The sequence below is a fragment of the Saccoglossus kowalevskii genome, chromosome 13, assembly GCF_978046115.1.
Source record: "Saccoglossus kowalevskii chromosome 13, keSacKowa6.1, whole genome shotgun sequence".
Taxonomy (NCBI): domain Eukaryota; kingdom Metazoa; phylum Hemichordata; class Enteropneusta; family Harrimaniidae; genus Saccoglossus; species Saccoglossus kowalevskii.
Window position 1 is genome coordinate 17566123 of NC_140653.1, and position 245421 is coordinate 17811543.

Sequence of the window (245421 nt, forward strand, 5' to 3'; positions counted from 1 at the left end):
ACTCGAACGGGAAATCGGTATTTTATCGTATTTACTGATTATTTCACGGATGGGCTGAGGCTTTTGCGACGGAAAATATGAATGCTCGAACAACAGCTATAATTCTATTTGATGAAATTATATGCAGGTACGCAGCACCAAGATGTCTCTTATCAGACAGGGGTCAAAATTTCTTGTCGGAAGTAATCAGAGCGACCTGCCAAATGTTTGGAATCAGAAAAGCGAACACGACGCCATATAACCCACAATGTAACGCGAATACGGAACGTTTTAATCAGACATTTATTCAAATATTAAGTATGTTTTGCGACTCTAGACAGGACGACTGGGATGTATTTATACCGGCCACGTTATTTGCGTATAGAGTAACTAAACAGGAAACGATTCAAGAAACACCGTTTTACTTAACATATGGGAGACGGGCGACGTTGCCAATAGATACAGTATTGTTAGAACCAGAACAAGAGAATAAAATACCCCGAGATTATGCGGAATCACTGAAAGAAAAATTAAAAGTTGCCCATGAGACTGCTTTAAAATGCATTGAAGCTAATCAAGGAAGAATGAAATATTATTTTGACTGGCGAGCGAAGGAGAGTACTTTCCAAGTAGGGGATATTGTTTATTTATACACACCTAAAGCAACATCAGGGTTGAGTAAAAAATTAGAACATCGGTGGCACGGCCCATATCGCACGTTTGAAAATGTATCTCCCGTGAACTTCCGATTGCAACGCGTGTGTGATGGAAGAATATTTAAAAATATAGTGCATGTGAATAGATTAAAACACGGAGCCTTACGCGAAGAACAAAATGACGAAAATATAGTTAGGGAAACCCCTGAATTTGAAGTCGTGAATACTGATGGGGAGGATACGGAAATACAAAATGAACCCCCACCCACTCAAACGGGAATTCCTGAAGAAAATATTCCTAATTTAGATGATATACCTGAAGGGGAAAATGATTCTGAAGGGCCCAGGGACACAGAGATGAACAGTAAAAATAGCGGATATTTTGGTATCGAAAAAATTACTAAGGGAAGGCTGAAGAATGGTAGAAAGGAATATCTTATTAAATAGGTGGGTTACCCAAAAGATCAAAATTCTTGGGAATGTTATGAAAATTTAAACGAACAGGTGAGATTATTTTTAGAAAACCATTTGATACCCCTTATGGGGTCGACAAAGGCGAATAAGAGAAGGCGGAAGAAGTTAATTTATAGTTTAGAAGTATATTAAAAAGAGATTAGTGTGTGACAAGACAAATGTTATTTAGACCCTGGGACGCACATCATTCATTACTAACAATAATACTTAACGAATTCATTCATACGAGATCATTTCTCAAGAAGCATGGAGGGAATCCATGATAAAACCCATGATTATGTTACAAGGAGAGTGGGCGGCGCTAAGTAGTGGTGTCATGAATTTGTTTTTGCGTATCTGTTGACCGACTTAATTAGCTGATTATTAGCGAATTGCTGTGTTATGTCTGTCATCGTTTAGGCCTATTGAAGTTTTGGACGGAACTTGGCTCAGTGATTTGGAACTAATTACCAGATAACCGTCGCTATTTTGACAGTTTATATTCATAGTTATTAATGTAGTGAACGATTAATCAAAAGATATGACGTATTTAGTACTTAGTGTGATTGGCTTTATGATTAAAGGTTACGCCTTAGAGTCTTTTTACTGCTTTGTAATTGGTTAGAGTTTTGAAAATGAATAAAGAGAGTTTGAGTTGATCTTGGGGAGCACAGCACGATAGACGCAGTAGAGAGAGGGCAGTCCTGGGCAGTCGAGTGCAGTCCTGGAGAGCCTTGGGGCGAGTGTTGACGCAGTCTAAAAGAGTCTTGGGTCAGCCTTGTGATAGTCTTGGGGACTTTTCCCCAGGGCGCTGTGTCTTATAGAGTGCTCGATTGACCGACTAAGACGAGAGCTGAAACGTATTTCGTTGTGTGTGCCTTATTTGACTGTAAAGTATAAGTGACTTTCCCGATCCTGTACCTCAAGGGGACGCGATAGAGAGACGAGACGAGTTTCCCCCCTGACAAGTGTGGAGAACCCAAGAGTAGAAGAATTTTCCCCCTGATAGTGGTGTGATACCCGCACTTTAACTACATACGGGTTTGGTGTTGGGGGTCACACCTTCATGAAGACGCCGGGCGGTGACGCCGTGGACATTTTGATGAGAACATAGGAAACGTTTTAGGTGGGTACTTAATTCTACCATTCGAACACGCAAATTGAGAAATGACCGCGGATTTTTCATTTATCATGTGTCATACCCCTTTCTTTTCATTTCATTACTAATTTTATAGTGCGTCTCCCGAGAAATTGATGTCAAGATGAGAATAGCATTGATATTTATTAGTGTATTACTGGTCGTACGATGGAAACCGTCTGTGCAAACGAGAGATTATGTTCTGCGCCCCAATTATGGAGTATTGTTTGAACGAGTAGCAAACATCGATAACAGCTTAACTTACTGGTATCATACGTTCGCAATACCTAATTTAGATATTCCTACGATGAGTGTGAATGGGTCATTATGTTCAAACGTAACAGTTCACCTCACAAGTTTTATGTATCATATTTCGAGAGATGAGCGAGCGATTCGTGTGTTATTTCCAAAGATAGAGAGAAAAGATTTGGGCGATGAACGACAGAAGAGGGGATTATTAGACTTTGTAGGGAAAGTATCGAAATCTTTATTCGGAATGGCCACGTCGAACGACGTAAATATTTTGAGACGACATGTAGCGGCATTGGAAAGTGTTGCATACGAAAATGATTTAAATTCATATGTTTTTACGACAAATAAGAGAATAGGAAATGCTCTGAATGGGATTAAGGAAAATCATGAGGCCATTTAATCGATCGTATCTGATTTATCGCAATGGAGAGAACGCTTAAACAACATGGAACTCAATCAAGAGGCGTTAGAAAAGGAATTAAATTATGAACGACGATCCACACATTTAATGTTTCATATGCTATTCAACGGCTGCAAGCGTTGCAATTACTTGAAAGGGAGACACAACATAGGGTGGGTTCAATTGACGTGTTATTACAAGAAAGGTTACCTTTGCAGTTGGTTGGATCGCGGGTGTTAGGGGATGCTTTAAGGGCAGTGCGGAAGAAAGTACGAAAGAAATATCCTAATTTTGATATAGCATATACAAATTTGAATTATTATTACCATAATGCGAGAGTGACATTTCGGCGTACAGACAATAATGTGTACTTTATGGTTAGAGTCCCGATTACAATAAAAAACGACATATTCAAGGTGTATATGGTGATAGTCATGCCTATGCCCCTCCCTTATGATTTAGGTGATAAACCTCAGCATTTCGACAATAATACAGCAAAGAACTGGCACACGAAGGTAACGTCAGTTGCAGAGTATTTTGGGGTTAATGAAGATGAAACTTCCTACATTGAAATGAGTGCCGACCAAATTTCGTTTTGTACTGGTCTGACAGTAAAAGATTGTCCCTCTGTAATTACCATGATAAATATGCGTAAGTCGTCGTGTACGAAGGCCTTGTTCTATGATAATAAAGAGGAAATTCATAATACATGTAAAATAGATTTAATAATTAATCCTGTATACGACCCAAAGATTCTCGAAATCGGACAGGGGAATATTTTAGTGAATAGCAATGATACAAAATGGTTGATAGCATGCGGGGATAAAAGCCCAGAGCCTATCGAAGGTTGTACAATGTGTATAATTAAATTGCCATGTGGATGCGCTATACACTCAGACAATTTCTATATATTGCCATTTCTAACTAGTTGCACAGAAGATGAGGCCCCCACGTTTCTGCATTCGGTAAATTTGCCATTCTTAATACCCTTTTATGACCCAGATGACTTGATAGAAATTACAGGAGAATCAATGTATGAAAATCCATGGCGAGTGCAACCCCCTAACATCACCATTAGTAGAGGAAATTTCGATGAAATTGTACGTTCTGACGCCCGTTTGGTAGTGGATTTAAACAGGACGGTAGATTTGTTAAAGAAAAACAAACCCATCTATTATTCTATGGCGGACAAATTATTTAGCGACATAATTGATGAAACTCCTGCCTTACCGTTTTTGGAGGTCAAAACTATTACTATAATGGAAACCATTCTGGCTATTATATGTACAGGGTCACTGATTTTGTCAGTATATACAATTTGTAAGGTGAGAACTTTGAGTATATTGATTGCAACCCTTCCCAGGGCCCGGGCTAAAACGTTATATTTGCCAGTAGACGAGTTAATTACGGACCATCCCTTGCGAGACTTGAAGAGTTCCATGATCCAACTTAGAAACGAAACCTTAATTTTGATTTTAATGTGTATAGGATTCTTATTGATATTGGCGGTTATTCGGTTGTGCAAGTGTTATCGTAATCGCTCTATAATGTATCGAGCACCTAAATTGCCCCGTACTAAGTTAATTTTAGAGATATCCAATGACAAGCTGTATGTCTTGGTAAATGTCATGACCCTGTACGTGTCTCCGAGTCATTTGGTCTTTGCAAAGCGACCCGTGATCGAGAATTTAACAATTGAACGTGGTATAATTTCGTCTGTGTCAAATATTGAATGGGGTGATTTAAAATACAAACTTCATGGCGAAGAACGTATAATTCCTTTGCCCAAGGCCGTTAAGGTACCAAAGTGGAAAGATAGCGTGTGCACAAATGTAGAGGGCATAGGGAATCATTATAGATTGCTAGTGGGCCTATCTGAAGTATATACCAAGATTCCCAGAGATATTACTGGTGAGCATTAGATAGGGAACCAAATGCTGAATATTTGGGTAGCAAGTGAAGTGCTGGCACCTCTCCTTGATAGAGTAGGATATTCGAAAGTATAATCAATGTATTTAGAATTATAATCTTTTTGTTTAAATATATATATAACCATTGTATTCTAGAATCATAACAGTTGTGTTTAAATTTATAACTTTTATTTGAAATTATAGTCATCATATGTAATCATTGTATTTACTCATTTGAAACTATATATTGGCGATCCGCTCCGCTAGGATTGCCCTTATAATCACTTTTGTTGGCGATCCGCTCCGCTAGGATTGCCCTTATAATCACTTTTGTCGTTTTGTGTGTGTGTCTGTGTGTGTACATTTCCAGTGTTTTCACGTATGATTTCTTCTGTGATTTTTTTGGCTTGGCCGATTTCGTTCAAACTTGGCAGGTAGGTCACACCTTCACCCTAGTTATTAGGAAAAATCTGGAAAAAATTTTTGGTCCACCGTTGCCATAGCAACAGCCAAAAAACTTATTTTTGGATAGCTTCGCGCCAAATGTATCTCCTCCTACAAATTTGGGATAAAACACTTCAAACATAGCTCATTCTACTCAGCTTGAGTGTGGGCACAAAGTTACTATTTGAATTTTTGATATCTGTTTTCATTACCGAGAAATTTGACCCCAAAGTTGGGGTAACTTTTCATCAGCAACCGCTCGGCTGGTTTTGTTCATACTTCACAGGTAGGTCGTGCCGTCACTAATTGGAAAACAATCCTGGCCCACCACTGCCATTGCAACATCCAAAAACTGATTTTTGAATACTTTCGCCCCAAATGTATTACCTCCTACCAGTTTTGTACACAGTCAGCTGGCATCGGTGTCGCTGGGTGTATATGATAAAGGGAAGTTGTGCAACCAATAAAAAAATAACTAAGGCAACAACTCACGGTTTTTCAGCATTTTTGTAATAAAGACATTATTCTCCATCAATAATCCGCCCAAAACAGGAACATTTCTACTAATTCTTGTGTTTTTTCGACGTTTTTCGAAAAACCTGCGATTAGGCTGCGAAACTAGAACATTCCGGAGGGGGCGAAACGGAAGAGCCAAATTTAACGTGTAAAAATAGAACGCGTGTTGCCAAAGAGCCCTGCGTCTATCGCCTGGCGATGCTCTTCCGTTTCACCAGTTGCGTTTTTTTGACTAAAATTTGGGCAGTACTGTCAGTTACGAAAATTGACGAATAAATTAATACACATAAAATATGAATCACGGGCTAATTCAATGGTCACCGAACACTCCACTACTAAACAATCTGTGGAAAGCTGGTAGCGTACTGTATATTTGACCCAGATTTGACAAGCGTGGTACAGTTTTTTGCGCGTGTTCGTAATAACGCGCAAAAAGGATTGTGGGACAGAGTCCTTTATTTGCTGGCATTCTTTTGACTGCAGTTCTTTTTTATATTTTAGAGTAAATGCTTCTGATATGCTCTTGGGTTGCTTAATATCCGTCTGAAATTCTGGACTGTGGTCATATTTTTCGATTAGGAGTCGTATATTTAAATTACTCACTGTGATTAGTGTTTTGCATTATGAAGTATATTCTTATGAAGGTCAACCCACTGCAATTTAGATAAATATTTACCATTTCGTTATTTCATTATTTCGCTTTCCAGCATTTACAGGAAACGCTTCATTCTAGAAAATTCTATCGCAAAACGATTGGAAATAATAAATGTAACAGCAGAATACGTCCTAGCACAGTCACTCTACTAGGAGAGTAACTGTGGTCCTAGTACTAAACTAAGTGACTTCTAAAGACTGAATGGTGTTTGCGAACTTCGTATTAGTTATAAACCGACGTTAGCTTCACGTTTATGTCACCATGGAAACAGCCAAAAACATGTTGCTTGTTTTTGAGTGGAGCGGATCGCCAACCAGCCTACCGGCTTGTTTTGTTATAGTAGTGTGTATTTTACTTGCATAACGATTGTTGATGTATTTGACGAGTGAAATATAAATGTGACGACATCTTTGATATGGGAACGTCATGCTCGGGGAGCATAGCGAAATTTGAAAAGGGGGTTGTGTCATGATTTATATTTCAGCTTAATGGTGGTTGCCATGGCATCTACTGATAGAGGTTAAATGACAAGGCCAGTCAGCTTAATAGTGGTTGCCATGGCATCTACTGATAGGGGTTAAATGACGAGGCCAGTCAGCTTAATAGTGGTTGCCATAACATCTACTGATAAAGGTTAAATTACTGATAAAGGTTAATGATGAGGCCAGATGTCGAACTAGTTGAAATCAGCCGAGATATCTCATGAGTTTGCAACTTTTTAAGATTACAGAGTACGGTGGTCGTAATCCTAAACTAATGTTGTTTGCGATTCTAAACTCATGCGGTATAAAATAATTTATTGATTTGTCATGAAATGAAAAATGTTTTTGAACATAAAACATGCATGTGTAACTGAAAAAGGTAATATTACGAGAAGTATTTATCAAATCATGTCTGTCCTTTCCATAAACATGCAGACATTTGCATAAATAAAATCTTATATAACACCTATTTTGTGATTAAGTTCTTCACAATAATCAAGTAGAAAATGAATTTAATTTCTAGTATATTTTGTCAGGCATGCGAAAACAAACCAGCTATAATAATACTTGGAAGCTTCTAGATCTCAATAACCGCACACATGCTGTTCAGTATATACGTAAATACAATTTTATTTATTTATTTATTTATTTATTTATTTATTTATTTATTTATTTATTTATTTATTTATTTATTTATTTATTTATTTATTTATTTATTTATTTATTTATTTATTTATTTATTTATTTATTTATTTATTTATTTATTTATTTATTTATTTATTTATTTAGGCAAATATGGACAAGAACTCAGGAACGCACTTTAGGGTGTCCCCAAATGAATGAATGGATTGCTCCAAATATTGAGAGGGTGATATTTTTCACTGATACATATCACAGAACTGGGTATATATTCTATTGAACAATGGTGCAAGGAATCTATTAAGCACATATTAAATAGCAGGTATTGTTGGTAATCCACAACCCCGAGGGGAAAATAGACGTATAATAGTGCCCGAATTAGGCCATGCAATATGTGTTTTATAACACATTACACGTTCATACTAGGAACGTGCATAGATCGACTGCCGTCTTCTACTCGATGTCTGCTAGCGGTGTCCCGATTGTTCACAAAACGATGTAAAGACGCTTCTAGAAAACTTGATTGCGTCCTTCGTCTTCGGTGCATCCTTATTTTCAATTGTGTCAAGCTTCTTCTGAACTGAAGCTAAATCGTTCAGTCTTTCGAGGCGGACCATCGATGTCAGCGACCGAACTAGCAGACGACATATTGGAAATCACACGATCAGGTGACGAGTGACGTCATTCCCGGGCACTAGTTGATGTACTAGTCTCCCTAGGGAATTAGTAATTTCCCTGGCGCTACTATGGTATTTTAGCCGATAACACGTGATTCTGTCTTGACCAATTACAGTACAGTATTAACGAGTGATGTGTTATAAAATATATTAGTATGTCTCAATTAAACATCAGCACTACATCCTGATCCTGACTTGCAGCACACACGACTTGCGACTTGACATGATTGATAACATCATGTACAAGGGGTTAATTTTTATATCATTTTTTGCTAGGTTGGGGAAAGGGTCATTTTAAAATACATTCAGGTACATGGTCTGATAGTAACCGTGCTGTCGTACATGTTGATAGTGTTTATTTTGAGAAGTATTTTAACAGCTTTTCTATTTTATTTATTCAATTCCATATTGTCCAATATGAAAAATGTGTTGAATGCGTGTTATTGTTTGCCATATTTTATATCATGAACATAAATTTCAGATATTCGATTGGATTTGAAACCAGCTTTGCAATAAAAGTATTGGTGCACTTCTATACATACTTTCTGTGTGTGAATGTTTTTATTTGAGATTTTAAACTCGAATTTTAGCGCTGAAAATGTATATCCCTATGGAAGTAGTATCAGCCATTCTAATCTCGATTGTAGCGTCAATGTTGATTTAAGATATGCAAATGAGGCTATGTTTGAATAACTGTAAACAACACATGATTTTAATGATAGAGGCACCCGGCCTTATTGCGTTTACAAGCCCTTTTCATCTTTGAACTGGTTACCACAAAACTCAATTCTACATACTGTTGCTACTGGAAGAAAATACAGTCATACCAACCGAGGTCGTGACTGTACTAATATACATGGTATTATACTAATCAAGCAAAACAAGGTAGGCAAGTGGTCCATAAAATCATCATTCAAGTTCTCCTGATCATGGCGGCGGAGTAGTTTATACCAAACCTACCCTTTCATTAGTAAATGAATGACTGCTTACATGGGCTAGTACATCAGATATCTGTATTGTATATCTGTGTTACAGTAACATATTTAGTAACTTTTAGAGAATATCTGAATCGCCCATCAATTTTAAACAGGTTCTCCCTCTTGCTATCCTAGGATAACAAAACATTTCATGAAATATATAATAATTACAAGTACGAACTGACCAATCGAAAACATTCCCGAAAGCCCTAACCCTAACCCTGATTATCTCAGTATCAAATGCACCTGTCGCAAATAGTTGACAATTTGACAAGAGACATTTTTATGCAGTGATATATTTTTATCGCGGATTTTTATTTTTATGGACGTCCGGAAATTATGTGAAAATGATTGCTCGCCCATTCACCTAAATTATATTCGCGAGAAAAGGTATATTTGACACCAATCGAGAATTGTTAAATCATAGTTAAACATCAACTGAATTTATTGATCGAAGATCCGACGTTTTCAAATTTCTTATTACGCGACAGTCTACAAGGCTTATTCAACCATCGTTTTATGGGATACCATGAACTTACGTGGCCGCCTCGAGAAAATAGAGCAACACAAATCCATTGTAAGGTGCGACAAATGCAAACAAACTTTGCAATTAGATAATAATTTACGCCCGAGGACAGTAAATGATACATAATATTGTAACAGTTTTATGACTTTCGGTACAAAGTACGGTACCTGTGTGCTACGACTTATGTACACATTTTACCGCTGTGACATATGCTGTGACAAAAGTAGATTTGCAGTCAGTATATCGCCTTGCTTTGGTTAGCTATTTTGGATTCAGTAATACGTATGCTTCCAAAAAAGTTAATTTGTCAAATATCTTGCCAATATTAATTATCAAAACCCCTTTCATCTTCATTTTAATATATGTTTTATTCGACACACACATGCAACAGTTGTTGTCACATATATTTTAAATCTATACATTTTGACAATGTTTTGAAATTATTTGTTCAAAATTCAAATGAAAATAATATTAACAATACTATTGAAGAACTATACTGACTAATTCCCTCAACTTTGAAAGGATTTAAACCATGATCATCAAAATAATCTCTCACATGAGCAACATACGCAACTGCTATACAAGAAAGTGCAAAAATTATTATCACGATATCACTCGTACGATCACCATATAATGTGAAGATTTGTATTTGCTGTATGAACTGAGTTGACGAAATCACGTCTAACTTGAGCACGAAAAGCACAAAACTGTTCGCGCACTTCAATATGGGCGCATGAATGTTGAGTTCAGAAAACAAATACAGAAACGGGTATTTAATAATAAGGGGAATTGTGGGGTGATTAAAATCAAAACTGAAAATGAATAACTCTGAGCTATATGAAAAATAATTATTTGTTCTTACATGAAAAATGTCATTCCTATCAGGGGTAAATTCTTCTCCACGGGGTTCTCCACACTTGCCAGGGGGGAATCTCGTCTCGTCTCTATATCGCGTCCCCTTGAGGTACGGGATCAGGAAAGTCACTTAAGCTTTACAGTCAAATAAGACACACACAACGAAATACGTTTCAGCTCTCGTCTTAGTCGGTCAATCGAGCACCCTATAAGACACAGCGCCCTGGGGGAAAAGTCCCCAAGACTATCGCAAGGCTGACTCAACAGGTCCGTAGCCAGTACTTTTGAATAGGGGGTTCGAAAACAACAATTATATATATGATGTGAAATGTGGGAATTTTATAATATTCAAAAAGTGTTTTTGAGCTCTGTTACAGACATTTTTATATCGGTTTTAAATTATATTTTATTGGTAAGATATTTCACATAACATCTTTGAACTATTTTACCATTTTAGAGAAGGGGTTTTGAGCCATTTCTCACCTACAGACAAACACATCCACACCATTGATCCACTACGGCAAAATGTTGTACACAAAAAAGACAAGACTGTACGTATCTTAGCATTATTGTTTAAGTATTTTAAGGTAGAAGGCTACTTACGAGTTTTTTCGCTCTTCGCAGATGTTAGCGCACATAAAAGTGACACGATTTCATGTCATAATCTGTCTACAATTATTCATTTTAATATTAGTCAATTTTGTATTATGTAATTTTATTTCTGTACAGGGCCTCAGCCTATCGTACAAAATGTAATGGGTAGAAAAGTGCATAGCACGTTTTAAACACAATACAACATCCATGTAAACATTGGTACTAAGTTAAGCTGAATTCATATTCATCTCGTCGCTTGAAAACTTTTAAAAGATATAGAGCTATTTGTTATATGGTGTGACAGTTTGTGTAGCGACGAAGTAAGCCCAGACTGTCAGTATTTGCATAATTGCATAGGGTTATTGACAAAAGATCAGCCCTTAGATCATTATAAAATGAACATATAAAAACAAAGTGAATTTCATTTTCATGCTAAATTCGAACGTTTCACTGCAAACACTAAACAAATTATTGATCTAACTGTATTTTGTGTGTCTACCTAATTCAACATTTTGTTTATGGCCAAAACAGCGAAAACTCGTCAGTATATATTGTAGTCTATAATTGCTTGCCAATGAATCTCCCAGGAGTACACAGCCTGGATGATTGTGGAATTGAGGCATGCCACTATTTCTTTATTCTTTGAGTAAATATCTCTAAGAAATTTGCAGTATCTCCAACTTGTTTTTCAAACCAGACAATGCCGAAACCATATTTGAACAGGAGATTTTTATGTGGGTTTCCCAAGCAAGTCTGCCGGTCTTGTCTAATCGTTTAAGCATGATATAACATGTTTTGGGGTTTCAGTAATTTTAACCAATATGAGACACAACGCTTGAAATAACCACAGCACAATGCAGCCTTCCACAATCGTCTAACATCGCTACATTGTTTGTACAACTATTAATACTAAGTACCGGGTAGATATCTGCAAAATGTTATCTGTACCCTCTCGATTTCCGAATTTACGTACCCCCATATCGCTACCATAAGAAATAATTGGCACAATGATTGCATTAAACAAATTAAATGCACTAACCAATGGAATACTACCAAGTTTCTTACAGTATGTAAATATATTTGGTTCACTGTAAATCTGTTTTTAGAGGGCGGTAAAAAAATATGCATATAGTGGCAGTTTAGCAGCGGTCTCAATAGACTTCAATGACTACAACTCCTTTTATGAACCCACTAAATATATAGTAAATTTTCTGAGACATCAAAAAAAAAATGCGTAAAAAATATGTTTGCAATTTATGATTCATCGCATAGTTTCAGTGCTGAAGCAACACTGTGGGGGTGAGTTGTTGGCTGCAAGAAGCTTTTCAACCTATACAACTCTTCGGCATTTTTTTAATGATATGTTCAACCCGTAGCTGTACAATATTGTTCAATAAGATAGGCTACACGTACTAATACAATAAGTTAACTACATTTGGCTGATACACTTGGAACAAAACAGTATATATGCCATCATTAACTTGAAGAATACAAAACTAATGAACCGAACTAGGAAAGTACAGTGTGGTGTTGTCGTGTCAATCCCGTTCGATCCTCACACTTTACTAACTGAGCGAACATTAGCACAAGACAAAGTGTCCTATTCAGGACCACCACATCGTTCAGAGAGTGACTACCATTACATTATTGTTTCAATGTTGTTTTAATATTTAACATCAGGTGCTTGAACGCGATCTTCATTACACCATCGCGGAAAAACCGAATAAAAGCTTGCCTATTTATAATAACCTATTTGGATTGGCTGCTGTTGAGCTGAGACGGCATAACTTCACGATTGACATTTAAAGCTTGATGCCACCTAAATGCTCATTACTATGCATTACTCATTACATTACTCTGATAGTTACCTCACGGAGTCAAGTGATTTAAACAATGATAATTATTTTAATTAATACTGTTTGTTTTATTATGTTATAATCTACGATCATAAATCTATTCACTTCCAAAATTTACCCCCCGAACCCCCCCCCCCCCAAACTACGGGCCTGCCCAAGACTGATGACGACTGCCTCTTATTGACTGACCTACTTTTACTGAGTGACACACTGTTACAAACGTTTGATTAGTACGGAATGTTTTGGGAAACACTTAATCTGATTAAAATCCGATATATAGGTATAGGCTTTTAAATTTCATTTACTGTCAATTATTTATATTTGAATATATTTTGGGGTTTCAAGTGTTTTATATATCATATCTCGGTCGTCTTAAATACATCTGACTCAATGAAATCTCGTGCAAATCTCGCGTAAGAGTCAAGCAATCAGAGCTCGAGTTACAGACCGCTCAAAATGTAAAGAAAAGAGAAACAATTAAAAAGCTAAGGCACACACCAAACATAGCTAGCGGCAATGAACGTTTACTGACTGAAAACAAGTACCTCGATTCGTTGTCTAAATTAATATGCAAGTGTTTTTCGTTGACTATTTTCCACCTCAAATGAAGCTGGTTTATATTTGATAACATGCGTTGTCTGTTTGCTTTTATCGGGTTTCTAAGTCCTAAAACATATCACAGAAACATCTATAATTAATTAATGTCAGTAAACTAAAGGATATCTAGGCTTTAATGAGTAAAGAAAGAAAAAAGACGTATTGAGCTATTTACAAGACTTATTAAACAAATGTATGAACGCCAAGAACATAATTCTATCAGCATGTTTGTTTTGTTTTTGTGTAGTGAATTCCTGCACTAAATTCTTCTTAAATTATAGTGGATATCTGAAAAACAAAGTTGTTCATTGTATCAGAAACCATAAATTCAATGACAAGTGAAACAACTAACCTCGTATTTTAAACTGAAGTCAGAGGTACTTACCAAATCCAGTTGCCAAGAAAGAAAAAAACTTTCAAAATCTGTTACACACCTAAACAAATACATACGAATACAATACACACACAGGCTGTACACGCAAATGCGCTGATCTTTGAGTTATTTCATTATAATTACACAGCAATAATTTCGAAATCAGTATATTTATTAACATTTTCAGAATTCGAAGATTAATTACAGAATAGACAAAACATTGCTATTAATTTACAATCACGTCATTGAGATGGAATGCATAACCTCCACACTTATGATATAGAGACTGGGCCCGGCCACTCTGGGTATGACGACCTGTTAACACGGAGTACCCGATGACACCAATAACGAGAGAACACGTTCTGCCATGGAAAGCCAAAGCTATTTTAAATTTTAAAATATTATGTTATGTAGTGCATTTATGATATTATGCGGTGCATTTACCTTGTTACGTAGTGCATTTTATGTATTATGTTTTGCATTTATCATAATATGTGGTGCATTTATCGTTGTTTGTTAAGTAGTGGGTTTATAATATTGCGTGGTGCATTTATCTTATTATGTAGTGCATTTACATGATTGAGTAGTGCACCACCACGACTCAACAAGTGGGACTCTAGCCGCGAGCGTACGTCTCGAAAGAGGCCGTCTTTTCAGTTCAGGTAGAGTCAACAGAGTGGTGATCGTCGACTCATGAGAATAGCTACTCGAACGTGGACAATGAATCCTATATTTTTTGTACGACTGTCATACGCACAGTCTATCACCTCTTGGTTATTATTGTCGTCCAAGAATTTACGTCCCAAATTTTGGTTCCCGGGCGCCTCTAATAAATAGGCTATATTACCGCTGGGCTGATCATTATTACTACCTTGTACTAAAATAAATAATAATAATAATAATAATGTATTTTATTGCATCTTTAGAAATATAACATTTCTATTAGTGACTATTAATACAATGTATACTTTAAAATCTAGACCGAGTATATCTACCTGTTTCAATACAAAGGTCATGATTACTCGTCCTGAATTTTGTTGAATTTATACTATGTGAAATATTTGTTAGTGCCAAATATGCCTCATAACTGTACTCCATTTTAAATTTAGCAAAAGTTCCTAGTTTGTTATCATCTGTTGTAATCTGTGTTCTTCAAAGACTGATGTATTTTTGTTGAATACTTGAATGTAGCTTTGACAAATTATTTTCAGAAAGTGAATTTAGATTATTATTTTTAAGGATATTTTTAATGGAAGATATCCAATTATAGTCATAAGACGAATTATTTTGCTCATTGTAAGCCATTTGTGTGATATTATCTTCTGGAAGTTCCTTGAGTCTTAACCAATATTTGAGCATCTATCAATAGGGAATTTGTATATTTGTTGAGGGGTCATTTTTCTATGGGACCTTTATCCCAAATGGTAAAATCAGTAATTTCTGATCCCCAAATTTCAGAACCATATAACATATAGGCCTTTTATTCGAATAAAACAACTTAAAAAGATGAATATCTATGTTATGTAAAACTGTGTTGTTTAGTACAAATAAGGTCTTTGTTGTTTTTTCTGCCAAAGTTTGTCTTGTTCCTGTGATATTCCCAGATGATTTCATCAAAATCTCTAGATATATGTAGCTAGATACAGTTAATGGTTTTTTTGTCATAATACCATTTTTCAGATGCCTTTAGTGAACGGTTACTAAAAATCATGACTTTAGTTTCGGATTAATTTATTTCCAGGTTTCATTTTTTACAAAATGTTTGGAATATGCTAACTTCATTTTGTAAGCCCGTGGGGGTTTGTGACATTAATACAAGAATATCTCCATAAAATAGCTGGATTTAATGGTCTGCAGTCTCAAGAAATATTCAAATCATTAATAAAAAGATTAAATAATATTGGGCTAATCACACACCCTTTGTTTAACGCCCTTCTTAATATTAAATATGTCTGTTCTTTTATTTCTGATTTAATGGCTGCCTTGGTATTACTACAGATATTCTTAATTCATTTGTGAAGCATACCATTTATTCCTGCCTTTAAAATTTTATAAAAAAGTTTTTAAAAAAAATTGTTTTTAAAACAAAAATCTTATCTGTTGTGCGGTCCATAATTTAGAAATTGAGAAAGGACGATACAAACAAATTCCTTACAGTGGAAGAAAGTGCACTGCTGCCGACCAAAATGAGATTTAAGACGAAATGCATTTCTTACTTGAGTGCAAGCTGTATGAAAATGAGAGAACTGAAATGTTGAAGGCAATAAATTTAATAAATTGCAATAACACAAATACCAATAAATTTATTACAATGCTAACAAGCAATAACAGCCAAAAATAACAAAACTAGCAAGCTACATCTATATTATTAGGTTTTCAAGACACATGTCTTGGAAACCTATTGTAATCGTTATGTTTTTTATTATTATTATTCCGCCAGATTTTTCGCTAAGCGCCATTCGAACACCGTTGCACATATCTGGAAAATTTTTTCATATGTTTGTAAAGTTTGATGAGATCTAGTGCATATCCTAAAATGACGCATATTGGTCACGTGGTACGGCGGCCATTTTGAATTTTAGGCGAAAAATGGCATGCTCATTTAAACACCTTTCTGAGGGTCTAGGAGTTTCAAACTTTCGCTTAAAAGAAGCATTGACCCTAGAGCTACGTATTTCATGAAAAAAAAGTTGAACGGTCATGTGACTTTTTTTTCTAGAATTTTCTGAAATATTGTTTTGCATCTCATTTGCATAATTTTGATCGTATCAAATTTCTACGCCATAATTTTGAAGAACATCATACATACTACAGATTAATCAAAGAATCATGCAAGTGCGACCAGTAGTTTTGGAGCAGTTGATTTATGAATATTTTTCACATTTTATATAAAATAGCCAGCAATGTTGCATTATGGGAAAGGGGGGAGGGCCCATTTACGATATACATTGAATTGACATATATAGAGAACTATTGCACATACAAACATGGAACTAACGCTATATTGAAGACATTGGACAAAAGGATTGACCAACATATTCGATGACCATATATGGTCATAGAACTCATTAAATATGCAAGTCTCTAATATCTTCGCCACTGTTGCAAGTAGGAACATTGAACCAATGCTATATTGAAGACATTGGACAAGAGAATTTGTTAAGTTTGATGAGATCTAGTGCATATTCTAAGATGACGCATATTGGTCACGTGGTACGGCGGCCATTTTGAATTTTAGGCAAAAAATGGCATGCTCATTTAAACACCTTTCTGAGGGTCTAGGAGTCTCAAACTTTCGCTTAAAAGAAGCATTGGCCCTAGAGCTACGTATTTCATGAAAAAAAAGTTGAACGGTCATGTGACTTTTTTTTTTAGAATTTTCTGAAATATTGTTTTGCATCTCATTTGCATAATTTTGATCGTATCAAAATTCCACGCCATAATTTTGAAGAACATCATACATACTACAGATTAATCAAAGAATCATGAAAGTGCGACCAGTAGTTTTGGAGCAGTTGATTTATGAATATTTTTCACATTTTATATAAAATAGTCAGCAATGTTGCATTATGGGAAAGGGGGGAGGGCCCATATACAATACACATTGAATTGACATATATTGAGAACTACTGTATATACAAACATGGAACTAACGCTATATTGAAGACATTGGACAAGATAATTGACCAACACAGTCAATGACCATATATGGTCATACAACTCATTAAATATGCATGTCTCTAATATCTCGAGTACTATTGTAAGCACAAACATGGCACCAATACTATATTGAAGACATTGGACAAAAGGATTGACTAACATATTCGATTACCATATATGGTCATAGAACTCATTAAGTATGCATATCCATAATATCTCGAGCACTTTTAAAGATAGCGACATGTACCCAAACCTATACTGAAGACATTGGACAAGAGAATTGTCCAACATATGAGATGACCATATATGGTCATAGAACTCATTAAATATACATGCCTCTAATATCTTAGGCACTGTTGCAGGTAGGAACATGGAACCAATGCTATATTGAAGTCATTGGACAAGAGAATTGACAAACATACCTGATGACTATATATGGTCATATAACTCATTACATATGCATGGCAATAATATCTTGGACACTATCACATATACAAACATGGGACCAACGTTAATTTTGGGGGCTATTGCAAACAGTCATACCTGGCCATGCATTGCATGTGACTTGGCCATGTGCCATGGTCTTGAAAACCGGTCATTGCTGCTATGCAGCTATATTTATTATTATTATTATTACAAAAACCTGCCTGGTTATTGCCAATAATGTTTTGCCTATACTACTTGCTACTGAGATTCCTCTATAATTATTTGAATCATTTATAGCACTTTTTCTATATAGCTGAGTGATCATACTTTCAATATCTGGAAAGAACTTGTGTTTAAAATTAAATTATATAGTTTAGTTAATGGTTTAGTGAGATGATTTTAACTGAATTCAATTAACTCTGGACATATACCATATAATCTTGCTGAGTTATTTGATTTAAGTTGTTTAATTGCCTAATTAACTTCTTTTCTGTTATATTTCCATTATTATGATATTTCTTATGACTATTTCTTCTAGTTTTTTTTTCATTTCGTCTTTTTCCTGTGTTACATTCTCCTCATTAAGCATTTCATAATATTTTAACCAACTTTCAGGAAGAATATAATTATCATTATTCTTATTACAATCTCTCATTTGATTCGGAGTATCCCAGACTTCCTTGGGATTGTTATTTTTCAGGGTAGTTAACTTATTCAACATTTGTGTTTGAAGTTCTTTCTTTTTCTTCTTAATTATAATTTTTTTATTTTTTATTCTTATTATAATATGTTACTCCAGGATTGGTATCATAAGAGAGTTTATTTAACAACTGAGCTGTTTCTATTAGATCTGATTTAACTAATCTACAGTCCCTGTCAAACCATACTTTCTTTTTATTATGTGATTTACTCTAATTTTTTTTCTATTTAATGTTCGCCCGCTCCAGTAATGCTTTGGAAGCTAATCTATCCTGATAGTTAAATACTGTTAACTTATCACATTTCCAGCTATTTGGAAGATCGTGTAATGCTATTGAGTTTGTGATTTTGACTTGTACATGTATCATTTGGCACTGATCTGAATTGCAAGTAAATGTGTGTATTTTGAAATATTCAAAATTTGTAAGTAAATTTGATGATGCAATGGTATAGTTACCGGTTGAGTCTCCAGGCAACCTAATATTAGGAATTTTAATATCAATTTGTTTGCACATCTCTAATAATGTCTTTCCATATGTATTGATAATAAAGTGGACATGGATTAATAACATCCACTATATAAGTGTCTGGGACTGTAATAAAGTTGTATACGTCGCTATGTGTCCCATATTGAACAGGACGCGGCACGACGACTGCCGCCCTTTAAAGTCTCCCTCAAGAATAACGTTTCTATATTTAGAATATTTTGTAATATTATTTTCCAGTCTATCAAAGAAGTGATCATTATTGTGCATTCAGTGGATAGGTAGGTTGTAAATGAAACAAATCTAAATGTCATTAGATGTTTTAAAGAATTAATTCTCAAGTTTGCACCACAATATGTCCTCCTCCTCTTTTGTGTTTTTTTCTCACAACTGAATGGGCATAGTATCCTTCAATATGTAAACTATTTTGTGTGGTAATGTTTCCCCAATGTGGTTGTAATGTTTCCAACAAAGTCAGTGTCATCAAGTTTACTCCCTAATCCTTGAATATTCCAGTATGAAATTGATAGTGATTTCTTTTGTGCGAATGATCTTACAAAGTTGCATCTATGATGTTAAAGCACATTATCCTAATTGGTGGGTAGCCTATGGCTGGCTATGTGGCATACATCTTGGAACCCATTTTTCCTGATGCAAGTATGCGGCTGATCTATCATATGCTGCCGATATTGCATTGGTTGGTAGTCATAGTGTTGGGGTCTGTAAGATCTGTTTATTCCCAATAATGGACCAGTGACATTCTTTATGTTTTTCACTAATTTTCCTGTACCGCAGTTGTTCAAATGAATTGTATCTATCGGGTGTTTGTCAGGGATGATATTATTGATATAGAAAAGGCTTGCTTTTATGTAGCACAATGTTTTCAGTTCTCTATTTAGGTTATTGATTTGTTGATTTAAATGTACATTCTGTCTTGCGTTAAGAATGGATGATATGCAAATCTTGGCATTTGGGTATTTCTTTTCAGCCTGGATCACTAATTATAAGTAATCATCCATGCATAACTCAACTGAGGTGCCATCACTGATTCCAACGTGAACTACAATTATCTGCATGTTGTTTGCTTCTGTTTGTTGGATATATGTATCAAGGTCTTTAATCTTCTTTCCTCTACATGTTCCGATATGTGTATTTCTGTACAGACGATTCTTTTCAATGTTTTTCAGTATGGAATCACCAACAATCATGGTCTGTATGATGGGCATAGATATATTTCTTCTTTTTACCACGAATCTTTCTTTACCTTGTGATGGTTTGGTTGTGTTGTCATAAATGGGAGTTTTATTCTTATTACTTTTTGTAATAAAGTAGCACACTGATTGGATGTCTGTAGCTGGTAAACATGTGTAGCTGGCATAATTCCTGTTAGTTATGTTTGTAAAGCATTGTTCCATCCTTTCAGATCTTCAATCTCTTCATTTGTCATCCTTATTTCATTGTGAATATACTCTCTTTATTAAGTTATTGATTCATTTGTTCCTTGTGTTTGCCAGGTTCATTGCCACAAAAACTTCTTTCAGTGATTTTTTATTCTGCTCTACTGTATCACATATTTTTGTTATTGTTTTCTAAAGTTTATTGACTTTACCTTCAATTTCTGATATATCTGTCTTATTTACTTCTACCATATCATTGTTTGTTGACTGCTTACCATCAGTGATTTTGGATATCTACTTTTAAATTATCTGTTTTGATTGTTGGCATAAAGTGGTAATCTTCAACTGATCATTTATTTCTTCTTATTTTTATTTCTTGACAATTTCAAAGTATATAACGAATATATTTAAACATTTCCCCTAAAGTTGCAGCTAGGTCTGTATTGTCAATAGTTGTTTTATTCTTATTTTGGTTTTTGGAATTTGGTGTTCGTTGTGGTATTTTTTATGGTGTGTAGATATTTTTTAAGGTTGACTTATTTTCTCTTTCTGGTGTTGTGTATTTCACAGCTGACTTTGTCTTTTCTTGTTGTATTGGGTGAACTGACATATTTTGTTGTTATCTAACTCTGGTTGATCTATTGCCATTATTGGATTAATATTCCCATCATATGAGATATCTGCATTACCAGTGGGCTCTTCCTCATCATCATCATCAGAGTGACGGTACTGTAAGTACTAGTAAACAGTCCCGGACATACTAGTAGTCAATATGGGAGTATGAATCAGTTAGGGCCTGAAGATAGCGTCATCACACAGTATTCTATGATTAATGAACAAAATTCACATAACAATCTTATACTTACAAATAATCCGATAATTAAGTTGACAATCCCTAATATTGCTAAATCGCCAGTTGTGAACTTTATCAGGATTCCCACATGAAGTTACACAGATAGAGAAAATGCATCATTCTAAAAAGGAAAAATATAGGTTATTGTCCAGGTTATATATATTTTTATTTCATTGTTGAAACTGAGTTATACATTTGTTTCGTACTATAATTGATCTATATTGGGAAATTGTTATGCGGATTATTAATTTCAATAAACAATATTCAAATATCCTTTACAACACCAATAAGATCATTAATTACAGTATGTCAATATGCAGTATAAAAAAATACATGACGCAACGCCCATTATAAGTGGTCAAATGTTTGAAACTGGGGCATTATCAGAGCATGTGTCTTGTCTTGGAACTCTTGACAAAGCAACTGCACAAATCAAATAGCAAATTAATAGCTTCTATTGATGGTATTCCCAGAATAGCACCAGTTGTTAACAAAAAAAAATCTTTATTATGTGTGGTAAAGTTCTCGCCGGCATTATCACCCGCCCCTACAATGGTTCAGCGCTAAACGCAACCCTAACTACGCATAACGCTACCTGAAGTTCGCATCAACAAAAAAACTTCCCATTTGGACTTCAGACTGATGTTAGACGCCAGGTTCGACATTAGTAGTACGTGGATCTGCTCGCCAGATTTCAGAGTAGTGCAAATCGTAAACCTCCTTTTGTTGAATGAGCTCTCGAGCAGCAACAAAGCTAGACTGACAAAGTCTAGACTTCTTTTTTGTTTTACAGAAAATATATATAATTGATTGTCAATTTAGCCTTTTTAACGTGATCGCAAAAACTAGCGTGACTGCGAAAGAAATCCCAACAGGACGCATCTGCAGACGACCCCCTGAGTTGGAGTGAAAACCGGAGCGGAATCACTCCGGTGATTATGCTAATTAAAAGATGTTGACTAGCATTGACAACGAATCAAAGTGCAGCTGTATATGTCATATGTTAATGCACGTGACCTTTCACTTCTGAGGTCCCGGCGATTTTGAGAATGTTGACATTTAAATCGACTTGTTTTCAGTAAACATGGATGAAAGTATTGCCGTTGCACTTAAAAAAAGTTAAAGTATCCATCTCTGCGATCGAATCGAATCAACCTTTAAAAAGTCATGTTTACTTTCACACAGCCACACATGAATAATCAATGATATCATGAATAATTAATATCAATCAAATGCCCGCTGATGCGCCCAGTCGGGATTTCTTTAGCGGTAAGGTTAGTTTTCGCGATCATTATTAAAATGACAGTCTACAACAAAGCCAGAACCATGCTGTCTCAATTTTTAAATACCATGACGTCACACAGCTAATTGTGACAATCGTTAATTGGCCCGCGACACCTGACATTCTTCACACAGATACTCGTCCAGTTGTCCAAGGGTGACATCGAGGTAAATTAACAGGACGTAGTTTCTCTTTGTATAGTGTCAAATACGTCTACCTACTGGGCTACAAAACCAACCTCTGTTATTATACTATGACAATAAATTAATAGATACATAATTACATCTCACGTGTATAATTCATAATTAGTTTCTTAAAATATGATCCAAATGTCCCATGACATCTATTTTTCTAATGAATAATACCAATATCAAAATGTTAGTAAAATATTGAACAGCTATTGAATCACACAACCAAACAGAGTTATATTATTAATCACATTGCACATTAATTGGATATCACACCAGCAAACTTGTACACTTTTTATTTTGACTAGTAAGTCATGTGATTTCCGTATGTCGGTTCCCTGCAGTGATCAGGTTATCACGTGATCTAACTCATTGTGATTTATGATGTGATCAGGCTATTATCACGTGGCTATGTGACCAATAGTGGATATTCCGCCAACTGCGGGATCTCGCGAGAGTGAGATTACGCCATAGCTACGGTTGCTGGCAGGTCAAGCTTTAGAAAATGGGATCGTGCATGTAAACCACACACGCGACTCGGCAACATTTAGAACTGATTTTCGCAATTAATTGATCATGGGTGCTTTTAAAAAGCTCACAGTCCCGCAGCTAAAAGACTCTCTTCGCAAATTATATAAAGAATATTCTAGTTTCGCTGGCAAAATCAGATGACCAATTATGTTTAGGCCATCACATGTGTTGTTGCGCAACACAATAAATTCAACCTTGAAAGAATATTATCTTGGAACTATAAATGTACAGGAATTCGTCCTTAAATATATTCAGGTTATTGAGCCAACAATATTACAATGTAACTATTTACTATCTACAATCTACTTACTCAGAAACATATTTGAAATGAGTTGTATATATAATATGCATTCTACAGAATATTATATTTAGACAGGATTTACTCGTCTATGTGGTACATCACACAGGATTCGTTTCTTAAAAAAAACACAACATTTGACGTTTTAATGTACACTGACCATAATTCAATGATTGTGAACTAGGTAATTTCTCTGATTCACATTATCTATATTGCTTTGTACTAGCATTTCCCAGGCTACACATTTGTGCTAATCTCTGAACTGTATATCATCACAGCATGTATAGAAATAAATAAATTAATATTAAATAATTAAAATTATGTTATTAATGGTGTCTTATTAACAAACTATGCACTGTCCAAAAAAAACTTGTTCTAGAATTTTGAGTAGATTATTTAACACCCTGCCTAGTATTCGCATTTCACGACGCTGGGTGTATTGCACTGGCATACTTGTGCATTAATGTTGTTTTGATAAAATCATATACAAAACACAAGATACACGAATGGCATTACTGTCAAATATTAGTGAATGACTAATCACACATTTAACCTAATTATTACAGATATTTACGCGTTCATTACATGAATACGTCATCTCATTAATTTCATGTTTTATATTTTCAGGTTACCACAATCCCTAAATTTAATAATGTTGCAAAGGTTTAAGTGGCTGTTCGGTTCATTAGTAGTTGTGTCAGTATTGTTAATATATTGGCGGGAAACAAATGGATCGAAAGAAAAAAGTAATTCAGTTTCTGGGAACCACGGAGGCACTGGTGTGCATGTGCAGTATGTTTCGAAGGTGAACATTGAACCAGTGAAAATAATTCGGTATACTAGTCCTTTTCCGAAGTTGACAAATGGAGTCCAGTGCGCTGATATCATGCAAGATACTAATCATTCTATGCAGATAAATACGAAGACAAAAAAGGCTGTAAAAGTAATCCTCCCTGATAAAATATTTCTAAATTTAACAACAGACTGCCATTGGTTTGCACACAGTCGTGGATACCTGAGTAAACCAGTCTTGCAGGAGGAGTTGGAATTCCCGTTAGCATTTGGTATACTCGTATATAAAACTGTTCACCAAGTTGAGCAGCTGTTGAGAACAATTTACAGACCACATAATATATATTGTATTCATGTAGATAAAAAGGCTGCTACCATTGTACATGATGGTTTGCAAGCCATAGCAAACTGTTTTGACAATGTTTTCATTGCCAAACGTTTAATGAATGTGGTTTGGGGAACAATCACAGTCGTCGAAGCAGAACTAAGCTGTCAGTCAGATACACTGGAAAGGAATAAAAAGTGGAAGTACTATATTAATCTGACTGGACAGGAGTTTCCGTTGAAAACTAATCTCGAAATTGTAAGAATATTACGCGAATTCCACGGTCAGAACGATATCATGACATCAAGAAGTCTATTTGTTGATCGTCTTTTCTATATTCATGAAATAGCTAACAACACTTTAATAAACACTAAACAGTTAAGAAAGGAAGGTTTGCCAGATGATATTACTGTGAAAAAAGGTGAACTTCATTGCGCTCTCAGTCGTCCGTTTGTTGAATACATACATCACAATAAGCTTTCTCATCAGTGGTTTAAATGGCTTAATAACACCAGTTGCCCAGATGAAAGTTACTATCACAGTTTGTCATTCTCACCAGAAGCTCCAGGGGGTCCTGGTACCCGCGACGTGGAATTTATCATTTCTCGAACAAAGAGCTGGAAACACTTCAATCAGCCTTGCAAAGGGAAATATGTGCGTGATGTTTGTATATTTTCGTATCAGGATCTTCCACGGCTTTTCAAAGAACCACATCTCTTTGCTAATAAATTCCACGCTGACTATGACGGACTCGTCTTGAAGTGTTTAGAAGAAGCTATTGACAACAGAACATACAACCCGATCAAATTAAACATTGGTATGTACAGAAAATTTGTGAAATTTCGATTGTTGAATGAAACCAATCTTGAAACGTGGATGTTGAATTGAATTAAAGTGACCGCGTTCCATATGAAATATTGGGGGGGGGGGGTCATAACATTAAGATAATACATTTTGGGGTATTTAGGTTATGTTAGCCCATAAATTGAAATTGTTGAAAAGTAGACACCAGAAAACATGAGAACTACGGAATGGAATCCAACAAAAAATTATATTATATTATATTTTAGCATTTTGATTGCAGGATTCAAGTTGGTAAGATTATGAAACACATATTTACTGACTGGAATAATTAGCTCACATGATTATATATGATCAAATAATAGGGTACTAGTAGTTATGTGTTTGCATATTATTCTCTGTAACAGAGTATTAGTTATGCATAATAATTAAATCACATGATTATATATGATCAAATGATAGGGTACTAGTAGTTATGTGTTTGCATATCATTCTCTGTAACAGAGTATTAGTTATGCATAATAATTAGATCACATGATTATATATGGTAAAATGATAGGGTACTAGTAGTTATGTGTTTGCATATCATTCTCTGTAACAGAGTATTAGTTATGCATAATAATTAGCTCACATGACTACATATCGTAAGATGTCAGAGAACTAATTATCATAAGGTCGATAAGAAATAGAACTGCAATCAAATGTCATGACACATTCTTCTGTACAACATTGAGATGATGTTCATTATAGATCATTAGCTAAAAATTCCATGACCATTCAGTGACAACCGAGTAGCAACTGCTCGTGAGGGGACTTGTTGACAACACATTGTTGTCATAGCGACATCATGTACGCACATTTAATTCACATGAGATTGCAGTATTATTTAGAATCAACAACATGCATATTTAGGGTAGACATAATCAGGAATTGTATAAATAGATTGTGTACTAATTGTGTGCAGCGAGGCGTTACCTCAGTTTACCTTTTGGATGAATAAAGCTGGACTATCTGTAATGAACTAATGTGAATTCCTTTGGGTCGAATCTGATATCTCTTGGTGTAAGTGTTATCAGCTAAGTGAGTCAAGTTCCCCGAACACACCGCTATACTGATTGATTCCACTGCAATCATTATGGTTTCCAAACATTATAATATGTTTCTGGAATTTGTCTTTCTATGATAGGAAGACCAGTTGTCACTTTTAAACTGCAGCCCCGTTTTTTTGTTTCAAAATGACCTACACAAAATTAGTCGGTCGCGAGCCGACGGACCAGCATTAATTGACGACACTGGTATTGGTACAGGATTCGCGCTTTAAAGAATTAGATGAAGTAATCTACACCGGTTTGAAACCGACTGTTTTTTGAATAGTTGTAGTGAAATTCAGATCATTGAACTAAAACAGACATAAACTCTCGTGTGTTTATTAGTTGGTAAATATGCAAATTAACTGAGCAGATTCATTCAAAACCAATATAAGGCATTCTATCGTGTATTCATCAGTTGCCTTCTTGTTACATTGTAGTTTCTTTGTTGTAACATCGCCATAATAAACAGTGTATTGTTTAAATGTACATTACGCTTCCTTTATTATACTCTACGATCCAATGCATGCAGTTTGAATCTGATCGAATGTGAGCGAATATCACCCACATTAATGAAGTAAATCCAGCAATTAATTTTATTGGTCAAAACACAAACCTAACATATGCAATCAATTGTATAGTGGCTGGTAATACACAGTCGACCGTCTAGCATTAATTGCAAATGATAATAATTCCCGCAGTTAACTGAATCGGCTAAATATCATTTTTGCACTACGGACGTAGAGCAAAATGCTGGAAATGGTTGCCGTCTGTGGCGTTTGCTCGAGCGATTCGCTCAAGATTCAGTAGGGTGTTCAGTACTAATGGACGTTTCTATTTGTTTTCGAAAATATGTTGACTGAGACGACTTCACAAAGTTATGGCTAAGAACAAGCTTTATAAAGTGAAAAACGGGCACGCAATAACGCGTTCGCGTGAAATGTTTTTGGCACTGATCTCACCCCATAGGGATCTCCATATTATGCATTATATTTAAAGCGAACCTAAATGCGGCCTTAATTTATAGTTGTGTATATTCTAAACTGTATTCGAAATAATATTGCAGTGGTTTAATTTTGTTTTAATTATAACTGTAGCTTGGATAGGCATTTGAAGTGCTTGCCATGGAGGCCATTCATGGAGGGGAATAATTAACGAACGAACATATTTAACATCCGGGTACTTTTCAAAGCTATGACGTTTTAGTATCTGATCGCATTCGTATACGCCATTGTACATAGCCGTTCATGCTGCCAAGCATTGTGTTCTATTAGTATAAACTCAACTTTTATATGCACAATGTGCTTTTTAAAACTTGGGTTAGAGCCTTATGCGTTTGAAACACAGTATTCTGAGAGTGAAAGCCCAATTGCGTTAAAGTACCGTACTTCCCCGATCGTAAGCCCCTCCCGAGTATGAAGCCCATCTCTATGTTTTTACTTGGTATTTATTTATTGGTTTTTACTGGGCGTCGACGATATTCTTTAAAATATGCGTGTAAAAGGTGTGTTTCATTTCATAATAATCGTGATTGGCATGTTAGTTTGGTTCATGCTTTTAGTTTTATGAGAAAACTCGCATTAATTTCAAGTTCAGAGTACATGGCGAACGTACACAACGTGATTCGCATCGTTTCTATTCTGTCATTTACTCAGGATAAACATCGATGTTGCAATTCTGGAGTAATCCATATTTCTTTGAGTAGTAGCCTTCGAAAAGCCAAAAATGTGATCGTCAAGGCGTGTACCTGGTTATTGGGCATGGTTTACTTTGAGACTATCATGAAAGGCCTAGGGTGAACGATGAGATATGTTGGCGACCGAGAAAGGTGTTTAAATTCTTCCTCCACACTCAGTTTACCCACAGTTACTATTAACCGTCGTTTATATCTCGGAAATTGCGAATCGCCAGTTTTTAGGGGAAGAAATCATCTTTTTTTCGTTGCAATCAGTGCTACAGATCGCGTTTTAAAATTGCGGTAATTCACTTCCGCATTGCGCTAAAAAATCATCGTCAATAATCGGAAAATTTCATCATTACGACACATCTATTTGATTGGTTAATGAAAGACATGACCTGTTATGTCAAAGGAAGTTGTTCCAGGTCAAATCGTGCTGAAAAACCTCATGGTGGAAAATTGCTTTGCGTCGAGAGTTTGCGTACGATCGAAAACATACCAAAACGAAGATAATGATAAATGCCTTCGTCCAGTGTTTCCTCACAGACCCTACCCATTATTTCACCGTAAATTCAGACGGTATGTAAATCGTATTGTAATAAAATGTGTGTGTTTTTTATGAACATATTTGTTTCTTCATTGTAAGTATCGTTCAAATCAATGACGCATTTTTTTTTCAAAAATAAGTATTACTTTCCCGAGCCCGGCGTGGTGAACGAATATTTTTTTTTGGATAATTTGTCGTTGTTTGCAAGATGGTTACAGTGTTTAACCCCAAAACAAAATCATTTTTTCTGAGTTGGTCCTCGAGTACAAGCTCATCCCTTATTTTTGCTTTACGTGTTCATGCCCCCGGGCTTATCATCAGGGAAGTACGGTATACTGTGAAGATTCAGATCAGTCCAGTGTGAGTGATGAGAGTATATCGTCGACGATGCCCCTTGTTCGGATGAAAGTTTTTTTTCAAATTACACGGAAGTCTGTGAACAATCTGCTTGGTGTTCCTGTGACACTTGTCCCATGATTTGCCAGTGCAGCCCCGTGAATACATGGACGAAAATGTTTCCACCACCACCCTACGAACTCAAGATTGCATACTCCAGCATCCATACTTTGAATAATTTGCACGCTGCACAGTGCAGTACTGGAAACAGCATTTATTAGACAGTTAGACAAAAAACAAAACAAAATGCCTGTCTCGATCAATCGCACATCCATAATGTTTGTATGTTGATATGCTTGTAAATAACATTAACGTAAAAGTCGAAACAACCTAGACTAGAAGTCAATTCACCAGTCCAGCCAGCTATGGCTCCCTAAGTTGCTTATATTTAATCAGATACTATTTCGTCATCATGCTTTGTTACCTTACCTGTTTATACCACATGAGGGCGTTTTTTTATGGCAAGATGGCGCAAACGGAAGTCCTTCGCAGGTTTATGGTTTCTCATATTTAAATCATCATAACTCTGAAGATAATCATTTTTTAATTTTTTTTTTTCAAATTTATAATCAATATACATAACTTGATAAATACAAACACCAAAATAGGCTCTATTTAGTTCCCCTTTAACTTTTAACAAAACGATAATACATTTAAATTTGGAACTGTTACAGCCGTTTTAATTATGAGCATTGGCAAACTTCTTACTGAGTGAATTGTTATGCAAATTAGCAATTATGTCAGCTTCTTTTAGTGTACATCCCAGAACTTTAAAAAATAGCTCCTAGACGCTTTCACCTTTTGTTTTAAAATTTTCACAAATGATTGACAATGTGTTTATCTTCAAAACGCCGTCGGGCATTGTTTTTGGTAAAATAGTGTTACAGCAATCGTACAGACAACTAGCCTTGGTGTTAATTTGTGCATAAACTTGAAGTAGTGAAATTTGAGCTGCTGCCCTGCAAAATTGACAACTGGTAGACAGTTTTCAAGACGGCAATTTCTTCATAGTAAACAGATGTACCCATAAATCAATTTTGACAGGAAACAGAAGCATGGTTTAGAAGCTAGTGTTTTTTTAAATCACTTTTGACCAAAATGCACATTTTTGTGCATATTTCAAACTACAGTGTCCATAAAAAACATACTAACAAAATTTTAAAAAATCATACAATAAGCTTTCTGAAAATATATAGTTTTGTGGACATGGGAGGTCATCTTGGTTTCCTAATTAACTAATTAAAATACCTGTCATGTAAACTGCATCTCTACCTTAATTAACCATGAGTGTATGCAGGACGTTCTAGTTGCTGTTTTTGTTTTCAAAGGCAACAGTTATAAAAAAACGAGGTTGGTACTATATAATAGCAATAAAAAATCCACTGGCATGGTACACTACATCGAGTTTTGCACAGAAGCTCTCGATATACGAGCTCGTGCAATTACGTGCTAAGTGAGTTTAAAATAATTCAGTTGGAGAGTTTTCGAGTTAATTCCACGAACGGGAGGACTGACTTACGGGGAGGACGTATACCCCCCCCCCCCCACCTCTTCACAATATCCTCAGGAGAGAGACATATCCGTATCTGTAGCGTAATTGTCAATGATTGATATAAACACAATAATAATGTAAATAATTTGGGAACTGGTCTTAAACTGACACAAGCACTGGAGATATGATGGTACTGCTTTTTCAAACTTGTTTCATAAGGTAATAAATGCAGTTTTAAAAAAACCCGACTTGCCGTTTTTCAATTATATAATTACTTATTTCAGGTAACATCTTTCTAAAATCATACATATAGCAAAAAGTACTGATGATATCATAAGGTAATCTTACATGAATATTATTACAAAACGCTGCTACCCCCTATTACAAAACTATTATGTGCGTTGTGTCACAATTACCAAGAATTGCGAACATTGTTACGAGGTAAAGAATCGTACTGTAAATAAATAAATAAATAAATAATTGACTGCAAGAATTGTAGATGAACGTTAAATATTAGTGAAAATACGGCCAATTTGGTTGACGCGATTCGAAATACATCACTGGATATTTGTCTCAGTTATCTTTAACGAAGCGAAATCATAAATATGTTTCCGTGGAATCCTGTATAAATTGAAGCAAACATTATTTGGATTGTCAGTGAGCACTATACACGTCATAGAAGGATTCAAATAAAATAATTGACACCAATAAGCGAATTATCAATGTTCCATTAAAAATTAAGACTGAATCATTCTGTGATTACCATTTTGTACATTTGAGTGAGCTATATAAATAGACCAAACTGCAATCACTATTTATAGAGCCTAAATTAGCTCTAAACACATCACATCAGAATTCTCTTGTGCCTTCAAATAGCAATACGTCTCGGGGGTCATAAATGTATGAGTTGTTAATCGACGAACAGTACGTTATCAAGTGGACAACATCAGCTGATGTCACAGACAACTTGACAACTTGAACAGCGCCATCTACGTGTGAACATTGCATATCGTTGTTTTATAGCATCCTCTTGTGTTTATAACAGGTGTCTTGTACTATTTTCCAAAGATAACAGCCCCCTCTACGTCGATTGTTTCAACTTGAATTACAGGTATTAGCGTCAATGTGTCGATATTGTGAACACAGTGGAGCTCGGTAATAATGTTTAATGCGTGAAAAGTATTAGTAAACTAATATACTACTGCTGTGTTATATCGGCAACACTAACATATTATAAAGAATATACATATCATAGTATATATTTATTATATACTGTATACATAAGCAATACAGTATTTACAAATACCCCGCCAATGGGCGGTGTTTTGGTCCACACATTGCCTGCCTGGCTGGCTGAACCAACAAACATTTTAACAGACCCCAATTTTGCCGTCCGACATCTTGCATCTAGCGCGCTATTTCAAATATGACACTAAAAATAAAACATTACACAAAACGATTTTCTCTTGGTATACTCTTTCGATATATATTTATTTGTGAAAAAATGAGACATACTTATTATATATAAATTGATAACGACAGTTTTAATATACCTAGACATTGTAACCTCAATATAATGAACACCTTTATATTGAATTTCCTGATATAATGAACACATAGCATGTCTCCCTCTCACAACAAACCCAATGTATTATGTGCTTCATTATAGGGACCATTTCACTATAACAAAGTAATTGTATGTCCCCCAAAGAGCTCGTTATAACGAGACTACAGTGTACTTGTGTTTGGTTCTTTACGTGATTATAAATAGCCCACGTTTCTACATATACAAAAAGATAAATGATTTTTCATTATATGTAGATAGGTTTAGTATGAGGGTTATTATATGTAAATTAACACAAAATTAATGTAGCAATAGTAAAATTAAACAATTCACTCTTCAAGATTTATTTTACCGTGGCATCTTTACAAGTATATAGGAAAACCCAACCAAATATGCATACATACATATTTTTGTAATTATTTGTTATTATTAATTTATATTAATATTAAATATGTGTTTTTTGGAAATAGTGTCATGAGGAAAATAGCGTTTCAGCTTCATCACTTTACCCGCCATGCTGACGCGCCAGTTGAGTCGGAAGCATTTCTACAACACACGATGTGATTTGTGAAGCTCTCAACAAACAAGCTGCTTTGATATTGATTTTGAGGTATTGGAATCGTGTAGCTAGTCAGAAACAATCTTGTAATATCTTTCGACTTGACCCAAAGTCGGTAGAGACGATGGTGACCCGGGTGAAAACCAAATGATGTGATGTAACGACTATAACCTTGTAATCGGCCAATAATTATAGAACAAACAAACGAGAATCTAGTTACACCTGACATTTAGTATCAGCTATGCCAGCTTACTTTATTTGTTATTTTTTCTATGGACATAGCAGTTCATAAACCGGAACCATCGTTAAGCAGCTTGTTCGAAATTCGTGTTTACAAACAATGGAATTTACACACGATATTTTAGAACTAAAAATACAAGCATGACCGTAAAATTGGTCTTGTTCGTGCTGTATGTAAGAACGCTTGTCTTCCGTGCAACAAGAGTGTCGTAATGTTAACTGTGTCTAACGCTTTGCCACAGTATCTCATATAAAGTACGTGTAATTAGAAAGCGCTCCTACGAAATATACATATATATATCTAATGCGTTGACAGAAACCTGGTATACATGCAATTGACACGTTATTCTGTCTTCGGTTGTAACTTGTTGTAACTATGATTACTGTCTAGTAGAAACATTATCTAAGAACATTGTAAGTAAAAACATTCCGAATCCAACTAGAAACATTATTACAATTATCACGATTAATACCGCTTGTTCAGTCCTGGGATTCAAAACATTGTCTTCGTTATCAGATGATGCTTGATTTTCCACATTTTCGATTTCTCTGTCGATGTTGGTGCTCCCATCATACGTCGCTGTGTCGTCTTTGACGGTGCATTCTGCGCCAACCGATGTAATCACATGTGTAGACACTGTTAGATGATCCATCCTACAAATAAACATTACCAATATTACATATTAAAATTGGGTCGAAGTGTTGGGTGAATTTTGTAAAATATTGGTTAGTAATAAGTATTAATATTTAACTGTGTACAGTTAATCAGTCATTTGTGAAGGCCGTTATAGTTGATAATACCAACTATTCACAGCTGGGATCAGTGCATTTTGATTACTGTAAAATTCTTTATTTTCGCATTTTTTATTTCGCTGAAAGGACATTGAAAATAAAATCCAGCAAATATACATTCAACTCATCAACAATGAGTGAAAATACTTCCTACAAATCAGTCAGTTCAGCGAAAATGTATTCCAGCTAAAATAAAGTTTCATCACAGTCCAACGGTCGCCGTTGTTTTGAAAGACTTTAGAGTAAAATAGAAATACGAGTACCCACTAACGTGGCTATGTCTGTACAGAACTTTCCTACTACCGCCATTGTAATATCATAAAACAAACTGCTAAAACTGCGCTTTCTTTACAAATAGATTAATATCCCTCCTTTTTTTTCTTTTTTTTTTAATATGGTTTCAGACACGTCGTTCTATTATCTCGAGTTAAACAATTACAATTACTTTTCGTCCAATAGAATATTATTAACTCCGAAATCTATATCAAGAAATATCATGTTTATTTCGAAAATAATGGTCCGTGTCCCCAATTTTTTTCACATATGATCTTATATAGCAATAAGCATTCTAATCGCAAAATATAAAAACAAATGTAAATACTTTCTTGAAACTATAATGTAGAACCCATATTTTTTATATTATTTAAAAAACTTGAAGTGGCTTTATTCACTAACCGTCATATTGCCTTACACATACACGAACAGTGAGCGTGTTATATGTATATGGAGATGTGAAGATATAGTAATTACATACACTCGTGACTCAGTACGTGACCCTTCGTCCTCTGATAACCACAATATTTAGAACTTCTTAGAACATTAAAGAAAAAGGCGAATGCAGAAATTTTCAATATTAATCGATGTTATTGTGGTAACCTACCTTGGTACGAGGTAAGGCGTGCGTTCTTTAGCGACGTTTGTCCAATACAATCAATGCCCAATTAAGCTGAAAGAACAAAAATCCATGTTAAACTGTTTTGTGTAATTTTTGAGGAAAATGTATTACTGCAAAACAAAGTATTTACTAGCCCAACAAGTATTTTCATAATTGGCCAAGTTGGTGAAAGACTAACGGTGTTAACCGTACTTTTCCAATAACGCATAGTTCGCTTAGGTGTGCCATGGAAGGTACAATTTTACTCAATAAACTGTAAGTTTTTCAACGTACAAAAGACGAATGTGCAAAATCTTTAATTTAAAGTGCATAATAGTTTGTATTGATAAATTAATTCATCTAATTTGTACATCCACTCTGAACAAGACATTTAACAAAACAAGTCAATAACTAATTAATCGACAAAATATGACGACATCAATTCAGCAAAAACTTAATACTCACCTTGTTTGTGTTAATACAGATATAACACATCGACGACACGGGTTGTGTTTTCCTCGACCACGTCTTGCTCACAATGTCGTATTTGATGTTATATTCGTTGTTTTTTACTGTATCACAAAATGAATTTATTTTAAGCTTGTTACATAATATATCTCAGTATAATACCAAGTTATATGTCCTTTAGTTCTAATTAGAGTCGAATCTTTAGTAATAGTGTTATTGATAAAAATTACGCATGACCAACGGTAATTAGGCGGCGTGTCGTTTGCTTTCGAGGCATCGTTCGAAATATTAGCCCCTGGCTAAGTGAGTGAAAAGGAAACGGCAGTTTAATAAGAAGAAAATGATTAGTTAAAGATAATGACGATCGACATGTATTTGCAGAATGGCATATTTTTTATTTAGTTTTACTGTCGTGTCGTTTTTTTACTTCAACAATATAAGAAAATATACTACCACTTGCTTCATCGCGTGATGCTAAGAGCTCCGACTGGTTAGGATCACGGCCCCTCTACAACCAAACCGGTGATAGATGGACTGGTATGCCCAAACACGCAAAATAATGACATGTTCATTCTATGTTTGCCAAATATTTTTTTCCTGCTATTGCTTGACTGTCAGATAACTGACTGTCTCATTCTGGGCTTTCGTCGCAGCTATCATCTACTGTAAATTCAAGTTCAATCATATAAATTTGTGTTTTGTACATGTTTTTCCCGCTGACCGCCCCCTCCAAATTCATGCTAATAATGGATAGTTAATGAATAGTGTCATGATAATGGCATCCTTGAGTATGACGTAACACTATTATAATATACGGTAATTATCTCTGGGAAATAACAGCCAACTGGGACTATAACACCCGCGGGAGCTCTAGAAACCACGGAGGAAACGCGTCCAGCAGCGTGGTGTGTGCATCGTTCCTTTGCATATTTTCTCCTCGACATCCATAACACATCACCACCAAGTGATGATTAGTTTCACAACATGAAATGTAAAGTTTTGAACTAGTAATTATGAAAGTTGATACTATTCTACTTTCTTGAAGAAATACAATTTTGGTTTTATTTGGTTTCGATATCCGGGACTGTTATGCTCGCTTGTAACAAGAGTGTAACTGGGATATATGTTAATTTGGGTAGCAACCACCAGCGTCCAGAATTGAATAGACGGGCGGAGGGATACAAAGAGGGTTCTGACCACCATCCGGTTTGCTGTGTTGGGTTACACGTCCCCAGTCTGGGGATGCCCGGTGACCGAGTGCAAGCCACGCTGGTTATGCAGCTAGGCGTTTTGGCCCCGTGGTCGCCATTTCGAATAACATATATTGTATTTTCTCATATATATCATTACGTTTCCCCGAGTTATTTTCCCAGCGTGCATAATTTTAAAAGTAAACTCTGCAAGCCCTGAGACTCGAGCCCAGATTTTTTGTAGTCGCTCAGCTAAATAATGGTGTGATCGCTCAACTGACTCAGCTTATATTAAAGTAGGCGAGAGAATGCAACAAATTACCCGCGATTATCTATTTGATATTATATGAATAATTCGTGGATCATTTAGCTGTTTCTCACACATTGACGTCATCAGTGTATCTCCTTGAACGTTTCAAGCAGACCGGATACAAACAAACACAATGCCCAGACTTGAAATCACGATTAAGTAACTTCCCATTGATGTATATTTCTAATTATACTGATCAACCTGTCTTAAATCCACAAGGACGAGGAGATCTTCACCTGCGGCTAGAATTGAGTGCGCTTTAATGTATGCTGGGCATAATTATCTTCGTGATATCATTGTATGTAAATCGAACAAGTAATTAGGAAAAAAATCATCGTTGAAACATACTAGTACCTGAGCGAACAATAATACTTTTCTACAAGGCGCATTCAATGAGGCAACGTCGTCATGCCGCGACGTCGTGTTCCACGGTGGGTCTCATGTGACATATACAACACGTGTAAAATACTGTAGAATACTTTATTTTCACTTGTAATTAATTTTCGCTGACGGAATGATTCAGTGAAAATAAAATCCAGTGAATATACCTTTTTCCTATATTTTACATTAAACTCGTCTAAAATGATTGAAATTAAATTCCATACAAAACACCCAAAACGTCTCAAAGTTAACTAGTACATCTCTATTAAATTTGGTAAAATTTGCATCAATTTTAACAAAAAATCACAATCAATTGAATATAGAAATTAAATTGAGTCAATATTAAATAGCAAATGCATGAACTATTAGTTCACAAGATATTAACAAAAATTCAAAATTAATTAAATATTCAAACTAGCTCATTAATTAAGTTGAAAGTCAATAGTGCATAGAACACATCTTATATTGACAGATCAAGTAAATATATACCAAGTTTGGTCTCGGTTGGACAATTAGTTCACAAGATATTAGATCACAAGATACTAGTACTGTATTAAGAAAAATTCAAAATTAATTAAATATGCAAATGAGCTTATTAATTAAGTTAAAACTCAATATTGCATAGCACATATCGTATATTGACTGATCAAGTAAGTCTATACCAACTTTTATCTCATTTGGTCTATTAGTTTACAAGATATCAAAAAAATTCGAAATTCATTAAATATGCAAATAAGCTCGTTAATTAAATTGAAACTCAATATTGCGTAGCATATATCTTATATTGACAAATCAAGTCTCTACCTAGTTTGCTCTGATTTGGACTATTAGTTCACAAAATATTAACAAGAATTCAAATTAATAATTAAATATGCAAATGAGCTCATTAATTGATTCCTTGAAAAATAAATCAATTTGCATCTGTACCAGTGGTCACTCTGTGTTTGCACCAAGTCTCAGCAAAATCGGTCCAGGCATCTCCGAGAAATGATGATGGACACACCCAAAAAACTGGATTTTACAGTATTTTGACATTAATAATGGTCGCCAGGCAGCCATATTTGATCAAATCAGGAAATAAATCCATGTGAATATGTATACTTCCTCACTGTGTACCTAGTATCATTGAAATCAGTCAGGGCATCTCTGAGAAATATCAATGGACAGACAAAAGCCATGATTAACAATCAAAATGGCTGCCAGTCGGCCATATTTCATCATTTCAAAAAAGTAAAACAACGTGCATCTGTATGGATGGTCCCTTTGTTTTTGTAACAAGTCCCAACAAAATCGGTCAAGTCATCTCCGAGAAATGACGATGGACACACAAGGACCGAATTTGACCGAATTTTGGTATTAAAATGACCGCCAGTCGGCCATATTTGATTGAATCAGAAAATTTACATGCACATGTATGATTGACCACTATGTCTTTGTACCAAGTTTCAAAAAAATCGGTCCAGCCATCTCCGAGAAATCACTCCGGACTGACAGACTGACGAAGGCGAAACTACAAGGCTAATAATGGGGGCAAATAAAGTATTTGACAGTACATTGACTTTTACTCGAAATTTGAACGCGCTGCATAACGTCGGTAAGGTGATGCTTTGCGCTAGACTCGTACCTTGCATCGTGGGCGTTTGTGTACACGCCGTCCAAGGATGCAACTGCTCATGAGGCAAGGTACGAGTCTAGAAATGCGACAAAAACACTTTCGAACCCAACTGTGATAATGAATATAACTTTATTGACCACGATCTGTCATTTCTAGAGGTATGGGTAAAACATATAGAAAATTACACAGCAACAAAGTATTCTCTAAGATTGTAGATTTGATAAAGGTATGACCAAACCCTATTAGCAATATCAGATAGAGGATCCATGATAAAGTAGAATTTATGGGTGCTGTCCAACATACTAGATTACAATTTTGGTTTTAGATATATTTATTTCCAAATTATTTCTAAAAGCGATTTCTGCCAGTACATTAAGTTGCTGCTGTGGAGATTTTTCATTCAATGCTAGAACGACAAGATCATCCGCATACATTAATGAGCTAACACGTCTTTTTTCTACCTCAGGTACTGACAAAGATTAAACATTATTTTCAATGGTTCCAAGTATATAATTAACATATAATTAAACAAAATTGGGCTCATATGACATCCTTGGCGTACCTCTTTCTTGCATTCGAAATATTTTGTAATACCAGAAGAAAATTTAACAGATGCAGTACACTTATTATAAAGACTAGTAATGAGGTGTAGAATGTTACCAGTGATTCCATATTTATGCAATTTTTCAAATAAAAGATGAAAAGAAACAGAATCAAAAGCTTTTTTTGAAATCAATTAAACAAGTAAATATGCACTTTGACTTACCACCTTTACTCTTAGTGTATTTGTAAATGAGGGAAGTCAAAGTAAAGATGTGATCTTCTGTCCGAGATCCAGGTTTAAATCCAATTTGATTTTCAAAAATAATATCATAACCATAGCTGTAGTTAGATATTCTGTCTGCAATAATTTGACAGAAAGGTTTGCCAAGACAACTCCCCACAGACATACCGCGATAATTTGATGGGTTATTAGGATCATCAGATTTATATATAGGAGTAATAGTACTAGAGGTCCAAACGGAGGGAAAAGTTTCAAACTTAAAGACCAGATTAAAAAGTTTTTGTAAGGAGGGAATAATGGTGTTATGGAAAATTTTATCATTTCATTTGCGATGAGACCAGATCAGATGCGCTTGCTTTGTTTAATTTTATTTTTTTAACCCTATTAGTTATTTCCTCCAGTTATATTGGAGTATTGACAATATTGTTACATTGAGTTGGAGTTGAGGTAGGAGAGGTATTAGGCAAATCAGAGTTTCCATGTAAATGTTTAAAATATTTGAACCATGATTCAGGATCAACTGAATCAGACTGCACACTTTTACTTGAAGTGTTATTTATTTAGGTTGTTGAACAACTTCCCAGAAACCTTTGGGATTATACTTCCCAAAATTAGTTTATGTATCATGGTATTGTTTTCTGATACAAGGATCTTTAGGAAATTTATTCATCTGTTTAATGGCTGACACAAGAGAAATTTTCATTTTTTTACAAACTGTATTGTACTATTTCTTATGGTTTTTATTCTTGTTAGTATTTCTATTCTTTTTTTGTTTATTACTAATGAGTAGTTTTAACTGTTAAATTGGCAGCAGTTATCAGGATATCATTAAAATCAGTGACAGCTATACCAGTGTCTGCTTTGTTTTGTTTAGTATTAATAAAAGTGTTAATTTTGTTTTTAATGACATCTAGGTTCATGGAATGTTGGAATTGATCTCTATTTTTGTGATTAATGTTAAATAAATTAGGCTATGGTTTAATAAAAGAGTCATGTTTATGCATATTTTTTGAGGACTGATTAAGTGGACTGTTGTGAATGGAACAAGATAAAATACAATGATCTGAGAGGTACATCAAAGGAGAAATATGAAAGTATTTAAATATAGGCAGGACTCTCTCATCTGCTCATATGTAGTCAACTGTACCCATTCCATTATTGTTAAAGCTAGTGTAATTCCATCTCCGACTATACGCCCATTTATAATCCTAAGCAGAAATGCATAAATTAGCAACTAACTAACTTCTAAATGTTCAAACAAATCACTGGATTAATTTCCATAAGAATCTTTAGGACTAATATAAACAGCCCCAATAAAAACATCTTTATCCAAACCAACAACACTTTTATCAATCAGAGATTGGGGATTATAACTGTTCTATCAAAATATTTTTTGTAGAGACAAACAATTCCTCCTGATTTTCTTCCATATTTATGGACGGTCACACCTATACAATTACGTCATTGTCTCCTTGCATTGTAGACATACACGGGCGTAGATGGGCGCGCCGTCTGTCCCTGCGCCGTTCTAAAGAGAAAGACCAATATTATTTCTACAGCAGCGAAGTTTGATGTAGTCATCGCGCAGTGCGCGTTTCAGTGTTCGTTTTTACAGTCTTTGTATTTTTTAATGATCATTGAATGCCACTATACTACGGGGCTGTTCCTATAGAATCGTGGCGTCCAATTAGTCATATGTTTGTATATATTAGTATTATCGATAGCATATGGGAGAGAAAAAGTAGACACGGGCATCAAGTAATTACTGCTATATGCAAGAAAGTAGTAGTCTTTAGGGAGAATTACTAATCACTGTACATTATGGGGAGGAGTGCTGAGCATTGTTGTTACCGTTGGGTATGCTCCACCCGTCTCGAATATAAGTTTAGGATGTGTCGTTCATGGCATACACCGTCTTATGTGTACACTAATGGCTACACGTTTTCGTAGCTCACAAAAATCTCGTGAACTGGCAGGCAGTTATGGGGATTGTTCATTTGATTGTGGACCATCCAGGTACTCACTTCAGCGGTAACTATCCAAAGAAGTCCTTGACCCGCAATATGAAGATTTCTGGTCTGTTTTGATGAGAAGAGTAACTCTTTATAAAATGGCTGTTAATAAATTACGAGGTTTTGCTTTCAATTTTTAGTAATCATTTCGTGTGCGATAGAGACATGTTTGGAAAAACATTTAAGGTAGCGAGAATGGCATTTTGGCATTAACTGTATGTAGTGTCATATAATTTATTTTGCTGACAAGAATGTGTGTTTTTTTTTCTGGTGAAAAATGCATGTTTTTCTTCTTTGAAAAAAAAACTAATTTTTGTTTATCCAGGGCACACTCTATAAGTACCTCTTCGTTAATATTCTCGACTGACAAACATAACTGAACAAAGCCTAAATAATGGCAACAATTACCTATAATGTTTGTCATTTGTAAACACCTACAGATAAGATATGCACACTGTTAGTTTTCTTAACAAGAGAAAGCTGCACAATAGTACCCATCGAAACATTGATTGTGACCATCTTTCATGTATAACATTTTTCAAGTTTTTGAGAGAATATTTCTAATTTTTGTCGATTTAAATCAATGAGCATACAATCAAAGATTAGATACTAGTATAACAATGGAGAGAAATACGTAATCGAGAACATGAATCCAGATATATAGTTTCCATGGCGAAAAGCTTTAATGACAATGGCATTGTTATTCAAATCTACAAGAAATACACTAATTAGACTACTCGTCGTCACCATGGCAATACTAATAATCCAAGTCATCTTGACAGACAGTCATTAACACTCACTAGTCTGGCGATCGTCTCCTCGCACTACAATGATCTTAGTTAATGGTGATGAAAATACAACAATGTCACTGGCAGTAATCGACGACAGAGCAAATGTTTCTAGCAATATCAGCGATGAATCAACAATCAATACCACGGACAGAACCTTCGAAATAATGTCATTATTTTTGATTACTTATGGGTTGATAGTATTTGGTATCGCCCTTTTTATCACCGGTCGTACCCTATGTCGTATAGATTGGTGCGAGTTGCTGAAGAATGGACCAAGACTTCAGGTATACTATTTCTCTACCACTCAGTAAATTGTACAAAGCATGTCATATCAAACGTATTCTTCTGTGGATATTATAATAATAATAGTGTATTACGCAACTGTAATTTGCTGTGGATACAGTAAGGTAAAAATAGAGTAAAATAAAGCAACTAAAATAACTAGGGTTCATAAATAGGGTATATGCGTATTGTAGACTAATATTGAAATATAACGACACAACTTGTTTCATGCTAGCACGACCTTTTGTCAGTTTCTCACTCAGTAAATCGAGAAATGTACTGTACTTGTACCAGTATCATACCAACCCTAAATATCTCGTTTAGATTGCTAGCATTAGCATTATGACTAATATTTTGCCTATGATGACGTTTGTGTTCGTGTGTATATGTCGTGATTTTGTACAAATGCGCGTGGTATACCATGCCGACCAATGGTTTTGAATTCTTAACAACATGCGTAAAATAAAATGTGTAACTTCAACATTCATGGATAATTTAATTTGTAATTAATTACAGTAGTCGTTCTCTCCCGGTCATGGCGATGTAGTTTCTAATGACTAAACAGTTTACAATAACATCTCGGGTATATCCCAATATCTTGTATAGCGTAACCTCATACCCCCTATCAACCCTCTAATCTGTCGATGCTACAACAATACAGAAATATTATTTCTCGTTGTAAATGTCAACTAAATATATTCGAGTGTTATAAATATTATAAAAACGTTTGTTGATGAAACCTGACCTTGTGCTCACACTCGCGTGTTGAAGACGTACCGCGTATACCTTTCGGAAATATGGAAATCTTGGCCGTCGACCAGTCCATAAAATCTTGACTTTAAGGCCCCTTATAACCCTTGACATGTAAGCCCATTTTCTGTTCACAACTGTTTAAATAATTGTTGGTAAACCGACATTTAATTTCGATTTTTGTGTTTATTCCATAAAAATGATATTCGCTTTAGTCTTATATAACTCTTATATATGTCGCAATAACTTCTTAACGTCAATCACACAAAGCCCGCCATATCGTACAAGAAATCGATTATACGGCATCATATTATACAAATTCACTGTTTAAATAATCGCCATGATCTGCATGAAATTCGCTTCCAGAGGTTAATGCTACACGCCCAATTCAGATAAATGTTAACACCCCTTGAGTGAATCAGTCAACAAATCTAGGAGTTGTTAATCGGGTGATATGCAAGTCCTGCAAAGTGAAATGAAGCTATAATAATTGTGTTTGCACACCGAGATCACCCAAATCTTATGACAACAATACGCGAACTAAATAATTAAATGACAAAGGGAAATTAATCAGAATAAATCGTGTGATCGGTGACCACATGTCTAATTGAGAATCGAGTGCAATAAAAATAAAAGTGTAATTCCTCAGTGTTGATGTTTACCTTTTCGCATTGAAACATGTAATATATGAATTATATATTGACGACAATGCTGTATAAACATGTTCATTGTAAAGTAGAACTCGAACTTTGGGTTGTTTGTAGGAGAGCTCAGATTCGTCGGATATAGACTATGAGGATACCGTGGAAGAATTCCATTCATCAGATACAGACGAAGAGGAAAGTAAAGCATAGATTCAACTAGATGAGAATTAAAGGTAAAAATACATTTCTAGTAGTTTCAACTTCTTACACGCCATTCTGACTTCATTTGAGAATGTGACGTATTGTGAAGTTTATTTCATGTTCCATTCAATGTCACTGTTAGTAACTGGTTACGATACTGATTCCAGCGATTGAATCTCGTCTGTTGGACCATATATGTCTGCTATTCCATAGCCAATTCAATATAGTATTGCATTCATTGAATTGCGTATTCTTTTCTATTAGTTTATGTCAATAACACGCTTCTGAATGACTTTCTTCTAGCCACGTGCACATGGAAACTGGACATGGACTTGGGTGATGTATTTCCTATATCGTTCCCCACTGTGGCGATGCTAGCTAGCACGACATTGATTTTACACGAACAAGTTCGAATTGCAGACGCCATAACGATTTTCTTCATGAAGGAACTATAGCGATGGGGCGCGTGTTTGGTGCCAAAATGGCTGATTAACTAAGAAAAGTCTTCATATATTTGTATTTACGCCTTTATTTTTGCAAAGATACTAGAACATATTATTTGTTTTTTGTTAAAAATTGCTGTATATTTAAGTTTCATATTCATTGCATCATTGCACAACTCTGGAAGTACTAGTAATATATCAATATGAAAAATGTTGCGAGAGCGCCGGTTCGACTCGCGCATACAGTATGTGTTTGACGTAGTATTTACCATGCCGTTTATTCGGTGATACTTGCTTTCTATGTTGTAATGTAACTATAATTGGGTGAATTGAAATAAACATTTATATGTAATGTAAGGACCCTTCTACGCATTGAGTCATTCGCCTTTAAGGACGTAAAACTTGCAGTGTTGGATAATAATTAACTGTTATATAAATATATAAAAACGTATACAAGTTAGTTAGTTTTGTCGTAATCTGAATGATGAACGAGGATGAAGAGTGCATATCACTCATTGAACTATAATATTCCATTGGCACCATGAAATAACATTGTTTTGTGTGTTACAGTGACGTATTTTGAAAAATTTGTTTTATATTATTTTCAAAAAAACACACGCTATTTTTAAAACAATTCTGTAGAGCACAATGTTAAAACAATGAATTTGTTGACCATTTTAAAAACAAGTACAACATCATTCACAATATACATTTCTTTTCAGCCTATGTCACCAGCCTACAATTTGAGATATGGCATAATGTTTCTGCCATAGAAACCTATGGTAAAATCGTTATAATACTGACAAAATGACCAATATCCACTAAATTCAACCTTCATTTTCTAAAAAAATAGGCTGGTGACCCCCAACTTTTTTTAAAGACAATATCCGCATATTGCCTGTAAGAACAATTTATTTGGGCAATGTATTGTGTTTGCACTCATAAGTAGGGTACGATCTTAACATAGTTATGGTCAAGTCATCCGGTTACATTAACAAGTTTAATAAAAACGTTTTACACCCTGAGTCTGAATAAAATATTCGGTTAATTAGATTAAAGTATACATGATCTGTGTTAAAAAAGTGCAATCTGTTCAAAGACGTCAAAGCATTAGTTTATACAATAAATGACCAATTTTATAAACTCATCAAGGAGCTTTGTGTTCTATGACTTTTAGACGCAAAGAATCGAATCTGTTCAAGCCAGAATATTACTGAAATATTGACCAGAAAACAAGATGAACGGAGGTTTTAGGAAATCCCATTGAGTGAAATTAGTGTTTAATATTTCTTTCCCAACGTAAACAGAACGCTGCGTCTTCTAATTGTTCGTGTATCGCGAGCACCATTTCACCACAGTAATATCACTTTGCACAAGTAGTTCACGCTAAAATTGTTCGTATTTACGTTTCTATAGAAGTCCGACATTAATAAATACTTAGGTTGTCACAAGTGAAATAACTGCAGATAAATGAACGTGTGTAGTGAGGTGATCGACCACAAACAGAAACATGTACATGTGCATAATCTTCCACTAAATTTTAGTGGAAGTTTAGTTTTACAATTTCTCTGATATTGTTTTAGTTAGAACTTGTTTTTTTGTTTTTTGTTAGGCGTTTAACTTTGATAATCGGGAGAGTTGATATTTTCGACTTCGTTTTGTTGCTTATTCGTTTGCGGAATGTCTGCATTCTAGATATTTTATGAACGTTGAAATTCGGTTACATATTCAAAAACAATCCACGCAATAAATAATCTTCAATGTAACCTAAATTGTCAATATACAAATACACAATAACTCATATACATATCGTTAATTATATTATGATCATAACCGTGAAATTCACTTGTATAACAAATTTCAATCAAGTAATCGAAATTAAAATCGTGTTGTTTTGACCTGTCTCTGCAGCAGTCACGGTTGTCTTCATTTCATGGTGCAATTGATATTTATCCACAAACGTCATGTGAATGCTAAAATGTCTGATTTAGATGTTGTCACATTGAGTGTGTGTTTTTGCGCTTCTTACATCCACCAAACACGCTACGAGATTTTCCTGTATTACTTTTGCGAAAATCTACCCTGAGTTTCAATGGTCAGACCCTGATAGAATAAATATCGTCGCGAGTATCTGTCATAAATTAGTTTTCGCGTATCTGTTGACCGACTTAATTAGTTGATTATTAGCTGAATTGCTGTGTTATGTCTGTCATCGTTTAGGCCTATTTGAAGTTTTGGACGGAACTCGACTCAGTGATTTGGAACTAATTACGAGATAACCGTCGCTATTGTGACTACTCTTTCTGTCAGTTGGTATTCGTAGTTATTAATGTAGTGAACGATTAATCAAAAGATATGACGTATTCAGTACTTAGTGTGATTGGCTTTATGATTGAAGGTTACGCCCTAGAGTCTTTTTACTGTTTTGTAATTGGTTAGAGTTTTGAAAATGAATAAAGAGAGTTTTGAGTTGGTCTTGGCGAGTACAGCACGATAGACGCAGTCGAGAGTCCAGTCTGGAGAGTCTTGGGCGAGTCTTGGGTCAGCCTTGCGATTGTCTTGGGGATTTTTCCCCGGGGCGCTGTGTCTTATAGAGTGCTCTACAGATCGACTAAGACGAAAGTTGAAACGTATTTCGTTTCAAGGGGACGCGATAGAGAGACGAGACGAGATTCCCCCCTGGCAAGTGTGGAGAACCCCAGAGAGAAGATTTTCCCCCTGATATATCTATGCGACGCGAACATCAAAATGGTCAAAGGGGTTAAGAGTGTCACGTGGTACATAATATCGAATATTCGTGGTTAATATTTGGTGACCGTCAATTGCCACACCTTCTACTGCTTGGCTAAATGCGTTCATTCAACGAAGTGATCATTCATTACATTAATAACATAAATACGATATTTACTATATGGGGGCCGCCATCTTGAATGACGCATAAAACTAATCATATCAAAAGGAACAAAGCGAGCGTATTCTCGATACATTGACAAAACCCAGAACAGTCGAGGGAGTAAGGGCCTGTTGTGTAATACCGAATATTCTAATTTTAGGCAGTGAAAGAAATTCAGTTTCTGCACATAATTGCCCATATGAGAACCTACAGGGGTCTAATATATTTACAACTAGCCTCTACGTATATTGCTGCGTTGATCTAGACGTATGACTTGCAATGTCCCTGCACACAGCCCTACAGCAAAGGTCCAGCGAAACCAAAACGGATGCAGCATCCCTAAGAACGCTATACATGTTCACACCTTAATACATTGTGACCAATCGACTGTTGGGTGAATATCAAGTTTGTTAGTAGTCGTTTGAAAACTGTTGTCTATGCTTTCGGAGAACTCAATACCGTTATAACTGCGATGTTGACATGTTATGTAAAATGGAGGTCTTCCTTGATGCAGCAATGGAGAAAACTTTGCGTTTCGCGTTATTGTTTGCACACAATATAAAATTTTAGAAATTATCTGAAAAATCGAACTAACAAATTCATGGGTGCCGCCTTTTCGGGTCGTTCATTTATCATACATTGCAGAATTGTCTACAATTCTGTTGCAAAATATTACGCAAACGAGGTGTGTATGCGTAACGGTTTAGAATTGTTATTACTACTGATAGAGCAATAAAACACGTGTTGCTTTGAAATGTGTTATCTTGCAAATATGTATAAATATGGTATAACGCAACACACGGCAAAGAATCAAATCGTAAAACAAATACCATACTCTACAATACGGTTTAAATTTGTCTATTCTGTCATTTATTCCCTGAACAAATAAAGACATGGTTTATCGGAGTGTGTGTTTTCATTCGAAATGTCATTCCTATGTGAATTATACTCGTTTGTATCAAATGATAGTCTAAATTATTATTATTAACACGTTTAAAGGTTATGACATTTATTTTGTTTTTATCATGGGAGTGTATAAATAGTGAAAGCCGGGTTACCGCAAAATAACCCAGGATTCGCCATTTTGGCTTCCTACATGAAACCACTCATTTGAGCATCTCCTATTTGAAGAAGTTGTATCTTGCCTGGAAGGTACTGTACGTAGATCCGTAAACAGAAATTACAATGAGTAATTTAGCGCCAAAATACAGATAATATCACTGTGTTCATTTTATCCATGTCTCTCAACATATATGACAAATCTTCCACTAGAGTGGACTTGTCGGAAACCTTGGAAACAGGAAATCCCGGAAACCTCGGAAAATTGCGATTTTTTTTTTTACTATGACTTCCCAATACAAATACTATTTTGTATGAAATTGCATGCATAAAATACGATGTCGGGGCATTGTTGTTGCCATAGAAAAACGTTCAAAATAATGTTTTTACATTTAATTTACACACCTCAATAAATACGTTCGAATATGATCAAATATGTTTCGGGAAATATATGATTTCGCCGATATTTTTGTTTTGTTTTGTTTAGTTGTCCCTTTCACCGGGGTAGTCTGACATGTAGGCGTGAGTAAGCTCTCGCCGGCCGAACGGCATCAGACCCTACTAACGCCTGACAGAATAGTGTTGTTCTAGTCGGTAAGACCAATACTGCGAATTCGCAAAGTTCATGTCTTCTTGCAACGAGTTTCATTGAATATTAATTTCGATGGTCATGGTAATACCATCAATCAAAGATCACAGACTGTTTTCAACAAGATGATAACATTGGGTGGAAATTTGCCAGCACCTTATCACACATTATGTCAACAAATAAACTCTGTCGTGAATGGTTATTCTTTGATGGCTGTCACTATCTGAGGTTCCTGCCATTTGATTGGTTCCGACAAAAAACCGTCAGGGGAAGTGAAAAACTATATCGTCTGTCAACCGCGTGTTGGGATTGGAGCACCGCGGCGGGCGCAACTCACGCGACCTTGCCAGGCGGGGATGTATTAATAATAGCGCCCTCTTGTATGCAGACTTGTTTCAATGAAAGCGTTCAGTTTTAATCCACAACAACGTGAATAAATAAATACATTTATTACTACTAAGACAATATATACGCTTAGTATTCTGAAATTAAACGTCAAATTTTTGCAGAAGTGAAAAAAAAAACTAATTTTGCATTTGATATCTGTATGGATTCCGCCGAATGAATGAACCTGATGCCCTCGCCAGACTTTGTCTGAATGTAAATTTTGAATCGCATACCGGATTTCTATCGTTCGCGGTGAAAATGGTTTGTTCTTTTGGCATTGGAGTAAATATTTACCGAAACACACACGCATACACTCAAAGTGGACAATATCATCGGTTTTGTATCATGGATATCAATAACATGAAAACCAATTCTGGTGTGCATTGACAAAATACAAGGTTGCAAAACGAACTATCTCGTTTTAATGCAATACATATTCTACAGTATAATATTGATATGCTGATTTTCAAATGGCAAATAAAACAAGAAATGTGTTGTTACAACATACGCGTCATTCTTGAAATTATTAATTCAGGAACGATTTGAACTTTTTTGTAAAGGCGAATTTCTATAAAGGCCAATCATACTCTACTCGCGTTCCTCGCGGGTAACCAAACATCAATCGAATAAAAGCGACAAAATGATTGTTAAATGTCGCTATATGAATTTTATTTTATTTTATTTGGAAGGGTTTCCAAGCAAAAAGAAATTCATACAGAATATTCCGATTGTTAGAACTTTTCGCGTCGCCACAAAGAACTGATCTAAACATACGACGGAAGCTGCTTCTTGGACCGAAGGGATATGAACACAAAAGCTTCCGCCCACGTGGCGCCACGGGGGATTACATATTAGCCCCATTATTGAATAAAGGTGTTTAACATAAATTTGGTAAATCCAAAAAATGCGGTAGAAGAATGGAGTCTAGCTACGAGGCTGACTCGTGTACAACACGCACGTCGCTACCAAGAAGGCAATCGAGCAGAAAGACAGAATTAGCTTGCATCGATTGAGTAGTTCAGCATTCCGCTGCATTGAACATTTCTGCTACAATTTTTCTGTGCCACAAAAAAAAAAACGAATACCACATATTGATGTGGACGTGTCTTTTCCGTCTGAGCCAAAGCTACTTACAAGATTATGACTGATTGGCTAGCAACACAAACTAGGACCAATCAGAGAGCAGCTTGTTAGTTGACAGGCTTTTCGACGTATCAAATTATGCCTTGTATATACGATTCGACTCAACTGTCTAGTCTTACATGATTCACCAGAACATGTGACAGCAAGAAGACAGACGACAGGCGTAGAATGGCTAGCGCCGCAGAGGGCAACACTCTCTACACCCTAAGGGTATTCACTAAAATGAATTATAGTGTTCGGTCAACTGTATTTAAGTTTTGTCTAATGTTAAAGTAGGCTGGCTCGCACAGTATGTAAAATCACTAGGTTGTTATATACCTGTATACGTTGTTAAACTTGATATATGGTGCCGATGATGTTACTTTTTCTAATGTGAACGGGGGTATACATGTGTCTTATTCAGGTCAGCACACGTTGTTCATAATACATGACATTATGAACGTACTTCATATTCAAAACTACTTATTCTAACCCCGGCAATATCATTCCTAATATGGGGGTGATCGACAGTCACATCGTGATGAACACTAAATATGAAACACAAAGCGGGACGTTCCATTTATTGCAGTGACATTTTTTTGAAAAATAAGTTGGATTAAACTACCCAAGACTTGCTCAAAAAACATGACGAGCTTTTCAGATTATGAAAAACGAATAGAGTAGCCCCCTATAAATAATGGTATGGCCCGTGTAACCTGGACTTGCATTATACAGCAAAGACGGTGAACGACTATATACGCTATATCAACATGTCTAGTGATCTGAAAACTGCAATTACTTCAAGATATAGAGATATTGAGAGAATCTACAATTCCGGTGACTACCAGGCCCTAGCGAAACAATTTTATACTGAGGACTGCAAGTCAGTCTTCCCTGGACTTGCCGTTGCGACTGGACATGAACGTAAGTGTCTTGATTTCCGAGATTAACTCTTATTTCAAGTTCAGCGATGTTCCGTTGGATGAAGTCCTCCTATATCTTGATTTAGTCTTTATCGTATGCCACTCTATCCCACCAGTTGCCAACCCAATCTTGGTTAGTCCAGTAATCGTGCATTCAATTTAATTGATACCATAATTGCAATCGGTAACATTGACAGACAGGTTTCAAGTTTCATTCCAGTGATATATCAGTTATCCAGGGTACTGTGTTGTTAGACAAGCCCTTTTTGTTGAATCTGTCACTGCTTTTTGCAAGGGTAGCCTGGGAAATATCAGTTGCTACATCCTTTGCTATTTTATTTACCAAATGAACTGAAACAACTCAGTGTGTTTTGTTGGTGTGAAGGCATGCATGATACGTGACTTTGTCTTGTTAAAAGTGAATCAGTTGCAATCATCAGTCATGTCATTCGGTGTCCGGTAAAAATAGCCATTTATTTAAAATCCATTACCCATACTGCATACATCGTGGTATGTTAAGAAATAGAGGGAAATATCAGTAATCGGTTTGATATATTAGTTACCATTAAACTGATGTTTGGCGGAAATGTAGATTTTTACGAATATCGTGCCAATTATTATTATTATTATTAAATCTATATATTTAATGTGAATACTTGTTTAATGTGAAACATCACCCTTAAAAACTGAATAATTGTCTATGAATTGAATTGAATTCTGAATCAATGAATTGTCTATTCATACTATGACTGATCGCGGCAATTGTGGTTTTGTACCAAACACGCAATGTAGTAGTGTAGCAATCTAATTTAAACATGATAGAAAGATAAAATCGACAACAATATTTATTCTAGGCGATATTTTTTCAATCGTATATAAGATATATTAAAATAACGATTGCAACATATTGCTAACAATATTTAAAGCGGGAGGGTACGCGTGGCAATTGAGTCCCAAGCAACGATAACAACACACGCTAAAAACGCAAAGGCTCATGAGTAGACGCTTGTTTGTAAACATTGACACACTATGGCCATCTGACGCATACGCAGGTGACGACTCCCCCGCTTTAACTCAATTGGTCAGAATCGCAAATCAGTTGTATACAGTGCAACTTATATAGAAGTATTTATCATGTCAGTGTTTGTGTTTCGTCTACAGAGCTTGTCAAGGCGTGCGAGAGATTCAAAGAAGAAGGTGCCGTAAACATAAAAAGCGAAATTGTTGACTTTTCCACGAGTCCAGATGGTGAGATGGCATATTGTATCGTCAGTTTGCAAGGGCAAAAAGCTGATGGGACCGAGGGAAAACCTTACAACAATCTCATTATCTGGAAGAAAGTAGAAGGCATTTATCGTGCCCATGTCGATATGTCTAACTAAGCCAGTACCGATAATAAATAGCAATTATGCTAAATATGTAATGTCCTGTTGTTAATGTTTTTCATAGAGACTGCCACGCCAGCCACTGCCAAAAGTTGCACAACCTGAATCACGAGACCTCTAGTTTGGAGTTCATTTAAGATTGTATAAAACACCTCATCGGACACAATACTAATATTGCATTATACTCAACCTGAAACCATGGAGAATGATAATATCACTCTCCGCTTGCCAACTTAATTCTGTGGACCGTTGATTCAGTAATATTGCTTTTTGGTTTGTATCCTTACTAACAATCCATTAACCTGCAATAGCGTTCAGCATTTACTGAAAAGTACGTTTTCTTTGTTCCAAACAGTACCTGTTTACTATTTTTTGTTTGTTCTCATCAATACCCATTTATTAGACCTAGATTTTTCTCACATGACTTAAGTGAAGAGTACAACTGAACGTTCCCCTTACTATTTAAAAATTGTACATTTTTTAGCAGTGACACTCTGGATTTTCAAATCGTGAGCTGTCTGAGTACACGGTCAGTGAATGGGATAAACAGGCCGGGTGATTTATGGTAGAATGCATTATTAAGTTCTCTATGATACATAGATTTATCAGGTGCGATACTAAAGATCATTGACCCTATCATTCGTTCATTATATTGTCTTGCTATACAACAGGAGTTTAGTAACACACGTACGCTGTGACAACACAGAACCCTCGAAGTAAATACCTTAAATTAGTCCAGTTCGTAGTACTAGTATATCTTCGTTATTACACCCATACTTTTACGTTAAAAAGAATTAATGTACAATTTTGGAGCTTCAGACTTGGGCCTTGGGCCAGTTATTAGTTGTGCAGTGGAATTATTAAAAGCAGTCTACTGCAATATATGTGTCACATTGTTAATAGGCCACATGCATATGCTTTCACGAGTGTGTCGCGTTGAAAGTCGCGCGGTATTTCATGTTTTAAATCGCGTTTAGATACTTGACTTGTGTAATAACAAACAATTTAACAGAAATGTTATAATCAGTTTTTTCACAAATATGATAATTAGGATTTCAATTTTTGAAAACACGCATCGTTGGTGCCCAGGGCACACAACATTTGACCGCAACATATTTTTTGCCTAAAACGGCTTCATTTCAAGACTGAAAAAAACACTTCCACGACTGCATTATTAGGCTGCAGCAAACAAGCCTTTTGTTTTATAGTTCATAACTTATTTCGAGTTGTTGTGTGTGTTTCAGGTAAAATGTTAGTGCTCTCTTTGAACAACTTGGATGAATTTGAATTTTTCTAGAAGCGTCTTTACATCGTTTTGTGAAGAAATCGGGACACCGCTACTAGACGTCGAGAAGAAGACGGCAGACGACCTATGCTCGTTCCTCTGGCAATTCTACGTGTAATGTGTTATAAAACACATATTGCATGTGCTTAATAATTAATCTTCCCGCGAATACTAGCACGAAAAATGCTGACAACACCGACCCCCTACACTAATGTCTCCGACCCCCTACACTAATGTCTGCCAAGTTCTCCGTTTTGAACATGGTCACATTTTTTTGGATGCAATTCTTATGGACGCAAATAGTCAACTTATGACGTCATGTGGCATTGATAAACAAAAGGTCAGTTCTAAGACATTTTAAAGACATAGATAAGAAATCATAATTGTAAAATAATTATATTCAGAAATCAACGAAACCCTAGCCAATGGTCTCTGATTTTACATGCTTAGAGCGTACATACTTACATGTGGAGGCTCAGAAAGATTTGTACTGAGGAGATGGAACTTGGTTTCCAGCAACAATGGCAGAGATGATTCAAATCAAATTTCTTTCATTTTATTCATACTTTACAAGTTTATTCACATATTATTTGAACACAGCGACGTATATTTATCATATCAAGATGATTTCGAGCACCGCCTCGAGTTACGCCCTCAGGGTTAAAAATCAATTATAATAAATCCTTTTGTTTGTAATGCCGAAACAGCGCCCTTACACCCTAACCCACACTGAAGCGGCACAGTTGATGCGCGATGAGCTTTCTAATTCCGTGTAAATAAACAATCCATTTTACAAACCGTATATACTATTTTCTACGACGTAACTATCCTTCCGGCAAACAAGGTGTGCACGGTAAAAAGGTCATTGAAATGAAGTGTATCTCTCTAGTATGTCTCAATAGCGAACACGGTGACGACTGTGGTGCGTTTCCAGGTGTAATATTCGTTCCTGGCATTGGGGTCCTGTCGATTCTGATAACGTGGTTCACGAGCACCGCCAATGTCCTAAAGGGTAGCTTTCACGTTGTTCATGTTTCACGGTGTTTAATACACCATGGGTTTCCCATGTGCCTGGTTGAGTGGGTGTGTCCCATAATACACTGCGGACACGAACCCCATACACTCGCGTTACACGGAGCTCACAACAAATATAACCATCATTGTTTCGTTTGTATACTAGCTGCACAACAAACCCGTTCCCTTTTTTGTAAATATTTATAAAATCGTTTAGCAGTTGAATCTAGTCAGCCCATCAACGATCCGTCGCAGTGCGCAACGACGTCATTGGATAACATCTTTCAATCAGCCAATGGAAACCTATCATTTCAGTTTGAATTGTGATTTTTTTAGTATAAAGAATCAAATTTGGCCTTTATATATTTTTTTATATTGTTGCAGTGTTATATTCTAAGGACACCTGTTGCATATGCGAGGTGGGTGGGTGAATATTAACATGGCTATACATAAGCTGCCAAGGTCCAGCCAGCCGTTTATGACCATTTCCAGTTTGTGTGTTCAGGATGATTCATTTCGCGCTCAATATTTCCATTTCTCGTCCAATCCCATATAAAATAACTAATCACGATTATAATTATGTGATAATTAAATAAGTGAGATAACGCACGTTTATTACTTTGGGTCAAACCATGCTGGAAGTGGTACAAAATTAAATCACTTAAATCCCTCGCAGGCAAAGAGAAAAAATCTATTCTGTTGTCGTGACAACTAATATCACAACTGTTTAGCGAAGCGAGTTTATCAGGGTGTGCGGCAACATATGGTTGTGAAATCCCTTTTTAACGGTATTCAGCTGCTTTATTGAGAACAGACACGTAGTCAAGTCGGCAGTGCTGGAGCAAATGTGTATCTAACATCGATGTTATCATGTACTGTTAACGTGCGAATTTGGTGAGTGAACATCATGTCATTTTAGGGGAATATAGGGAACGTCAATGAGAAAAACAATATGTTGCTGTACTTGGTAGGTTCTATTATTGTGAGAAAATGTATTAATTGGCGATGGTCGCCGCGCCGTGACCGGTTCTATACGGACGGGTCCCATGCGACGTAAAATAAAAAGTACAATATCATGATGGCTCTTTAACTAAATTATGAATACTATGCCAAAACTACTTTTACTCGGGTTAATTATGTCAATGTAAATTATCAGTGAACTAATCCAGGGGCGGTGTTGTAAACGTTTGAATGTAGACTCCATCTCGTGAGGTATGCACGTGACATCATCACCCGGACACTACCAACGACATGCGAGGTAGACAGCGTATCTATGCGGGAAGCCAAACTTTGTGAATGTTACTAAAAAGGCTCACGAATTCAGGCGAAATAGAATTTGGACATATTAAGTTTAGTTTCGACGGGAAATCGCACTCTGCTTTGATGGATTATTAGGCTGCGTAGTAATAATTGGATCACGGGAAGAGACTTAGCGACAACTCGCGATGGAATGAGAGTAATAAGTTGCCATTTTGCTCCAGAATCCCCCATGTCACAAATACCTTTAACAAAAATCAAGGCGCCAATCCTAAATTACGGCCTATTTCAAGGGCTCCACTTTGTGAAGTCAGCGTGTGGAGCTTGCGACGGCTGGCGAATGAATGCTCTCCCACTTCAATAAAAAATGAATTTTTAATTTAATTAATTAATAATATTGTATGGACTAGGTAGTCCTTTCAATGTATATGCTAAGTTGTCATGATATTCTGGTAATTTACTTATTCTGTCGGAGTTCTATATATATATATATGATTTAATACTATAATGAACATTAATTACTGACGCATGCGCAATTATGATTCAGTAGTAGTCGTATGGTGTCACGAAACATCACCAATAAGTTGAATATTTTTTATTATTTCCCATTTTTCAATGAGACAAGGGACCCATTTAGTGTCACATAATCATACGTACTCAATAAAAATTTACTACGAGGTTACTTGTATATAAATTATAATTATCAAAAAAATCAACTACGACAGAGGGCGCTGTCTGCCATACGGGTTGCATCGAATATATAACTCCCGTATAACAAAGTAAGACGCGCTGTAAAACGGACATAGGAGTCGTTTACGACGATCCGGCAGTTATATACGTCTAGTATTTTATGTTCACTGTGAGTATTATTGTGACTTTGATACATAGATGACATTTGCGCATGTGGAAATTGAATGTATTGCATTGAAACAAAACCCAACCCGGCATAATTGTATATGTTAACATATGTTACTGCCGCCAGCATTGTTATTCGCCACTATGTAATTCCGCTACTACAAAGTCACGAATGCACATCCATGATCGGCATGGCGACGTCTCCCACCAAAGCAATCGTTTTTAATAATGCGAGAAACTAACAAATATCAATATTTAACAGGTTATTCTATATAGGTGAACTCTAATATCTCTCTAATGCAGAACATATATTATGAGTGTCATGTGCATATCATATAATTTTAGTCATGACGTCACGCAAACTACAAACAGACGAATGATTAGAAATTCTCAATGTAGCGGGTACTTCGTTAAGGATTATAAATACTCGTGGTGTTAAAATAAATATCCCGCATTTGGAGTAATACTTACTTGATACAATTTGTGTAAAGCATTATTAATCTCATTGTTATGGAGAAATACGGAAGCCATCGCACGGATGACCTCTTATCACAATGGCACCATCTTTCATCGCAGCGCAGCCTCATTTGCATATCAATTGACACGTTTTTCTGATGCTGTATTACATTTTTCTTTCAGAGCTGGTAGAAGGCATTTTTAAAAGCGATGACAATTTGTGGAGGAATTATTTTGTGCTAATCGCGAATTACAGGGCTTTTAAATTTCTATAATGGCAGTAGCGTCGACAATATGTGCTATGTCGTGTTTATCCACGGCGCTGTTTTTGACGGCGTGTATATTTTCATATCTTAGCGGGCAACATACCCTTTACGTCGCTTGTACGTTTTTAACGCTGGCTTCAGGGGCGTATACCGTCGGAATATTAATACTGTGTGTGAAACAGCGGAGACTATTAGTACCCGCGGACGAGGAGGAAATGGAACGCTTGGCGGGAACCGGTGATGAAATCGAGTCGTCTGAGGTCGAAGGCGAGGAAGAAATCAATGAGAGCAATCATCGGAGACAAGATGGACATGTTGGAAATGATGAAGATTTTGAATGTTTTGACGATGATTTGGATATTACTGAAACAAACAGACGAAAGTGAGTTGTGACGACACATTCAATTGTGTGAATCTGCCTCTTTTTTAGGTATTTATATTTTGGGAACAAGTATTTTGACACGCACGGCGGATGGATATATAATGACCCCAGACCCCAGCATATTATTATTCGTCGCGGCGTGGCAGCTGTGACATGGCTTCGTTTTCTGGTTCTCTGTCTATTCAATTCAGACTTTAAAAAAATGAATGTATAGTAGATTCAAGCACATTTGTACTGCGCGTCCGTTTAAATTTAAATCATGGCTAAAAAAAAATGGAATCAATTAACGTTGTAGCGCATAAGAAAAAATGGCGGGAAATATGAAATTGGAACAGACGATATTTCAACATCTAAAACAAAGGTTGCTCGTGCCATTTTCAGCCACAAGATACTGCCCTTTTTCAATACAAATGAAATATTCAATTATTTAATATGTTACGGATTTTGCTATTCACAGCTGTTACCATGCAGCATAATTAATGCCCCGAGCTACCATATTTTCGAATCAAACACGGACTCGTACAAGAGAGCAAGGACCACATATCGCGATATAATACATTACAATGTAACTACCCGGATGTACGTATGGGTGTCAATATAAGATACGCTATGGAAAATTCGACTACGATATTGGGGACAGCAATAGTATCGCCGGAATATACACAAATTGGTGAACACTGAAGTTAAAAAAATCGTTTTATATCTAGGCAGAAGTAAATTTAATAAATCTATCGCACAGTATCGGCGACACCAATATATTCTTTGTGGAGTATAACAATGTCGGCTTCAAATTATGAGTTCGTAGAATTGTTTTAATGTAAATTTGGATAAAAATCTTACATTTGTATAGACATGGCATACGTTGGCTGGCTATGTATTTGAAATCTTGCAGAAGGCTAAAAGCTTTTCTTACATTGGCGGCGACACAGGGGACAGAGAGGGCGTCGCCCCCAAAATCAAGCTGAAACCATTTGTGTCGGCAAAATTTTCCCCTCAAAATGCAGGAAATAGCGTTTCAGGGGGTCTATATTTCAAATTATTAAGGAGGGGCATGCCTGGTCCCCCTAGTAAGGTCGCGCAAGGTTGGTGAGCTGATCTCGCCTCCATGCAACATTTCGTGCCGCCGCCCCTGTCTTAAGAGGCGGTAATTGGAGGGACGAAGACACATTAACTGCTTCTAACACACACGTATACATCATGAATAGTCAACCATAAAGTTGAAGGGCACTACTCAGAGAGAGAGATAGAGCGAGTTTCGGTTATAGAACATGTCTAGCGTACTATTATTAGTAACTATGCAATAATACGTGTTTTTTAAATAAATGTTATATTCAAATTTGGCATCACCCGAATTCATTGACCATTTTTTTCAGAAAATCATAAGTCGGCCATACAATTTACGTAAATTAGTGATCTATTGCTGTGAATCATTGAAGATATTTAGTCTAAATATTTTGCTGAAGTGCGCGTTGAAATAATTCCCCTTGTATTCCATTTAATGTGATTGTGTTGTCAGGTAGTTTACTGTACATTTCGTTTATAAAATGTTTCGTTGTTGAACCAACTTACATACTAACATCATTAGGGAGACATACTGTAAAACACATTGAAATACTTACGTGCCATTTTAGCGAATTTGACTCAAAACATAAATTAACAAAATGTTAATTTAGCTAAAATGGCAACAATCTCATTGTGGGAATATACTTTATTCTAAATTAGCGACATCTTGAATTAGCGAAACTACAGGTTAGGCTGAGAAATAAAATATCTCTATTTCTCGTTTCCGTGCGCATCATTTTGAACTATGCGCCTCGGACGTTTTTGTTCTTCTAAAGTATTCAAAAATGCGATTGTACTCGCACTTGTCTCTAATTCCCCCAATTTTAGCTCAGTATTCAAAAAGAAAATCGCCTCGCCGCCTCATTTTAAAATTTACATGAAACGAGAAACAGAGAAATTTTTTTTTCTGGCCTTAGCTAAAATGACATGCAAGCTAAAAAAACGTGTTTTACAGGACTTTTCGCGAGCTTCACCGCATCTAAGGAAAACGTAACCGCTGGCATTGCGTCAATCAACACGCCCTAGGTAAAAGCTCACATTTTGTGTTTTGTACAGCACCTGAACATTTACTCACACTGGATATTGCCTTTCTATATACGAGTATACGTCATTCTGGATGATTGATTTGAGAACACTCTACCCTCATTCACTCACACAAATACCCCGGTTATTTCAAGTGTACGTTTTTCAATTGCCTGGCCTATAAATAACCTTATATGTGAAACCATGACGCGCAAATGGTGGTATTTACTTTGATGTAATATCACGTTCGAATTCCGAGTGACGTCACACTACATTCCACAATATATTGCATGCGATTTACATTTTATGTTGCTGAATTCCCGACAACATAAATATTATAAACAACAAAACACAAATAATTTGATCTCCGGAACAACCTTGGTTATGAATCATTTCAAGTTGAATGCAGCCATTCCCCCAAAAAATTAGATAAAATTAGTCATGGAGAGGAGTGACAGCCGGCTGTCACAGTCGTTCATGATTGACGCGACAGTTGTGACATACACGCGCGACCTGAAACAAATGTGAAAGAATATAAATGTGTGTTTACCAAATTTGAAGCGGCGATAAAACGTTTTCTCACAAAATTATGTGATGTTGAGTTATTCTTCCGTCGGAATGCTAATTTAATGAATTGATTACTATCAATTTTGGTTAGTTAACTTTTCACGTCCTCATCATATGAAGAGAATATCACATACGAAAAAAATAATAAAATCACTATTTTTGCATTATTTTTTATACTTTATAAACAATTACTCTGGGAAAACGTGATAAACTGCAAAACGTGTACGCACGCGAACGACTAAAAATAATTCTTGTTTGTCGCAGTTGTGTGTATCTTATTCAGTAAAACATATTGTTTTAGAGTACACAAGAATCATAACTTCTGGCACTCTTGTTTTCCCGTCTCTGTGTCACGTGACTATAACATTGGTATACGTCTTTATATTTCACTACTTATACTAAAATGTCATGTTTTTTTTTGTAGGGACCTTGTAGATATCGATTTGGACCACCCGGAGAGAACATCAAATAGACGGAAGGAAATGACGAGACTTTAGTGCTAGAAATGGAATATTGTAATGTACAGCCTGTCTCAGCGCATCCATTCCACCAATGAAGTGCGAGCGTTAACAGATCATAAAAATAACGGCATTCCGTGCATTGTGGCATTGCCGTCAAAGCGTGCTTCTGTAGGAAAACTGCATGTCGTACATCCACGAAGATTACAAATATAGCAATGTTAACTCCCTGTAATTAATTTTAAGCGAGAGGGTCGTCACTTGTGCACGCGCGGGAAATGAGTTCCAAGCAACGATAACACATGTTAAAACGCAAAGGCTCATGGATAGACGCTTGTTTGTAAATAATGACACGATACGACCATCTGGCGCATGCGCAGGTAACGACTCCCCCGCTTTAAAGCATCACGGTCGTCGCAACGCGTCGTGTTCGACAAGAGTCCACAAGAAGTAAACAACGCTTATAAAATAACATTGTTTCACACAAAAATCGAACGCACGCTGCACGACGATTTTGGGTGCTTTAAAGGCGAAAATATCTATCCTTGGTATTACACTGTGGATTCAGAAGACACCATTGACAGCATCGTTTACACTATTTATTTGTATTCTGGTTCCTACTGTAGTCTGTTACGAAAATTGAATATAAAATGAGACTTAGACAGGATTTTTTCAACTATGTGAATGCAAAAACCAACCAATTTTTGTCGCTTATCAAATTAAATACATACATCCACTTAAATTTGTAGCAATGCAAAATTTAATTTTGCTCCAAAATTAACAAATAAATTATAAAAGTAAAACAAAGACGCAAAATGTTGCACCTAGGCTTTGGCGGGAAAATGATAGTGTTCAAATAGTTGGCAAGGTCAGGTGAAAATTTATATATTTTACACAGAACAGAAAGGTTTAATTCTACAACAAACTGAAATGATGTGGTATAATATATATTTCAAAAATTAAAAAAAAAAAAAAAGAGTTTTTGCTCAATTTGCCAAAATTTATAGTCTGCCATGATAAATATTGATTGGCCGGTCTAATAGTAAAAAAAATACGGGGTGTAACTATTTCTATTTGGCTCAATAAATATCGTCGAAAATAAGAGTGGCGTATTTCAAGGGTGCATTTGCTTCGCGGTGGTCAAAAGAAAACCTTATATGCTGTATTTTAATTATACTTAATATGAAGGGTGTTTTAAAAATGTTAAAAATACTGAAAAGTCAAATGATTCCTATAATATATCACTATGTTAGTAATTTGGATATGCCATTGTGGTAACAGTGCGTCGTACGTTAACCTTGTAACATTGAAACAGACATACTGTTACGTGGGATTATCTACTCATACTGTCATAACTGCCTGGCGCTATTTATTTCAATATGATGGGGAATAAAACTCAATGAATGCCAAGTCTAGACTAGTATTGCGAAAACATAAAAACAAAAATCAGTATAGTTTTTCGTTCACTAGCATCACGACGTTATAATACTTATGTTTTGCAATACTTTACGCGGGTTCCTTTTCTTGATTTTTAATTTATTTATTAACCATGTAAGTGTGACCACGTGCAGTGTATATCTGATATTGAATTAACAGGGTAAATATTAACGCCGAGTGCCTTACAACGTCACGTAGATATCAATCATGACAAATTGAATACACATCATATCCGGCAATATGAAATATATACCAAATTCTTTCATGGCTGAATATAATATAATATAATATCAAATGATTACTGGCTGCGGTATACTTGAGCACTGTCTCTGTGGATGATATTGTAAACATGTTGAATGGGATGGATATGTACTCGTGTTTATGAGAATCGTGCCCCGGTTCTGAATGGTGTTTTGCTTTACTGTGCCCGGGGTAATCATTGGAAAATAGAACATACGTTGACCAAATGCCATAATTGTATCAACGGAAAAATGCAAGATATGTTATGTTATTTAATTTACTTTAAAATATTGGTGAATATACCACGTGACGTCGAGTCGAACCGCAAACTTGCAGACCCTGGTCTTTTTTTCTCGCTGTTGAAATATACTGATGATGGAGTATTTACATGCAACAAGCAGTGCCTTATACGAGGTGTCCACAACATAGAGAGATTTCTATCTATGGGTAGAGAAATCACCGCGAAGAAAACATACCAAAATGGCGTTGTTCTAGGTTGGGTTTGCTTACCAAGCAGGTGATGGTAAAATAACAAGTGGACGTCAAAAAAATGTAGGAAATTTTCTCGGAAAAATAGGTTACGTCTTTATAGAAGACGTATTTATACATAAATTGAGGCAATTACTAGTGTAAGTAATTGCCATGGTTGCACAATGCTAGTATTATATAATATGTTAATATACTTTTTTATATTGAGACCTTCAACCGGGAGGTCATTTCAGTCAATGCTCTTCCAAATAGTATTTCGACGTAGTTCTTTCTTTCTGTTATTGTGCAATATTAGATATTAACGATGGTACTTACTTTTTTGTAAATGACAATAATAATAATATGATAGTCTGTATTTAATCTCTCTTTCAGTGCCAATATTTTGAATAGAGCTTCAAGTTTCAGATTGCATGAAACGTATTTGGGGCAGGTGAGGAGTTGCTTGTCATATGGCAGTACCCCAGTCTCCAAACTCGGAGTCGCTCACCAGTGATCAAATAGATCACTGATTGCGGTTTTCCGATGCACGTGTCATTCTGACCAATTGCATGATTCATTTGCGAATTTTCACCATACGAGCTAAACCAAAATAATGCAACTCGTTCAGGATTTCGCAGTGTTTCAAATCAAATCAAGTCACACATTTGGCTACCATGCAGTGGTGTGACAGAATAAGGTAAAATATTGTAAACAATTATGAACAACATTTTAATCTTTTGTAGAAACATTAAACTTGCCAATTTTTGTAGAACTGGGGAAAATTCCATTTATATTGGATTTTTATGCAGAATGTTTATATGAATATATGTAACAAGATTTGGGAGTAATTGTAGAGAATAAATTGAAATTTTAAATATTGTATCAGAGCATATTATTTACGGTGGTACGTAACAACCCATCACACACATACACCGACGATCATTTTCTGAAGCAAGCAGAATCCACAGCACATACAAGAGTAGTAAAAAGATAATCATGATTTCATAGTATGAGATCATGACGACATCGGGAGTGGCACGTGACCAATAACTGATATCCCACTGGTTGAATATCATACATTGACTGAGCCAAAAGATTTTCAGTTAATCGACTTGAACACTTAGTCAACCCAAATTTGGCTAAAATGCCATCTGATTAAATTCTGATTTAGGTTGAGGGTCTGATTGTTTTCAGTATATGGATGCCGGTGTACTAAAAAAGCTTTATTCGAATTTATTCAAATCCCGTTTGTGCACCTTTTGTCTGACGAGATTCGCCAACCAATAAGAGCGCGCCTCACTAAAACAGGCTATGTACCCAGTAATCGACAACCATGACAACTACCAGTAATTAGAGCGCGTCAATAAGGTATTTTGCCGTAAATCGACCGTGTCGTAAATAAAAGAGTCTTGCGCCTCATTTTCAAGTATGCCGCTCATATCGATTTGAAAGATTTATGTAGGCGATTGGGGATTACTAAAACTTCATAAACTTAATGGCAGTTTTCAAAAATCTTAGTGGATGTTTATGTTGATTTTATTGTAATATTTTTTTATGGATGAACAAATCATTAGTTAACTGATGAAAATAATTAATGACTATTATTATCTTAAATTAGGTGGAATTAAAGGAAACTCGCCAAATGCTTTCGTGTCATACCGAAGAATGGTAACGTACGACACGCATCGTATCAAGTGCTTATCATAATACTTAGAACAGACAGTGATTGTCTCATACTCAATAACCACATTTTTGAGCCAATAGTTCAACCTTCTTTCAATGACCTATCGTGACCTCATGTATATTGACATGCCCAGTTACATTTATCTTATTTTATTAACAACATTTTACCTTTGCTGTCTATTTACAGTTTATTAAAGGCGAGCCGTGCACTGGAGTCCGACGGCATCGATATGGTAGAGCGGCATATTCCACATCTTAATAATAAAAAAGAAATACGCCCAACTATATGCAAAATTTATCTAATGATAGTTGACTATTGTTGGATATAATAGTGTAGCGCTTTCAGCGAGTATCATCGTGATGTAGTGCGTCAATGTGAAAATTGAGATTTCCATGGTGTCGTAAACAGCGCCACCTAGAGTCGAAAATTGTTCAGGAGTCAGTTTCCCATAACAAGTGTTCTAAATGCAGGCTCCTGCAACTGTGTACAGTATATATGCTTAACTCTGTTATCAAGAAACCTTATATGAATTATTAATGTCCACATAGTACCATATATAAATGACGACTCATTATTATTAATTATTAACCAAACCATGCATTTTAGTGATTTTAACCAGTTCGGGTCGGGAACACTCGACTGAAAGTCTGGCCTTTGTTCGCCTTTCTTCCTCTCTTTTACAAGTATTTGAGAATCTTGGCCACAGTCGTTGAGGGCAGCCTTACTTAAAATATCTGGCCTGCAAGCTTAAATATGGTAATTAGGGATAGATATTTTTTTACCTGACGCATGTGAACTTTCAATAAGAATTTAGGGTTTGGTAAGAGTTATATAATCACAGTATACTATAAAAATAATAGAATTTCATAAACTCTTGTAGGAAGTGCCCCAATCTGATTAAAATAAGATCCTGGTTGGCTTAATTTTTTTCTATATAATTATTATTTATTTTAATTATTTGTTGACGTTACAATTATTTTGCAAGAATTTTACAAGAATTGGTTTGTTTATGAAAGCCACCGGTGTGGCAAGTTTATTGTAAAAGCAAATATTAAAACGAATAATAATAAATACAATTAATAGTAATAATATATATAAAAACATATATATTATCTTCTTTTTGTTCGCCTTTCTTCCTCTCTTTTACAAGTATTCGACAATCTTGGCCACAGTCGTTGAGGGCAGCCTTAGCAGTTAAGCACTTAAAATATCTTCTTTATCTTTGTTGCTCCAATACATTGTTTCTGCGAATTTCTTTTGTTATCTATAAACCTTTAAAATTTTGTCGGTTCATTTGTTCGTGTCACAATTGCTACCTCATTCTTCATGATGTTGAATTAATCAACGAAATTGAATGACTAGACCCTAATAATATTACGCTACGCAACGCGTCGTTGTGGTATATGTGTCAACCAAACATATATAGTATGGGTATTGTTGCGATAGTTGTGTTTTAAATGTTATTTCCATTTTTCCCGGGGTTCACCTGTTTCCTGACCTGATGTCATCGATGATATCGGGCGATGTTCACGGTTGATGAGTCACATTGATAGGCAGCGTCGAGCACAATAATACAACTTCGTGATGGCTGTCCAAACCAGAACCCTGCCCCTGTATACAGTCGATGCATTTACAAACAAGCCATTCACTGGAAATCCAGCAGCTGTATGTTTACTTGAAGGCAAGGTAAGCACTACAACGAGCACATTGGGCGATTTCATGCAGTTCAGCTTGTTACAAAATAAATCTGTTTGGCCTCAAACTGGGTCAGATGCGCGCGCATCCAACCGACGTATACCGGTCAGTATGGTCTGCATTGGTGTCGTGCACGTGCCCCGTCAACTTGTATAGGTAAGATCGCTGTCCGGGGTGACCGCCGTCCTGAAAAGTGAAGCCCTGAAATAACAGAGCTACCAGAGAGGGTAACAATTTAACTCATTGACTCAAAGCCCGCTGTAACTCTTTCAAACACGTATACTACACCGGGATACTACATTCCTAGTTGAGCAAAAACTACAATTCCGTAATCAGAATTAATAATCCACTGATAATTAATAATTGCGTTGACACCATTTAAAGGGCGGTAGTCGTCGCCTCCTGTTCTGGAGGTCACGTGATTGGAGTTTGAATGGTAGGTAGGGGTATTCACAGGTCCTCGTGAAAACTTCATTCTTTCTGCATTGATTATTGCCGTTATAGTTAGCCCAACGATCGGAGATAGCATCGGGAATTCGAGATGTCGGATCGGATGTTTTGTTCATCCAAAAAAACTGGAGAGACATTCGTATTGAGTTCTACTGTCCAACAACGAGATGGTCGTATGCAAATGAGCTATCATATCGGTTGAAAGTTTGTATCCCGATGCTTGTCCTCACAGTTGGCGGAGCAAATTTGTAACTATTTGGTATTGATTTCAGTCATAAATGGTTAGAAGAATCTGGGCAATTATGCTTCCTAGGAGACCAATCTAGTTGCATTCGAAATTTTAAATCAGAAAGCCTAAACAATGTGCTACGCAAATTGAGTTGACAATTATGCAGTGTTATTATACGTTCATCTACTCTTGCTGATTATGTAACACACGAGTTTAGAAACCCATGTATTGAACACTTGTTACATTTAGCTGGTGATATTGAACTCTACCCCGGTCCCCGTGAGAATGATATCATTGAAGCCGTGTCGTCCATGAAGTCGGAACTATTAAACGAAATGAAAAAGATGAGGGAAGACATACATCATGAGTTACAAGACCTGAAATCTGAACAAACAAATTTACGTGAGACGTGTTCAGTGATAAGCCCATAGTTTGTTCAACTTAAAAAAAATGTTTGACAAAGTTGAAGTGGACATTCGTGAACTGAAGGAAAGTAAGCATGCAGTAATTCTAGACTTGGTCTCTATATCTATGAAGCTGGATGAATTATTTAATCGCGTAGAAACCGTCGAAAATGCTAAAGATAAATCTGAATCGATCCTGCGGAGGGAAAATGTTCGGCTGTACGGAATTGAGGAGATACCGGGTGAATCGTTGACCAACGCAAATAGCAAGTATTGGCGATTTTGAATATGCATGTGAACAAAAAGCAGTAGGTACTTCGTGATATAGTTAGAGCACATCGAGCACCAGGTAGTAGAACAAAAAAATGGTGCGCGTCCTGTTATCGTATAGTTTCACCACTGGGTCGATAAAATGATTGCGTTGGCGGCCAGATCGGAACTTAAGGTAGAGATGCAGGTTCGTGGGCACTTGGGAGTGAATTTTTTTGTTGTTGCTTTTTATTATCCAAACAGTCTTGGCTATAGACTGTTAACATTTTGTAGAATTGTGAATAGTGGAACATACTCAAAAGACGATTTAAAATTATACATAACAGGTTGGTATCGGCATTGGCAACGACCTTACAAAGCGACAACAAAAAACCGTTACGGATTATAAGAAACAAGATAAAATTGCTTATTACAAAAGTGGAAAATTGGTTGTAATAGATAAGAAGAAAGAAATGGATAGTACAAAGAAAATAACAGAGTTACAAGGGCCAAAAACACGGCACAGAAAGGCACAAAAGAAAACGCCAGGACAAACATAACAAACTAGGAGTGTGGCCTTGGCCCAAACATAATAACTTTTCAAACTTGGAATGTTCAAGGTTTGAATAACAAAATTAGTTCGTTAAATTTAAAAAAAAATTATGTAGCATCTTTTATTGAAACATGGGCAGAAAACGATGATCAGTTTGACCAACCTTTCCCAGGATTTACAATTTACAGTACATCCCCCAAACGCAACACTGCACGTGGTAGATACGCCGGGGGTGTCTGCACTATAGTGGGTAACAATCTATCCAGCTATGTCAAACGCTTGAAGAGAGTGGCAAGAGGGGTAGCTGGTACAGTTTTACGGGAAATAAAAAGTTTTTTTTTACAATTTACAAGGAAAAAAAGACGTTTTTACAGTTAACAGTGAAAATTGAATTTTGCAATGAATTGTGTCATCTAGTCGTTTTACAGTTTCGAAATTAAATGTAATTTCCCTGGGTTATTCTTTACGACTTTTTTTATTTGGATGTAAATTCTTGCACGTACCGAGAAAAATGACACATTTTCACAGTGTACAAAAAATATTGATTGATTACGTTGTACGTCTAGCCTGTGATTGCAGAATTACGGAGTTAATTTTTTTCAATTTACGTTGTACGAACAAAAAATATTGCAATTACGTTGAACGAAAATAACCCTTGCCCCCCTCTTTAAATTCTGCTTTACATGATTGTATATTTCTTTTGTTTGATAGAAATATTTTTGGGTTTAATAAAGATGTTCTCTTTAGTAGTATTTATATTGCCCCACAGTATTCAGTCATCTATAATAGTCTTTCTTCGTCAAATGGTTTAGAACTTTTAGAAAATGAACTTGTAGACAATCTAAATAAATTGAACGATGTTTACATTATAATTACTGGTGACCTGAATTCTCGAACTGGCGAATTACCTGATTATATAATAGATGATGATACGAAATATATGCTTGATTCTGATTTCCTTTATGACAAAGATGATTTTGCGTTAACACGAGTTTCAAAAGACAAAACAGTAACATTTTCGGGAGGTCGCTATTTTCCGTGTGTTGTACGTTTAATTTGCATATTATAAATGGCCGCTTTGGCGAGGATGCCAAGCACGGGGAATTTACTTGCATCGCCAATTCGGGTCCCAGCGTGGTTGATTATACTATTATGTCCTCTATTTTGTTTACAACGTTGTCCACTTTTGTAGTTGGTATTCGTACGGATTCCGATCAACTTCCTTTGTCTTTTTCAATAAATGCCAGTGTACCAAATGTGGCTACTACCCAGCATGAAACAAATGAATTAGTTTTAAAACGTTACATTTGGTTACTGAGTAAAGAAAAGAACGACAAACTCAAATCTAGTTTAGTTGACAAAGGTCTTGACAGCTTTATTTCCGACCCAAATTATGACATTTCTAATTTTGTTTATAATATGAGTAATATCTTTACTAGGACAGCTGATTTGTGTGGAATGGGTCGGCGGGCACCAGAAAATGTATCACATTATCATAGTCAGCCATCTTTGAAGCTTTGAAGTATGGGAAGTATAACTTGTTGAGAAATTTCAGAGTTAATAATAGCATTGATTCGCCGCGAAAACAAAATTAAACTTGTGTGTGGAGAGAAAAAAACTTGCCTTTTTTCTGTGAAAAAAGGACTGAATTGGGATTGAAAGATTCAAAAAAATTCTGGAGCATTTTGCGACGTTTATCGTCCGTACCTGTTAGTATTAACTCTATCCAACCTGATGAGTGGTTTGATTATTTTAGTAAATTATTTACTCCCTGTGATCCACCAGGATAGGATGATTTCCCTCCTTCTGACGAGTTTTTAAATTTAATTAACAGTATTGATATTTCTTCTGGTGTAGAGTCGGAAGTAAAGTTTTTAAATAGTCCGATCTTGGCTGATGAAATTATAGTAGCGGTTCGCAAGTTAAAATATGGCAAATCACCCGGACCGGATGGATTATTAGGGGAATTTTTTAAATCGAATATAGATTATCTTTTGTCGTACTTAATTGTGTTATTTAACAGATTATTTGATTCAATTATTTTTACTCAGCGGTGGTCAAGGGCTACCATTGTACCACTTCACAAAAAGGTTCACTGAACAGACCCGACAATTACAGGGGAATATCTCTACTAAGTATATTTAGCAAAATATTCACGTCTATTCTTAACCGACGTCTCGAGTTCTGTTCGGAGGCCTTCGGAAAGGTTTTTGTGGTGGTTATTCAACTGTTGACAGTATCTTCATTTTACAGTGCGATATTAAAAAATATCTGTCTAAAAACGTGGAGAATTTTACTGCGCATTTGTCGATTTTTCCAAGGCCTTCGACACTGTTGAACACCAACGATTGTGGTATATTCTTCTGAGGGGTGGTGTTACAGGTAAAATGTTCAAAATGCTTTATGCTATGAATGAAGATGTCAAGTTGTGCGTGCGCACGTCTATCACTAGTTGTACTGAATATTTTAACTGCCCAACCGGTGTGCGTCAGGGTTGTACTTAGCCACTTCTTGTTTTCCTTTTTTATAAATGAATTGGCACGCGAGTTACATTCTGGGGTTCAGAGGGGCATACAACTTTCACCTGATCTAGTTGAAATTATGTGCTTGCTTTTTGCAGATGATGTCGCTTTATTTTCTGACACTGTCATTGGCTTACAGCGACACTCTAACACATTGAGTTCTTATTGTAATAAGTGGAAACTAATTGTAAATTTATGTAAATCTAAAGTGATTGTATTCAAAGCTGGGGGGTCAACTTTCAAAAAATGAGAAATGGACTTACGGTGGGGAACGAATCATAGTGGTGCCATATTATATATATTTAGGTGTTATTTTCTCAAACCGACTTTTTTGGTCCGAAGCAATCTGATTAAAATCTGATGTAGTGTACGGGCTTTAATTATTTTGGCTATAAACTTATTTTAATTTTATTTTTTATTACTTTTGTTATTAATGCCCTTTTATTTTATTATTTTACTTTGATTTTGATTTTGTGATTTTTTTTTAATTCTGCCCTACCTACATCTGATCCGACGCCTATGTAAGTCCCGTTCAAATCTCGCGTAAGTAACAGCCAATCACAGCCCCCCCCCTTTTATACAGGCTGTCGGTTGCTTACTTTTCAGTGTAGCGATACTCTACGGGCAATCTTTCTGTACATTATATTTTGCCCACTTGAATAAACCATTAATAGAAAATTGCTAGTATATTTTTATTTGCAAAAGAAATTCCTCAGCATTTTACAATTTTTGTCATTACATTGAACATTTTTTTCACTTCCAACAAATGTGTACACTTCCAGATACATCTTCGCTAGCCAAGGTTCGTTCATTCAGTCATCGCTTCAATTTTACACCACTGAGCATAATTATCTAGAATGGAAGCAAAAAAATAAGTAAATCGTAATGATTAGAACACTGTAAACAGCTATAGTAAACAATGCAAACTGATTTTAAATTGTATAACAGTCACCGGCCCACGGCATCGAAGCAGAAAATTGGAGCAAACAAATATTTCCTGATCAATTGCGATGTGTTCCAAATAAAAAATATTTTATTCCAGTCCAAATCAGCTCAATTACTTTAATAAAGAGTTATTGTATAATGTACAAAATGTTGATACAATTTGATGAATATTTACAGCTACGGCTTCAATACCGTAGACGATGTTGGCCCGATCTTCAACAAAACATCACCCGTCTCCAGGGCAGGCGACTGGAAAAAGACACTGGTGTTCGGTCGAAACGGTGGAAACAAAATCGTCACTCCCAGAATAACTATGCAAAATAACGATCTAAAGTCGAACCATTCGAGCCACAATATTAACATAAAAATGACTTTCGTTGCATTTGACAATGATAAACTTACCGTAAAGCCGTGTTATTCTCGGTCGGTATAATCCGCCATTTTATTTGAGTGTTTGCCACCCGACTCCGCCCGGTGACGTCATCATGTGCGCTATAGAAGGAGGTCTGTGATTCGTTGACTAAAATCGTCGATAGTGGGTCTCGTTGAAATCTCGTTACATAGGCATCGGCTCAGATGTAGGTAGGGCGGAATTAAAAAAATCACAAAATCAAAGTAAAATAATAAAATAAAATAAAATAAAAAGGCATTAATAACAAAAGTAATAAAAAATAAAATTAAAATAAGTTTATAGCCAAAATAATTAAAGCCCGTACACTACATCAGATTTTAATCAGATTGGGTCCGAAGCAACAAAAATATTATCACAACAGGCAAAGAAGGCATTTTTTAATATTACCAGGGTTCCAAAAATTACAGGTATGCCATACTTTCATGTATTTTTTTTAAATGTTTGACACTATGGTGTTACCAATATTATCTTATGGTTCCTAGGTATGGGGCTTTGAAAATCATTTATGTTTGGAACGTGTACAATTTCTAGCCTGTCGTTATTTTTTGGGTATCTCTTGCAATGCTCCAAATGTTGCAGTCTTGGCCGAGTGTAGCAGGTTTCCTATTTATTTTCACACAGCATTAAAATGCATTAGGTATTGAATAAAATTATTAAAAATGCTACCTTATGTTGTATAAAATTGAAAAATCCAATCTTTGATCCAGGTTAACCTAGGTTAGTCATGTTTAAAAAATATTATTTTTATGTAACTTAGGTGATGTTTGGGAATCACAAACTGTAAATAACGTAAATGTGTTTTTACGCATTTTTAAGAACAAAAATAAACAAGTTCTATATACTGATTGGTTCAGCCAGGTATGTACATTTTATAGGGAATGACAATTTTCTTTGGAAGCTTAAAAGTATTTATTTGTGTGAAAGTGCATTCTAGTGTTCAAATGTTAGCTCAACCCCGCTGTTCATGCCACTATCTTCGTATTGAGACAGATAGAAACAATAATGCGGATAGGAGTGAACGCATGCGCATTTGATTGGTTTGTAACAGTAACAACATTGAAAATGAATACCATTATTTACTTATTTGTTCTTTTTTTGTTAATTTAAGAATAAAATATATTCCTGCTTACTTTTTAAATCCCCAACAGGCAGTAAATATTACGAATTAATGGAAAAAATACAGATCTTCTTCAAAGACTGGGAGTCTTTACTTTTCACGTAATGAAATTGCGAAAAGGGCTACAAGAATTGTCAATTGTTTAAAAATTGTAATTTTATTTTTAAATATAAATAATGTATGTAAATATTATGGACCGATGGCCTTCTATTATAAACAAGTCAGTGAAAATGACACAGTCCCCGTTAAATTTTTGAAAGTTCTCTTTGTTCTCGTACTAAAGTGGAGGGGTTGTCGCGAGCATGTCCTTGAAACTTGAGTCCAAAGTGGCGTATACAGATTGTTTATTTACATCAAATTCGAACATGTGTTGCGTGACGACCTCTCCGGTTTAAGACATAGCAAAGAATGACATAGTTCACAAGTGAAAGCATGTCCAAGTTATCACATTTTAAACAAACAAGACGGCCGCCAGTCGGCCATATTCGGATCAAACTGCAAATTGAATTGACATGTACATGTATCCATTTATGACATGATACATGGGTGACAGAGATATAGTAATATGGCCAATAAAAAAAACGTTATTCGGCCATCTACGAATGAAAAGTCAGATGCCTGCCAGTCGGCCATCTTTTATCCAATTGCAAAAGAAATTGTCATGGACATGTATCCTAACATGTATAATCTATGTACCAAGTTTGAATGAAAATTGACATAGCATGTCCAAAATGCAACATTTTCAAAAAACAAGATGGCTGCCAGTCGGCCATTTTGAATCGAATCGCTAAACCACTGCATGTGCATATGTCCCACATAAAGTACTAGGCACATGCAAAGAATGAACGGAATCAGTCCGACGGACGGACGGAGACCGAATTATATGTCCCCGACTAATAAATATATATATATCATATATATATATATATATATGTAATTTATATTGTTTGTTTAGTACATGGATTTCGAACACGCGACGACCGCCGCCTTTTAAGTTCCATATTGCCATTCCCATATGAAAGAATATATCCATCCTTGAGGAGACAATACATTTATGACCCAGATAAAAACTTGCTTATAAATTTCAGTCATTTCATCAAGACTTTTGTTTCTGAAAGATTTAAAAAAAAATATGTACCTCTCCAGGTGGTACTTCAATCTGAAATTGGCATATGACCTGAACTGTTGAAAATATTCATTTAGAGTCGTGTTTGAGGGCGTTTTTGAAAGTGGTAGATGATTGTCTGTTCGCGCGTTATCTTGTTTGGGGATCTAAATTCAAACTTTACGTTTCAGGATTTAACTGATGATGAGAAACAGAAGATTGCCTTAGAGATGAACCTATCTGAAACAGCATATGTGAGAACCCTCAATGATGGTATACAAACTGGTATGCACCCCAACAAAAAGCTATTTATCATTTTAATTTGTTTAATGTTTATTTATTATTTATTTTACCGGATTTGTCTAGTTTGTATACCTGATCACCTTTTTAATAGCCCAGTGACAGGCTTCACTAATAACGTTGCTAATAATGTCGCGTTTATATGTATATATAAACCGTGTCACTTTAGGTTTCTTTAATCAAAAACACTAGATATTCTCTCTTTGGTTTAATGATATTTTATATTGAAGCAACAAACCACAACTGAAAACGGGTATACCAAAAGTTGTTGCATGATCGAGTCGTATATCCGACTTTGGTGGCGGCTTATTGACATTATATTATAATGCCAGCTTCATTAAAGCGGAGGGGGTTGTCACCTGTACACGTGGGAATTGAGTTCCAAGCGATGATGCCAACACACGCTAAAAACGCAATGGCTCATGCGAAGGCGCTTGTTTGCAAACAATGACACACTATGGCCATCTGACGCATGCGCAGGTGATGACTCCCCCGCTTTAAAATGCAATTCTGTGACATGGACATTATACTAGCTATCGTGGTAAGGTAAAATAAAACAAGTCATTGAAAATGACACAGTCCCCGTTAAATGTTTGAAAGTTCTTTTGTGTCATCATATTAAAGCGGAGGGGTTGTCTCGAGCGTGTCCTTGAAACTTGGTTCCAAGTGGTGTATACAACAAATTGTTTATTTACATAAAAACACGTGTTCCGTGTAGTAGTAATATGGCCAAAAATAAAAACAGCCATTATTCGGCCATCTTTTATCTGATTATGAAACACACTGATATGTATGATGTATGTGCCAAATACAAATGAAAATAGTACATAAATTGTGGAAATATATAGTAGTAAGGCCAAAAAGTCAGATGGCTGTCAATCGGCCATCCTTGACCAGATTTTGAAACAAATTGTCATGGACATGCATCCTAACATGTAGAAAGTACATGTATGTGCCAAATGTGAATGAAAACTGACAAAGCACGTCCAAGATACCGCATAAAAAAAGATACCGACAATCTTTGATCCAATTGCGAAATAAATCGTCATGGACATGTATCCTAACATGTATAATCTATGTACCAAGTTTGAATGACAACTGACAAAGCATGTCCGAATTTCAACATTTTCAAAAAACAGGATGGCTGCCAGTCGGCCATTTTGAATCGAATCGCTTAACCACTGCATGTGTATATCTCCCACATAAGGTACTAGGCACATGCAAGGAATGAGCGGAATCGGTCCACGGGATTCTGAAATATGACTCTGGACAGACTGACGGACGGACGGACGGACGGACGGACAGACTCAGGAACTCACAGACGGTCGGCGACATGTATCCTAACATGTATGATCTATGTACTAAATTTAAATGAAAACTGACAAAGCATGTCCAAAATACATTTTCAAAAAACAATATGGCTGCCAGTCGGCCATCTTTGATCCAATTATGAAGTAAATCGTCACGGACATGTATCCTAACATGTATAATCTATGTACCAAGTTTGAATGAAAACTGACAAAGCATGTCCAAAATACAACGTTTTCAAAAAACAAGATGGCTGCCAGTCGGCCATTTTGAATCGAATCACTAAACCACTGCATGTGCATATGTCCCACATAAGGTACTAGACACATGCAAAGAATGAACGGAATCGGTCCAAGGGATTCTGAGATATGACTCTGGACGGACGCACGGACGCACAGACGCACGGACGCACGGACGGAGACCGAATTATAAGTCCCCGTTTTCGGACTTCGTCCAAACGGGGACTGAAAAAATGGACCCTCAAATTAGCATATAGCGTTTATTCTCACATTAAGCGTTGGAGCAAATTCATATCCATATTTTCGGCGTTTATTCGTGTAGTTTCTTGTTAGCAACGTACGCCCAACAACGTACGTTTTGAGGGTCAGATGCGGAATTTCGAAGTTCAAGAGCAGACGTTGTAATTCTTAAAAAAAATGTTTTGCAACTCGTGCAAACCTAAATACATATGGTTTGCAATGTTCTTTATTATTATCTATTCCCGTAACGCTAAAATGATTTTTGCTAATTTTGCAGCCCGATTTTCGACGAGAGCAGGATTTATCTCTACTGTAACTGTGCTATTCATGTTTGGGACCTACTTCTAACTATGAAAAACCGTGGTCTACGGTGTATTTTACCACGGCTTGCATAATTAAAACCACGCTCTCGAACAATCAGAACGAGCAATTGAAATGTTTGTAGAATATAATGGTTAATAAACGTTTGATACAAAGTGGTGTGGTATCCATGTTTTAAACATTAGAATACATGCAAATGAAGTATGTGAGGTATATGGAACTCCGGTATATGTGTCACATACTACATTAGATAGTAAATGTCCACAGAACAGCCATTTCGATAAAAAAAGAAACAAATGTTCTGCCTTGCTAGGATCGAAGTTCGAATTGAGGTGGTTCACGCCTACGAATGAAGTACCGTTATGTGGTCATGCAACGCTGGCATCAGCTGCAGTCTTATTCAATGTTGTCGGTGAGTATAGTCTTGTATGTTGTTATAACAAATTCAAGATTTGTCCCAGAAATTAGCAAACTCCCTAAAAACGTTCCTGTGAATTTTGCAACGTAGCAAAGTACTTTCATATTGAAACTGTCGAATGAATGTTTTATGAAAACTATTTGCTACATTTCGCGCAATGAAGTAGATAGGTTCACCGACAGACGAGCGTCCATTTTGTTTTCATTTTCAGAGATATTAACAGTGTTGTGACTATACATAGTAGGTTGTAAGTTATCCCGCGTCCTGTTCGATATGGGACTCATAGCGACGTGTACAACGCATGTAAAATACATTGTTTATTTACAGGAAATTCGAACACGCGCTGCGCGCCGACCACCGCGCTTTAAACAACTTGATAACAACTTGAATAATTACTGCATGGTGAAATGACATTAGTTAATAATAATGAAAACTAAAAGTTTATTACGCAAACATATTGCTCGGATGGGTAATATTCTGCCGATTTTGAGTTATCATAAAATATACGATTCGTAAACGTAGTGCTGTAAAATATTATTTCTTTGTCGTTTCGGCACTCGGGGTTGGTCATGTGATAAAAAAAGGTGTCCCCCTGATTTGTCTCGTAAAGCTGATTGATACTTGTAGTCCCATGAGCTGTATTTTTCTCTCACTTTCGATTCGTGAATAATACTACCACATGACGTCACTTGTATCAACTAGATCTACGAATAAGTGATATCTGGTGATGACATATATTTTAAAGACATCATGACGTTTTTCAATATTTGAATTTCATATTTATCCGCATGTGAACAATGTGTTTATGAACAGATATTATGTATGCACGATGTTGTCAGAACTAATCGTCTCTTAAACTGTCGAAACTTGCCTGAAACAGAAAAGAAAGTTGAATGTACATCATACAAATACATGCATACAAAATTAAATTAATGTTAAGCTTATATTTTGTTCTAGGAAATCCATCTGATGTATTAACATTTGTAACTAAGACGAGAGGTGAATTATATGCTCGTCGCCATAGTGATGGATATATCTGCATGGATTTCCCATCATACAACACAGAGAAAGTGGTATGCAAATTATATTGTTCATTGATTATTGAGTACTGCATTTGGCCTAGCCATGGGCGATATGGACAATTGATTGCGTAATCAAACCACAAATCAGTATTAAATGTACATCTATCCATAATCCAAATCCTGGTTTAAATTCTTCGTAAAGTTCGTACTCATGACACCCATTCCAGTATTAAAGCTTATGAAGTAGCAAGTACATTATATTGCATTTGGTGACTTTGCATTTGGTCGTATTAGTTCAGGAGGGATTTGTTTCTGGAAAATAACTTTTAACATCTGGTATTTAGATAATTAGTCAAAAAATATAGATGACTGAAAAGAACGTGGAGATAATAACATCATATTAACACGTGGTCTGGCTAGTCCAGATGTGTATACTTTAACTAAACATGCATACATTTTTATATTTTAAGGATGTCGACAAAGAACCTTTCCAATCAATGATAAAGGTAAAAACATAGAACTATGTACTATGAATGAATACAAATTGTTAAATAAGTAAACCTTCAGCATTTCTTCACATGGAACATCGTTTGTATTACATTATACATGAATTATGTTTCATATATTTCTGTTGAATCAATGATTTGCCTCAAGGCTACCTCGACACGATTACTTAAAAACGAAAGAAAAATGTTAAATAAAATTATAGGTATTAAACATTACGTGTTTAGTTCTTTGTGAATTTGTTTCGTTGATATAGTCTAATTATTGTACATTATACGTTTGCGTTGTCAATTACTATTCGAATCTTTCGGAAACGTCTGTGTAATTGAAGTTCCAAACTTGGCTGAAACAGTCAGACAATATTTACACAATTGCTAAATATACTGTTTCACTGCCCTGCTAGTATGTCTTTGTTTTGTTTTTTCAGACCACCATTGCCGATTTACCATACCAAGATCTACAATATTCTGATGAAACCAAAACATTTATCATCAGGCTAACTGATTCAACTAAAAGGTTATGTTTTTGTTTGTTTTTCACTGAATTTGTTCAACTAAAATACTAATTAAGTGGACTAGTGCAGGTAATGATCTTATCACCACCAATTCTACTGAGTGGGATTGTGTATATCAATCACAATTGCTACGTTTAGTGTTGAAGTATCACTGTCAGTATGGCACGGTAAACGTCACAACATTCTATGTTGAATGTTATGCGTGGTCAGAAAATACAGAGAGAAAAATAAATTCGACAGCAAGATATTTATCACTATGAATTCCAAATTGGATAAAAATTACTCGCATGACACTCTTGTGGTTCGATGGACATTCTTGCGTAATAGCTCAATTTTTTTTATGAAATATGATTGAAATATGACGTGACTGCAACAAGGGCTGTCATTTTTTGATCCAATAATCCAATATTTTATTTATGATGACACTACAGATCTGATTTTGAAAGATTTCTTCCCAACATCAGTGCGATGCATGAATGCGACCTTGAAGGAAAACATGTCCATTATGTGATAGCTGCATTGAAAGGTTGCCATGACAATGATGCAGTTGATGATAGTGGAACGTCCTACGATTTCGTGTCTCGTTTTTTCAGTCCATGGAATGGTGTACCCGAGGATCCTGTTACAGGTATTATATAGTTACGCAATTACTGATAATTTCACACGAACTTTATTTTGTTACGTTTAGAGATGTGTTAGAAAAGCTGTCACCAAACACGGCTGCCATGTTTGAATTGGATACAGACGGTCGAACGTTTGTTGATGTGATTGTTACACTTCACGGGAAAAATGAAGTTCAAGGTTTCCCAAACTATGATTTGCTGTCAAGAGTATTTAGTCCCTGGGACGGGTTGCCAGAAGATCCTGTTACAGGTAAATAACACACACTACCCTCCCCCCTCCATTCGCGTAGGCATACAGACAGTTTTAGACACGATGATTCCTTATATGATCCCACCGTTTATTCCTATCCAGGATCGGCGCATGCAGTATTATCAAGTTATTGGTCCAAACAATTAAAGAAAAGGAACTTGTATGGTGAGTTGTATAACATAACGTAAGGCTACAATAACAGTGTGTTAATGTGTTGTAGTTAATGGGGGGGGGGTGGACTGCAACTGGATAATTTACACTGGATTGAGAAGCATACATTCATGCGCATATAACTTGTGATACGTACATGAAATTTACCCTTTTATCAAGTTTATGAAATGCGTATCTGTCCGAGGAGGAAATAAGCATTTGTGAAAATGTAAGAAGTCGATGGATCATAAGCTGATCATAAAGTGCATTGATTGTGTGTACCGTCATTACGCACGCGTGATTCGATTGATTGATTGATAGTACAACTCTGATACTTGCATGAATGACGGTATGTATCCCATATATACATTGTTTTGTGTTCCAAAACGATGATATTGTTCAAATATCACTTGAAAATGTTTCTTTTTTTTTGTTGCCAGCTCGTCAATGCTCTAAACGAGGTGGTGAGATTAAGATGACGGTTAAAGATAACGGACGTGTTGATATTGCGGGACAAGCCGTGGTTATGATGAAAGGAAAGCTCACAATTTAAATGAGTGGAACTCGAATAATTGAACTTGAACTACAAAAGAATGTAAATTCAAAACCTCTGCATAACGTACTATTTACGGAAATGTGTCTATAAGCTTCTTCTGAATAATAATATACTGTTGAACAATTAACATTTTAAAATATACAGACTTACAAACGTTGGCAAATTTGTGGGTTTTTTTCATTAACCAAATATTTCTTACTATTACTCATCTATTATTGAACGTATTGTCAGCATAATCGCCTCTCGTGACCAGAAAATATTGTGTGACCTCTCTCTCCTATTCAGTCATCGGTATATTTTGATTAAATAGACATTGTACTGTATTATCACTGTAAAAGTAATACAAGATCTTCAGGAAATCTTAGAAAAGTAAATTAAAAAAAATCACTTTGTAAATAAATTTACTTGACTGATTGACTGGTTGATTGGTTTATTGATTAATTAATTAATTGATTGGTTGATAACAACATTTGTATAAGTACTGATGGGGTGAACAATTATTGAACATGCGGAATATAAAAATTATTCATTCTCAACGAGGCTATTGTTTCTCATGAGACCCTCCCTTTCTGACTTCGATATCTTAATTAATTTTACCTGGAGGCATTGCTCAATACACAATCTGTTGCAACTGAAAATCCGAAAGCTTGACAATCTAATGGCAAAAATATATCTCATTACCGACCATTTTGTTCAAATTGTTTAAGTATATAAAGCACAGACTTTTTCATCCAAGTATAGCCGAAACCAAAATAACGAAACGCATTGTTTACCATCAAAATAAACAAGATTCTACTGAATACATTGGCTCTGCTTGTGATATACTTCTGTGTGTATAAATATGTACAATTGGAAACAGTGTTTAACACGCGCTCAATGTGGAATATGTGGGGTAAAGGAGCACATTAATACATACTATTGCAGAATATAGCTACCTAATTTTGATCGGCCCTTTTCGGACATTGAATCAACAAGTAGTTGTACATATGTTTAATATGACCATATAAGGTAATATTAGTACAGCACTAATGTTACAGAAAAGAATCACCTGAGACATGTTTTTGTTAGGCCAATTACTTTGATAGTAAAGAAATGAACTACACGCTACAGTGTTCGGCCCCTGTAAGTATTCTCTGCATGCACTCGCTGTATGTGGGACAGTGTGACTATGCGAGGTAGATACAGACTAAGGTGAAATTAACAATACGGTATTTATTATTTATATAGGTGAAGCCACGCTGGTAATCACGTCGAACGAAATGTTACAATGGTTGGTCACAGAAATTCCCTGTCCCTGTACACAGTCAATGCATTTACAAACAATCCGTTCACTGGGAATCCAGCAGCTGTGTGTTTACTTCAAGTCAAAGTGAACAATACGTGACAATCGGAGAATTATATTGTTGTATACTTATTTCAACTTCATGAATACATTTTATGAAGTAATAATATTTGAAAAATTTTATAATATTTATATCAAAATAGACCCAACTAGGAAAATTGGATATATAGATAATTTGGTTTTTAAGGGAAGTTAATTTAATTGATAGTAGGCTGGCGTAACGTCACAAATTACACTCGGAATTGCGGTGCTGTTGTTATTTTGGGATGCTTTCGGTCAGGAGATATTTCTTGTCGTCATGTACATAAATTACCATCTGATGTATACGTCGTTCATGACGTGTCACATGTTAAAGTAGCAAAATCGTCACTTTGATGCGAATAATCGTTGGTGTGAATTTAATAATAATGCTTTTATGTGAATGTGTATCATATTACATGTATTTGAATTCTTGAATTTAATTTATTTAGGGTATATTATGGATGGTATGTAATTTCATGTTACGCGTTCTCAGTCCGTGGAATGGTGTACCCAAAGACCCTGTTACCAGTAATAATTGTCTCACAAACGTCTTAGAGACACGCTAGAAAGGTTGTCACCAAACAATGCTTTAGTTGGAGACATGATTTCTTACCCTGAGTTATCGTTTAGTATACTGATATCAGATAAGCACGCGTATGGTTTAGGTGAAACACAAACACTTGAACACTGATATAACTTTGTTAAACATGATATATTAAAGATTGATTCTGGAATCGACTGTGTAATTATTAAGACCCGACATTCAGTTAATTTTAATTATAATTATCTATAATTATGCGATCTGTAATATGAAAATTCAATAAGTCAATACTTACCAGAAAAACAGCACAGATCCATAATATACAATGCCTACCAGTAGTGGGTATACTTCTCCGGTATTGTTTGTAAATGCGCGATAATGTGACATAATGGTAACAGATAAAGACAGGAAACGTGTTGATATTGAGGGTCAGGTCGTGGTTATGACGGACAGAAAACCATTTAACTGAACACAGGTATACCATAAAAGAAATGGAATAGGAAAAAAAATATTTGTACATGGAATAAAAACTAATTTAAATCTGCATTATGTGTGGAAATGACAATTAGATCATCTCAAATATGTTTTTTTTTACTAAAACATATGAATACCATCTCTACATTACTCAATGCTGTATTCAAATGCATATACGCTGTTATTGATTTTTTTCCAATGAGAAAGATGAAATGGTTGTGTAAACCTCAAATGTGATATTTACTATATAAATCTCCTTCTTTTAACAACATGAACGCCTGTCTGACCAGTTATTAATCCTGAACAACTCTACACGAATTTAAATCAGTGCGCCATCAGGAGGCGGCAAGACTTCGTAAACCAGTCTAGCATAAAGAGTATATAGATGTTCTTAACGAATCTACAAAGTTTAATACTTCATCCGAGTCACCATGTACCATGTTCTCGACGTTAGTGTGACGTAACAGTATGTCTCTCTACTGCCGATAAGAACGTTGTTATTGTCGTCGATTCAATGATAAGAAATGAACCACGTAGCATGATTTGACTAGGGGGCTTGATACCCGCATCATTTGTGCATGTGAATATTCTCACCAATTAGTCGGCGTGGGGCCACTAAGGGCAGAGTGCCGAATTCTGAAGGCGCGATTTTTATAAATCTCACTAGTTGGTGAGAATAATGTGGTGACCTGATTGCTGATCAGATAAGAAGAGTGTCATTTTTTTGTTGAAAGATTGGCGAGCGGAATTAGCTAGCAGAATCCTTCAATCGGTGAATCGTGTGGAGACTAAATTATTCAGTGAAAATAGTGGCAATAAATACCACTTGTGAATAACACTCTAATCTCACACTTGTTCTAATGGTCATAGTCGCACTGTTCTCAAAAACGACTATTTTGTACTTAATTAAATTTCTAAATATGCAATGATATCATATATATTCCGAAATTGATTGACTGATTTGTGGGGCAATTCATAAAATTAATTATGTATTTTGTCAGGGTATTTTTGGAGTGCAAATTAACATGTGAAACTAACACATAACGAGTCATAACGAAGACAACACTCACTGTTATTTCACTGGTGACGAAAGCAAAAGAACATAAACCAATAGATAGAAATACTGGAATAAGAAAAAAAACAAAACATTTCATTAATTTGTTATTAATAAATTCACTGATATGGGCCTGTGTGGATTAGTAGTCATGCATATTTTATGATGTGCGTGTTGACTGGTCATTTTGCATCGGCTAGTCGTGTCAGTAGTCTCTGGTGTGCTTGCGTAAGCACGCTCGATTCAATCCATCCCACCTGCCATTGGACTAAATATAGCTCGCCTTCGCCTCCAGGGAACTAGTGTACATGCCATTAGTGTGATATTCTAAAATTTTTAAAAACTTGATAATAATTTTAGTATGTGGGATGCATGAAAAAGTGAATTTGGACAGATTTCGGCTTCGAACTCTTTTGACAACCACTTTTTTCCAAATGCACTGACGTGAATTGTCCGTTGTGTTAATTGCAAAGTGTTCGTCAATTTGTTTGGCACATTGAATAATGTGGCATTCAACTTCATGTTGATGTATAGTGAATTGCTTTGTATATGTTTATTCCGAAGATTATTTAAATTGACATTTTTTGTGTTATTATTTGCTGTGTTATATTTTGCTATTGGCATTCGCCGCTTCAAAACTGTCTATACACAAGTTTTCATTTAATGTTGTAACAAACATATGTGCAATTTGAAAATGTTACTTTTGAAAATTCCACTTTTATATGTATAGTATTGTTTCGTAGTATGTATTTCGTAATACAAATAGACAACCTAATGTTCAGTATTTGGATTTGGATTGTTGGTATTTCATTATATATGTATTCAATTTTGTGTCTATGTTTTTTTCTCAGGCTTATACAAAATCGTACAATACAATCATATGTGATGCGAGTATGTGTGTATCAAATAGAAAACGCAGCGTAACGGGAACGCAGCTGCTTACTGAGACGAGGCGCATTTGTCGAGTTTCGGTTTCGATTCTCGTGTTTCATGCTTATGTGTTCTTTCTTACATGTCCCTGTAATGTCAATGCCTAATGACAGTAAGCTGTAGGTATATATACCTATATATAAGATCATTGTTAACCTACTCGTGTTTTTAAATATAATATTCATCGATCTATTGGTTTATTTCCCCGTATTTTTATTCTGTTTTTTCGTATTACGAACATTAAACTAAAATATCTGATGATGTATATGGCCACAAGAACGTTTGACAGCGTGAGACCAATGCTAAAAATACATAAATCGTGATTAATTTAATTGTTTATATGGTTTATCTTTAAGACAGATAGGTATACATTCTTCTGGCGTAAATGTTTATGTTTCATATTTATATGTGTCTAATTTGTAGATGCAACCCAGTGATTACTTTAATAGATTTTAATGACTTACCTGGGAATGTGTTGCGTACATTTGTCCGGAGATTGGCACCCCTTTATCACAATGTAGTAACCCACTTTAACATGACATTTTTCATGGCGCTACTAGACAGTCTGGAATATATGCAATCAGTTCATTTTAGCCCAGCCGGTGTTCCATACGCGATGCACACTCGCTTGGGGAGACTTGACAGTTCCTGTTATTGATCGCACTCACAGCGGTTGCGGTACTGACGCCGAGGCAAGGGAGGTGGCAGAACTATACTTATCAAACACTGTTTTGAGTGGCTCCGAGAATGAACAACGTTTCCGGCTTCCTCGTGTTCTTCCTAGTGGTCATAACCAGGGAGATAACATCGTCTGATCATTCTCCGTCGGTTATTCGACTGGGTGAGTCCGAACACTTAGCATTTCCAGCCTTGGTTTGATCACTATTCGTCTATTTCAATACCATGGGTTGTTTTCATGAACGGTACATGTCGCGTTAGTGTAGATTCAGTTCGTGTCGAGATAGATATCAACACAGTCCGCCTGTCAAACGCCAGAGCATTATACAGTTTGGCAAAGTATTGACATGCATTGTCTGGCAAACCTCTCCCTCCAAAGAATATTATAATTAAGTGTGGTGCACAATGGCGTCATCACCTCAATCCGTTGCCTCACGTCGTAATCGGCGAGCGTGCATCTGACATATATAATATTATCAAACAAAACATATATTTCCAGGTGAACAAAATCGTCTTATTATATATATATATATATATATATGCTCGTTTCGAAAAGTCAAAAATGATATCTGCGACTGCAGAATCATTTTAATAGACGCTATTGGGACGTTACATCACTCAAAGCAACTAATTGCTTAATAATCGTATGTATGGTGTGTGCATTAAAGTTGAACACTATACATCGAGACAAATTAGGATTAATTACTTGTGCTCGTTACCACGTCGCTTTGCGTTATATCATAACACCTGCTACAGTATAGTCAAACAAAATGCAGCATGGAATTTTGAAATGTTGAATGAATGAATGAATGAATCGAAGTATTTGTGAATGTATGAATTAATATTCTTTCTTTCACCAGTATTATGAGAGTTAACATGACGGGAGTCACGTGACATAGTATGTAAAATTAATGGCTCATTTTGTACGGCCCAGAAAATTGTTCATTTCCCAGTCTAGGTAATGTCATCATAAAAGTTTCTAGAAAAACGCAGAAGGCGAGCCCTTTTAGGACGTGATTCTTATATCGATATTTGTCTTTAAATAGAAAATATTGCTTTCATACAGAAGAGAATCGAAGACAGATGTGGGTATGCATATTTATTGTGATAGTATGTGTGTTGTTTTTGCCAACAGGAGATAACGATACCTATATAGATTATTGAAAATCAGCTCAATCGATAAATTACGTTGAACCAGTCGGTAGCCTCGTTCGGTGATTCAGTCAAATAGTGAAATGGAGAAATGTACAGTCATGGTTGTGGGCGAAAATACATTATTGAAACTTTGTTACAACCACAAATATATTATGGTTAACCACCAAATACAACAATGTACGTTCATGTGACCCATGGCAAAGCTATGATGTGTATAAAACAAACTGAGTGTATCCAACTTCCGGTGAATGTCTACCATGATCGTATCTACGCTTGCTGGATTTACTTTAACGAAGTGTAATCTTCAAGATCGGACCCCGTTTCGAACATAAATCAGTAGACAAAACAGCGTCATAGTTTCTTGTATGGGCTACAAGAATGATTGCCGTACACGCGCGCGTCGAGAGTGTCGCATTGTTTGTTGTATTGCTCAACTGCGTTCGACGTCTTAAACAGTAATTTCTTTGGGTCACCACTAAACTACAAATTGCGATTGCGATTGCGATTCAAGATACCAATCAAGATAAATATCAATTAAACTACAAAGGAATTGCAATTAAACGCAATTAAAATACAATCCTATATTTAGTTATCAAGTTAAATGTTGTATCTAATTAAATTAAATTTTAAATTAAATTAAATTTTAAATTAAATTAAATTAAATTAAATTAAATTAAATTAAACGGTCAATTCAATGTTTATTTCAATGTTAGTTTACTAGTATTTCTTTTTAGCGCCATTATTACTGAAAAAGTGCGAGTTTTTGCTTTCCTTATCTAATGATCGCAAATCGTGGTGGCCACTTAGTGTTAGCTACTTCTTTTACGCACGTGAGACTGGGAAGCACTACCACTGAAATGTTGCATGGTGTTAAAAGACGTAAACATCGACATTTATACGCGACCGCATACTGGGATTGTGCATGTACCGCATACTGGGAGTGTGCATGTACCGCATACTGGGAGTGTGCATGTACCGTATACCTTGTTATGCCCTTGGTTATAAGCGACGTTCGCAGCAACAATTTAACGTGGAGACCTACACGACAGGATACTTGATCCTCCCTACATGTACACAATGTATATTTAATTATACATTACTCTGTTCTTGAAGTTCTTTTAATTTCTTTTTCGTCTAATGCCGAGACGATTACTAAACATATTCCCGGCGACTATTATATTATATTATATTATATTATATTATATTATATTATGCTTTTTGGTTCACGGGTAAAATAAAATAAAAGACGATCACGCAACAGTACAAAAACACCTTGGAACCCCGTAGGCAGGCCGGTGACACCGGTTCGCACTTAAGGGGGTACCAACCCCCCTGCCAAATTCCAAGGGAAAATCAAAACATTTAAAACACACAACAAGTAACATAAAACATATATGCGCTGCTGTAAGTGTGTGCAATGATAGCCCACCAAGAGGACAAAACTCTTGGCTCCTGTGCGTGTGCTAAGTTTGTAAATACAATGATGTTCGTTTGTATCGATGTTTAACAACAAGACAAAGCAACTTCCTGCTTTAAATAGATCGTACCTGCCATGTTTACAGTAGAATGCGAAGTGTGTTATCCTCGATTTTACATAGTACATCCTCTACCGTCCACATAATCTCAAATTCAGGCAGTTGGTTCATGATCCGGAAACATTCATATTCTGTTTCAAGCCTCGACTTAATACTTTGAATAAAAATGTCCAGAGGCTCACTCGATCCTTTGTTTTGCCTTTTATTACGACGGCTGACATGAATTGCAACCTTAGCCATGCACGCTAAGAAACAAAATAAACCTTGTGCCTTGCTCGACATAAAGTGTTTTGAGCGATGGGGTGGTAAAATAGTGAACCACCAAATCGGAATGCGAAAATCTGGTTGAAGCAGTCGCGACGCGATGTTATTAAAATAATGGAGTAAGGCGCTATTTGATGGACAATCATAAAAATGTGTTGAAGTGTGTCAACTTCATCACAAAAGGGACATTTATCTGAATTGTTCAAACGAGCTTTGAACAGAAATCTCCCCGTTGGAAAGGCACCATGGACAATACGCCACTGCAGATCCCCATATTTGTTAATGACTGGTGTTTCATAGCAATCCTTGAAGTTGGGTTTAGCACTTTCAGGCAGACTAAGGATGTCCCGCCAAACAGTGTCAAGTTTTTGTAAGTGTTGTGTTATTGACTGGACACGTATTAGATATTTATAGATTGCGCCTTTTTCAAACTTATATAGTGGCAAATTTAGTTCATCAGAAAAGTGCAGTTCAAAGCTATGATGTGAAAGAGGTTGATTACACTTCCCATTCCCTTTGAAGTAGGTGTTGATAGTATCTTTCCATTTGGTAGGAATAGAATCGTGAATGACCTTGATACTGAGATGGAGAATACGCTCGGAATGGATTTTAATTTTATCCGACATATCAGCGGCCTCCAACCAAGTTTTATTCGTTTCTGATACCAAATCACATACTTTGGTTATTCCCGCGTCAACAAAATGTCTGAGCGCAAAAGGCTCATTTCGTATGGGATGTATGATGAGTGGGTTGTTAAACAGTGGCTCATTAAGAATATCAGTTACGTTATTATCATTGAACTTACGCACTTTCTCTACAGATTTCCAACACTGGAGGAGCTCATAATAAAATAATGGCAATCTTTGTAAAGGTGCTTTGATAGTGGTGCATAGAAGTTGACTTGCATATGACATATTGCTCGCTTGCATAAAAAAGTAGTCTGTGAACTTAAAACAGGGGTGGTCATGATTATTATATAGATATCTTTGAATATAGGAAAGTCGCATAGTACTTATGCGTGTTGGAAGATGTGTAACATTTTGTCCACCTCTTTCCAAGGGGAGGTACAGTGTTGCAGCAGATACCCAATGTCGCCCTTGCCAAAAGAAGTCGAGCAGCATTTTCTGTACCTTCAGAACTACGTCCGATGGCGGCACAAGGCTATTAAAGCGATACATTAACTGCGATGAAATCAGATTATTAATGATAAGAGCGCGCGTTCTGTAAGACATGCTGTAAACAAAATGATTCCAGAAGTTGATCTTATTATTTACTTTTGCAACAAGTTCAGCCCAGTTCTGATTCGTATAAGTTAGATTATTCCCAAGATAAACACCCAACAGTTTCAACCCCTCGCTGTTCCATTTTATATTGAGAGGGGAGTAGGTGATGTTGCGCCAGCTACCTACCCATAACCCTTCTGATTTTTCGAGATTGATTTTAGAGTTTGACGCAAGCTCGTAGACATGTAACCAGCGACTTAGTAAGTTGAAATCCTGCTTGCGAGTTATGAAAAATTCCACGTCGTCGGCGTAAGCGGTGAGTTTAGAACGTTGGTTTTTGCTGTGAGGTATAACCAACCCTTCAATGTTTTCATCATTCCTAATTTTATGAAGTAGTGGTTCAATGGCAATGACGTAGAGGGCAGTGGACATTGAACACCCTTGCCTAATGCCACGGGCCACTGTGATGGGTGTAGTAAGGGCGCAGTTAACGCGGACCAGGGACTGGGCATTGGTATACATGAGGCGAATGTAAGAAAGGAAACGGTCACCAAAACCAAAGGCACGAAGCGTATTAAAGAGGTATCCGTGATGTATCCTATCAAATGCTTTTTCCTGGTCAATGGCAACAATAGCCAGGGGCGAGTTAGTTAAGTTGGCATAGTCAATACTGTCACGAAGTAGATTTATATTGTCGTGAATATGCCTGTTTGGTATGCTGCAAGTTTGGTCTGGATGAATAATGCTGCCTAAAACACCGCGCAAACGCAATGCAAGCGATTTAGTGAACATTTTGTAATCGCTACATAACAGACTCACGGGTCGCCAGTGTTTTACGTTGGTAACGTCACCTTCTTTAGGGAGAAGAGTGACCACGGCCCTTGTGCAGGATAGGGGGAGCACATTTTCGTTTGTGGCAGCAGTAAATACATCGCACAGATCACTTCTAATGATATGCCAAAAAGTTTGGTAAAATTCGTTTGGTATTCCGTCGATACCGGGAGTACGCCCATGGGGAAGTAGTTTGACCGTGGCACTCAGTTCGTCAAACGTGATTGGTTTGTCAAGGTCATCACGATCTGTTTCATTTAGTTGAGGTAGCCCTTCAAGGAGGCTATTTTGAGCTTCAATGTCAATGTTATCAGGTGTATACAGGTTATTGTAAAAGGTGTGTATGATTTTCCGTATTTCAGTTTGATTTTCAGTAAGAGTATTATCCTGGTGCCTCAACTGAAAGATCGCCTTTTTGGTTCCCTTCTTTTTCTCTAACTGGAAAAAGAAGGAATTGCAAACATCACTTTCATTTAAAAACTGATGTCGCGCACGCGTAGCACTGCCTTTGCGTGCGAGAAGTTTTTTTCTTTTCAGTGTAACTGTTTAAGAGCGGTGCATCGTGTGCAGTACAACGTTCGATGGTTTTAATTTCCATTTCCAATGCTTGTTTTTCGGTTTTGTATTTATTTTGTTTGAGTGTGCAATACTGTTGTGTGAGTAACTTTATTTTATTTTTGCCAATATCCCACCATGTCTGTATATTTACATAATTATTTCGAAGTGTTTGCCACTTCGCCCAAAAATCAGTTAAGATTGCCACATACACTTCATCGCGCAGAATTTCTGTATTCATACACCACACTGGACTTTTGTTTTTACTGTCACCAATGGCGATGTTGATGTGGACAAGGGAATGGTCAGAAAAAGCTAATGCGCCATTGCTTATGTCAATATTCTTAATTTTCCCACGCATACATTTGCTGACATAAAACCTATCAAGGCGCACAAGCGTACCACCACGCCCCAAGTAAAGTTTAATGTGTTCCCGTGGTATTGGCGCCATGCATCAAACAGTTTGTGATGATTCAGGACAGATTTGAGGAGCTTTGCAGTGCGCATGTTCGGTTCAGTCCCTCTATTACGGTCAATGTCGGGTTCAGTAGTACAATTAAAATCGCCTCCCATGATTACTGGGTCATTATTTAGAGAACTGATGAATTGTTCAATTTTAGTGAAGCATTCCACACGCTCAGCGCCATTAATAGGTGCATAGACATTAATTATGTGAACAAGGTTTTCATTAATTTGAACATGAGCGTGCAACACGTACCCAGGCATGATCTCAGATTGTGATAAAATATTCACAGTTGCTCCTGGCGAAAACAAAATAGCCACACCCGCACGATTAACAGTGCCATGAGAAAAAATACCAAGGCCACGCCACACAAGTTTCCAAACATTTTCATCGGAGACAAGAGAGTGTGTTTCTTGTAGCATATAAATATTACAGGGATGGTCACGCTTGAGATAATTGAAAACACTGTACCGTTTGAGGGCGTCCCGGCAACCATTGACATTGTAAGTTGCGCATGTAATTGTGTTTGCCATCATAACAAGAGAAATTAAAAATCAGCGATAAAGTTACCCGTTTTGATTTGCTGTTTAATTTTTTTAATGAGTCTGTGCATGCGAGATTTATCAGATGTGTTCAACTGCGTGGTATTGCGGTAGTTTATCAGATGTCGAACCAATATTTTAAGATTGGGGCAAAATTCAAAACACTTGTCTATAAATCTACGTGAGTGAAGTGTAGACACTAAAAAGGTTTTGATATTAGCGTTTGATACTGTTGATTCGCTGTTATCAGTACATGTTGAAACATTTGAAATGATAGACCCCTCATTCTCACTACATTCGCTGGCAGTTTCCTCCATATCATCAGCGGTTTTATTTTGTGACATAGGTGTGCTGAAAAGGTCTTGTGATTGATCAGTTAAACCACTTAAATCAATGGGGAGTTCGGATAGCGGCGAATCGCGCGGGGATTCAACTGTGAACTCAAGTGAGGGAGATGATGGAAATGGGGCCGACTCCGTAAGCTCGGGCTGTGGCTTTGGAGTGCACACTGTTACATTGGCATATACGTGGGGAAAGGGTTTGTGGGGTGGAGGGGGTGGAGGGGGTGGAGGAGGCGATGGTGGTGCAATGGAAGGGGAAGGAGGGGTTCGTACCCTCTCTTCATCAATCGGACAATTTTGTTCAACAATTTCGATTGCATTTTCATCGTTACGCTTTTTAGAACTGGGTTCACATTTATTTTCGTCATTTAACTGGTCATTGTTTTGTTCTCTATGAACTGGTGATCTAGAGCGCGTGCGCTTTTTGCTCATATATTTGGATGAATCTGTATTCATTTCAGTTTCAATTTCAATGTTATCTGTTGTACCATCGGTCTCATGATTGTTTATCTCAGTATCTGGTGCTTGGGTGTTAATTATATCAGTTATGTCATCGTCTTTGTCGTGCAATGTGTCAGGGGAATTTAAATTAGTTGCTACATTCACCTGTTGAGAGTCTGTTTGAGTGCTATTTTGAGCACTATTGTTTTCATCATTCATCATTTGCATATTCGTTGTTTGAGAGTTTGGGCAAGTTTTACGTGTATGTCCCTTCATGTTACATGAAAAGCACGTCAATTCGTCAGACGAAACGTAAATATTATATGTCTGACCTTGAAAAGTAATAGGCAAAAACCGTTGATATTGAGATCTTTTAAATATACATAAACTTGGCGGCGAAAAGACTTTACATGTTTCAGTGTTGGTCTTTTGCACCCGAGTGGGATCGCTCGCACCGCGCTCATGACACGCCCGTATTTAGCTAAGGCATCTGTAATAAAATTGTCAGGTAAAAAAGGGGGAACATTTGATAGCACAATTTTTGTAGAGGGGCGGACAAGAGGTTCAACAGAAACATGGAGGTCTCCAATGTCAAGGCCAGCGGCAGAAACCATGTCGACCCATGTAACCTTATTTAAAAAGACAACAACCGATCGGTTCATACGGGATGCAGCCACAATATTGCTGGCCCCGACTAAATCTGCAACCGACTCCACATAAGTTTTAACAGGAATGCCATCAATGTTTTCACACCGTACCGCATGGTTTCTAGTAAGGTGACCTGTTGGTGTTGACGATGGCCTTGTGTGAGCGGCAGCCATCTTGGTTGCCGACCACCTTGCCAAGGCAAAGGCAAAAACACTCCAAAACCCACAATAATAACGAAAACAACAACTATAAATTACTCACGTAAAGGGTAGACACACTATATATACAGCTGTGTAGAAACACGGGCGCAAAAACGCAAAACAGGCAGAAAATCGGGGAGCGCTGAAAAGCACCGCGTTCACCCGATTGTATTATATTATATTATATTATAGGCTGCCGTGATTGTTTGAACTTTGTACTTGACCGTCGTGCGTTTTTAAATATACTTTACCTGTCTATAACACGCATTAGGCTTATATCAGGTGTTAAGACAATCTAGTGCGTGCTTTGCACAGGTGGCCTATTATACTTGCACCTAAACAACGACGTACTAATATAAATTCACATAACTCGCTGTCTTCAAATAGTGCCATGACAATGTCCGGATGTTGCGTTACGCAACATTGAACCAGAACGATTAACTCGACACGCCCGTCGCAATGTGCGTCTGCTGGGATAGGACGGGTAAAGCTGACTAGGATCAATAGCACAAACAACTAGAACTATGCAACTAGACACGAACTGAATCACAAATGAGCACTTCAAACTGGGCTTCAAACACATTAACTATTTTGTTTTTCTTGTTAATAAAGTATGGGCGCCCATTTTGCTAATGCTTAGTAGATAGCACCATTGAATATCTGTTGATCTCTTCCAGAATAATCCAACCCAAATCTGCAATTCAGCTACACCCTCCCCAAAAAAGGGAAGACCATCATATCTTTCGATTTTTTTATTCCTTTGAATATAAGATCATGCATAGTTTCAAAATTTGTTTCCATAATATACCAAAATAAACGCACCACGATCGTTCATATGGGTCTCATGCGATGTATGGAAGGCGTGTAAAAATACTTTTTTCACAAGAAAATTGAACGCGCTGCGTGACGAGTGTGACGTGCTGCGTGACGAGTGTGGCGTACTGCGTGACGAGTGTGGTCTGCTGCGTGACGAGTGTGACGTGCTACGTGATGAATGTGACGTGCTACGTGATGAATGTGACGTGCTGCATGACAAGTGTGACGTGCTGCGTGACGAGTGTGGCGTGTTGCGTGACGATCGTGGCGTGTTGCGTGACGAGTGTAGCGTGTTGCGTGCCGATCGTGGCGTGTTGCGTGACGAGTGTTGCGTGACGAGTTTGACGTGTTGTGTGACGACTGTGGCGCGCTGCTTGATGAGTGTGACGTGCTGCGTGAGGAGTGTGGCATGCTGCGTGACTACTGTAGCGTGTTGGGTGAGGAGTGTGACGTGCTGTGTGACACGTTTGGCATGTTGCGTGAGAGTGTGGCGTGTTGCGTGACGACTGTGGCGCGCTGCGTGGCGAGTGTGGCATGCTGCGTGACGGCTGTGGTGTGTTGCGTGACGAGTGTGACGTGCTGCGTGACGAGTGTGGCGTGTTGCGTGGCGAGTGAGACGTGATGCATGAAGACTGTGGCATGCTGCCTGACGGCTGTGGCGTGTTGCGTGACGAGTGTGACTTGCTGCGTGACGAGTGTGGCGTGTTGCGTGACGGGTGTGACGCCATAATATACCAAAATGAGCGCACCAAGATCATCACACCGTGTCATGTTCATATGGCTCTCATGCGACGTTTACATTCTTCTACTAAATGCACAATTTATTTATACAATTTATCGATGGAAGCAGAATATATACATAACCTATTGACAGCAAAAAGGGGACAAACAAGTTTTATTTTCAACGACCAAAATAACGATTTACCTTTTTGTCAGTTGACAACTGATAGTTGTCAGAGTCTCGGGCGATTATTATAAACATACCTGTGCTTTACGTCCCACTCTGCCGTTGTATCTTCTAAAAGGAACAATCTGTTTCTTATTCAAGTTAACCACATCTTTAAGGTATCTAACAGCTTTCTTCAAGTGTATACGTTACTGGCTTGAGCGGTTTTCAGGTATTCTCTTTCACAAATTGCTGATATTTTCGCCATTTCGTTTAATATCAAAAGGCTGGCGACTGTTGTGAACTATGTGCTGACTGAGGTGAGCTGCGTGACGACTGTGGCGTGTTGCGTGATGATTGTGACGTTCTGCGTGACTACTTGTATCAGTTCATTGCGACCATGGCATGCTGGGTGACGACTATGTTTGTTTGTTTTTAAATGAGAAGAAAAATAAATAAATATGGAATATTACCTACGTGCTTGATGGTAGATACGAAATAGAATAGTCTGAATGTCCAGCAAGACGATGATGCTCGAACTTCGTCCTCGGTACTGAACTATATTTGCATGCACAGAAAGCTATATTTATTATATTTATACATTTGCATATCAGTGACTGGTATAGTATATTTCTCACATAGTAACTGATGTCTACACACAATTCGCAAGTTATGTGCTACCTTGGTTACTGCAGCTACGATTTAAAATTCAATTGCGTATGCACGCATTGCATTCATTTACATCCATCGTGAGATTGCGATACTGAACCGCCGGGAAACTAGTGTTCTTGACTTAAATATAGCAATTTCCTCATTTAAAATATTATTTCCGTCCATACAAAAGTAATGACAAATCTAATCTCTTTATCTTTATTTATAGTTTGACTGTCATTCATCAAAAACCGTTCTTACTACGGAAAATGACCAGACCGTAACATTAAACTAATACACGATGTTTAAAACGGAAGTTGTTTTGCTGTGTGTGTCTGGCGGGGTTGTGTACAACGTTTGCTGACAACATAATCGCTATTTTTAGAACAGTTCCATAGAACACATGGTTAAAGAAAATCGCATTTTTGACACTTTTTATAAACCCAGATTTTTGAAATAATTCAAGATAACAACAAGCATCCAATCATTAACAATATATGTTTCTTTTTTCAGCCTATTTCACCAGCCTACAATTTGACACAATTTATGGCACAATATCTGTGTCATGAAAACTTATGGTAAAAGCTTTGTAATACTGTCAAAATGACCACTATCAACTAAAAATACAACCATTATTTTCTCGAAAATTAAACTGGTGACCCCAAAACATTTTAAAGTGAATATTCTTATATTGCCTTGGAGTACAATTTATTGCTAAATGAATAAATTCTTACTGATCATTAAGTTATGATTTTATACAATATAGACCAAAAACTAAAATGTTATTTAATCACACTGCCATTTGGAAATTGCAGATGCAAACAAACAAATGACAATTTTTGAACGGAAACGAAACCGTGCGAGCGAACGACGAATTTTCAACCGTTTAAAGGCATGCTGTCGTTTACAGGATTGGTTTCACCTACCAGAAATACATAGAAATCCAACACCATTTGTTTTATATTAAGAATCTGTCGCAGGAAACTCATCTAAAAAAAAAACATCAGCGTAATGGGATGTGTAAATAGAAAAGAAATGTTGTGTTGAAGCCGTATTATCGATGTTAGTATCGCTTTCTTATCGTAAATATATTTTCCCGTTAAATTTGGATTCCCCTCGCCGGCAATATGCACCGTAACAAAGCGATAGCTATTGAAAGAAACAAAAATAAACATATATATCGATGCTTCCTAAGTGTTCTTTAGTAGGATACAATCATCGCCGACGTGAACGTTTCTTAACAGTATACGTATAAATTCGTTAATATTGATTTGGGGACCAAACATTGCAACATACAACGAACTCACTGAAATATGACACCTGGCTGTGTATGTATATTATTGGTCGAGTACGGGTACAAGACGCTCTATTATTCTTTTCACCGAGTTAGGGGTCTTCAGAGAAGAGTTTCACCATATGCGCGTGCGCATAACCTGTTCTTTAATTGGTCCGTGTCTACAACGCAAGTATAGTGATAAGTTAGCGATAATATTGCATATTATATCTTATGAAATCTCGTAGGAGCATGCGTAATTACAACTTCCAATTTAAAGGAAATATGGCGTAGCGCAGAATTTAGATAAACTACGCAAACTACGCAATGACAGCACATTTATATTCACACTAACAAATATCCAATAAACTATTTACTAGTCAGTGTCATGAGTTGTTTTTTTGTCTGAATACGTTCATAACACTAATAATAGTGTTATGTCGTAAAAACAGTACAGTAAATTCATTTGAAATGCCACGAAATTGTGAGAACGACTCTGTGATGGTTCGCCAAATTTGCGACAAGTTTCGGAGTTTCGTAACCTACAAAGGGTCTCTTGCATATTACGATTACTTTTTGTCAATATGAACACACCACCGATGTGTTGGGAGCCGTGTGTTTTGTTTCCCTCCCAATTAACGCAATCTAGCCATTAAATGAAACTAAACGTGTTTTTACTTTCTTGGGGCAGCTGTTTTACTGGAAGGAAATTCTACTCAACATGAAGAGGACATTATTCAACTGGCTGTCAATCAAATAAACTCAGACGTAGACATATTGCCAGACACGGAAATTGATTACGTCATCAGACGCGTGCCTGATGGAGATTCTTTTGCTGCAGTTCGTGAAGGTAACCATAGCAGCAGTGTGTCACAGCTTTGAACTTGTTTTATTTAAATTACATAATATTTAAATTGTATTGTAATTTGAAACTAACGAAAATTCTTATTATCTCTCACTTAGTTTGCTCGCTTTTGGATCTTCAAATTTCGGCCGTAGTGTCAGCATCCACTTGTGATGTCACCTCCGCGTTGAAATCCGTATTAGACAACTATCACATGACTTACATCAGCGTATCACGTGGTCAATGTCCACGTGCCAGGTTGTCACGATCCCCACCGAAAGATGGCGGCTACACGTTCAGCATCAGGCCTAACATCTCGCTGGGTAGTATGGCAATGCTGCACTTAATGGAAGCCCTAAACTGGAGCGAAATAGTCGTATTCTATGATGATTCAGAAGGTAATGTGATGTATTATTCATAAGAACAATATTATGTGCATGAAATATACATTAATCTCAAAGAATATAACTCGGGTATTTGTCTGATATAGGTAGCACATATAAGTGTTCTGCATATTCAGAAACAACCTATTTATACTAGATTTTAAATAAGAATGTATTATATATATTATATAACACATTTGTTTTGGAGAAGCGCCAGGAAGATACACTGTCTTCTCATTCTATTTAATTTTATGCGTTTAGTTTAGACACAGTTACATTTTTTTTAGTAGTAACCGTGGTTTAGGTGGTACTCCCAAAACAACAATGACTTACACTTATGACTTCCACTTACAATTGCCCTTTTTCCGAAATAAACTGGGAAGTACACTAATCGAGTTCCCTGTTATTTCTAGTCCATTGAACGCCAAGCAACATTATCAACCCTACACCCCTCAAAAATTGCATGACACGTTTCCGTGCCCACAATGTCGATCAAGACCTGTGCATTACGCAACGAGTATTCGGTCTTCGTGTAAACAAACAATATATTCCAAGCACGTTATACACGTCGCTAATGGTGCCATATCGAACATTTATAATCTACGGTGAGGGAATTCAACTAATCGTGTTTTGATGACATGTATATCCTCACATTTGTTGTACGATATATTTTATTTTGAACTAATTACACTAGTAATATCAGATTGATCTGTTTGGAAGGTTAAATCAATATGAACTCAAAATACGGACACTACGTATATGGTTACTATTGCTTTGCTTACGTCATCTTTACATCTATTTTGACATGATTTAGATAGATAGATTGAATGAAATAAGACATATCAATCATCTAAAGCCAGAACTCGCGCCTATACTGGTTAATGTTTGGTAATTCTATTTCTTAATACAATTTTCTTTAAAAATAGTAACTTCTATTCTTAGTACAATATTCGTTAAAAATAGTTTGATATTCGAAGCACACTAATATTCGCAAGAAAAGTACGTAATATTACGTACTGCGATGTCACGGTGACGTTGAAGTGAATGACTTACTTATGATGAAAGTTTTTTTTTAGGATTTAGGATTTTAGGATTTTTTTTTCTGATTAACAAAACGTAGCTTAACATAAATTTTGACATTGTTCCTGCCATTGAATGACAGGTCAGAAGCAAATCGAGGATTTGCTGCAAAATGGCTTTCAAGACTCGTCACCGCCTCGGGTAGTCATGGTAGCGTTCGAGAACAGTTTTGCAACGAGGCAAATCTTAGCATCGGTTAAAGAAAAGAACATGAAGCACTTCGCTGTATACTGCCGCATTGAAAATGCAGTGCAGATATTGCTTCAGGTAATTTTGATCACATTATAACGTTTATGGAAAAAAATGTGCATTGTGTTCGATAGCTTCTAATTTATCCGAAATCATGACAGAGACAAATATACTCAGATATGCTAATTTGTTCAACACTGGAACACACACTATTATGCCCATGAAGTGAATATGATAACACATCGCATTTTCAATGATAGCTTAATCGACGATACATAATGGTTCAGTAGCACGAGTGTTGTTGCGTGTAATGAGTTGCCCTTTAAAACAACCACTCCGAAAGTAGATGTGATTTCGAATAACATCTACTTAAGTCTCACAGAATCTTGTTTTATCTTGTCTCGACGATCGTCTAAATAGTGAACTTTTGTCAGTTAGCGTTCTGAGTGCGTTATGAACTTGTTCAACTATTTGATATTGATATTTTTGCCTGTAGGCAGCATCGTTCGGTATGACAGTAGGGGACTACCAGTGGGTGATTATGGGCCAGGTAAGCTAATTAAAATGTGTTTGATTTGAAGTTATTTTCCGATCATGATATAATTTCAAACATGCTTTTTTCACACCAACAGCTGTTTCTGAATAATCGCGTGATTCGACTAATCTCCATATCGATGCATGCATTAACCCTATATGTGTTCCACTATTCCAGGAAACAAGCGATGCTGAACTGAACTATTTCGATGACGTCACCGGTATTGTAACATTACTAAGGCAGGTGCTCCATATGTATAGCTCGATTCCGAAGTTCGCCGAAGCTTGGCGACTTATTCGCCGACAGTTGTCAAGCGACTGCAACATTATATCGTTTGACCAAATGCAGGTAAAACAAACCGTCAAAATCACTGATGTGTATTCTGAGATAACAATCCCTCGACAACGACAGTGGACATGTGACGTGTAACACACCATCTACTTTAAATATATAAAATATGAATTCTCGTCGAAGATGATCATACTTATATCCTTTATTCCCCTTGTGTGTGGAATAATATGTTATAAATTATATATTTCTTCCCAAATAAAAGAAATTTTTATATTTGAAAAGACAGCGTTTCAAAGTGTCTAGATTGCAAAATATCCCCCACGCAAAATTTTGTATCGCCGCCTCTACAATAACAATACAACGACTAGATTTTGGTGTCACAGCTTGCTCCTAAATTAAATTGAAATATTGCCAGCAATAATTAGTTAATCTTATTCAGCAAACCATTTATTATCCGATATTGTATTCAATGGCTAGTTCTCAGGACCTACAACAGTAATCATAAATAAACAAAAATCATTTTGATGACATGTTTTTAGAAGACACCGCCACATCAAATTTTGATTGGGACCATACCATTCCAAGCTGCAGGGTGTATAAACAATGACCCAGCAACCAATCAACACATCTTCCACCCACCACAAAAATTGCAGCCATAATTGAACAACCAAGAACGCAAATATCATACTGCATCCTGAAAACAACAAGATATCACATTACAACCAGTCATCGCAAACATGAAATCCTCCACCCCTCACAGTACACCCTACAGCATTAATGGTTCCTATACTCATTTGAATGTATGTACAACAAGCTTAGCCAATAGATGCACGCGACTCATCACACTTTTGACCAACCACTCATTCTAATTATTGTTGACTGAGGGCGTCATTTACTAATGAAAATATTCAGCTCATACTCAATACTGCAGTTTGATAGCTCCTTTCTGATCAGTGTCTAAGCTACTTCAAAGTAGCGTTCGACTGTGTTTTAACGTGCATGTGCAAACCTATTTTGTTAATGAGAGAGTAGGTGCTACACAATATTTGGTATTACTACATAAGTCGAACACCATAATGATCCGTTAACGTATTTATATATTATACCTGTATTAGCATGTATGACCCAGACGTGTATGTGAAATGAATAAGTAAAATAATTTTTTTTATGTTTTAGGAAAACTGTCCAAGAGACACAAGTATTGTGGTAGGTACTCACACATATTAGGCTTAAATGAATGGTCAAATTGAAAATAGAATGTGTTTAACCTTTTTACCACCAGTTCCTTCTTTTCATCACAAATTCGCAAAAGTGACTTGTTTATAGTCTGCACATAAGAGTGGAAGAAATAGCAATTTTTTTTTAGTAAAAACTGAAAATTGACTCAAATTTTATCTGTCGGTTTCAAAATTGGAGTTCATTTCGACAAAATATTGAAGAATATAAGAAACAAGTGCCAACATTTTGAACGAGACAATCTGGTAGTGAAAAGGCTAAACTAACCAACAGCTGTTATTATTGATGCATGCCAACGTTTCTCTTCCTACTAGATGCACGCTGCGTATTTGTATGATGCCATCCACGTGCTGGCGACAGCAATGGACGATTTAATACGCAAAAATAAGTGGATCAAGCCACGAATTATTGGTTGCCAAGGTGAAGGAGCTAGGGTCGAACCAATGGGGAATCAGAGGTTCAAACGAATATTACATAAGGTGAGATCATGTTGAGCAGTGTGAAAGAACACTTTTTGAAATGTCAAATCTGCAAAGCCTTAGTGAAATATCTAAAAAAAAAGTGTGTGATATATTCGTGTTTTCTATGTCATGTGTGCTGGAGTTGATCACGCATAGTTTGTATGGTTTTGCACGACTTAATGCGAGGGTATCCTGTTACGATGTTATGTGACCCGGAGAACTCAATAAATCGTACATTGATGCCTCGCCCCCATCAAGACCAAAACTGTAACTAATATGCAACCGTGTTATGTGCAATTACAATTGGCTCTTCTTTGGAAACACTAATTGTATACACCAATAAACATTTAGTGGAATAACAATATAGCACGTTCAAATTAATACATACTAGTTTAATTGATGTTTCAGATTAAAACATCTGGATTAACGGGAGATATATCCTTCCAGAATTCGTGTTATAATGACAATGTGGGTTTCGAACTGATGAGTATTGAACATATAAACAACGAGAGTCGATGTTGGCGTATTGGATCCTGGGATCCCTTCAACAATCTCAGACTGGCTCATATCCCATTTACGAGGAATTTCGATAGATATAACAAAAACCAGACACTGCGAATAGTGACAATAAAGGTAAAATGTTGTGTTGTTCTTAGTTCATGATTTCTGGCGGTACCAACAGGCAGCATATATCAAGTATTATGAACGATAATCTGTAGTTGACTTGTTGGTAAATACTGTAAACCCACCAACTACCCGCGCAAGCGCGATGTAGCGCATAGGTATTGTCGTATGTGTGTATATTCGGTATAGAACTAAGGAAAAATAACTAGGGCCTTCAAACCTGGCACACATGTTTCCCATGTGACTCGAAAAACTAAACTAAAATAAATTCAGGGTATTAGTATTCAAGAGTAGGCATCACCGTTCTTGAGTAATTTTCTACTCGATGCGCGCCAATGACATTGACACTATAGTGTACATTGCTGTGTGAATAAGTCAGATATAATATGCTTAACGGGAATATCTGAGTTTCAGTGTATCTGTATTCTAGGAATCTCCTTTCATGATGCAAGGCGAGTCACATGACGCAGCATATATGGGCTACTGTATGGATCTAATCAATGAAATTGCCAAGGGTCTGAAAGTTAAAGTATCAATATATGATGTGCCGGATGGTAAATACGGTGGGCAAGAAGACGATGGAACCTGGAATGGCTTGGTGGGTGAAGTTTACTATGGGGTACGTATAAAATTCGAGAGGAAAGTGATGGTTTGGCAAGTATTCTAGGCTATTGTAAAGAAATATGTATTCTTTTTTTTAAAACTAGAATTCTATTAAAACCTATGCAGAGACTGCATCTACTATATTATATAATTTGTTATCGAACATACCTCTTTTCTAAGTTTTGGCACACAAGTAAGTATCATGAAGCTTAGGATTTCTGGAATTATCTGATATGAGTAAAATTCGTAAATAGGATAAAAGATGCTAGAGCGGGCAAAGGTCAACCCAACTTTTTGACATTGTTTTATTTCGGTGCCTAAACATAAGATGACTCGTGCACATGGAATTAACGCTCGGCTGCTGTTTAGAATATTATTTACGTGTTTCACGTGGGTTGGACATAATACGTGGAAGTAATAACAAATATGTATTTAATAAACATGCACTAATAGCAATTCCAATCAGCATTTTGGTCTCAAGGCAATCGAAAGTTAAATGAAACCTAAAGTGTTTCTTTCAATTTATTAAAAATAGATCACAATAAAGAATTCTGACCGGATATGTTGCAGATTATGCTCAATATTGAAACATACCAACAACTAATGTCAAATCAATTACTGTAACAGTCGATTTAACCACCAATTTTTAATAATAGAATTAGAGAACACTGTGTTGACAGTGTGCACGCCAATTCAATTCAAATTAACATTGGCAATATTTGTAAACTCGCCATTATAATTTGTGACGCATATTGGAGTGTACTGTGACATAACACGCACAAACTGTAATCCTCGAATTGATAGACGCCATGTCTTGAAACTGTACCAAATCACTGAGGTACTGATACTCTACTTGGCAGTACCTTGCATTTATTAGTATGTTACGATGTCCTTCTGAATTTCAAGTCATGTCAGCTTGATACTGATTTTGTAGTTTCTCTTCTCACTTCGTTTAATTATAACTTTTACTAAGTATTGAAAAACAGTGCAGAGTATTTTAGCATATTTGATCAAATGGCAGTTTTTACCAAATAATTTTGCTCATTCACATGTTTTCGAATGCCATGTTTTTCTCCCTTCTCTTGTCCACTGCTCTGTTGCCGCCGCCATCTTCCAATTGCATATATTGTTTTAGATTCTCTTGAATAAATTGGTGATTTATAAATACATGAATCCAATTAGCTGGGATAGGAGAAATACGTTATACAGAAGTGCTAACATTTAATAATGTTAATATGCATGAATTATTTCAGAGAGCTGATATTGCTGTGGCTGGGATGATAATTACATCTGAACGAGAGAGAGTCGTTGACTTCACCAAACCATTCATGAGTTATGGCGTTGGAATTCTGATACGCAAACCTCAGAAAACGACGAATACATTTGCGTTTCTGCAACCGCTCCGCATCAGTGTCTGGGGATGTATATTCGCATCAATATTGGCTACCGGTATCGTGCTGTTCATACTGGATCGTCTGAGCCCATTCAGCAGTCACAACACAAAAGAAGACGCAGAAGAAAAGACAAAATTTGATCTGATGAATAGTCTATGGTTCACCTTCTCTGGATTCATGCAGCAAGGTTTGACCTGAATATTCGATGCAATTTCAGTATAATTTAGTATTCCTCGACCACCCACAATGCATCATGATCAAGTAATACTCTTATTAGGATCGTAAGACCTAGTTTTCATTTGTGAAATAATGCGATCCTACTTTATGATTGGATCATATCTACGCATTTCCTGAATCTTTTTTCGAAAACATGACATTCTTACGAAAGTTTTTTTTTCAAAAGGTTTAGTAAAAGATACACTAAATAAACACTAAATAAACGCATAATCGGGCATTACAATTGTCAATCAAGTAGAAGTATCAATAATACGAGGTTATTCTCTCTTCCTACAGGCGCCGACTACACACCGTTATCAGTATCGAGTCGCATAATGGGGGCGTTTTGGTGGTTCTGCTCTTTGATTGTTGTGGCAACTTATACTGCCAATTTAGCTGCATTTCTCACAGTGTCAAGAATGGACAGTACGATCAATTCACTGGATGACCTAGCACATCAAAGTCGTGTAATGTATGGAACAATCGAAGATAGCAGTTTGATGCGGTGGTTCAGAACTAGGGCCGACAAGGATCCACTTTATTCAAGGTCAAATAAATTATATATTTTGTATGAATATTGTAATGTTGATTCAGCGCTTTTCACACTCGTTCAACCTGAAATATTTCTGTATCGCTCACAAAAGATTGAAAACATTATTTAAATCGCTGATATATTACATATGTTTTGGGTTATGGTGAATATAAATCATTTCTAAATCATGAAACATAACCTGCACCATTAAAGCGGAGGGGGTCGTCACCCGCGCACGCGCGGGAATTGAGTCCCAACCGACGATAACAACACACGCTAAAGACGCAAAGGCTCATGCGGTGGACGCTTGTTTGTAAACAATGACACGCTCTAGACATATGACGCATGCGCAGGTGACGACTCCCCGCTTTAATTGATTGTATGTTCACTTTTGTAAAACAAATGGCCTACAAACAATATGTATCGAAACATACGATAAGATTAGTCAAAGGACCATAACTTTTTCTAATTTTCAATATTTAACTATTTTTTCACGCTATTTTGTTCAGAATGTGGAGCTTCATGAGTACCGTTAAACCCAGTGTATGGGTGACGTCAGCAGAGGAAGGTTACCAGAAAGTCATGAAAGAAGATTACGCCTTTTTCTGGGATGCTCCTATCTTGGAATATGTGAAACAGACAAATTGTGATGTAATGACTGTTGGAAAACCATTTAATCTGAAAGGTTATGGTATTGCCACACCCAGAGGAGCGCCTTACAGAGAAGACATATCAGTCATGTAAGTATACGTTCATTGAAGGTCTAAAGCCATGCCTTAAATATGAGATTGGGTGTATACCTCCTAGGCCCCATTTCGACCATGAATAGGAAGATGAGCGGAGTACATTCTCATACATAAACTAGGAAATCTTCTTTCCTGTAGAAGAGGCATCTTGTAGATGGTGTTTAGGAATTACAATGACTAGGTGGCATACCATATAGATTTGCAGAAATCACAATGAGCCCACAATCTGATTTTCCAACGAGGCCAGGCAGCACTAGATTTGAACTTAGTCAAAAATGTAGCGGGCCTACAAACATGTTATATGGCCAAAACACTCTGCCTCAAATATGTAATGTGTCCATAACTATGATAAGAATAAATTTATGTGTTTAAGCGTAAATAACCTGGTTTGAAATGATACATGTTTAAACGGAGTATCAGACTTGAATAAGCTGTTCGCCACTACGGGCTTGGTCGCATTATATTTCTATGTTTCTCTGGGCATTTAGAGTGTAGATGCTACATCACTTAAACAATAGTACAGTCTTGGAAAGTTAAGGCATGCAAACGTAGACAAGCGACTATGCAATCGTTAGTTTCAGACCAGGAATACATAATAACCATGACAGTGTGACAGATTGATTGTGTTTTATAGACTACTGAACATGCAGGAGCAGGGAAAATTAGAAGAACTGAAACGGAAATGGTTCAACAAAGAGAGCATGTGTTCGTTGGATACCTCAACGGGTCAACCCAGAGATATCCAGTTAGAAACTGTAGCTGGCGTGTTCTATGTCCTTGCTATTGGCACAGCTTTTTCGTACATTACTTTATTTGTGGAGATCATATGGAGATTGTACAGGAAATACGTAAAGCAGTTGGAATCTCAAAATTCAACGGTAGGCTTTATTTTGGATGTACAAGGCTAGTAAAAAACATTCATTTGAGAACGTTCTGATGTGATACGATATTGTGATATTCGTCAAAAATTATGAGTGAGATGCACCTTTTAAATTCATGTCTCTGAGTGAGCTAATGGTAATGAAGATGACATTTAAAACGTAGTATATGTGTATTTCATATTATATTATTCCATTCATCATAGAGGGTTGTGATTTATTGTTGAAAAAACAATATTTTTGGTATTGAGTTTGTATTTGCCACAGTTTTGAGAACAAAAATCCGTTTTAGCTATTATGATATTTTACATAAATTATATATTACTAGTTTGTTCATTCCGGAATCTGACAACAGTACTATTGTGAATTGAAAAATTATTTTCGACACGTTTCTGTCTTATATTAAATGTTCGATGTTCGCATTTGCACTAATGAACATTAATATGTCGTCATATGAACATTACTGTGTTAATCAAATGTAAAGTACTTAAAATGTCCTTATCATTCTTAAACCTTGTTCAACTGATTACAGATAATTCTTACTTTCAGGAGCACGAGTTGACAGACTTTGAGCCAAAGCCATAGACAAGTCGAAGACTTTGGTACATGATGGAATTCCAGAACGAATCTATTATAATACCTCGATCAGGAAATGTGATAATATATTACCTGCGATACTGTACAATTAAGTATAATTGATAAAAAGTAGGGAGTGTATATTGCAAACGCTTTGTGGACATTAACATGGATATTGATAAATGAATCTTGCGCCCACTCAGATCAGACCAAGTCATTATGATTGCCAAAATTATGTAATTGGGCAACATATATCATGGTATCCCATTCACTGTGTGGTATTCCGTGTTGTTGAGTGAACTTGTCTTCTGTGGCCCTAATAAATGTATGTGAGAATGAACAATTTATTTCACATACTGGTTTTAATAAACTTTTATTTACAAAAGTGTTGCATCATTAATAGTTATTGTTTACATATAAGAATCATTTGGCCAAACAAGTCAAATCACTACGTCCAACTCACCATGCGACTATGGATACCACTAGTGTATTTATTCATGGCAACTATTGTATTGTTAAACTTTTTAACATAATCCACAACCAATACAATAGTTTTACCTCAAGTATGTCTAGGCATAATTCTAACATAACACATTTGCAATGGCATGAAGTCAATATGCCCTAGACGTTCCAGCATCTTCTATGAAAAAATACATATATTATTGGCAATAGTAGGACACCGTTCTAAACAAAAATGTCGTGGATATCAGAATTCAATTTGGTTTCAACTTGTAAACTAAGCATGGTAAATGTAATCATAGTAAAATTATCTTCAACAGATGATAAACAAAAACAAAAAATGGAACATATGGGGTTTGAAGGTAAGATTCCAAAACGATAGACGCGGATTCGACACAATTCTAAACCTACAGTGTTTGGCTACCATTAAAACAAATGTTCGGATTTCCCTTACGTTTACAGTATGTAGTAATTTTATGCAATTTTGTTCACATAACGATTGTTGAGCCATTTACTTTAGTCCCTATGGTAAACAGGTATCATCATATCTCAAAATTGCTTTTGGTTACATATGGTGAAACTATCAAAAGGAATGTAAAAAAATGTTAATATATTATCACTATCATTCATTTTTATGAAAAACATTGCTTTCTATAGCAAGTGTTCCAAAACCCTCAATTTCTTACATTTTTATGCAGTTTTTCTCCGAAGAAAAAAATATTTCATAAAAAAAACAAAAAAAACGAGAAATTGATGGCTTGTGCAACAATCAATAATTGTGTGATACGTTTAAAGTAATTTTGTTGCTTCTATTTGTTTGAATACTCGCAATACGATTCCATAAACATGGTGCGGATGTGGAACAATGAATGATAATTTTAATTGAATCATGTTTGCAATTCGGATTCAGACTTACAATGTCGATTCGATCTACATGCCACCATCATAAATTAAGGTAAAATTACCACTGATTACAAACATTGGTTTGTATAACCTTTTTATAGGGCTGTTGATAGCTGTTATATGTTTGTGCCAAACCCATGGAATCAATCAACTCCATGATGTTCTCCAAATAGTAATATATATTACCACAACGTCATAAGAACCATACAGTGGAACATTATTTAATCAACTGTGATTTTTTTCTTCAAACACAATACACTATTATTATGAGATCCAGTGACAAGAAAACTAACAATACAAGTAATGCATCGAAATTAGCATAAATAAATCAACTGTACTTCGTAGACGTTTTCTCTTGTTTAATACATGCATTGAGTAACACTAAAAACGAGTTTTCTATTAATTTATGTCACTCCCACGTTACCAGAAAAGGGATTCTTCAAGTTATAACATTATTGGGCACAATATCATATTCAAGGATAGTTTAAATTTATTTGACATGTGACATTTGGCAGAATTAACATTTGAGGACAAACATTAGGTGTCGTTTTGGCACCAACTATAGGGCACGTTCGAGAAATGACAAAAGACGAGTGGAAATGAAACAAACATGGCATGTATTAGTAACACATGTGTGATGTTCATTCAAGGCTTAGGAATTTCAGAGAAATAGTTGATGACTTCAAATGTTATTTTGAACAACATCTGTCGGACAGAACTTAAAACAGCTTCCGGTTTGGACTACGTCTGACGAGGACTGAAAAGTAGGAATACAAGACCTAGCAGTTTGTTCGGAAAATGTTGAAATGGCGCCGTCAAATATAGACACAATCCAAAGCAACCGTAATTTCTATATTCTCGTTTTTTTTATATACATGTATTGTACGTTGAGATTGACTCAAGATTGATCTTGAGTTAAAATGGTATCTCCCAAAATTGGATCATTTTGTTGACTGCTTGGAACAGACTTTTTCAACAATAATTATACCGTAAACAATTTTTTGTATGAAGCACCACTAGTTTCTTTTTGAGAAGGTAATTAACTTGTAGTAAAGAATCTGGTCTGAGAAGGAAGCTTCACACCAGTTAATTTCACAGTTAATGTTAAAAGACTACGATCTATTCCTTAGAATGATATTTTCATATATATAATAAACTGCGAGTCATGCTTATATAAAAACAAGTGCAAATCGGCGAAAACAAAAAACCAGAACACAGTAACAGAGATGACAATATTGGCTTCGTTACCATGACTACATTACAGGTATGCTCAATTATGAGATAGTACAGAAGTGTATGTTTTTTAGATGAATGAAAGTTGTACCTGAAAATAAATAACACTTACACAGGCACCTGTGAGATGCGAATGCAACATTACATATTACTTAGCAAAACTTCTTATTAATTAGCAAAGTTGATTTGCGTACTGGAACACTAACACAAACACGTTTTATGAACAGATTTCGTTTCATTTAATCATGGAAGCGTGGAAAGTTATAAATATGGAATGATGACAACCATAGATATAAGCGACAAACCTACAGTAACAGGAGACACTAGTCCGGAGCAGTTGATACATAGCTGGGTAGGAAAGTGCCCATGAGTGCTCAAAAGTGTGACCCTTTTTATACCTGGATAGTGGTAAAATCTATACCCATATTTATACCAAAGTACCATTTTTGTCATCACTGTTTATTCCAAATAAAAGTTACCGTATTTGCTCTATTAGAAGAGTATCTCCAATAGAAACACATGTAAGCCGACAGGTTTCACTGAGAAATGTGTTCCCTCTTCTATTCCGTGTTAAATCGCCGTTTAAATGTTGATTGCCTTGTTTAATTTCCGGGTTGATATGGATCTGAGGTGGCGATATTCGCTCATATACGGACCCATAAGTATACCAAATTGGAAATATATTACCGATATTTATACCTATCTTGACCAAAAATAAGACCGATACTTATACCTAAAATCCAAAAAAACGAGACCCATTTTAGGGGCACGTCCTCATTAGACAAGTTCTATGTATTGCCCCCCCCCCCTCGGGGGGGGGGGGCACTAGCTCAGTCTCTTTTCCATTATTTTTTTCACAGCAAGCGTTCATTGAGTATTTGAAATTGTCCAAACAGTGACCACGATGGAATGTGCACCCTTAATACGCCCAATTCTTCTTTTGTTTAATTTTTTTTTCAAATGATCTAAACTTCTAGAATTAAAATCGCCGGAGTAGGAGACAGAAGAAAACATGCCGCTTTATTTTCAGTATACAGACAGGTTAACTATTTCCTTGCTGAAGCAGCTGTAAATCGAGCAACATGCAACTTGTAAAGTTAGGCACATCGTCATTGGTGACAGATCTTGTCATCGAAGTTTAATGCCATGTCTTCACCCTTAAATTATAGTCTAGTAACTGCTATGATCCATGGGCCCATGCTGGATCGCACATCTATATTTGACCGTTTGAACTGAATACCTAACAAAAACCAAACTAGGTGCTGACACAGGACTGGAAGTTTTAGCTTGATAAGTAACTGACTGGTGGTGGAGACTTTTGAAATTTCAACTCTATGATGCTCAAATATTTTCACAAACTACAGCATGCCATCCAATCAGTTGAATATTTTTTTTTATTCGTGTTTGCACTATTATTCAATAAATATCAGTATAGTGTGCCAACTAATTGTACAAATACACTTCTACATTATAGATGTCCATACATACAACTTTATACAAGCAATTTTTTTTTTACTGTGAAGTTGGTTTACAATTATGAACCCCATTGTTGTACATAGAAACTTGTAAACTGACTTTGCCAAAGGTTTATAAATATAAACATGCATACAATTACCAAACAAAATATACCAAGAGAAGTCGGATAAAACACGAAATTCTGATTATACTGCTGAGCTGGCATTAAGCTCACAAGTAAAATCAACATTGTTGAAAAATTAATGAAATTCCCCAATAAATCGATTGAACGCCCTCTAGCAGTTTGATAAGTTCCATTTTAATAACTAGAGAATCAATAATTTTGAATAATCAACCCAATTTCTCAGGTAACCTTTATAGTAGACACATTTAGAGTTATATTACGAGCTAAAAAAACACTTTTTACAATAGCGGTTCTCAATCTCAATATAAATACAAACTTAGCAGTCTTACAATCAGAAAATCTTGTTTGGTTCATATGAATAAATGTACCAATAATCAATAGGTCACATGACCAAAAATTTATTACTGCAAGCTTAACTCGTATCAGTCTTTGCTACACCATGAGCACTACGGGGTGGGGGGTGGGGGGCAGCAGAAGGTAGGAATGAATGTCAATTATTGCACACTCGTATATGTATATGTATGTGTATATACCGGTATATATATATATATACACATTTATGCACATACCACAAATTATGGGACCAAAAGATCAAAATTATATATGCAAAACATATTTATTAATACATTTCCCTCAGAAAAACAAATCCAAAAACATTAGACAAATAGTTCCGGAGATAATAGAAAAAATTTATCAGATAACTAGGTCAAAATAAGTTGACTTTCAATAATCCATGTAGCTCATCTCTCTCAAAAAAATACAAAGCTTAGTATGCACAGTCAGTCGATAGTTAAAATATTGGGAAAACTAAGACACCAATTAAATATATAAATGGTTTCAAAAAGTTGATTAAAATCTACTTTTGTATAATGCTTCCAGTGCAGTATGTTGTTCAATACAATAGTTTTCCTTTCCTGGAGATACAACAGCAACAAACAGGAACATTTTAAGTCACTTTATAAACTACTGGTAACTCTACAATCCATGGTATCCATCGTCACAATACACCAGTAAGTTATGAACAATTATTCCATTATTATCAGTATTTTCTTTCCTTGTGAAAGAAGAAATAGGTGATTTTATCTGCATGGCCCACTTGAGTTATTCTGATGATGATGAAACTGTTCAAACGAAGAACAATATCAAATAAGATCAGATTGGTAAAAATCTTGATCTAAATAGTCCGCGTTCTGTGATGTTGAGGAAGATGTCTGAATAAAGTATTTATGAGATTACATACACATGGTCTGTGGATATCAAGTATTAGTAATTTTACTGTCAATATATACATGGCTAGACACTAAGCGTAGAGTCCAAGACAAGTAAAATTGACGTTCGGACAACTGAATTTGCCGTAACAGACTACAGTAAATATATACAAACATGCATTTCAGACAAGCAATTTTAAAAGTTAACATCATGCCCTGATCTCTAGACAGAACACAATTCAATCAGTTTAAGTGATTATTACACTACATTAGATAATCAATTAAAATTTGTCCTATAAGATGGAACAAATTGTAAAATTTAAAAATCAGTTAATTAATATGCAAAACATCACTGGTAATTTATTTACAGGCTGAAAATCATGAATTTAAATATGCAGAGCAGTATATGTAGATTATGTTGGACTTTCTTTCATGCCACATGCCTGCCACACTAAAGATTCCATCTCTGCTACTGGGGTCTTCCTGCATAGCTCAGCAGCCTGTGGATTTATAAAAATGACACACAGTTATAACCTGCATCTGTGGTAATGGATGTGTATTACCGTATACATAATTAATTTCCAAACGTAACTTCTCAATGCAGTAAGTATGTACGGTCACGGCAAGGTAAATACTATGTATTTATTTGATGTACTTTTTGAGTGAAGACACTCTCGTTTGAACTGCAATATTATCATTATTTTATACCTCTCAGTCAATATACATGAAGTCTACTCTCCAAGACAACCACATACAACAGAGAATAACGAAATCATTGAGAATGTCTGCTACTGTGAAAAACTGTTTGCATCAGCATCAGATAAGCATCAGTCAAGATAGTTAGTTTTATTCAACTTTCAATAAGTGAGTCAAGACTTTTTGCAAAATTTGTGATGTACCGGTAATTGCAAAATGAGGGTGTATACCCAATTCATTGAATCATGAATTCCATTTTACTCTCAGCAAGAAACATGTAAACTTTTTGATAGTCGAATATGGTAATGAGTTTGGTAACTGCCAGCCAATCACAGAGTAGGTAGATTCAATACAAGTTTGACCTCTGTATCTGAATAAGTTGAGTTGAGTTTCGTGTTAAAAGTACTGAGTGCAACTATTAGACCTAAAATAAAATAGATGTGGGACTGTCAGCGAATACACATCACAGCGATTTTGGGTTACAAAGCCAACATATTGTAAAATAGAAAAACAAAATCTAGTCTCACCTCATCAATATTCTTCAATTTTTTTTGTAAGGTTTCCTCTATACTTAGCAAATGTGTTCGTCTTGCGATAAAAGCCTCTTTTAGTTGACTATGCTCCTTCTCCAGCTGTTTAACCTGCTCCAACAACTTATCTCTTTCTTGTAACTTCTCAACCATACAGTGACTGAGAAGGTCTTTCTCTGCATCTCGTGTTGGTCTCCTGTCCAAAAGTCACATAATTTTTTATTTAATTAAGTGTTCTTGTGCAGATGTGAAATAAATGAATTATTCATTTTGAAATAAACCTTGATTGGAATGAACAGGTATGTGGATGTGTGTCCATGATATACCAGTACTATGATTGTACAAAATGTAAACAAAAGAAGCTCTTGCCTATCAATAATATGGCTTTGGAACTCATCAGCCATCTTGAATCAAGTCCATTAAATAAAATGACACATATCAGAGTACTATAGATTGTATTTATTAGGACCCTTTTTTCCAGAATGAAACATGTACATTTGAGATCCGATTCAGAAATTGTATTTATACAACTGAAATGGTTACCTTAAATAACAGCATGAAGCAAATGCACATTTATCAAATAATTTGATCAGTCCAGACATACTAGTATTTAAGTTATGGCTTCAGAGATTCACTATTGAAGGTGAAAAAAATCAATTAAAGGTACCCTGACATACAATATACACTGACAATAGTATTTATACATGCACATGAAAATAAACACTGACGATACTTTTGGTACTAACCATGCATGTTGTGAATTCTCTGTTTCATCTATAATCTTGTCTAAATCATTACACAATGCAACTAAATTCTCTTCTTTTATCATCAATTCAAATTCACTCTGGAGATAAAAACATACCAAGATAGTTCAATGACATCATGAGGTGTACAGGAATCTACATTATTGATATAAATATGTTCAGCATCAGATGCACAGTTACAAATATATATACATTACTGTCTATGCTGTATTGTTTCGAACAGCAACGCTGTTTGGTTTGCTATGTACATTTTGAGATCGTTACATGATTATAATTGGTTATATCGAACCATTTTCACGCAGCTGCGTCATTTAGCTGCATATGCACAGTATATTTACAAGTGATTTGCCACACATTAGACAAGCAACAGTGACTGTGACGTTTGAGACTGCATCAGTATATACAGACTTGTTGTTCAGTGAAAAATGTACAGCAGTTGTAAAGCAGTAAATCGTCCATTGTATTGAAAATGGTTAGTAATTATGTTGCATTGTGTGCACTGATTTAGATTTCAGAAATCAAAAAATTCAGTTGCATTTTAGGACCATGCAAACTACCCAGTAGCCTGGTGATGTTAAACTCTCTTCAGAAGCATGCAAATACTACTTAGATTTCGTCTAGATCAAGCATGGACAGTGGATGAACATGATACTGATTGGCTTCTCATCTGAATATGCTAATTTTCAAACAATCAATGACAGTTGTATGTCCCTCACATGCTACATCAACTGACAGTTATCACAGCAATGACCAACCCATTCTTCATGATGTTGCAAGTATATTAAGATGTTCAAAACTACTTTTTGACCACTAATTACACATGTCTGCATAAAATATAGGCGGACAACCACTTACTTCAGCAGATGATTTAAGGTTCTCTGTAAATTTTTTAAACAAACTTTTCAGTAGCCGTGGTTTCTGTTTGTGGGCGAACTGGTAGTTACGAGCAAAAACACTATACCTGCAAAAATAAATGGCTGCATGTTAGTGGACTTGTAACAGTGCTCCTTATGACAATGTTTTTTTTTTAAATGTGGTCACATGTTCAAAAAAAATATTTGGGTACTGAATGGTTTGGGGCAGCAAATTTTATATTTGGATCTGTTGGCTACCAATGTATAAGTACCGATGAAAAATCTAACTTTAATGTTTGCTTTCTTTGTATCCATGTTGTTAGAGAGTTGACAGTGTTTCATGTACGAGTTTTTCCAGGTTTGCATGTCTTCATACTGTGAAATACTTTATTTTAACTGGAATTAATTTTCGCTGAAAAGATTTTTGGGGTGATTTGTATGGAATTTATTTTCGCTGATTTTTGACAAGTTGATAGTTGAAATACTGGGTATAGGAAAAAAGTTATATTCGCTGAATTTTATTTTCACTGAATCATTCTTTCAGAGATAATAGCGAAAATTAATTCCAGGCAAAAATAAAGTATTTTACAGTATTAACATACTAGAGAGATTGTTTTGTTACACAATCATTGATCCACTGTCTCCTCACTGATTATACTTTAGCACAATATTTAAAAAACTGTTTGAATATAAGACAGCAGCACCTACATAAACTAAGCCAGTCAGACATTCCTTGTACATGTATACAAATTTGTATCATTTGATTTTTCTTTATTCTTTTTGTTTCTTTACTTTTTATATAGTTATTTTTTTTTAATAATATCTGATTTGTAACCCTTTTCATCCCCTCCAAGCGATGTTGTGTGTAAATAAATAAATAAATAAATAAATAAATAAATAAATAAATAAATATACAGCTGTAGTGGTGAGGGATTTCTATCAACATTAATTAGGTGGGTTGTGGAAAAAGAGTATATATCTGGAAAATCATACTTGGATAGTTTTATGGCTGGTAGAGATGACAAAGTCAATATCAGGTATATGTTTTGGGTTTGTTGAAACACCCGGGTGGATAATAATAGGTACTGTATGCAGGCTTCATCACTAATTTGGAGTTGTTCAGCAAATTGTTTTTGTTATTATAGGTAATTGTGGTACTTTTAAGGAATTTATTAAGTGGTCTTTGGTGTTGATAATTGAGTGAAATTATTGCAGCGTCATCATCGCAGGTTAGAGCCGAACAACTGTTATGGCCAATCAGGGATTGCGTTAACCCCATATTTTGCTTCCCAGACTCCAATTATTGAAGAGGGACCCAGTTTTTCAGGCAAGCTGGGGTCCAATCTCTAATAAAGTTATCCAGGGTCAAATTTCTATTTCTTAAAATTTTGTAAGTGGGACTCGTCTTGCTGAGACACTAGCGCAAACCCTGGGCCAATTTTCATACCAAGGTCTGAGTCAGTACAGTGGACTTAAAAACTGTTTATAGTGAATACGGCCAGCACCTTACCTAGTCTCTGATAAACATTTCTTGAGCGTTTTATTCAAAGCATCATACATATATAACGCGTGTTTTCCCTTTGGTTCGTCTGCGCTTTCCACGTTCGGTTCTTGGACACGTTCGCTTTTTTCTTTCCCATCGTTGTCGTCAGCTTTTTTCTCCGTGTCCATTTCTTCGCTCTTTGTGCATTCGGCCATTTTGAAAAATGGCGGGTTGGTTCGTTTGTTTGTATACATTTACTTTTAGTAAGGTTTTTTTTCACCCTTGCGAAAAACAAAAGGGAGTAATCTTTCCCCAAAACACAGCATAGATGGCGTGTATTATAAACTAAACATTTTAATGTATTTTCATATCATGGTATTTCAATGCATGAATCCAAAATATTCAGACACCCCTGAGAAAATAATTTTCGGACAAACAAACAAAGTACTTTTACGTCTGAAGTTAGTTTCAGATTCGGTACTATTTTCGTATTCAAGTCTGTTTGGCAACAAATTATAAACTCCTTTTTTACACATCGTATTTTCGGTTATACCTTAACTCGCCAAATTAAGGTACATCGATGTCTTGCTGACGTAATTTCAATGCGTTTTATCATGTGTTCAGTTTCTTGGCCGTTTGTAATACACCCAAAAATTTGGTAACTGCACAATATAAGATATTACAAAAGTGAATGACCCGGAACTGAGTGAAGCAGGTAAAGTACGTGTCGATATACCATAACTGTTGGCAAAACTTAGTTGAAATCTGTATGAAAGTTACGGCTTTCGCGAATTGTATTGTTCGAAAGGTGGCAAATTTACTGTGCTGTTTAGGGAGACTGAAGTTTTTTATTACTAGTATTACAAAACTTTAGGTACTCCTCCCATATTGGTACACCACTTTGAAGATATAAATGCAAGAACATTAATACTTTATATTGTGTAAATATTGTCAATTCTCCCATTCTAGGCCCGGGTTTGGCACATCAACTAAATTAATCTGTGGCTGTTGTCACCACGTAATCTAAAAACACACAAAAAGTAAAAAGTTGAACATCTAACTTAAGAGAATATTTGAAAAAAAATGCCGACAGTAAAATTTGAATTAAATCGCGAAACAAAATGACTTGCATAAATAACGAAGTTTAAATGAAATGGATCAAGACATGCCCAAGAAATAGTGGATACGATGTCATTGATTGATTTTTGGTGTGTGTGTGTTTTGTTGTTGACAGAGATGATTGTCAGTTGCCATTATGATTTGCGTTCTTTGTGCAAACTTTTCCAGGCATGTCGGAGAAGTGATCTTGAAAGTCGAACAAATGGATGCAGGGGCGGATACAGGATTTTTTCTATGGGGGGGGGGGGTCCAAACTTTAAAATCGCCAGATTAAGTTGATGATTTTTTTATATTATACAATAACAAATTGTCATGAATAAATTTTTCAACGGGGGGGGGGGGGGTCCGGACCCCAAGAACCCCACCCCCTAGATTCGCCACTGGGATGGACGGGCAAAGCGCAAAACATATCTTTCGTCAGAGACTAAACTTAATTGTTGGTCATAAACTGGCGTTACATGTATTGTATTCTGACTTGGTTCCACGCTGGCATTAAACTTTCGGTATCACCTTGTGAAAACGACCACTTTCCCAGGCACCATCCCCTCATTCTTATTTTTTCCCTAAGGTATCCCCTCAAAAACCTCAGCTCCGTATTTTTTTAAACACTCTCAACTTTGTCGTTTATTGCTCGGAATGTGAGTGGTTTACAAAATAAATGAGATAATCCTGCTATACTTTTCTTTGTTACTCAGATCTTTAAATATCCATACTATATTATACCCAGAGATACATTACTTGGGGTTTGCAACTATGGTGACATGATACCAAGATCCCGTTTCAACCTCGCTCTCGCATAAGCGTTCTAACTCAGAAAAATTCGAATGCGCATGCCCGAGGTAACTAGGATACAGGTGGATCAAAATAGCTGCTCACGATATGACGGATTACGATAACTATATTTTCTGTACATTTTCGATGTATTACACTTTTTCACTATGAATGTGGTAATACATGTTTTATTGTTTTATTACAAACCGCCTACTAGTATGTCATGTCAGAGGGTCGTAGCACCAGTCTCGCTATCTTACGAGATGAGACTTGAATAGGATCTTGACATGATGTCACCATACAGTAACATGTGCGTTGCAAACCCCAGGTAATGTACCTCTGATTATACCTTAGACACAAAAATGTCTCCGGAGTGGTCAACAACTTGAATAAAGTCACTGAACTTACACGACAAGAATAAAATGAGGGCAAAAAAACAACAACAACATAATTTGAAAAATGTATTAAACTTGCTTATGTACTAGTATAATGATTTGACGTTGCCACTATTTTCGTTCTTATCAATGTAAATTTAGTTTTCACGTCTTCATTCATTAAACCAGGGATGGTTTTGAAGCTTTTTTTTATACAGCCGTTGTCGTTGCTGTTTATGAATGGGACAATATATAATGAAGTGAAATTCATCCTCAGAATCCTGTTCAGAAATCCTGCTTTCAGTTGGAAATTCCGTATATGGTTGTCTACTTTTGAACAGCATCTTACCAAATACGTAATATTTGTGATAATTTAATGAAAACAGTTTTAGGAGGGTGGGCACTCACGAATACATGTATTAGAAGTTTCGTGCGTGGATTTATTAAAAATATCATTTCCAACACATTTCCAGTCTCTTCTACGGCTGTTGCATAAAGCATGGAGATTAGAAATTTTATCAACCATGTAATTTTACGACCAAACTGCGCGTTGTAAATGATTGCTTCAATTTGAGGCTGAATCAGTATCATGATTCTGGAACTGTCGATGCATTGTACAATTATTTACCAACTAGAGAAACATACCATTCCCTAATAAAAAAAAATAAGAAGATAGAGTTTGCCAATAAAGAAAAGTCAAACCCGCTAATCCATCTGATGAACCAAACTCCAAAGAAATGAAATGCGAACAAAGCTCTTCAACTGGCTGTTTGTCCATGAAATTATTTCTCCACTGGCAAATTATGTATATCTTAGAACTCGTTATAATTCCAGATCCAATTTACGAAACTAAATTAATTTAATCAGAATTATAGATTTTTTATGAAACGATTTTTTTGTTATAAAAATTTCCAAATTATTATTTCCACACTGGAATTTCCGAATCTGACATGTTCGAATCCGAAATAAAGATTAAATCGGACGCTAATTTTGTAATAGTGGTCGTAGCGGGCGAAAACTCGGACTGCGAACGTAGATTCTGATGAGACGTAAACGTTGTCAGATCTTCCTTGTTATTGCTATTGTCATCAATTTACTTGCCTTGTTCTATGCCGTACGACAGCAACAAAGTTTGAATGGGTTACCGAATGGACGTTCTCTCGATGGTGATGCGGGTAAAGGAAAGCCAAATTACGAACGGCGTCACATAGACAAGAAGGCCCGACGACTGTCATTGAGTCAGCGGGTCACTGTGGTGTTCAGAGAATATGAAGATTTCGATAACCTCATACCAAAATCGGTAGAATCAATTCTACGGACATTTTCAAGACTGAACATTTTAATTGTTGCTGATAGTCAACCATATCCGCCATTAGAACTACCCACAGAATCTAGAGAGACTGTTCAACTCGTAACACTCGCCGCAGAACCAGACCAGCCTCCAAGTCATTCTAACCCTGAACGTTTTATCAACACAGAATATGTATTATTTTTACCGGATGGTGTAATATTAACTCCATCTGTATTGGAGAAAATGATTGATAAGTTTGAATCTATTAATTTCATCGACAATAAAATACGACTTATTGCAGTGAAAATTGTTAATCGAAATTCAGATGAACTTCAACATTCTTGCTTCTCGTTGAAAGTAAATTTACAAAAATGGATGACGCAGTCTGATTACATTATGACCAGTAATATATGTGATAGTGTGAGTGGGTCCCATGCAGTTCTTATCCGATCCAGTGATCTACATAATCTAAGCTATCCGTATACCAGGCCTATCTCACAGAGTTTATATCTACAGACCTCTCTCCGCAAATGGAAAATATTTCTGATGTCTGATTGCAATCTTGATTCATTGGGAAATTTGTACAATGACGCACATGTGCAGTGGAAGCACCAAAACCGAGAGGAAGAGAGGAAAGTTTCTCTTTATTCTGCCTTTGGGATTAAAAAAGTAATAAATCCTGATGGACATATTGGTTGGTATGGATGTAGTAAAGAAACAGTGCGATGCTTTGGAACAGTTATAAACAGCATGCCTGAATATTTATATCGTAACCGATGGACTCCCCCTTGCTGCATACGAAATTTGAGAGAAACTGTGAAGCACGTGTTTGAAATACTCGACAACGCAGGTGTGCGATATTGGTTGGAAGGTGGCAGTCTACTCGGTGCTGCCCGCAACGGGGACATTATCCCGTGGGATTATGACGTAGACATTGGGATTTATCGGGACGACTTTAGGAAATGTCATCAACTGAAAAATGTTAGAAACGGTGTTCCATTCACTGATGCTGAAGGTTTTGTGTGGGAAAAAGCCACTGAGGGAGATTTTTATAGAGTCCAGTACAGCAATATAAATCATGTACATGTAGATGTATACCCGTTTTATTCAAAAAATGGAATAATGACTAAAGACACCTGGATGAAGTCTCATAGACAGGACACTGAATTTCCAGAACATTTTCTGCAACCACTGACAAGGATAGAGTTTGCCGGGCTGCAAGCATCAGCACCAAATCATGTCAAGGAGTTCTTGGAATTCAAATTTGGTTCTGGTGTAATTGAAAATCCACAATATCCGGATCCTAAGATATTAGTACCCAGGAATTAGTAATGAATGGAAATACATGCACAATGGACTGCCAGACATGATTTATAAGTCAATGACTGAATATTAAAATATCACAGACATCATGCAATCAGATTGAAATTCTTTCTGACCAATTACTTTACAGGATACAAATCATCAACCAATCAGAATTTGTGTTATTTACTGCTCTGATGAGGCACTTGTAATTGGTTGAAAAATCCTGTCAGAATAGTGTACCCCGAAATGCTATTTGTATACTGTAAAATACTTTATTTTTGCTAAAGGGATAATTCAGTTAAAATAAAATCCAGCAACCTTTTTTCTTATACCGGTATTTTACATTTAGCTCATTAAAAGTCAGTAAAAACAAACTCTATACAAAACACCCAAATACATGTCAGATCATGGTAAGATACATGCTTATTGGTGGCCATTTATTAAAAGTACCAAAGCCTTTACTTAGATTGAGTCATTGTGCATGTATTTGTAGAAGACTACAAAGGCAAACAACATAATTCTCCCAGATAAAAAAATTCATCAAGAAGTTATAGATAACAAAAAAGCATCAGCATAATTAATTAATGCTGATTATTTATGTTTGATTATTTAAAGCAAGGAGTTCCAAGGCTGTGCTGGTTTAGGTTAAAGTTCATACTAGGAGTATGATTATTTTAATAAAGTAAGTTGCATGTTGTCTTTGGTAGTTATGGAGTAAGGGGTTGAGGTATCCATAAACATATGCAAAACATCTGATATTTCAATCAAATGGAACAAGTATGGAATATATTTAACATGTATACATCTAATTGTTTATATAGTGATAAGATGACCAGTATTAAATATTTAGTGTAGCGTTGTGCAACTTGAATCTATTTCAAAACCAACCTAAGAAGAATTGTTGTTTATTCTTGGTAAATAATATATTATGAGGTTATTACGAGAATACCTCAAAGTATGCATATAGACAGTACAGGTGGAGTATCGACCGATGCACAGAGCACTGTCTGAGTGCGTACTTTGAGGTATTCTCGTGATAACCTTATTATTATACATATTTTCCTTTCAAGGATACACCATGGGAATGCCAAAATCCAAAATCTTTAGAACAGTATCAGCGAACTTCTTTGTGTGGAGTCTGGTCAAACTCTGGTGGCAGCCATATTTGTTTTTATTATTAAAGGACGCTTACGCGCATAATCATTTCATATTTTGAGTTTGCATTTCCTAATGGTAACTTATGATGTTAGGGTTACAGATGTATAATAATATTATTTATTACTAATATAAGCAATACAACATGTACAGTGCTTCACATAAATATGTGTCATATGAAGTTTATTACTAGTTATCGATTGCGTGTTCCTAAAATTGTAGTGAATGCTTTTTTATTGAAATAAATCACTATTTTATTACTTAGTGTGTGATCTACTGAATTCATTGTTTGTTCATATTTGAAATATCAATCCTCTGTTGCTACTGCACTGTAATGTGCTGTGCTGTGCTGTACTTTACCTGTACCTGTATTTTTGGGGGTGGCTTTGTTTAAAAAAAAATAGCAAGCTAGACACCAACTGAGAAAAAAAGTTGCATCCAAGGTGTTCAAGAAAAAATTCAAGAAAATAAAAAATGTACAGACACTGCAAAAAAAAAGGATATTTTAATTTTTTGCAGCTGGCAATCTCTGTACATTTTCTTTTTTCATAAGAAAGCATTTGTGAATGTATTTTGATATATATATGCATGTGGATCAAATGTGTATATTTACACCGCCATTTATTATGGTTAAAATAATATTTGTAAGAATAATATTTTTGACTAAGATATTGGATTAGGGGTTGATTATTAGAAACCCGTGGAGTGACAGAATTAGAAAAAAAAAGGCACAGAAAAAAAATCTGCATGCCTGAATCTTAGGGAAAAAACAGGTCAATAGAAAAAAGCACAAAACTGATTAAAAGAACATACTTTTTTGTTATTTATCAGCCATCACCACAGGGAGTCAAGGAACTATGATCAACTGTACGCAGTCCCTACGAGCAGTGGGGGGGGGGGGTCGGCTGGTATCTAGTGTCTAATTCTTACATTAGATACCAACTGATATTGATAATGCAAACTTGAAGAGAAGCATTTAGTAACTTTCTTTGTTTTTTTAATACTTTTATTATTAATTTATTATTAATTAATTTGTGTTCATGTTCATTAATTTAACTTTATTACTCAGAACACAAAGAGATTGTAATTTCTTTACGGTGATAATAAAGTGTTATTGTGATTTTTGATTTACGGGTATGTGAACGAAATTACGATCACGGATGTGCCTGTATGAAACATATATATAGTTAAAGGGCTTTCATAGATTAGTTTACATGAAGTTAGGTAGTATTGCCATGTTCTCGATGCTAATTGGTTGAAACTACCAATCCCCAACATGGCGCTGTCGATAGGATCGCTCGTCCCCGTTGTTGTGATAGTTTTATTCACGGTACTTGGTTTCCTTGCCGGTACGGCACATCTGAATAATGAACATGGAGTTTTAGAGGAAGTTTTTGATGTAAAGCCAGGTGGCGAGACAATTACTGTCGAGCACAGCATGGTATGTAGTAGCTACGCAAGTTACCGGCCGTCCCTTCATTAATCATTTTGCGTGCAGGCGCTATGTATTTACCGTTTGTCGGTTGAGTGATCAGTTTGTCAGCATGGTGCGCATTTACGACGCTATTGCCGTTTGTCTTGGAAAACTCTCATTTAAGATTCGCGTCCATCCTGGACACAGGATAGAGAATCGCCCCCACGCCTTGCGCAATTAAGTTGCATTTATGAAAAACTTAAGTACACAGTTTTAGTCACTTGAGACATTAAATGCTGAGAATATCAATATTAATTACAGTTGCAATATGAGAAATTAGTATTTTCATATGGAAAACTTTCCTGCCTTCATTAAACTCATTGTATACTATTTAAGACACATAGACATTAAAAAAAAAAATTAAAAAAAGTTTAAAATGTAATTTTCCAAGCAACTGCAGCATACATTTCATTGGGCATCTAGGTAAGAATTAATTTCCATGCACACATAAAAAGAAAGAATAAAAACGTCAATAATGTAAAAATGATGCAAGGCACCATTAATCTGTTGTGATACCGTAATGACTGAGAAAAGTCCAGTTGTCTTCTTGTACACATGTTTGGGCAGTTGTGTAAATGAATGAAATCACAAAAAATTATAGTGGCAAAAATGGTCATTTGCACAACACCAAAAAGGTCACACATCCAAGCACTGTACTTTCCGGGGGGGGGGGGGGGGGGTTTACAAACTTGCTATAAATGAGAATTTCTTGATTACATTTACAAATAAATGCAAAAAAGTTGTCATTGAAGCTCTAAGATAGTTAAACCTGACAAAAATTGAGGTATGATATTGGAAATTAATACCCCAAAAAGTTCCAGGATGTGTGACCTTTTTAGGGGAACCGATACTATAAATAGGGGCTAGATGGCCGCTGCAATTAGAACGCTTATCCAAACCAAGCCGCTAACATCGTGGCGGGAGCTCTGGTAAATGTGCCATTTACGATGTTTAGAGATCAAGCTGTGTTGGGCTTTTGATATATAAATGGTGTTGTTTTCGGTCAAAACGTGCTGCGACAAGTACAAATTATGAGTTTTAAATGCAGCTAATGTATGCAAAATGTATGCCAGTCAATCACAGTTTGGGTAAATAAAAATGTAAATCCCCAAGATGTTTATTCAATCTACAATGCTTTTTGATTTACAAACAGCATTATCGTTATGTAGTTTGTCTATCCATCGGTAACACTGGGGCATGACGATGTAAGACAATGATGTTTGAAATCATTCAGTGGGTTTAGGCCAGACTCGTAACTCAACTGTATGCTACCTAAAATAACAATGCATTTGAATTAGTTATACATACATGTATAATGTGCAATGATAATAAAATCACATGACCGAGAGCCCAAAAGAAAATAAGATCTGTTTGATTTTTATTTAAATTAAATTTTATTTTAGTTATTTTTACTAACCAGGAAACAATACGCATCACTTAAAAACAGTTTTTCAACTAATGTGTACAATCGATAAGTTTTTTATCAAAACAAGTTTGCAAACGACTCAACAAGATGTTCATTTGTTTTCACTAGCATAACCAGTAGTCGTGTTTCATGGTGGCGCTGTATATTGAAACAACATTGATTTTGTAATAATTACAACGCTGTAGATGGGACGTTAAAATTAAGTCTATGGTTAAATTGTTTTGATAGAAGGCTCATATATTTTTTTTGTCGATAAGGTAGAAAACTGTCATATAGTTATACTTATGAAAATTTGTAAATACCAATCATCAAGTTTCACTCAAGTATTGTCCATGATGCATGCAGATGACTTCATGGGACATAGCAATTGCGGACACCGACTTATTCAAAATGAATTGCTTGTTGATTGGATGACACCGACTTATTCAAAATGAATTGCTTGTTGATTGGATGACACCGACTTATTCAAAATGAATTGCTTGTTGATTGGATGACACCGACTTATTCAAAATGAATTGCTTGTTGATTGGATGACACCGACTTATTCAAAATGAATTGCTTGTTGATTGGATGATGTTCAACAATTAGACCTTCCAATAATGTTACAGTACCCTTTCTGGATTGGTCAATTTGAAATCTAACAGTTATTTTGATTTATAACTGCTTCCTGTCCTTCACTGTAATGGCTGAACAAGATGTTTCTATTTGTTTTTAAGTGTGTAGTTTCTAGGTGTACCATAATTGGGAAAAATTTTGCTTGTTTACAGGGTAGTTTCTCCTGTGCATTTACATATGTGTCACATGGAGGAACAAACGAGGCAAGTATAAGTTTACTACTGTAAAGTACTTTTCGCTTGCAATTTATTTTCACTATTTTTGCTGAAGAGATGATTCAGTAAAAACATCCTTTTAGGGATTTCCGTCCTCCTTTAATTATGCAAAAGACGTATTGTCAATGAAAATTTTGAATGAAATTTGACTGCCAGTAGTCCAAAAAACAGTTACGATGACTTTTTTTTTTTTTCTCTTCTTGTAGGGTTGGGTTATGACAATATCTGCCAACCCAGAAAAAACTTCCTTCACATGTACAGTAGAAAGGCCAGGAGGAAGGTCATATTTATTCTTCCAGTTATTTAATTTAAAAATTAAGGGAGCCAAAATTGAAGAAGCAGAAGCATTTGTAAGTAAAGAAATATTATGTATTTTTTCATGCACAAATTTAACCTTTTCACCACCAGTTCCCTCTTTTCATCATAAATTCACAAAATAGTCACGTTTATAGTCTGCATTTTCCTTCAGAAAATTAGGATAAAAATAGCCAAATTTTTTAAGTAAAAATTGAAAATTGACTCAAATTTTGTTTGGTGGCTCCAAAATTACGGTTCATTTCCAGAAATATTGAAGAATATAGGAAAAAAGTGCAAACAAAATTAGGTGAGAAGGTCTGGTGGTGAAAAGGTTAGCCTATTATAGTTTGCATTATTATTATAACAATGGAGAGTAGCAATACAGTGTGCTTTGGTGTTCTGATGGTCCACTAGTAGTGCAGCACACAACTCAATGAAAAATCGTTCCAGTATGTAAACACTTCTTTTCAAAGTGCCAGTCTTTGTCCCGTGTCAGATTTGATTTGCAATGTATAAAGCACATGTAAAACGCATTGTTTGCATGGACTTCAAAAACTGTGGCTCTTCAATAAACAGCATGTGATTTTCAACACTTCATCTGACCTTTGCAAATTGTGTTCAACCTTTGTATGTTCAGCAACCAATAAGAACTTGTGTTACAGGTTGAACTCTGATAGGTTGACAAATCTTGTCCCATCTGCTGGAATGCGATATGCACAGGGGACATGAAATAAAATCATTGTAGCATAAATTTGTTTGTATTACACCAGCATGTCTTAGATGTTGGTTACTTTCTTCTTGCTGCATCCAAATGTCTCTATGTTTACCTATTTTAACATTGTTGTTATACTTTCTTTTTTTCAGGGTGATGCCGATGAACCACTTAGAGCCGAGGAATATGTTGTCAATAAAAAGAAAAACGCAGGTTTGTCAGACAAGATTTACTGCAAATAATTTGAATTTAAATTTCTTTTTTTGTAGCTCAGTGTTGAGGGGAGGGGAATATTGCATGAAGATACCTCCACTACATCAAAATTGACCACCATTAAATGTGTAACAGTTCGTGCTGCTCTAATTTAAAGCTGGGGAGTCGTCACCTGCGCATACAGCTTATAGAGTGTCGTTTACAAACAAGCGTCTACCCATGAGCCTTTGCATTTTTAGTGTGCGTTATCATCATCACTTGGGACTCAATTCTCACACAGGTGACGTTCCCTCTGCTTTGAGCATAGAAATATCCGAAAATATTTTCAAGTTTGTTGCAGTAAAAATTACACTGGGTTCTTAGGACAGATTTTATCAGTTGCTAAAACAAAGATTCCTAGAGGAGAAAATTAAGCAATTTGTAAATCTTCGATATTGTGCCAAATGATTAGGGCCCTCTAGGGGCAGACAGTGCCCTCTGTTGGATGGATATTGAAATTATGATAAATGCTTGAAATTTGTAGTGTGCAATAGGAATACAAGAGTGCTATCTGTCACTTAAGGATGCTGGACATGCTTCCCAATTATATTTTTATTTCATGAACTACAGCTGTTTAATTTTTTTTTTCATTTTACGTTACAGTCAGCTACAAAGAAGGGATGTTCAGATCACATCTCACCAAGATAATGGTACTCGCTCTTGGACCTAAAACGGAACTGTGACCATCGCTGTCATTCATAGTGATTTATTTAAATAAACATTTCAAAAATGTCCTTCAAACAGATCACTTCAGAAGGGGCTGTATTTTTCAATATAACAGGCAAAGCTCAAAAATATGCTAATGATAAGTAATCAGATGTATTTTTGTAACAAAATATACATAATTATTAGAACAGATAACATGGCTATTCACATTATTGCATGATGGGTAAGGGAATCTCAAAACAATTTGGATTAGTGGTATCAAGTTTACAGGAAATAAACTTGTATTATGGCATAGTAGTATTTTCCCTGCAAAAAAAGCATGTTTCATTTTTGTAGGACACCAGAGACAGGTCGCCACCATCAAATTGTTAGTGCGTACATTAACGCAAGATTCATCTCGTTACAAGGTTTACAACAATATCCATCTTGTAAACGATTGATACACATCTAGAATATGCAAATATTTTACTTTACCAGTTTTGTACTGATTTGATATTGTAGGAATTCAGGTTACCCCATGTTCATAAAATGTATTTTTCATTCATTCATACATGCAAATATGAAGCTATACAAAACAAATTTGTTACATTTTGGAGTACGCACATTTCACAGAACAATACCGAATAATAAAGGATTTAGTGAAAACTGGCTAAATGCGGCTCAGAATTTGGTATATTGTAGAAAAGATGGAGTGATTGTAGTATCAGATATTGGTATAAATGGTCTTTCATTGTATATATTGCATTCCGCTTTGCTCGGATTGCCCTTAAAATCACTTGTGTAATTTGCAGTGTCTTCACGTATTAATTCTTCTGCGATTTTTTTGGCTTTGCTGATTCTGCTCAAACGTGCAGGCCACACCTTTTTTAAATAGTTTCGCACCAAATGTATCTCCTCCTACGGTTTTTAAGATTAAACACCTCGGACATTGCTTATTCTACTCGACTTTGGGCACAAAGTTACTATTTTTTTTTATTACCAAGAAACTCTCTGTGATTTTGTTTATATTTGGCAGGCAGGTCATACCATACAATCACTAATCGAGGGGAAAAAATCATAGCCCACTATTGCCATGGCAAAAGCCAACAAATTGTTACTTTTGCCCCGTATTACCTCCTACCAGTCTGGTAATAGCAGTATTCAAATGATCATGCATCAACGTAATCTCAGCGGAACATTGAAATTTAAATGAACCGAAATGGCGAGTTCAATCAAAGAATCTAGAAAATATGGTCGGACATAATAATAACAGCAGAATAAGTTCTAGTAATTGAGTAAAGTGACTATAGATTGAATGTTATTGCAAACTTCGTATACAGGGCTCGGGGTTTTAGTTATAAAACAACGTTAGCTACATGATCATGTTCTACTATGGAAACAACCAGAAACATGTTGTTTTTTGAGCAGAGCGAATCGTCTTATGTCTCAACAATTTCATTTTAGGTAACACAAATTTTCAATGACTTCTTCATGTGATGTGCAAGTAGACAACAAATTTGATCAACAGTTGCATGGCAGTTGTGCCAGACCAGGAGTCCTACCTGCAATTTAAATCACCTACCATAGTTACACACAATTATGACAATTATATTTAATAAATAAAATCAATCTTTATTTAACTACGCATCAACCATCATTTTATCTACATTATTATTCCATCCAATGTCTATATCTGTTTTATCACTTGACTCCACCTGTGTGCTTGCTGAACCTAAGATGACGTCTAGCATTCCCATCACTTCAAATAAACCATCTTGGAACTGCAATTCTTTCTCTACTTTATTATGAAGACTTTGAAATAAAGAAGCTGTGTCTGGAGACTCTGCTATAGTTGGACCGTATATGTCTGTGATATAAACAACACTTGTTTAGTAATATCTAAATATTATTATAGTAGAAGCCTACTTAACGATAAAATCACCTAGAGGTACATTTTATCCAAAATGGCTGGCAGTCAAATTTGAAATGTGCTCCTGCAACCCAATAGGTATTGTTGTAGATACGCTTTTGAGGTACCCGTAAATAAATGTAGCAACGACACATTGAACTACTACCAGTTGAATAAAAGTTAGCTAAGGATTGTGTGAGACAGCAATTCTCAATGGAAGCCAATTCACAAGCATCTAAGGAGATTACTGTGAAATACTTTATTTTAGCTGGAAATAATTTTCGCTTAAAAAGCTTTTGGTTTTTTTTGTATGGAATGTCAGACATGGGAGAAAAAGTATATTCGCTGGATTTTATAGTGGAAATAAAGTACTGTGGAATACTTTATTTTCGCTTGGAATTAATTTTCGTCGAAAGAATGATTCAGTGAAAATAAAATCCAGTGAATAAACTTTTTTTCCTATATTTTACATTCAACTTAAAACAAGTCATTGAAAATGACACAGTCCCCGTTAAATTTTTGAAAGTTCTCTTTGTGCTCGTCATATTAAAGTGGAGGGGTTGTCGCGAGCATGTCTTTGAAACTTGAGTTCCAAGTGGCGTATACAACAGATTGTTTATTTACATCAAAACACGTGTTCTGTGTAGTAGTAATATGGCCAAAAATAAAAACAGCCATTATTCGGCCATCTTTGATCTGATTATGAAACACACTGATATGTATGATGTATGTGCCAAATATGAATGAAAATGGTACATAAATTGTGGATATATAGTAGTAAGGCCAAAAATTTAGATGGCTGTCAATCAGCCATCCTTGACCAGATTTTGAAACAAATTGTCATAGACATGTATCCTAACATCTATAATCTATGTACCAAGTTTGAATGACAACTGACAAAGCATGTCCAAAATACGACATGGCTGCCAGTCAGCCATTTTGAATCAAATCGCTAAACCACTGCATGTGCATATGTCCCACATAAGGTACTAGGCACATGCAAAGAATGAACGGAATCGGTCCACAGGATTCTGAAATATGACTGACACACGGACGGACGGACAGACTCACGAACAGTCGGGGACATGTATCCTAACATGTATGATCTATGTACTAAATTTGAATGAAAACTGACATAGCATGTCCAAAATACAACATTTTCAAAAAACAAGATGGCTGCCAGTCGGCCATTTTGAATTGAATCACTAAACCACTGCATGTGCATATGTCCCACATAAAGTACTAGGCACATGCAAAGAATGAACAGAATCGGTCCAAGGGATTCTGAGATATGACTCCGGACGGACGCACAGACGCAACACCCAAAAAGTTTATTCAGCGAAAATTAATTCCAGCTAAAATAAAGTATTTTACAGTATTCTACAGTACCTGAAATGCTCATTAATTATATTGTGCAGTTTGGTGTTCTTACAAAAATGTTGAATAGGTGGTGTGGAAAATGATAAACCATCTTATTAAATGAATAATACTTGCCAACAACTTGATTAGTAACGTCTAATAACGTAGTGCTGAAAGTTGTGTTGGTGATGTTCTTTTGAAGAAACTTCAACATTATCTTCAACCACTTTTCATCGCGACCAGCTAGAGCTATTTGTAAACCATTACGCCTGATTAATTCCTGCAGGACACTTACCACAATGGCTGGATTTGACAACCTGTGAGACCGCTGAAATAACAGGAAAAGTTCATTGAGTTACAATTATTGTAATGTATGCATGGTTACAGAACATTTTTGACTAAAGCATCATGGAGATTGTGATTATATTAATTAGTAAAATGCTTTGTACACAAGTAATGTAGATGAATGGGTGAAATGTTTTGGTTTTTCCTAAATTTGTTCATATTTTTTTAGTCTGAGCCAAATTCATCTTAGTAACATTGTGATGTCATGTGACATGTCACGAGACATGGTGATATTATGTGACATGGTGATGTGTCACGAGACATGGTGCTGTCATGAGACATGGTGAATTTTAAGTTGACCAAAAAATAATTTTACAGTTGTCTAGGTGCTGATTGCATATGAAAAGAAGCTGTCTAGGTGTTGTTGCATATGAAAAGAAGCTGTCTAGGTGCTGTTTGCATATGAAAAGAAGCTGTCCAGGTGCTGTTTGCATATTAAAAGAAGCTGTCTAGGTGCTGTTTGCATATGAAAAGAAGCTGTCTAGGTGCTGTTTGCATATGAAAAGAAGCTGTCCAGGTTCTGTTTGCATATGAAAAGAAGCTGTCCAGGTGCTGTTTGCATATGAAAAGAAGCTGTTCAGGTGCTGTTTGCATATGAAAAGAAGCTGTCTAGGTGCTGTTTGCATATGAAAAGAAGCTGTCCAGGTTCTGTTTGCATATGAAAAGAAGCTGTCCAGGTGCTGTTTGCATATGAAAAGAAGCTGTCCAGGTGCTGTTTGCATATGAAAAGAAGCCGTCCAGGTGCTGTTTGCATATGAAAAGAAGCCGTCTAGGTGCTGTTTGCATATGAAAAGAAGCTGTCTAGGTGCTGTTTGCATATGAAAAGAAGCTGTCTAGGTGCTGTTTGCATATGAAAAGAAGCTGTCCAGGTGCTGTTTGCATATGAAAAGAAGCTGTCCAGGTGCTGTTTGCATATGAAAAGAAGCTGTCTAGGTGCTGTTTGCATATGAAAAGAAGCTGTCCAGGTGCTGTTTGCATATGAAAAGAAGCTGTCTAGGTGCTGTTTGCATATGAAAAGAAGCTGTCCAGGTGCTGTTTGCATATGAAAAGAAGCTGTCTAGGTGCTGTTTGCATATGAAAAGAAGCTGTCCAGGTGCTGTTTGCATATGAAAAGAAGCTGTCCAGGTGCTGTTTGCATATGAAAAGAAGCTGTCTAGGTGCTGTTTGCATATGAAAAGAAGCTGTACAGGTTCTGTTTGCATATGAAAAGAAGCTGTCTAGGTGCTGTTTGCATATGAAAAGAAGCTGTCCAGGTGCTGTTTGCATATGAAAAGAAGCTGTCTAGGTGCTGTTTGCATATGAAAAGAAGCTGTCTAGGTGCTGTTTGCATGTGAAAAGCAGCTGTCTAGGTGCTGTTTGCATGTGAAAAGAAACTCGACTCTGTTTGATGCATTCGCATACTTACATCCAGCAAGATACAATCCAACGCCTTGGAATATGCAAATGACTTTAGATGCTTATCATAGTTCTTTAAATATTCTTTTTTGTAATGAGGTACAACAAATGCATCCTGTCAATAAATGTAAAAATTAATAATATTATTATTGATTTGTAAAAGCATGTTTGTGTATTTGATATACAAAATATAATGCATGTTTTCCTTCACAACCAGTGAATATCTCTTTCACTGAATCTCGTAAAATTAAACCCAGTGAATACTTCTTCTACAGTAGCTTACCTTTGACGTCTCGTATATCGGCTTATTTCTTACAAAGAATCGATAATTACGCTGTGATGCATTTTTTTTTCGAGGCAGCTCTGTTTTGTCGTCTTTTCTGTGTTGGATGCTGAGCAGACCATCTGACATACCGACAGTTAAGGTTCTCTCATCAGGCTAACAAAGTAAATATTATATTAAATTATTATGTTATAATTTGACATTTATAACTTACACTAAATTAAATACTGAACTCGTGTAAATCAGTCGTCTAGGTTTGTGAGGAGAATGACAATAGCAACAATCAGTTGCTGGTAACATACATTTGTATCTGTAGGTATTTGGTCTTAGCTAAATAACAAAGGCAGATAAAAAAAATGAATGCTAGCCTAAAGTGTTATCAATGTCATGTGCAATTCAAAGGTCATTTGCATTACTGAAAATGTTGAAAAAAACTGTTTTCAATAATCTGTATAGTAAAAAAAGCAGAATAACAAATTTGTCATCAGGTAATCACTTGGATAAACATGGCTACGACATATTCATAACTGTATTCATTATATCTAAGCTTTCAGATGATATATAGGTTGTTATAGTAGCATGCTCAGTCCCTTTTAGAGAATTTCTGAATCACAGATCAATTTACTAATTTTACATACCCCTGTTGCTACCTTTAGCCAAGGGCAGGCATATCACAAGATAGTGATACTGTAAAATTTATGACAGAGTGAAAGTTAGTCAAATATGAACCTCAGTTGATTATTTTTCATTCAAAGTGGCTGCCAGAGTACGACTTGATGTTACAAGTTAGGGTACACCAGTTGATTTGCTGTTTGACATTGATTTTAAGCTTTCACTCAAGAATTTGTGCTTTTACATATTTAGTACCTTTACTAGAAAGCAACCCTTACAATTTACTTAATTAATTAAATACCAACTGTTGTAGTGACTTACCGACAATGCCATGCTGAGAATGGAACCAGGGTATGTCAAACTATGTACGGCTTTATATGTCGTCAAATCATATATCTGAACATGTCTGTAAATAAAACAATAACAGACAATTGGAATTTGCAATACATGTATAACACGTAGGTCTGTAGCACATATGGTTTGGTAAGGACTTATGGGCTGTAGCTCACTTGGTTTGGTAAGGATTTATGGGTTTATAGCTCACATGGTTTGGTAAGGATTTATAGTTGTGTAGCTCACATGGTTTGGTAAGACTTGTGGGTTTGTAGCTCACATAGTTTGGTAAAGATTCATGGGTCTGTAGCTCACATTGTTGGGTAAGGACTTGTGGGTTTGTAGCTCACATAGTTTGGTAAGGACTTGTGGGTGTGTAGCTCACATTGTTTGGTAAGGATTTGTGGGTGTGTAGCTCACATGGTTTGGTAAGGACTTGTGGGTGTGTAGCTCACGTTGTTTGGTAAGGACTTGTGGGTGTGTAGCTCACATTATTTGGTAAAGATTCATGGGTCTGTAGCTCACATTGTTTGGTAAGGATTTATGGGTCTGTAGCTCACATTGTTTGGTAAGGATTTATGGGTCTGTAGCTCACATTGTTTGGTAAGGACTTGTGGGTTTGTATCTCACATGGTTTGGTAAGGACTTGTGGGTCTGTAGCTCACATGGTTTGGTAAAGATTCATGGGTCTGTAGCTCGCATGGTTTGGTAAGGATTCATGGGTCTGTAGCTCACATGGTTTGGTAAGGATTTATGGGTCTGTAGCTCACATGGTTTGGTAAGGACTTGTGGGTGTGTAGCTCACATAGTTTGGTAAGGATTTATGGGTGTGTAGCTCACATTGTTTGGTAAGGACTTGTGGGTTTGTAGCTCACATTGTTTGGTAAGGATTTGTGGGTGTGTAGCTCACATTGTTTGGTAAGGATTTGTGGGTTTGTATCTCACATGGTTTGGTAAGGATTCATGGGTCTGTAGCTCACATTGTTTGGTAAGGATTTGTGGGTGTGTAGCTCACATTGTTTGGTAAGGACTTGTGGGTTTGTAGCTCACATTGTTTGGTAAGGACTTGTGGGTTTGTAGCTCACATTGTTTGGTAAGGATTTGTGGGTGTGTAGCTCACATTGTTTGGTAAAGATTTATGGGTCTGTAGCTCACATGGTTTGGTAAAGATTCATGGGTCTGTAGCACACATGGTTTGGTAAGGACTTGTGGGTGTGTAGCTCGCATGGTTTAGTAAGAATTTATGGGTGTGTAGCTCACATTGTTTGGTAAGACTTGTGGGTTTGTAGCTCACATTGTTTGGTAAGGACTTGTGGGTGTGTAGCTCGCATGGTTTAGTAAGAATTTATGGGTGTGTAAGCTTACATGGTTTGGAAAGGACTTGTGGGTTTATAGCTCACATGGTTTGGTAAGAATTTATGGGTCTGTAGCTCACATGGTTTGGTAAGGATTTATGGGTCTGTAGCTCACATGGTTTGGTAAGGATTTATGGGTCTGTAGCACACATGGTTTGGTAAAGATTTATGGGTCTGTAGCTCACATGGTTTGGTAAGGATCAATCTGATTAAAATCTGATGTAGTGTACGGGCTTTAATTATTTTGGCTATAAACTTATTTTAATTTTATTTTTATTACCTTTGTTATTAATGCCCTTTTATCTCATTATTTTACTTTGATTTTGATTTTGTGATTTTTTTTAATTCCGCCCTACCTACATCTGATCCGACGCCTATGTAACGAGATTTCAACGAGACCCACTATCGACGATTTTAGTCAACGAATCACATACCTCCTTCTATAGCGTACATGATGACGTCACCGGGTGGCAAACACACTCAAATAAAATGGCGGATTATACCGACGTTAGCGACCGTGAATAACACGGCTTTTCGGTAAGTTTATCATTGTCAAATGCAACGAAAGTCATTTTTATGTTAATATTGTGACTCGAATGGTTCGACTTTAGATCGTTATTCCGCATAGTTATTCTGGGAGTGTTGATTTTGTTTCCACCGGTTCGACCGAACACCAGTGTCTTTTTCCAGTCGCCTGCCCTGGAGACGGGTGATGTTTTGTTGACGATCGGGCCAAAATCGTCTACGGTATTGAAGCTGTAAATATTCATCAAATTGTATCAACATTTTGTACATTATACAATAACTCTTTATTAAAGTAATTGAGCTGATTTGGACTGGAATAAAATATTTTTTATTTGGAACACATCGCAATTGATCAGGAAATATTTGTTTGCTCCAATTTTCTGCGTCGATGCCGTGGGCCGGTGACCGTTATACAATTTAAAATCAGTTTGCATTGTTTACTATAGCTGTTTACAGTGTTCTAATCATTACGATTTACTTATTTTTTTGCTTCCATTCTAGATGATTATGCTCAGTGATGTAAAATTGAAGCGATGACTGAATGAACGAACCTTGGCTGGCGAAGATGTATCTGGAAGTGTACACATTTGTTGGAAGTGAAAAAAATATTCAATGTAATGACAAAAATTGTAAAATGCTGTGGAATTTCTTTTGCAAATAAAAATATACTAGCAATTTTCTATTAATGGTTTATTCAAGTGGGCAAAATATAATGTACAGAAAGATTGCCCGTATACACTGAAAAGTAAGCAACCGACAGCCTGTATAAAAGGGGGTCTGTGATTGGCTGTTACTTACGCGAGATTTGAACGGGACATACATAGGCGTCGGATCAGATGTAGGTAGGGCGGAATTAAAAAAAAAAAAAATCTCAAAATCAAAGTATAATAATAAAATACAAGGGCATCAATAACAAATATAATAAAAAAAAAAAAAAAAAAAAAGTTTATAGCCAAAATAATTAAAGCCCGTACACTACATCAGATTTTAATCAGATTGGGTAAGGATTTATGGGTCTGTAGCTCACATGGTTTGGTAAGGACTTGTGGGTTTATAGCTCACATGGTTTGGTAGGGATTTATGGGTCTGTAGCTCACATGGTTTGGTAAAGATTCATGGGTCTGTAGCACACATGGTTTGGTAAGGATTTATGGGTGTGTAGCTCACATGGTTTGGTAAGGACTTGTGGGTCTGTAGCTCACATAGTTTGGTAAGGACTTGTGGGTCTGTAGCTCACATGGTTTAGTAAGAATTTATGGGTGTGTAGCTCACATGGTTTGGTAAGGACTTGTGGGTCTGTAGCTCACATGGTTTGGTAAAGATTCATGGGTCTGTAGCACACATGGTTTGGTAAAGATTTATGGGTCTGTAGCTCACATGGTTTGGTAAGGATTTATGGGTCTGTAGCTCACATGGTTTGGTAAAGATTCATGGATCTGTAGCTCACATGATTTGGTAAGGATTTATGGGTTTGTAGCTCAAATGGTTTGGTAAAGATTTATGGGTGTGTAGCTCACATGGTTTGGTAAGGATATATGGGTCTGTAGCTCACATGGTTTGGTAAGGATTTATGGGTGTGTAGCTCACATGGTTTGGTAAGGACTTGTGGGTCTGTAGCTCACATGGTTTGGTAAAGATTCATGGGTCTGTAAGCACACATGGTTTGGTAAGGATTTATGGGTCTGTAGCTCACATGGTTCGGTAAGGACTTGTGGGTTTATAGCTCACATGGTTTGGTAGGGATTTATGGGTCTGTAGCTCACATGGTTTGGTAAAGATTCATGGGTCTGTAGCACACATGGTTTGGTAAGGACTTGTGGGTGTGTAGCTCACATGGTTTAGTAAGAATTTATGGGTGTGTAGCTCACATTGTTTGGTAAGGACTTGTGGGTCTGTAGCTCACATGGTTTGGTAAGGATTTATGGGTCTGTAGCTCACATGGTTTGGTAAGGATTTATGGGTGTGTAGCTCACATGGTTTGGTAAGGACTTGTGGGTCTGTAGCTCACATAGTTTGGTAAGGACTTGTGGGTCTGTAGCTCACATGGTTTGGTAAGGATTTATGGGTCTGTAGCTCACATGGTTTGGTAAAGATTCATGGGTCTGTAGCTCACATGGTTTGGTAAAGATTCATGGGTCTGTAGCTCACATGGTTTGGTAAGGATTTATGGGTTTGTAGCTCAAATGGTTTGGTAAAGATTTATGGGTGTGTAGCTCACATGGTTTGGTAAGGATTTATGGGTCTGTAGCTCACATGGTTTGGTAAGGATTTATGGGTGTGTAGCTCACATGGTTTGGTAAGGACTTGTGGGTCTGTAGCTCACATGGTTTGGTAAAGATTCATGGGTCTGTAAGCACACATGGTTTGGTAAGGATTTATGGGTCTGTAGCTCACATGGTTCAGTAAGGACTTGTGGGTTTATAGCTCACATGGTTTGGTAGGGATTTATGGGTCTGTAGCTCACATGGTTTGGTAAAGATTCATGGGTCTGTAGCACACATGGTTTGGTAAGGACTTGTGGGTGTGTAGCTCACATGGTTTAGTAAGAATTTATGGGTGTGTAGCTCACATTGTTTGGTAAGGACTTGTGGGTCTGTAGCTCACATGGTTTGGTAAGGATTTATGGGTCTGTAGCTCACATGGTTTGGTAAGGATTTATGGGTGTGTAGCTCACATGGTTTGGTAAGGACTTGTGGGTCTGTAGCTCACATAGTTTGGTAAGGACTTGTGGGTCTGTAGCTCACATGGTTTGGTAAGGATTTATGGGTCTGTAGCTCACATGGTTTGGTAAAGATTCATGGGTCTGTAGCTCACATGGTTTGGTAAAGATTCATGGGTCTGTAGCTCACATGGTTTGGTAAGGATTTATGGGTTTGTAGCTCAAATGGTTTGGTAAAGATTTATGGGTCTGTAGAACAAATGGTTTGGTAAAAATTTATGGGTCTGTAGCTCACATGGTTTGGTAAGGATTTATGGGTGTGTAGCTCACATGGTTTGGTAAAGATTTATGGGTCACATACAACAGTGAAAATAAACTTCATGGAAACTCACCTGTCTAGTGATGCAGCTAATAATCTATCATTACTTTTATTGAAACATAATGATGTTATTGTCTTATGATGATTACCGAAAGTCGCTAAGAGTTTACCTCCCGCCAAGACATCCCATACTTTAATGGATACACCACCTGAAGCAAACAATGTCAACATTCTCATCAAAATTTATATCTATATTTGTATTATTTCCTGGCATAGTATTTTTGTGCTACACTCCAAGCATATTGTGGCAAAATACACCAACTAATCATGCATTCTAGAATTATGATTTTAATACTCATGAGTAGTGAAAGTGAATGACCAATCAGTGCTTGTTTTACAATGAGGACACTGATCACCTGCTACAACAAATAGATTGATTGGTTCATTGTATTCGAAGGGAGACATGCTGATTGATGCATTTGCGAAATACTACAGAATACAACAATATTGGCGTATTTAACCACAGCTTTCTTGTGGTGATCACAGGATACTGCAAACAAAAATTAAATGAGTCACGAAGATGAGAACTTGTTGAGGACAGCAATTACAAAATGAGCAGACCTTAATTAATTAATTAATGAAAGTGACCTTTAATATGAGCTTTAATTGGCTGTTGAACCATTAAAACTGTAGTAACTGGATAGTAATTCAAAAAGATGCAATTACATCAGATTTTAATCAGACTTCATACATGCAATCACAAGCCATTTTTAAAAATACGTAAATAAGTGAGGTTGTGGAAGAAATGATTGGTGTCTGGATTTTTTTTCTTTAATGTCGAAATGAGTTTGTACTGCATGTTTTTTTTCAATAAAATCACAAGTACAATATTTTTTTTTCATTTCAGTTTCTGCAATTGACCTTCTCAAATGTTACCAATGAGTGGCCGGTACACTGCAATTATGTTGATTCGAGAAATGAACAGTTCAATGCACTCACCTGCAGTAAGGAACATGCTACAGTTTGGAAACATAATTATAGACTCTATTGGTTGGCCATGATCCACAGACAACACGCTGCTCTGTGTTCGGAAATCAAACAATTTCGCAGTATGGTCATATGAACCTGGAATAGACAAATTGACATGATTGTGGCTTTCGATATGGCATCCAGGATCTTGTAGAGCGAGAGACACAATACTGTTATTTTTCAGTCAAATAGTGTTCTGTCAAATTCACTCTTGTCATCACATCAAATACAGTACCTTGGACACATAGATCAGTGTAACAATGAACCTGATTTAGTCAGAGGGGTCTCAGAACCCGCCTATTCACATAGTTCATACCCACCATAGACTCCGGTCAGTCCAAATGACTATTTTGAACTGTAGGCATTAATCTGCGATTCAGCCAATGACGGAGAGAGAAATCTAGGTCAGAGGAAATACCCATGATCTAAAGATTTTCCCCTTACGTCAGGAACCACGTGACAAAGGCAATGAGGCGGTGCCATATTGTCTTCCTCCTCAGTCTGGTTCTTTTTCTTAGCACCAAGGACTAAGCCAAAGCTACGGAAAAAATTGGGTGGTCGGGGGGGACCCGGAGTCTATGGTGGGTATGAACTATGTGAATAGGTGGGTTCTGAGAACTCTCTGCCTAAATTCAATACGTTCAATTACCCACCATAGACTACGGTCAGTCAAAATAACTATTTTGAACTGTAGGCAGAGTCAGACGCCGAAAATGATACCAAACCCAGACCAGGATAATACCCTCTACCTATGACCACGTAGTTGAGACCAGTGAAGAAACGGTGTGTACCAACGCCTTGCGCAACAGCAGTAGCACCACCTGTTTCCACACTCAAATCGCTCAAATCTAGCGAGGCTTTGTTCGTTACGTTTTGTCAGCTTGGGGTAGTTACCGCTTGCCCTTGGCAGAAGTCAAACTGGCTCGTGGGTCTCACCTGTACCAACTGGTAAGTGGGATCCCGAATCACCGAGACTGCTTCTTCCATTCTCAAAAATGAAGAGGGTGGGGGAGGTCCAACCTGCGTAACTGAGCCGGTGGTGCGCACAGTGAAAACACCCAAAACTGCATTCCGCTGTACAAAGACAGCCCCTGCCACGAGAGCCAGATGACACTGCGGGATATCCCGCATAGCCGTGTGGTGTCCCAACAATGGCTGTGTCTGCTGGTCTAGGGGCTGGTGTGTTCCACCTTTGATGCACCAGAGTTCTGGCAGCACAAAACAACGTGTTCCAGTGGGCTGGCTACAACTCAAAGGTTGAGGATTGCCACTCTGCTCTCAGTGCGTGCGTTATTTCTGACTGAACTGTCAAAATATTCCATGAACATGGCCACCCTCTTTGTATGTCCCACCGAACCAACAAATTTGTGGTACCGGGGTCGGGAGAGGAACTAAACGATCCGATGGGTCACGAGTTTTTACTCCAGACTCTGCTGGCTTCGGTCTCAAACACCGCTAGATCGGGTAGCACTTGGTCCAGCGGAAAGGGTTGAGATTAGAATTACCCTACCTTAAGACTTAGGCCTCTATTCCACGGGGGACCAAGGTCCGCCCATCAACATAGTCTGTGTGTTCCCCACTACGTCCAGCACTCTGCCAGACCAGGATGGTCCTGCAGTCGGTATTGCTTTGGATCCCGCCATCTGGATCCCGGAAGTGACAGTCCTACCGAGAGTGACTGTTTCAGGATCGAGGATGATGGGGTTGAACATCAGGTCATTAGGATTGATGTTCCCCCTTCACCCCAAGGCGTGGCTCACAGAGTCAATACGGAGAACAGACTCCGAGGGGGCCGCCCGTTGTTGCACCAGCCGTGATGGCCGGGCAGGTCCCCTCTGGGAGCGGCTGCGGGTCATCGAATGAGGATTGACCAGTAGTGGGGGCAGGACTCAGGAAATCAAAATTAATCCCTTGTCACTGGGTCCGACAGGCGATCCTTGGCTGGCAGAATGCGGGGTGGAGGGGGGTGTAAAATGTTAATGTACAAATCCCTGTCCTGCTTGGTCCCCTCAAAATCATGCATGCAAATATATCCTGCTGGTGTGCTTCTTCCGGCTCGCCAAAACAAAAGACAACTGCAACATGCTCTCTCTGCATTTGGTCTACCTGACCGCAGAGACGCAATTTGTTCCGGCAGGTTCTCAACCAAAAACAAGTAGGAGGACTTTTTGCTCATGCTACACACCACTCATTCAAGCTCACATTACTGTACTAGCGATTACTACAAACTAGAGCGACGTGGTCAGTCTCGGTAATTTGCAAGCGACCTTGGAAAGCATTCCAGGCCTCGGAACCCCAGTTGTTACAAAAAAAACAATCACTAGGCAAAACCTTGATTCCCGCACACAGTAAATACAAATAGCATTGCTATGTGAGTTGCAAGCTTGATCTTTGGGGTGACAAGAAAAAAAGATGATGAAGAGCCTTGGGCGTGTTACCCTTCTTGCTATGCATTTCTAACAACACATCGGTAAAAATTAAACAAGACATGCATGAGAGGAACTAATTACAGTTAAAAAGCTGACACAAAGGGATCCAACATTGTGGCCAAAATGCGTCAACCAAGTTTTTTCTTTCTTGTAAGGCAATGCCTCATTGCCTCGGTCACGTGGTTTTTGACGTAAGGTGAAAATCTTGAAAATTTCTCTCTCAGTCATTGGCTGAATCACAGATTAATGCCTACAGTTCAAAATAGTAATTTTGACTGACCAGACTATGGTGGGTAATTGAACGTAGTGAATTGACAAGAGAAAATGGAACATTTCTATATTCTTTATTTGAATTCATTAAAAAAATATGTTTCACAAATTTAACAAGTATCATATTTGCTCTATTAGAACACATTTCACACATAAACAAAATTTATGATTTACAAAAATTATAAAATTGTACTGACAAGTGAAAATACCAAAAGACATTCCGTTTAGGTTACTGAATGTAACAAGACATGTCATACTAGTCTTTGTTGTTTGCTGTACTTTACAATATAAAAATAATTTATCTATATTTATTTATTTATACAGCCATCATATTTTAGGGCTAAATTTAGTTCGCAGAAAAACACATTTCTGAAAATGTAATATTTGTATGTATATATATTGTTCAGAAGGAACCAAAGAATGTAAATTTGATACATTAGAAGCAATCATGAGGATGATATTCAACAAAATTCACTGCAACTCCCTAGGACCCTAGAAAAAGTCAGCGACTCCCCAGGACCCCAGAGAAAGTCGCTTTGAACCACTCTTTTAAAGATAACAAATGAAACATTCACTGCTACAAAATTTTGCTATGTAATTTCCATGCCACTACATTAAATTAATCAGTATGCATATTCATATCCAAAATAATTTCCGCTGAATTTCATGGGCTTCAATTTGGTACACAGCCAAACAGAAAAAAAAAAAGACCTGCTGGTTTATAAACTCACCTGTTAATAATAAATCATTACTGGTAGAACTAACAATGCCACATCGGATGTAGTCAGTATGTTCCTCAAAATGTGAGATTTCTGTTTCGTTTGGAATATCCCAATATTTGACTGTCTTGTCGTCGCTGCACGAAATAATGTGGACGTTATCTGATGTAAACCTATTAACGTGGACAGGCCTGCAAAATATGACAGAGGCATATGCAGCAATTTATACATATTTCTGTATATCATGAACAAGTTCACAAGTTCATACCAATCAAGCAAGTTCTCAAGAACTGCAATCGCTTGCGGATATGGTGGCATTTTTGAGAATTACAGCCCAAGTCAATTATTAATAAATTCTACAAGAATAAAATTGGAAAAACAAAACAAGGTATTGAAGAAATGCCTAGAAAATTTGAAATGTATAAAAATAGTGTTTTTTGTTTCATTTTTCATGTAATTTTTTTCTTTTTCTATTGTTTATTCAATTTATTTGACATTGCCAACAAAAAAAGCTGTGACATGCAGAACTTTAACTGGTATGTGTGATAATCAGAATTTTTTTTTCAAGGTCGGTAGTGTTTCCATGGTGACTTACCTCTGATGACCAGTGAAAGTTCTGAGAATGGATCGGCTACCAAGATCAAACAATCTGACAAGACCTTCCTCTCCACCAGCAATCAGTAGTTTGCCATCATTTCGGAAACATCCACAATATGCTGTGTCTTTGAATCGAGAGATGGTTTTCACCACTTCATCTGTTTGTGGACTATAAATCTGAACCTGCGAAAACAAAAATATCAGAAAGTATATGTTACCTGAGTTTACAAAATACAGAAAACAAATAAAAAAGTTGTAAATGACGAAACCGGATTGTCATTGTCTGTTGTTAAAAACTACCACAAAATTCTATTACTCGCACAAATTTGTCTCGCTTGAAATGAAAGCAATAGACAAAACAGTATTTGTATTAATTGACAAGCATGTAATCCATTTCTTTTATTGAGGGATACTCTAAATAAAAAAAACAAAAAAAAACAAGTAATGGTTGGAAAATAGTGTGACCTTACCCTGGATGAACTTGTCGCAGCATAATTATGAGGTTCAACAGGTGAGTAGTGTATATTGCTTATAGCACTGTATTCTTTGACTGTAATGGGAAACTTAAAGAAAAACAAAATACTACAGTAAAATTACGCACTTGGCAGACATCAACAGAAATGATAGTCAAAGTTAAAATAGTATATGTACACTCAATCTTACAGCATGAGCAAACAAGATTTGCATGGAACTTGGCAAACTCTTTAGGAAAAACCCTATAAACATTACGCCAACAATTTGAAAATATACATCTTTGTGGTTTTGTTGAAATGGAAGGACAATTTTAAAATAAAAAAAAACTTCGCAATAATTAGGACGGAGTGCTTGCCGTGTAACCCCAGTATGTACATTTCTGACAAAAACTACGACACGCGTGACTGTACCCCCCCCCCCCCCAATATATAGTGGTCAACCCCTTATTATGCAAAGTTGACATCAGTGATCTAGGATAACCATGACGTTTTTTTTTATTCTCCAAACTACCCGCGATGACAACACTGCTCAGCAAACAATCACGTTATTGTCGTTACACTGACTTGATCGTGTTCCGAGATTGTGTTATTATCCCTGGTTATGTTGACATCATTCCATTCATACCACGTGCGTACAAGGTTGACAAGGTACACACAATAACTGGGCCCGTTGTTTACTTAATGCAACTGCAAACTCAAATCAGATCAACTTAAAATCAAATACCTCAAGATTTTGCCAGTACGTCTTATCTCGCGAGTATGTTTCTCCGAATTCACTGGGCAAGCGAACGGGTGTTTTCTTGTAGGACGTCGCCATCTTTGAAGCCTCGTTTTCACTCACAAAGGGGGCGCACTTCATTATCACCATACATCAATAAATGCTCCGTGTTAGAAAGGGATCAATATAAGGTCTATGGTAGCTATTAGAAAAGAATACTAGTACATCAAAGTTCTTAAGTAAGTTTAAGAAAAAGTCGGAGTAGCTAGGTGCAAGTTCAAGTATAACTTTCTAGTCGATATTTATCATTATTGATAACACAATCAACTTCAAGATTAAAATGTGTTTACATTTGCAATGATCGGAGCAGCTACAACCGAACCATAGACTGTACCGTCAAGCTTAGATATTGAAAACAGAAAAAAATACGCAATATAGTCTGCGTTTAATAACAATATATTACAAATTTCAAATTACGTAAAATATTAGATCCATTTTCTCATTACAATCAAATATCACTAAGATTAATTGCATGGCGTCAAATTCAAAATAATACAAAAAGTTAAACATTATAATTATAATTATAACTAATCTAATAAGATTTTATGTGTTCGGATATTTCAAGGGAATAATATAAATTTGTTCTATTCATTTACACGTGGATCTTATGACATGCGACCCAAGTGTGTACATAAGTGTACATTCTGTTGTACTAAAAAGAAACATCTGTATAATACACGAACTGCCCGCCGTATTAACTCTGACCACTTCTTTCTTTGGCCTGAGGTGAGTTTGTGCGCCCTCGACGACATGTTTTGCCTGAACTAGTCTACCGATAAAGCCGACAATTTCTCTCCTCAAAACAATTTATTAAATCCTCTTTAGACTTTGTTGACCAAATATAACTATGGAATACTAGTAGATGAAGTGCAGCGTTTCTTATTTGACGTTATTTCCAATCATTTTGAGATGCGTAGAACGACTGACGTAACATTTTAATTGACGTATACCATCTCCCAGTCAGTCGAGTGCTGGTATCCAAAACTAAGTTCTGATCAAGAATGTTTGACAGCATTGTAATCATTGCAGAATCATTGCGTTTTGAGTCACACCATAATTGCCGTGGTGTCAGTTGGTTCTATAATTGTGAGAAACATGAGAACGGAAGTGGTACCTTTGTCTGAAATATGAAGATTGCGGATGTAGTTCGGAGACTACTCTCAAATACTTTATTTTAGCTGGAATTAATTTTCGCTGAATGGATTTTTGGGTGTTTTGTATGGAATTTATTTTCACTGATTTTTGACGAGTTGAATGTAAAATATAAGAAAAAAGGTATATTCGCTGGATTTTATTTTCTCTGAATCATTCCTTCAGCGAAAATAGCGAAAATTAATTCCAAGCGAAAATAAAGTATTTTACCGTCTTTCTCCGATTGTATATGTATATCCAAATGCCTTAATTTAAACCATTTGGGCACTATCGTTTTGCTGCAAAACAATTTATATTTTTTTCTTAATAATTTCTTTGGTATAATTACCTCTTTGCTACATGTCCAGATCTTCTTTTTTTTGAAAAGAAATATGGAAAACATCATGTGGGTTTATTTTGTGAAAGGTGACACGAGTGTGTACAAAGGTCAAACCATTCACGTGGAGTTCAATATTCTTTGTGAGAACTTTAATCGAAGTTACTTTTTTGGATTGCAATCAAAAACTATAAAACCACCGGTTTGTTTTAAAATTCATTTTTTTAATGGAGTGACATGTCAATCGTAGACATATTTCTGGTACATCATCAGTAGAAATCTTCATTATTTTCTTTAGATCTTCCATTGTATGTGTCCGCTATCATATACTCACATTGGATACGATCTGCATGAGACGAACATCGGTCACTTGCTATCTCGAACTAAAACTCCGGGGATCATAGAAGTGTTAAACATCCCATAACATTTACTTGCCAAGTATGTGATGATATTTATGTGGTTTAATTGCTGTAGAAGGTGTAAGTATTCGAGTTTAAAAACGTGTGTTAAACAGTGCAAACATTTGGTAAAGCACGTCTATTCATACACTTTATTTATCAGCAGCTTTCAGCTTTTCGGTTCTTCGGACAATTTTGCGAATTTTGCTTCAAAACTACGTTTTTTTTCTTTGATATACAATGTAAATTACAATGAACCGTTTTCTACCAGTATTAACAATTGTTACGATTTGGAAGACGCTTTTCTTAAATTAGACTTTCAAGTTGAGCATTATATTTAAATAATTCGCTACGAATTAGGATTCATTTCACCCATGCTCCGTGAAAAGAATACTGTTGAACTCTGTGTATTGAATAAGCCTGAGTACCTCTATCATAGAGGGACTGTGGAATAAGTAAAGACACTGTTACCCAACATAAGTGACGCAAACACACCGGACACTCGAGTCAGTCCCTCTACTGTAACACACTCCGACAACAACAGTAATAAATATGCAGTGGTACTGTAAACCTCATTATTATTCACAACTAATATTCAATTTGATTATTTTAATTCTAAGTCATATTTTTACTTTTTTAATTCAACACATTTTCCAGTGAATAGTAAAGTTCGCGTGGTTTAGTTAATTAATTAATTAATTAATTTAATTTTACTTACAATCATCGAAAATGTCGTTATTAAAAGACAGTGAATAATGAATGCGTTTACAGTATTCTTGTAGTTCGGTACATGTACATGTATCTCAACTTTTTTAATACGATCTTTTAACGAGTTAATTTAAATTACATGTAAAAACGGAAATTTAACACTTTAGCGCCAAACACTGCGTACTGGGTGTCAATCCGCCACTAACAATAGTTGGCTTTTTAACCCCAGAGCACATCAAATAGCCGATCGGGTTTGTTTGGTAGGTTGAATACGTAATGAAGTCATGCTCAATAACGGCACTGACAATGCTTTTGTCACGGTCGACAACTAGCCATGCTTTCATTTACATATATAATTGCCCAACAATCCCTGGATGGGTAACATTGGCAGACGCCCCCGCCCCTACTCTATTAATTCCCTCAAAAGTGCATCTTGGGAAAACAAATGCAATTATAAATTTCGTCTGAATACTACGCATTGAAGAGAGATCTGGCATTTACACGTGTGAATTTAATGTTGCGTATGAAAATATTGTCGATGAAAGCATGATGACGACCAAACCGGTAAGAATTTGACCCATTCGGTGAGACTAGATATATTTGTGACACTAATAGTTAAACTTTTACAATGAATAGCAATGATCGGCGCTGTGTCGATTTCATACAGCGCGGCGTCCTGTGAATCAAAGCGTGTGTCTGATTAACTTAGTACGCATGCACCACAATTTCACTGTCGCGTTTTAAGGTAGGTTCTTCGATTCAATCAGCGCATTTGGCGAGAATTTTCGCCGTCATGCAGTGCATATGTGCCCCGTTTAACTGTCGGGGCAATACTACCCACTTGTATGTCATGTTTTGATACATTCGGTTAGTGTCTGTTATAAAGTCCGGGCTGGCCCGCTGTGTAGTAGCGGATGCAAGATTGGCTGTTGACATTTGCTTGTACCTTGTCACAATACAGCTGACATTTGCCACTAAAACTCAACTGGGCAGCCAGTTATGTCAATGTGACCATTCTTGTCAGTTTTCTGGTAGCCTGAGATCTTCGTCATTGGTCTTTGGAATGTAGAGAAAGGTAGTAATTGGCAGAAGTGTTGAAATGTCAGTGTTGGTCGTATAAAAGGCCAGTGTAAATGTAGCGTTTGTTTTCATAGGGCCAAGAAAGCCATTTTGAAAGCAACATTCGGAGAATGGGTCGTAGACATGGTTGGGGACGTATACTATTACATTCCGTGCAGTTTTGTCAGGATTTAATTTCAATTCATTATGAACTAAATCAGAGAGTGTATATAAACCCCGGTCTGGTGAACTGATATAGACCACCCCGGACGGCGCGCCAAGTTTCATATCAGCCTAGTGAAAAGCCACACTTCGATTAACTTTTTTGTGTGCGTTTGATTTCTGATTCAGGACACTGTTCGTGCGTATGATTTAATATCAGGACTGAAGTTCTATGGTAGTGTTGACAGTTTCTCCCATTCTGCTGAACTTTCTAGACCGGGTCGAATCGAAGCCCTAAAGGTGCAGTTCGGTGAGGAGCAGGTCATGGATTCGTTGTGTGAAAGATCGAGAGAGAGTAGCCGCGTTGACATGGAGCGGGAAGAGGGACATCAGACAATCTCACACCCAGACGTGACCACCGGTGACAAGCATGAGAACGCAGAGAGAAACGTTGTTGTTGAGAGGAACGGGGACCACAGCCCGGTCGATTTGAGACCTCAAATAACAGTGAAAACTGAGTCACGTATGTCGCCCATGGGTATACAGCGAAAATACCAACACAGAATTAATGCGGACGATCATGAGCTGGAGGGAGAGGACAGAGAATTGTCACCCGATATACGCTATCAACAGCACCCCCCGCACACACCGACGGAGAAAACATCACCGCCGCCCAATTCGCAAGAATGGACGTTCGAAGAACAGTTCAAACAGGTGAGGCGTATTTTCACTTTTAATTACAAAATGTTTGACGAGTTTAGAACAGCAGCGTAGCTACGATTCTGAAACCAAGTATGTCAAGCTTCACCTTATTTGCAGACATTGCCGTGCGAAGAGGTCAAAAGATCAAAATACAACTGGGCAATTTTAATGTCCCTTTCAATCTCACTAAGAAAAGTGGGCAGCTAGACGGACATAAAACACCCATTGAAGAAATAATTTAAGGCCATAAAGCACAGATGGTAACTTTTAATAGAATATAAATTTCAATAAGACATTCATTCAGATCCAGCGAAGGAAACTTTCCCCGTTCAATTTTTAATTTGCATTTTGTTAAGAAGAACAACTTACTTGTAAGGTGATATTGCTGTTCATTTTTGTTGACTTTTCAAACAGAAATACCTTTTGAGTAGTGAGCCATATTAAATAGTACCCATTCAATTAAGCATACTGCTTTAGCTTTGGTAGACATCGGGGAAAACATAGCACAGCCTGGCTTTGTTAAATGTTATAAAAAAAAGAAGAAAAAAAACTTTCTAACCTTTGGAATTTTGTAATAACTTTTTTTCACTTGAAAAGAGATAAACTTCATGATAATAAGCAAAAATTTATGGAGAGAAAGTGGCAAACAAAGTAACCTAGTGACTCTAATTGAAGTTTACATTTTGGCTTTACATTATTATCACCATTAAATCAGACCATTATATGCTGGAGCTCCTACCAATAAAACACTATAGAAAGTTCTGCTGTTATAATCTTCAATCTAAATGAAGTTCAAGGCAATAGAACATACTGAATACCTCCTCAAAAACTCTCGTTATTTCTACTAACTTCATAGTATCTATCTTTCTTTTCATTCCTCTTTTTATATGTCGCGTTTAATTAATTATTCTCAATAGAACGCAAATGTTAGATTTTAATAAATAGTGACGAGATTCCTAGAGTGGAGAAATTAAATTTCGTTGAGCGAGTCGTTTATCACCAATTTTGCTTAAAAATAGTGTTCAGTGAGGCATGCCTTTGGGACCAATTTAATACAGAACTTTGTACAGTTCGGTAAAATAAAAAAAATTTTGACTACTTTGTAGGATTTCCTTGTTCTGTTGTTCAAGTTCACTTGCTGTCTGTCTATTGGAATTTCAGAGAATGACATTTGCTACAAAACTGCATAGCTAAACAAGTGACCTATATAAAGTATTGATAATGTAGCTAAACAGACTAACTGCTTTTTATCTGCTGTGTCGTTTTTATTAATGGCTAGGAGGCAGACATTATGTCAGCCAACAACTAAAATAATTACTACTTGGTATTCTGATTGATGACTTTGCAATACGGCGTTCACTTATTGAGAATAAATTTAATGTTTTTTTTTTTTTTTATTTTGCGACCTGGCTATCAAAACAAGACAGATAGTGTCTCTGACATGATAAGTCAAAACATCTGGTTTATTTTTGGTTGATACGATATTCATGAATGGGCCCACCAGTGCGTATCCCCCATATTTTGACATTTCGATCAATTATGACTGACGAATGGATAAGATGCTTTTAATTTTGAAATGTACGTGATGCAATACAATGCTTGTAACAACCAGTTTCTGTGGATTAATATTTAATGTATAAAACAATTGCAAAATAATTAAATACAAAACCGGCAATGCTGGTGTGAATTTGTTTTTTATAAAATATTTATAAATTTTTATAAAATTTAAAAAAGAAATTGGGAACAACCTAGCGTGGATGAATACCACCCATATAGCGGTCAGTCAGTTTCGACTTGTCATTTGACACTGGTTGCTTTCGCAATTTAATGTTGAGTGCCAAAGGATAATTTTACTACTCGTACTTGCATTCTTTTTAAATATATTTCAGCAAACGAATCTCTGTAATTTCAAACGTTTTAAACAAATTTGATGGGATCTATTTTTTGCGTTCATAACAGTAAATTGATTGAAGAAACCCTGCAGGAACTTGTAGGTTACGAATGTTACCACAGCTAATGAAAGCACCGGCTTTGCATTTGAATAAAGCGCAAAGATTTTTCCGGGATAAATGTTTTATAAATATATACAAATTCATGCCTTCGTGAAACTTGGTGTAAAACTTTTTAAGAGGTCAATAAAATAAATCCAGATCAACTTACCATCATTACCTAAGATTCATAGGTTTGAAAGAAAGTGTGAAAAGTTTGTTATCGTCTGAGATTTTCAAAACACAGCACAGGGACTTTAATAGATTGAGAAATGTCCCTAAAATTTTATCAAAATACACTTTATATACCGTGGCCAACACTACCAGTAATTCAGAAACGAATGTTCACCACTGGGTCATGAAAGCCACAAAGAATCACTTGATGAAAGCCTACATAACTTTTGCAGTTCTTATTAGACTAAAAAAAGAATATTAGAATCTGCATAAAAAAAGTATTATTTGCTTTCCTATTTGGAAACTACCAGCTACATATACATCATTTAACTATGAGAGTAATAGTTGCATGAAAATTTGTTAAAATGGTATGGCAAATTTGGGGGATGGAGTCTTTTTCTTAGATTTTTATCAAATTCTGATTTTAAGGAGAAAAAACATGGTAATTTGTTTGACATGTAGTGTACGTTCAAACATACACATCTAACTTACGTTGTGACGACGCACATTGGATTAACTTTTAATATAGTTGAATTAACTTTTAATATAGTTGCGTTATGTTTGGATTAAAACACGACTCTATATAGGGTTGCGATTTAGCTCAATTATATTGCAATTCAACATAGAATTGCATTTTAATTCAAGTTTAATTGAATAAAAATGCAACAAAGTAGAAATAACATCATACAACCTGTTACTTAACATAGAAATATTTGCAAAGCTTAGGGTTAATAATGGGGGTATGGTACATTCATATTAAATTTACTAACTCTCTTTTTACTAACATAATCTACGCAAACTAGACTTAAATTTGATTAAATATTAATATAAATTATGAAATTATTGTCGTCACTTGGTAGGTGTAAATGTAAATGGAAGTCATCACAACGTTGATAAGACAAATATACACACATACACAGCCCCAGTTGCAATAGGTGATTTTCCATTCAACTGCGAGATCTCGCGAGTTGCATTAAAGACCCGCGTCGAACGTCTGCCGCAAAAATCAAACGATTTGATTTTGAACTTGAATTTCTTTATTTCGTAGCTCACAACGACCGACCGATCTTCGACAGAGGAATAGTTCATTTGAATACCCTCACTTAATCGAAATTGCCTATCATCAAATGTGTACAGCATGGAAATGTCCCCCAAAATACTTTCGCGTTTGTCGAATCCCACGCGATGTTTGATGCCACTACGACACTATGACCTTTGTTTGTCCTATTTTTACGTTCAATTTTCTTGAAAAAATGTCTCTGAAATGGTAAATATATTATCAGTAACAGCTCCCAAAAAAAAAAAATGTGAATGGGTTGATGGTAAACAGTGCAGAGTGCAATTTATGGAAATAAATTTGTCTTCACCTTATGAAAATTCAATTTATTAATTTTAGTAATATTTAAAAAAAAATTCTTAGCATTTGCAAATAACCACTCATTTAATAAATATGATATTATGGGATTTGTGTGATCTCCTGTATCTATAATATTGTTACACCAGCTTCAAAACTGTCACACTTTTTTCACTAAAGAGCGAAATTCGTGAAAAAGTGTTAGCGAAATTTAAACGGTTTACGGTATTTTGGTTAGCCTCGAACATTGGCGTAGTTCGATTTCCTCAACCCCATTCCATAACCCATCGATGGCCTTGGTACAATGCTTGTAATATTTTATTATTCATATAATTCAACCAATCAAAATTCTGAGATATTGCTGGCTTTCGTACCTAGGCATTGAAGTGGTTGTATAATGAGTGAAACACAGCATAGATTTTATTACATATGTATATTCTACATATTATCATGCTCTAAATAGTACAAAGACTTCACTTAACGCTACAATTATTTATTCAATAACTGGTATCCGAAATAGTACCCTGGTAGATGTATATTTAGCACTGCTTGAAAAGTACATTACAGCAACACAGTTGCAATGTATCACATGTTCCTAATTCAACTTTTTTTTTTCACTCTATTGTCGTTGGAAATGACCGTGCAGAGTTATATTCATATTTGTAATATTGTCATCGTTGCCATCCGTCAATTTTTACAATATCAACTTCTTCTTTGAAACACTAAGACAGATGGATTTTAATATGCACAAGACAAATTTGTATAATCCTCCACAATATCGGTATGATTTCATCAAATAGTTTTGTTAATTTTTCACCTCAATTTTCCCTTCTCGAAAACTGTAAGACTGATTGCTTTTTGTACAGACAAGTACAAAAGTGACATGTTTTACGGCTTCATATCTGATTCATGGAAAATCAACAGGCTCCTGTTTTAAAATGTCAACTGAAATGGCTAACTGGCGTACATTACTTCGAATGCTGACAATAGAATACTGTTTATTCTTGCTGATTCTCAATTTTTGTATTTTGATAATTTAAATGTTTCAGTTCGCACAATTAAATATTTTCCAATAGAAGCACACCAGTAAATACTGGGTCATTAGAATATATCCTATTGTGACACTAAGTACTGCTTTCATTTATGTGATCATATTATAAGCTACTAATAGAGGGAATATGGTTTACATAGTTAATTTCTATATTTTAGCCTGCTTTAGCTGAAGTCAAAGCAGTCACTTGTGGTTTGGGTTCAATCGGTTTGTCCATAATCATTTCTTAGACATGTCTTGACCGATTTGATTCGAATCTGGCACAAAGGCAAGTTATAATCGGAAACATGTGCAGTTTTCGTTCCACTGACCTTTGAGAACACTAAAAATTCACATTTGTCATCCAGGCATGCCTGGATCAATTTCATTCAAACTTTGTATTTGTATGATATTCTCAATCCGGTTCAAAATGGCCAACTGGTAGCCATTTTGTTTTTCTTTAATATCAGATCAGACAAAGTTGTCTTTTATACTCACATTAACGTGCCAAGTACCCCCCCCCCCCTCACACCCAACATTATTTCTTTTAATCTATCAGTTTGTTGTTCGTAATTGACACAGTCAATAAAAACTGGACAAGGGCTGTTTCATCGACAGTGAATTGCATTTTTTTAAATGTGGTTGGTTGTTTATTTCATTTTATGAATTAATTAATTGGTTCATGATTAATTTTGTTATCTTTATGTAATATTATACAGTCTAAAACTCCTTGCATAAACATTGCAATTGGCTCAAAATTACTCTATTGTCTTAGAGCAATAATTTGTTCATTGCACATTCATAAAAAAAAAAATTAAAAATTTAAATAATTAACCCTCAGGGAAGAAACGTCCTCTCAGTTATTGAATGTGCTAACCATAGTGTATTATTAATACCATCCTGTGTTTACGCAGAATACTTGTTTTTCCTTAATTTATTGAAAAATCATTGTCACATTATGCAGTGTTTCTGTGGTTGATTCTAATCAACTGTGTTATGTTTAAACTTGAGCTTCTCAATCCCTGGGATTGCACCATGGAATCATGGGATGCCATTGTTGTTGTTGTTGTTGTTGTTTAAACAACTAATCTGTCTATTATTTCCCTATTATTTAGCATTTATTATAGTTGTTGTAACCTTTCCCTTCCCTCAAGGGGATGTGTGAGTGTTATTGAATAAATACTAAAAAAATTGTTTTTGTTTTTTTAAATGCTAAGTAGCCCAATACTTTAATGTCTTAGGTCTGTTATATTCTAATTTGATGAATCTAAGTAAAACATAATTCTTTTGTGTGCCATAATTTTCCTTAATTTTTGTTGAACGAAGTTTTATAATTGTGGACCAAATAGACATAGGTCTTAATCAAAATTTTTTTGATATGTAAGAAAAGTTATTTTTGCCCTCAAAAAGGTTCGCCAATTTAAGTGGTTAAAGTAGTGGGTGGGTGGGTGGTGCGGTATGCAAGTCATGGCTACTAGAAGGCAGGTATTTGGTGTATTTTAGTGGGTACTGTACCGTGCAGACTGCGTAGACCTTACATTAACGGTGATATCAATTGTGAATCCATTTTCGAGCAGATTATAGTACTTTAATCGTAAAATGTCATTAGATTAATTCCAGAGGAAGCGATAATGAGCAGAATGATATGAAATATTCATTTTAAAAACACAGGAAAAAGAAGCAGACAGCAATGTGGGAGAGTTTTAAGTGGTAGTTAGGACAATTTTCATTCGACTAACTTCTCGTTTTATAGCAATCTAAGTCACAATATCAAAATAAATGTGAACTCTTTTCCGTTTTTTTTTTTTAATCAATTTATGTAATTGTTTGAAATCACCAAGACACTTTTAGTTGTACTTACTATCGACTCGCTCATGTATTTATTTTTAGTGCAAGTCTTTTTAGGACCAACTTGTCCTTTTTTCGCCAATGCAAGGTCACCTGAGTTAATCCACATAGGAATGATTCCATTAATACACCACTTGTATTCACTGCAATGTTGTATGATGTCAAATAAAACGAGTTGCATTGGAGGTGTTCAACCAACAAATCAGGTACCAAAGCGTTGTTTTTCAAGGTTAATTTGGAGGTTGAGTAGAAGATTTTTAATCTGAAAATAAAACAAATTTGCAATTACGGTACACAACCTAATGTCACCAGTTGTGCTCGTTTATTTCGTCTTCCTCAAAATAATCTAGCAAAATCTGTATAAACTCGGTCATGAGTTTCAATGCCATGCTGCATGTTCATATGTTTATAATGTGTCTGTATTTTATATTTCACTCAGGTGTTCACAGCATGATGGACAGAATTGTCCCTGAGGGCAATCGTAACTGGTTAGGTCATTCTAACTATGATATACAAGTGTCTTTTATAAGTGGGCAGAACTATATTCTGTATGTTTGTGACATCGGAGATTGAACTTTTGTAATTCCATCTAATTACTGTCTGCAGATGATAAGTCCACATTCATTACATTTGAAATACTGTGAAATACTATATTTTAGCTGGAATTCATTTTCGCTGAAAAAGCTTTTTGGGTGTTTTGTATGGAATTTATTTTCACCGATTTTTGATGAGTTGAATGTGAGACCATGGAGGTAATAAGGTAATATGCTTATTACCTCCATGGTGAGACATAGAAAAAAAATAAATATTCGCTGGTTTTTATTTTCACTGAAACATCGTTTCAGCGAAAATACCGAAAATAAATTCTAAGCGGAAATAAAATATTCTACAGTAGTCTTTTTCGGGATGGTTACTCCGGCTCCAAGAATATTCGTGTCTACTGTTCTATTTACTGTAGTTTCATACAATTTATATATCAAATTTCAAATATTCTTTGAGATTTTTTCAAATTATACACAGATTTCAATGCAAACTCTTGTTTAAAACATTTTGTTTTGTGTTTGTAAACTGAATTTGTCCGCTGGATTACGTCAATGAGAGTATTGTTTATTCCGTGGAATTGTTTGCATGATGTAATACTGTAAAGAGGTTAATCATTCACTGGATTTTAATTTTGCTTATTTCGCTGACTGGAAAATGCTCTAAATTAAAACCCTGTGAATATGTAAAATTTAGCATAGAACACATTTTCCAAATGAAAAAGACATGAATTTAAAACCCACTGAATATGCCTGAAATGCTAAATCAGTGAAATTTAAACCCAGTGAAAATTAGTCATTTTACAGTACGTTACTGAATGTCTTGTCGAATATTTTGTGCTGCCGTATCTTGAGATAAGACAAGAAAGTGTGAACAACATTCGTCATCTGCTCTGATATCATCTAATTCTCAGAATTATTAAATTATTGCAGATTATTTCCCACATCTCATTAATCACCTCGATGTGTCTAATAATAAGCTCCTTCATAACTTTGTATGCTTGTAAACAGATTAACATATTAAACAATTAATTAACATGCTGGCAGTGAAGTCAATCAATTTGTTCTTGGTCTTGCATAAATAATACTGTAAATAGTTTAATTTTTGCCAATATAATTTTTGCTATGTACGATGATACGCGTTTGATATCCTATTGCGTATACGCATCAAATAAATACAAGTGTAACTAGTGACATCATAGAACGCAGTGGAAAATAGAGTGATTTGATTGCATGAACAGACATTAACAAATGCAATACATATGTAATACATGCTTTGCGAATAGAAAAGGACACGAGCAAAATGGCCAGGGACATTAACCAGTTGTTTCACACACTTTCTCATTTGCATTTGTGTTTCTAGAAATGTACATTTTTGGTTAAATTTTGTAATAATCAATAATCAGGCAATTTGTGTAACAATTTTTCAGTTGTTGTCTTCTTCGCAGATGGGAGTTCTTGATTAACCCTCTAATGAGTCCTTGACAGCTCTTTTACAATTTTTTTTCTACAAAATTTTAACATGCGATACTTGACAAATGTGGCATTTAAAAATATTCCAGTGAGAAATTCTTCATTTGAAAATGGCTGTATAATGTAAAAGAATGAGGAAATGCGAGAAAAAAAAATGTTGGTCTTCCTCCCTTTTTTTAATGAGTTTGACTCTCTCATGGTGGATTTACATGTAATTGCTAATAATAATTACCATTATTAGTGGCATTTTACCGTACTCGTCCGACTTAGTGCCCATGCTTGACTAAGTTCCCACCTCACTTCTGAACTATCAATATATGTAACCCATTCATTGAACATAATTTTACTTTTCTGAATAATTGCAATGTCCTTTGTGACTATTGTGAAACGGGTGTGATCGGGTAAACTACAAATTTCGACCTGTTGATGAGGATGTTAAATACTTTCACGTCCATTTTACCTTTCGAAATTTACAAATCATCAAAAATAAATCTTGTCATTTTTTACTCCTGTTTACAAAGCACACAATGGGAGTCTTTGCAGTTTGTCTGTTTGTCTGTCTGTCTGCATGTGTTTGTCTTGTCAACATTAGGACGACTTCCATTTAACTTTACCCCTGTCAAATGACGACAAACCTATCAAGTGATGTCCGTCACTATTTTTCATAATTTATATTAATATTTAATCAATATTAAGACAAGTTTGCATAGCTTAGGGTAAGGTTTGGTACGGTACAGTTTATATTCAAATTAATGTAACTTTACCACACCTACCACCTTTACTAACCCTAAGCTTCGCAAACATTTTATAATAAGTCACAGGATGTATGATGTTATTTCTATTTTGTTGCATTTTGTATTTAAATAATCTTGGATTGAAACACAATTCTATATTGAATTGCAATGTAATTGAGTTTAATTAAACTCCCATTAAATCGCAACCTTATATAGAGTTGTGTTTTAATCCAAACATAACGCAACTATATTAAAAGTTAATTCAACTATATTAAAAGTTAATCCAATGCGTCTCATCACAACAAAAATAAGACGCATGTGTGTGTATTCGTGTGATATCAATGTTATGACCGTTTTCATTTAACTTTTACACCTACCACATGATGACAGACCTAACAGGTGACAACACTCACTATTTTCATAATGTATATTAATATTTATTTAAATTTAAGTTTGCGTAGCTTAGGTGTAAAGGGGAGAGGTATGGTTCAATTTATATTACCGGTAATATTAATATAATTGTACCATAGCTACCCCCCTGTACTAAACCTAAGCTTTGCTAACATTTCCATGTTAAGTCACGGACGAGATTTTCAACTTTTATTTAATTAAACTCCAATTAAAATGCAATTCTTTGTTGAATTGCATTGTAATCAAGTTTAATTAAACTCTATTAAATGCAATTCTATATAGGAATGTGTTTTAATCGAGTTCATTGCAACTATATTAAAATTTAATCCAATGTGTGTTGTTACATCATTGGTAAGAGATGTATGGGTGTGGGTCTGCCAATTCCACTGGTATCCACTGGTTTTTCATGAAACTTGCATCGATGCTCTTGAGTAATGCACAGGTTTGATTAGTTTTAGGTAAAAACCATGTATATTAATTACCTAATTTGCATAATGGCATTTTTGGCTTTTCCACTGATATCTTGAGTACTAATCATTACATTTTGATGAAACTTGGTACATATTAGTTTTACACTGAAATTTGTGCAAATTAATTACCTGATTTGTGTAACAATTATTCATTTTTCAGCTTTCCATCAATATCTCAAGTACAAGTAATTTTGAATTAGTTTCTCCAATACTCTAAACACATGGGAATCTTTTCTAAGTTCTCTGAAGTCAATGATTATGTTTAAACATCAATAATTCTCTTCCACATAGCTTTTTATAAAATGCCAACATCAATATTTCAAAATTCACAGAAAATTGCATCAGTACCACACAGCATTCTTATTGGTTAATAACACATGACCTATCAGGTCAGAGGGCATAGTTGCAGGTCAAATCATGCATCAAGAATTTGCAAACAATCAAAAACATTTTCAACCAGTTTTCTACAGATCCTAATAGTTTTTTAACTGTAAATAATATTGTAATAAAATGTCATATTTTTTTGTGAACATCTGTCTGTGTTCTGTAAAATCTATGACGACGCAACTAATTATGCAATTTTTTTTTCTCCCAAAAAATTGTCCTTATTCTGGCACAAAAATTGTCGCTTAGATAATTTTTCAAAAGGTTTTTCGACGAAGCGCACAAGTTCTCTGTGTGCTAAGACCGATGAGAACTGTAATTTAAATTGATTGAAAGCAGACATTGTATCCGTCAATATTGCATGGAACTGCAGACTTTATTTTTAGACATAAAGAGAGAAAGTGAAAAAGAATTGAGAAAATTAAAACTGGCACAGTCTACTGTTTTGAGGTGACCTGTAACTGCCCTTTGACCTGACCTGACATTATCCAATCATTATTCAGAACAATGCATGATGAATGACTAGTGAACCAGACAATGGATAAATGTTACTTAGCGATCCCATGCATGGCAAACATAATATCTTCTTAAATCATTCACCCACTTCTGCCAAATGAACGAAAGTGTAAAATAAATGTAACAAACTATATAAACTATACAAACAGTATTTATAATAACTTTTAACCCCCCCTCCCTTAAATAAGGAGATTATGTTTGCTGTTGTGAATGTTTTAATTACATATAGCCCCCCCCCCCTCTAATAGAGTGGGTGTAGTACTTATTGTAGTGTGGTATATACTTGTAGTATTTGAGTGTTTTTGTACCAGGTGTTCATGCTGATTCAAGGCATTTTACGGTGCCACTCAATGTCTATATATGTTTACACTTATTATTAAAGTTAGTTCCTCTTTGTTATTTGTTATTTGCCTCTGTTTAAAAGTCTAATTATTTAATTTCGATAAAATTAGTATCTCTAAATGATTTTCACTAAATACGCATACTGAAAGTATGACTTTAATAGTTTGACATTAAACACAAAGAGCAAATATGTTATTCATTATTTAGTCGTAAGATTACCATACTCTACTAACTTTAGTGCTTAGAGTTCATGAGGGGAAGGGGGGCATTTAGTCGAGCACCCCCATCCACAAATGTTTGTTCACCATCTGCTAGGTTAAGGGGAATATCTTTTTTTTGGGAATAAATAAGCAGTTTTACAAAACTAGTTGAGTTGATTTCCACAACATGTTTACAATGGAAAAAAAACACACAAACATTTCCAAAAATGTGTGTATCATGTTACAATTTTATGTATGATCAAATTTTACAATGTACAAATTATTAGGGTCTGTGGCTGCAAGGTTTGACGTGCGAGAATGTCTTATAACCTGGAAGTTCAATTCTGTTATTAACCAATCTAGAGCACTGTGACGTAATAATGCATCTTGTTGTGAATTCTCAAATACAGGCAATGACATTATTTGCTAATGCAATGTGAAAGAAAATTACAGATTTTTAAGTATGATCAATTGACATTGATTTCAGTGAAAAGTTGGCATGATTTTTTGTGTGTTTGTTAAAGTGTAATTCACCTGTCACATTCATGGTCGTCGTTTTCTACGATTAGATGCTGTGGTTTGATTATTCAGAAAAATAAAACAATGTCCGAACTCCAAACAGTAAAATTTTACCCACAAAATAGAAATCCTCCAATAGTGGGGATGGGGGGTAGTTAGTAGTTTAGTCATGGGTGGGCCCTAAGTCAGTCAAGTACAGTATATTTGTATTTGCCTTGTGATGGTCATTCATGCACAAACTATGCGGTCACTCCATCGTCCACTCCATTGGGCCATCAGATATGCATGCTTCTTTAATACCTTATTGACTCTACAGGTGTCTCTAAAAGACGATTTACTAAATTGAAAAGATTTCATAACGATGTCATGATTGAACGATGTATGGTCACACAACATCAATATTGCCCTCAGAAACCGAGGGTCAGTAATTTCAAGATATTGCCTCAAGGAACAGATGGCCAGTCAGTAGATGTTATTGCCCTCAGAAATAAAAGGATCATTCGTTATAGAGTAGAATATTTATTGCTTCATTTTAGGAGAAGTACATGTCAGTTTATATTGATTGGGAAATTCAATCTCACTCAACTGTGATATCGACCTCTTGGTCAGTCAATATTTCCATCAGTAACAAATAGGCAATCAGTGTATCGTATTCCCTTGGGAGTAGAGGGCCAGACCATATATAATATTGCCCCAGGAACAAAAAGCCAGTCAGTGTTTACTATTGCCCTTAGTAATAGAGGGGCAATCAGGATGTATATGATATTGCCCTCAGGAACAAAATATCAGTATATTGCCCAGGAAGGGAGGGCAATATTGCAGTTTCCCACAAAAACGAAAGCAGTTTACATTCAGTCTCAAAAGTTGGAATTTTAAAAACTAATTAATTTTATTTTGTGTTGTCATTTCAGCTTTATGAACTTAGTGATGATCCGAAAAGAAAAGAATTTTTGGATAATCTGTTTTCATATATGCAAAAACGAGGTGAGTATTCCCCCAAATGTTGTATATTTCCCACAATGCATTTCTTTGTGTTTCCTTCAGCTATGTGACATCAGTATGTATGTGTAGCTAAACCTAACCTATCTTTTGAAATATCTCTTACAAATCACAAATTTCATTGAAATTTTCAAAAAAATTGTTGTTTATTACACCATAAATTCTAGATCAGTTTATTACTTAAGATTGTTTATCACTGTAGATAACTTTATTTTCGCTTGGAATTTATTTTCGCCATTTTCACTGAAGGGATGATTCCGTGAAAATAAAATCCAGCGAATATACTTTTTTCCCTATATTTCACATTAAACTCATCAAAAATCAGTGAAAATAAATTCCATACAAAATGCTCGTTAATTCAAAATTAATTCCAGAGAAAATAAAGTATTCCACAGTATATGGCATCATGGTTGTCCCTTGCATTAGGTGTACATAAAGCAACACATGTGAAGTAATACTGCAATACAACTAAAATAACAGGATACACTGTTTGAAAATTTATCTGACAATATGCCAGAATTATTCGACCCAATTGAATAAGTTAATAATTATTTAATACTTGTTGATTTAAAACTTAAAGTCACAGATGAAATTACCCATGATTTTTTGAACAAATATGGCTGCCTTTACATCGATACAAATATGGCTGCCTTTACACAGATACAAATATGGCTGCCTTTACAGTGATAATATTGTAATATATTATACTTGTTTGTAAGCTCTGGTAGTAGATATTTGTCATACATGATTGGCACCCAATCCCTGTTTATCACATCACCTGCTTAAAGCTCCCACTGATTGCCGAAATCAATGGAAATAAACAGTTTCAGCAGGTGGTTAATATTCATGTTATTAATTGAAGTGTACAATTACACATGGATGAACCCGGCATGTAAATATGTTTTCATAGATCACTGTTTTCTTGTTAATATGGATGTGTTTTTATTACTGGTAGATGCTATTTTATTGCTTTAAATAAAATTTGAAATAAAATCGTCTATAGGTCTTTTAAATAATCTGATAATCTTGAAATCTAGGCTGGTAGAAAGGATACGCATTTGTTACCGATTAATTAATTATTTTTGATCAAATTAAAACTTTAATCCGAGTATCAATCTTTGAATCGAGAATAGATACCGCCTAAACAGTATTTTTATTACATTTTATTTCTTTGGTTAGCCGATAAATGTTTTTTTTATGATATTTATTTAAATTAGTGTGTTAGTTTGAATGAATGAAATTAGTTGGAAATTAGGAGAAAAAAACATTGATAAAATTATGATTCAAAGCAGAAATGATTTTCTGAAATTTTTTAATTAAATTTGATAGATATCTGTAAACTGCTTTAAATTTGTTTGTTTGTGAATTTCTGGCATGAGTAAAAACAACATTGGTAGCGAAGATTCTAAGACTTAGAAACACAGTAACTTCCAAGAAAATGTTTTTCCTCATGAACGTTTTATAATTAAATTGTAAAAATTTCGTATTAGGGCTCTATTTTCCACATACAAATGTATTTTCTTTTTTCAGAACTGGATATGTGTCTGTACCACACTTAGCTGTAATCATCAAAGAAACAGGAAGTGATTTCATTTTAATGTTTCAATAATATATATGCTTATAAGTGATGTTTTTTTCAATTATTAAGATATTTGATATCCATAATTTAAAAGTCAATTTCAGTGACAATAGTTCAGAGTTCATGATCAGCATGGCTGACTTGTAAAAATGCTTGAAATTCAAAGCACTACAAATTTTTGAATCTTAATTTTTGTCAGAGGGAATTGTTCCGTCTAGTAATGAAAAAATGTGAATAAAAAGAGTGGATGCTCAAACTATGACTTTGAGATTTCATCCATAGCATTAAGCTCAATTCAAAAGTTTATTGGATATTAAACCAAAGATTTTTCATCAGACTTTCAAATAACTAGTCTCAGTGAATCTAGCTAAGTTTCTAGAAATTCATTTGTCAAAATGTGTTATTTGTGTCAATGCTTAAACACTCATTAATTATGCAAATCTCTGGGAATATGCAAATAAAGTGGTAACATTTTTATGTTGGTGTTTTTTTCCAACCTCCTCAAATTTAGAGCTTCACGATTTCCTCAGTGGGAAAGGTCAGTGTGTTGATTTCGAGAAACACAAAGGGACTTGATGAATATTTTGCCCTGAATGGCAAAAACAAGAAATCAATCATAGCTAAATTGGTCAATTTAAAAAAACCTGGGGTCATAGGGCAACCCACATCAAAGAGCACAACATTGTGCAGAGGTTTTCGCAATAATAAAAAGACTGTTGTTGGATAGTGTATTGATAATGCTTAGATAATACTTCATTCTCGATTTTAGTGCTCAATGATGTGCTGTACATGCATTAATTAATTTATTAATTAACTAACTAATTAATTAATCTTTTTTTTTATTTTCACTTCTTTGCTGATAATAAATTCTGCGGGATTAAATTATTCACTGGATTATAGAAAATTACAATTAAACTTATATGATCAAACACCAAAATAGTGAAATTAAATAAATAAATAAATTAATTAAATTAAATAAGAAAGTAAATGTTGTGCAGAATACAAAATACATTTGATATAAATAGTGTAAACTGTATATTTATTAAGAATCACCGAATAGAAAATTTGCAAAACAATTGAAAAATTCACACTTATGGTAATATAAAACTTAAAAAAATGATGCGCTGATGCAGTTTAATTTTTTTTCCCTATTTTTACGAAACACCAAGAAAGAAGAACGCTGCGATATTGCGCCAGCAATAGCAGGTCCATTTTTTTTCTCTGTTTCATATTAACAAAAAAAAACGTTCATGGCATTTGGAACTAATGTGATCTATTTTTCTTTTGCAATTATGATAAGCCGCATCTTCCTGTTACATGTTTATCACATCGTTTGTGTGCAAGTTTTTTTACTTAAATTTTTTTATGAAATCATTCAGTTTTTACTGTTCGTCTACGTATTGAATGTTTTCACATATGCTTTGGTTCGCTACAGGAAAACTTTTTATGCACCATAGTACGGCGAACAGTCAAATTTGTTGTAAACAAACAATATTTGCTATATTAGTAGCGCATATGCTTACGTAAGAGGTAGTATTTTAATGATTTACTTATACAATAAATGTGATTTTTGGTAAGTTGCAAATTGAATGTAATGTGGTATTACGAATTAATGCGTGAACCATATGCACTCTTGTTTTCACTGTTTGACCCGCCTGTAAAAATAACAAAAGTATATTTAAGTATAATAATTTACTTGGATGAATATAATCCATCTATTTTAAAGTTGGAGCTTTAGTTTTTCTAAATCCCCAACAGCTATTTCTAAGCTTGTCTTTCATTGGGTAGCTAGCCCAAATACCTAACTACTAGGCCAATCAGATAACACCTTTATTTTTCTGCTTGGTTCGGCGTCCTTTATTACTATTGTAAAAGCATTAATTATTCGCTGGGTTTTAATTTCAGTGAAATCCATCGTTCAATCCATGTGAACATTTAAAATTTCCCTAGCTAATCTGTGAATTTACAACTCAGTGAATATGCTCAAAATATTAAAAATTGAAATTAAAACCAGTGAATAAAAATGTTTTTACTGTTAGCTGTTGGTGTCAGCTATTTCTTGAATGTGAAATAAAAATTTCAAAACCTTGTACAACTTACACCAAAATAGATTGACTCCATTGTCTGGTTAGCTACTCCTAAGGTGAAATATAAAATAATTCAAAAACTGTGGGCAGTATCATATATTTGATGTTTTGGGTTAAATTTGAATGTTGCGAGATATCTGCCCGTGGAAAGATGATTTGATATTGTTTTACTAAAATCCAAAATGAGAGTCATCAATTTATAGGTCACATGATCAAAAATGTAATTATAAATTTTAATATTTTATCATAATGTTATCTACTTATTTTCATTTGGATTTATTTTTGCTATTTTCTCTGAAGGGATGGAATAATAAAAATAAAATAAAAAAAAAAACAAAAAAAAAACTAGACATGAAATGTCACAGTCCCCGTTATTTGATTATAAAGTTGTACAAAGTACATCTGCAAACAGGTGAATAAATATGTACTCTTTGTGGTTACAACTCATCATAAAGTGATTTCCGATGATCTAGTTTTGTACTGACAACTAAAAACTTCCACTGACCCATGTTCAGAATCTCAGAGTACACAAGTGCAACAAAACTATTTGTCATACATGTATACTTGCTCAAGAACTGCATTCATAAATCTGAGTGAACCTTGATGTACATGACTTCTTTGTTAATCAGGTCTTAGTATATTACCAGGACCTGGGTTTGTTTGAACATCATCACTGGGCATCAGAATCATTCTCATGTTGTCAAACACAATTTGTTATTAACACAGTAAGGTTTATTATTTAAAATGTATTCATTGTACATAGAACAACATCTGTTAATTTAAACAATTGTAAAAGCTATGTTTTCAGAGCAAGTACATGTAATAATTAAGAAAGCCAGTTGCGATAAAGGTTGGTCTGCTCATAACCTTCAATAGAGAAGTAACAATAATTGTTTGAAGTCTTTTTAGTGCAGTGATATTATTGCATTTCAATTATTATTAATGGGTATAAAATACTGTAAACCATTTAATTTTGACTTCTAGATATATTCAGGATTTTATGAAATTTGTGTACAACATTTCAATAAAGTCCCTGACACCCCATGTTGTAGGAACCCAGAAAAAATTCAGTTCACAGCACCACTGTAAAAAAAAAAAAGTTTAAAATGAGTACAGTCAAAGATATACACATGTGGGTTCATAAGATATATGTACCAATCTGAGTTGGTTCTAGAGATTAGTATCACAAGATTTTACTCTCCGTGATTCAATATCAGTCCTATGTATAACGCTGTGTTGATCAGGCGAACTAATTGACAATGGCCCTGCAGGTATCGCTATGAAATCACAGTAGTTTTGTATTCTTCTTGCATTTCGACCATGGAAAAATATTTGTTTTTGAAAGTGGCCGAATTATTAGAAGAAAAACAGAAACTATTTTTTTTAGTATGAATTCTAGTAACTGAAATGCAGGATTGAAAAAGAACAAGACAATACGCAGGATTGATAAACCTTCAGCGAGCACTCCTGAAATTTCAGATCATTGGTACCATGTTTTTGGATACATTCAATGACCTAATACATAAAATCACATTTGTTATTGCTCAATCACTTGACCCTGTATGGCACAAGATTGCAAGCTTCTATCATAAAATTGGGTTATTTATTTGATGCAACGAAACATGCATTCACAGCAGACGGAAATTTTTGTATTCAGTTTTCCATTTCAACCACCATCATCATTGGGATACTGACTGTGCATAAATGTGCAGTGTAGTGTCATCAGAAGACCGATTATTTGAGAATATTTTGCACCATTACGCCATTTCAAATATTATATTAATTCACAGACAACAAACTAAAGATTTTCAATAACATACAAGTTTTCCCACAAATGATGATTGTATGGCAATTACAAGGCTTCGCCAGTTTTACTTTGGAAGAAGTTGAAAACAGGTAACAGGAAGGGGCTACATGACTACATCTTTTTTTTTTTTAATTTTAATCAAGCATGATTTTTTTACTTTTTGACTCCCGTGTGCGAAGCACAAAAGGGAGTCTTTGCAGTTACCCTGTCTGTATGTCTGTATGTCTGTATGTATGTATGTCACTTTTTTTGTTCCACCGTTATCTCAAGAACCACTAATCAAATTTTGATGAAACTTGGTACATAGATGCTCTGGGATAATGTGCAGAGTTGATTAGGTTTTGGTAAAAATCTATGAATATTAATTACCTAATTTGCATGATAATTAGCTGATTTTTAGCTGTTTCAAGACTGTTCCACTGATATCTGAAGAACCACTCATTGGATTTTGATGAAATTTGGCACATGGATGCTCTGAACTAGTGCGCAGATTTGATTAGTTTTGGGTAAAAATCTATGAATATTAATTACCTAATTTGCATGATAATTAACTGATTTTAAGCTGTTCTATGACTTTTCCACTGATTTTTGAAGAACCACTCATTGGATTTCAATGAAACTTGGCACATGGATGCTCTGAACTAATGCACAGATTTGATTAGTTTTGGGTAAAAATCTGTTAATATTATTAATTACCTAATTTACATAATGATTAATCAATTTTCAGCTTTTCCACTGATATCTCAAGTACAAATCATAACATTTCAATAAAACTTGGTACATAGGTGTCCTATGACACTGCACAGACCTGATGGTTTTTAGGGTAATATCAGTACATATTAATTACCTAATTTGCAAAATTAATTAACTTTCAGCTTTTGATATTTTGAGTAGTAATGATCACGTTTCAATGAAACTTGGTACATAGTTACTTGAGGACTGTGCAGAGACCTAATTAGTTTTTTGGTAAATATTTGTGCATATTAATCACCTTATTAGCATAATTAGTTAATTTTCAGCTTTTCGCCTGATATCTCAAGTACTAATCATCACATTTCAATGAGACTTGCGACATAGCTATTCTAGGACTATGCAGAGACCTGATTAATTTTGAGATAAAAAATTGTGCCTATTAATTACCTAATTTGCATAATTAGTTAATTTTTTGCTGTTCTATGGCTGTTGCACTGATGTCTAAAAACCACTCATTGGATTTCAATGAAACTTTTAAATAGTACCCATCACATTTCAATGAACCTAAGACAATGCACCATATTAGTTTTTGGTAAATATTTATGCTTCTTAATCACCTAATTAACATAATTTATTAATACTAATATCTCAAGTATTGATCATCACATTTGAATAAAACTTGGTACATAAATGCTCTAGGACAATAGACAGCCTGATTAATTTTGGGTTAAAATCTGTTCATATTAATTCTCTAATTAGCATAATAATTAATATTTTTTTGGTTCTAATCACATTCCAATGAAACTTGGTACATTGTGCAGACCTTATTAGTTTTACACCTAAATCTGTTCATATTAGTTACCTTATTTGCATAATTAGTTTTCAGCTATTCCATCAATATCTCAAGTATAAGTAATTTTGAATTAATTTTTAATGTGTCTCCAAAACTCTCAGCACACGGGAGTTCTTTCTAAGCTTTCTTTGATTTTTTTTTTTTTACAAATGTCTATTTCAGGGCAACAGAAACAAAAACAATAAATGTGTAGGTAGGCATTTTAACAATTGCACAATTAATATTGGATGAAAACGTCATTACCGATATAAATCATAATCATAATTAAAAATAAGATCACATTTAATTTAGTCAGTTTTCATAATGAAATGCATAATAACATGTACTTATAAATTTTAATAAGGTTCAACAGCCTTTTCATTTAGTGCCAGTTTATACACCATAAAACCTCTGGTTTAGGTGTCACACTCAGAGAAAAGTGAAAGGCCTTTGGTTCATAGGCATCGCAAAATGTTGGAATTGAATCCCCCCAAAAAATTCATATACTGTAACATGCATTATTTTTTTTATAATCTTGTTGATAACGAAAAGTAAAGTATGTTCTAAAAGAAGTTTCGAATAAATACAAACACGAATACATTGCTTAGCCGTTAGTACCGGTAGCGAATGATCACGGTAGCACAATCTGGTCATTCTGTGTTTCGCAAGTGAATAACTTACTTGTTTTCGAAGTATTGCAATTGTTGATTATTATTCAGTAATGATTATAAAAATGCACAAAAATTTAATTCGTTGAATTTATATAAATTGGAAGTAATATTCAACTTAGTTTCATCGTAAACGAATGATTTCGGTCGAATGTAAATGTTCGAAGAGATACGATATCCGCCATGTTCTCATTTACACGTGGCTCATTTAAATATATTAATGACGGTTCAGTGACCTCGTGGTGAACGCAACGCGGTAGTAGATTTACCGATGTTCTGGCAAGATCTTTATGCTTTGATTTTGACGGGGAAAACAGCATGATTTTTTTTTAATCAAAAAATTAGTTGTTTTCAAAATATAAACTGAGCATTCAAAGAATAATTTAACATTGTTCGCAGAAATAACAGCTTCGAAACGAAGCTTAATACCCATTCTGGCTATTCACAATATGTGTCAATGACTATGGTACAATATAAATGAGACTCTTTTAGGCGCCAGGAGTGAATGAAGTATCTAAAATATTTTTAAAAAAAACTATAAAAAAACGCCGGGCGATTTCATGGTCCGTTGCAGATTACTCGACCGACCGTCCATACACGTGTTGTCACTGCACATCGGCCATGTTGAATCGCACGAGATCGACAAAATCTTCATTACAGCTAACAGTTTAATGCTCACAACATAAAAATACAAATATCATATGCAACCTACTATTATATAATGAATAAGTTGATCGACACAGGGACATCCCTCCCCCGAGTTGTGGATATTTCGGAAATCGCGACACAAGCAAAAGATCGGATAACGATTTTACTTGAAACTATGTCCCCATGAATTAATCGTCAGTGTACAATAATTTGACAGGGTATACAATTTACAAACTAGTTTCGTAGATTGGAGACAATTGTTTGCTTTTTTGGCTTTTCACAAGAATATAAAGCTGGCAATCATCATAATATTCACGTCCGTACGTACGTCACGGAATGTACACCAATCGCACCCCAAAATACATTCAATTTTGTAGAAACTGGAGAACTTACCTTTGCAAACACGTCTCTTATGTCGCCTTCTTGAAGTTCTTGAAATCAAATAAGGTTACTAGTTCTTCTAGTAACTAGTGAATGAGACCACTGAGCCGAACAGAATACATGTATAAACAGTACTATAATAAATTGCACGCAATGAAGAAATCACGTGCTGTAGCGTTACTCACAGATCTAATCTACTGTAAAATATTTTATTTCAGCTGGAATTATCATTCGCTGAAAAAGACTTTTTCTGGCTGTTTTTTGTATTGAATTTATTTTCATTGATTTTTGACAAGTTTGACTGTAAAATATAGGAAAAATGGAATATTCCCTGGATTTTATTTTAACTGAAACATTCCTTCAGCGAAAATAGCAAAAAAATGTTGCAAGCAAAAATAAAGTATTTTACAGTAATTAATTTATTCTGAGCATGTGCAGACGTTCTGTCAATGTTGCCGGGAGAGGTAATTTTTGATAAAAATCGTGAAAAAGACTCACTTGGGATTTTCAGATCTGGAAAAACAATTACGTGCATACTCGGAATACACTTGTTCATCAACCTGCCAAGTTTCACTGATACCTGCTGTAGAATTTCTGAGAAAATGTTGGAGACGGAAAACGGGCAAAACCTGAATTATAACTCCCCTTTTCAGGCTGCGCCTGAACGGGGACTAAAAACAACCAAAACATCGTCACATGACAATTTATTCCTGCTACAATAAATAATTTCACAATATTACAAATGGTGACCTTTGACCTAACTCTTCAATGTATGCATGTGAGAGTAGTAAGGAGAAGAAAATGGTGATATGAATATTCATTAAATCTGGTCTCTGCATTAGAAATAGCATTCAAATGACAAACTGTTATAAAATGTGTTTGCTATCTTGAGACTCTTTAAACCCCAAAGTTGAGTTTTATTACTTTTCACTGAATAAATTTTTAGCTTCGCTGTAAACTTCGTCGAGCAGAGCTTATCATATGAGTGATTGTACGGCGTCTGCGTCAGCTTTTTACTTTTTTAAGTTCTTGAAAACTACAAGCTTGATTGTTTTGATATATGTACCTTGGGTAGACGTCTCTTAGATTTGTTCATTTCATGTTGATATCTTTAATTTTGGTGAATATTTTTGTCACTTTTGGTAAAAAGTGATATTTTTGACTTTTTGTTGAAAATTGTAATTCAGATTGCTTTAATTTTATATATATACCCGGTGGGTACTACAGATGGTCGTCTCTCAGATTTATTTATTTTGTGATATCTTCAATTCTTTAGTTGAAATGTGCATTCCAGCCGAGAGGCTGCTTGTTCATGTTTATAAAACGGGAATGGAAAATTGTGTCTATTTCATCCAAAATTATATAAAAATGTTCAACATGCTGCTTTCATACATCTTTCTGTGGGTTAAAAAACATAAGCTTTAAAAAAATAAGGTGTTTAGACATTGAAATTTAATTAAGGGCTATGGCCTAATTGTTTAGTATTTTTCCCTGATTAATTAATTATATGAATTCATTAAATTATGCTTATTTATGAAAATAAATTTATGACATTTATGAAATTGACAATTGATGTTGGTTATTTTGTAAAATAAACCTGTAGAGTTTTCTTCGTATTTTTCCTAAATGTTAATCAAACGATGTAGTCAATAGGGAAACGTGTCCAAAATCAACAAAACAATTTTGAAAAAATACATAAAAATGTGAAAATATTGGGCAATATTGTGGAGAAAAAAATTGATGTTTGAAGAGTTGAGATGGGAATGTAAAGATATCACTATGATGATTATATGACGACATATTGGAACTGTATAATCCAATTGTATTTGCAATAGTTGTCGTATTAACTACGTTTGATACTCCGGATTTGGTATAGTGCTTGGTGATTCCTGTGTATTAAATGCTACACCAGAACAAAATCCTTCGATCCATTCAGATCTCCTTTAAAGCATAGAGTTATGCAGGTATTTTGAAGAAAAGACTGTTATCTGCTTTTTTGGAAAAATGTGGGTTTAATTGTATCTAATTTTCCCCCCACATTTTTCTGTAATTTTGTTTATTTATCCAATTTGTGTATTTTTTCATAATCTGAAAAACGGAAAAGAAATAGTGCTTTTTGTTGTTGTTGCACATTTGTTACTAAATATGTTGCATATAATTAACAACAGACTCATTATTTATTTACTGCTCAGATATTTTGCCAAAAAATTTACAAAAAAAATATTAAATTATTTGAAATTATTTTGTGCACATAATTTTTTTTTTAACCAAAACAAGGTGCTCACTCAGTTTTGATCAGAAATGTTCTGATCTGGGATCAAATATTTGATCGCAGCAATCAAATTGTAGGACTACTTGATGGATGGTTACATGTGTGAAGTGGTTTAACCATGTGTAATGGTGAAACGGTTAATTGTATAATATGTGAATATAGGTGTTTGAATGTCCAACATTACTGGTATGAAGATATTATAGAGCCTTGGTACAAATATGCTAATTAGGAAAGCAGTGCTCAGACCGGACATTGCTGGGAATTAGTAGACACTCAACTTGAGGTTGGGAATCTGTTATTTGAGTTTTTTTATATTGCGGTATTTGTTGTAATTGTGGTTTAAGTCTCGGAATTCCGACGTTGCTGTCCTGTGAGATATTTTGTGCTACTATTAAAGCATTTAATGCTAACAAAATTAGAGGAACATTATGTTGGTCCACGGGGAATGTGTCAAAGTGGCAAATCACTTAACCTTTTCACTACCTTTGGCTTTATTTGTAACCTTCCATATGAAGTCGTTCTACCATTACCTGTCTTTCTCCATTTTGGGACAAAATCATTAAAATTGTTTCAGGGAAATCTGTAAAACAGAATATATATAAAACTTGTGTTAGATGAATTTATATATTTGATCAAATCTCTGAGCCTCCAAGAGTTGATGTTAATCCCTGTCAACATACAAGTAGGGTGTACTACAATAGAGATGTTTTTAATGATTTTCTACAAAGCCATTATGGTTGCTACAAAGCTGCAGTTTGTGTGTGTGCTAGGTATAGATGCTGGTTCGTGGGCACTTGGGAGTGAATTTTTTTTTTTTTTGCTTTTTATTCAAACAGTCATGGCTACAGACTGTTAAAATTTCACAGCATGGTGAATAGTGGAACATACCCAAAAGACTATTTTAAAATATAGAAAACAGGTACAAACATTCTCTGACTGAACATTGCACCAATGGTCAGATCAGAAAAACTGGTCAAGGTATCCCTGGCACACCTAATTCATGTACATATCATCATAGACCACTTGTTGTGTTCTCTGTTCCAATCATTTAATTACAGCTAATTTTATAGTGTTACCAACAACACTGACGACTTGAAGATTTGAAGATCCATGGTGTGATCAAAGGTGTTTCACTGCCAGAAAAGAAATGCCTGTTTTTTGAAAATTGAGGAGAATGTTGTATTGTTAATACTAATCAAACTGCCCAACAGTCTCTGTGAGTTGTTTGTTTTTGGTTAAAGTGAACAGTTTTTTTAATAATGTTTTTAACAAGACTTTTAAGGAAAAAGTTAGTTACCAGAAAAATATACATAGAAAATTGAAGTTGGGTCAAAACTGTGTAGTTACTATGGTGATTCATTTAAAACAAATTATTTTTTTGTATGACGCTACATGGAAAATGAGAAAAATTAGTGAGAACAAGTTCCTTGTCTGCTGATTATCTGTGAAAAATAGTTTTTTGTTTAAAAAACGGTAATCTTCAGTGCTTCATGCATAAAGTGGAACTTTTTTTCAGAAAAAAACATTTCTCTTTTCGTACACAAGTTCTTTAATACCTAAACTATATTATGAGCTTATTTACTTATTTACTAAGAACATAATAATATTTTTTTTACATCAGGCAACAGTTCTAGACATTGAATGTCACTGTTGTCCTTCCTTTCCCTTATATGTTCAAATGCAAAGTGCTCTGGACTATATGACATGGTTGTGAGACTAACTTTTTATCATAATGGCAGTCATGGCACTTGTAGTGGTTGGTTATTCACCGAAAACTGATCAACAGATAAACATTTTAAACCTGATCAATAAAAACAAAAGGATTATATAATGAGTGATAGAGGGCACTATATTTGTACTTACAGTTGAATTGTAAATAGTGAATTATTGTAAATTTGCTGATTTGACCTAGGGTCAAATTAGTGTTTTAACAAATATTTTACTGGTACATGGAATGTAGGTATACATAATATAATATACTGTAAAATGACTAACATTCACTGGGTTTAAATTTCGCTGATTTACAATTTCAGGCATATTTTATGGGTTTTATCATTTAGATAATGTGTTCCATGCTAAATTTTACATATTCACTGAGTTATAATTTAGCGCATTTTCCAGTCAGCGAAATAAGCAAAATTAAAACCCAGTGAATTAATTAATCCTATCACAGTATTATATTTTTAAATGTATTGTAATTTTTAAAACAATTTGACCAATCACAACATTTTTCTTGAATGGCAGTGAATCAGGCAAAGATTAAGGAACCCCTCAAAGACTCATGGGTAATGAACGATATCAAAAGGCTGCTGGAGTCTATAGTTCCTAAATTCCAATGAAGCTTGAGGGTGTTCCAGAGTAAACTTTTTGACTCCCATGTGCGAAGCACAAAATGGGAGTCTTTGCAGTTAGTGTGTCTGTATGTGTGTATGTGTGTATGTGTGTATGTGTGTGTGTATGTGTGTCCGACTGTTCCACTGCTATCTCAAGAACCATACATCGGTTTTTGATGAAACTTGGTGCATAGATGCTCTGGGCCAATGCGCAGATTTGATTAGGTTTTGGTAAAAATCCATGCTCGTTAATTACCTAATTTGCATGATAATTAGCTAATTTTTAGCTGTTCTATGACTGTTCCACTGATATCTAAAGAACCACTCATTGGATTTTGATGAAACTTGGTACATAGATGCTCTGAACATATGCGCAGATTTGATTAATTTTTGGTAAAAATCCGTGCATATTAATTACCTAATTTACATGATAATTAGCTATTTTTTAGTGGTTCCATGACTGTTCCACTGATATCTAAACAACCACTCATTGGATTTTGATGAAACTTGGTACATAGATGCTCTGAACTAATGCTAGGTTTTGATTAGTTTTTGGTAATAATCCGTGGATACTAATTACCTAATTTGCATAATGATTAGTCAATTTTCGGTTTTTCCACTGATATCTCAAGTACTAATCATCACATTTCAAATGAAACTTGGTACATAGATGTCATACGACACTGCACAGACCTGATAGTTTTTATGGTAATATCAGTACATATTAATTACCTAATTTGCATAATTAATTAATTTTCAGCATTTGATATAAGTAGTTAGCATTACATTTCAATGGAACTTGGTACTTACATACTCAAGGACTATGCAGAGATTGATTGTTTTCGATAAATATTTGTGCATATTAATCACCTAATTTGCATAATTAGTTAATTTTCAGCTTTTCCATGGGTATCTCAAGTACTAATCATCGCATTTCAATGAAACTTGGTACATAGATCCTTTAGGACTATGCAGAGACCTGATTAGTTTTAGGGTAAATAATTGTGCATATTAATTACCTAATTTGCATAATTAATTTTCAGCTTTTCTACTGATATCTAAAGTACTAATCATTTACATTTCAATGAATCTAGAATTATGCAGACCCAATTAGTTTCCGGTAAATATTTGTGCATATTAATCACCTAATTTGCATAATTAACCAACTTTCACACTGATATCTCAGGTACTATACATCACATATCAATGAATGTACATGGATGCTGTAGGACAATAGACAGACCTGAATAATTGTGGGTTACAATCTGTACATATTAATTACCTAATTTGCATAATTAACCAATTTTAAGCTTTCACACTGATATCTAAAGTACCGTAAAAACTCCAAAATTTCGACCGGTTTTAAATAATTGCCGTTAGAAATGTGACATGTTTTTAGAATCGTGGCCGAGTTGTAACTCAAAATCTAAACAAAGTCATCAATCAGTGAGTATTATGACAAGCAAAACAAAACATCAAGACGCGCAGAAGAGGTCAGCACAAAACTAATAGGTCAAAAGACAAAGCTGTCTCGCACTACCTAGGAAAACTTGCGAATGTTCGAAGTACAGGTACCCATTGGACAAAAGATACATGGAAGTTTAGCAAACTATCTCCCCGACCCAGTGCAATGTATCCGGTTAGAATCAAAGCTCACGTGTCCCTTATTTGAGGGACCAAATTCTGCCGTAAATTCGCCCTTGGATTAAAAAATAAAATGGGATTTAAGAAAATAAAATGGGACTTTTAAGGTGTATTTTGGCGTCATTTTTCGGACATTTCAATCAATCCTGCCGGCTAAAATAGAGTCTAAGTTTTACCGTAGTCATTGACGTCTGTCTATTCAAGAGTACACGTGTATGATTTTTATCGTGACTAGCGTGAGCGGGTAAGCTTCCTTTCGAGAATGAGCTGTTATCACTGTGAACAATGTTAAATTATTCTTCAGATGACCAGTTTATTTTTTAAAAACAACTAATTTTTTTATTTAAAAAAAAATCATGCCGTTTTCGCATCAAAATCCAAGCCAAAATATCGTACTACAACATCAATCTCTTCGCATTGCGTTCAATAACATTAACATATTTAAATAAGCTATGGTAATTTGAACACGTTGGCATCATCCAGCTTTTTGATTGGTTAATTAGCAATTTGACCTATTTGACCTAAGAGAACATGGCGGATATCCTACAGCATCAAACGTTTATACGAGACCGGAATCATTCGCTTACGATGAAACTTAGTTGACTTTTATTTGTATTTCATAACCATTCAACAAATTTATTTTGTGTACATTATTATAATCACTACTGAGTACAGTAATAATCAACAATTCAGAAACGCAGCATGCCGAGATTTTTGTGTTCGTTTTTATTTGAAACTTCGTTTATTTAGAATATATTTTCGTTACCAATAAAATAAAAATCTCTCAGTCAATCAGAAACCCGGATTCATGCCTTCGAGGAAGGTCCCGTTTGAACGCTCACATCGTGTTTTTTTTTCGTTTGGGGGAAAACTAAAACTGGTCGCAATTTTCGAATAAGAATGAGTCGGCAATTTTTAGTGGAGTCGAAAATTTGGAGGTAAATAAAACACCGAAACCCGGCAAATAAATAGCCAATCGAATTTTTAGAGGGGTCAAAATTTTGGAGTTTTCACGGTACTAATTATTCCATTTCAATGAAACTTAGTACAAAGATGCTCTAGGACAATGTACAAACCTAATTAGTTTGGGGTAAAAATCTGTTCATATTAATTCCCTAATAAGCATAATAATTCATAATTTTTTGGTTCTAATCACATTTCAATTAAACTTGGAGACATAGATTTTCTGTTACATTGCGCAGACCTCATTAGTTTTACACTCAAATCTGGTCATATTAATTTTCTGATTTGCATAATTAGTTTTCAGCTAAGTAATTTCGAATTATATTTAATGTGTCTCCAATACTCTCGGCACATGGGAGTTCTTTCTAAGCTTTCTTTGATTTTAATATTTTATAAATTTCCATAAAACAACATTCATTCATGCATTTATAAAATTTATTACATTATGTCTTTAAATGTTATGTGTATACTTCCAGGCACTCCAGTCAACCGAATTCCGATCATGGCAAAGCAGACTTTAGATTTATATGAATTGTTCAAGCTAGTGGTATCCAAAGGTGGTCTGGTAGAAGTTATAAACAAAAAACTATGGCGTGAAATTACAAAGGGTTTAAGTTTGCCATCTTCCATCACAAGCGCGGCTTTCACACTCAGGACACAGTAAGTAGCAAGGCATTTTCGTTGCGAGAACTATAATTAGTGTCAGATTGTTTGTATAGATATTCTAAATTACTATTTATGCATTAGCGTTACATAAATATAGCCATATTTGCATCTATTTTGAATATTTTTGCACTCAACATTCTAAGTTTGCATTACGGTATATCACGCTGAAATTCTTTTTTAGACATTTGGATTTGTCAAAATTGTGGATATTCGTGGTTCTTTCAGTAGTGTATGCGCTTACATAAATAACACTGAATCTATGCGCAAAACAAGTCTTTTTTAAATAATTAAATACCGTATACAATACCTGAATTGTTGGCTTACATGCACTTCTGTCGAAGATGAGCAAATACAGTATTCATGCTATTATTGAAATGTTGCATAATTTTACCAAAACATAGGTAAAGCTAAAAAATATCATCTAAGATGCAAAATAAAAAAGAATTCGGTTGATTTTCAAAGGCTCTGTCATCATCAGCATTCCCCTGTCCGGCAATATCTTAAACAATTAATGGGTGGACCATTAGATCATTAGAAACTGATGATGCATGATGGTAGAAAAACTATAAAAGTTATGTTTCCTTTACTTTGCTTATGTGCAATTTTCTGTTTTCCATGATGAGTTAGCTGTAATTTGTTTTTTCCTGTTGTGAAATATTTTTTCCTCTAATATTTAGACATGCAATATTTATCTGTTATTGTTCCCTGCAGGTCTTTTAATCCTGTGCAAATTATTTTTTTCCAATTCTGCCATCAACCTCTGAATTTTCTAATGGTCTAGCTCTAAATACAGCCATAACTAATGAAAAACCTTGTTGTTTTTTTACTTAGATACATGAAATACCTTTATCCATATGAATGTGAAAAATTAAAAATGAGTTCGCCAGCTGAACTACAAGCAGCCATCGATGGTAATAGACGTGAAGGTCGTCGCCCGAGCTACTCATCACCTGGTTCATTTTTACATTCACCTGGATCACCACCACCATCCATGGTACCACAAGCATTAAGAATACCGAACAATTCTGGAAACAATGGTTCAGCCAGTCTTTCTTCCGGTAAGGAGTGCAAAATATTATTTATTCTGCGTGGAACATTGACAATTTTATAAGTTAATTTATTTTTTAAAGCGACACTGTCATAACTGCATAAACGTGTGTATTCTACTTGTCCATTATTACTCTTTTCGTCTCTGGTCAACCAATATCACCATTTATGAATGCTGTTCATCTACCGTATACTAGTATGTACTTATTACTTGTAAACTTTCTATCCTTCAGACGAGGACAGCTTACCTTCCACACCGACACATCGTTCCATGGTTATGAACCATCATGGCATTCCCTTGGAAGCGACTGATGGCGGGCCGCCGCCAAAGCGGCATATGATGAGTGACGATCAGATACGACAAATCCAACAATTACAATCTCGCGAGATGCCACAATCTACACATATCAAAATTACAAGTACGAGAGGTTTGTGTTTCTTTCGATTTCTTTTCGTTATTTTGAGTGTAATAATTAATAACATCAACAACTTTATTTTGATTTGCCAAATGTTTTCCCATTTTTATTTGGTCAATCTACAAGTGGATTTATATCTGCCAATAGACAAGTTTTGAGTTTCGCTGTTACCTCAGAAACTTGTGCGCTCTGGTGTATGAACTTTTGCCTGCAGAGATTAATTTTGTCGCATGAGAATTTCATATCTGATCAGAATGCTAGAAATCAGGAAAACCAGAAAAACAAATTTAGTGAACAAGAAATCAACCTTCCATTCTCGCATGGAAACACCGACTGATGGCTCTTTAATTCAAAACTGAAATGAAATATGGCATACTTTTAGCTTTTAAAATTGTTGTCAAATGTTGTGGTGGATAAGTTTATATCGCAAAACTAGGCGTTGGGGTGTTCTTTTCGTCACATAAAACGAACTGACTAATCATGCGGAATTGTTATTGAAACGGACATCGATTGCGTTGTGTTTTCTTGAGTTGAACAGACGTGAGATATAATTCAAATTGGTTTATTTGTACTCAACATGAACATCAATACGTTGTACAGCAAATACTTCTTGGTATAAAATATAGATCGCTAAATAATAGCTCCATGAGGAGTTGGCATCGTAGAGAGCATAGAAAGGAGGGTGTGCATAACGAGCATCAAGTTGCGAAGCTACCATAGAAGGAATTACAGCGACGGCCTGAATCGGACTTCTCACGACAGCGCTTTGCCTGGTTAATGTAATTGTCAACGTTAGAGCGGCATTTGTCTCGGTGACAGCTAATCGGAGAAGTGCCAAACACGTGTTTGTACTCTAGAATATATCATGCCAAAACGTTCCGAAAATAAAACAACGCTAATGATTGGCGCATACAAACGAAACATAGCGCTGTCATTCCATATTAGGAGTGACACGCGACTAACACGAGGGAGAACTTTGGTGGGAATTTTGGGCGGTAAACAGACAAATACCGCGAGAACGCAATGGGAAACAATGTAGCGAACGTTTGGATATAGCGTCACGGTTGCTACAGAAACCGATCTAGTCTCTCAGGACTCAACTCGTGGTTATCAAAACAATGTCTGAAATTACAAACTAGCTTAGAGAACATCATACAGAAAGTAAAATTTGTTCATGTTAGATAACTGCGCGCGACAAATGTGATCTTTTGATGACGTTCTCCCATGATGAAGTGCAGAGGGGAAAAAAAGTTTAAGTTTGGTTTGAAGACCTAATTTCAATTTCAAATGAATTATAAAGTATCAAGATCACAAAGATACACAAGTCCTACCGGTAATACGATAATAATATTATTTTATTTCGTTAAAATAATAATATTCATTGTCTTTTCGCAGATAGCGGAATGCCGATGCTTGAACTACGAGGAGACAATTCATTAATAGTCAGTATAGAACTGAATGGTGTCTTGTATCAAGGAATACTATATGCAAGGGGCACTCCGGGACACCCATTACATGGAGCACCAACAAGTGCTGCTGTGACCAGATCAACTGCCCTCTAATTGTTATACTGCAAGTAATTGTAGAAGAAATAGATCTAAATTTTATTGGTTCATTGTTGTGCATACCTAATGGAAATGGCGCTGTATCACTAGGGTATATAAGATACAGAAGAGAAACAAAATGGATGCCTTATATACATGTAAAGCTTGTCTCCATGGAAACCTTTCCCAATATCATAAAACTACATTCACACTACCATTTCTGACTATATGGTTTTTAGTTTAAAACTTAGTTATGAGAATTGTTGTCAAGATTTTAATTCTTGGCTGTGAAGCCTAGCAATATTTGTTGATAAATATTGTGTTATCAGCATTTTTGAACTCCTAACAGCACCCATTTTTAATATGACATTAACATTGTTCTTAGACGTTGACAATTATTACAATCAGGATTTTGTTATTTCATCTAGTTCAAGTACATCTAACCTGACTAAGCAAATCTCTCAGAAAACATTTATTAACTACTTTATTGAAAACAAAAAAATATTTTTTTTTTTATATTTTTTTTCACTGAACTAGTGCATTGAGACTGACCTTAGTTTTTATTTCCCAATTTCTCCCAACACATTTTTTATTGCTCCACTGAAAAACAAATCTTAGTTTCTAAATTTTTTTTTTACGTATTTCTATTTACATATACTACCTCATTTAACTGAGCCGAAAAATTTGCACAATATGTAAACAATGAATTTTACATGTGTATCCAACATTATGTGGTGACTGGCACTTTCATTGAGTAATATGCATGCCTAAACCAGTTTGTTGAAAAGTGTTGAAAGTTCACAAAATATTTTTCATGAAAATAAGTGTTGGTGGTTCCAATCTCTTCCTCATATCATGCTCCCTTCTTTCCCTGATGCCATGACAGATGTTTGAACTACGATACAGTAAAAAGTAATATATTCAGAATCAGGAATTCTACAATCAACTCGAGTAAACTGTACTATTTTAATGAAACATGCCTATTGAATTCGCCATTGATTATGCCACTTTAAGATTCCGGGTTGACAGATTTAGTGTTCTATAAATTAAAATGCATCTTGGGAAAATGTGGATTGAAGCAGGGAAGATAATAACCAGTCATAATTAAAGTGAAGTTATGTCTTAATACGTATTGTGTTTGAAACATGACTTCATTTTTCAAATTTGATAACCAATGTTCACCTTTGATGCAAATGACTTCCCTTTCCAACTTTTCTCATAATGCAATGAAAATATTCCAAAGTCTTGCAAATTTTTTAGAGAATCAAACTGATATTTAAAATCTTTGTTGGCTGAACCTAACCTTTGACCGAATGGCTGATTTTGACCATCATACTGATTTGCTATGTGAATTTTAAATTTTTGTTTGTGTTACTAGGTTTACTAACATGTGGATCATGTAGTGTTTTTGTTGTTTAAAAGATGCATTTTGATTGTCTGGAGTACTGGCCAACGTTACTAAGTATAGCCTCACTATATTGTACCAGCTATTACCCGTAGTATGATAACGTCTTTCATTCCATTTCGTATGAACAAGAAGAATACAAAATATTAGAAGTGCATTTTCAGTAGAAACACACTTACTCCAAAAATGGCATTTTTTTGTATGCCGGATAGTAAGACTTATTTTGACCATATCACCTCTGTTATTTATGTATCAAAATGTATGCGCTGCTAATGGAGCAAACACGCTATTGTACATTTCTTTATGGGGTGTTTTGTGTGGCAAGGAGTGCAGTTTAAAATCAAAGAGATTTTCATTTTTATTCGTTTCATACATTTATCCATGCAAAAAGTTTGCAGTTGCCATATTCATTTTGTTTGTACTGTGTTCACTTCATAATCATCATAACTGAAGTGAAGATTTTGTAGACATCAATAGACATAATAGTATACTTATTTAATCAATAACATATTTTAGTGTATTGCAGTTTAATTTCAATTAGTTTTCTTCATTTGTTAATTTCAATTAGTTTTCTTCATTTGTTAATTTCAATGCATGGAAATATTCTACACACAAACCTTTCCATTGACATCTGCTCTCTCATTTTTCTACTCCAAAATTACAATGTATGTAAATATTCACAGATAATAGGAGGAAGTAGTCATCTGTTTTAAATATCTTTTTTTCAAGTAAGCTATATAATGGTGAAGGATTTAAAAATATGCATTAACGAAGACCAGCGCCCTCTGGTGACTAAATCATGAAAAACATTTTCTAAATAATGTTTATTTTACCTTAGCACTTTCTAACCTGCTTGATAAGTTTATTTGAAGTTGTATTGTCTTCTCTGTATTGTTTTAAATTTATAGTAACTTGGCAATGGACAAATTTCAACAGCTTTTGAATTTCTTAGTCATTCATGTATTAACTTGATTGAAGTTAATTTTTGGTTTGGAACCTTTGTATTTTGAGTACCAAGACACAAAATATCCACGTAATAATTTTTAAATATTTTTTTCCAAGATTTTAATTAAGACAATCTGGTTAAAAATTATCCGAAACAGGCAAAAAGTTATACCAAAATCAAACTCTTGCTTAAATATCCATCACTGTTTTATTTTTGTCTGTGAGTGCATACTTTGAATTTTAATACAATAATCTTGCTGGTCAGAAAATCCTGACATTTGCTGGGATTCCTCATAATTTTATAAATTTTATAGCCTTCATGATGACAAAACTGGGGGACAGACACAGAAATTGTCATTGCTACAAAGTCTCTTACAAAATGTACATTAATCTTGATTATTTTTGGCTATATGTAAGAAAAATAAACTCTTGCGATTACTAACTGTCACGTTTAGTATTTTAATCGATTTAAATTCTCAAAAATAAAGAAGACTAAATTACATAAACAAACTATAATGTTATTAAAGCGGGGGAGTCGTCACCTACACATGCGTCAGATGGCCATAGCGCGTCATTGTTTACAAACAAGCGTCTACCCATAAGCCTTTGCGTTTTTAGAGGTGTGTTGTTATAGTGGCCTGGGACTCAATTCTCGCGTATGCACAGATGACGATCCTCTCGCTTTAAAATACCTGATGTACATATTATATGCACAATAACTTATCTATCAGAAAATTTAACATTGGTGTGTGTTGTATACCACAAGTCTTTTTTCAGTGAACTGATTTCCTGCATGGTTTTACATGTGTAGGAAAGATGTGCCTTTTTATTACATGGTTTTATGATAATAGTACCTCCATCTGAAAATAAATAAAATCCTGACAAATATTTACATCAAATTGCTATTATATAGCATGTAATGTATGTTGTGAATTGAAATCTCGCGTGAGATCTTCGTAGTTGTTGCCAACAGTTAACCATGGAAGCTACCAGCCCTTTATATTATCCACCCTTTGTATTTTGTTACCTGTATCCAACTCTAAAACAATCACTGCCATGTAGCGTACACATTGTGAAACATCTAACAAACCAACATTCCTTTAAGTGCCTTATTGTACTGTATTTTTAATGAAATTTCTCTGTATATTTAAACTTCCAGCGTGCAGTTTTAGTATGTGCGAAGTTAACGTAATATTTTTGTATTGAAATGTACAAACTCAGTTTGGATTCAACTGGGCATCTATATTGTTTCATTGTCTTGTTTTCCAAGACACAAGGAAAGGTGAAAAAAAAACATTAATTAATTAGTTAAATTGTTACATATACGTCTAATACATGTTGTTTCCATAGCGATTATGGATAAAGTTGAGCGTGTACATTTGATGACTTGAACTGAAGTACGCTGTAAAGGATGTGTTAGACGGGTTTATTGCTTGTCAAATGTTTTTATGCGTTTGATTGATGTCACTAGCAGCATTTTGGGATATTTTGTTGTTATGTTGTCATGCATGTGACAATGTCGATCTTGTAAGCTATGGGGGGTCAGTCCAGTGCCAGATCTGTGATTCCAGGTTAATTTGAAAATTTAACAAAATAATATACTCCGACAATCTTGTGAACAAAATGCAGTGTATCTACAAATGTGCTGGTTATAACACCACCCCTTTATATCGCAAAATCTGCATTGCACATGCTCATGATGCTGCCAGAGAACTCAAAACTAATCTATTCTGGTTCACATAAAAATTCATTCAAATTATTTGTTATTTTTGCCTTGAGTGAATTGAAATTTCTTTTTTTTATTTCAAACTTGTGACACAAATCAATTGAGCTAAGTACATGTATAGAGTTTTTATTTTTGATCTTTATATTTGTTGATACTTAGAAACTGCTTCAGTTTACAGTGTTATATTTTAGAATTATGTATGAAAAGTACATGTCTTGTGTGTTCAAATACGGGGATGTTAATTTAGTTTTTATTATTGGATGGACGGAGAGGACTAAGAGACGGTTCTTTGTTTTTACATGTAGTCAGCTGCTTTTAGTTTCAAATACATTGAAGAAAGAAAGAAAGAAAGAAAAAAAGATGGCAAAACTCTCCCAGGTAATGACTGAGAATCTGTATTTATAGATGTGCCGAGGACTGCGAGATATTTTAGCGGAATTCATCTATTTGATTAACTATATTTTTACTACATATGCAGTCTTTAAGAAAAATATCTTTTTGGCGAGTGAGATTTATATCTCAGTTTGCTATAGCCCCCCCCCCCCCCAGATGTCTAATTATATATACCGTATGACTTCCCCATTTTCCACTGCCAACAGTCACCATAATGCAACGTGGTCTGATACATTATATTCTTTGTAACAATCCCACCAGATTTTTCGCTTAATTTTTTTTTATTAAAAAAAAAAATGACAATACACTCATTTGTAATGGGATTACTAATATTTTGCAAATATGGCCTGTTAATCATAATTATTATTTTTTATTCAGAATTGTTTTAATTTTCACTTTCTTGTTATTAGAACTTCAACCCCTTCACCGCCATTGTTGACCACTATCACGTCTCTAATATTAAAACCGACTTGTATTTGATGAATTGAATCAATGAACTATTAAAGTATGAATTAATAGGACAAATCAGAGATTTTATGGCTGTAAAAGGGTTCATTATATGCAGAAAACTGATTTATAATCTTGTTGAAATATGCAAACTCCTTTGTTGAAATAGATGACTTGCATGGTAAGTTTGTCATAGACTGTATTTGTTTGATCTTTGTTTTTAATTTTAAGCTAAAACTGTATGCAATCAAGAGTGGATGAGATAAGGGTAGGCAACCACGTTACAAATCTCGCCATGCATAAATCTGCACATATTGCTTAATGAACTCTTGAACTTGTATTTTCTGATATTTCATAACTATTAAAATTTGGCATCAATATTCCAAAAGGCCAGGCACCATTTAAAGTATATTTGCCAGACTTGGGACATATATATAAAAAAAAAAAATCTTCCATGAAAAGAAGTTCTAACAAGGGTTCACCTGTGAAGTAATGATTATTAAATAAATTTATTATGCATTCCTCTCTGGCCAAGGTTCTTAAAAACTGAAATACAATGAATCGCATTAATTTTTCAAGACTCTAGTTTTGTGACTGTCATTCCACCGAGGTTCTCAATTCAGGTAGCAACTTTAAAGCTCACAAAATATCAACCTCACAAATACCTAACAAGTTTCTAATGATAAAACCAATTAGTAATGCTGTAATAACTCCCAGGTCCACAATGCACAGATAATTTATTTGCAGATTGATCTACTAACAAATCAGTAAATCTGTGACAATATCACTTTGACTCGTTACATGATTTTACTGTGAGATTTTATTGAAAGTTGCCGACCTTTATTTCATCCACCCTTGACAATACGATTCATTAAATAACCTCACACATAACAATATTCAAATTAACCTTGTGTTGAAATGTATCTGTAGATTATAGATTTCTTTCACGGTATTATGTACTTTGCCATACATATATATATATATATATTTTCTCTTTATGGGGATATTTTTCTTTGTATATTTTGGTTATTTTTCCTGAGAAATAGGAATTTTGTATCCAGTGAATAAAAGATATCCAAAAAGATCCTTGTTTGTTGTGACTACACTTTTTATCTTGCCCATAATGGTGGTGTATTGGTTACAATGTCTGTCGTCGTCGTTGTTAACAATTCTTGTTGCCATGGAATGTTTGTTCAATCGTTTTCAAACTTTAAAATATCCTCTACCTATATATAATTTCAGTGCAGTTCAAGTTTGATGTACTTTACTCAAATATTTTTGGAGATATTGATGAAAATGTGCCTCATTAGCTTAGCTTAAATTTCAAAATAAATTACCGATAGTTGGAGTTAGTAATCAAATTTAACAGATGTCTCTGAGTAGAAACATAACACCAACACAAGTGTAATTGGGATCAATTAAATACTTATAAGATTAGCCTAGAGGGCGACATTTGTGTTGATAAACATTGATTTTTTCCACAATCAAATGTGCTCTTCTAATCACAAATATGAGGTTTGACCTAGACACCACTACTAATTACCGCCGGTTACTTCTTCAATACCTTCTAATCTGACAGGGATTGCGTTAACCCCATATTTTGCTTCCCGGACTCCAATTATTGAAAAGGGACCCAGTTTTTCAGGCAAGCTGGGGTCCAATCTCTAATAAAGTTATCCAGAGTCAAATTTAAATTTCTTAATATTTTGTAAGTGGGACTCGTCTTGCCGAGACATTAGCGCAATCACCTAAAAAAGTATCTAATTGAAGCTTGGTAAATTCTCAGTTTGTACTCGTTTATCAGTCAAAATCGTCATCTTTGTTTATACGAGACCCATATATCACGCATATGCGTGGTGCGATGACTACCACCCTTTAACTTTAAATTTGAAATCAACTATAGCAATAACTCAATCTTAGTGGGTCTATCATTCAGAACTTCCTATGGTGAATGCTACTATGGTACTGGCACTAATATTATCTCGCCAATTCTAGGCATGTAAAAGTTGGGCTGACAAAAATAAAAATGTGAGACATTAAAATATGTGCAGAAAGTGCAAGTATTTCCTGGCTTACATTTGCTGAGGTATACAATATGAATTCATGCTATAATTACGATTTTTTTTCTTTTCCTATGGTGCAATTTTTTCCCCCTCAGATTTAGTTGTGCAGAATGTTGTTTCTGTTAATAATTATCCAGGATTTTTTTCCATGGTTATGTTCCGGTGCAATTTTTTTTTTTAAATCTTGCTATTGTCACCACCACAGTTCAACCCTTAAGACGAGCATCTTCAGATTATTGAAAAATAGACCCAGAAATTCATGCATAAACGACTGACTATCTACTGTACTGTAGAAAAATGTGTGGGCTGTCACATATTTCACCACTGCACAGCGCCCTCTGTTGGCTGTTTAATTAGGTTATATAAATCAATGCAAAAACACTCTGAATAGGAGTCTTTCACACAATCACTTGAAGGATGAAAATCGACAAGTACCGAAGTACTATTAAAAGTCGCAACTTGAAAAAATCGACTTTTAACTTCCTATGGCCAAAATGACTATTAAAGTAGGAACGGCTGTCAGATTTGAGGTATTGTGCGCTGGGAACCCAAAAACTACATGTATAATCTACTGTACGCCTGGTCTTTCGACAAACATTTGGGAGAGTACATGAAAAGAAGAAATCTAATATAAACCACAAAAAAGAACAAGAAAATGTGTATACGTTTGCGTGACTATACTTTAGGGAAGAGTAGGAAATCAAACGGGCGGTGCACCGCGGTCATTACCGCGGTGTACCGCAGAACGCCGGGGAGAGCCGCGGACTGCTTATAATTAGGGGTCTCTACCGCTGTACCGGTCTCTACCGCGGTCCTCGGTAATGTGTGAAATACGTACTTAACAGTTTCTTTGTGATTCCACGAGTCATTGTTTTAAAATCCGATGCTGTAAATGAATACGATATGCGCGCTTGTTTAGTATTTAGTACATGTATTTAGCGTAACACTGGAATAAAGTTTACAATTGAAAAGAGGACGATTTACAAAGTTTCAGCGTATCCAAGCCGTATCCTGGTTCTTGATTGATTTGGCAGTATCATGTTCACCATTTGTGTCACACTCCAGAAAAAATGGCCAGCAAACGAGAAACGGGCGAACTAATCAAAACAGGTCAGGCTGTCTGCATTGCACTGACAATGACATGATTATTTTCTGTTTTGTTTCATAAATCTTGCCTTGCGCATGTATTCTTGGTTGACAGAATCTTTTTTAAACAAAAGACGTTATTTTTCTGTTACATGTTCGTGTTCCATGGTACTCGTGAGTGTGAAAGGCATTTTGAATGAATAATTATTGAGTTTATGATACCGTACGATAAAGCTAGCTGGCTTGATTAGAATTTCATTGCGTGTGAACCGCTGAGGTCATTGCCCGTTACTGTGCCAACCGCACGTAGTTCAAAAGCACCTGACGTTGTTTTGTTTTGTTTTCACTGGAAATGAAAGCGATCGAATACTCTGCGTTCAAAGTACGCTGCCCCAAGTTTGAAATTACAGTAAATTGTAACGCATGGATTTTATTTACATGAAATTTAGTTTATTTCAAAATGATATAGATGTCAAACCATAATTATTATTATTTGAAATGTTGTTTCTTGACTTGACTTTTCTGGCTTTAATGTTTTGTGTGTGCGTGTTTGTTTACAATATCATTATCAACAACGGTTATTCAGTGGCCCCGTCTCTGAGGCAGTAAGTCGCGGTTTCGACTAAGTCGCGTAGTTCGATGGCTCCGGACGATTGTATTGTGTTTTGCCGTCAGTTTTAAAGTAGAAAAACTAAGTCTGGTATTATCGCGTATTTAATTGCCCGCTCAATCAGTTGGAGGTGACAACTTAACACCTATAGACCGTCAATTACTGAAATAGAAAGTGTGATAGCAGCAGTGTGACTCGAGGGGTCGACAGGGGTATAAAAAATAAGTTTGCGTAATTATTGCAAAGGCAACGCATTATCAAGTCGGCAAAGTTGAAATATTCACAGCCAGTACGTAAACAATGGAAAATAAGTTTGCGTAATTATTACGAAGGCAACGCATTATCAAGTCGGCAATGGTGAAATATTCACAACCAGAACGGTAACATTTTTTACGTCGGCAACGCAGAGCCAGTAAAAATTTGCGTAATGGGATGTGTATAATAAAAAGGTCAACGCGCGGAGCGCGAATGGTCACCAAGGTAACAACCCACTTGTTCAGCGCGTGACTTGGGGTTAAACTTGGGCCAAGGTTTATTAGATTAGTCAGTTTCGCCAAGAAGTGCGCTATTTTTTTTCGCTGATCACCCAGTTGTTGTAGTATATATTGTAGCACCAAGTGTGTGACACTCCCTCTTCGACTTCGGGTTGCTTTTCCTACTTAGTGCATGGTCTCGAGGTAACGTAAACTGTGGCCTCTCATCGAGTGTTTTACACTCGGAATTTGTACTTCGCCCGATTATATTGGTATATGCGAAACATTAATCTTTTAAAATATATCCTGAGACTATACATGATGTAAATTCAAAATAATGTGATAATATTTTACATTATGTGGGGTCTACATTATTCTGGGTTGCTTTGCGATGTTATACCAAGACTCGTGAAAATAAAATAGTGTTCTTCTGCGAACTAATATAGACGATTTTTCCAATCTTCTGGTACCACTCGATTTTATTATTTGAACTTGGCGGCAAGTAACCTTTAGTTTCCCAGTCTATTGTGTCCATTCATAGTCTTAACAATAGGGTGTAAATTGCCATGCGAGCCTACCGCACTTGACCGCGGTAAACCGGGGTCATGGAATCTATGCATAAATTTGCATAAAATGCGGTCGACCGGCGAGCACCCACCACCACCGCGGTAATGACCGCGGTAAACCGCGAGTTTGATTTCCTACTCTTCCCTTACATAGAAACAACTAATCGCCTTACCACGGAGCAAACAAAATACTTATAAGGTTAAAGGGCGGTGGTCGTCGCGCAGCGCGTGTTCGAATTTCATGTACATAATGTACTTTACAGGCGTTGTATGCGTCGCTATGAGTCCCATATCGACCAGGACGCGGCACGTCGACTACCGCCCTTTAAAGAAGACCTTTTATTTTTTATCTACCTCTTTTGTATTTGTGTGAGTGCGATGACGTGCTGAGTACGGTAATTCATCGAGATTATCAAGAATTTATAACATATCTCTATACATCCTTTAGATTATATATTACATAGATTTGAGATTTTGTAATTCAATAAAAAATTCAAATCATCGTTAAACAGCAGGAAACAAATACTAATTGAGGACTAGTCGCGAAAGTGACATCCATCGTCGGCACTCGGCGAAATGATCTTCGCCGAATACATTGATTTAGTGAAGGAAATTAAAAGGAAACATTACTCGAAAATTCCCAAGAAGCTGGAAATCAACAATACTGGTTCCATTGCATAAATCCAGCAACAAATCCGACCCAAATTATTATAGAGCGATTGCGTTATCAAGTTGCTTATCAAAACTATTTACTAGTATTATGAATAACAGACTGACATCCTATTTAGAAAGCAATAAATTATTAAATGAACTAAAATTTGGATTTAGAAAACAGAGAAGAACAACTGACGCAATTTTTCCACTAAAACAATAGTAGATAAAACATTATACACTAAAGAAAATGTCAGTAAACAAAAACGTTTGTACAGTTGTTTTATAGATTTCAGAAAAGCATTCGACCGTGTTTGGAAAGATGCATTATTTCTTAAATTGCAAAACTTGGGGCTCTATCACGGGGGATATTCTCCTCCTCTAGGGTTCTCCACACGTGTCAGGGGGGAATCTCGTCTGGTCTCTCTATCGCGTCCCCTTGAGGTACGGGATCGGGTAAGTCACTTAAACTTTATAGTCAAATAGTACATACACAACGAAATACGTTTCAACTCTCGTCTTAGTCAGTCAGTCGAGCACTCTATAAGACACAGCGCCCTGGGGAAAAGTCCCCAAGACTATCGCAAGGCTGACCCAAGACTACCTCTAGACTGCGTCAAGACTCGCTTCAAGACTCTCCAAGACTCTCCCCAAGACTCTCTAGGACTCGTCTCTCTCCTGGTGTACTCGCCAAGACCAACTAAAACAACTTTATTTATTTTCAAAACTCTAACCAATTACAAAGCAGTAAAAAGACTCTATGGCGTAACCTTCAATCATACAGCCAATCACACTAAGTACTGAACACGTCATATCTTTTGATTAATCGTTCACTACATTAATAACTACGAATACCAACTGTCAGAAATAGTAGTCCGAATAGCGACGGTTATCTCGTAATTAGTTCCAAATAACTGAGTCGAGTTTCGTCCAGAACCTCAAATGGGCCGAAACGATGACAGACATAACACAGCCACATGCTAGTAATCAACTAATTAAGTCGATTATTAAACAGATACGTGCAAACAATTTCATCATAGCTCATTGGAAATTTCTATAATATTGTGAAGGCAATATAAAATTATTTTAAGAAGTCTACTGGTGTTAAGCAACAATGCAATATTTCACCAATACTATTTAATACATTCCCGAATGACCTACCTTATCTATTTAGTAAAAAAAAAATGATGACCCAGTCTTGATTGGTAAAAAACATATAAATTGTATCCAATATGCAAATGACTTAGTATTAGTCTTTAAGAACTCCCGAAGGTCTACCAAATTGTTCGAATAAACTAGCCAACTATTGTGAAAATGAAGTCTTGTACTGAACATAAAGAAAAATAAAGTAATGGTTTTTAATACTGGCAATAGAATTCTAAAAAGTCAAAATTTCTCAATTAATAACCAAAATATTGCAGCAGTGAGTGAATGCTGTTATTTAGACGCTATATTCACACCAAATGGGAAATTTAAATCGAATTTATTAATGTTAAAAAACAAAGCAACGAAAGCTTTATTCTCTATACACAAAACAAATTAAATCACTGTGTTTAAAGTTTTTTGACCAACCAATTTCACCAATTTTAATGTACGGGGCAGAAATCTGAGCTTATGATTTAGTAATAACCTAGAACATACCTGTAATCATTTTTATCTTTTCATTTAGCTGTTTTATTTTTTATGGTTTGCATTTTTATTATATTATTTACCATACTGCGCCCTCTGATGGCATAGTAATATAATAAAGTTATTATATTAGCGCCCTCATCCAATGCTAGCTTTACATTTCTGAATATTAGTAGTGTTGTAGGAGTTGGTATGTTTGAGGCAAAATTATTATTGCTTCATTTTCCATAGGCTGAAATAACATTGTATCTGGAAATGTTTTCAACTAAAATTAGACAATGGAAAAATCCAAGTTGTTTAATAATAGCCATCAATCACGTGATTATGACGGCATCGGGGATTCCCGGTATATTGAGGCGATTAGTTTTAGCCAATGATAAAAGGCCATCTTGCCCACGTGTTCAAATTTCCCAGAAAAACTAGGTCAGATTAGTTCCGCGTACAGTGTTGACACGGTCGGTGCCAGACGGGGTATTTAATTCTGAAGTTGTTGTATTTATCTGAAACGTTATCTCGTTTTAAGTTTTTAATTTGAATTTATTTCATTCGCTATCATGCGGTTAGTCATAATCAACGTCACAGTGTACCGTAATGTTTGTTGACACGACTTACTGAGCTTTCGTTTGGGCAGAGCTCTGACTTAGACTGGCCGAGATCGCGGAAACTGAGACACACTTCGTAAAAATGGCGTCCTCAAACTATTCGTCAAAATATTCATCAAATGCTGTTCTTGTATCCGGGTTTCCCGAATTTACGAATGAAGATAAATTGACGATCTATTTCCAGAGTCATCGAAGAAGTGGCGGCGGAGATGTCAACGGTGTTCTCATCAGACCGAACGGCACTGCAGTCGTGAAATTTTCAGAAAGCAGCGGTAAGTCAGCCCCCACCTTGTGGGGGTATTCACCTAGATTTTTTTTGGAGGGGGGGGGGGGTGCCCCACAACAAGGGAAAACCGGACCCAAAAGGGGCAACGTTGGTTTTTGCTAAAAAATTGCCTAAATTTTGCTAAAATTACCGAAAATCTTAAATTTCAAAAGAGTCAAAACGATCGGTTGGATTGCGAAAATGGTGGTCAAACCAGTGACGCATATTAGTATATGGTAACTATGGGTGAACACCACCACAACCCGGCAGTGATCCTCACGTCAAATCAGATAAGGAGTTCTTGTCGTAAATGGTGTGCGCAATTCTAGAAACAGAAAAGACCCACAATTTTAACTAAGTTTATTTTTTTATTTTTTATCAAACCCTGTTTAAAATTTCATCCACTGTTTACCTCAAGGATTCCTTGGCTGCTCAGCACTTATCTAACCCACAGGGCCTGATGATTTATTTGTGTGATTGATTAAAGCGGGGGAGTCGTCACCTGCGCATGCGTCAGATGTTCATAGCGTGTCATTGTTTACAAACAAGCCTCTACCCATGAACCTTTGCGTTTTTATCATGTGTTGTTATCATCGCCTTGGACTCAATTCCCGTGTGTGCGCAGGTGATAATCCCCTCCTGCTTTTATTGGTTACTGAAGTCAATACATTGACGTCTGTAGACGTCCCGTTACAGGGCCTTATCCTTGCTCAAAATAATAGGAATTAAAAAACAGTTTGATAATGTAAAGGACGACGTCAAAAGATCAATGTCGGATAAAAAACTTAATTCCTTTAGTTTCCCCCCCCCTCCACTGAAACTTAATTGATAAATAGTGATCATGGCGTCAGACGACATTCACCATTAAATACAAATTGACAATCGAACAGTAGTATGGCATAGCAGTTGGTTGTAGTAATGAAGCGGAATATACGTATGCGCAAACTGCTTTTCTGGGTTCTGCGCATGCTCTAGGTCCATGCCCTGAAATTGACCTCATTTGACGCACATATTTACACTCGAACCAAACCATTTTCGCGTCTTTGATGTTTTTTTTTCATTTTCTGTTATTTTTTCTATGATTGAATAGAAAAAAAAAGAACTACAAAGTCTCCAAGATTTTTATCTGACATCGATCTTTTGAGGTCGTCCCTAATGCAAGCATATATCATTAAATTTAACCATTAATTGGAGTTAATGATGAAGTATTCTGTGATGTGCTGCAGAGCCTTTCAGATTTTGGTTGATATGCCTACGGGTATGCAGAGACTGTCATTCCTTTCAGAAGCGTGTGTTCATCTGCGGTGTCATCAAAGCGATTGTTCTGATTGGTCAAGTTTTCAAATTTATAAATGTTTGTGTTTATGAAACATAAATTTGGTAAATGGCTTTTCTGAAAGACTGTAAGTCTTCACAAAAAACAAAACAAGTTTCTTGTCAAACTGTTTTTCAAAAATAGTGCAGTGAAGCGATTTTTTTCATTCTGCTAAAATATTTGTTGGCACACACATTTTTGCAGGTTTCATCACTTAGCCAACAGAGGGCGCTGTGCAGTGGTGAAATATGTGACAGCCCACACATTTTTCTATTGAGGCAAAATTGTTGAGAAGTAAAAAAAGAAATTGTATGAATTCTCTAATTCAAGGTATTCGGAGGATGTTATATAAGATACACAGACCTTGAAGGCAACAGTTACTTTGTGGAGACGACTCATACTAGCTCCAAGTATGCATCTCATTTATTAATAACCACATGTACAATGATGTCATAGTTATGAATATGTTAATGACCAATAATACTAAGTGCACTTGAATGTTACAGAGGTGAAATATAAGAATCACGTGATGTAATACTTACTCATTGAATTATGGCCATATTGTTAATGTGCCATTAATGTACATATAGTTTAAGAGTGCTTGATTTTTTATTTACTTATTGACTCTTACACAATCCCTGAAGGGAAAGAAAATGGTCACAAAGTACAAGGAGAAAAATATATATAAAATAAAAAAAAAATACTAAATAACAAATACAATCACTAAATTACTAAATAATACAAAATCTCTAAAATACTAACTAATATAAAATTACTAAATTGACAGCAGGCATTAAGATGTCAAGTAGGACCCTGCTTCCTGACTTTGAAGTGATAGTCCTGTCGTAGTACTGTAAAATCTGTATTAGAAGCCGCATACCTAATAAAAGCCGCACACATTCTTTCTGAACAATTAAGAACAAAAATTCATTATTTCTCATATGTGTAGATGCTGTAATAGAAGCCGCATCCCCTCTGTTGCATTGTACCATTTTAATAGAAGCCGTGGTTTTTAATACAGATTTTCCAGTAATACCATACCTTAATATACAATTTTCAGAAAAAAGTTAGGGTTGGTGGTAGGTTAGCGATTTCAAGGGTTTTATTCAGTTTCAGCATGTTTTGGAAGTTTTCAAACATTCTTAAAATAATAATTATTTACCAGCATAATATTCAAAATGGGGGCGTAAACCAAACTTCATGTCACTTATCAATGTCGTACACATTTATTAATAGATTGCTGTAAGGCCTACTATGATATACAGTGGCCCCTCGCTGAGTCGCAGGTGTTGGGATCCAAGCAAAAACCGCGACTTATCGAGGGCCGCATCTTACCGAGGGACGTCGTGAAAGAGGGAGGTCGTGCATTGAAAAACATATAAAAAGCACATATAAACGCTCGGTTTAGTTAATTGATGTATCATCACATGTGTCAGGCAGTATTCAAATAAAATCATGATTATGTTTGCTGTAAACATTGCGTTGATTATTTTGTTTGTGTCTGATATTATGTGGGCCGCTTGCTGTTGCTTGCGACTTCGACGGTAACAGCTTCCAAAATAAACCAGTTTCATCGCAATTATAAACATGTTCGTCAAAATAACCACCTTCATAAATAATTTCTCTCAGTTTTTCGGGAAAAGTTCCGACAGCGTCAATGTTCCCAGATCGAGCTTCACCTTGGATTGAGACTGCGTGTGTCGATAGCGTGTCTTCTTTGCCATCGCAAGAACCACCCTGAACTGGCCTTAAATTCAAAGTCGTCATATCTGAGTTGTATGCTTTGCATTGGGTGATGGGACCAGATAGTGGAGTTCCGGCAGACCGTTCTTAAAGAAACGTAAACAGCTTTATCGGTGTCATCATTGTCGGACACTTTCGCTTGTTTTTCTGTTCAGTCCCGCCTCTTGGTCAACTTTGAAAACAAATTTACTTTTCATTTTTTACCCACCCACGAATAGTGGGCTCAACCACGTGCAACCCTTAACTTGGTTTGACACGGTCGATCGCCGTGAGTTTATGGCGTACGAACAGGCTGTATAGCTTTCGCTTTGACATGCTGCTCAATTGAGAAATAGAGATCAGAATTCTCTGAATTCAACTCATTGTAGCGAGTTTTTGTAGAGGTACACCAAAATGGGACCGGCCAAGAAGTACGTACGGTCACTACTCGACACCCCTGTTGACACCTTGAGTAAGGCCACTGTTGCTCATTGCGTCTCAGCAATTGACGGAAAGTGGGTGTTAAGTTGTCTCTTTAACGGTTAGTTAAAAACACTATGCCACGAAACATTAGTCTTTGTACTTCAAAATTGCTGTCAAAACACAATAGAAATTTTGGGAGCCATCCAAGTACCCGCGACTTAGCCGAATCGCGACTTACCGAGGCGCGACTTAGCGAGGGGCCACTGTATCAGTAAATAAATAAATAGGGTATGCAACAAACTGCATGATTAATTAACTCGTTTTGAAATACCCATAGATGTTTTTGTAAATATTTATAAATGTAAGTTTAAATTCAAAAGAAAGGTTGTCATTGGCTAGTAGGATGTTCTTTTGTACCATTCTCTACGGATTAACTGGTTGCATATTGGATGATGCTGAGATCATTTTAAAATTATAGTCATCATCACCAGTGACGTCAGCATGTTCCCCCAAATTAACATGAGCAATACATTTTAGGCAATATAATTTATGAGTTTTGAGCTAAGTGAGTGTTGTTGTAACGCCTTGTACCATGTAAGTCTTTTAGTGCCTATACACGATGTTCCACATTATAGTTCCAGAAATTTACAGCCTTTAAATATTGCATGCTGACTTGTTTTAAAAAAAATTTCATTCATTTTGGCTGTCCATGGTGGCTTTCAGTCAGCGATGTATTAATAAGGCCCTTACTGTGAGTATTCTTGGTCTGTAGGAAAAGGGTTTGGGTCGTGGAGTAGAGTAGACTAAGACCAGGTTTGTCTAGTATGAATACAAAGCAGCAACTGTATTAATCATGAAAAATGAAAACTAAGCAACTAAATACTTATACAGGTCAATATTTGTATAGCAGAAATTGTAGGGTAGCATAAAATCGTAAAAACTACATATAGTTAGGCATCTATTCATCTTATCTTGGCCATGAAAGACACCAGACATTTTTGACTCCTGTGTGCGAAGCACAGAAAGGGAGTCTTTGCACTTAGTGTGTCTGTATGTGTGTGTGTGTGTGTGTGTGTGTGGGTGTGTGTGTGTGTGTGTGTATGCGTGTCCGACTGTTCCACTGATATCTCAAGAACCATACATCAGTTTTTGATGAAACTTGGTGCATAGATGCTCTGGGCCAATGCGCAGATTTGATTAGGTTTTGGTAAAAATCCATGCATATTAATTACCTAATTTGCATGATAATTAGCTGATTTTTAGCTGTTTCATGACTGTTCCACTGATATCTAAAGAACCACTCATTGGATTTTAATGAAACTTGGCACACAGATGCTCCAAACTAATGCGCAGATTTGATTAGTTTTGGGTAAAAATCTGTGCAATATTAATTACCTAATTTGCATAATGATTAATCAATTTTCGGCTTTTCCACTGATATCTCAAGTACTAATCATCACATTTCAATAAAACTTGGTACATAGATGTCATAGGACACTGCACAGACCTGATAGTTTTTAGGGTAATATGAGTACATATTAATTACCTAATTTGCATAATTAATTAATTTTCAGCTTTTGATATTTCAAGTACTAATCATCACATTTCAATGACACTTGGTACATAGATGTCATAGGACACTGCACAGACCTGATAGTTTTTAGGGTAATACGAGTACATATTAATTACCTAATTAGCATAATTAATTATATTTCAGCTTTTGATATTTCAAGTAGTAATCATCACATTTCAATGAAATTTGGTACATAGACATCATAGGACACTGCACAGACCTGATAGTTTTAGGCTAATATCAGTATATATTAATTAGCTAATTTGCATAATTAATTAATTTTCAGCTCTTGATATTTCAAGTAGTAATCATCACATTTCAATGACACTTGGTACATAGATGTCATAGGACACTGCACAGACCTGATAGTTTTTAAGGTAATATGAGTACATATTAATTATCTAATTAGCATAATTAATTAATTTTCAGCTTCTGATATTTCAAGTAGTAATCATCACATTTCAATGAAATTTGGTACATAGACATCATATGACACTGCACAGACCTGATAGTTTTAGGCTAATATCAGTATATATTAATTAGCTAATTTGCATAATTAATTAATTTTCAGCTTTTGATATTTCAAGTAGTAATCATCACATTTCAATGACACTTGGTACATAGATGTCATAGGACACTGCACAAACTAGTTTTTAGGGTAATATGAGTACATATTAATTATCTAATTTGCATAATTAATTAATTTTCAGCTTTTGATATATCAAGTAGTAATCATCATATTTCAATGAGACTTGCTACATAGATCTTCTAGGATTATGCAGAGACCTAATTAGTTTTAATTGGATATTAATTACCTAATTTGCATAATGTTCCACTGGTATATAAAGAACCACAAATTGGATTTTAATGAAACTTTTAAAGAGAACTATGCAGAAACCCAATTAGTTTTTGGTAAATATTTATGCTTATTAATCACCTAATTAACATAATTAATTAACACTGATATCTCAATTACTGATCATCACATTTGAATAAAATTTGGTACATAAATGCTCTAGGACAATAGACAGGCCTGATAAATTTTGGGTTAAAATTTGTTCATATTAATTCTCTAATTAGCATAATAATTCATAATTTTTTTGTTCTGTTCTGTTCATATTAGTTACCTGATGTACATAATTAGTTTTCAGCTTTTCTATCAATATCTCATGTACAGGTAATTTTGAATTAATTTTTAATGTGTCTTCAATACTCTCAGCACACGGGAGTTCTTTCTAAGCTTTCTTTGATTCCACATGGTCCCTGTTGTGTTCATTGAAAAAAAACTTGTTTTTTGTCTTGTTCTATAACAACTTGAGTCTGCTTTGGAATACATGTAAAAGGTCATACATTTTTGCAAGTCATGGAAATCACAAAATTATTTTGAGTGAACATTTCACCGGGGTACTACAAACAAGGCAAGACAGTAACTTTCACAAAATATTGTCCTCATGAACGTTATTATGAATCATGAAATTACAATAATTCATGGTAGTTAAAATTAAATTCATCTGACTCAAGGTGTTTTTTGAGATCAAATTTGTGTGCTACAAGAGACTGTTTGTGACTATAATGTATTGCTATGTTTTTTTACAGCTGCGACCAATGTTTTACAACGCGGACATGAATTTGGTGGTGAATCATTGGTGGTAAGGCACTGTCCTATTGAAATGGAACCTGATTTTGAAGACTCTGATGTGAGTGACAGCTCCAGTGATGATGAAATCGTGTCTCCTGCTAATGTTGATTCATCCAGCCAACCCCTTAATACTGTGGGTATGAGATATGACAAACCTAAGCCATTGTCAACATATTATGATTCGGATGATGACAGCGATGTTGAGCAGCCAACTGACAGTTTATGCAGTCATTTTCTCAACACTGTGCAGACACGAAGTGCCGATGATAACGACATGGGTCTCGATTTTGTGCAGCAAGAGCAACAGCGCTTACTTACCTTAACAGTTAAGAAAAACCAACAAAAACAAGCTGAGATGCTATATCGCTCTCAACTAGCAAAGAAGAATCTATCAACAGCAGAGGAACCAATTAAATTAAGAGAAGTTAGCACAATGGAAGAAGGGAAAGCTGAAGAAGAAGAGATGGAGGGAATTGCAGCAGAAAAAGGTCCATCAATGAATGTACAGGACAGAGTAAAAGTGGAAGAATATGGTAGACTGAAAATTGTAGAAACTCAACCCAATGATGGTTCAGATATAATCAGTGAGGATATGACTGGAACTTTTGTGTGTATACCTGGAACTGGTGAGGATATGACTGGAACTGGTGAAGGTGTGACTGGAACTGGTGAGGGTATGACTGGAACCGGTGGGGATATGACTGGAACTGATGGAGATATGATTGGAACCGGTGAGGGTATCACTGGAACTGGTGAGGGTATGACTGGAACTGGTGAAGGTATGACTGGAACTGGTGGGGATATGACTGGAACTGGTGAAGATATGACTGGAACTAGTGGGGATATGACTGGAACTGGTGAGAGTGTGACTGGAATTGGTGGGGATATGACTGGAACTGGTGAAGATATGACTGGAACTGGTGGGGATATGACTGGAACTGGTGAAGATATGACTGGAACTGGTGGAGATATGACTGGAACTGGTGAAGATATGACTGGAACTGGTGGAGATATGACTGGAACTGGTGAAGATATGACTGGAACTGGTGGAAATATGACTGGAACTGGTGAAGATATGACTGGAACCGGTGGAGATATGACTGGAACTGGTGAAGATATGACTGGAACTGGTGGAAATATGACTGGAACTGGTGGAGATATGACTGGAACTGGTGGAGATATGACTGGAACCGGTGGAGATATGACTGGAACTGGTGAAGATATGACTGGAACTGGTGGAAATATGACTGGAACCGGTGGAGATATGACTGGAACTGGTGGAGATATGACTGGAACCGGTGGAGATATGACTGGAACTGGTGAAGATATGACTGGAACAGGTGGAGATATGACTGGAACCGGTGGAGATATGACTGGAACAGGTGGAGATATGACTGGAACTGGTGGAGATATGACTGGAACCGGTGGAGATATGACTGGAACCGCCGGAGATATGACTGGAACTGGTGGAGATATGACTGGAACCGGTGGAGATATGACTGGAACAGGTGGAGATATGACTGGAACTGGTGGAGATATGACTGGAACCGGTGGAGATATGACTGGAACTGGTGGAGATATGACTGGAACTGGTGAAGATATGACTGGAACTGGTGGAGATATGACTGGAACCGGTGGAGATATGACTGGAACAGGTGGAGATATGACTGGAACTGGTGGAGATATGACTGGAACAGGTGGAGATATGACTGGAACTGGTGGAGATATGACTGGAACCGGTGGGGATATGACTGGAACTGGTGGAGATATGACTGGAACCGGTGGGGATATGACTGCAAGTGATGAGGATAACTTTTGTGGATGGGATATCATAGACTATAGCGATGATGACGTAACACAAACCAATGATAGTGATAACGAGGAACAACCAAGATCTGGTATCAGAGAGAATATAATCAATGTTGATGTGGTAGAAGACGAGAATGATGGGAACAGTGATGAAAATCGTCATGGTGATAATCACCACGGTCTGGAGGAAGAACATAGTGATAGTCTACATGGTGAAACTATGAGCAGAATAGATGATAATTTTTATGAGATGCCAATAGATGTGAGAGGAGTTGTGTACAGAAACCAACACAATGCTAATGATGAGGAGAAGGTAGATGATGAAAAGATGGACTTTGAGGAACGTAAACAGTCACAACTAGAGGTAAAAGATTGTAATGCTGATAATGTTGTTGAAGATGAGGCGGTTGTCATGGAGAAAATGGATGATAGTGGTTCATTTGACGTATTGAATCAAAATGAAAATGAAAAATCTTCAGAGAAATCGCCACAGGAATGCTCACCACCAGACCAAAAACCTGCACATTCTAGATTTAAACTTGCTGCGTATTTCCCACAACACAGTACTGATGAAAATAATTCTGCGTGGGATTACCATGCATTTACTCAGGACCCTGGTGTTAATTATAGTGATCCAAATATCAGCTGCTCTATGTACTCAGGTTAGTATAATCTGTTCATAATATAGCATGGATGATATATAACATTTTTCAGGATTTACTTGAAAATCTAAAAATCTAGTTAGATTCAATCGGGCTGAAAATACTAGTAAAACGTGTATAAAATGTCCTGTGAATAAATGAACTCTATCTCATTCAAATCTTCTTTTGTGAGATTTTGAGTGTGTTCATGATTGAACTGTAAGGGTGCTATTTATCATATTGTTTGTGATCTTGCATTGTTAGCAAATGTTTTAAAAAGTGTTTTAAATGTGCCTTTGAAATGATTGTGAGTTTTTATACTTCTATTTTTGTGATGTCCAAAAGCTATCCCCAAGTTATCTTGGATTTAAAAAAAACAGTTTGTTACCACTTTTTGAAAAATATTGAATTTTTAACATTCATAAGCTATATTAGTTACGGACTGGAATACTATTATTTGACCTCAGATTTCGAAATCTTGCTGGAAATAAACATTTTGCATGCACAAAAAAATCCAATTTCTCCATTCAATGGTTAAATTTCCACTTAAAGTCAAAGAAGTGTTATTTACAATGGGACAATATTTTGGAATTCATTGTAAGCCTCACAAAATAAATTTAAAACAAAAAAAGAGAAAAACTTCTTTTTAATTGTTCAGTTGTATAAAACGTGTCAAACTATCGTTATTACCATGTGGATACATATATTTTTCAGGTTATTTAACCATAACTTCGCTTCTGTTTATCAGATTTATTTCATTGTTGTATGTAATTATCAGTGTTTATTATCTCCAGTTATGTTGTCAAGATTGAGTAGTTGTAGTCAAAGTTTCTATAGATTTATGCTGTTTTCCTGACGCAAAGAAACACACTTTGGCCTGTATTCAGCCATTTCTATCAGTTTACATAAGTGTATTCTCCCTGATTGGTTCAATTAAAACAACCAATCATATTAATTGACGCCAAGGATTAAAATTCTAAAGTGTGAATCCAGCCTTGTCTTTAAATTGACAATTCTTTGTACTCCAAGTGATACATTGTTCTCAATCGTCCTAGTGTATGTAGTTTTCAACTAGCTTTATCTCGTTCCTGCACAACTGAATAAATGCGTGTTCACCATTAGAACATTGCACACTGGTATACCGTCTACTGCTTGATGTATCTACCGTCTATCTGGTGAGATTTAAAGATCCAATACTGTTTGTGGCAGTTTCCCCCACACAAACCAATTCTTCTTGATAAGTTAAAACATAATTACCGTACTATATCAAATACAGTGATTTTAATACCATGTTTTTCATCATACTATTAAAGTGAGTTTTTCTATCGTACTAATTAATGTACTAATAAATGTAATACTTTATGAAATAAATATAATAAAATCTTGATGTTTATTTATTCTACCTTTAATTTCAAATAGAATATGAAGTATTGCCTCCTGTAGAAGCAAAAATGGAAAAAAGACCGGAATCATTTACAATGCAATCATATTCTTCATCTTCATCTGATGATGATTACACCAGAGAGGACATGGACAGAAAGAAAGGACAATATGATTGGGAAGAAAAAAGCAGTGATGGGAGCTCCATTGTTGTTATACAAGATCAAGAACATATGAAAGAGTCAAAAGAAGATTCAGATTTAGATGAGGAGGATGTTGAAAATACGATTGAGGTCACAGATTTCTCTGCCAACACAACAGCAGAGCTTCTCGAAATGTATTTTGAAAACCGCAGAAAAAGTGGTGGTGGAAAAGTATTAAAAGTGGAGATTGCATCAGAGAAAGCGTATGTTACATTTGAAGATCCCAAAGGTAGGTATATCAAATGACAGTTGAAAAAGTTGACCAGTTACAACAAGAAAATTGGTCTCGCAAAATTAAAGTATACAGATGATAAGTGTATATTCTTGGGGACGGAGCTACGTCACAAGACGTTCTACGTTACTACGCCAGGCACCACTGTACATGCATTTCTATGGACTCTGTGTGCGCTGCTGTGGAACGCCGGTCGAGTCGGTGAAAATTTGAGAAAACAACACAAACTTAACTTTGAAGTAATCCTGAACAACAAAATTTATATATGTTACACACGTAGGGCTAATTTTGTTACACTGTTCAGAGGAGTCTCAACAAACATCCCAAAGTACCGTTTTCTGCGAGTTTTGGGCCTTTGTTTTCACCGCTAGGGTTGCCAGGCGGTGAAAATACCCGGATGTCCGCCCCGAGGATAGAAAAGAATGGAATGATTTGGAAGACTATTAATGTCCGACAATAACAAGCCAAATTTTAGCTCCAAATGCTTGTTCGCATTCACTGCGACTGATCTATGTGAACTATTTATTAAAATCTTGATGCATACAATTCACATGCTACATTATATATCATTTGTATTTTTAATAAATCAATAATTTGAATTAAAACTGCTCAGTGAAATTCACTAGTTTGGTATTCCCTGTTACATAATATTTAAGCATGTAATAAAATTACTAAACTTGATTGTTTTTAGTAATTGACACTGTACTACAGAAAACTCATCTACTGAATAAGTGTAATCTCAAAGTGAGAATAGCACCACCCTTACCACCCAGAGACAAGAGGAAAGTTGTAGTCAAGGTAACAATAGCAGATTTGTTTTGATATTTGAATATTACGTGTACTATGTATTAAACTCATTAATAATTCATAGTCTTACCTAAACATGTCATCATGTCACTGTGCTCTTATTTAAAAGTTTTGTTAACTATACAATGTATGTTAATAACAATGATGTAAGCAGCTTTAGCATCATATGTTCCGAATTCAATCATGTTTTAGCAAATGTTACAAGGCATCCATTAGGCCAAAAAAAACAACAACTTATGTTGCCCTCAAGTCGGAAAATTGAAAAATTGGGTCGGTCGGTCGGATTTTTTTTTTAAACTCGTGAAAACTAAGGGTATCGTGAATAGCTGAGGTATATGGGGAAAAAAACCCGTGACCCGATATTTCATATTTTTCGGTCGGTCGCTGAGGGCAACTTTAGTCCACTCTTTAATATGTCTCTCGCTATATGCATAAAGCTGAATGCTGATTGGATAATGTGATCATTTTGAAATTATATCCATCTGCTACATTGACGTCAAAATTACAACGGTTACAATTACCACTTTGCGTGTAATAGTTAAGTCTTGTTTTTAAATTTAAGAATATATCGGAGAAAACTACAAGAGATGGGCTTGAGCTATATATGGAGAATATTAGTGGTTGCGATGTCGAAAAAATAGAAAACGCCTTAGAAGCTGATGTTGCTATGGTAACATTTAAAAGCCCACCAGGTAATGAACAGAATATTCTAGATATTCTATAATTCAAATAATTCTTTTCAAAAATCAAGAATGATGGTATGATGTAATGTGATATAAAGTTATTTATTAAACCATAGACTTTCTTATAGAGGGTCTATGATTAAACACAGCGAGGTCCCACCTCTCCCTGCTATGTGCCAGTGAAGTCCCTCCCCACCCCGAACAAAGTGATACATTGTAGGTATTTTTCAACTTGATGCAAACTTATTTAATGTGATTTTATCGACAAAAAATTGGCCTTTATTTATAGTAGACATACAGACACTTGTGTTAAAAGTGTTCATGAAGACAGTATTGTTTGTTTGTTATTTATTTCAGATTATGACAAAATGTTTGATAAGATATCAAAGCGAGCACTCGATGGTAGTTTCCTGTATTTACATCCAGTATCAGTGACAAATTCTATTCTAGTAGCTGGTATCAGTCAGTCCACGAGTACGGACACTTTGGAGTTATATTTTGAGAATAAACGACGAAGTGGTGGTGGTGATGTTCAAGATACGAGTTATGATTCAGATACCAACACAGCAGTTGTACAATTTGAGGATCCTAAAGGTGAATGTAATGCCATTACAACATTAAAACTTTCATTGTCAAGTTTTAAGCTCAATAGACTACAGGTTTGCTGAGCTATACCGATGATGCTGTGTCTGGCGTCTGTCTGTTTGGATGTCTTGATGTTGGCACTGAACCGTTTGAATTGATTTTTATTGTGTAGCTTTGATAAGTGTAGATTGTTCATGAGAAGTCCAAAATTATTCAAATTATTTACCAAAACTATAAAAACGCTTGAATGACTTTTACTATGACATTATTAGGACTACTGTGCTGATATTGATAATGCACATGCATTCCCTATTTTTGGCAAATATTTTTAGTGAATATTTTTGCCATTTTTGGTAAAACATGCTATTCTTGACTTCTTCTTGAAAATTGGTATTTAAGTATTGTTCATTTTGTGGCGATTCTCAGTTTTTCGTGAAAAAATGCTATTTTCAACTTTTTGAAAAATACCAGCTACATGTAGTTGCTTTGATACTTGGTATGTAGGTGACTTGGGTGGACCTTTGTCAGATTTATGCATTTGATGATAGTATTTTCTATTTACATTTTTAGCAAATATTTTTGTCATTTTCAGTAAAAATTGCTATTTTTGACATTTTCTTGAAAAATACCAGCTTAATTACTTGGCATGGTTTGTAACAAGTTGATAACAATTGCAATTTCCATAGCAACAACCATATAAACTTACCATGGCTATGATTTAAAACATTATGGTAACAATAACCATGACAAATCACTATAAAATAATAAATATATCACCACATAGAACATTATCAACTTTATTTTGAGGAAGACACTCTACAAAGACAGTTGGAGCTATTTAAACCATGAGGTTGCTTGTTTTAGTCTGGGGCAAATCAATAATAACTCTGAAGCTGATAAAGTTTTGATGGAAATCCACTAAATCTAAATTTGGGAATAATAATGATCGGTTTTTAATATATTCAACATATTCTTGCCTGAAGCAAGTGCAGTAATCTGCATATGACAAGGTGTGTATTTATTGGTGTGTGCAAGGCACAAAGTGGGAGTCAATGAAATTTACTTCATCTGTGCAGGTATCTGTATGGATGTCTGTGTGTCTGTTCCACTAATATCTCAAGAACCAATCATTGGATTTTGTTGATGGTTTGTGGTAATGCAGACCTGATAAGGTTTTGGTGGAATTCTGTGTATGTTACTGATATATTTATATTATAGTGTTTTGCACTACTCTACTTTCAAATGAAATGCCATTCTGTTTTGGCAAATCCATTGAACGTCAGGCCAATTTGTTTGTTAAATTTAGACCAATCATTGGATTTTGTTGATGGTTTGTGGTAATGCAGACCTGATAAGCTTTTGGTGGAATTCTGTGTACATTACTGATATATTTATATTATAGTGTTTTGCACTACTCTACTTTCAAATGAAATGCCATTCTGTTTTGGCAAATCCATTGAATGTCAGGCCAATTTGTTTGTTAAATTTGGACCAAGTGGGTGTAATTTCTCATTAGCTACAGGTTTTGATTGAAATTTGTGAAAAAATTTTGTGTACTGGTATTCAGTTTGTGAAAGATGACAACTAGTTGACCTGAAAGACTTGTGTACTGGTATTCAGTTTGTGAAAGATGACAACTAGTTGACCTGAAAGACTTAGCAATAGGAAATTATGTTCATTTGGTCAAGAAAAAACATAAATGTCTTACTGGTAAATGTTGCCCAAAACTTTGGCGAGAAATGATGGTGCTGAAATTGTTAAACACTAAATTATGTTTTCATTGGAAGTTTTTACTTAACAGAAACTATAATTTATATTTATCCTCCAGTTGTAGAGAATGTTTGTCAGAATCGTCATATACTGAATGGTGCTGACCTTACTGTAGTTGCTTATCATGAGTGTTTTGGTCCACCAGCCTGCATGAGTGAATTCTTCAAACCAAATTTACCTGATCCCTTCACAATAGAGGTTGATCCAAACATTATTGAATTCATTAAAAACGCTGGATGCCAACGAGTCAGTGATTTTGACGAGATGATGAAACTACTTAAGGTGTCTTTAATTTGGGATGGTGATAAAAATGAGGTCGTCGTCATGCCAACTTTGACCCTTGATTTAGATGACATCAAAACATTGATCAATGTCTGGGAGTCGCAAGCAAAAGATGCGATAGAGGAATTTCTGGATGATTTTTCCAGCAGAGAGATAAAATCTCCCGTTGAATCCTGGCAGGAAATCTGTACTCGACTGGAAGAGATAAAGAGCGCTTCGATGGCATCGGAATTATGGATCGCTAAGGACGATACTAATAAATCTCTTACAATCACTGGTTTGAAAGCAGCAGTTTCCATGGCAATAAATTCATACCAGAAAATCGCTAAAGAGATTGAAGAGAAGATGAAGTACGAAGCAACTATAATTACTGACCAGTGTAGCAGTGTAAAGCGAGAAAAACTACAGCTGCTGCAGGCTAGGTCTGATGCAGTGAGTATAGATGAAAACATTAAAATGGACATTGCACCAGATCAGGGCAGCGTCATGTTTCGTGGACCCTCAATGTCTGTCACAGGAAGCAAACTGAAGATTCTAGAAATGCTGGCTAACATGGTTGACAAGGAGTTGAAATTATCAGATGATATTGTGAGATTGATGCAATCCAAGAGAGGTTATAACTATGTGATGCAGTCATTGAAATGCCATGTTGTGGTAACCTTTGAACAAGGGCTGGTGAAAATTACTGGGTGTAACAAACAAGATTGTGACAGCGCGTACTCCATTATAAAAGACCTAATAAGGAAGGATACAATTCAAGTTCTTGAAGAGTGGATTTACCTTCTAAGGGGCAGTGAGCTTGCCAAGTTATTAAATAATCTGACAGCTGACTGTTTGGTGGATTTCGAAATTATTATGGATAAAAAGGCAATTATCAGTATGGTGGGATCCGATAATGACCTTCGAAAGGCAAAGCAGGATATCTTAACTTTCCTGAGGATGAATGCTATAACACCAGTCACTGTGCCTGTTAAACACACAACAGAATTAGAACTCTTGTTTTCATCACATTGTAGGGAATTCATTAATGGCATAATGGAGGGATTACGCAATGATCATGTTAAGATCAGTCAAATTCCTGGAGGTGTATTAATTGAAGGGACAGATCATGGAGTTAAGAATGCTAAACTAAGTATATCAGCTGTCCTTAAAGCATTTGAAACTGGGAAGAAAACAATTAGTAAACCAGGTACTGATGTGATGTGATGGTTTGATGTAATGTGATATTGCATGATGTGATGGTTTGATATATTGTGATATGGTTTGATGTGATATGGTGTGATGTGATGGTATGATGTATTGTGATATGCTGTGATGTGATGTGATGGTACGATGTGATGTGATGGTATGATGTAATGTGATATAGTGTGATGTGATGGTATGAAGTAGTGTGATATTGTGTGATGTGATGGAATGATGTAATGTGATACAGTGTGATGTGATGGTATGATGTAATGTGATATAGTGTGATGTGATGTGATGTGATGGTATGATGTAATGTGATATAGTGTGATGTGATGGTGTGATGTAATGTGATATGGTGTGATGTGATGGTATGATGTAATGTGATATAGTGTGATGTGATGGTGTGATGTAATGTGATATAGTATGATGTGATGATATGTTGTAGTGTGATGTGATGGTATGATGTAATGTGATATAGTGTGATGTGATGGTATGAAGTAGTGTGATATTGTGTGATGTGATGTAATGTGATATAGTGTGATGTGATGTGATGTGATGGTATGATGTAATGTGATATAGTGTGATGTGATGTGATGTGATGGTATGATGTAATGTGATATAGTGTGATGTGATGGTGTGATGTAATGTGATATGGTGTGATGTGATGGTATGATGTAATGTGATATAGTATGATGTGATGATATGATGTAGTGTGATGTGATAGTATGATGTAATGTGATATAGTGTGATGTGATGGTATGATGTAATGTGATATAGTGTGATGTGATGGTATGATGTAATGTGATATGGTATGATGTGATGGTATGATGTAATGTGATATAGTATGATGTGATGGTATGATGTAATGTGATATTGTGTGATGTGATGGTATGATGTAATGTGATATAGTATGATGTGATGGTATGATGTAATGTGATATAGTGTGATGTGATGGTATGATGTAATGGGATATGGTATGATGTGATGGTATGATGTAATGTGATATTGTGTGATGTGATGGTATGATGTAATGTGATATAGTGTAATGTAATGGTATGATGTAATGTGATATTGTGTGATGTGATGGTATGATGTTATGTGATATGGTATGGTGTGATGGTATGATGTAATGTGATATAGTGTGATGTGATGGTATGATGTAATGTGATGTAGTGTGATGTGATGGTATGATGTAATGTGATGTGATGTGATGGTATGATGTAATGTGATATAGTGTGATGTGATGGTATGATGTAATGTGATATAGTGTGATGTGATGGTATGATGTAATGTGATATAGTGTAATGTAATGTTATGATGTAATGTGATATTGTGTGATGTAATGGTATGATGTAATGTAATATGGTATGATGTGATGGTATGATGTAATGTGATATAGTATGATGTGATGGTATGATGTAATGTGATATTGTGTGATGTGATGGTATGATGTAATGGGATATGGTATGATGTGATGGTATGATGTAATGTGATATTGTGTGATGTGATGGTATGATGTAATGTGATATAGTGTAATGTAATGGTATGATGTAATGTGATATTGTGTGATGTGATGGTATGATGTAATGTGATATGGTATGGTGTGATGGTATGATGTAATGTGATATAGTGTGATGTGATGGTATGATGTAATGTGATATAGTATAATGTGATGGTATGATGTAATGTGATATAGTATGATGTGATGGTATGATGTAATGTAATATTGTGTGATGTGATGGTATGATGTAATGTGATATGGTATGATGTAATGGTATGATGTAATGTGATATGGTATGATGTAATTTGATATAGTATGATGTGATGGTATGATGTAATGTGATATAGTATGATGTGATGGTATGATGTAATGTGATATTGTGTGATATGATGTGATGTGATGGTATGATGTAATGTGATGTGATGTGATGTGATGGTATGATGTAATGTGATATAGTGTGATGTGATGGTATGATGTGATGTGATATGGTATGATGTGATGGTATGATGTAATGTGATATAGTGTGATGTGATGGTATGATGTAATGGGATATGGTATGATGTGATGGTATGATGTAATGTGATATTGTGTGATGTGATGGTATGATGTAATGTGATATAGTGTAATGTAATGGTATGATGTAATGTGATATTGTGTGGTGTGATGTGATGGTATGATGTAATGTGATATGGTGTGGTGTGATGGTATGATGTAGTGTGATGTGATGGTATGATGTAATGTGATATAGTGTAATGTAATGGTATGATATAATGTGATATTGTGTGATGTGATGGTATGATGTAATGTGATGTGATGTGATGGTATGATGTAATGTGATATGGTATGGTGTGATGGTATGATGTAATGTGATATGGTATGATGTGATGGTATGATGTAATCTGATATAGTATGATGTGATGGTATGATGTAATGTGATATTGTGTGATGTGATGGTATGATGTAATGGGATATGGTATGATGTGATGGTATGATGTAATGTGATATTGTGTGATGTGATGGTATGATGTAATGTGATATAGTGTAATGTAATGGTATGATGTAATGTGATATTGTGTGATGTGATGGTATGATGTAATGTGATATGGTATGGTGTGATGGTATGATGTAATGTGATATAGTGTGATGTGATGGTATGATGTAATGTGATATAGTATAATGTGATGGTATGATGTAATGTGATATAGTATGATGTGATGGTATGATGTAATGTAATATTGTGTGATGTGATGGTATGATGTAATGTGATATGGTATGATGTAATGGTATGATGTAATGTGATATGGTATGATGTAATTTGATATAGTATGATGTGATGGTATGATGTAATGTGATATAGTATGATGTGATGGTATGATGTAATGTGATATTGTGTGATATGATGTGATGTGATGGTATGATGTAATGTGATGTGATGTGATGTGATGGTATGATGTAATGTGATATAGTGTGATGTGATGGTATGATGTGATGTGATATGGTATGATGTGATGGTATGATGTAATGTGATATAGTGTGATGTGATGGTATGATGTAATGGGATATGGTATGATGTGATGGTATGATGTAATGTGATATTGTGTGATGTGATGGTATGATGTAATGTGATATAGTGTAATGTAATGGTATGATGTAATGTGATATTGTGTGGTGTGATGTGATGGTATGATGTAATGTGATATGGTGTGGTGTGATGGTATGATGTAGTGTGATGTGATGGTATGATGTAATGTGATATAGTGTAATGTAATGGTATGATATAATGTGATATTGTGTGATGTGATGGTATGATGTAATGTGATGTGATGTGATGGTATGATGTAATGTGATATGGTATGGTGTGATGGTATGATGTAATGTGATATGGTATGATGTGATGGTATGATGTAATCTGATATAGTATGATGTGATGGTATGATGTAATGTGATATAGTATGATGTGATGGTATGATGTAATGTGATGTGATGTGATGGTATGATGTAATGTAATATTGTGTGATGTGATGGTATGATGTAATGTGATATGGTATGATGTAATGGTATAATGTAATGTGATATGGTATGATGTAATTTGATATAGTATGATGTGATGGTATGATGTAATGTGATATAGTATAATGTGATGGTATGATGTAATGTGATATAGTATGATGTGATGGTATGATGTAATGTGATATAGTATGATGTGATGGTATGATGTAATGTGATATTGTGTGATGTGATGGTATGATGTAATGTGATGTGGTATGATGTAATGGTATGATGTAATGTGATATAGTATGATGTAATGTGATATAGTATAATGTGATGGTATGATGTAATGTGATATGGTATGATGTGATGGTATGATGTAATGTGATATAGTGTGATGTGATGGTATGATGTAATGTGATATAGTGTGATGTGATGGTATGATGTGATGTGATGGTGTGATCACAGTCAGCTGGCGCATACGTGATATTAAAAAAAATACGATATTTACTATATGGGGGCCGCCATCTTGAATGACGCATAAAACTAAATAAAAGACAAGTTGTGAAACGCGTTTTTCAGATTCCTACAAATCAGGACAAAAATACCAATCTTTCACAAAAATACGGTCCGTTGGGGTTATATTAAGCCAACCGATAACAAAATTCGGCCGAATTCGTCGTTTTTGTGTGGAAAAATTCCTTTGCATACGAACATCTAATTACGCGAAGAACCTAGAACACTTTCCTGGGGTATTTAAAACTAAAAATTGGCATTCCAGCTCAGCAGCCAATCAGCGACGGCCTAACGCTTAGATGACAATTTCCGTTTCAAATACCCCGGCTTAGTGTTCTATGTTCTTCGCGTAATTAGGTGTTCGTATGCAAGGGATTTTCCCACATAAAAACGACGAATTAGGCCGAATTTTGTTATTGGTTGGCTTAATATAACCCCAACGGTCCGTATTTTTGTGAAAGATTGGTATTTTTGTCCTGATTTGTAGGAATCTGAAAAACGCGTTTCACAACTTGTCTCTTATTTAGTCATTATGCGTCATTCAAGATGGCGGCCTCCATATAGTAAATATCGTATTTATTTTAATATCACGTGTGCGCCAGCTGACTGTGGGTGTGATGTGATGTGATGTGATGTGATGTGATGGTATGATGTGATGTGATGGTATGATGTGATGTGAAGGTATGATGTAATGTGATATAGTGTGATGTGATGGTTTGATGTGATGTGATGGTATGATGTAATGTGATGGTATGATGTGGTGTGATGGTATGATGTGATGTGATGATATGATGTAATGTGATATAGTGTGATGTGATGGTATGATGTGATGTGATGGTATGATGTGATGTGATCGTATGATGTAATTTGATATAGTGTGATGTGATGGTATGTTGTAATGTGATATTGTGTGATGTGATGGTATGATGTAATGTGATATAGTGTGATGTGATGGTATGATGTGATGTGATGGTATGATATGGTATGATGTAATGTGCTATAGTGTGATGGCAATCATATTATTATACTAGTACTGGTATTTAGTAAATGTGATGTGATGTGGAAAACAAATATAGAAATTTGTACGATTTTTATTTCTCAGGAATAAGAAAGCTGATTGGAAATGAACAGAATATTAGATGGTTAAAGATGGTGGAGAAAGACCATTTCTGTGCAATAGAAGTGGAGAAAGGAACGGATGATTCCATGGTTCCAGGAAAAGCAAGCAGCAAACCAGTACCAGTAAGTACAGAGGATTGTAAACCTAATATTAATGTAATAATTCAATCATCAATTTCTATAATTTCAAAATGTGATACAATTGTATTTTTTTATTATAGGCTCTACAACTAAGTAGATCTATAGATGTAACAACTATAGCTGACAGGTAAATATAATGTCTCAGTTAAAGCTGTGTTATCTGATATATTTGGTTGTAGCATTTGGCATATAAAGTAGTATGTTTTTATTTATTTTTATATTATATATATTTTGCAGTGATGAGCCAGTTTTTCCTCAACATCGTCATCACTCAAGTGCTAAATATAAGGTTATACCAAGGAGAAATCCAAATAAACTTAGTACACCAGAAGGTATAGATGTAATATTAAAAGATGGAGACCTTACCCAGGAACAGGTAAGTGCTACATTCTTAACTACACAATATTGAAAGACTATAATTTGCGAAACTAACCAGAGCTGTTGGTTCAATATTTAAGTTTTAAACTATCAACATACAGTACAGTTCTCGCGGAAGCTTTGGCTTCACTTCAGCGTCAGCTTCGCTTCAGCATCGCATCATTATGGCATTGTTATGGCTTCAGCATCGCTTCAATGTCGCGACATTAAAAAGTTAGGCGATTATCGCTTCGCTTCATTGTGGCCTCATTATGGCGACAATGTGGCATCAGCATCGCTTCATCTAACAAAGAAGTACTGTACTCATTTCTCCCAAACCTCTTGACCGCTTCCGCTTTTGACCGGTCAATTTCCGTTTTATTTTCGACCGTGCAACAATTCGGACTACTAAAAATTTTCTGGTTTTCATAGATCAGTTACTAGTTTAGTAACCGTGCATAGATGTTGAACAACCGTCAAAAGTTCAAATACTTTTTGTTTTAACTATCTATAATTATATGCACGCAATCTGACCCTTTGACCTAGATTTGGCTGGGATTGAATATTTTATTTTAGACAATATTCCGACGTGACGCACTGCTACAAAATGTATTCAACAGAAGTACAACATGGTTGTCTGGGTTTCTTTTCCTGATGCGTTGAGTTTACGATTTGTATAATTATTGTTGTTTCCCCCCAAGCAGAAGACAAGCCGAAGGACCATGAAGCTATTTAAATTAGAATTCCCACGCATGGACGTGGACTGAGTGAAAGAAAATATTTCTAAGGCTAAAATAAAAATGACCTACTATTACACCTCTTTGTGTATTTGTCAATTTTGTATATATTTGGTATGACCGTATGATCGTAAATACCTAGAAAAATCTCGTCTTTCGTTAATAATTTCATTTGTATGAAATGTCTACCGACCATAATTTGTTTCTTCAAACGGTCCCGACGTCCGTCATTCAACACAATCAGCAATTATTTATCGCAATTCATTGGGATCATGTCCCGTAATTTGCGGGCTGTATAACCAAATAATTAAACAAGTACTATTTATTGTATTTTTGTTTTACCTTGCGAAACTACAACAGAGCGTAGAGTTGTCACGGTTAAATAGTCGCCTTGAAATCGATGGAACTTCAACTACTAGTATCCATTTCTCACCTTGAAATAAAAAAAATCGAAGAGCATCGGGGGATATATTATTAACCAGTCTTACGAATCGCTAGCTTTATTTTATTCGAATTCATAAAATTCACGAGTTTTCGACATTTGTTGGCAACTTCCGCGCTAAAATGGTTGAAAATGTGGGTGTGGTTTTCTCGCAAAGTCCTGTTGATAATACGGACTAATATGGTTCTGTGACCCAGGTCGTGCTCCGATCAGGTGACTCTCAGCCAATCAATGATGTTGTAACAAAACATATTTAACGCAAATTGAAGGGTCGCCGTACCATCCAATCTCCATCGTCGATTCACAAAGGTTTTTTTTCGCAATTATTCACTGAAAAACATCGGTATATTTTGACAAACGGATGGGATTTTACCTCAGTTCAAAAAAAAGAAAGAGAAAAAAAAACAGGGCTGAGATACAAATCAGTTTTGCAAGTTGGGAAATAAGGTAAACCAGACTGGGGTCGATGATTTTCAGTATCGAAGGACTTCCGTGTGAATCATGATTTTCAAATTGTTCATCGGCTGGTGACCAAATATTTACGGCCACACTAAATGGACACGTTTTTTTTCTGAAGCCCAATAAATTATTTCTGCATGTCAAGCGCTATTCGATTTTTTACAGGGCATGTGGCTCGTTTTCATTCGAAAATACGTTTGTGAGAATACTTTTAAAGTACGTATAGATCGAGCTCAGATCACTGATCGTGACTTAATTTTGAGAATTGGTTGTCAAATTTTACCAGACCGACGCCATCACAACCATCCAATCATATGTTGGAAATGTACGCACTTGTTTTGGAACTTTGTATCAAGATGACTGGCGACGACGCCGACGCACCAGGCGGCGTACGTGTGTATTGCATGTTTTAGTAGTCCGGGCATGGGGTCGGACTCGGCTAAAACTAAACGAAACACAGAAAAATACCACCGAAATGAGGAATCTGAATCTGCTCTTCTAGCAGCAAATAAAATGAGCGAAAAAAGGTAAATTTTGTAACAAGAACAGTTTCACAGCAAATTGTGTTGTATCAGAACGACGATCTCATCGTGTGATTTGAATTTATCACGATTTTCCTTCCAGTCAATATGAAACTCGTCACTTTGCCGATTGTAATGTACTTCGCAAAGTTTTTGGTGCCCAATACTCGCAACACTAAAATAATTAAACAAGATATCTTTTTAAAATGTCATTTTACTCTTGATCATATTATTTTATTCGCCTTGAATTTCAAATCGATTACATATCGAACTTCTGTACATGTTTTTGTCTACTGCCCTTCTGCGTGCAAATAATGAGGTCATACTCATGTCACAATAAGTTGAAGCTGATGCCATGTTGATGCCATGAGACTGCGAAGCTGAGGCCACGATGATGCCACAAAATAGCGAGGCGAACACAGCTTCAATTTTCAATGACGCGAAGCTGATGCCACAATGATGCGATGCTGAGGCGACAATGAAGCCATGCGTAGGCGACAATGATGCCACAAAAGCCAAAGCTTCCGCGAGAACTGTACTGTACTTAGCAGATGAGAAATTTGATCCCCCTGTTTTAATTGGTAGAATCTATAATAGGATTTATCATATACCTTGTATTTCCCAGCCTCGTAACGCAATGGGAATCCCGATGCACGAGTCGTACAATAATTCTCTATATCACGCCCAGGCCCTGTTTACCATATTTGGTAAACGTGTCTATTTCCTGGAACTACTTTCTGTTTACCAACAACGCGCTTTGATAATGGCTTACTATATTATTCAGTGGATGGGAAATATACCAAGAGACCAGTTGGATTCAGCTGGCATTTCACCACAACAAATCATAAAGATAACTGGTCACAAAAATGTGTCAAATTTACAGCACTGCGATACTGTCTCCATGGAAGATCATCGGCGCATTTCAGATATTCTTAGTTGAGCTCTGAATCTAGAACTGTAAACCAAACTGCTTCTTGTCAAGCAGTTTTGTCTCGTTCACCGACTACAGTTTTTAACAACTGTGAAATCAATGGCTAGAGCATCAGCTCCAAGAAAACATCCGCGCCAGTAAAAAGGCCGTATTGAAACTCGGCCAACTAGAGTTCATCATTAAAATTTTTCTTAACATGTATACCATGATGAATCTGTTGTTTTGATTTTGGTGTTTTATAAAACTGATTATTATATCATGAATTCACAAGTTATATTATATTCTGTTAGGCCGATGTATTGGTGAATACGTGTGGTTCTGATTTTAAACTAATTGGTAGTGGTGGTGTTGCGAATGCATTTGGTGTTGCTGGCGGACCAAAATTACAACAGGTATGTTCTATTAATATATAATAATTCTAGTCTTATCATTCTGCCTTGTGTTTATTATTAAGTACTGTAAAATGACTAATATTCCCTGGGTTTAAATTACGCTGATTTACAATTTAAGGCATATTCTGTGGGTTTTAAATTCAGTTTTATCATTTAGATAATGTGTTCTATGCTAAATTTTACATATTCACTGGGTTTTAATTTAGCGCATTTTCCAGCGAAATAAACAAAAATAAATCCTAGTGAATAATTAATCCTTTTGCAGTATGATGCTTTTTGTTATAGTGTCAACTTTTCATTGTCTGCATTTATTAAATGGACATTTTCATTGTTTAACCCTTAATTTGAGTGTCAAGTTCTTTTCTTGCTCAAACTAAGGTAAATTTATTATAAATGGTACTATTTTGTTAGATAGTGTCTGAAGTTGAAGCTCAAAGGGTTTAAGCTGTCTTTTTTTACTAGACTAGTTAATCTGGGTTTTAGATGTCTCTTTAACGTTGTCATATTTCCTACTCATTACAGTATTGTGCTGGTCTTGGTACTGCCAGCAAAGGCAGTGTCATGGAAACTGACCCTGCTGGTACATTAAGATGCGAGTCCATATATCATGCTGTGACACCACGTGTGTCATCAAATAGAGAACAACAACAGGTATAAAACACAATATACTATTATTAATATGGCAACAGGAAGGAAGGCTTAGGTGGCCATAACCAATCCAAAAACTTATGTTTTGATCTCCGTGTGTCTGTGCGATCGTGTGTGCGTATCTTTTATCTTAGAAATGTCTGGACCAATCACAATCAAACTTCACACATACACCATACATGATATTATACATATGCACATCAATTTGTTTCACATCCTGATTCAATATGGCCTTGCTGTGACCAATTCAAATTTTAAATAATCAATAAATCATTATACATTATGTACAGGTTTAATGTGTAATATTAAACCATGTTTATGACTCAAATCTCATGCTCTCTCGCGTGATATTTACATAGATCTCGCACTTTCTCGCGTGGCTCAACATCACAATCAGTTTGTTTCTGGCGCCATATTGGAAGTAGCCTGAAAGTGTTACGGAGCTTCTGCCATTCTCGTTTTATTCACTCACATCTTCAATTTCCGCAACTGAAGTAGTAATTCATCGTGAAATGGACAGCCACAGTATGGTTACACGCCGTAGAGGCAGAAAGCGACGTGAAGTCACAAATACGGCGAGCGAAGTTGGTAGCAATCCCGTATCACTAGAAGAGGTAGAAATTCCTACGACGAGTTCAACCCAAGGTACTGCCGGACGCAAAACTCGACGAACAACAACTTTGGATCCCGAAAACCCTGTTAATTGGACTACACCAGTGTTACGCGAAAAGTTGCGGCAACTTGGAATGAAACTGCCACCGAGCATGAATAGAAAAAGTTTAATCCAAGTCTATGAACTGAACCGAGTAGACGATGATCGTGTTGAAACCGCGGCTACTACCACAGTCGGCACAGCCAACAATAATACCCCGCCCCTACTGTCACCACCGAGTGGGGAGTCATCTGGCAATAATAATACGGATCGTGACGGCAATAATATGGCTACTATTCGCCGAGAAATTGAGGACTTGCGACAAACTGTTTTACATCTTACTGAAACTTTTTGCGGACGAGACTCTAACAATATGGCGTCGTCGCATTCTCTTGGACCCATATCGCACACCAACCAACCAGCCACCGCTCAAGTTTTATCCTTATATGGGAATGACAATAGCAATACTAACGAACGAAGGAAGTTTGGTGTTGCATCACATGACTTGCCAAAGATAGTTTCTGTGTCACCAGCATTGAAAAAGAATATCTTGGAAGGTAAATTCATTAACTTAGCAGCGTTGTTAATCCCCGATCATGAAATTAACGAAAGTCGTTCTATTATGGACTTAGCGGGTAATGAGATTAAAATTAAGGGCAATCCTGATGCACGCTTAAACAAAGCATTGACTTTGAACGAATTTTTAGTTGCCTTTGGAAGATATAAAGCTATCATGTGCGAGGTATATCCTGGCAGACGTGAAGAGTTGGACCTCTACGAATCAGACATCATTGATATTGCTAACAGCTTTGGGGGTACACTATTTTATGACTACCATGTCCAATTTACAACTAAGGCAGCAGCATACCTCCAACAGAAAAATGTCAAGGTTGACTGGTCAGTTAGAGACAATGACATTTTTATCAGAGTTACTGCAGGCCGTAAAGCAGCAACATGTGCTATTTGCAGTAGTACTCTGCATTCTTATGATTTTTGCCCACGCAGGCAATTTGTATCACAACGGGGTCGTGATATGCAGCAACAGTCCAATACCAATGACATCAGAGGGAGACTCAGGTTATTCTTTAATGGAAAAGAAATATGCAATAATTTCAATACCGATAAAGGATGTCTCAGAGCGGTTTGTCCGTTGCTACATTTGTGCTCAACATGTAAAGGGAATCATCCAGTATGGAAATGTACTAAGTCTCCAGCACCTAACAAGTCTCAAGATTCAAAGTGACTCTCACATCAAGCTAGCACACCAATTAACATTGACTTTTTAGAAACAGCTTTAGCTGCACACCCTGATAAAATTTTTGTTTCTGAATTATGTACAGGCCTTAGAGAGGGTTTTCTTACAGGCATTGACGCTGTCCCAACATCTGTTTTTGAGTGTCCTAATAATTTGACTGCCAGACAGAATCCCTCAGTAATTAGCAAGCTTATTCAAGCTGAAATTGACAAGGGTTACCTTATTGGCCCTTTCAGTTCCCCCCCTTTTGATGTTTATCGCATTAGCCCATTGGGGTTAGCAGTGGGTAAATATTCAGGCAAGAAAAGGCTAATAGTGGACTTGTCTTCCCCTCATGATAAGCCACATGTGCCTAGCCTCAATGAGCTTATTAACAAAGACAAATACTCGTTATCTTATTCTACAGTGGATGACGCAATCAAAGAGTTAAAGTGTGTTGGTAATACTGCCCACATGTGCAAATTTGACATCACCGATGCTTTTAAAATCATTCCTTTGCATCCATCCATTTGGAAACTGCATGGTGTTAAATGGCAGGGTAACTACTATTTCTTCGTTAGACTGGTTTTTGGCAGCAGATCCAGTCCAAAAATTTTTGATATGCTGTCCACAGCGATCTGTTGGATTGCGCAGTTTAAATATGGTATTAGGTATATTCTGCATTTATTAGATGACTTCCTAACTATAGATGTTCATGCAGAAAGTGCTATGCGTTCCATGGCAGTTATGACCATGATTTTTAATTTACTTAGGATACCCTTGGCTAAGCATAAAACCCTAGGCCCAGCCCAGGAACTTGAATATCTTGGTATTTTGCTTAGTTCTAAAGACATGACTGCTTTCTTACCTGCTGATAAAAAAGCACGAATATTGACCAAGTTTGCTGAGGTTACATCTAAGAATACAGTTACAAAGCGACAATTGTTATCATTATTGGGGCACCTTAATTTTGCAACGAGAGTAATCATACCAGGGAGATCATTTCTTTCACATTTATTACAGTTAGCAGCATCGGTTTCTAAATTACATCACCATATTTCTCTCATTTAGATTGTCGCAGGGAATTGGCTATGTGGGAACATTTCTTAGCAGCTTGGAATGGAGCCCATTTCTTTCTACACAGTACAGTGACACTTGCCTCAGACATTGATATCTTTACAGATGCTTCATCCACTGTGGGCTTTGGGGGATATTTTAAAGGGAGCTGGTTCTGTGATAAGTGGCCAGTTGAGTTAGATTCACAACATAATAATGAATTATCCATGGCTTTGCTTGAGCTGTATCCCATTGTAGTGGCAGCAATGCTTTGGGGTACACAGTGGTCACAGCACAGAATCAGTTTCAATTGTGACAATCTTGCAACAGTGCATATTATTAGAAAGGGAAGAGCTTCCAGTCACTGTTGCATAATTAATAAGCTGATGAGACGGCTAACTTTATTGGCTATGCAATATAACTTTGTCTTCTTAGCCCACCATCTCCCAGGTGCTCACAATAGTATTGCAGACTCACTATCTCGCTTTCAATTTCAGAGATTTCGCCTCTTGGCACCAGCAGCACAACAGCACAAGACTCCGTGCCCATCGTTTTACAGAATAACCCAAATTTAGATGAGCAATTCAACCATTTATGGAGTTTCGCAATAACAAGTAAAACAAGGCAGGCGTACAATTGTGGTCATGCACAGTTTATCAGATTTTTAACCATGAATAATGTTCCTGTTTCCAGTCCTTTTCTGCCATCAATTTCTGAAAATTTACTTTTACTTTTTATCACTTATTGTTATGAACACTTGCATTTGAGTGCTGCTACTATTGAGTTGTATTTATCTGGTATCAGATTTAAATATATTGAGGCAGGGCTTCCTAACCCTTTAAGGTCATTTCATGGCGGCCCTTTAGATAGATTAAAGTTGCTAATTAAAAGTATTAAGCGTGTGCAAGGAAAACCAAGTAGAGCGAGACTTCCATTAACAGCTAACATTGTGGCACAATTGATCAAAGCTTTAAAGAAAGGAGTTTTCACCCCCTACACAGATGTTTTATTAGAAGCAGTCATTTTAGTAGCTTTTTTTGGATTTCTCAGGTGTGGGGAGTTTGCTATAGACACAACTCAATTTGATCACCAGGTGCATTTATGTGTAGAGGATGTAAAATTCAAGGATACAAGTCAGGTCTACTTAACTTTGAAAAAGACCAAGACTGATCCGTTCCGAAGGAGAACTACACTCACTCTCTGTAGTAATGATAGCCTCTGCCCAGTTAAGGCTTTACAGGTTTATATCAACTTACGACGTCACAGGAATCCTTTGGTTAAACCATGCGATCCCCTATTTATTTTTAGAGATGGCCTACCATTGTCACGCTCGCGTTTCTTACATTACCTTCGCTCCCTTCTTAACATTATTGGAGTCGATGCCAGGAAATATTCTGGTCATTCCTTTCGAATTGGGGCTGCCACCACAGCAGCACAGGTTGGTGTTCAAGACCACTTAATTAAATCTTTGGGACGCTGGTCATCTGACAGTTACAATCGTTATATTCATGTTTCTGACAAGTCCTTATTTGCAGCCCAGTCAGCATTAGTTAACAAAGTTTAATACATTGTAATTCACGGAGTTTCTAGTTATGTTTACATTTTCATGTTTTCCTACCATCCTTTATATCTTGGGGGTTATTCTGCAATTGAAACAATTGCATCATTTCGGGGACTTCGCTTATGGGATTAGCTCATATTCCCCCAAGATCATTCATATTTTCTTAGGTATATTTTGCGTGGGTTTTATTATTAGTGTTAATTTTATTATTGTAATTACTAATACCTCATTAACGACTTCACAGGCAGCCCTCGCTGCGTCAATGTCTAAACTCAGTAGTTGCAGCCCCCGCTGCCTCTACCCATAACCTCTTAACTTCATGCAGCCCCCGCTGCATAACCACGGTGTAGCCGCAGCACTCGCTGCCTATACTTTACAGTTGCAGTCATGCTGCAATCTGCCATTCCATACTAACATCATGCAGCTATGCTGCACCAACCAACATGTTTTCAGTCTTATTCTAGTTTGTATTTTAGTTTAGAAACTGTAAGCCAGCTAGTTTACACCTGCTTTGTTCTACATTTTGGGGGCGGCACCAGGGACCATCTTATCAGTCTGTTATGCATTGTCTCACTTTTGTGTACGATGGTCTTGTGGTGTGCCCCCCTATTTGCCAAATAAATTAGATATGCAGATATATTGGTTTGATGATTCTATTAAAAATGGCCGAATGGTGGCCATTTTTGTGCTAAAAAATCATCAAAATCAAGCATTTCTCAACTGTTTACAGAGGGATTTTGTTCAAACTTAGTATATACACTGCACATTATAGGATCTTGATGCACATCATTTTGTTTTCAGATAAGGTTTAAAATGGCCATTTTGTTTTAATGAATGTGGTTATAGTGCCATATCTCTGACTTGTTTTCTATGATTTAATCTGAGACTGCAAGTGTTTGCATGAATCTAATTGCATAATGAGATATGGTTTTTTTTTTTATGCAGGCTATAAGTCAAATCATGAGTAAGTGTTTTCAAATGATGACTGGTGATAACTACAACAGTATAGCGTTCCCTGCTATTGGTACTGGTAACCTTAATTATTCAAAGAAACTTGTAGCCGCAGAGATGTATAATGAAGTGTTCAAATTCAGCCAAAGATATGTCAACAGCTCTGTCAAGGTTTGGTTTTGTCTGTTATGTTTGTCTACCATTAATAGGTCCAAGTACTAGCCTTCTTGGTTTGCCTGCACTTAACTTCCTAACCTTTTCACCACCAGTTCCCTTTTTTTCATCACAAATTCACAAAATATTCTTGTTTATAGCCTCCACTTTCCGTCAGAAGATTGGTACATAAATAGCCAATTTTTTTTTAGTCAAAACTGAAAATCGACTCAAATTCTGTCTGTTAATTGGCTCCTAAATTAGGGTTCACTTCCAGAAATATTGAATAATCCAAGAAAAAACAGAAAAAATTTGACTAGAAAGTCTGGTGGTGAAAAGGTTGAGGGTGTATAAATCACATGTATATTAACATACACAAACTCAAAGTAGATCATTCTCCGTTCACTGCAAGTTCCAGCATTATATGTAAAATCAAATATATAAACAGGACAAACAAAGGTTGGGATTCAACAAATGCAAAGATATTTTTTTTTTGAATTTCCAAACTAAATTTTTACTATACACATTGAATGACGGTCAATTCTGATAGAATATGAATATTTCAATGCCATATTCCTCTCTGTAAGTTTGACATTGAACTATAAAAATAAGAAATTCAAGTTCAAAATTAAATCATATGATTTTTGCTCATGTGCCTTTCATATTTCACACAAAATCTTCTAATAAATTATAAATGATCTACTGTTTGAACATGATCAGCCTTTTCCATCCGCAGGTGTGGCTATTAAGGTAGCGAGACTATTATTTGTGTTGAAAATTACGATTTTCACATTTATTTATTAATTGATGAAATGCACTATAAACTTTCATGTGATAAAGTCAACATAACATAGAATGTCATGTAAGTTGGTTAAAATGTAGATTTTCTGAAGGGAAGCAAGGCAGCCTCAGTAGTGTTTTCCAAAATCAACAACACAGGTTTAATCTGTGTGCCTATAAGTTTCAAAGATAAACTCAAGACAAAGCAATGTTAGGATGTGTTATCAGTAGTTATCTGACACACAATGAGTGTTTCCAAACATTTGAGTGGTTTGTCTCCGCCCCTGTTTGTTTCACAGATTATTCATTTGCATATGAATGTGTCAGATACAAGGTCACACAGCCACTGAAAAAAAATCATTGATTTTGGTGTTTTCAATAACAAGGAACAATCACACAGGTGGAGGACTAACAATCTTAATCAAGCAGGATATCAAACAAGGAGTGAATATCATTGAAAATACATCTTCTGAAGAAAAATTCTGGTGTAAACTAAAGAAGAAATTTTTTGGTCAACTTAAGGATACTTATCTCTGTTTTGTTTATAATCCCCCACTGAACTCAAAACACTGCAATCCTGACTTTTTTGAACACTTGGAGAAGGACATATCTAAATTCTCACAGTTTGGTAACATTGTTATTCTAGGAGACTTTAACAGCAGAACTGGTATGTTAAAGGATTATGCTGATTTTGATGATACATTTTTACCATTACCATTTTCACCAGATAATAATGACACAATAACAGTTCGTAACAATCGAGATACTACAGTCAATGCATACGGTAAAGCTTTAATTGACCTTTGCAAAAATTGTGATATGAGGATACTGAATGGCAGAATGCCAGGAGATTGTAGTGGTAACATAACATGTTACCATTACAATGGAGTAAGCACAGTTGATTACGCCCTGTCGTCTTGTGATATTATTGATTATTTTGATTATTTTAAAATCCATGACTTTACTTATCTTTCAGACCATTGCCAGATTTCTTGCCAACTTAAATTAAATAAGATTATTAAATTACATAAAACCAATAATAATGATTTACATAATTTACCTAAAAGCTGGGTCTGGGATAAACTTTCAGTTTTTAATTACCAGGATAACCTTGCTTCAACACATAGTCAACAGAAAATAAATTCCTTCTTAACTAACAAATATACATTAGATAGTAAGGGAATAAATGATGCAGTAAATAATTTTAATTCATTAATTACTGAGTCTGCAGACAGAACATTTAACAAGAAGTCTAATAAAAGTAAGAAGCAGAAACCTAAAAAGAAAAAAATGGTTTGACAGAGACTGCATGGTACTCAAAAAAGATCTTGTTAAAATAGCCCAATTAGTTAATAAATTTCCTTTCGATACTAGGTTGAGAGACTTATTTTATAGAAGAAAAAAGAAATTTAAAAAACTAATTAAATTAAAGAAAAAACAAGAAGAAAACTTAATTGTGAATAAACTTATTAACTTAAATAATACTAACCCTAATCAATTTTGGAAAGTTATTAATCAATTAAGAGAATCAACTCATGAACAAGCAAGCCATATTTCACCAGAGGAATGGAATAGGTATTACAGTAAATTAAATGCCTGTGAGACCAATAACAATTATCATAATAACATAATTTCTGAAATTACATCACTTCAAAATAGGGAACCTTTAGCAACTAAATTGAATAGCACAATTACAGATGAAGAAATTAAATTAGCTATTAAAAAACTTAAGTCAAAAAAGGCAGCAGGGTATGATGTATACTGTCCAGAATTATTGAAACAAAGTTCAGACTTCCTGATTAAACCACTACAAAAACTTTACAACCTCATCTTGGATTCAGGTATTTACCCAGATATCTGGAACATCAGTATCATATCACATATTTTTAAGAAGGGAGATAGAGCAGAGCCTGGTAATTATAGGGGAATATCTGTTTCCAGTTGTGTGGGTAAGACATTTTGTGTTACATGTATTATGAATAATAGAATTCAACAGTTTATGGACAAAAACAATATTTTACATTCCAACCAAGCTGGCTTTCGAAAAGGTTTCCGCACCACTGATCATATTTTCACTCTAAAAACAATTGTACATAAGTATCTAAAGCAAAATGGAAGACTATACACTTGTTTCATAGACTTCCAGAAAGCTTTCGATACTATTTGGAGAAATGGTTTATTTTACAAACTTCTGAACAGTGGTATAGACGGGAAAATTTATAATATTATTAAATATATGTACTTAAATACAAAGGCCTGCATACGATTTGGAAACAAGACTTCTTCTGTTTTTGAGACAACTAAGGGAGTAAAACAAGGCTGTGTAATCAGCCCTATGCTTTTTAACATCTATATTAATGACTTAAATGATGTATTACAGGATAGTTCAATAGACCATGTTTCACTAAATGACACTAAAATTAGCTCACTCTTCTACGCAGATGACCTAGTTTTACTTTCCACAACAAACAATGGTCTTCAAAAAGCATTAGATATTTTATCAGACTATTGTTCTAATTGGAAACTTAGTGTCAATTTAACATAAACAAAAATTGTTATTTTCAGAAAAAGAGGTTTAAAAACACATGATAAATTTCTATATCTTGGAAATCATATCAACTGTGTTAACTCCTATAATTACTTAGGTGTTACAATGCAGTCCAATGGGAAATTTACTGAAGCCAGACAAAACATGGCAGATAAAGCCAACAGAGCCTTATATGCAATGTTAAGACACATTCCACCTGAATGCAACTGTAAAACATTTATCTATCTGTTCAGAACATGTATTCTTCCGGTACTCATTTATGGTTCAGAAATTTGGGGAATTGAAGTTTTGGATGAAAACAAATGGGACAAAACTACAAGTGAAAAACTACATTTGAAATTCTGTAGAAATATTCTAGGCCTAAATAAATTTGGTGCAAATTTAGCTTGTAGGGCAGAGTTGGGCTGTTTCCCATTACTAATAGACACCAAGAAAAACCTTATCAAGTATTGGTTACGCATACAAGGGCTTCCAGATAAATGTCTTACAAAACAAGCATATTATGAACAAATGAAATTCAATTTACCATGGTGTTCATCGGTTCAGAATTTAGTTATTGACTCAAGAATTCAAACTAGTAAAACAGATTTGAATATAAAGAACATTGATAAGACTTTAAAAGAAAACTATATTACATTTTGGAAACAGAATGTCAATCAAGAAAACACAAAACTAAGAACATATGCAAAATTCAAAAACACTTATAATTTTGAGTCATACTTAAATTGTCTTCCGAAAAAACATCAAGTCTGCATGTCACGCTTCCGAACAAGTAACCATTGTTTGGCTATTGAAAAAGGAAGGCACACACAGCCAAAAACTCCCATTGAAAAAAGAATTTGTAATTTATGTTCCCAAAATAAAATAGAAGATGAAGTTCACTTCCTTTTAGAATGTGATCGGTACAAATATATTAGACATGAATTGCTCACAGAAATTACATTAACTAATGCAGGAGATAAATTGAGTAATTTTATATTTTTGATGAGCAACAAGGACTCCAAGGCAATTAAATGTATGGGGACCTATCTACTTAAAGCCATGGAGTACAGAAAACTTTAACGTATCTATTTATATTGTATTGTAATTGTGTTGTGTATGGATATATTTATTGCTTTTTACCAAAAGAAATATTGTAATTTCTAAGGATGCAATAAAATTTGATTATTATTATTATGCCGAATTTATCCAATTATAGCTATCCCATTCCTTTATTTTTTTGGTTTCCAATAGCCTTACACATTTGGATGTCCCTACACATGTTAAAACAGACCTTGATGGGAAAACAAATTGATTGTGCCGATAAACAAGTTTGAAAATCTTTGCTGTTACTTTATGGACGTTTTCTAGGAGTTTATGTTTTTCAAAATACAAGGTCTTTAACAAAATATAACGTATACTTATTGTCGTCGGATTAACACCAAATTTTCACAGCTTTAAGGTGACAGTGAGAGGAACTTGAATGTGTCCAGACAAACTATTTCATCGATTATTTACCAACGAGTTGTGGTTTGAGTTGGGGGCAATGCGACTAAAACAGTAATTAAAATTCAGCACACTATTTTTTAAAACGCGTTGCTTGAATAAAACTGACCAGACACATTCAATTTACCAGACTATTGAACAACTAGGAAAAGTGAAAAAAATACTTCTTATCGCCAGCATAAATGCGTAATTATTTTTTTTACAGAAAAAGTAATTTTTCACCTTTGATTGAGTAACGCGTCGTAGAATGCAGATACGGGCATGCAAAATACACTTGTGAAAAGCTTGAAATCTGGCGATTCTAAAAATATATACTTTCCCGGGTCTATTTGTAGTCATTTAGTCACAATTAGAAGATGAAAACAAGTATGCAAATAATAGTCCCGCTACCTTAAGGACTGAAAAGATTTGATTTAATGGTTTGATTTTATGGGATTTCCTAAAAATCACATACCTGCCAATCATTTGGATGGATTTATTCATGGGAGTGACATTTCATGCAAATACAAAAAAATGTAACCATGACTCGGTGTCTTAAACCTGCCAATGAAATTGCTTCCTGAACTTCCAGAATTTGCAGAAAATTTTCTCTAGCCAAATTAAAAACAGTAACAGCATTCTTATATTTTTCAGAAAGTTTATTTTGTAGCCTTTGACCAGCAAACTATACAAGCATTTCACGATGAATTATCAGCCAGACAGAATATGTCAAATCCAAGCTATCGGAGCATGTCTCCTCCTGGTAATGAGGCATTTATGATGACAGCCCCTTCACCCGGGCAGCAAAGAATGGTAGTTGGACCAATAACTGTGGAAGTTCAGCGCGGTGATATTACAGCAGAAAACACAGATATTATTGTCAATTGTTGTAGTGGTAACATAGGTATGTAAATTTTAAACCATTGCTAAAACAATTTTGTAAAGTAATTCAAAACCACCAGATAAAAAATGGCCATATTTGAGTTATTCTTTGTTTTTTGTTTCTGTGTGTCATATTTTTTGAGGATAATTCTTTTCCAACAATTCAGTCATCACACCATTTCTCGGGCTTGCTTTGACCAAACCCATTAAAATTAACACAATGACAGTATTTTGCATATAACTTGCATACATTTGTATGCACATCAATTTGCATATGGCTAACTGGCGCCTCAAATTTGCTAAATTCTGATACTAACATGTGTCGCCCATGGACAGGGCGATTCCATTCAAACTTTGTACAAGGATCATGCATATTGGGTTACAGATGCATTCCATATTTTTTTTGAGATTTTACCAAAAATGGCCAATTGGTGACCATTTTGTTTTTGTTCATTTCCATGCTGATTCCTCACTAATACAGTTCTCATTTCGCCCAGTTAACCTGCTTTTATCTCCTTTTTTGACAGGAAAACGGCCACATTTTTTTCACTCATTTCACTCGCTTATTAAAAACACAGACTGCTTGCTCAAGCACCGTTCACTGGCACATAAGTGGTTGAAATGGTGGTTTTATGGTGAAATTTGAGGATACAATGAGTAATAACTATCGTTTGAGTGAATATCATACATACTGGGTTACAGCTGCATGTCATTTCATCAACTGTTTCTCAGAGAGGGCTTGCATGATTTTGCTCAAAATCGTACACATTACATTTTTTAGTGATTCAACCAAATATGCTCACCCTATTACAGTACATTGCAACAGTACAACGACTCGCATCGCATCACAACACTATTTAACCAAAAGTACTCCCCTACTCTTTGACATTAAATACAGAATGGCGACTGTGCATTATCAATGCTTGTTAGTCCCTGTTCAGACGAAGTCCGAAAACGGGGACTTATAATTCGGTCTCCGTCCAGAGTCATATCTCAGAATCCCTTGGACCGATTCTGTTCATTCTTTGCATGTGCCTAGTACTTCATGTGGGACATATGCACATGCAGTGGTTTAGCGATTTGATTCAAAATGGTCGACTGGCAGCCATCTTGTTTTTTGAAAATGTTGTATTTTGGACATGCTTTGTCAGTTTTCATTCAAACTTGGTACACAGATTATACATGTTAGGATATATGTCCCTGACGATTCATTTCGCAATTGGATCAAAGATGGTTGACTGGCAGGCATCTTGTTTTTTTTATATGCGGTATTTTGGACGTGCTCTGTCAGTTTTCATTCAAATTTGGCACATACATGTACTTTATACATATTAGGATGCATGTCCATGACAATTTGTTTCAAAATCTGGTCAAGGATGGCCGATTGACAGCCATCTGACTTTTTGGCCTTACTACTATATTTCCACAATTTATGTACCATTTTCATTTGTATTTAGCACATAAATCACATATCAGTGTGTTTCATAATCAGATCGGAGATGGACGAATAACGACTGTTTTTATTTTTGGCCATATTACTACTACATGGAACATGTGTTTTGATGTAAATAAACAATCTGTTGTATGCGCCACTTGGAACTCAAGTTTCAAGGACACGCTCGCGTCAACCCCTCCGCTTTAATATGACTAGCACAAAGAGAACTTTCAAATATTTAATGGGGACTGTGTCATTTTCAATGACTTGTTTCATCTTTTTTATATTGATAATTTTTCAGGCAAAGGTGGTGGCGTAACAAATGCCATTATGTCAGCTGGTGGGTCTGCGGTTAAACAAGCATGCGCTGCTTACACAAACCAACCGAAGGGTTCAGTCTGTGAAACAGGTAAGTGTGCATTGTGAAAATCATTCAAAAAATCAAAGAAAGCTTAGAAAGCTTTCCTGTGTGCTGAGAGTATTGGAGTGACATTAAAATTAATTCAAAATTTAAGATTTATCTTTCAAACTAATATTTGTTTGGAATTTGAGATGCACAACATGAAAACTGCCACATTATCAAAATTTATAATTTTTCATCTGTGTTTTTAGTCTAATTAATCCCAGAGCACTTCTGTAATGAGTTCAATTTAAATTTGATTTTTTTAGATATCAGAAATAATCAATAAGCATGTTTTCAACATTAAACTAATCATGTCTGTGGATTACCCCAATGAACAGAACCAAATGAATTATAATACAAATTAAGTAATTATTATGCATATTTTAATGTCTGTATATTGTTACAGGGTGCACAGGTAAAAAGTTTTATTATAATATGATGATTAATTCTAAATAAATTAGTGGGAAGCTAAAAAATAAATTATTATGCAAATTAGGTTATTATTATAGATGTATATAAACCCAAAACTAATTAGATCATCACATTGTGTAAGTGTATATATGTATCAAGATTCATAGAATTAGGTACTATCACAGACCATCTATGCACAAAGTTTCATTGAAATGTGATTAGAACCAACAAATTATGAATTATTATGCAATTTAGGTAATTAATATGATCTGATTTTAACCCAAAACTGAGCAGGTCTGTGCATTGTTCTAGAGTATCTATGTACCAAGTTTCATTGAAATGGAATAATTTGTATTTGCGATATCAGTGTAAAAGCCAAAAAATGAGCTAATTATGCAAATTAGATGATTAATACCCAAAACTAATCAGGTCTCTGCATAGTAGAGCATCTATGTACCAAGTACTGATTAGTAAGAAAATTGATTAATTATGCAAATTAAGTATCTAATATTTCACCTATCAGGTCTGTGCATTTTTTTATGACTTCAATGTACCAAGTTTCGATGAAATGTGATGATTAGTACTTGAGATATCAGTGGAAAAGCCAAAACTAGACTAATCTATATGCAAATTAGGTATTTAATAAGCATGAATTTTTACACAAAACTTATCAAATCTGTACATTAGTCCAGAGCATCTATGTACAACGTTTCATCAAAATCCAATGAATGGCTCTTTAGATATCTGCGGAACAGTCATGGAATAGCTAAAAATAGCTAATTATCATGGAAATTAGGTAATTATTATGCATGCATTTATTAGCCCAGAGCATCTATGTACCAGGTTGCATTAAAAACCAACATACAGATCTTGAAAAATCAGTGGAACGGACAAACACACACACACATACAGACAGACTATCTGCAAAGAGTCCCATTTTATGCTTTGCACATGGGAGTCAAACAATCTGATACAAAAGTCAGAAAATTTTAAAGCAGTAAAAAGTCAAAAATTGTTTCTTATTTATCTACAGTTAGTGGAAAACTACGTTGTAAGAAGTTGTATCATTTAGTGAATACCACGGCATCACAACTTGGTAATTCTATTGTAAAATGTCTTACAATGGCTGAAAATAGTGGTATGACATCAATAGCATTCCCAGCGGCTGGCACAGGTACGTTAATAGTTATAATAAACGTTCCCACCAATATTTAATGTTCATTTACATTGTCATGATGACAGAGCTGAATTATAACCAACTCATCTTTTTAGCTCCGCTGTCGACTTTGTCGAGCGGAGCTTATCATATGAGTGATTGTCCGCCGTCGTCCGTCGTCTTTCTTCTTGAAAACTATTAGCCTGAATGCTTTGATACTTGGTGTATATGTACCTTAGGTAGACCTCTTTTAGATTTGTTCATTTCATGATGATATCTTCAATTCTCTAATTTTGGTGAATATTTTTGTCATTTTTGGTAAAAAGTGATATTTTCGACTTCTTGTTAAAAACCGCATGTCCAATTGCTTTGATATTACATATATAGGTACTATATGTGGTTCTCTCTCAGATTTGTTCAATTCATGATGATATCTTCAATTCTCTAATTTTGATGAATATTTTTGTAATTTTTGGTAAAAAGTGATATTTTCGACTTCGTGTTGAAAACCGCAAGTCCAATTGCTTTGATATTACATATATAGGTACTACATGTGGACCTCTCTCAGATTTGTTCATTTTGTAATGATATCTTTAATTCTCTAATTTTGGTGAATATTTTTGTCATTTTTGGTAAAAAGTGATATTTTCAACTTCTTGTTAAAAACCGCAAGTCCAATTGCTTTGATATTACATATATAGGTACTACATGTGGACCTCTCTCAGATTTGTTCATTTTGTAATGATATCTTCAATTCTCTAATTTTGATGAATATTTTTGTCATTTTTGGTAAAAAGTGATATTTTCGACTTCTTGTTAAAAACCGCATGTCCAATTGCTTTGATATTACATATATAGGTACTACATGTGGTCCTCTCTCAGATTTGTTCAATTCATGATGATATCTTCAATTCTCTAATTTTGATGAATATTTTTGTAATTTTTGGTAAAAAGTGATATTTTCGACTTCTTGTTGAAAACCGCAAGTCCAATTGCTTTGATATTACATATATAGGTACTACATGTGGACCTCTCTCAGATTTGTTCATTTTGTAATGATATCTTCAATTCTCTAATTTTGATGAATATTTTTGTCATTTTTGGTAAAAAGTGATATTTTTGACTTCTTGTTAAAAACCGCATGTCCAATTGCTTTGATATTACATATATAGGTACTACATGTGGTCCTCTCTCAGATTTGTTCAATTCATGATGATATCTTCAATTCTCTAATTAGTCCCCGTTCGGACGCAGTCCGAAAACGGGGACTTATGTTTTGCCCTGTGTGCGTCCGTGCGTCCGTGCGTCCGTGATCACCTGTATCTTGAACATGCATGGACCGATTAAGTTCAAACTTCACTCATACATCACACCTTATATGGGACATATGCACATGCATTTTTTTCATGATCCGATTAACGATAGCCGAATAGCGGCCATTTTAAGGCCGAAAATGCATCAAAATCGCACATTTTCACCATTCCGGACCCGGATCTCAGTTATGCATGGACGGATTTTGTTCAAATTTGGTACATACATTAAACATAATAGGACCTTGATGCACGTCATTTTTTTTTTTGGATCGGGTTCGAAATGGCCGACTGGCGGCCATTTTGTTTTAAAGAATTCAGTTCTGGATCCGTATCCGAGACATGTCTGGATTGATCAAGTTCAAACTTCACACACACAAGGTACATCATGTCACAAATATGTATGTGCATTTGTTTCATGATCTCATTAACGATAGCCGAATAGCGGCCATTTTAAGGCCGAAAATGCATCAAAATCGCACATTTTCACCATTCCGGACCCGGATCTCAGTTATGCATGGACGGATTTTGTTCAAATTTGGTACATACATTAAACATAATAGGACCTTGATGCACGTCATTTTTTTTATTGGATCGGGTTCGAAATGGCCGACTGGCGGCCATTTTGTTTTAAAGAATTCAGTTCTGGATCCGTATCTGAGACATGCTTGGATTGATCGAGTTCAAACTTCACACACACAAGGTACATCATGTCACAAATATGTATGTGCATTTGTTTCATGATCTCATTAACGATAGCCAAATGGCGGTCGCTTTAAGGCCGAAAATGCATTGAAATCGCACATTTTCACCATTCCGGACCCGGATCTCAGTTATGCATGGACGGATTTCATTCAAATTTGGTACATACATTAAACATAATAGGACCTTGATGCACGTCATTTTTTTTCGGATCAAGTTCGAAATAGCCGACTGGCGGCCATTTTGTTTTAAAGAATTCAGTTCTGGATCCGTATCCGAGACATGTCTGGATTGATCAAGTTCAAACTTCACACACACAAGGTACATCATGTCACAAATATGTATGTGCATTTGTTTCATGATCTCATTAACGATAGCCAAATGGGGGCCGCTTTAAGGCCGAAAATGCATTGAAATCGCACATTTTCACCATTCCGGACCCGTATCTCAGTTATGCATGGATGGATTTTGTTCAAATTTGGTACATACATTAAACATAATAGGACCTTGATGCACGTCTTTTTTTTTTTTCGGATCAAATTCGAAATGGCCGACTGGCGGCCATTTTGTTAAAGAATTCAGTTCTGGATCCGTATCCAAGACATGTCTGGATTGATCAAGTTCAAACTTCACACACACATAGTACATCATGTCACAAATAGATATGTGCATTTGTTTCATGATCTGCTTAACAATAGCGGAATGATGGCCATTTTAAGGCCGAAAATGCATCAAAATCACATATTTTCACAATTCCAGAACCGGATCTCAGTCATGCATGGATGGATTTTGTTCAGATTTAGCACAATGTGTTGTACATATGCAGGTGCATTTCGGTCATGATCTGCTTTGAATGTATATGTCACTCAAATATGAACGGAACAGGGACGTGTCATTGACAATGACTTGTTTTGGTGAATATTTTTGTCATTTTTGGTAAAAAGTGATATTTTCAACTTCTTGTTAAAAATCGCAAGTCCAATTGTTTTTATATTACATGTATTTATATAGGTACTACATGTGGACCTCTTTCAGATTTGTTAAATTTGTGGTGATATCTTCAATTATTTAATTTTGATGATTATTTTTGTCATTTTTGGTAAAAAGTGATATTTTTGAATTCTTGATGAAAACAGCAAGTCTCATTGCTTTGATACTATACATATTGTTCATTTTCTAATGATATCTTCTGTTCTTTTGTTGAAATGTGCATTGCTAACAGCGGAGCTATCTCAGCCGACTGGCTGCTTGTTGTCATTATCCTAGACTGTTGAAAGTCCTCAGGCCTAATTTGTTTGTATACTAATTTCAATCAGCAAATGCCGATGGTGTTTGCAAGAAATGCCGCGGGCATTTAGGGGAAGACCTGAGGACTGTTCACTTCTGTATAGTTTTTCTTAATATTAATTATGCATGCAAGCGAATGATGTCACTCGGTTTTTATATTAGGCGGAGCATGACTATACATGTCAACAAAAAAAAGGTCACAGACCCATTTTATCGCTATTCTTTCGTGCTTTTGATCAGCAGATATTTTCAAATTTTTAAACCGGAGACCAACATATAAGTAAACGTCAAAGTGTATTTATTATCACTACAGTATAGCATATTTTGCCGGTCATCGTCGAAGTGAATAAATTGCGCAATGACGTGGCTGGTTGCTCCATGACATTGCGTGAGCTGTTCAATCATTCTCTGCTCAGTACTGGTGGAAAACCATGTAGTGTCGCGTGAGAGCGTTTACAAGCGTTAACAGTCCTCAGGCCTTCGCGGAAATGCCAACTTGCTGATTTAAGTATACTAACAAATTAGACCTGAGGACAGTCAACAGTCTATCATTACCCTAATCTAAATCTATAAAATATGGTGCAATAGACGTCATATAATCTCTATGTCAATCAAATCTGATCAAATCTGAAACTTCTTAAAAAAGTAGAATGTCTTATAGAATACGATGAAAACTCCTTCATTTCTGTTTTACATAATTTAATTATGCATCCACTGTGTTCTGTGATGTCATTTGGATGGAAATTTGTTTGATTGGCATGCAAATGAAACTCATGCTGAAAGTTGCTTACACTAATCATATATGAATCCTTGATATGTTGTAATTTAGGTAGCCATGGTATACCACCTCAAGATTGCGCTGATGCTATATTTGATGGGATCAAGAGCTTTGTACAACAATGTCAACCAAGAAGTCTGAAATTAGTGCATGTCACTGTATTCCAACAACAACATTTAACTGTCTTTCACTCTGCAATGAATTCTGGGATATCACAATTCAGCAAGTCATACATGCCAGCCAGTACATCTTCGTCAACGAATCCAACAGCCACTATAAAAAAAAGTAAGTCAAGCCCAGTTTCACCGAAAAAGGTTTCTAATTGGTTCATGTTAAGACTTAATATGGATTTGTGTTCAGTGTGTCTGTGCCATTGGTCCATACTATTTTAAACATTGGTTTGACCATTTTACAGAGACAAAATACAATGAGAAATATGCACATTGATTATCTTAAGGAATTGATGAGATTTGGCTATATTGATCTAGCCCCTCCCCCCAATTATATTGTTTCATTCATTCTTTAAATGATGTCCGTGCGTCTGTGCGTCCGTGCGTCCGTCCGGAGTCATATCTCAGAATCCCTTGGACCGATTCCGTTCATTCTTTGCATGTGCCTAGTACTTTATGTGGGACATATGCACATGCAGTGGTTTAGCGATTCCATTCAAAATGGCCGACTGGCAGCCATCTTGTTTTTTGAAAATGTTGTATTTTGGACATGCTTTGTCAGTTTTCATTCAAATTTAGTACATAGATCATACATGTTAGGTTACATGTTACCGACCGTCCGTGAGTTCCTGAGTCTGTCCGTCCGACCGTCCGTGTGTCCGTCTGTCCGTACGTCAGTCTGTCCAACGTCATATTTCAGAATCCTGTGGACCGATTCTGTTCATTCTTTGCATGTGCCTAGTACCTTATGTGGGACATATGCACATGCAGTGGTTTAGCGATTCCATTCAAAATGGCCGACTGGCAGCCATCTTGTTTTTTGAAAATGTTGTATTTTGGACATGCTTTGTCAGTTTTCATTCAAACTTGGTACATAGATTATAAATGTTAGGATACATGTCATGACGATTTATTTCACAATTGGATCAAAGATGGCCGACTGGCAGCCATCTTGTTTTTTGAAAATGTCGTATTTTGGACATGCTTTGTCAGTTTTCATTCAAATTTAGTACATAGATCATACATGTTAGGATACATGTCCCCGACCGTCCGTGAGTTCCTGAGTCTGTCCGTTCATCCTTTCGTGTGTCCGTCTGTCTGTGCGTCAGTCTATCCAACGTCATATTTCAGAATCCTGTGGACCGATTCCGTTCATTCTTTGCATGTGCCTAGTACCTTATGTGGGACATATGCACATGTAGTGGTTTAGCGATTCGATTCAAAATGGCCGACTGGCAGCCATCTTGTTTTTTTGAAAATGGTGTATTTTGGACATGCTTTGTCAGTTGTCATTCAAACTTGGTACATAGATTATACATGTTAGGATACATGTCCATGACGATTTATTTCGCAATTGGATCAAAGATGGTCGACTGGCAGGCATCTTGTTTTTGTTTTTTTATGCGGTATCTTGGACGTGCTCTGTCAGTTTTCATTCAAATTTGGCACATACATGTACTTTATACATGTTAGGATGCATGTCCATGACAATTTGTTTCAAAATCTGGTCAAGGATGGCCGATTGACAGCCATCTGACTTTTTGGCCTTACTACTATATTTCCACAATTTATGTACCATACATATCAGTGTGTTTCATAATCAGATCAAAGATGGCTGAATAACGGCTGTTTTTATTTTGGCTATATTACTATGACACGAAACAAGTGTTATGATGTAAATAAACAATCTGTTGTATACGCCACTTGGAACTCAAGTTTCAAGGACACGCTCGCGACAACCCCTCCACTTTAATATGACGAGCACAAAGAGAACTTAACGGGGACTGTGTCATTTTCAATGACTTGTTTTGATAAATTTGCACCCAGACTTCATGTAGCCGACATTGGACCATTCAGTCAACAACGCATTCAAGTTCCTGCACTGAATTTAATCGGACTGGCACATGTGAATATTTTTCTCGTATCAACCATGGCAGAATATTTTTAAAAGTAGAGTTTGTGTAATTTGGGGTACAAGAATTACCGGGTATACCTATATCACAAACGAAGTCTCATTGTAATGAGCTGCATACATGTGGTAAAAAATAGTAATCAGCCAAAAACTTTACCAACGTAAAATGTGCTGACGATTTTTTTTCATTTGTAATTTAAATAAAGCTGGCTGAAATACTTATAGGAATGTCATAATTGCATGGCAGTTATTTTCCATTTGTCTCGAATTAGATGACAAACAAAAAAAAAAGCCAAAAAATGTAGTCCATCCACTAATTTGTTTGCATGTATTTGTATGAGGTGACAGTGTGTGCATTTTTTTGCATTTTCATCAGATTGTCGTGAAATGAATTAATCACATTTATTGTAAGCATCTTGTAAATGTTACTTTGCTTTGTGGCTGTTACACTTCACGGCTACGACATGTGATTAATTATACTTATTTCAGGATACAACTTTGCAATTTACGTATATAGTCAAATAGATTTTGTGACAAATTTATATTTATTTTTGTAAAAACAGAAGACGATCGCTCATTTTGGACTAAGGCCAAGGAAACTATTTCTCAGAAATTCAAGTTTGACAAAGCAAGTGCTGAAAAGAGTTCCAAGAGTAAGATAAGTTTGATAGTCACTGC

General features: G+C 35.6%; 11 protein-coding genes and 1 long non-coding RNA gene across 14 annotated transcripts in view; 9 read left to right on the top strand and 3 right to left on the bottom strand.

The window, feature by feature from the left end:
- The first annotated feature begins 24450 nt into the window (after positions 1 to 24450).
- On the top strand, positions 24451 to 25803 carry LOC100379011 (beta-1,3-galactosyl-O-glycosyl-glycoprotein beta-1,6-N-acetylglucosaminyltransferase-like). The gene has a single exon (XM_002734251.1). The coding sequence runs from the start codon at positions 24451 to 24453 to the stop codon at positions 25801 to 25803; it is 1353 nt and encodes a 450-aa protein (XP_002734297.1).
- A 25788-nt stretch (positions 25804 to 51591) lies between these two features.
- On the top strand, positions 51592 to 53213 carry LOC144350702 (uncharacterized). Its single transcript, XM_085506734.1, has 2 exons — positions 51592 to 51791; positions 52952 to 53213. Exons 1-2 carry the CDS (start codon positions 51638 to 51640, stop codon positions 53170 to 53172), a joined length of 375 nt encoding a protein of 124 aa, XP_085362860.1. The 5' UTR covers positions 51592 to 51637; the 3' UTR covers positions 53173 to 53213.
- A 3081-nt stretch (positions 53214 to 56294) lies between these two features.
- On the top strand, positions 56295 to 64825 carry LOC100378862 (uncharacterized). The gene is made up of 3 exons (XM_002734250.4): positions 56295 to 56368; positions 58226 to 58690; positions 61767 to 64825. Exons 2-3 carry the CDS (start codon positions 58317 to 58319, stop codon positions 61837 to 61839), a joined length of 447 nt encoding a protein of 148 aa, XP_002734296.1. The 5' UTR covers positions 56295 to 56368; positions 58226 to 58316; the 3' UTR covers positions 61840 to 64825.
- Positions 64826 to 67213: 2388 nt separating this feature from the next.
- Positions 67214 to 82172, top strand: LOC100378713 (phenazine biosynthesis-like domain-containing protein). Its single transcript, XM_078008807.1, has 9 exons — positions 67214 to 67315; positions 75502 to 75595; positions 78032 to 78130; positions 79094 to 79209; positions 79629 to 79664; positions 80090 to 80178; positions 80608 to 80804; positions 81152 to 81214; positions 81640 to 82172. The coding sequence occupies exons 1-9, from the start codon at positions 67214 to 67216 to the stop codon at positions 81750 to 81752; spliced, it is 909 nt and encodes a 302-aa protein (XP_077864933.1). The 3' UTR covers positions 81753 to 82172.
- LOC144350701 (uncharacterized) lies at positions 72410 to 73304 on the bottom strand. The gene is made up of 2 exons (XR_013420316.2): positions 73079 to 73304; positions 72410 to 72583 (listed from the first exon to the last, which is right to left on the bottom strand). It is a non-coding gene; the product is annotated as an uncharacterized LOC144350701 (long non-coding RNA).
- A 13280-nt stretch (positions 82173 to 95452) lies between the features above and the next one.
- Positions 95453 to 109592, top strand: LOC100378566 (glutamate receptor ionotropic, kainate 2-like). Its single transcript, XM_085507333.1, has 15 exons — positions 95453 to 95477; positions 99311 to 99469; positions 99583 to 99861; positions 101009 to 101193; positions 101612 to 101665; positions 101828 to 101998; positions 103118 to 103147; positions 103492 to 103656; positions 104047 to 104271; positions 104693 to 104881; positions 106119 to 106446; positions 106773 to 107022; positions 107517 to 107747; positions 108388 to 108631; positions 109181 to 109592. Exons 1-15 carry the CDS (start codon positions 95453 to 95455, stop codon positions 109214 to 109216), a joined length of 2571 nt encoding a protein of 856 aa, XP_085363459.1. The 3' UTR covers positions 109217 to 109592.
- A 5377-nt stretch (positions 109593 to 114969) lies between these two features.
- On the bottom strand, positions 114970 to 119259 carry LOC100378419 (polyamine-modulated factor 1-like). The gene is made up of 5 exons (XM_002734247.4): positions 118965 to 119259; positions 117456 to 117561; positions 116583 to 116680; positions 115834 to 116032; positions 114970 to 115110 (listed from the first exon to the last, which is right to left on the bottom strand). The coding sequence occupies exons 1-5, from the start codon at positions 119189 to 119191 to the stop codon at positions 115024 to 115026; spliced, it is 717 nt and encodes a 238-aa protein (XP_002734293.2). The 5' UTR covers positions 119192 to 119259; the 3' UTR covers positions 114970 to 115023.
- A 2954-nt stretch (positions 119260 to 122213) lies between these two features.
- LOC100378266 (ribitol 5-phosphate transferase FKRP-like) lies at positions 122214 to 125233 on the top strand. The gene has a single exon (XM_002734246.4). The coding sequence runs from the start codon at positions 122244 to 122246 to the stop codon at positions 123819 to 123821; it is 1578 nt and encodes a 525-aa protein (XP_002734292.2). The 5' UTR covers positions 122214 to 122243; the 3' UTR covers positions 123822 to 125233.
- A 946-nt stretch (positions 125234 to 126179) lies between these two features.
- LOC102810165 (myeloid-derived growth factor-like) lies at positions 126180 to 130804 on the top strand. Its single transcript, XM_006815834.3, has 5 exons — positions 126180 to 126393; positions 128620 to 128670; positions 128889 to 129032; positions 129844 to 129904; positions 130547 to 130804. Exons 1-5 carry the CDS (start codon positions 126229 to 126231, stop codon positions 130624 to 130626), a joined length of 501 nt encoding a protein of 166 aa, XP_006815897.2. The 5' UTR covers positions 126180 to 126228; the 3' UTR covers positions 130627 to 130804.
- Positions 130805 to 132194: 1390 nt separating this feature from the next.
- LOC100378115 (U3 small nucleolar RNA-associated protein 15 homolog) lies at positions 132195 to 148028 on the bottom strand. Its single transcript, XM_085506995.1, has 11 exons — positions 147924 to 148028; positions 147197 to 147289; positions 146725 to 146909; positions 146142 to 146320; positions 142682 to 142807; positions 141756 to 141891; positions 136813 to 136897; positions 135880 to 136035; positions 135607 to 135711; positions 133992 to 134184; positions 132195 to 132455 (listed from the first exon to the last, which is right to left on the bottom strand). The coding sequence occupies exons 1-11, from the start codon at positions 148014 to 148016 to the stop codon at positions 132229 to 132231; spliced, it is 1578 nt and encodes a 525-aa protein (XP_085363121.1). The 5' UTR covers positions 148017 to 148028; the 3' UTR covers positions 132195 to 132228.
- A 2984-nt stretch (positions 148029 to 151012) lies between these two features.
- LOC100377969 (protein dead ringer homolog) lies at positions 151013 to 191035 on the top strand. Its single transcript, XM_002734244.4, has 7 exons — positions 151013 to 151115; positions 151962 to 152486; positions 165368 to 165440; positions 181839 to 182022; positions 182860 to 183086; positions 183309 to 183503; positions 184887 to 191035. The coding sequence occupies exons 1-7, from the start codon at positions 151098 to 151100 to the stop codon at positions 185051 to 185053; spliced, it is 1389 nt and encodes a 462-aa protein (XP_002734290.2). The 5' UTR covers positions 151013 to 151097; the 3' UTR covers positions 185054 to 191035.
- Positions 191036 to 197478: 6443 nt separating this feature from the next.
- The window catches only part of LOC100371826 (protein mono-ADP-ribosyltransferase PARP14-like), a 61206-nt gene continuing 13263 nt past the window's right edge, over positions 197479 to 245421 (top strand). The window contains exons 1-19 of one of the 3 annotated variants that reach the window (XM_085506997.1): positions 197479 to 197903; positions 204526 to 206439; positions 206650 to 207039; positions 208438 to 208830; positions 209525 to 209631; positions 210203 to 210332; positions 210681 to 210917; positions 212737 to 214149; positions 219254 to 219393; positions 219492 to 219538; positions 219649 to 219787; positions 223149 to 223250; positions 223773 to 223901; positions 229347 to 229523; positions 234952 to 235201; positions 236916 to 237023; positions 238462 to 238602; positions 242713 to 242946; positions 245307 to 245421. The exon at positions 245307 to 245421 is cut by the window's right edge and continues 73 nt beyond it. In XM_085506997.1, the coding sequence (XP_085363123.1) occupies positions 197714 to 197903; positions 204526 to 206439; positions 206650 to 207039; positions 208438 to 208830; positions 209525 to 209631; positions 210203 to 210332; positions 210681 to 210917; positions 212737 to 214149; positions 219254 to 219393; positions 219492 to 219538; positions 219649 to 219787; positions 223149 to 223250; positions 223773 to 223901; positions 229347 to 229523; positions 234952 to 235201; positions 236916 to 237023; positions 238462 to 238602; positions 242713 to 242946; positions 245307 to 245421 (6356 nt within the window). In that variant the 5' untranslated portion in view covers positions 197479 to 197713. Of the gene's footprint in view, positions 197904 to 204525; positions 207040 to 208437; positions 208831 to 209524; positions 209632 to 210202; positions 210333 to 210680; positions 210918 to 212736; positions 214150 to 219253; positions 219394 to 219491; positions 219539 to 219648; positions 219788 to 223148; positions 223251 to 223772; positions 223902 to 229346; positions 229524 to 234951; positions 235202 to 236915; positions 237024 to 238461; positions 238603 to 242712; positions 242947 to 245306 lie in introns of all 3 variants that reach the window. The other 2 variants (XM_085506996.1, XM_085506998.1) reach the window with 2 other exon arrangements.

Excerpts from the sequence above, each read along its gene's own strand:
- LOC100379011 (XM_002734251.1), top strand. The coding sequence starts at position 24,451 with ATGTTGCAAAGGTTTAAGTGGCTGTTCGGTTCATTAGTAGTTGTGTCA.
- LOC144350702 (XM_085506734.1), top strand. The coding sequence starts at position 51,638 with ATGTCTAGTGATCTGAAAACTGCAATTACTTCAAGATATAGAGATATT. Across the intron at positions 51,792-52,951 it reads CGTTGCGACTGGACATGAAC|AGCTTGTCAAGGCGTGCGAG; the intron begins GTAAGTGTCTTG and ends TTTCGTCTACAG.
- LOC100378862 (XM_002734250.4), top strand. The coding sequence starts at position 58,317 with ATGGCAGTAGCGTCGACAATATGTGCTATGTCGTGTTTATCCACGGCG. Across the intron at positions 58,691-61,766 it reads ACTGAAACAAACAGACGAAA|GGACCTTGTAGATATCGATT; the intron begins GTGAGTTGTGAC and ends TTTTTTTTGTAG.
- LOC100378713 (XM_078008807.1), top strand. The coding sequence starts at position 67,214 with ATGGCTGTCCAAACCAGAACCCTGCCCCTGTATACAGTCGATGCATTT. Across the intron at positions 75,596-78,031 it reads CAATGATGGTATACAAACTG|GATCGAAGTTCGAATTGAGG; the intron begins GTATGCACCCCA and ends CTGCCTTGCTAG. Across the intron at positions 80,805-81,151 it reads ACCCGAGGATCCTGTTACAG|GATCGGCGCATGCAGTATTA; the intron begins GTATTATATAGT and ends ATTCCTATCCAG.
- LOC100378566 (XM_085507333.1), top strand. The coding sequence starts at position 95,453 with ATGTGCGTCTGCTGGGATAGGACGG. Across the intron at positions 107,748-108,387 it reads AGAGAAGACATATCAGTCAT|ACTACTGAACATGCAGGAGC; the intron begins GTAAGTATACGT and ends TGTGTTTTATAG. Across the intron at positions 108,632-109,180 it reads TGGAATCTCAAAATTCAACG|GAGCACGAGTTGACAGACTT; the intron begins GTAGGCTTTATT and ends TCTTACTTTCAG.
- LOC100378419 (XM_002734247.4), bottom strand. The coding sequence starts at position 119,191 with ATGTATACAAACAAACGAACCAACCCGCCATTTTTCAAAATGGCCGAA. Across the intron at positions 116,681-117,455 it reads ACCTTAAATCATCTGCTGAA|AGTGAATTTGAATTGATGAT; the intron begins GTAAGTGGTTGT and ends TTTTATCTCCAG. Across the intron at positions 116,033-116,582 it reads GAGAATTCACAACATGCATG|GAGACCAACACGAGATGCAG; the intron begins GTTAGTACCAAA and ends ACTTTTGGACAG.
- LOC100378266 (XM_002734246.4), top strand. The coding sequence starts at position 122,244 with ATGAGACGTAAACGTTGTCAGATCTTCCTTGTTATTGCTATTGTCATC.
- LOC102810165 (XM_006815834.3), top strand. The coding sequence starts at position 126,229 with ATGGCGCTGTCGATAGGATCGCTCGTCCCCGTTGTTGTGATAGTTTTA. Across the intron at positions 126,394-128,619 it reads TTACTGTCGAGCACAGCATG|GGTAGTTTCTCCTGTGCATT; the intron begins GTATGTAGTAGC and ends GCTTGTTTACAG. Across the intron at positions 129,033-129,843 it reads TTGAAGAAGCAGAAGCATTT|GGTGATGCCGATGAACCACT; the intron begins GTAAGTAAAGAA and ends TCTTTTTTTCAG.
- LOC100378115 (XM_085506995.1), bottom strand. The coding sequence starts at position 148,016 with ATGGCGACGTCCTACAAGAAAACACCCGTTCGCTTGCCCAGTGAATTC. Across the intron at positions 146,910-147,196 it reads CTGCGACAAGTTCATCCAGG|GTTCAGATTTATAGTCCACA; the intron begins GTAAGGTCACAC and ends TTGTTTTCGCAG. Across the intron at positions 136,036-136,812 it reads TTCTCAGCATGGCATTGTCG|CCTGATGAGAGAACCTTAAC; the intron begins GTAAGTCACTAC and ends TTACTTTGTTAG.
- LOC100377969 (XM_002734244.4), top strand. Across the intron at positions 152,487-165,367 it reads TCGAAGAACAGTTCAAACAG|CTTTATGAACTTAGTGATGA; the intron begins GTGAGGCGTATT and ends TTGTCATTTCAG. Across the intron at positions 183,087-183,308 it reads TTCAGCCAGTCTTTCTTCCG|ACGAGGACAGCTTACCTTCC; the intron begins GTAAGGAGTGCA and ends TCTATCCTTCAG.